This window comes from Stenella coeruleoalba (genome assembly GCF_951394435.1).
Source record: "Stenella coeruleoalba genome assembly, chromosome: 12".
Classification (NCBI taxonomy): domain Eukaryota; kingdom Metazoa; phylum Chordata; class Mammalia; order Artiodactyla; family Delphinidae; genus Stenella; species Stenella coeruleoalba.
The window spans coordinates 66,524,952-66,813,309 of NC_137158.1; the positions used below are offsets into that span (position 1 = coordinate 66,524,952).

Here is a 288,358-nt window from a genome sequence, read left to right on the forward strand (position 1 = left end):
ACAGGAGATAATTAGCTAATGTGTACAGGTGGTAATGACAGACTTTTGGAAGAATATAGCAAATAGCATTTTGTGGAAATTAGTTTTCTTTCAGCTAGGATGATTTGACAATCTTTGCCAGAACATGCAAAAATTTTATGATGAAGAGCTAAGCAAAAGACTAGCCAATTCTTCAGTATTTGCATATCTGACAGCTCCTATTTTCAGATTTTATTGATGAGATTAAATATACTAAGTAATAAAGCACTTTGGAAGCTCTTTTCCAATTTTTATTTGATTTTGTTCTCCCACAGCACCAGCAATGAGCAGGAAAGCATTTGTAATAATTCTGAGACAGTATGAAAGGAGGGCTCAGCCAGGGTGGTGCTTTGTTACCATATGCCAAGTAGGTCCACCTGTCTCTAGAATACCTGAGGAGCATGGAAGATTCTGAGCCATGGAGTAAAATGAGTAATGTGGAAAACTTACTGTTTTCCCTCAAACTGTCTCAGGGTACATTTGTTATTCAGGGTCTAAATTTCTATTACTTCTCAAAATATGTAAGTATCAGTGTCCAGGTGTAGTCACCCCAAACATTATAAAGGCTAATGAGAATGACTTTGAAGCTGACTTACCTAAGTCTTACCAATCTATCCTCCATTAGTCGAATTGCTTCATATGGGTATCTGTATATTTAAATTTCCATTTTAGATTCTGCTAAAGGAATAAAATCTGCCCCCCCTAAAAATCCTGTTTGTATTATACTCGTTTAAGAGCATAATCTCAAGGGAAGGTATTTGGAACAATTAGGGCAGTCATAATAATCTCATGTTATTTTTCTTAAATCTAATAAACCTGATAGATTTATAGCTTTCGTGGCATTTTTCACATCCTTTTTTTCCATTATATAGAAAAGGAAACTGAGATTTGTAAACACTAAGTATGTTGTCCAAGGTCTCTTAACTATTAAACTATAAAACACAAGTCTTTTGGCTCCTGGTCTAGTCTTTATTCCAGTACATTAAACAGTAGGTTGAAGAAATGGAGAGACAGAGAGAGAGAGAGAGAGAGGCAATAAAAGGAAGAGATATGGAACAAAAAATATGCGATCTATTTCCACTTTGTGAATATTTATTGCTTAAGATCTGCAAAGTTATGAGATCTATTTTGAATGGATTATCGTTTTTCACTCATCATATCATGTTAGCCTCACAACATACCTAGAAACTAAATCACTTATATAAGAAAAATTGGAGGCTTAGAGAGGCAAAGTAACGGTCAGATTATTTTGGCTAGTATTCAGTAGTTGGCAGAGTGGAACTAAAACTCAGGTCTTTTTGATTAAGTCTACCACCATGAAATGCTGCCTTGTTAGAATAACAGCAAGATATGTATGTGTGGATACATGTATATAAACCCTCCTAGACATCTATAGGTGGGAGAATGATAAGACAATGAATGTTTATACGTAGAGTTGTAAATGTCAATATAAATATCAGAAATACTATACTAAAAATAACACATTATTTTTAACACATTACACAGTATTAAGTTTTGCATATTTTTAGCATGTCATTAATTTTTTCACTAACTCATAAAGTAAGCAAATAATTATTCTATTTGTGCAAGCTTTTTGAAAATGAATCATTACAGGTCTTCCTACAAGCTTACAGTCTAATAGGTGAGATGAAATGCCCTTAAAAATTAAAATAACTAGAAAATAATAATGACCATAAAAGAGGTATAGACAAAAGTACACTGCTGTAGGAGATCAGGGTAGAGTGATTGCTCCTTGAGGGTTCAGTGAATTTTATGGGTGATTAGTAAAGTAACTGTTACTTTAAAGACACTCAAAAGGTACCCATGACATGTTCTGTGAATTGGACAATAAGGATGAAGAGAAGGAGACAAGACATTGTTGAGATAGGATCTAAAGAATTCAGATATTGGATATGATGCAAGGAAAGGAGACCACTCAAAGATGGCAGGAATGTTTTGAATCTCAATGCCCAGGAACACAGAGAAGGACAAAGGAAACAGATCTTAGGTGGAAGCGACTAGGAGATTTGTTTTGAGAAAGATTATATTTTATGAACTAATCAGAAAACCAGAAGACATTGAAATCAACAAGCACTTATGTTTATTTTTAATATTATTTGTTATAAGAATAATTTTCCTAATCTTCCATCAAAGACCCAAATTCAAGGCACCACTGTTATCTTCTATTATTCCCTCTTCCGTGTCACCATTCTCCTGTTCCTTGCTCTTGGTAGAGTCTTTTCAATTTTGCCACCACAGAGTCTCCTCCCTGTTCCCTTCTCTCTTTTCTGAATACTCCCACACTTTTCTGGGTTGTGGATCCCATGATGCATAGGCATGCATGCCTTGCTTTCACTGTCTGCCTCTTTCTCACGCATAAAATTACAGGGACTCAGGCTCCACCCACCCACCACCTTGCCTCCCCTTGCTGACATCTTGTAGTCTCCTTTGCTATGGGAGCAGTTCCCAGCTGTATTGTTGTCATTTCGTCACTGCCTTAGGCTGATGCTATCCTATTCCCTAAACTGCGTGATCACTTGGTGTGCTCCTCAAGGCTGAATTCTAGGTCCTTGGCTTGGGCCATTACTCAAAGCAGTGCTGCCGCTGCCTGCCCGTGAACTGCTTCCTGTCCCTCTGGAAAGGAGTAGGGAAATAGCACCTTCTCTGCTGTGTGAGGCTCTTTCCAAGTGTCTCCACTGCAGGATAGCATGAGCCTCATAGTGTTATTCCTTTTGTTAAGCTTTATCCATACACAGTGTTACTCCTCATGGACTTCATATGCTGTAGAAGGGCAGGGTTCTTTTAACAGCTGTTTGCACCCTACACTTCTTCCATCCTCGGTTTCTATTCCAGAACCTAACTCAATGTGCTTGACTTTCTCATTTTTCATGGTGACTTTTCTCCTTGGAGCCTCATAGAGACTCCCAGTCTCTTCTCCTTCAATTTCCACACTTGTCATTTGGATTCTGTTAGATTCCTTCTAGTCAAATAAGCATGCTTGAACCACAATCTTGTTGTAATTTGAGTTCTAAGGGAGGTGCTTAGCCTTCGCAAAAAGAAGTTAACGGTAGTGGTAGGATTGGGTTGGAATTAGGTTATGTCTGCCATCAACATCCCACGTTCCATCTTTCTTAGGCTCAATAAGGATTACTTGCAATACACTAATTAAATCTAAAAGAAAAATATCACTTAAAGTATTGCCACCCTGAATTGATTTTTAGCACTTGCTCTATTATATCTCAACTTTTATATTTAGAAAAATGGAGTTAATTTGTCTGTTTTCTAAATATATTTCACTCTGTGTGTGTATATCTTTCTTCTCTCTCTCTCTCAGCATGACTGTCCTTCTCAGTTATCTCCGCTGAAAGTCAAAGGGCCATGCCTGATCCACCCTAATGAGGCCCTATTAAAAAGCTGGTAACTACTACTGAAGGGAAGTCTTAAGTACCTGGGAAGAATTAAGAAGCCCTTCTAGAACTTACTCTAAAACTTCATTCCTTTTTCAGTGGCTGGAATTTAATTACCTTTCTGTGCTGGTCAAAATGCCCCTAACTAGAGGAATAAAGACAGGAGACTGGGACCAAAGCATAAAGTAAAACTGTGTAAGTTTAAATTCATTTTTTGTTTACAAAATCATGTAAATTTGCTCTCTATGACATTAGGCCATATTTGTTTTTAAAAATGAAAATTAAAAATTAAAATAATATGAAATCCTTCTACCCCATCTCTAAGCAAGATTTGTGATCCAGATAGATTGACCTTAATTGGTGCAAAGGCCCCAGATATCCTTTGGGTCACAGAAACTTTAGTTTGCAAGCGATTTTACATAATCCAAAGGAAGAGGTCCAGAGATAGAATAACCAGGAGGAGTTATAAATATTTCCACATTTACCTATTTTGATAATTTTCCTCCAGATTTTTTTTCTTTTTTGCCTCTTGTGTTTGACCTCCTCAGTTGATTTTCTATTGCCTTTGACCCTACAGAAATATGTTTCTGCTTCTAACTGTACATTCTCCTAGAGTAGTCAGTCCTATCTTTAACTTGCAACTCCTTAGTCAAAGCTTTTCTTTTCTAACAATTCAACTTCCCCCTTCCAGCCATTAACTTTTGCTGACTCCTGAAGTTTTAGATTAGACTTCTTTTAGTTTAGTTTAGACTTCTTGCTGCCACTCATGAAACCTATTATGAGCAAACTCTGTTTTAATAAAACTCCTGTGGTTTTTGTATCCCAGAATAAATGTAAGGTGATAATGGAAAGCCTAAGAATTCCTTAACTACGACTACTTTAATAATAGTGAAGGCAACTTCAACCTGAGCATTAGGGTTGAGGGAAGATCTATTTAACCTGAGTACTTCTCTACAAGTTATATTTGACATCACATCATTTGTTACCTTTTCTGGAGTAGAAAGACTTGCTTTCCTGGACACTTTTCTAACAAATATTTAGACATTCCAAAATTCCCGTTGATGAATTGTCCTGTGGCTTCACTAGTTACTGACAGACCTCTCCTTTAGCAGTTAACTCAGAAGGGGACTTTGATCTAGGTTTTCTAGTACATTTCATCAGAAATAATCCCATCAAACAGATTCTGCCAAGAGAGAGGACCTAGCAGAAAGACTGGCTGTAGAAGAGCAGCAAATTGATCTCTAAAGAACATGGCTCTTGTTCTGTGTGCAGTGTTTATAAAAATATTATCAGCAGTGCACATTTTTAATCTAGTGAAAATTTGGCAGTACCACTGAAATCCTTTCTAGCAGAGCATTCAGAATGACTTTAAATAAACAGAGCCAGCAGCCAGGAAATGCAAACTTCAGATTTACTGCAGTAAGTGATAGCTACCAAAAGGCTCTTATCCCTGGTTAGAGTTAAATAATTTATTCTTCACTACCATTAAGTGTTTTAAAATTAACTCGGTGCGTTTATGTGCGTGTGTTTATTTCAGTATAATTATTCCTTCTTGCCACTCTTGATGTTAAATCCTGAAAATGCATCATGGTTCCCCCTAGGTTATTAGTATATAATTTGCCCTCCTGAATGTACAGAGCCACAGCTGTGAATGACTCCCAGAGTGTCTTTAACTAACTAGCAACCAGACACCACTAAATAAAAAAGTTAGAATGGAGTCTTTAACTCGAAGGCTCCTATAAGCAGATTAAAGCTTTGTTTTATTTTTCAGGTTAAGTTTAATAAATTCTAACAGTGTGGACTGTTCCACATAATTATCAGTAGCTTTTTTTCTATTTCTTTTTCACAAACTTTTGTTCTTAATTCATTTTTTAAAGAAAATTAGAAACATATCCTTTCACGTTCATTTTTTGTATACACAGATTTTACTCTTTTTCTGACTTTTTATCTTTCTTTTAAATTAAGAAAATGTTCCTGTTTTCACTTACACAGAAATAATGCAAAAAAATCTTACATTTCAAATAATTTTTCCATTTTATTTACCCAACATTCATTCAACAGAATGTTTAATATGTATCTGGAAATCTACTAGGCAATGGGGATATAGCTTTTATATGCATTTTGAGGCTTTAAATGATTAATTTATTTGATGCACACAAAACAATGCTTGGCATGTAGTTAGTGCCATGCACATCTCTGATACTACTATTATTGTTTTCGCTATCTCATAACTGAGGTCCAGAGAGATGAGATTATTTGCCCACTGTGACATATCTCATTAAGATCATCTGGTTAATATTTGGCTCAGAATTTCTACTTATAACACTTACAGCTGTATTATGCATCTCCTATCTTCTTGTGAGATGAGCAGGGTAAGTAAAATTATACCCATTTCACAGACTGAAGAAACTTTGGTTCTAAATTGTTAAGGACTAGCCAGCGTTCTAGGGCTAATAAATGTAGAGATTTACACTACACTGCAACTTTGCATTTGAATGTCTAGCCCAGTATGCTCACCGTAATACCAGGAATAGATATATTAAAAGATGAATCTCAGCATGTATACTTGCTAAAAGAGGATTGAGTTTAAGCCTTGACGTGTATATTGATTATCTTCATTCTGTTAAAAATCTACTGCTTAAAAATTCCAGTTCAAAATTATGTTAAGTCTGATGGGCCATTGTTACATCTTGGCAGTATTACCCATGTTAGCAGTGATGGTTCATTTTCCATATTCTCTTATCCCAGAATTACTTATCTATGAATCAGAGCATCCTGGTTAATCTCTTTTATATTGATGGATTGCAATGATACTTGCACTAGAAGTATATCAACTCAATGTATAATAATAGATTTATACCAAGTGATAGTAGTTTCAGTTTCAAGAAAGGAGACAAGTTATTTACCTAATAATTAAACTCCATAACTGCAAAACTCATAATCTGTACCTACTGTGTGAAGTACTTAGGATTCCGTATTTACTTAGTCCTGCTATGTAAGAAATATACCTAAATACACATTAGAAAGTATGTACTTAGAGGTGTTAGAATTTTTAATGATGGGAAATTTTAAATACGGTTTTAGTTTTCATGGTTTAAATAATTTCCCTCTTCTGAGAGCTGAAACTCAGGCTTTTTTATATTCTAGTCAAGTTTATTTTCAGGGTTCATAGGCTGGCAGAATGTTGTAAAAATTTATTATGACCTATCAATATGATAAACATTCTGATTTTTATTATTTGTTATATCCTCCCTAAAATTCCCATACTACCTTATTAAAAATAAAATTCTATATTTTGGCATTAAATTAAGTTGTCATAATTCTTCTTTCAAGGGTGAAATCACTAATGAAGTGTTAATCAATGAATTTTTATTATATTTGAAGTAGTGTCTAAGTTTCTCTGAAGATACTAACAAAACTGCTTGCCTTCATTCCCTGGAAACACTATTTTTTAATGGTCAAAACTGGCCATGTTTTATTGAACAATGTATTCATGTTGATGTGAGCAATCCAATATGTTTTATTAGGTCATTTCTACAGGAAGTGGTGATTCAGTCTTGAAAAAGCAAAATAGTTCTCTCTTCATAATGCCAAGCAACTGCTGAATGATGTTTTTTCCTTTGATAGCAGATTTCTTTCACTGAGTTTGTTAAATTATTGTTTGTCTGTCATCATCTAGACATAACCCTGTGCTTTTTACCAAATAGATTGCTGATGCAAGAGTACACTTTGGGGTTGTATTTTTGCAACCATAATGCCAAAAAGCAAGGTACATTATGTCTGAATTTTTAGCACTGATTATTACATCTCCTCATATTTTCTTCTAGGAACAACTGTCTGGTGGTACAGTAGAATTTTCCAGAGAACTCACGATTCTACAACTCAGATAAAGTTATTCTGTCTCTACCATATCCTCTTTATCCTTCTACATTGCCTTGTTACCTTTCCCTGTAGCAATTTTAGACTTTCAAAAGTCCTTGGTGCTCTTATTTTAGATGTACCTACGTCATACCAAGCATGTAAAAATGTTTCTCTTTCCCAAAGAATACATAATTGATATATAAACTGTTATATATGCATAGGACACAGTTGATTCGAAAACACAATATTAAAATTTGTCAGCTTTTATATATTTTAAGATTTGATTTTGTGGTTTTCATTTTTAGATCCAATGCATTTTATATTAAAGCTTCATATATTTCTGTAGGCTCTTGAAAAGCTATAATGCTCTTGCCTTGGGTCTATGGTGAAAATAACTTTCTTTTTTTCTTTGCTCTTATGCTTCCACTTCACATTTTAGACTCATTTTTCTGTAACTCCTATAGGTTATCTTTGTTCTTTCAGTGTAATTTTCATGATCTCCTGCTCTCCCCAACAATTTTATTTTTTTAAATCTTTTTTCTTCCTTCCAGAATCTCTACTTGTCACTTCTTTTGAAATATACTTTTTTTTTTCCTTCTAGGTTCAGTTATATCTTCTCTTCTTTATTAGTTTGTACAAATGATATACCCTCTGGTAGCAGTTTATGTTAAGTGGAATATACATATATAGAGTTTTCTTGGAGACTGCTGTCTTTTTATCTTCAGTTATTTTTCCTTATAGGTTATTACAAGATACTGACTATAGCTCCCTGTGCTATACAGTAAATCTTCGTTGCTTATCTATTTTATGTATAGTAGTTTATATGTGTTAATCCTATCCTCCTAATTTATCCCTCCCCCCTCCCTTCCCCCTCTGGTAACCACAAGTTTGCTTTCTATTTCTGTGTCTGTTTCTGTTTTGTATATAGATTTATTTGTATTATTTTTTAGATTCCACATATAAGGTAGTATCATATATTTGTCTTTCTCTGACTTACTTCACTTAGTATGACATTTCTCTAGGTCCATCCCTGTTGCTGCAAATGCCAATGTTTCATTATTTCTTATGGCTGAGTAATATTCCATTATATATATCACATCTTCTTAAACCAATTGTCTGTTGATGGGCACTTGTGTTATTTTTCGTGTTGGCTGTTGTAAATAGTGCTGCTATGAACACTAGGGTGCATTTATCTTTTCAAATTAGAGTTTTTATCTTTTCTGGATATATGCCCAGGAGTGGGATTGCTGGATCATATAATAACTCTATTTTTAGTAGTTTTTTAAAATTTATTTTTTATTGAAGTATAGTTGAATTACAATATTGTGTTAATTACTGCTGTAGTATTTTAGATTTTAAGGAACCTCCATACTGTTCTCCATAGTGGCTGCACCAATTTACATTCCCACCAACAGTGTAGAGGTTTCCCTTTTCTCCATACCCTCTCCAGCATTTATTATTTGCAGACATTTTTTTTTATTTTATTATTTATTTGTTTATTTATTTATGGCTGCGTTGGGTCTTCGTTGCTGTGCGCGGGTTCTCATTGCGGTGGCTTCTGTTGTTGCGGAGCACGGGCTCTAGGCGCATGGGCTTCAGTAGCTGTGGCTCGAAGGCTCTAGGGCACAGGCTCAGTAGTTGTGGCGCACGGGCTTAGTTGCTCCGTGGCATGTGGGATCTTCCCAGACCAGGGCTCGAACCCGTGTCTCCTGCACTGGCAGGCGGGCTCTCAACCACTGCGCCACGAGGGAAGCCCCGCAGACATTTTTTTTTAAACATCTTTATTGAGGTATAGTTTCTTTACATTTTTGTGTTAGTTGCTGCTGTATAACAAAGTGAATGATGATAGCTATTCTGACTTGTGTGAGGTGATACCTCATTGTGGGTTTTTTTTGGCGGTACGCAGCCCTCTCACTGTTGTGGCCTCTCCCGTTGCGGAGCTCAGGCTCCGGACGCGCAGGCTCAGCGGCCATGGCTGTGGCCCAGCCACTCCGCGGCATGTGGGATCCTCCCAGACCGGGGCACGAACCCGCGTCCCCTGCATTGGCAGGCGGACTCCCAACCACCACGTCACCAGGGAAGCCCCCCTCATTGTGGTTTTGATTTACGTTTCTCTAATCATTAGCCATGTTGAGCATCTTTTCATGTGCCTGTTGGCCATCTTTTTGTCTTCTTTGGAGAAATGTCTATTTAGGTCTTCTGCCCAGTTTTTGGTTGGGTTGTTTGCTATTGTTGTTGTAGTTGTTGTTTTTTGATATTGAGTTGTATAAGCTGTTTGTATATTTTGGATATTAACCCCTTGTCATTCACATCTTTTGCAACTACTTTTTTCCATTCCATAGGTGGTCTTTTTGTTTTGTTGATGGTTTCCTTTGTGTGCAAAAGCTTGTAAGTTTGATTAGGTCCCATTTGTTTATTTTTGCTTTCATTTCTTTTGCTTTAAGAAAATATTGCTACAATTTATGTCCAAGAATGTTTTGCTTATGTTCTCTTCTAGGAATTTTATGGTGTCATGTCTTATATATAGGCCTTTAAACCATTTTTGAGTTTATTTTTGAATATGGTCTGATGGAGTGGTCTAATTTAATTGATTTACATGTAGCTGTTCAGCTTTCCCAACGGCACTTGTTAAAGAGACTATCTTTTCTGCAAAGTATATCCTTGCCTCCTTTGTCATAGATTAATTGACCATAGGTGTGTGGGTTTATTTCTGGGCTCTTTACTCTGTTCCATTAATCTATACGTTTGTTTTTTGTGCTAGTATCACACTGTTTGATTACTGTAGCTTTGTTGTATTGTCTGAAGTCTGGAAGGGTTATGCCTCCAGCTTTGTTCTTTTCCCTCAGGATTTCTTTGACAATTCTGGGTCTTTTGTGGGAGAACCAGTGTCTTGATCATTGTGTTTTCCTCCCAGGTAAATATATCTCCAGTGAATATCCTTTAAACACTTTGTCTATTTCACTTTGTTGTTAATATTTGCTAATATCTGTGTAACTTCAACTCTCATTCAGTGAGTCAACAAATAGACTTTTGGGATATATTATACTTTGCTAAGTTAATAAGTTTAAATTAAAACTTTTAATAAATGAAGGGTATATTAGTTTTCTGTGGCTTCCACAACAAAATACCACAGACTGTGTAGCTTAAGCAACAGAAATTTATTTTCTCACAGTTCTGGAGGCTAGAAGCCGAAGATCAAAGTATCAACAGAGTTGGTCGCTTTCTTCTGAGGTCTCTCTCCTTGGCTTGTAGATGGCCATCTTCTTTCTGTAGGTTCACATGGTCTTTCTTCTGTATGTGTCTGTGTCCTAGTCTCCTCCTGAGACAGTGAGGGCTTCAACTTGATTTCTTTGGGAGGGGAGGTTGACGCAATTCATCCTATAACAGAAGGCAATTACAAATAAAATAAACATCACAGTGCACACAATATCCATTTCACCCACACTGGCAATTGTTGTCATGAAGATGTGAGATTCTAACTCTTACAATGAACCCATTTTGGTAAGGGGAGTATCTGGACTTACCCATTATGTGGGACCAGGCAATGGTCTTTTTATACCATAACTTGTATCTTGTAAAGGCTTTTGTCACAGAGTTATATTTATATATTTAATTAACAGAAAATGATATATATTAGCAGTAAGTTATTAGCTCATGTTTGACAAAGTTTCCCCTGCCCTACCCACTATGCTATTCTGTTCCCCAAATGTTGGGATGTAACCTGCATTGCTTACAATGGCTAAAGATATGAGACATCCGCATATTTTACATACCATCTCCCTAATCTGCTCCCTACTACTCCCATTCTTGTTCCTCCAACTCTGAATGACCTAAAAGGGATAGTGTATTTATCTTTTGACTACTGACAGTTTAGTAAAGTCTAGTGTGCCTCAGTTCTGTGCTAGTCTACTTCAGTGATTCTAACATAGGATAAAAATTTTTTTTCACTTATTCAAATGCTGTACCAGGAGCTATAGTAGTAAAGCAGTCAACATTCTTGTTTTCATGGAGGTTTATTTTACTTGGGGGTGAGGGGAACAACAAGTAAGTAAGTACATGTAAGAGCTTTGGGGAAGAAGTGGCTTTTTGTATTAAAATACTAGGATGAAAGGTCCCCATTGATAATTTGATAAAGGCTGCTAATGGAATTACAAGAACAAGACGTGGATTTCAAGAGATTTTTTAGACAGAGAGAGCATTAAGTAAGAGCTTAAGAGGAAGGGGGTTGCTTTGCTTATTCAAGAACACGAACAGTCATTTATTCATTCAACAAATATTTAAATATTTTGTTAGCACCTTCCATGTGGTAAACAATGCCCTAGATTCTGATGATTCAAAAGTGAACAAAAATAGACAAGGAGAGAGGCATCAAGTAGAATAATTGGATGCTAATCACATGAGCACACATAAAGTTATAATTGTAACACATGATGTGAAGAGGGGTACTGGAGCAATGACAGTCTTTAGTAGGAGAATTTGAACTGTCCAAGCAATTATAATTGACTTCTTAGCAGAACTGACACTTGAATTTCGATCTGAACAATGAGTAGGAGTATCTAGATGAAGACGGGAAAGAAAATTGACTGATAAGGGAGTGTGATCAGATTTGAGTTGTGAAGAGCTTTTTTTTTTCCCCCTGGAGTGTGGAAAATACCTTGCTGGAAGTGTCTCCCTGAGCATTCTGGAGAACATCCACTTTTTGTATCATTCTGCCATGACGTCCTTTTGGAGGGAACTGAGTTGAGTTACCTTACTACATCACTCATAAATCTGTACTGGAAGATTAAAATAGCAGTGAGTTTTTTGTAATTATTGAATGAATTGTTTGAAGAAAAGGCCAAGTGAGGCACGTGTAGACAGGGTGAGAAAGGAATTTGACAGGAAATGTGTATCCTGGCGGAGATGAGGGTCCTGAGCTGAGCCTGAAGGTGGAGATTTGGTGTCAAGGGAAGGTGATCACTTCACTCACTGTGGAAAGAGCCACAGACCGAGGAGAGAGACTAACAGTTTAACATAATTAGTCCAAACCAATGATTCAGTTAGTTAGTCCTCCTTTTCAAAAATAACTATGGTTATTGACGTTCATTGCAGCATTATTTACAATAGCCAGGACATGGAAGCAACCCGAATGTCCATTGACAGAAGAATGGATAAAGAAGATGTGGTACATATATAAATGGAATATTACTCAGCCATTAAAAAGGAATGAAATAATGCCATTTGCAGTGACATGGATGGACCTACAGATTGTTATACAGAGTGAAGTAAGTCAGAAAGAGAAAGACAAATATCATACAATATCACCTATATGTAGAATCTAGAAAAATGGTACAGATGAACTTATTTGCAAAGCAGAAACAGAGTCACAGATGTAGAAACAAACTTATGGTTACCAAGTGGGGAAGAGGGGGTGGGATGAATTTGGAGATTGGGACTGACATATATACACTACTGCATATAAAATAGATAACTAATGAGAACCTACTGTATAGCACAGGAACTCCACTCAGTGCTCTGTGGCGACCTAAATGGGAAGGGAATCTAAAAAAGAGTGCATATGTGTATATGTATAACTGATTCACTTTGTTGTACAGCAGAAACTAACACAACACTGTAAAGCAACTATACTCCAATAAAATTAATAAATGAAAATAACTGTGGTTATTGCATTCTTTTTCTTGAGTTTGAAATACTCAAGATCACCAGGCATTTTTCATCTATTACTTGTATACACTCCCAAAGCCCCTAAATCGTTGCTGTTGTCTCTTCTATTACACCCTTCTCCCTTCCCAGAGATAAACCTTTCAGTTGTACCCTGGGTAGCCTTCACTGTAATTACTGCCTTTTCAAAGGAACTTGTTAGCCTCTGCTTTTTCAGTTATCTACTCTTTCAAACAGCTACTGCTTACTTGGGCTTCTTCCTGATTCTTTTAGTCTGATTCCATGTCTGATTCCATCTAATTTCTAATTCAATTAAAATACTTTTAGTATTATTTTTGTAGGGTTTCATCTTGCGAGTTATCACAGAATTGATTTTTTTCACAAAGAAAGCTTATATTCAAAGAAGCAGAATACTTGCATTTATTTTAACTAGTCATGTAGATTTAAAAAAATGACAAATGAGAAAACTAATAGATGAGCTTTCTTTCCTTTTGTAGGTGTTTTTGTTTGCTTTTTTTTTTAGGTAGAACAAAAAAATATGTAAATTGTGAACTTTCTATAGGCAAAGAATTTGGCTTGTTCAGTGTCCATACTCAGGGCCCAGCCCCAATTTGGGCCCATAAAACATGTTTAATAAATGACTAAATATATAATAGATGGGGAAAGGGCAAATGGAGAAAGGCTTATATTACAGATCCCAGTAAAGGCTGGGATCCGATAAAGATATCAAGATATTTCATGTGGGTTTTATTCAGATTCTTCCTTGATGAAGTTCTTTTAAATCAGTGGTTCTCAGACTTGTGTGTGCCTCAGTATCACCAGTAGGGCTTGATAAAGTGTAAGTTGCTTGGCCTCCTACCCAGAATTTCTGATTCAGCAGATCTTAGGTGGTTGGTTCATTTTCTAATAAGTTCTCAGGTGATGCTGCTGGTCTGGGGACCTTACTTTGAGAACCACAGCTTTAAATGAAACGTCACAAAAGGACAGGCAGAAAGGGAAAAAAACTGAAACTTCGTTGGTCTTCGAGGTAAGGGTTTATTTTCCTCTGCACTTGGATCTCCACTCTAGTCAGGCTGCTGCATAATCTCCTCTGGATTTAATCTACTAATTTCTATACTCATTCATGGATAGGATTAAGGTTTTGAGGGGAGACTAACATTTGATTTTTTTTTTTTCAGTTGAGAGAACATAAACATAGAAGATGAGAATCTGCTCACTTTTAACTCCTTCCTACACAGGTGAGACAATTGCTACTCCTAATCTATAATTTATAGATTTAATTAAATAAAAATCGTGTTTATATAATAATTTTATGAGGTAGCACATCAACTCAGGGAGGGCATGATGGCTTATTTAATAAATGTGTTGACAAAACTGGGTAACGGTTTATTTTATCTCATAATATTCATCAATATAAATTCTAAGTGTAATATTAATATAGATGTATAAAACAGGTATACTGTGACTTGAAAAAAGCAAAGGTTCACCATTCAATTTCCAACTTATTTTTATCATTTATTTACTTATATAGTGTTTAAATAATCTTGGATGAGCAAAGCTTTTCTATACATGAACCTATGAAAGCAACCATGAAAGAAAATTGACAGGTTTGAGGAAGCAAAAAAACCAAACAAACAAATTCTCAGAGGGGTACCCTGTCAAAAACCACATAAACAATCTTGCTGGTAGAAAAGAAAATATGATGAATTTTCTGAAGCATATTTTAACTGCTTACATCACAAAGTCTTGGAGTTTTTCTTATTTTTTGACAAATTTCAAGTGAATCATTCTCGGGAAATATTTATGGCTATACATAAATGGACAATGTAAGGGTTCATATCACAGACTGTTAACAGCAAACCATTGGTAACAATAATGAAGGATGAGATGAATGAATTATAAACAAAGCTGTAATAGAGTATGAAATAGTGATTAAAAGAGTGTTGTAGAAAAACATGGGGATAATACAGTGTGCAATGGAAAAAACAGTGCGGAATATGTGCAAGGTAATTATACATTTGTTTTTAAAATATCTGTTTTCAGGACAGAGACTGAAAAACTGTGAATCAACATTTTTAATAGTGTTTATTTACCTCCACAATATGGGATAATATGTGATTTTCTATTTTGACTTACCTGTGTTTTCTGAATATTTTACAACAAACTTGTGCCACTTTTGAAATTAAACAATGTGAAATGATTTGTATAAGTGTATTATTTTTCTCACAGGTAGGTATATAAAACCCCTCTAGGCCCCATTCTGATCCTTAGCTTTGAATTGTTTCATTATGTAGAGGGGAAAAGCTGAGAATTTATCTCTGGGGTCCTTAGGAACTTTCTCTATGCAGTTAGTAATGGATTTTGGTTGGGTGTCCAGCATAAATTTCACTCCATGGCCCTCTTTTCTCCCTGTCCAAGTTCTTGTGTGAAGACGTAAAAATGTGACTCCAGAATTATTTTACATTCTGGCCAAAAGAAATGGTTTCAGTGGAGATATCTAAACAGTGCTCTTGTATCTGTCTTGTTTAATAACTCTCTCTTAATTGAAAAATGAAGAAGAAAAAATAAAAAGAACTGTACTGGTTTGGAAAATACTTTTAGAGATCACTGTCTCCAACTGTGCTTGTTCCCGCTGTCTGCTATGGTCCATTAGATAAACATGGTGTTCAGCAGCCAGGCGGTTGTTGATATATTTGGCAACACTGATAATGTGATCTATGTTTAGGAGGAAGTGGATGCGTCATTCTGTGGGGCATAGGTTTTCTGAAAGCGATTGTTCCTTTCGCAGGGAAAAGTTAGTTAGGTCATTGGACCTTAAGTTCTCACTGAGAGTTTGAGCATTTTTAATTTGTCATTTGTACTTTTTTTCTGTTGCTTCTATTGGAATTTTAGATCATTCTTTAGGCTTATTCTCAGAGGCAGCAGATACTAACTGAAAAGAAATGCAACCCTGGTTGCTTCTGACTCTAGAGAGTATAATCAGTGTAATAAGGAAAACGGAGAGGCTTGTCATCTTAGCATATCTCTTTAATATCCATCAGTCACAGTTTTTAGTGTTTTCATTTGTGACCTTCAAGTTTAAACATACACGTACAAAAGAACCTTAAATCTCAAAGTTCTCTCTCTCTCATAAATATGTTTTGTATATATGTGGTCCATGTGTGTTGTACATGTATAATACATATTATATATACATACATAATAGTCTCTCTATAGTCAGTGCATGATGTATACAAACATACATATATAGAGAGACTATATGTATGTATGTATATATAACATATAAACATGGACTATATATAACATATTCATATATATAACACACACACACATACTATAGAGACCATATGTATGATGTATGCATGTATATCTGTACACATACACATACTTATATATGTAGTCTCTGTGTACATAGTCCCTGTAGAAGGGATTTGAACATATTTCAGTTTGGACACAAAAGGGCATAAAGTCTCAGACAGTAGAATGTCTTCTAGTGTCCAGCTGAGTCTAAATGTCCTCAGTGGTAGGGTTTCTAGCATTTCTCTTGGGAGGTGTCCGTTATCTAATAGTTTCCATTGGGAGGAAGTTTTCCACGATAGACTTAATGTGCGTCGTCTCTACTGATTCCATTAAACCTAATTATCCCCTCCCAAAGCTGAGCAATTCCTTTCCTCTTGGCATTTATACTATTTCAGTAGTGGAAGGCAACAATCAGCTCCTCAGCTGTCATCAATCAGGATATTTTTAACTCTTTTGATCTTTCTTTTTAAGTGGTGTAGTACATGTACACATATATGCATGTATCACATACACCAAGTCACCACAGTTGCTTTATTTAGTGTTCCTAGAACACCTAAACCTTATCACTATTTCAAATGTGTTATCACCTAAATTACATGATAAACATTTTTGGTTGCCTTTTCTTTGATATATTCTTTATGTTCACAAGTGGCTACTAACAGTGTACTAGCTTTCACTCATATTTTGTGGTAGTGGTTGTAGATGACAAGCCACAGTCTAATAATCCTGAGCCTCTGTTAGAGGTTGCTGATGTCTGCAGTTTGGGGTGGTGATGACTCAGAGAATGTAAAATACACAATAAATGCCTTCAGTCCCATTCAGCTCCATTAGGAATGGAAATTTTTTTCATGGGGAAGATAGATAGTTTTGCTCACTCTAGAAAAGGACACTTGAAATCACTTAGGGTAATTGGGACCTATTGCCTCTACTATCATGGCAGAAAGATGTTATTATTTTTAAATTGTTTACAAGTACATTCCCTACCTCTTGAAGTTTTTATTTTTAAAGTGTCCAGTTCAGGATTTTAAAGCTAATTGATGGGATAAAAAACTAAAACTATGCTTCCTCTCTCACCCGCTTCCCTTTCTGCCCCTCTGACCTTCTCCATCTTTCTTCACCACCCCCTCTTCCCTCCCGTTCCTCATTCTCTTCCCAGTTGTCTTTCCTACCTCAACCTTAGTTCCCCCTTTTTTCTCTCCTTGCCCATTCTCTTCTCTCTTTCTCTGATTTTTCCTAATTCTCTCTTTTTAAAAAATTAATTAATTAAATTTATTTATGGCTGCGTTGGGTCTTCGTTGCTGCATGCAGGGTTTCTCTAGTTGCGGCGAGCGGGGGCTACTCTTCGTTGCGGTGCGTGGGCTTCTCATCGTGGTGGCTTCTCTTGTTGTGGAGCACGGGCTCTAGGAGCGCGGGCTTCAGTAGTTGTAGCATGCAGGCTCAGTGGTTGTGGCTCACGGGCTCTAGAGCGCAGGCTCAGTAGTTGTGGCACACGGGCTTAGTTGCTCCGCAGTATGTGGAATCTTCCCGGACCAGGGCTCAAACCCATGTCCCCTGTGTTGGCAGGTAGATTCTTAACCACTGCACCACCAAGGAAGTCCCCTAATTCTCTCTCAAGGAGATATTTTTGTGACCCTCAAGGACCATGTTGCTTTTCAGTCCTTGGATTTCCTCTACTCTGAGGATTATTTCCTGGGCCCGTCGGTGGTGAGCTCAAGGTGTGAAAGAAGGATCCTTTTTCTTACCCTCAGATCAGTTCTATATCATAGTATGTTCTGAGTACTAGCTGAATCTAGACTAAATGGAAAAGATTTTCTAGAAGTGTTTTCTTAAGTATCAAAGATCAGGCTTGATATCTTTATTTATCTTGAAATGTATTAATCTTAATAAAGTTCTTCTATGACCATAAGAAAAGAAACTGGAATTCAATACAATGACCTTAGAGGTATTTTGGTTACGACAAACATCTTTAAAATGTATTCGGTAACATCTCTCTAATTAGAAACAATTTAAAAATGTACAGTGGTCCCTTAAGAAGGCTTAATTATTTTGAGTGAGAACTGATTTGTTTTGTTTTGTTGTTGTTTTTAATCAAGAAATAGTCAACCTCTGTTCAGCCATCTTGAGCTGCTCTAACAACTGTGAATGTTGTACAACTTATCATTAGTCATGGATTCCTGGAATACGAAATTGAGACCATAGGCAGAAATGACTAAAATATATAAATTGTTTTGCTCCTATCTTTATTTGGTTCCCTAAGTATTAGGAAATCATGGTTATACTGGGGGTGGGGACCTACGGTTAAGAACTAATTAAATTATTTCAACCAAAACTGCTCCATAACTCTTGGTTATTAGTGTTACCAAACCTGCAAGGTAAATAGTTTTATATCCACTTTGTTGATTCAGTGAATAATTTTCATATCTGTAATTCATGTTTTGGGACAGTATAGAGGGTCTTTATTGTCACACAACTTGTTTGTGTCTGTGGCTGTGTCTGAATCTGCACCTTGTCTATGCCCCTTCTTAGCTGAACATTCTTGGGAAAGTCATTTAAGCCTTTTGTGTCTGTTTCCTCATCATAAAATTCATAGGGGTGGTTCCACGATGAAATGAGGTAATATATGAAAACACTTTGGATACTACCTGGCACATAGTAAGTGCTAGGATGATGGTGATGATGACAATGACGATGACCAGGATAATGATAATGATGAGAGATCCATTTGGGAGTTCAGATACTGCCTACCTCCCAAGTCACTCTCTGCTTCACAGAAGAAAGGCTCTGTAAGTGCTGAAGGTTAAGATTCTTAGTTTAAAATTCAAGGAATTTGTTTACAAGGTAAGTAGGGAAAGGAAGAACAAAAACAAAATACAGTTCATACAAGGCCCATTAAATCACATTCTTATCTTTTCAATTTCAAGTCCAACCCCTTTAAACAGTTTCCAGGACACAAATATCAACTGGCATGCATGCAAGGTGACTCACCTTATTCCAACTAAACTAGATTGAGATTAAAAACAAATAAGCAAACAGCTGGAATGTGACATGTGGATCAGACCCTTCTGAGGCCAGTGGGGTAACACAGCAGAGATCAGAATGCTCTTCAAAACCCAACAACCAACTGGCACATGTCTCCAGGCATGCCTGGAGCCTCCAGGGCCAAATGGTCGAATATCCTGGCAGTGCCAGAAATTCTTAATTGATGACACAGAAAATAAATCTTCTTTCAAAGTAGTTATGCAGCCCGAGAAAACGCAATGCATCTGCTGTGTGCATCCTGAGTCTGTCTACGAACACATTATTTCTATAGTTTGCTCTTCTGTAAACTTCAACATTGAAGACCAACATCATTTCAAGTAAATATTCTACTTTTTCTTTGTAAAGACATGTCATAGAGAATTATTATTTCCCTATTCATTTTTCTGGTTAGAGAAGCTATTTCTATTTTAATGGTCAATTATATCATATTCTGAATTTGCCACAGTCTCCTTTTTATATTTAAACATTCTTTGCATTGTTTTATTTTTAATATTTAAGTATGAAAGTAAAGGTTAGTAAAAGTACAAAACAATTGCTCATCTTAAGAAATCTTATTAGGGAAGTAGGTTTTGTTCATTCCATAATTGTTGACATTTTTCAATTTCAGTAATCATTAATATTTTTAAAAGCTGCCAGTGGATACTTACAATATTCCTTTTAGATACTATTTCCATCAAAGACAGATTTCAATGACCTCTTTAACTTTCGCTGTTATTTCTCTACTGTTTTCAATGTATTACTAATTCCTCCAAGTTCATTTGTATCCTGTAAGGTTCTTCTTATAACCAAGCAACTCTTTCTGTAAAGTAAGTTTTTATTTTTGGGGATGTGTGTGTGTATGATATATTCAGAAAGATATGTTAAAGTTATTTTCATAAAGTTAACCCCTCAATAAAGAACCTGAACTTTGGGAACAAACAGCTATGTCCTTTGAAAATTCTTTTCTCATTTATGTCACTACAGTTAGCTAAACAATTTAGAGGTTCCTCTCTTGACTAAACTTTAAAAAATGTTGATGCTTTTCTGTTTTTTTTTTTTTTTTTTTTTTTGCGGTACGCGGGCCTCTCACTGTTGTGGCCTCTCCCGTTGTGGAGCACAGGCTCCGGACGCGCAGGCTCAGCGGCCATGGCTCACGGGCCCAGCCGCTCTGCAGCATGTGGAATCTTCCCGGACCGGCGCACGCACCCGCGTCCCCTGCATCGGCAGGCGGACTCTCAACCACTGTGCCACCAGAGAAGCCCTTTTCTGTTTTTAGAAGTGACACAGTTCATCAAGATAATTTGTAAAGCAGAAAATATAAAAGAACAAAATAAAAACCTCCCCCAAATAACCATGGGATAACCAAGGCGATAAGCTGCCAAATCAATAAATGCAAACGTGTGCAGTACTTCAGAGCTGGGAAGAAAGCCAAAGAATCAGCCAGGCAATTTGGTGATGCTGATGCAAATGAAAAACTCTTATGACTTCTTACACTCATCTTTACTGAGAAGACCATTAGGAACTCTTTCACTTCCCCTTTTTCTTGTGAAGCTTATCGTTGAGAGTGACACATGCAGAGATTTTTAAAAAATACATTGCTGTGAAATACGCAATGTTTCTATGAAATCAACTGTAGCTAGTAGCTTAAAGAAGTGTACTTGGGTTGGAGGGGAGAAATGTGTGAACAGAGATTTATTTGGCATGATTGAGAAGTAACGCAGCCGAGTAATAATGGTGCCTAAGCTGTAGCCACGCAGCGGCTCAGACAATTTTCAGTTGCTCCATTCAGGGTCAGATGACAATCTTTCTCTGCTGCAATGTCTTCATCATCAAAAAGGGAATAATATTATTAATAGCTCTCTCATAAAATTGCTATGAGGATTACATAAATTAATCTTAGTAAAACATAGAAAGTACTTTGAATATGTCTGGTGTTTATTTCTATGCAAATTTTTTAATATCAATAGACACTATTGTTTTTTTTTTTGAAACATATTTAACTTTATTTAAACTTGGGTTTTCTTTTTTTTTTTTTTTTTCTGCTGTATGTGGGCCTCTCACTGTTGTGGCCTCTCCCGTTGCGGAGCACAGGCTCCAGACGCACAGGCTCAGCGGCCATGGCTCACGGGCCTAGCCGCTCCGCGGCATGTGGGATCTTCCCAGACTGGGGCACGAACCCGTGTCCCCTGCATCGGCAGGCGAACTCCCAACCACTGCACCACCAGGGAAGCCCAATAGACACTATTTTTAAAAGCGGTTTAGGTTCATAGGAAAAATTGAATGGAAAGTACAGAGAGTCCGCATATGTTCTCTACATGCACCCGCCTCCCCCAAACTCCCCCACTATCAACATCCTCCACCAGAGTGGTACATTTGTTACCACTGATGAACCTACGTTGACATGTTATCACCCAAAGCCCGTAGTTTACTTAGGGTTCACTCTTGGTGTTGTACATTCTGTGGGTTTTGGCATACATATAATGGGCATGTATTTTAATAATAAAAATAGGTTAGGGTGTTAGGGACTAGATTGTGACACTTCCGTTACAAATAGAAGGAAACTTGAGGGATTGTTAATGAAATTCCTTTCTATAAGGAAACTGGTAATTCTCCCTGAAGTCCCTTCCCCGCCCACTGGAAGTTATGATGAGGTAGTCACTTAGTGGTTAACATGCATGACCTAATGGGGAAAAAAAATGTGGTTTCTGTAAAAGGAAATCATGACGACTGGACCATCATTGTTCTTTGTAAGTTTGTGCCAAAGGGGAAAGAAGTAGATAAAATTTAAACCTAAGAAAAAGTAAAAGTGAAGTCTCTGCTCTAGCAAAGATAACATTTTGGTTTTATGGTTTTTTGTAGAGGGAGACTAATGACATTTTGCTGAATTGCTTGTGGTGAATTCTAACAAAAATAATATTTGTTATTTTAGAGAAAAGGGAACGATGGTATAGAACTCATTGCTGGGAAGATTGAAAACATAAATTAGTGTAAGGTCAATTTAGGTAAATTCATAAATTACTTATCTATATTAATATACAGAAGATGGAGACTTGCTCACCTCCACCCTAGTGTAGATTCCTGTACAAATATAACCAATATCCATATCTTTCATGTAGATACTGCTCAATAGGCTACCACGCTAACCTACAGAATGTGCCTCGCCTCAGTCAGTTGGAGCAAAGCCATATAGAAATAGGTCTGATCAAGACAGTGCTCTAAAAAGGAAACTACTAACAAGAGGGGTTTGGGTTCCTCTGTATCTCAAAATCGTGACTGTAATGGGTAAGAGAAACTGATTATATATTCGTATAAACTAAAACCTAAGGAAATCTTTAATTAATGAGTACAGAGAACCACAAAAGGATTAAGTGGAAATAACTGACCCCACAATAAGGAATAACGCCAGCTACTGGACTAAGCTCCCCTACTCTTGATCTGATAGTACCCCGGTGAATCCACTCTCTTGTCAGTTAACATACTCTACTGTAATTGCTTATCTAAAATGGCAGTCTTCTTTAGACCTGGAAAAGTTCATACATTCATTCAGAAAATATTTGAGCATCTACATGCCAGGCAGTCACAAGTCTAAAAGTGAGCAATAAAGACAAAGCCTCTTCTAGCTAAAAGAAAATAAATCTTGGTTGAAAGAATGAAAGAGAATTACGTGCATGTTACAAACTTGACAAGCACTAAGTATAAGTAACAGATTTAAAATGTTCTGTGATGAAGTTCTGATATGTCTTATCTAGTTATCTCCACTAAACTTACGGTGCAGACACGTGCCACGTCTGTGTTCTGATACAGTCTGTTTCTTTTCCTGTATTGTCTAATAGGCGCACACACATGGTGTGCAAGGAGAGTGCCAGCGCACTTTTGTGTAATTCTCTAGGTATTTCATAGCACTGGGGGAGATGGGATTTGAACAGGTGTTGGAGCTTTTCGTTACTAGTTGTATCACTTTCTTGGCCTTTACATCCGCAAGTGCTCAAGGTTTAGTACAAGTTTTCCATTTAATGCAATGTTGCTGGGGAGGTTATGTGACATGTGGCTCATTTGCTTTCCGTATAATCCCCAGAAATGCTGGTGTCTTTCTTGCGAATATTCCATGTCCTGGGTTTCCTACCATGCAGCCGCGTAGGCAGATGAGGGCAATGTAAACTTCCTTGGACTGAGAGAATCACCTCCTGACTGATGGGAGTCTCAAAAGAGACTCCTGGTCAGTTTTTTTTAATATTTTTATATATACATTTTATTTATATATAAAATATATGTATATACCAGGACTCAGCCTGTGTAACACGATTAAACCCACTATTACCCTCCCCCCTCCCATCCTCCCTCCTGGATTCAAAAGTGGTGTTCTCATTTAACTCTCTAATGCCCAATAGTATGTAGAGTGCACTACCAATATCCGCAATGAAATATTATGTTTTCTGGATAATTGTTTTTAATCAGTTATGTCATTTCTTATTAAAAATGTGTATATATAGCCCTTAAAAAGGAAAGAGAAGGGAAAGGAGGCAAAGGAAACTGCATTTCAGAGGTGTTGTGCTAGTTGCTTTCATTTTTTCTTCTTGTATTTAATCATCATGCTTAACATTTCCTTATAATTCACATTTAAAGAAAACAAAACCAAGGCTCGCAGAGATCTACTAATTTACACACACTGCATGCCTAGGAAGTAGAATCAAGGCATTTCTGATCCAGAGCCAGTGATCTTTCTACTTGAATTATATGCATCATTGCCATACTTTTTTTTTTTTTCTACTTTGTGTGGAGGCATCAGGATTTATTGACTATATCCAAGACTGACGAGCAGATTTTTAAAAAGAAAAAGCTGATGTTTAAATTCATGAACGTGTAAGTATTTGTTTTCAAATACACTGAGATAGTCTTTTTGTTCTTTCACCTGACCTTTCTTCCACGTCTTAATTACACATTTTTTTTTATTGAGGCAACAAATTCCTTCCTTCACAACAAACCAGAGCCCAGAACATAAACAAAGGCACATTTGGGAGCTCCTGCAGAGACCTATATCCAAGATCAGCAGATCCTGCAATTTGCTATTTCCTCCTCCTCCCGTCTCCCCAGATGGGGGCTTATGTAAGCCTCCCTGAGGCAATGCATGTAGGGTTTTAGGGGAGAGGACTGAAAACCCTGGTTGGTGTTGTTAGATGACTGTAACAAACTAAGTGGGTAATAGTTAACATTTAGTAAGCTCATTTATGAGTACAAATATTAACAAATGAGTACCATCTACACAGTTTGACACCAACACTTTGGAATTCATGACATGTAAAAGGAGAGGAAATGACTCTGCCAGAGTATCTTTTCAACTTTTTAATATAACTGGGAAGCCTGAGGCCATTAAAGCATCTGTGAATTTCCCATATTTGCCTTGCTTTGGTCTTGAATGTCCACAAAGCTGGGTAGCTCATATAAAATTTAGAAAGGGCTTTGGTAGTACAGCTTTCCTTTTAATATCTGAAACTTGCTATAGAATGCACTGCTATTTCCAGAGTTTAGCATCATTAAAGCAAAAGCCATATAAATCCGACTTCTTATTTTCACACTGTAGAAATCTCTGTTAAGTGCCATGAACAAAGAAATGCACAGCACATGAGGACTTTTTCCTTTAACATGAAAAGCTCCCTTAACCAGAACGTCCAAAACCTTCCCAAAATGGGCTTGTTTTCTGCTTGTTCATCTTTTCCACCTCCTGCCTTTTTTTTTCTTTTTAAAGTTTTATGGCCATTTTTGGTGACAATTTATTATTTGAAGTTATCTTCCAAGAGCAGGAAAATTCTTTGTAAAAAGCATCTGAAATAAGCTTTATGTGCAAAACAAACGTATCACAGACCAGTAGAGACAGTTCCTAAGCAGACCATTTTCTCAAAGTTTGCATGAAAGAGTGCTATTTGGAGCTTGGAATATATTTTTCACAGAAACATTATAAATGGTTGTTAAGTTCTAAGGTCAGTGTTTTGAGGCCACATGACCTATGAAGTAGCTTGGCTGTGGAACTGTATTATTCATACTGTTTGGTGATACATCATTTAGGATACTATCAATATTATGGTAACATTACCTCTTAGGACATTGGTTGCAGAGCTACTGGATAGCATTACAAGCATGATGGTATCACCCAGCTCCAGGCACAGTGAACTTCTCATTATTCCTCACGTGAGGATTTAGGACTGTGACATGGGCATATGAATTAGGATAGTATATGATTTTAATGACGATCATGGTTTGCTTAAGTGTCAGGTTGTGTGGTTTGGGGTAATGTTCCCCACTTCTCTGTGTACATACTTAAGTAAGAGTCTTATAGCATCAACATTTGTTGTTGGCTCTGTGTTGTGAGTTACAAGCCATGTGATCCTGGGGCAGCAGCTGTCATGATGGGAAATATTGCTAGGGCATGGCTCATACTTTCCTTTTCTACCTTTACTGGAATTGCACTTTGCTCCTCGTGGGCTCCGTGTATCTCTCCTCGTGCTCAGAGTTAGGGTCTAGAATTGTGCAGTACACTGGGGAAACTAACTGTGGTTTAGGTGGTTCTAATATTCATATCAGTGGACTCACTGGGCTGGAACTTGTACACACAAAGGGTATCCTGGTCCCTGCTGTTTAACCAACAATCAACGAATTTGCTGTCTGCCTGTCCCTCCTTTTACATTTTCACTGTCATAAATCCTTGTGCTGCTATGAGTGAACATGCTGAAGGATGGACCTTTCTTCTCTTAGCATCCTTGTAGAGACATAGCTTGGTTCAGAGACTATACTTTGTCTCCCTTTCCTTACATGTAGGTTCTTAGAGGGAAAGACCTTGCTTTCCTCTGTTTGCCATCTTCACCACTTATACTCAAGATGGTGATGGGGATTCGAGGGCAAACACAATGAAAAGAACCATAAATCCTTTGTTCAGTGGCTAAAAGCTATCACAATTTGATTAAAATATATAGCTGTATTAAATCAGTAAATTTCAGTTTCTGAGTAGGCCAAGGTTGAAATAACCAGGTGAGAAAAAGCAAGATGCTGAGTCCTGCTCTGGAACACAGGGAATGGAGACTGATTTTACTTCAAGGGGGACAGTATGAGCATCAGAGTTTGAGGAAGGAAGGGTAGGGGAAAGATACGAGTTTCTCAGCTGCTTTAGGTAAGTTCTCCAGAGGTCTCTTTTGAAGAGCCAAGGCCTCTTACACTTGTCATGCCTCAGTTACTCTTAAAGCCTTTGGAATCTAGCATGCTGCCAAAGGAAATTTAGGGCCATTTTGCCAGTCAGAGATAATTTATACAAAGAGAAGTAGAATAAGCATTTGTATTATGTACTTTTTAAACTGTGATTGTGAAATCATTTCAGTGGATAACAATTAGCATTAAAAATGGAATAGAGAAAGTGGGACAGAATAAAATATATCAAAGTGAATCACATTTGGTAAGGATTAGATTTACTTTATGGACTTTTGTTTCAGTGATTTAGCTGTGTATTCTGGATCATGAGGTAAAATGTATCTCTTACGGAGGGTCTTGGTCAAAAGTTTAAAAGCTATTGGTCTTTCCTAATGGTTTATATAAGATGTATCAAATTAGTCATTTTAGGGTTAGAGGAATAAGACAGATGGGTACAGATTATTGTCTCTCAGGTTCTGTGCCTATAAGGAAAGCCAGCTTCCTCAGGGGGACAGAGGCTGGTAGATTTAGGACAAGTAATTAAATGTCTAAGCTACCCATAGGCATATATGAGATAGGACACTTAGCCTATCATACTAAGTGATATGATACTCTTTCTGCAAATACCAAACTTTCTGTTAAATCAACAAGCAGCACTATTAACTAATAAATCATTATACAAATAATACTTAATTAGAAAATATTTAAATCAATATACCGGTATAATCAGATACCTTCCCATTAAACTTCAGTTATCCTTAAGCCTAATCCTAAATTTTTCTCACAAATCTAAGTAAAAGCTTTCAGTCTGAACTACTTTTTTTCTCCTCTGGGCCTCTCTGCCACTTTCATATTTAGCTTTCTTCTTGTGTGTTCTTTTTCTTTAAAATCTCTGTTTTCCTCTTCTCCGCGGCCTTTTGCTCCAATCAGAAGTGAGACAAAAATGGAAAATCCCTCATGACGGATCTTTCCTAATCAAAAGTAATTTTCTTACACATAACTATTTCTTTTCTCTTATCCCCATTTGAAGCCTAAAGCTAGTATAAAAGCTAATTTGAAATTAGCATACAATCGGTGTTTTTATTAGGCTCTATAGACATTTTCTGCAGATGTATAGCTTGGCCTAGGTCACTGATCCCTGACAGAAAATTGCTTTTTTTTTAAAAAAAGGCCCAAACACATATTTCTTTAGAACGTATAAAACTATTGCTCAATGCACAATAAGGTGTTTAAGCAGAGATATGGATTGATTTCCTCATAGTTAGTGAACTTAAACTTTCTTTCCACCTTACGTACCTTTCAAAGAAAATAGTAAATGATTCCAGAATCCACGCCTTTCAAAATTAATGGTAAAATACTTCATCACGAATATATCCTGATCAAGCACAACCTTCTATTTTGACTCTCTATGGGGGAGGCACGTCAAAACAGAACTGGTATATAGGAAATGTCAGTGAATCAGACCAAGCTTTTTCTCTAGAAGATTCTCCTATCTTCTATCTGGGGGAAGTGTCTACAGTTTTTTAACGACTTAATTTTTAATGAGTATTATATATAATTAAATGCACCAATCTTAACAGTTGATTCCTTTGAGTTGTGACAATCATATACACCTGTGTAGCTACCACTTAAAAAAATATATGGGGGCTTCCCTGGTGGCGCAGTGGTTGAGGGTCCGCCTGCCGATGCAAGGGACATGGGTTTGTGCCCCGGTCTGGGAAGATCCCACATGCCGTGGAGCGGCTGGGCCCGTGAGCTGTGGCCGCTGAGGCTGTGCGTCCGGAGCCTGTGCTCCGCAACGGGAGAGGCCACAGCAGTGAGAGGCCCGCGTACCGCAAAAAAAAAAAAAAAAAAAAAAAAAAAAAAAAATATATGAAAGATTTCCATCACCCAGAGTTCCCCTGGGGCCATTTCCAATCAATTTCCCATCTAGCACTCAGTGCAACTACTTACTGGTTTTAATCTCTATAGATTAGTTTTGCCTTTTTTCTTGAAAGTCATCTTAATGGAATTGTACAGTATGTACCCATTGTGTCCAGTTTCCAAAGTTTTGGGGATTCATCATGTTATTGCATCTATCAATAGTTAATTTCTCTTCACTGTTGAGCAGTGTTCTCCCATATGACTATACAACACTTTGACTTTTTCTGTTGATGGACCGTTGACTTGTTTTTGGTGATTATAAATAAGGATACTGTGAACATTCTTGTTCGTGTATTTTTGTGAACTTATCTTTTAATTTGGGGGTGGGATAAATACCTAATAGTAGAATTGTTGGGTGTTTAAGTAGATATTTCAACTTTATTAGAAACGGATCTGCAGCTTTTAATAAACTCTCAAAGGGATCCTTACATCCCCGAATTTTAAAAAATATATTGCTTTCAGGGTATCTGTGCAGATGCTTTTGTTTATTTTAGAGTCATTTCTCACTTCTCCTCCTTAGGCCTCAGTTACTTTAAAATGAGCACCAGACTCTGTCTTGTGTCTATAATACATTAGGGTACTGATACATATTTAAATTAAATATTTTTCATAGATTCTTGGATAACAAGTTATCACATAATGGAAAAATTTTACTAGAATATAAAGTTCATGAGGGCAGAAACATGGTTCTATTCACTGCTATAACCCAAACACCTAGGATGTACCTGCACAGAGTAGGTGTTTAATAAGTATGTGTCAAATAAATGAATGAATGAAGTATTAGCTATATGTTGGGAAGCACTCCAATCACTTTTATATACAGCGTTTCACTTAATTCTCATCCCCAATCTTTGAGTTAATTCCTCTTATTACTTTCTTTTAAAAATGAAGAAATTGGGCACAGAGAGGTTAGGTAATATGCCCTTCATCACATAGCAAATGAACTAGGATTTGAGTCCAGGTGGTGTCATTCCAAAGCCAACAATTACTACTATATATAAATACTATATATAAAACAGGTAAACAATAAGGACCTACTGTATAGCACAGGGAACTATACTCAATATCTTGGAATAACATATAATGGAAAAGACTCTGAAAGAGGATATATATTATATATATATACACATATATATTATATATGTATAACTGAATCACTTTGCTGTACACTTGAAACTAACACACTATAAATTAACTATACCTCAATAAAAAAAGAAATGATAAAAAATAAAAATAAAGACTTCTTTGTGTGTCTTTTGCTTTTTAAGTTTTGTTTCAAGAAGCTGAAACCTTTTTCTGTTTTTCTATTTTCTAATTGTATATATATTTTTTGAAGGAGAGATCCTGGAGAGGAAACTTTACTGTCTTAAGACGGCAATTCTTTCATTTTTATTCTTACAACTGAATGATTTCCTTCAAATTACATTCTGGTTCATTTCTATAATGGGAATTGGGTTCCCACTTCCTCTATATTATAGATTAAAAAAATGAAAACACACACACACAATTCTTGAATACTTTTGTTTTTTTAATGCATTTTGTCTCACATTAGGTAAGGCTGAAAGTTTAGTGTCTCTTATGTGGGTTAGAAAGAGCATTGACTCTAAAATGCATGATTGCTGTTATAAAGGCTGAGCAGTAGAGCCCTTCATGGTGTCTTACGGATTTTAGGACATTGATAGGATGGTATCATTTTCATAATTCTTAGCCATTCCTCATTAGTCAGTTTTAGGTAATGCAAGATTCTATCTCCTCAGTCTTTTCATGGACTACTGTGGTCCCCCCCTGGCTGCCAGGGAAGTTAAGAATGGGCTAGTTCATTCTAATGAACTGCTTTTGTCAACAGAGCCTGAATTTGCTTACTGTTTAAAATAATCTTTCCTTGCTGTCTGCAAAACTTCCTCACAGCTGAATTATGTCTCTGCTTATCTTGATAGGAAAATCTAAATAAGTGGATTCTGATTAATATTTATCTCTATGTAGTCAAATGAGGATGAAATAGGTCTCAAAATGGCACTTGTTAATGAAATTGCTCCCCAATTATTGTATCTGGAGCAGAACCCCTTGCTAAGACATAATGACCTCAAATCTCTCCACTATATTATGTAGTGTTCAACAGCCTTCCCTGAATACTTTAGAGGCTGTTCCCTCTTACTATAGGGAGCCAGAGATAAACAAGTTTGAGGCTGGAAAATGGTGACCAGAGATTTGTTCATAAGCCTAAACATGATAATCATAAGTACATTTTGTCACCGATAAAGGAAAATTCTACATCAAAATTTTGTATGGGGACTTCCCTGGCGGCGCAGTGGTTGAGAGTCCGCCTGCAGATGCAGGGGACACAGGTTCGTGCCCCGGTCCGGGAAGATCCCACGTGCCGCAGAGCGGCTGGGCCCATGAGCCATGGCCGCTGAGCCATGGCCGTTGAGCCGCGTCCAGAGCCTGTGCTCTGCAACGTGAGAGGCCCACGTACCACAAAAAAAAAAAAAAAAAAAAAAAATTTTGTATGTTTTCACATCTTTTTTGGCAGCATGCTTTAACCATATATTAAATTATCTCTACCAAAAAAAAGTATCAGTCCTTATCTTCTTAGCTCAGCCGAAAAGATAGCAGATCTGAAATTCTGCGAAATTAGGTCCATTTTCTTTGCCAAGGATGGGGAAGAAAAACAGCCCCCAAATCATTAATATCTATTTTCCTAAGTGACAATTAAAGCAATCTTTCTTAAGCAACAGTCTCAAATAAAAGTGCTATGACTCAAACAAATCATTTGTTATTGTTGCTTTTAATTCAGCCATTTTCTTTTTCCTATAGAATAGTTCCGGACATAAAACCAGGGCTGTTCATTTTACTTGATACTCTCAAACACCAAACATGATTACAATTCCTTGCCTATGATCTCTTGTAATTCTAGCTCATTCTGTGAAAGCAAAGAGTTGTTTTGGCATTTCACGTTTCTGCTGCTTCATCATCAAGGCCAAGCCCCTTAGCTGCAGCCTCTTAGCACATTCACAGCACATACATCTCAGAACAATAGTGTTTTCAGTGTCTTTTCAACAGAGGACTCTAATCTTGAGATTCTCAGATGCCATACCAAATTTAGGTTTTGCTGACACTTCCCTGATGTTCTAGGATTTAAAACACTTTCAAATGAAGTTTTGAAGCAAATGATGACAATGTGTTTTTATGCTCCTATAGCCCATCTCAGAGTTATTCCCAGAGTCAAGATGGAATCCTAGCCCTGTATCAGATAGAAAAGAGTAAGCTATTCTAGTAATCAGAGTAGAAGTGTTTTCAAGTATTTAGCATCATTCTGTGACCAATAGGAAAACCACTAAGAAAGAAGTTAATGTGGATGTTTTAAAATAAAGGAATACAAATGTTGTTTTTACTTGAATTTTTGAACGTGTTGTCTAATACACTGAATTTCTATGCAGTGAAATGAAGGAACTTGATGAGAGACTTTTGTCAGGATTAGCCTGGGGATAGAAATGTAACCAAGGGCACTTTTCTCAGGTGACTGTCCCCTCAAGGAGAACACTGTTTAAGAACTGCTGAGAAGCAGAGGCTGAGGTCTGAGCTGGGAGAAGTAAGACCATGGTTGACTCTGTACATGCAAAATAAAGAGAATAATTCACCAAGTTATTTCTCCCCCCACAAACTTTAAAGTACTTAAAAACCACTCCAACCTTTATGTACTAGGGCATTTAACTTTGTATGTGTACGTCCAGGCTGTATGTCTGCAATTATTTAAGTTTGTGGAATGTGAGGTGATATTTTCAGTAGGGTTGTTTGAAGTGCAAAAAAAAATCGAGCGGTTTCAATACAAGTGTTTATATAGCAATTGAAAGGTAACAGGTGTTTTCCTATGCATTGTCTTTTTTATCCCTCCCATAAGACATTGCAGTAGGTCTGAATTACTATTCCCTATTTACAGTTAAGAACACTGAGTTTCAGTTGCCCAGAATTATGCAGCCAATAAAGGTGACACCAATGTCCTGACTTAAATCCACTCTTGGAGAGGTCATGCATTGAATCTCCTATCATAACTTCCAGTTTCTTTATTCCTGCTTCCTGTGTTCTTCATTTGAGACATATTTTTCTTCCAAACACCTCCTAAAATTAATTGAAGACTTTAGACATTGCTCCCAAGGGGTGTGTGTGTGTGTGTGTGTGTGTGTGTGTGTGTGTGTGTGTACACAGGCTCCCACATCACATATATTCTGTAGTATTTGCTGCAGAGATAGGATAGTGTGATAGTGTGACAGCCAATTAGATTGCACACTATCTAATGTCAGGAAACATATTCAAATTAAGATTTTTCCCTTTTTATGACATGAGAGAGAATGCAGCTGGACTGTCACAAGAACTGTGCAGCTGAGCTTGCCAGACACTGGAGACTAACCCTGTAGTAGGGGCCAACTTGAATCGTAGAACTGGGGCATGAGGCCCAAGTCTGGTTTCAAGGATTTTCAGTTGGGCAAAATGAAGCACAGAGTAGTGGCTAAGCTAGGCTAAAATCATGTCCTGAGTTCAACCTGACAACATGGATCACCTTTTAGGGATTCCTTTGATGGATGGGATGTGGCACAACTCTCAATTCTGGATTAATGCTAAGAGGGCAGGCTGTGGAGACAGCATGACTGGCTTTGTAGCCTATCTTGGATCACTCACTTACTAGCTGTATGGCCTGGAGTTATCCTTTACAGTATCAATTTTCATTTTAATAAGCTTAGGATTGATGTAAAGATTAAAGGATATAAGATATGCAAAGCTTTTAGAAGAGTGCCTAAAACAAGGTGCACACTCATCAGAGGTTCTCTATTATTATTATTATATTTATTTGGGAGATGCGTAACTGGCAAGAGCAGCAAAGAAACCAATGGGGAGAAGTGTGTGCATGAGGTAGGTGTGGTCCAAGCAGGCTTTGAATGCTGGGATTATCTGACGGACAATGCAGACATCCAGTTTTGTGCACTGAGCCAACATTAGGGAACAAGGGAACAGATAAATTGGAAATACATTGATATCCAAGGTGAACCTAGGGGATGCCATTGAACAGACTCAGGGAACAGTGTAGAAACTTAGTAAGTTGTGCTGGTCTGGGGTCCTGGGCTTGAGGGGTCTTGTGCTGGACCAGTTGCAGGAAGCGCAGTCTGAGTCTGAACGATACCTGCAGGCCTGTAGGTCTTACCTCCAGATTGGCCTGAGAATTGGGACAGGATAAAGTTGGAAGGCCTAACTGTGGGGTCTAAAGGGAAAAAACCTGGAGTCTGGGAGAAGAGCTGAAAATGAAGTGTTAAATTCTTTTCCATGGACACTAATCACTGCAAGCACTCACAGGAGGAAGAAAAAATCAGTAAAGGTGGGAGTAGTTAACTGTAACTATGGTGGAATCAGAGCTGAGTCTTAGATGAACAAGATTTGTGTGATGAATAAGCAGAGGGAAAAGGGAAGAAAAAAGTGGTCAAAAGTTCTGAAACTAGGATGAAGGTGAGGTGTTGTCATAAGTCAGTGGGGGTCTCGTTCTGATTAATACAGAGTTGGGGGTGTGAGGGTCCATAGGTAGGAAAGACTGGATTAGGGAGGGTTTTATCAATCCCGCACAGGAAAGTGTATATGAAAGGGAAGGCAAATCTAGTAATAACTTGTTCTAAGCAGAGAAATGAAACATAACACCCAAACTCAGAAATTGTACATAACACATAAAAAAGTGCACAAGGAAAATTAGCTTGAGAGATAGTAAGGGAATGAAAAACTCCTTTGCTGAACACATACCCTGAACAATGCAACATGCGTCATTTATTATGACAACTTGTGTTTATATGTTAATGTGAAAATTTTCCCAAGAAAGAAACTGAGGCTTAGAAGATAAAGCAACATGCCCAAGGTCATTGGAAAGAGACTGGAACAGATTTCAGATCCAGCTGTGTTTGATTCCAAAGCATGTTCCATTTTCCTGTACTGGACAGTGGTCCACAGTAGGGAAAGGATGTGGGGAGAAGCTAGAATGATCCAGGCAGTCAGGGATGCAAGTCCAGATGAAAGGAGTGGCATGAAACAAACACAACTTTCCAGTAAAAAGTAGTTTTCCTTCTCTTCTTTTTCCAAGCATAGTGTTTGTGTCTTTCCTGCTGCCAATCCCATTCATCGTGTACTCTAGACATTCTTATACCTGTCTGATACTTACTATTTTTACTTCTGCTGTGTTTTTCATGTTTGTATTCTGGGTGCTCTTTGCACAGAGTCTTAAAACAAATAAATCATCAAGGTTACTTGCTAAGTGGGATGAGTATACATTCCATGGAAAGCAAGCCAGGCATGCTTTGAAAGCAGATCAACCTGATTTTATGCCATAGATGATCAACTCTGTGATTTTAGCCAATGCCCATAATTTTTTTTTAGACTCTCAGCTTCCTCATCTGTAAACAATATTAGAGTAAAACATTATGCATAGGATTATGGGGAGGAAGGATGTCAAGTATAATACGTCAGACAAAGTTCCTGGATCCAATGGAAGAATCATAAATTTAGCTCTCTTCTTTCTTCCTTTCAATGAATTGAACTATTAAACATTTCAGAGAGTGTCTTATAGAAGAATGGAAGTACATGAGTAAAGAAAAGTTAACTGCATTAATAAAAGAGCAAGTAAATAAGGAGAGTAGTTTGATTGATGATCATTTACAAATCATGGTTAATGATGCTTTGTCCCCAAAGTTACATATATTAGTCTTTAGACAAAGCCTCAGTTCATAACCTGTACATTAATTAGACCAGAAGTAGGCAAATGGGTTGTACTCAAAAGTCAATAGACTGAATAAAATCACTTCTTAAATAACATTTTCTATTTGTTATTGGCCCATTTGGACCTCAGGGATAACTTATCAACCAATTTATACAGTGATGAGAATGAGAGATAATATAATGGATGAGAGAATCAAGATGAAAAATTATTTCAATAGGCTCAAATAATGGACAAAAACTAACAAGATAAAATTTCACAGGAATCAAAGTTGAGAACTGCATTTAGGTCAGGTTCAGAGAGAGAAGAGACATGTCTAGAAAATAATTCGTTTGAAATCTATCTTGGAATTTTAGTTGACCAACGCTAAATGAGCTTAAATGTGAAGTGATTTTGAAAAATAATTAGAGCTTGACATATAGGGGCTAAGAAAAGGAATTGCAGGCAATGGGAAATTGTAAAAAAGTTTGCACTATTTTTTCTACTAGTATTCATTTACCATCATCCAGTTGAGCTCCTATACCAATCAGGTCTTTCCTTTTGATGTTTATCAATGTTCCCAAAGTCTTTGGGAGAGATGTGTTTTCCATCAGTCCCTGGACCAAAATTTGGTCTCTTTGTTATGTTTTGGTTAATACGCTTCTTCAGCAGCCCAATGAGGGCATAGAAGTTTGGGCTGTGAGAGGCATGTGGTTTTATGTGTACATTTGTATGTGTGCATATCTAGGAGAGCTGGATAGTGTTTAGGTCCCAAGCATGGGAAAAAAAATTTTTTTTTTCCCCAAATGAGATTCTCCAAATGTTCCAATCAACTCTTAGCTCTGATATCTTCCCATTCATTCAAGTCCATGAGTATCTATAGCCCTTTGGGGATTCTCATGTGCTCCACACTGGGGCATGGGAGTGCAGCTGTGAATGTTTGCTATGGCCATGATCACTGGTTGTTCTCCTTGTTAGATAAGCAGTGCTAAGCTCTATGTACACAATTGTGATTGTGACAACCATCACTACCTATTTTGGTGCTCAACATGAGTCACCTTCTAACTAGCTCTTTACCCTACTCAGTGACATGCTGCCATCTAGAGTCTTGTGTTCGGCCAAGGAATGTCTACTGGTTGGCCATAGCTACTTATCCCCATTGCCCCAGTCCATGGATCTGTGGCTTCCAAAGTCAAAAACACAAACAAACAAAACCACACAACCTGCCTTTTGTCTTTTTCAGTGTTCAGTAGAGAATTGTTTGGATTTTGTGAAACTCATTGATTCTTCCTTCTCTTGGCTAACTTGTTGGGTGCCACACCTTGTGGTGAGGGAAAGAAAGTCTTAGTGTTACAGACCTTTTCTGCTGATGAGACTATTTAGATTTTTGAGGATGCTGGTTGGAAAAGGTAATATTGGTGTTTAATTAAGGTAATTAATAGTAAAGTTTGCCTTTTGGATTTGTGTACGTATTTGTGGAGAGGGTGGGGATTCTGAGTAGCAACAAACTTTATGAATGGTACCAGTGTAATCTGGTTCTGCAGATTTGCTTCCAGTATCAGAGTACCTTCCATACCCTTAAAACCCATGCACTTTAATGGTGAAACAGGCAAGGGTGAGAGTGATCTTTGTTCTTGGATACATGAAGTTATCTTCAGCTACTATGTTAAGTCCACTAGTGATACAGCAGATTTCCTTGAGGACATCTTCCATGCTTCGCCAATAGATATCCTTTATCCATTTGTAATCCTAAAATACCAGGTTAAATAAACTTAGATGAAACAGTGGACGTGTTTGCGTATTAATTTTTTACTGAATTCACTCTTGCTAAATCACAGGTGGACTGTTTCCTTCCAGAGGATAATGACAAAAGGGCCATCAAGATGATGGAATGAGTTGAAGGCCAAGCCCTCTGAGGAATATTTGTATGAATTGAGGACATTTCGCTTTAGAAGCAAAGAAGTGAAGACAGAGTAGACAGGATGATTATTTTTATATACTGGAAGGGATGATGTGTAGAGTGGATTTCTGTTTAACTTTAGAGGGCAGGACTCAGACCCAGAAGTAGAATTTGTAGTAAGGCAGATTAAGTAACAAGTTTGAAACAGCTAGAGCTCTTAAAAAATGAATTCAGATGCCCTTGTGAAGCAGCGGATTCTCCATCATTGAAACGGTGTAAACTGAAGCTCATAGTTATCTGACAGGAATTTGATAGTAGTGAGACAACTAGATGCATTATGGAGGTTTCTTTCTATTTAAAGGCTCTATAATTCCATGTATCTAGACCTAAGGATGTTTGTTCCAGTATTTCTGTCTCTCACACCTTTTTAGAAGGTTTGCTCCTCCCTCAACTACTTTTGACATTTATTTCCAACATTTGGGTTTCTGCATTCGATGATATGAATAATTTAAATGAGTAGGCTGAATGGCCAGTGTTGCACTCTGCAAGTACCTGTCTCTTCACCTTGAAAGAAATGCAGCATCACTTGCAGCAATTACTGTATGACTGTAATTTTTTCCTGGTTTGGAGGATGCTGAATAAGGAAAAAAGACATTAGAGACGGGAAGTGACACTAAAGTTATTTTTATTTGTTGATTCATGGATCTAGGCTTATGTACGTTTGCAATTATAACCTGTTAATTAGAAAAAATCATCATTTAAAAATGTTTTATTATTCCGGTCACTTTGATTATTCTTAGTTACATGGAACCAAAAGTTACCAGGGTGAAGCACAGGAGCCATTCTTAACTTGATTGGTAGTGGAATAGGACATTCTGAAGATGTTCTTATTTTCAGTTTGAGTGATACTTTAGTCTTAATTTAGAATTGATCAGTAGGAATAAAATATCCCCAATCCGCCTATTAAGATACTACTATGCTCAGCTTTTGAAAACTTACGTTGAACTTAGCAAGAATTATAACAGGGTTTTCTATTTTCCTTTTCACTTAAATAAAATTTCATTTAAGAGGATGGAAAGAAAATCAGTCTTCCATTCAATACTATGTTAAAGGTAAATAAGAAAATCTGGAGAAGACAGAGTTGAAAATTCATTCACTAATTTTTGAAAACATGAAAGAGAATATCATAATTGTTATAACCTAAAGGTATTTCCAAACACTTATGGCATAAAATTTATGTATATATTAAAGAATCTTCAGATTGTAGGAAAGTATCTGATACTTTGTGGACAGTACATTTGGTTAAATGTTGAATAAATAAACTCAACATTATTACAGTTGAATTTCAAATTCTTTAGGAAATTTTCACCATTCTTGAAAACTTTAGGGTGACATTCTTTTACTTGGAAATCAGAAAACAGGCACAGTAGATTATAAGACAAAAGCATAATATTCAAATCATCACAGTAATTAGATTCATTAATTGTAATTAGAGAGTTGGGAGATAACCTTCACGGATTAATCTGCTACAGTTCAGGGAATTGCAACTATTCATGGCTTTAGAGTTAGATTTTACATAAATAAATGTATTGTAATATTGTGGAATTTGTACCATCACATAAAATATGAGAACTTATAGTCTTGTTTTTCTATAGTCTCCTTCACTTTTTCTCTATACAAATAACCTAGATGGATATTATACACTATGGTAGTCAATATACCATATACAATGCCCATGTATTATTTGAATGGAATCTAAAACAAATAGGTGGTCTGCCACATCTATACTAAGATAATTATTGTTTAGAAGAAACAGAATATTGTTTTTTGTACTCTGAAATTAGAAATCCATTAAGTAATAAATACTGATCTCTAGTCCAAACCTAGCTCTGACATCTGCAATGTTTGAGCTGAGTGGGTAAGACAGTACAACTCTTAGAATGTGCAGTTGGCAAAATGCCCTGGCCAAATTCAGAAAACATGTACAACTCAAGGAAATAAATATGCAGAATTCTAGAAAACTGAACAGAATTGCAAACCTAAACTCACAGGGATAATGCGATCTTGTTTTCAGAAACCATTTGGCCAATTAAGTGAATTTACTTGTGGGACTGACTACAACCTAGGGAATTTTCTAGTGTCAAAGCTTAATTCTAGGTACTAGAGGACAGAAAACATTTCAAAGAAAGGGGAACAAATACAGAAAATAGCATTTTATACACAGACACCACAATATACTGAGGTTTGAAACATTACAATATTCTCTTATTTCCTTGTATTTTTATTTGTTACTCTTGGGTACTCAGGGAAAATATACTTATAGTAGTTAATTTTGATTAATAGATTAATGGATTGTAGATGAGGAGAAGAAAAAAATACTTCTCATCTTTGGGATGTCCATTCTGAACTACAAACAAATGTATTTCTTTTCATCATTAATGTATATCCTTTGCTACTATTCCCTAGAGCTTTACATTTAGAATAGTTTGAAACACAATTTAATTAAAAAATATCTGTGCCATTGCAGTGGAAATGATACATAAAGGTTTTCAGGACATACTCAAGGAAGTAGGAGAGAAAAAGAGCAAGAGAAGGAGAACCAAGCAGCAGTTTGTTTTCTCCTGTGTATTGATTTGAGGGTCTTGGGGGAGGGTTGGGGAAAAGAGTGAAGTTACACTAACATTATGGGCTGGAAATGCTGCCACATATCCACTGAGAGAAAAATGCCTTACAAATATTTTTCAAATGATTTAGAGCTGGCTAAATCCAATGCATGTTTTTACCATGAATTTTCCATTTAAAATGTTTTAAAAAAATAATAGATTTTTAAAGGGAAAATCTAATCCATATGTTACTGATTCATTCACACTTATCATATTGTTTTGTGTGAGCAAGTTGGTGTCCAAAATCTTTTAGTTTTTTTCAACCAGGAAGTCACATTTTTACAGCACCAAAAAGGGCCTTGAACCTGAAAAGTCTCAAATTTCATTTTAAACTCAGAACCCAAAAATTTGAGTGGGTTCTAAAGCAGGCAATGTGCCTTCACCCTAGTTAACATATTGATGGAGTTATATATTCACGAGCATATGGGTTAACAGTGGAGCTGTTAATTCTGTTTTGATATTGATGTTAGATATATTCAGTTTGACTTCCTAGTTTGTTTGCCATGAGGAAACAATCGGTCACTTGTTTTATTATTTAAAAAATTTTATATATTGACCCATATCCTTAAATATACAATAAGTGTTATCAAATATGTAACAAAGCTGGTGTATGGAAAATGCATAATTTCCTCTAAGGGTTATTTGCTAATATGGAACACAGGCCTCTAAAATGTGATGAAAGGAAGGACTGTGGAACAATGGGTCATGATGGCTAATTTTATGGGGAACACATGCATACAATATAATTTAAAACACATGCTACGGCAGTTATAGTAAAAGGCTCAGAGAAATAGAATGGAATTCTGCTTCATAAAAAAAAACAGTTCCTTCTTTCTCCTGACAAAATTGCATTTCTCCTCTAGGAAAAAGATCCCATTCACTAATGCTTTAACAATTGCAAGGCCCACCCACAAACCTCACATCTTTTCTCTCAAATCTCCTCCTCCAGGTCCATCTACTGTGGTTGACCATTCAGAGATGTGATTTGAAATTGAAAACAAACAGTCCAATATGTACCTGGAATCTTTCTAATGCAATATTTATTAACTATTTTTCAAAACTAAAATATTGTGTTATTTATTTTATCTCTGTCTTACACAACATGCTATATTCTATTAATACAGGAAGTTTAAGAGGGAGGAACGTCTCATTCTGTCCATTCCTCTTCCTAGGCAGAAGGTTTAGGTTTAAGGTGAAAACCTTAAAACAAGTCCGACTGCTGAGTATATTATTCTGAAGATCTTCAAGGGTGGCCAGACAATAAACTTATCTGAGTAATTGGTTGCAATCATTTAATCACAGATTTTTAATTCATGCCCCTCCCTCAATAGAAAAGAAAGGAAAGAAAAAAATATCTCTCTTTTCATGATTTCAGCTTATTTTCTCTCGCTTTTTTTCAATCCTCTATGAAGATGAAGAAAAATTTGTTAGTAACTTCATCATAACTCATCATATCCTAGAATATAAATGTCAATTAATCATTAAAATTCAAAAAAACTTTTGAAAGTTTGTTAACATGATTTATATAAAAATTTTTGAGAAAATATAATTTCATATAACTCATCTTAGGCTTTCTCTTATAGATAACCTATTCCAGTTTATTTCACCTTTTACTTTATTTCTTTAAGAACTCAACAATAAATAGCTGGGTACATTGCTTTTAATCCACAGCCTCCAAACTAGAACAGTTGTTAAGATAAAGGTTTGACTGATATTTAAAATGTATATTATGGTCCATAAAATGAGATCTGTCTTTTGTTAGAATTAATCAGACTGTGCCAGGAAATGCCTATCTAGCTGGGCTGGTTTTTCCAGTTCTCGATTCTCATCCATCTGGTCTACCTTGTTGGTAGCTCTCTGAACAACATGTCGCTATGACCCACTCCCTCTCCATGAAGTAGATTCATGCTCACACACTGCATTTTAATATTGTTCCTGAAATTTCAGGGCTTTAATTCTGACCAGGCCTTTTTTTTTTTGGTAGATGTTAAAGACATTAAATTTTCCTATTCTGTTTATCAACTTTGTAATTTTATGGACCTATTACTATTGTTTTAGGAATGTTTTCTTAACATAGAATATATGCAATAAGAGAGTAAAAACTATATGATTATGTATTTGAGATAATTATGGCTAAAATTTTTGGTGTATTTATCTTCAAGTTTTCATATATATATATATATATTGCTTAGAAGTGATCAATTTTGTTGTGGACTTTTTTAATTTAACATATCAATGTATTTGTTTTCCCACATCACTAAAATAGTTTAAAAAACATCATTTTTAATGATAGTATAATATTTCATTTACTTAAAATTCCTTTATTGTTGAAATCTTCATTTCCTTCAAATTTTTTCACTTGTGGAATTATAGGACCAAAGCATGAAGCTCTTTCATTCTCCTTTATATTGACACATTCCTTTCACAAAAGGTTGCCCAATTTATTCTTCCACATAATGTATAGTAGAGGTTAGCTTGTCACACCCTCACCAGCACTTAGTGATAATATTTTTCATATTTTCTATTTACTGTCCTTCTGTATATTTGTTCAATTACTGGTGAGATAGAATAACTTTTCAAGTACTTATTGGTCATTTGTATTTTCTTTGAATTTTGGATCTGTATCCTTTAAAATTTTTCTGATTTATGCTTTCATATTCTTACTGATTTATTTGTTGATTATATGTATGTATGTGTGTGTGTATGTATTCTATATTGATACTATGCAAATGTATTTATATATTGAATCTTTCCAAGTGCTTTTAATGGTATTGAAAAATAATTTGACATAACTTTTTACACAGTGAAGTTCATCATCATTTTCCTTTGTGAGTGCTTCCGCTGGTTTCATGTTTAATAATCCCTTTCTCAGGAATTCTTTACTTCACAGGAAAACTTATTATACTTGTCACTGTTATTCTAGGCTGGATGCACCCAAGACCAAGAACATTGGTTTACTTACTTGTGCATTCTTAATACTCACTGACCAGCAGAATGCCTGGTGGTCATTGAATGTCTAATGACATTTTTGTTAAAAATCCAGAAACAATGCTACTGTATTTTCCTCTAGTTTTTGAAAACTGGGTAGGACTTCATTTAAGAATTAAATAGGGTCTTTTGAAAGCCATGGTAAACAGAGGGAAGGTAATAGGTAGAGGTTTGTCAAAGTTCTGTTGTATAAGTAAGGAAAACATAAATTAACTGGCAGAAAAATTAGAGTAAATGTAATTTGAGTAAATAGTTCTTATACTTCTCTGGATTTTAATGTAATTAATTACAATGATTTAAAAACTGGAATATATTTACAATACATAGATTTTTCTTAGGGTAACTTGCTGTGGTAGGCAGAATTCTGAGATGACCTCCAAGACACATCCCCTTTCTCCTTCCTCCTGTCAGTTGTCCGTGCCCTGTATAATTCCCCTCTCTTCAGTGTCGGAGAGATGTAGGATATGATAGCTGTCATTTTCATGATTATGCTACATTATATGGCCAAGGTAAAGGAATTTGACAGATGAAATCAAGGTCCCTAATCAGTTTAAAAGAAGGCTTAGACCTTCCCTGAGTTCAGCTACTCCATTTCCTCTTGGCTTTGGAGAAATAAGCCACCATGAGTTCTATAGCTCCAAGGAAATGAATTCTGCCAATCATGTCAGCTTGGAAGAGGATCCTGAGCCTCAGATGGGAATGTATTCCTGACCAACACCTGAATCGCAGCCTTGTGAGATCCTGAACAGGGGACCCAGTTAAGCCAGGCTCAGACTCCTGACCCCCTGGAAACTGTGGGGTAAGGTGCTACTTTTTGTGGTAAGTTGTTCTGCAGCAACAGGAAATGAATACACTTAGAAGTATCTATCAAATACATTAGAAATTTTGTAAACACTTTTATGCAAGAGTTTGACCTTTAGTATAACCTAAGAAATAATTATGATTTCTACTTAACCATGAAGATGTTCAAGTGTTTGTAAAAGTGAAAAACTAGAAATTTAATATTCAATAGAAGCACAATAGTTAAACATTGGACTCTAGAGATAGAGATGGTGAATTGACACATGACACATGAAACCTTCCCCAGGTTTCACTGAGGATAATAAATGAACTCTATTAAAGAAAATAGAATATGAAATGTCATTAGAAAATGACTGCAAAACAGTTTTGGAAAGTAGATAACAGTAAAATATATTCACAGACTTAACCAAGAAGGGTAAAAGTGTCAATGTACTAGGTTCTGAAGGGCCCTGGCTTTCCTAATAACTGCTCTGGATGCTACAAGTGAAGAAGCAAAACCTTCAAAATTTGGACAAAAGATATTTTCTATATGAAATTCTATATTCAACCAAAATAAATATAAAGGCAAAATAAACAGCTTGGACATCTAAATATCCAGATGCACTTTTAAAGTTAGCTATTGGAAAATGTGCTAGAGCAAAATGAAGGAGTTAATAAAGGAAGAACAAATTATAGTATCTAGGGAAGAGTGGACTCCAGGAGAGAGGTGAGCAGTACTGTCAGGGTGTCAACATTGCATGTGGCACAGAGAGAAATCAGCAGACAGAAACCCAGAGAGAAATCAGCAGACAGAAACAGAAACCCAAAATGGAGGGATTCAGAAGCAAAGCCTTTAGGGAGAAAAATGAATGAATCTTGTTAGGAAAGATATGATGGATCAACTGGAAAAAGAAAAAAATATATATAGCAAATCATGTAAGTAAGAAATTAATTATATAGGGACTTGATTATACAAATTATGTAAAATCCATACCATGGAATAGTATACAGTCATTAAGAAGAATGAGAACAAATCTACTTGTGTTTCCATACAAATTGTGAAATTTTTTGTTCTAGTTCTGTGAAAAATGCCAGTGGTAGTTTGATAGCGACTGCATTAAATCAGTAGATTGCTTTGGGTAGTAGAGTCATTTTCACAATGTTGATTCTTCCAATCCAAGAACATGGTATATCTCTCCATCTATTTGTGTCATCTTTAATTTCTTTAATCGGTGTCTTATAATTTTCTGCATACAGGTCTTTTGTCTCCTTAGGTAGGTTTATTCCTAGATATTTTATTCTTTTTGTTGCAATAGTAAATAGGAGTGTTTTCTTAATTTCACTTTCAGATTTTTCATCATTAGTGTATAGGAATGCCAGAGATGTGCATTAATTTTGTATCCTACTACTTTACCAAATTCATTGATTAGCTCTAGTAGTTTTCTGGTAGCATCTTTAGGATTCCCTATGTATAGTATCATGTCATCTGCAAACAGTGACAGCTTTACTCCTTCTTCCAAAGGGAATTTGGATTCCTTTTATTTCCTTTTCTTCTCTGATTGCTGTGGCTAAAACTTCCAAAACTATGTTAAATAATAGTGGTGAGAGTGGGCAACCTTGTCTTGTTCCTGATCTTAGTGGAAATGCTTTCGGTTTTTCACCATTGAGGACGATGTTGGCTGTGGGTTTGTCATATATGGCCTTTATTATGTTGAGGAAATTTCCCTCTATGCCTACTTTCTGGAGGGTTTATATCATAAATGGGTGTTGAATTTTGTTGAAAGCTTTCTCTGCATCGATTGAGATGATGATAATGGTTTTTCTCTTTCAATTTGTTAATATGGTGTATCACATTGATTGATCTGTGTATATTGAAGAATCCTTGCATTCCTGGAATAAATCCCACTTGATTATGGTGTATGATCCTTTTAATGTGCTGTTGGATTCTGTTTGCTAGTATTTTGTTGAGAATTTTTGCATCTCTGTTCATCAGTGATATTGGCCTGTAGTTTCTTTCTTTCGGACATCTTTGTCTGGTTTTGGTATCAGGGTGATGCTGGCCTCGTAGAATGAGTTTGGGAGTGTTCCTCCCTCTGCTATATTTTGGAAGAGTTTGAGAAGGATAGGTGTTAGCTTTTCTCCAAATGTTTGATAGAAGTTGCCTGTGAAGCCATCTGGTCCTGGGCTTTTGTTGGTTGGAAGATTTTTAATCACAGTTTCAATTTCAGTGCTTGTGATTGGTCTGTTCATATTTTCTACTTCTTCCTGACTCAGTCTTGGCAGGTTGTGCATTTCTAAGAATTTGTCCATTTCTTCCAGGTTGTCCATTTTATTGGCATAGAGTTGCTTGTAGTAATCTCTCATGATCTTTTGTATTTCTGCAGTGTCACTTGTTACGTCTCCTTTTTCATTTCTAATTCTATTGATATGAGTCTTCTCCCTTTTTTTCTTGATGAGTCTGGCTAATGGTTTATCTATTTTGTTTATCTTCTCAAAGAAACAGCTTTTAGTTTTATTGATCTTTGCTATCATTTCCTTCATTTCTTTTTCATTTATTTCTGATCTGATCTTTATGATGTCTTTCCTTCTGCTAACTTTGGCGTTTTTTTGTTCTTCTTTCTCTAATTGCTTTAGGTGCAAGGTTAGGTTGTTCATTTGAGATGTTTCCTGTTTCTTAAGATAGGATTGTATTGCTATAAACTTCCCTCTTAGAACTGCTTTTGCTGCATCCACAGGTTTTGGGTCGTTGTGTCTCCATTGTCATTTGTTTCTAGGTATTTTTTGACTTCTTCAGTGATCACTTGGTTATTACATAGTGTATTGTTTAGCCTCCATGTGTTTGTATTTTTTACAGATCTTTTCCTGAAATTGATATTTAGTCTCATAGTGTTGTGGTCAGAAAAGATACTTGATATGATTTCAATTTTCTTAAATTTACCAAGGCTTGATTTGGGACCCAAGATATGATCTATCCTGGAGAATGTTCCATGAGCACTTGAGAAGAATGTATATTCTTTTGTTTTTGGATGGAATGTCCTATGAATATCAATTAAGTCCACCTTGTTTAATGTATCTTTTAAAGCTTGTGTTTCCTTATTTATTTTCATTTTGGATGATCTGTCCATTGGTGAAAGTGGGGTGTTAAAGTCCCCTACTATGATTGTGTTACTGTCGATTTCCCCTTTTATGGCTGTTAGTATTTGCCTTATGTATTGAGGTGCTCCTATGTTGGGTGCATAAATATTTACAATTGTTATATCTTCTTCTTGGATCAATCCCTTGATCATTATGTAGTGTTCTTCTTTGTCTCTTGTAATAGTCTTTATTTTAAAGTCTATTTTGTTTGATATGAGAATTGCTACTCCAGCTTTCTTTTGATTTCCATTTGCATGGAATATCTTTTTCCATCCCCTCACTTTCAGTCTGTATGTGTCCCTAGGTCTGAAGTGGGTCTCCTGTAGACAACATATATACGGGTCTTGTTTTTGTATCCATTCAGCAACTCTGTGTCTTTTGGAGGGAGCATATAAGCCATTTACATTTAAGGTAATTATTGATATGTATGTTCCTATTCCCATTTTCTTAATTGCTTTGGGCTTGTTATTGTAGGTCTTTTCCTTCTCTTGTGTTTCCAGCCTAGAGAATTTCCTTTAGCATTTGTTGTAAAGCAGGTTTGGTGGTGCTGAACTCTCTCAGCTTTTGCTTGTCTATTAAGGTTTTAATTTCTCCATCAAATCTGAATGAGATCCTTGCTGGGTAGAGTAATCTTGGTTGTAGGTTTTTCTCCTTCATCACTTTAAGTATGTCCTGCCAGTCCCTTCTGGCTTGCAGAGTTTCTGCTGAAATATCAGCTGTTAACCTTATGGGGATTCCCTTGTGTGTTATTTGTTGTTTTTCCCTTGCTGCTTTTAATATTTTTTCTTTGTATTTAATTTTTGATAGTTTGATTAATATGTGTCTTGGCATGTCTCTCCTTTGATTTATCCTGTATGGGACTCTCTGTGCTTCCTGGACTTGTTTAACTCTTTCCTTTCCTATATAAGGAAAGTTTTCAACTATAATCTCTTCAAATATTTTCTCAGTCCCTTTCTTTTTCTCTTCTTCTGGGACCCGTATAATTTGAATGTTGATGCGTTTAATGTTGTCCCAGAGGTCTCTGAGATGGTCCTCAATTCTCTTCATTCTTTTTTCTTTATTCTGCTCTGCAGTAGTTATTTCCACTGTTTTATCTTCCTGGTCAGTTGTCTGATCTTCTGCCTCAGTTGTTCTGCTATTGATCCCTTCCAGAGAATTTTAAATTTCATTTATTGTGTTTTTCATCACTGTTTGTTTGCTCTTTAGTTCTTCTAGGTCCTTGTTAAACATTTCTTGCCTTTTCTCTATTCTACTTCCAAATTTTGGATCATCTTTACTATCATTATTCTGAATTCTTTTTCAGGTAGACTGCCTATTTCCTCTTCATTTGTTAGGTCTGGTGGATTTTTATCTTGCTTCTTCATCTGCTGTGTGTTTTTCTGTCTTCTCATTTTGCTTATCTTACTGTGTTTGGGGTCTCCTTTTTGCAGGCTGTAGGTTCATAGTTCCCGTTGTTTTTGGTGTCTGTCCCCAGTGGCTAAAGTTGGTTCAGTGGGTTGTGTAGACTTCCTAGTGGAGGGGACTAGTGCCTGTGTTCTGGTGGATGAGGCTGGATCTTGTCTTTCTGGTGGGCAGGTCCACGTCTGGTGGTGTGTTTTGGGGTGTCTGTGGACTTCTTATGATTTTAAGCAGCCCCTCTGCTAATGGGTGGGGTTGTGTTCCTGTCTTGCTAGTTGTTCGGCATAGGGTGTCCAGCACTGTAGCTTGTTGGTCGTTGAGTGAAGCTGGGTCTTGGTGTTGAAATGGAGATATCTGGGAGATTTTCGCTGTTTGATATTACGTGGAGCTGGGAGGTCTCTTGTGGACCAGTGTCCTGAAGTTGGCTCTCCCACCTCAGAGGCACAGCACTGACTCCTGGCTGGAGCAGCAGGAGCCTTACATCCACACGGCTCAGAATAAAAGGGATAAACAATAGAAAGAAAGAAAGAGGATAAAATAAAAAAGTAAAATAAAGTTATTAAAATAAAAACTAAAAAATAATTATTAATAAATAAATTTTAAAAAGAACAACAAAAACAAAAAAAAAGACACGGACGGACAGAACCCTAGGACAAACGGTGAAAGCAAAGCTAAATGGACAAAATCACGCACAGAAACATACACATACACACTCACAAAAAGAGAAAAAGGGGAAAAAATAATATATCTTTGCTCCCAAAGTCCACCTCCTCAATTTGGGGTGATTCGTTGTCTATTCAGGTATTCCACAGATGAAGAAACATCAGGTTGATTGTGGAGATTTAATCCCCTGCTCCTGAGGCTGCTGGGAGAGATTTCACTTTCTCTGTTCGCACAGCTCCCGGGTTTCAGCGTTGGATTTGGCCCCGCCTCTGCATGTAGGCCGCCTGAGGGCGTCTGTTCTTTGCTCAGACAGGACGGGGTTAAAGGAGCAGCTGATTCGGGGGGTCTGGCTCACTCAGGCCGGGGGGAGGGAGGGGCACGGAGTGCGGGGCGATCCTGTGGCGGCAGAGGCTGGCGAGGAATTGTACCAGCCTGAGGCGTGCTGTGCGTTCTTCTGGGGAATTTGTCCCTGCATCACGGGACCCTGGCAGTGGCGGGCTGCACAGGCTCCCAGAAGGGGGGTGTGGATAGTGACCTGTGCTCGCACACAGGCTTCTTGGTGGCAGCAGCAGCAGCCTTAGCGTCTCATGCCCGTCTCTGGTTTCCGTGCTGTTAGCCGCGGCTCGCGTCTGTCTCTGGAGCTCCTTTGAGCAGCGCTCTTAATCCCCTTTGCTCGCGCACCAGGAAACAAAGAGGGAAGAAAAAGTCTCTTGCCTCTTCGGCAGGTCCAGACTTTTTCCCGGACTCCCTCCCGGCTGGCTGTGGTGCATTAGCCCCCTTCAGGCTGTGTTCATGGAGCCAACCCCAGTCCTCTCCCTGTGCTCTGACCGAAGCCCGGGCCTCAGCTCTCAGACCCCGCCTGCCCCGGCGGGTGAGCAGACAAGCCTCTCGGGCTGGTGAGTGCCGGTCGGCACCGATCCTCTGTGTGGAAATCTCTCCGCTTTGACCCCCGCACCCCTGTTGCTGTGCTCTCCTCCGCGGATCCGAAGCTCCCCACCTCCGCCACCCTGAAGCTGCCCCCCTCCGCCACCCGCAGTCTCCGCCTGCGAAGGGACTTACTAGTGGGTGGAAGTCTGTCCTCCTTCACAGCTCCCTCCCACTGGTGAAGGTCCCGTCCTTATTCTTTGTTTTATCTTTTGCCCTACCCAGGTACGTGAGGGAGTTTCTTGCTTTTTGGGGAGTCTGAGGTCTTCTGCCAGCATTCAGTAGGTGTTCTGTAGGAGTTGTTCCACATATAGATGTATTTCTGATGTATCTGTGGGGAGAAAGGTGATCTCCGCCTCTTACTCTTCTGCCATCTTGAAGCCTCTCCCCTACTTGTATTGATGTGGAACAATCTCCAGAATGTATTATTGAATGAGAAGGCGAGGTAAGGAACAGTATACATAGTATGATTCCATTACTGTTTTTTAAAAGATGGATATACAGATTTCTATAGTTAGCGTCTACATAAACAGACTAACTCTGTAGGGGTATATAGTAATCTGGTAATGGTTGCTGTGGTGAGAAAAATGAAGAACTGAGGAAAGAGCTCAATCAATGAGCTGACAAAAATGTTGAAACACAAAGCCAATTAATAAACATGAAAAAATATACATCCATTAAAATGATGCAATGAGAAACTATACAATACTATGGAATATGTTCTCTATAGATTATAAGTCAACATCATATAACAAAATAAAATTCCTTGACATTCAGGTTTTTTTGTTTTTAATTTAATTTTATTATTATTTTTATACAGCATGTTCTTATTAGTTAACTGTTTTATACATATTAGTGTATATATGTCAATCCCAATCTCCCAATTCATCCCCCTCCGCTTCCCCCCCTTTGTGTCCATAAGTTTGTTCTCTACATCTTTGTTTCTATTTCTGCCTTGCAAACCTGTTCAACTGTACCATTTTCCTAGATTCCACATATATGAGTTAATATACGATATTTGTTTTTCTTTTTCTGACTTACTTCACTCTGGACTTACTTCATTCTGTATGATGGTCTCTAGGTCCATCTATGTCTCTACAAATGACCCAATTTTGTTCCTTTTTATGGCTGAGTAATATTCCATTGTATGTATGTACCATATCTTCTTTATCCATTCCTCTGTCGATGGGCATTTAGGTTGCTTCCATGACCTGGCTATTGTAAATAGTGCTGCAATGAACATTGGGGTGCATGTGTCTTTTTGAATTATGGTTTTCTCTGAGTGCCCAGTCAAGTTTTTTTAATTCAATTTTTATAAATATAGTCACATATAGAAAAAATAGGGAGATATACACACAAAAATAATAACAGTGGGAGGCAATAGCATATTTTTTATTATAACATTGTAGTATTTTGAATATGAGAAAAATGATTGTAAAAATGAATGTCGTTGCCTATAACATAGATGAGATAAACATTTAAAGTTCTTTTAAAAGTAAATTAGACTGCCTATTTTAGTAATCATCATTTTGGTCTTTGTCTTATAATATTTTTTAATATATCAATTAAAACTCAAACATTTGAAAACCTATGTTTTTAATGGCTTGATGCTACAATGACCTGGTCCTAGAGGAGTACCAAGGCATTCTTTTACCCACTGGAAATTTCAGTCTAGCTGAGGAAGCAAGACACATGTAAAATAATAACTAAAAATACAACATATTAAGTATATGAGACAGTGAAATAGCATAGATATATCAGACCTTATAAGAAGGAAAGATCATTGTTGCCTAGAGAACTATAGTCAGCTTGAAGAATGGGTAAGAATTAATCACAGAAAAAAAAAAAAGACAATAACCTTCAAGTAGAAAACTTGCCATGAGCAGAGGAACAGATTAAGTGACTTAGGGGACATTTTCACTCTCAGATCATTGACTTGGGATGGTAATAGTAGAACAGCTTCCAATTTTCAAAGACATTTCACACAATTGACTCAGGTATGATATAGGCAGGGTGAAGTGATGGAGACAAGCACCCTGCAGGCAGATAGTTGGGTTTTCAAATTCTAGTTCTGCCACTACATGATGTGACCTAGAAAGTCAACTTTTAAAGCAATAATGCCTAAAATGAGGGTTGCTGTGAGGGTTAAAAATGAGAACAGGCGGAAATCGTCTAACACTCTGCCTGGCACACAGTGGCTGTTGGTTATAACTCTGTGTTGGAATAGAGTTTCGTCCCTTGCTTCTCCCCATGCGTTCCGTCCTCACAACATCGGTGTGGAGTAATGGGAAGAATGATTCATCTCATTTTGTAGGTAAGAAAACCAAGTCTCAAATATGTTAACTTATTTACAGTCATTACAATCATAGAGCTAATAAGCAGTGGACTCAGATCATGTGAGTTTTAAGCTCAGTGACAATGACTTTCCATGATGCCTAAAACTTTATATATACACAAAGAAAACTGTGATGTGGGATGTTTTTCAGTTGTGATCAGTTGTTTGGTCCTCATGAAGCTTCATTAGATGCTATTTCATTTGATGGATTCACCACAATCCAGTCTGTTCCTCGATTTTGTAGGCTCATAAACATGATTTTTTGAGCACATAGAGGGAGTATATTAACCTTTCAGGAACAAACTCATATTACTTAATTTCTCATGGGAATTCCCTTGAGAAGAAGACTCTTTCTTAAGTATCTGGGTGAACTTAGTGCCTAGCACAGGATCTGGAACAAACCAGAGTGTCAATACATTTCATGTGGTCATAAGACCAGAATGCTAATTTATTAATTAATGACAAAATTACAAACGTCAAAACTCCTAGATACTTACACTTTTTGCCGAAAGAAAAAAACATGTAAAACCAAATAAGACTCAGAAGGGCACTTTCTGAGCACATCATTCAGAGCGAGGGACATTGAGCGCTGCAAATGTTTACTGATTTTGGGCATGATGCACTCATCCCGACAAGAGGTGCCTGGAGTTTCTCTTAGTGCATGACCCCATACACCTTATTCTTAAGAATGACCTTACATGTCTCTGACCACATCCGTCTTGCATTGATTTTCTAGTTTCACTTTCAGATGGCACCTTGCTTTTGATATCTACAGGGTATTTTGCTGTCTACCCGGAGTCTGATGAAGTGGTTTCAACCTTTTTACCTCTGGAAACAAACAGTGGGTGACATTCGCTCACTGGCATCCTGGTTAGAAAGCCTCCCCTTCTCTCCTCAGAGAAGGATATCAGAATGCAGCTGAGTGAGAGTGACATTTCAGGATAACCTTGACTTCCCTCTAACTTACAAACAAAAGTAAATCATTTGCAAAATTTGAACTATTAATAGTAACAAATTACTTGCAACAGAGCTCACAGTGACACACTATTGGATCTTGACCGCTGTGTCTAGTGGAGAAAATAAATGGTTGTTTTGATCTCTAGAATCTTCCTAGTCAAGAGGGTGGTAACACACATAGCACAAGGACAATTTTTAATTTGACTCACACTATATAGACAGCAAATTTTGTATTATAAAGGAAGACTCTTTCCTTAAACTCTTAAAGGAAGAATTGCATCAAGTCTTTACCAGTGGGGTATTTTTTTCTATGTTCAGAAAATGATGAAGAGAGACATATATATTATTTTAAAAGATCATGAGTCTAAATCATCATTAAAAAAAAAGTCAGGGAAAAAAAGGAGAAAAATATAAACTCTGTGTTCCTATTCTCTTTAGGATTTAAGAAATCTAAATATAAACTCACAGCTTTCCTTTTTTCCATTAAGTAAAGAACTTTTAATTCTAGCAAATTTTGAACTATGATGGTTTAACTTTGTGCTTTCTCATTCTCTCCTTGGATTTGTGGGTCAAAAGAGGAGTCATTAGGGACTTGTATTTCCTGTCTCATCTTTTCCTTCCTCCTTTCTTAAAACTTTGTGGAAAATCAGCTTTATGAAACACTGAAGCGAGCCACGTGCACTTACTTCTGAAAAGTCCTCCATAATTCTTATTTATCTATTTCCAAGTAGACTTTTCGCCCAGAGCACAGACCAGAATGAAACTTTGTATTAAAAAAAAAATCACTTTATGCAATATTTTATAATTTTTCTCTTAATTGAATAAGTTTTAAATTAAACTATTGTTTTAATTTTCTTATCTTTTTTTGATGCTTTACAAAAGAAGATTTTATTTTTTTATTTTATTTTTTTACATCTTTATTGGAGTATAACTGCTTTAAAATGGTGTGTTAGTTTCTGCTTTATAACAAAATGAATCAGTTATACATATACATATGTTCCCATATCCCTTCCCTCTTGCGTCTCCCTCCCTCCCACCCTCCCTATCCCAACCCTCCAGGCAGTCAAGAAGCACCGAGCTGATCTCCCTGTGCTATGCGGCTACTTCCCACTAGCTATCTACCTTATGTTTGGTAGTGTATATATGTCCATGCCTCTCTCTCGCTTTGTCACAGCTTACCATTCCCCCTCCCCATATCCTCAAGTCCATTCTCTAGTAGGTCTGTGTCTTTATTCCTGTCTTACCCCTAGGTTCTTCACAACTTTTTTCTTAAATTCCATATATATGTGTTAGCATACGGTCTATCCATCTCATTACATGTAGCTCAATTTTGTTTCTTTTTATGGCTGAGTAATATTCCATTGTATACATGTGCCACATCTTCTTTATCCATTCATCCGATGATGGACACTTAGGTTGTTTCCATCTCTGGGCTATTGTAAATAGAGCTGCAATGAATATTTTGATACATGACACTTTTTGAATTATGGTTTTCTCAGGGTATATGCCCAGTAGTGGTATTGCTGGGTCATATGGTAGTTCTATTTGTAGTTTTTTAAGGAACCTCCATACTGTTCTCCACAGTGGCTGTATCAATTTACATTCCCACCAACAGTGCAAGAGGGCTCCCTTTTCTCCACACCCTCTCCAGCATTTATTGTTTCTAGATTTTTTGATGATGACCATTTTGACTGGTGTGAGATGATATCTCATTGTAGTTTTAATTTGCATCTCTAATGATTAATGATGTTGAGCATTCTTTCATGTGTTTGTTGGCAGTCTGTATATCTTCTTTGAAGAAATGTCTATTTAGGTCTTCTGCCCATGTGTGGATTGAGTTGTTTGTTGTTTTGTTATTGAGCTGCATGAGCTCCTTATAAATTTTGGAGATTAATCCTCTGTCCATTGCCTCATTTGCAAATATTTTCTCCCATTCTGAGGGTTGTCTTTTGATCTTCTTTATGGTTTCCTTTGCTGTGCAAAAGGTTTGAAGTTTCATTAGGTCCCATTTGTTTATTTTTGTTTTAATTTCCATTTCTCTAGGAGGTGGGTCAAAAAGGATCTTCCTGTGATTTATGTCATAGAGTGTTCTGCCTATGTTTTCCTCTAAGAGTTTGATAGTTTCTGGCCTTACATTTAGGTCTTTAATCCATTTTGAGCTTATTTTTGTGTATGGTGTTAGGGAGTGATCTAATCTCATAATTTTACATGTAGCTGTCCAGTTTTCCCAGCACCACTTAGTGAAGAGGCTGTCCTTTCTCCACTTTACATTCCTGCCTCCTTTATCAAAGATAAGGTGACCATATGTGCGTGGATTTATCTCTGGGCTTTCTATCCTGTTCCATTGATCTATATTTCTATTTTTGTGCCAGTTCCATACTGTCTTGATTACTGTAGCTTTGTAGTATCGTCTGAAGTCAGGGAGCCTGATGCCTCCAGCTCCATTTTTCGTTCTCAAGATTACTTTGGCTATTCGGGGTCTTTTGTATTTCCATACAAATTGTGAAATTTTTTGTTATAGTTCTGTGAAAAATACTGGTGGTAGTTTGATAGGGATTGGATTGAATCTGTAGATTGCTTTGGGTAGTAGAGTCATTTTCACAATGTTGATTCTTCCAATCCAAGAACATGGTATATCTCTCCATCTATTTGTATCATCTTTAATTTCTTTCATCAGTGTCTTATAGTTTTCTGCATACAGGTCTTTTGTCTCCTTAAGTAGGTTTATTCCTAGATATTTTATTCTTTTTGTTGCAATAGTAAATAGGAGTGTTTTCTTGATTTCACTTTCAGATTTTTCATCATTAGTATCTAGGAATGCCAGAGATTTCTGTGCATTAATTTTGTATCCTGCCACTTTACCAAATTCATTGATTAGATATAGTAGTTTTCTGGTAGCATCTTTAGGATTCCCTAGTATATATATATGACATGTATAGTATCATATCATCTGCAAACAGTGACAGCTTTACTTCTTCTTTTCTGATTCAGATTCCTTTTATTTCCTTTTCTTCTCTGATTGCTGTGGCTAAAACTTTCAAAACTATGTTGAATAATAGTGGTGAGAGCGGGCAACCTTGTCTTGTTCCTGATCTTAGTGGAAATGCTTTCAGTTTTTCACCATTGAGGACGATGTTGGCTATGAGTTTGTCATATATGGCCTTTGTTATGTTGAGGTAAGTTCCCTCTATGCCTACTTTCTGCAGGGTTTTTATCATAAATGGGTGTTGAATTTTGTGAAAAGCTTTTCTGCATCTATTGAGATGATCATATGTCTTTTCTCCTTCAATTTGTTAATATGGTTTATCACATTGATTGTTTTGCATATATTGAAGAATCCTTGCATTCCTGGAATAAACCCCACTCGATCATGGTGCATGATCCTTTTAATGTGCTCTTGGATTCTGTTTGCTAGTATTTTGTTGAGGATTTTTGCATCTATGTTCAACAGTGATATTGCCTGTAGTTTTCTTTCTTTGTGACATCCTTGTATGGATTTGGTATCAAGGTGATGGTGGCCTTGTAGAATGAGCTTGTGAGTGTTCCTCCCTCTGCTATATTTTGGAAGAGTTTGAGAAGGATAGGTGTTAGCTCTTCTCTAAATGTTTGATAGAATTCACCTGTGAAGCCATCTGGTCCTGGGCTTTTGTTGGTTGGAAGATTTTTAATCACAGTTTCAATTTCAGTGCTTGTGATTGCTCTGGTCATATTTTCTATTTCTTCCTGATTCAGTCTTGGCAGGTTGTGCATTTCTAAGAATTTGTCCATTTCTTCCAGGTTGTCCATTTTATTGGCATAGAGTTGCTTGTAGTAATCTCTCATGATCGTTTGTATTTCTGCAGTGTCAGTTGTTACGTCTCCTTTTTCATTTCTAATTCTATTGATTTGAGTCTTCTCCCTTTTTTTCTTGATGAGTCTGGCTAATGGTTTATCTATTTTGTTTATCTTCTCAAAGAACCAGCTTTTAGTTTTATTGATGTTTGCTATCATTTCCTTCATTTCTTTTTCATTTATTTCTGATCTGATTTTTATGATTTCTTTCCTTCTGCTAACTTTGGGGGTGTTTTTGTTCTTCTTTCTCTAATTGCTTTAGGTGCAAAGTTAGGCTGTTTATTCGAGATGTGTCCTGTTCCTTAAGGTAGGATTGTATTACTATAAACTTTACTCTTAGAACTGCTTTGGCTGCATCCCACAGGTTTTGGGTCGTCGTGTCTCCATTGTCATTTGTTTCTAGGTATTTTTTGATTTTCTCTTTGATTTCTTCAGTGATCACTTCGTTATTAAGTAGTGTATTTTTTAGCCTCCATGTGTTTTTTTTTTTTTACAGATCTTTTCCTGTAATTGATATCTAGTCTCATAGCATTGTAGTCGGAAAAGATACTTGAAACAATTTCAATTTTCTTAAATATACCAAGGCTTGACTTGTGACCCAAGATATGATCTATCCTGGAGCATGTTCCATGAGCACTTGAGGAAAATGTGTATTCTGTTGTTTCTGATTGGAATGTCCTATAAATATCAATTAAGTCCATCTTGTTTAATGTATCTTTTAAAGCTTGTGTTTCCTTATTTATTTTCATTTTGGATGATCTGTCCATTGGTGAAAGTGGGGTGTTAAAGTCCCCTACTATGAATGTGTTACTGTCGATTTCCCCTTTTATGGCTGTTAGAATTTGCCTTATGTATTGAGGTGCTCCTATGTTGGGTGCATAAATATTTACAATTGTTATATCTTCTTCTTGGATCGATCCCTTGATCATTATGTAGTGTCCTTGTCTCTTGTGATAGTCTTTATTTTAAAGTCTATTTTGTCTGATATGAGAATTGCTACTCCAGCTTTCTTTTGGATTCCATTTGCATGAATATCTTTTTCCATCCCCTTACTTTCAGTCTGTATGTGTCTCTAGGTCTGAAGTGGGTCTCTTGTAGACAGCAAATATATGGGTCTTGTTTTTGTATCCATTCAGCGACTCTGTGTTTTTTGGTGGGAGCATTTAGTCCATTTACATTTAAGGTAATTATCGATATGTATGTTCCTATTCCCATTTTCTTAATTGTTTTGGGTTCGTTATTGTAGGTCTTTTCCTTTTCTTGTGTTTCCAGCCTAGAGAAGTTCCTTTAGCAGTTGTTGTAAAGCTGGTTTGGTGGTGCTGAACTCTCTCAGCTTTTTCCTGTCTGTAAAGTTTTAATTTCTCCATCAAATCTGAATGAGATCTTTGCTGGGTAGAGTAATCTTGGTTGCAGGTTTTTCTCCTTCATCACTTTAAATATGTCCTGCCAGTCCCTTCTGGCTTGCAGAGTTTCTGCTGAAAGATCAGCTGTTAACCTTATGGGGATTCCCTTATGTGTTATTTGTTGTTTTTCCCTTGCTGCTTTTAATATGTTTTCTTTGTGTTTACTTTTTGACAGTTTGATTAATATGTGTCTTGGCATATTTCTCCTTGGATTTATCCTGTATGGGACTCTCTGTGCTTCCTGGACTTGATTAACTATTTCCTTTCCCATATTAGGAAAGTTTTCAAGTATAATCTCTCCAAATATTTTCTCAGTCCCTTTCTTTTTCTCTTCTCCTTCTGGAACCTCTATAATTTGAATGTTGGTGCCTTTAATGTTGTCCCAGAGGTCTCTGAGACTGTCCTCAGTTCTTTTCATTCTTTTTTCTTTATTCTGCTCTGCAGTAGTTATTTCCACTATTTTATCTTCCAGGTCACTTATCTGTTCTTCTGCGTCAGTTATTCTGCTATTGATCCCATCTAGAGTATTTTTAATTTCATTTATTGTGTTGTTCATCATTGTTTGTTTCATCTTTAGTTCTTCTAGGTCCTTGTTAAATGTTTCTTGCATTTTGTACATTCTATTTCCAAGATTTTGGATCGTTTTTACTATCATTATTCTGAATTCTTTTTCAGGTAGACTGCCTATTTCCTCTTCATTTGTTAGGTCTGGTGGGTTTTTATCTTGCTCCTTCATCTGCTGTGTGTTTTTCTGTCTTCTTATTTTGCTTAGCTTACTGTTTTTGGGGTCTCCTTTTTGCAGGCTGCAGGTTCATAGTTCCCGTTGTTTTTGGTGTCTGTCCCCAGTGGCTAAGGTTGGTTCAGTGGGTTGTGTAGGCTTCCTGGTGGAGGCGACTAGTGCCTGTGTTCTGGTGGATGAGGCTGGATCTTGTCTTTCTGGTGGGCATGTCCACGTCTGGTGGTGTGTTTTGGGGTGTCTGTGGACTTATTATGATTTTAGACAGCCTCTCTGCTAATGGGTGGGGTTGTGTTCCTGTCTTGCTAGTTGTTTGGCATAGGGTGTCCAGCACTGTAGCTTGCTGTTCGTAGAGTGAAGCTGGGTCTTGGTGTTGAGATGGAGATCTCTGGGAGATTTTTGCCATTTGATATTATGTGGAATTGGGAGATCTTTTGTGGACTAGTGTCCTGAAGTTGGCTCTCCCACCTCAGAGGCACAGCACTGACTCCTGGCTGCAGCACCAAGAGCCTTTAATCCACACGGCTCAGAATGAAAGGGAGAAAAAGTAGAAAGAAAGAATTAGTAGAAGTAGAAAGAAAGAAAGAAAGGAGGGAGGGAAGGAGCAAGGGACGGAGGGAGTAAGAAGGAAGGAAGGAGTGAAAGAAGGAAAAAAAGAAAGAAGATAAAGTTAAATAAAATAAAGTAAGATAAAATATAATAAAGTTATTAAAATAAAAAATAATTATTAGAAAAAAAGAAAAAAGAAAACGGACGGATAGAACCCTAGGACAAATGGTGGAAGCAAAGCTATACAGACAAAATCTCACACAGAAGCCTACACATACACACACACAAAAAGAGGAAAAGGGGGAAAAAATCATAAATCTTGCTCTCAAAGTCCACCTCCTCAATTTGGGATGATTCATTGTCTATTCAGTTATTTCACAGATGCAGGGTACATCAAGCTGATTGTGGAGCTTTAATCTGCTGCTTCTGAAGCTGCTGGGAAAGATTTCCCTTTCTCTTCTTTGTTCGCACAGCTCCCGGGGCTCAGCATTGGATTTGGCCCCGCCTCTGCGTGTAGGTCGCCGGAGGGCGTCTGTTCTTCGCTCAGACAGGACGGGGTTAAAGGAGCCGCTGATTCGGGGACTTTGGATCACGCAGGCAGCGGGGGAGGGAGGGGCGCGGAGTGCGGGGCGGGCCTGCGGCGTCAGAGGCGGCGTGACGTTGCGGCAGAGGCCGGCATGACGTTGCACCAGCCTGAGGCGCGCCGTGCGTTCTCCCGGGTAAGTTGTCCCTGGATCCCGGGACCCTGGCAGTGGCGGGCTGCACAGGCTCCCCGGAAAGGGGGTGTGGATAGTGACCTGTGCTCGCACACAGGCTTCTTGGTGGCGGCAGCAGCAGCCTTAACGTCTCATGCCCGTCTCTGGAGTCCGCGCTTTTAGCCGCGGCTCGTGCCCATCTCTGGAGCTGCTTTAAGCAGAGCTCTTAATCCCCTCTCCTCGCGCACCAGGAAACAAAGAGGGAAGAAAAAGTCTCTTGCCTCTTCAGCAGGTCCAGAACTTTCCCCCGACTCCCTCCCAGCTAGCCGTGGTGCATTAGCTGCTTCCGGCTGTGTTCACGCCGCCAATCCCAGTCCTCTCCCTGCACTCCGACCAAAGCCCGAGCCTCAGCTCGCAGCCCCGCCCGCCCCGGCGGGTGAACAGACAAGCCTCTCGGGCTGGTGAGTGTCTGTCGGCACCAGTCCTCTGTGCGGGAATCTCACCGCTTTGCCCTCCGCACCCCTGTTGCTAAGCTCTCCTCCGCGGCTCCGAAGCTTTCCCCCTCCGCCCCCCGCAGTCTGTGCCTGCGAAGGGGCTTCCTAGTGTATGGAAACCTTTCCTCCTTCACAGCTGCCTCCCACTGGTGCAGGTCCCGTCCCTATTCTTTTGTCTCTGTTTATTCTTTTTTCTTTTGCCCTACCCAGGTACGTGGGGAGTTTCTTGCCTTTTGGGAGGTCTGAGGTCTTCTGCCAGCGTTCAGTAGGTGTTCTGTAGGAGTTGTTCCACGTGTAGATGTATTTCTGGTGTATCTGTGGGGAGGGAGGTAATCTCCTCATCTTACTCTTCCGCCATCTTCTTTCTTATCTATTCATAAGCATTTCTTTGAATACTGCCTGTTCTCTCTCTACTTCTTACCCCATTGATAACTCCTAAGAAAAGAAATTTAAGTGAATTTATTTACCAGACCTCATCACTCTTGGTATCTGCATCAACATCCTCTGCAGTTTCATGTTTCTTTCTGAAATGTAAAATATTTCATTATGGATAAAGAATCATCTTCAGCCAAGAATGCAGACTTTAAAATATCTTTTCCTCTCAAGCATGTAGGGTAAGGCTTTTGCCTGTTAAGTAGTTCGAAGCCTTGGTTTTTCTTCCTGGTTAAGGTTGATTCCTCTGTTGCAGTGTCTGGATGGATGTGGCTAGGAGGTGGCCTTCCCTCATGGCTATTTCCAACAGTTAATGGAATAAAAATATGACTTTATAAGGCTTTTCTGGGACAAACACTGAAGGATAGGAGTGAATTTTCCGTTATGTGAGACCTAGGAAATGGTCCTCTCTGTTATAGTGAAAAAGATAATAATAGATATTGAAAAGGGTAGATGTTGAGAGTTTTAATGACATTTTCCCATTCACTATATTCCCTATTTTCTTTTTTAATAGATAACTGACTCCTGAGATTAAAAGGACAGGAAAACAAAGAAAAATTAAGAGAAAAATAGAAGAAGGCATATGAAGGACCAGGATGCAGGATGAGAAGACCAACATCTCCACGTAAGTAGGGGCAATGCTTTTCCATATACAAAACCCATCAGGGTGCTCAGTGAACAAAAGAGTCATGTATTCCTTAAGAAGCAGGAAAGAAGGTAAGAATCTTGAGATCACAGCTTCCTTAGATGACTTATTCCTACTTCATTTCTAAAGCTGTTAGAAATATATAATCTTAGCATTCAAAGCAACTACAGATATTGTTTAACTGAACCAATTCAGCACTTTTCCTGAGGGCTTACATGACAGAGAACTCATCATGACTCTGATAGAACCTAAGGGTAGTTCTAATTACCTTGGCCAGATTTGCAGGCAGGATCTGTGATGACACTAACCCTAACCTATCCACCACTGGCTCTAACACCACAGTAATTTTCCAGAAAAAGCTGGGGACTCTGAAGCCAATCAGTTCCTTCTGTGGCTCTCATCTTAGCCAACCTCATACATCCACCAACAAGGTGACATTTCTGGTGACCAATCCTTGTTTATTCAGTTATCTTTATCCTGCTATGAGCCTGCCCCCGCCTTGACTCTTCATGCAATTTCTCCTAAATATTTTTCTCCTCTGTAATCATAAACCTCTCTTCTTTTGTAAACAAGTTGACTCACACCTCACCTTCTTCATGTGGTACTCTCTCCTCACTTGTTCTTACCTAAATCTGGCTCTCCCTCAAGGCCACTGTTTCTATTATATCTGTTTTGAGAGGAAACTGCTTCTTTTACCATACTCCATGCCCTTGTGTCCATAAGTGGCAGTATGTAGCACTCTTGAATCCTAGAGGACTTAGACTCAACGTGATTACGACATGAATGAAGCTGACCCAATTGTAATACAATAGGAAATAGTGGAGAATGCAACGTATTGGAAAGTAAATGTTTCATGTAAATACTGCCTTCCAGATAAATAAAGTTCTACCATTCACGCCTATAAGCAAACTTTTGCCAGATCTTCCAGTTTTTCCAAACAAGCCAGATATTCATGTTTTATTGGTGATATCTGTCTATTTTAAACATTGACAACAGATTTAAAATATATGAACACTCTGGAATAAATAAAACTTATCTCTAGGCTAGATGTGCCCTGTAGTCTGCAGATTTAATTGGACTCTTTATCAACTCCCAGTATATTTCTTCATCTATATACCAAACCCTTCCTCTTTTGACTCTATGAAATCTGGTTTATTAACCTCATCAACCTTAACCTTGACCTGTGGAGTGACCATCTTTCTCTGCCTGCAGATATTTACTCCATACAACTTATCCTTTACTCTGTATGTCACTTCTTTCCATCTATGGCTGGGGTTGGCAATTTTTTTCTGTAAAAGATCAGAAGGTAAGTATTGTTGACTTTGTGGACCATATGTTATGTCACAACAGCTCAACTGTACCATTGTAGCATGAAATAGTCACAGACAATATACAAGTTAATGAATGTAGCTGTATTCCAATAAAACTATTTACAGAAAAAAAGTGTAGGTTGGATTTGGCCAGTGTGTCAAACATAGTTTGCTGATTCTTGACTTCAAAGATGAAGAAGGAGTTCCTTAACATGGGATATAAGAACCTGCATGATTTATCTCCTGTCTGCTTTGCCAGCTTTATCTCCTATTACTTTCCCTGTGAGTTAACCAGCCATAATAACAAACCGCAATTATTTATTCAGCACTTTCAATATGCCAGTTACTTTTCTAAACCTTTTGCTTATATTAAATTTTCTAAATTACTAAAAAGGGTAGGATTTAGGCACCTTAATTTATAGATGAGTAAATTGGGGCTCAGAGTGATTAACTGGTTTGCCCAAGTCACACAGACAGTATCTAGAAAAGCTAGGATTTGAACCCAGACAGTCAGGTTTCAGTGGTCATGCTCTTACCACTATATCATCCAGCCTCTCTGAGGTTTTCCCCACATTCTTGTCATGGGGGAGACTGTACCATCTGGTTCTGTGCATTTGCTCCCTTTATCTGATATTCCCCTTTCTACTTCCACCTGGGAAAACTAAGTCAAGTCTTACTTCTTTGGAAAGTCTTCCATTACTTCACAGCTCCACACTGACAGGGTTTAGATGCTTTCTGTTCTAGGCTTAATAGCTATTTCTGGATGTACTGATGACTATACTTAAAAAAATTCAGTAATTGTCTACTGTTGAAATTAGTGATCTCCTTCCCATCGGGGTTTAAGTGCTGCTCATCTTTGCACGGTTCCTGACACAGTAGGTGCTCAATAATTGTTGAATTGAATTCAATGAATAATTTATCCTAGGGTTTTCACTGTTTCTGATTTATCCATCAGTTCTTTTTTTGGTGGAAGAGAAGTTTAGAGTCTTGGTTGGTATGTCTCAGAAACAGATCTTGAGATACAGATTAGTGCACAAGAAATTTACCTGGAAGGAGAAGAAAGCAGTGGGAGGAGAATGACGAAGTGAGATGCAGCAAAGCAGTCAATGAAATATACATTATCAAGGCTCCCACCGTTGTAGTCCACTAGAGCTTAATCCTGCTGGGGAAACTCTGAAAGCTGGTGCAGAGCATATACCTCAGAGTTGTTCTACCCAGGGGATAAGGTTGCTAGGGTATTTATACACCAATTCATTTCATTAACTGGTTGGAGGCTACTTCCAGGGGAAGTTAATACCCAAACACATCCAGAGTGCTACACAGGTGGGCAAAGCAAGGTTTGTTGGCTTGAGAAAGCCCTCAGGCAAAGAAATTCAGCTGCTGGTATCTGCAAGTCCAGCCAGTGTGCACTAAAGTGTGAGGGTTGGCATATACGGGCGTGGTGCCCACAGCATCTGCTATAGTTTCCCTCCAAATGTCTGAAACTGATTGTAAGGTGAGAAGATAATTTTTCCCCTTTACCCTTTGCTAAAATGAGGCTTTAAAAGGGGTCTCTGGAGGTAGAATCTTTCATAATTATCACAATAATCCCGTTTTGTGATGTGTGTAAGGAAAATAGCATCTTTATCCTTTTTCAGGCCAGGTGACCTCTAGTATACACTGAACTGTCTTCTCTACTTATCCTTTGGGATTGTCTTTGAAGACTGCCTTCAATCCCAGAACTTTGATTAGTGGTACATTTATGTATTTTCTTATCATGAGAGCTATAGCATTGCTGTTTGTCTCACATCTCTTTCCCTTGTATAAAGCAAAATCTTCAGGTACCATTTATAACAGATAGTTTTATGGTTTATACAGCATCCTAGGTGTTTGAGCAGACTTGTGGGGGAGTAAGACGTCACAGTTGCCATCTAGAGTGTTCAGAGTAGTGTCCTGGATAAATAAAGAGGAATGAGATAGATGTTGAAATAGAGAAAAAGTCAAAGTAAAAGGAAGTATGGGGGAGAGATTGACTAATTACCTTGTAAGAAAAAACATAATTAAGGATATTCTAAATTTATCCTAATAGTAAGATAGTTTCTTGTTATCTGAGTATCCCAAAGTCTCTTATATTTTGTGTTGGCTCTCAATTTTTTAATTTTTTAAAACAGTGCTGTTTGGGCCAAGAATCATTTACCTGATACATCCTCCTTAATGTTGATAGTGAAAAGACTATTAAGACTTTTTCTTTATTCATGTCTTGAAATAAGACAGTTGCAGCTGGCAGGGAGCACAGAGAAGGGATTTAGAAGAATTTGAGCAGGTGTGATAGACAAGGGGATTGACTATAGCTGAGGAAAAGGGGTAGAGAGAGATGGATGAGTAAATGAAGAATCTGAGGCTTTGAGCTCTGGAAACCGAGGGACCGATTTCACAGCTGAGTCGGATAGGACAACCAGGCAGGTGGCTTCCATGTGGCGAAAGGCTGCAAGTTCAGTTTAGACAGGAGCAAAGGTGAAAGCGCTCTTGACTTTCCTAGGTAGAGCTGTACAGACATGAAACTCAAACCACTAAATCCCCTTAGGAATGAATGAGTCTGTCAGGGAACTCCGAAAATAGCAATACTGACAATGGTGGTGATAATGACAACAATAAATATTTCCATTTCTGCAGCAGTGGGAATGCAGGTTATTATTTTAGGAGTTTCGCACATACCTTGGCAGGCTTCTGGGATATCCATTATTTTGGACAGCCCCATCGTCCTTCATTCTCATCCTTTGAAAGCCCTCTTAGCACAAAAAAAATTAAAGTTTAGTAACAATAATAAAAGTGCAAAAATGATTATCCCTACAGATGGCATATGAAAGCTGAAAACTGTGTGTTAAAATCACCATTTCATCCCCAAAGTAACCTACTTCATTTATTGTGGCCGACGTGGTAGAGAATGTTTTCTTTTATGAATGTTGAGATAATTAGAAGCATGATTCACTTAGCACCTAGTATGTGCTAGACCCTTCACACACATTATCTCCAGTTCTCCCAGCCCTGCTTCTGTTTTGCCTGTAAGGAAGTTGAAGCTACGATGAATTACTTGGTGTGTCCATGGGCCTCAGTTAACTTCTTTCCTCCATTCTTCCCAAATGTTACTGCTGGGATCAGATGTTAGCAACGAGAGTTCCCAGCAGTTGTGAAAGGACAGAGGCAGAACCCAGGTCCATCCATATCCTCTGTTAGGCCACTTGGCCTCTATACACACCTGCTGTATAACTGTTGACACCTGTATTCATCAGCATCTGTATTACTGTGTTTGTCAAGGTTCTTCAGAGAAACAGAACCTGTAGGAGATGTATGTGTATCTATCTATCTATCGATCTATCTATCTACATCCTTTCAACCTTGAAATTTGGCCCTCATTTTTCTCATTGATGGACTCAATGCATCCTTATAGAGTCACCCCATTACATTAACATATGTTAATGTGTAATATTTTATCTTCTGTACTGAGCTTTATTTTTAAATTGGGCTTCCCTATGTATTTATCACATTTAATTTTCAGAACAAACCCTTCTCATTTACACTAATAATTGACACTACAAGGATTAAAAGTAGAATCCTTTTTCGCCATTGGCAAAAAGCTGAAGAGACAGGATTTGGACTCAAGTTTTTATTTGCTTCCAAAGCTTCTGCAGTTTTCATTACATTATCTTATCTCAATAAATTTTTCTATATGGCAGTCTCAATAGTACTTTAGAGTACTAAAAGAAAGAGAATGATAATGACAATTTGTTGAACTTCATTGTTAGGCAGTAAAGCATAATGCCATTCAGAACACTGTCAACCAGTAAATATATCTATCTATGCCATTCAGAATACTGACAATCAGTAAATTCATCTATTTGGAGAATCATTAGGCAACATGGGGATTCTACCAGTATATCACTAAATCATAATTATTAGACTTCATGGAGGCTGGGATAAGACTAAAATATTGATTATAATGCATTCACATATCTTTAAACTATATACAATATATATGAATATTATCACAGCGTATAGAGTATGGTGAGATTTTAATATTAATCAAGGTGCTTTTGAAATCCCATACTTTCTTTGTTGTCACAGACTATCTTTGTTCCCATTAGTCCAGATTTATTACTGTCCTAGTAGAGAAAGAATCCAGCCAAACTAAAGAACAAAATGTTACACACTTGGCTTTTAAAAAGAAAGATTTGGGAAGAAAACTTCGTTCTCCAGACTAAGGAAAAGGCATTTTTGGAGGATAATCAAGGGTTAGAGATAGGATTGTCTATATTTAGATTAGAATGCACCGTTTCCACCATTTCCACTCATGGAATTCTGGGGATTGAGAATAGAGTGAGTCTTTGTTCCATTCCTTGAGTGGAGCTTGGGAAGATGGCAAGCATCATTGAAAATTATTCCACACCAACATGGTGCAATAACGATAGGGTAGATAATGCAGAAAGCCATGTCCAATCCGGAACTCTGTGTGGAGGTAGGTTACAGCTGCACCCCACCCAACAGCAGCAGAATAGAGTTCCTAAATAGGAAATAATGCATAGGATGGGCTAAGAGGTCAGGTTCCCTAGAAGCAGAGTCTAAAACAAGAATTTGCGTGCATATGATTTATTGAGGAATACTCATCAGGAAAAAAAATCTATAAGAGAATTGTAGACTAAAAGATATTCCCCAAAGATGGCAATGTCAGCCCTGTGACTGAAGGATGCAGGTCAGCAGGCATTTCAGCAGATGAGAACAGAAAAGTGGCTAACAGTGATCTTAGTAGTACATTTCAGTAAATTCTAGTGTAGAACTTATGCAGACTGTATATCTGTCATCCACATCCCCTCCAAAGTGTTGATATGCTTATTAAGGAAGACGAATGCAACCTAGAAGAAAATGAAAGGTTTGAGGAGAAGGAAAATACTAAATCAACTTGCTTTATTGAAGACAACTTTACTGAAGTATAATTTACCGGCCAGGAAATACACCCAATATAAGTGTACAATTCAATGATATTTGTTTAGTACATTTATAAAGCTGGGGAACCCACTACAATCCAGTTCAAGAAAATTTTCTTTATACTAAATTGTTCTTTCCTACATGTTTGCTGTGAATCCCCAGACAACCACTAAGCTGCTTTCTATACCTATAGATTCACCTGGAATTTGGGAGAGGGGGAAACTGAATGAGCTGAATGATACGATATATAGTCTTTTGTGTCTGGATTCTTTCAATTAGCATAATTTTTAGACATAATTTATATTGTAGATGTTCTAGTAATTAATTCATTTTTATTGATGAAGAGTATTTATTGTATAGATATACCACATTTCCTTGCATTTTCTTTATACATTAACCAATGATAGACATTTGGATTGTTTCTAGTTTTTTTGCTACTGTGAATAGTGCTACTATGAGTATTCATGTGCAAGTATTTACATGACATATATTTTTATTTCTTTTGGGTAGATACCTAGGAGTGGAATTGCTGATTGGAACGATAAATTTATGTTTAACTTATTCAGAAATTGCTAAACTGTTTTCTGCCAGCAATGTATGAGGCTTCTAGTTTTTTCATACCTTTGCCAACACTTGACATTGACAGTTATTTTCATTATAGCTATTTTAGTAGGTATTTAGTAGTATCACCTTCTGGTTTTAATTGCCATTTCCAAAATGACTTATGGTGTTGATTATCCTTATATGTGCTTACTAGCCATCCTTTAGGATGTTGCTAGATTCAATTTGCTAACATTTTCTTATGGGTTGTTCTGCATCTATGTTTATGAGGGCTATTGGTCTGCTGTTTCCTTGTGATATATTTTTCTGGCTTTGGTATCAGACTGTTTCTGGCTCATAGAATGAGTTGAGAAATGTTTCCTCTCTCTATATTTTTTGGAAAATGTGTAGAATTGATATCGTTTCCTCTTAAAATATTTGATAGAAATCATGGTTGAAACTGGGCCTGGGCTTTTTTTTGTGGGGAAGTTTTTAATTACTAGTTTTATTTCTTTACTTGTTATAGATCTAGTTAGATTACCTGTTTCTTTAGTCAGTTTTGGGAATTTATGTTTTTCTAGAACATTGTCCATAAATACATAAATATGCTTAATCTATTGATATTGAGTTGTTTATAATATTACCTTATATTTTAATTTCTGTAGGGTCAAGCAGAAATGTCCCTTCTTTTATACCTGATTTTGGTGGTTTTTGTTCTCTCTCAGCCAGTCTACCTAAGTATTTTGCAATGTTGTGATCTTTTTAAGAACCCACTGTTTATTTCATTGTTTATTGATTTTTCTCTTTCTGTTTCATTGTTTGCTGCTCTGAGTTTTATTATTCCTTCCCTTCTGCTTATGTTGTGTTTAACTTGTTCTTCTTTTTCTAGTTTCTTAAAAATGGAGGTTTAGATTATTAATTTGAGATCTTTTCTCTTTTCTAAAACAGCTATTTAAAGCTATAATTTTACTCTAAGCATTGATTTACCTGCATCACGTTGCTTTGACCTATTGTGACATATTGGTTTTGTTTTCATTTACTTCAAAGTATTTTCTAATTTTCTTCATGGTTTCTTTGAACCATTCGTTATTTAATTTCCAAATATTTAGAGATTTCTGTAGGTTCTTTCTGTTGTTGATATCTAGTTTTCTCCCATTGTTACTGTAGAACATATTTTGAATGATGTTTAGTTCTTTTGAATTTATTGAGGTGTGCTTTATGTCCTAGCATTTTGTTTGTCCTGGAGAATGATCTATGTATTCTTGAAAAGAAAGAATATTCTGCTGTTTTTAGATTTTTGAATCAAATTTATGAAGTTTCTGCCCATTATTTCTTCACATATTTTTCTTACTGTTTCTCACTCCCTTCTTCTAGGACTCCCATTACAAATATTTTGGTATTTTCTTGATATTGTCTCATAGGTCTCAGAAGTTCTATTAAATTTTCTTCAATTTTTTCTATTCCTTAGGGTATATACTTTCTATTCATCTATCATCAAGTTCACTGCTTATTTCTATTTGTGTCAACTCTCAAATTTACATTTTTAAAAATTTTAAATAATTCCTATTTCTTCATTGAATTTATTATTTGTTGAGTCATTGTCATTGAATTTTTCTTAAATCTTGAAACAAAGTTTTCTTTAATTATTTGAATATATTTATAATAATTGCTTTGACATCTCTGTTTGCCAAATCCAACATGTGAGAGGACTCCTTAGAGTTTCCCCAACTCCCTTGCATCTAGGAAGCTCTGTGAAAACTTTGACTCAAAGAATACAACAAAAATGGCTGTCAGCCAATTTCAGGGCCTAGGATTTAAGATATTGGAAGCATCTAATTTCTCTCACTTCCTTGCTTGAAACACAGCTACTATGCTGTGAGGAAGAAGCAGCAGTGTAGAGAGGCCTTGTGGAAAGGCAGTAAGATATCTAGTCAATAGCCTCAGGTGAGCACTAACTTACCAGTCATGTGAATAAACCATCTTGGAAGTGCATTGTCTGAGGCCCAGCTGATCTACCCCAGTTAACAGCCTGTAACAAAGATAAGCCCTTCCTGCCAAATCCTTTCTAAATTGTAGATCTGTGAGCAAATAAATTATGATTGTTGTTTGATCACTAAGTATCTGGGTGGTTTCATTACATACCCATAAGTAACCGGAACATGAATTTTCTGCCTTGAAGAATGAGGGTTAGGAATTAAAGCTAAGAACAATTATTACAATATCTATTTATCATCTACCTAACAAGTAAGATTTTCATAGCCGCAAAATCAAATTGCAAAAATATAACCTAAAAAAAGATCTGTGTAAGTAAAACTTGTTATCTTGAGTAGAAGGTGACTGTGATATAGAGGAACAAAAAAGTTTTCATCCTGGATATTACAGAACAGAACAGGAGGATGTAATGAAAAAGAAGAAAGAGAGGAAAGTGATCAGATGTTTGTTCCAATTACCCGTGTGCGGTTTGACTTAGTGATAAGAGGAAGTAGCTCTGAGCACAAGTGTGGCAGTTCTTGTCCTGTCATCAGTTTGATGCCCTATGAGGGTCCTGGGCAGGAGCTTCCACCCGAGCACTGAGCTTAACCTTAAGCAGGGTTAAGAGAGCACAGAAAAAGAGAAAGAGAGCATCTAATTTGCATCTTCATTTGACCTTCTTTTGTTCTTTGTGACCACTGAATTGAGAATCAGCAACGCTTCTGTGGAGTCCACAGTGGCTGCAGCAAGATGACACTATAGAAGAGGTTAAGGGCAGCCCGTCTAGGACAAGGACATGATGAAAAATGTAAAGTTTCAGAGGGGCTTAGAGAGCCCATCTGAGACCATGGTATCCAGGAATCTACCCCTGGGTTATAACCAAGGAGAGAGAGGCAGAGAGAGAGACAGAGAAAGAGGAGAGAGAGACAGAGAGATGTCATGAGTGGTTCTTGCTGCAGATGTCACCAGCAGATACCACAGAAAATTCAAGTATAAGACCAGTAACATCTCAAAGCTCATCAGCTACTGAATAGCAAGGCAAAGCTAGGGCATGCTAAGCCCTCTGCACCAGGAGGTCAAATGAATCCCTTTCCCATAAACCTGGACCCCATTTTACAAAGAAGTCAAAGAGGGAGGGTTCAGAAATAAGAGAATTGAGTAATTAACTCAATAGATTGGGCACACTTAGAGTGTTTAAACTATTAAACCAAACTAAGTTGACAACTATATTGGATATTGGTCATTTCCCCATTGCACTATCTAGTGGATAGGGTGCATGTGGAACACCAGAACACTTAGAGATGAAAATATAGAAAATACATCTTTACTGCACATCTTGGTTATAATATAAGTATCATATATATGGCAAAATAATCTGAGAATTTGACAATGGTTTAGCTTCTCCTGGAAAAATTTCATGAAGGAATAAATATAGCAAGTATTTTTCTTCACACATCTTTTTTTCCCCAACCTGAGTCACCACTCTATACAATGAAGCCTCTATAGACTGAAGTCAGTAATTACGTACCTTACTTAGGAGAAGGTGAACAGATTGCCATAAGGACAGATAGTATCATGTAGTGGCTAAGAACATAGACTCTGGGGCCAGAATATATGGATATGAATTCTAGTTCTTCTCTTCCTGGCTTAATGACAGGTCGCCTAACCTCTCTGTGCCTTAATAGTCTCATTTGTAAAATGGGTACAATAATAGTACATCTTTCCTCATGTTGCGATTGTTAAACAAGTTAATGCATTTGAAGTGCCCACATATAGTGAGTATTATTATTGAGCTTGGCTCTTATTGTTACTGTTTTTGGAAAACCCAAGCTCACTGAGATCGCAACCAGAATTTTCCAGCCCTGAAAGATGTTTGGAGCTCTGTTTGGAGAAGAATAATAAGCAGAACGTGGCCAACTTGTGTGTGATTGTGGCTCCCTGTTCCTGAAGAGTGAAGAGGGTGGTGAGTACATAGGTGATGCCAGCTTGATGGTGGGACCCTGATGTGGTTGGAGAGGTGGTCTGGAAACAGACCCCCAAGAGACACTGCTCTGGGATGTGGGCAATGGTCCCAGAGTCAAGATGGCTATGAGGAGGGCAGAGGCTGGGAGTAGTGGAGTTGTCAGCACAGCCCTAGACCATGATGGCTTCAAGGAGAGAGGCTGTTACATAGGAGTACCTGTCTCCCAAATATATGTTAGGTTTTCTACTACCCAGGCTGGTGGGGTCAGAACTAGAAGTAATTTGATTTTATAAATAAAATCATGTAATTTTTCTTCTCCCTTAACATCAATGAGAAAATCAGTAACCATTGATTATAGTAATAGCCAAAACTAGAATGTATTTGACAAACCTTAATGGTTTTAAGATACCATTGAGCTGTGTTTCATGCAGTGCTATTTTTAGACGGGTTTCTTCAGTATTGTTAATCAATGTTTTCTTCTAAATTGTTGAGAATACAGATTAAGTCATATTGTGGTGGACTCTCTTCTTAAAATTATCTCAGAAGAAAAAAAGCAGAGTGAAAACTCGTACTTTAAGAATGTAATTGTAGCCCCTATGTTAAGTCTCTAGAAAATGTCTAAGTCTGAAACCAAAATGACGTCTGTGAAGTTAGAGAAAAAAATCTAATTCAAGAGCTACAGGGCAAATATCATGAAGTAGGAAAAAATTAATGTGATTCTGCAAATTTTTAGAGCTAATAAGTCTATACTATTAGAAAAATTCAATCACATGCTCATTACACTGGCCTATGCTTTCATTTCCTGACTGGGCCTGGAAATTATTCTCGTTAAACTAAGGCATATGGGGAACACAGTCCCAGGGAATAGAAATCCAGATCCTCAGAACAGCAATTTCTCCCTAATGTAAAAAATATATAAGAGAAGCAGGTTGAGTAAGACATTCTCTCAGAATAAATTGGGAGTACCATGATAACAACTTAATTTTTCCTTACTCAAACTGTAAGAAAATATTTATTTCTTTTGAAATATGGAAGAAAAGTCACTTTTCATGGCCTGAGATTCCATAGCTAGGACCTCTTTGCTATTTTTGCATACATTTTCCCCCTAATTTTAGGTAATAGGCAAAAAAAATATTTAACAGATTGTTAATTTCCAAAGTAAAAATGGCCATTGTTTAAATTAATGGAAGTATAAATTCAGTTATTACATCAGTGATATGGACAATAGAATTTGTGATTACATGATGATAAACTATAAGCCCTACTGATTACACATGCTCTCACTCACACACCACACACTTTGCAGCCCAAAGTAGTAACATTCACAGTGCCTTTCTGAGTCAAGTTTGCACAAAGTAACAATGATATTTTTAAAAGGTAACATGGAATCCATGCAGGAATGAGGGCTATGCCAGCATGTCTGGCAGAGATTCATATCAAACTGAGATCATGAGGGTACAGTTTTGCGGGAGGACGTGATGTCACAGAACTCCAGATGCTACTGAGCTCCACTGTCATGCACATCAAAACGTTTTGTTTATAGAGCAATTTTGTACATCAAAGTGAAACCCTCATATAAGTAAAAAGAGTACTTATATTAAGAAAAGTGTGTGTACATGCACTTGGGAGGCATGGCACTCTTACAAGTATAGCAAAGATTCAAGATGGATTGTCTTACTCTATTTTCATCATAGAACTAGGTGGCAGATAATTATTAATGAGTCAGGTTTGGCAAGAAAGTCATCAAATAGTTTTATGTAAAATGATAAACATGCAAGTTACTTATAGTGTCTTATGCTACATATATTGTTCTTTATGTATGCATGCATGCTTATGGACCATATAATCAATATATGGGTATTAGTTAAGTGATATTCAGTTATATTAATAAATAATTTTTCATAGAAACATCAAAGTAAGTAGAATCCTGTCAGTGCTATAATCTTATTTATAGTTCCCAAATTCTTTGACTTATAATCCAGGTGCTTCTAATTATCTATTGAATGTTATAATTAGTACCTAGAAGAAAACAAACAGCCTGACATAACCTAGATCTTGAAAATGTAGGTAAACATCCTAGCAATGAACACTAATACAAAGAAACATTCAGTATAACAATGATTTTTTTGTCTGAAAAGCTGATACAAAGAAACAATGTTATCTTATTTACAGCCCATGCTGCACAATATGCATTGTTGGTCTCTAAAAAGACTTTGTTTATGTAAACAACCTAACCTTACACCTAAAGCAATGAGAGAAAGAAGAACAAAAAAACCCCAAAGTTAGCAGAAGGAAAGGAATCATAAAGATCAGATCAAAAATAAATTAAAGAGGGGCTTCCCTGGTGGTGCACTGGTTGAGAGTCCGCCTGCCAATGCAGGGGACATGGGTTCGTGCCCCGGTCCAGGAAGATACCACATGCCATGGAGCGGCTAGGCCTGTGAGCCATGGCCGCTGAGCCTGCGCATCCGGAGCCTGTGCTCCACAATGGGAGAGACCATAACAGTGAGAGGCCCACGTACCACACACACACACACACAAAATTAATTAATTAATTAATTAATTAAAGAAATGAAGGAAACAATAGCAAAGATTAATAAAACTAAAAGCTGTTTTTTTGAGAAGATAAACAAAATTGATAAACCACTAGCCAGATTCATCAAGAAAAAAAGGGAGAAGACTCAAATCAATAGAATTAGAAATGAAAAAGGAGAAGTAAAACTGACACTGCAGAAATACAAAGGATCATAAGAGATTACTACAAGCAACTATATGCCAATAAAATGGACAGCCTGGAAGGCAGGGACACATTCTTAGAAAAGCAAAACCTTCCGAGGCTGAACCAGGAAGAAATAGAAAATATAAACAGACCAATCACAAGCACTGAAATTGAGACTGTGATTAAAAATCTTCCAACCAACAAAAGCCCAGGACCAGATGGCTTAACAGGCAAATTCTATCAAACATTTAGAGAAGAGCTAACACCTATCCTTCTCAAACTCTTCCAAAATATAGCAGAGGGAGGAACACTCACAAGCTCATTCTATGAGGCCACTATCACCCTGATACCAAAACCAGACAAAGATGTCACTAAAACAGAAAGCTCCAGGCTAATATCACTGATGAACATAGATGCAAAAATCCTCAAAAAAATACTAGCAAACAGAATCCAACAGCACATTAAAAGGATCATACACCATGATCAAGTGGGGTTTATCCCAGGAATGCAGGAAATCTTCAATATATGCAAATCAATCAATGTGATACACCATATTAACAAACCGAAGGATAAAAACCATATGATCATCTCAATAGATGCAGGAAAAGCTTTTGGCAAAATTCAACACCTATTTATGATAAAAACTCTCCAGAAAGTAGGCACAGAGGGAACTTAACATAATAAAGGCCATTGATGACAAACCCATAACCAACATCATTCTCAATGGTGAAAAATTGAAACCTTTTCCACTAAGATCAGGAACAAGACAAGGTTGCCCACTCTCACCACTATTATTAAACATAGTTTTGGAAGTTTTAGCTACAGCAATCAGAGAAGAAAAAGAAATAAAAGGAATCCAAACCAGAAAAGAAGTAAAGCTGTCACTGTTTGCAGATGACATGATACTATACATAGGGAATCCTAAAAACTTTACCAGCAAACTACTAGATCTAATCAATGAATGTGGTTAAGTAGCAGGATACAGAATTAATGCACAAAAATCTCTTGTATTCCTATACACTAATGATGAAAAATCTGAAAGAGAAATTAAGGAAACACTCCCATTTACCATTTCAACAAAAAGAATAAAATACCTAGGAATAAACCTACCTAAGGAGACAAGAGACCTGTATGCAGAAAACTATAAGACACTGATGAAAGAAATTAAAGATGATACAAATAGATGGAGAGATAGACCATGTTCTTAGATTGGAAGAATCAACATTGTGAAAATGACTATACTGCCCAAAGCAATCTACAGATTCAATCCAATCCCTATCAAACTACCACTGACATTTTTCACAGAACTAGAACAAAAAATTTCGCAATTTGTATGGAAACACAAGTAGATTTGTTCTCATTCTTCTTAATGACTGTATACTATTCCATGGTATGGATTTTACATAATTTGTATAATCAAGTCCCTATATAATTAATTTCTTACTTACATGGTTTGCTATATATATATTTTTTCTTTTTTCCAAATGATCCATCATATCTTTCCTAACAAGATTCATTCGTTTTTCTCCCTAAAGGCTTTGCTTCTGAATCCCTCCATTTTGGGTTTCTGTTTCTGTCTGCTGATTTCTCTCTGGGTTTCTGTCTGCTGACTTCTCTCTGTGCCACATGCAATGTTGACACCCTGGCAGTACTGCTCACCTCTCTCCTGGAGTCCACTCTTCCCTAGATACTATAATTTGTTCTTCCTTTATTAACTCCTTCATTGTGCTCTAGCACATTTTCCAATAGCTAACTTTAAAAGTGCATCTGGATATTTAGATGTCCAAGCTGTTTATTTTGCCTTTATATTTATTTTGGTTGAATATAGAATTTCATATAGAAAATATCTTTTGTCCAAATTTTGAAGGTTTTGCTTCTTCACTTGTAGCATCCAGAGCAGTTATTAGGAAAGCCAGGGCAGGTGCAGAAAAATAAGTGGCAGAAATGTTTAGCTGTCCTTTAATAATCTTCCCTTTTTTCCTTAGTTGCAGAACTCTGAATCGTACTGAATTTTTATTGAGTTATTGACTATTCCGTAAAAGAACTATATTCTCCTGCCTCCATTGTAGCTAGATGTGGCCATATGATCAAGTTCTGAACAACAAGATTTGAGCATCAGTGTTGAGTGTAATTTCTGGTTCACATCCTTAAGGAAAAGAGGTGTTCCGTCCTTTGTCCTTTCCTCTCTTTCTGCTGATTGAAAACAAAGGCATGATGGCCAGAGTGGAAAGAAGTATCTTGGACCATGAGATGAAGCCAATCATTAAAGATAAAAGAGCCACAAGTTAGAAGAGGCCTGGGTTCCTGGTTGTCAAATCTCTTTCGTTGTCCTAGACTACAGTGCTCAAACTTTTCATGGGAGAGAAATAAACTTACTTCATACACTGTTATATTGGATCTTTCTATTGCAGAATTGGGGCTGTAATATCTCCAAAACTTACACATAGCTTCATCAGAGCTTCTCAAACTTTAATGTGCATATGAATCACCCAGGGATAGTGTTAAAATGCAGGAAGTGTGATGGATACACCTTCTGTGCCAACCTGTCTAGGCTATGATGCCTAGCTATTTAGTCTAGATGTTGCTGTGAAAGTACTTTGTAGATCTGATTAGCATCTACACTTGGGTGACTTTAAGGGGTTTACTATCTATAATGTGGGTGACCTCATCCAGTAAGGGAGCCACTTGAGAGCAAAAAGTGAGGCTTCCCAGAGAAGAAAGGAATTCTGTCTCAAGACTGTAATATAGAAATCCTGCCACAGTTTCTAACCCCCGGTCTCTCTTATGGATTTCAGGCTTGTTTGTTCCCACAATTGCATGAGCCAATTCCATAAAATAAAGCTCTCTCTACACACACACCCCCTTTATTGGTTCTATTTCTTTGAAGAACTCCAATTAATACGGTAGGACAGTAGGATTGGGGCAAGTCGTGAGATTCTTCATTTCTAATGCATTCCCAGTGCTCCTAGTCTGAGTGCTGTGCTTGGCATAGTGAGATTCTGGAGAACTGGCTGGCAGGAAACACGTGTTTCTGTCTAGACTTGGACAGAAATTTACTGCATGAGGCATGTCAGTTGATGGGTAAATCTCATTTCCTCATCTCTGAGGTGAGAATGTGGGACTAAATGACCTCTGTGTCCCCTCTTGGCTCTAATACATTAAACTTCTGTGATCTTAACCCTCCTGGCCAGAGGTCCTGGTGAGAAAGCACCCCGGGGCTAGAGCTGGTGTCAGGGCCAAACCCTGAGGTGCATAAAAGCGTGTGGCCCTGGTGCCCGGCTTCTTGGAGAGGTGGCGTTGGTTTGTTGTGTTGTTCATCTAGTGTGGACATTTATAAGTGGAATGGATGCCTGTTCAGCTGGTAACTTCTTATGTCCGGAAACCTGATTCCCACGGAAAGACAGTAAATTTTTCTCCCTTTGATTAGGAAGAGAAGTTCAAGACCTTGATCACTTTTTCCCAGGACACCCATTTCCCAGTGCAGAGGACAGAGACAGGTCTAGTGGCATAAATGACTGCTTTGTGTCATTTCCTTACACATTACACACATCACACGTTACAATAATTTTGTAGAATAATCTTACGTATGAGAGAATTATATTAATGAACTTACCTCCTTCCTAACTTGGGCATTAATAAATCTTGGATTTGGAAAATTTTAATAAGAGCATCATTACTTGATTCTTCAAAAAAAATAGCAAAGAGCTTGAAAATGATAATCTGCTAAATTGTGCTTCTCTTTGAATGCTCTCATGCCTTGTCAACCAGCCTGTGATTTCGAATCAGATATTCTTTCTGATAGTATGATTTGTACCTATCTGTAAGCTTTGTTTTCTAAAATCCTAAATTGAAAGGGGCTTTGTTGTTATCCTTTGGAAACACAACCAAAATGAAGCTGTGATCATTCTTTAATGGTGGGAATCTGTTTCCACCTATAATATAGAACATTTATTCTTAAAATCAGTAAATGTACAATACAATCCAATAGACCCAGAGACAAATTTTAGTGAAGGATTGAAGTTCCTTTACTTGCTCATTGTCTTAGTTTCCCATAATAAAGTGGCATGAAAAATGTGTTTCCTGCATTGTACGAAATGCTAATAGATTATTTACTGATGCTGCTTTGGTTAGGCTTATACAGACAGAGAAGCAAAGGAATAGAACTTTGGGAACATATATCTACTTATTTGAAATAAGGATTTATATATATGTGTGTGTATATATATACATAATCTGTTTGAGATCTATCTATCTACATATAGAGAAACTATATAGCTATGGTCAGTCTGAGATAAATAGGTTTCTTATCTCACGTGAAATACCACAGGAGGAGGAGGTGTTGTGTGTTCACGCCAGTGTGACATTGTGTATGTGTGTGCGCATTTGCTAAGCATGTGCACGTGCCAGTGTGTGCACATGTGTTAAGTTGGGGGTGGGTGTGGAAAGAAAGAACTCATTTCCTCCTTCTTGGCATGTGAATCTGAATGCAGTCGAGAGCTTGAAATCATTTCCTTATTTTCTCAATGTCAAGCACTTTTTCGTCTCTTCCCTTCCCCCTCCAACACAATTACCTTAGGAGATTCTTCTAATAGACGCAACTCCTTTTTATGTCTAAAGGGGAAGGTTCCTAAAAAAAAATAGAAAGCAGCAAAGGCATGGAAGGCTCTCAGTCAGAGCTAGGAACCTGTTGCTGCCTCTCACTGATGTACTTTTCTTTCTCAACATTTGAGTGTGAGGGCAGGGAGAGAAATGAGGGTGCAAGGGGAAAACAATCTGTGAGTGTACAAAAGCTTGTATTTTTTAAAAGATTTGAGCCCATTTCTTTCTATTTTAAACTTCCTCTAGAAAGGAAAACAGGATAGAAAGCTAAAAGAGATAGAACATGACATTGGTGTATTCAGCTCTTCACCTACCATATTAATATGGGCTTGTCTCGGGCCTCCCTGGTGGCGCAGTGGTTGAGAGTCCGCCTGCCGATGCAGAGGACGTGGGTTCGTGCCCCGGTTGGGGAGGATCCCACATGCCGTGGAGCGGCTGGGCCCATGAGCCATGGCCGCTGAGCCTGCGCATCCGGAGGCTGTGCTTCGCAATGGGAGAGGCCACGACAGTGAGAGGCCCGCGTAACACACACACACACACACACAAATATATATATATATATATATATATATATATATATATATATATATATATAGGCTTGTTTGCTCTAAAGGATGTTGATATAACCTTTTATGAACTATTAATGATGTATTAGAAATCCTAACATTCATTTTCTGAAAAACAAACATCTTTCACAGTGTGACAGAAAGCACCCTGGTGGTCTGATTTGTGGGTGTTTGGTTTTTTAAATTATTAACTTTATAGAAGTATTGAAGATAGAATGAATGTCAAAGAACTAACACATATAGCTTGTATTTGCTGCATTTCTCTTGGCATGATTTTCATGTATTGGGGAATGACAATATCCAGGAGGTACTGGCAAATGAAATCAGACCATGAGAATTTTAGCTTAGCTCAGAGGTAGTGCTTTTGTAACATCAGAGTTCACTGTGTTGTTTAAAACTGTTGAGAGAATTGTTAAGTGCTTTTCACAAGGAATTCGCTTCATTTGGTGGCAGAATTTATATTCATCCACTGTGACTGCTTTATTCCTATTGCAGTGTTGGTCTACTCAGAATGTGGGATCAGCTGCATGTCTTTGGCCCTCTATCGAACCCTGAAAATATAATGGACCTATTCTGTAGTTAATTCACGGTGTCTGGTATGTCTCCAGCAGCTTAACAGATGGATCTCTAGTCAGCTTCCTCTCAAACTCTTTATTAAATATTTATAGAGCCAGATTGCAAATAGACCCAGCTTCTTTGCTCCTGGAGTTATGTGCACTGACCTCTGGACCAGGGAGGATATCAGCTTGGTCAGCTCAGGGAGGAGAGACAAAATCTTTTCTCCAGAAAGTTTCCAGAAGCACATCGAGGGGTTAACTTACACACTGTGGTGAGATTACTGGTACCCTAGCAGTATTCTCTATGATAAACAGAACATTACCTTGAAAATACAAAGCTATTATTAATGTGGGAAGATAAAGATGTCCACCAAGTTCATGAGTAAACCTGAATATATGGGGACAGGTTTTATCACTCCATGAAAAAAATGTTGAAATGAATAATGGCGCCTTTTGCTTAAGTAGTACATATATATATGGAGAGTTGCCAGGAGAAAGTGCTAATGAGATGAGTTTGTGAGAAACGAGTGAACTTGGAGATTTAAAAACACTTAAAATATCATGCATTGGACATGTAGAGGAAGGTGTTAAAATGAAAATGCCAAAGTTGCTCAAGTCTTTTAACTGAATCAAGGCAGAGAGTGGGGGGGGGGGCAGGCATGGGAAGGGAGGCAGTCCAGAGGATGCTCACCCCAGAAGAGAGGAGTCTTGGTGTTCTCAGAGGTGGCCAGTATTTGCAGAACACGTGGTGCTTGAGTTAAGAGCAAAGGTAGTGGTCATTGGGCTGTAAATCTGTGAGAGAAGATTCTGGAATTCCAAGATGTGCTGTAATGCCTCTAGAAAAAATGCCAAGACCACAATCTTCATGCTGTATTTATGAGTTAAATAATCACTGGGCCAAAGAAGACTTCCAGTCCATCTCTTTTTCTTTGGACAGTCCCCTTTGAAATTGCTCCAAAGACTTAGAGACTAATCCAGGGAAATGTCATCGTGCCAGATTGTAACCACATACTTAATTTTAATGCCACAAGATAAATTACTAACTCTATCCTTTAAAGGTATTTCAGTGGTTTCAGGAAGTTTTTCAACATCTTCTTATGTAAAATTTTAGATGACAGTGCTAATTTGGCAGTATATGAAACCATAAATGTCCTTTTCACTTGGCTAACTCCTTGAATGAAATCAAGTTATATTATGATAATAAATGCACTTTATGGTAAATAGTCTTTATTATTATAAACACTGGACATGTTGCTTCTCCTTTAGCCAAGAAAGTTACTAGCTGTTCTTATTAAAAAAAAAGCTTCTTTTGTTTCCAGTTCTATTGACTTAGCTCTTTGTCACTAACATTCTAAGTTGTCCACGACACTATATTAAGAGCTGTAGAAAGGCTATAAAAGAAATAGATTCTTGACCCAGTCCTAGCTTTGGGGGAATTTATAATTCTAGTCCACAGGGAGGAGATATGAAGTATAAATGAAAAACTTTAAGAATATGTCCATAGAAAATTGAGTTTGACATGCCAAGGACACACATACAGTGAATGAATGTTATGAGCAGATAATCAAGTTTTTTCTCAGAGATGTGTTGATGTTTCTATAGTACTGCCAATCATGGCTGAGTTTAGTGCCTGGTATAGTGTAGGAACTAATGAGTATTTGTTGTTGATGATACGTTAAAGCAGTGTTATGGTCAGAATGTTTATATCCTCCTAAAATTTGTGTATTGGGAATCTAATCTGCAAGGTAATGATATTAGAAGGTGGGGCATTTGGGAGGTGATTAGGTCATGAAGGCGGAACCCTCATGAATGTGATTAATGTCCTCACAAAAGAGGCCACACGGAGCTCCCTAACACTTTCTGCCATGTAAGAGTACCAAGAGAAGTCTAGTCCTGGAGGAGGGCCCTCAGATGACTCTGCTAGTACCCTGATCTCAGACTTCCAGCCTCCAGAACTGTGAGAAATACATTTCTGCTATTTATAAACCACCCAGTCTTGGTATCTTGTTATGGTATCTTGTGGTATCTTGTTATGATAGCCTGAATGAACTAGGATAGATGGGATCCCTGAAACTATTCTTCTATTAGGATATGATGTTAGCATCTCAGCTCTGGGGCTTTCTGGGTCAGAGAAGCTGTTAACACTGACTGTAACTATTTAGATGATGTAAGCAGACACAAGTGCAAGGTTAAGAACCTCCTCCCTCAAGCACATCTATGGGAAATCCTGTAGTTTTTGGGAAAGGCCCAGGTGAAATATCAGAAATGCAGCACCACACCTCTGCTGACAACACACAGTTCAGACGGCCTAGGAATTCAGATGCTCTAAAGGAACCTCTAATTTTTCAGGGTTGCCTCACTGGAGGGGGTGGCAGGTAGATGCTGCTCTGTGTCTTCCTCCCCAGAGTGAAAACTACACTGAATCATGTAGCATCAAGGGCACTTGCCCCTTCTAGAACCAGTTCTGAAGATTCTAGTCATATTTGTTAATCTGAGGAAATGGCTTTGTGGATAACACAGCAACAGGGGTGCTGTGGGTTTCTGATATCAGGCCTGGTTTGAAGGCTTCTTCCAGTCTCTCAAAGGATATCAAAAAGGAAATGAGACATTTGTATGATTGTATTTAAATTCTCAGAGGTAGAAGAATCAAAGATTATCACATATGCCCACCCTTGATATGTGTGAGGAACAATGAAATGATACAGAGTACCTGTTAAAGTCTTCAGAAAGAAAAGCAATAGAAAGTATGATCATATTTCAGACTTTGTTTTGGGGTGACTTTGGGTTTTTATTTCTCTTTTTACAGACATAACCTCATTACAAAGGAAACTTTTGGACTTCCTCTTGAAACAGATGATATTTGTCTATTATATAGTGAGATGACCATTGTGGAAAGTCAATTTTACTGTCCACAAAATCCAAATAATAAAATGCAAAAGAAGTGTTTTCTTTTCTTCCTGTTAAAACTTATAACCTCCAAAAAAGCACATTTCTTGTTTTTCTTGTTTCAGAGTTCACCAACTAAGACAGACTGAGCTGGGCCATTACCATTCTCATCAGTTGAGATTTATATGATGCATGCATTGGAATGAACATCTGGACAGTTAGAGAATGAATTTCATTTGGAGGCCCTTGTAGCATTTTTTTCCACATTTGAAATGTCCCTTTGGAAAACAGAATAAATAGGAAAACAATATCCACTAAAAGAGAAATATTTTTAAAAGCCAGGATTATTAGAAATAGGATTATCAATGAGAATTTTTATTGCAAACAATAAGCTATAAGTGGGATCGTAAAGCACCGTACAGAAATAAAATCTATTGATGACTTGGACTTCATCTTGCATCCAGAGAACTGGTGAACTTAAACTTATCTGTGACTTCCAAGGCAACTAGCTCTAACCACAGTTTCCACTGTCTCCCGGGCTTAAGTGGAGATTTTCTGCCTGGAAAAGTGTTTCATGGAGACATTTGATCCAGGTGCTTTATGTAGTAGGATTGGTGATTCAGTGTGTGACATTTAACAATGTGAGTCAGAATTAGATGAATGTCTCAGTTTTATAGTTGAGTAGCTAATGGAAGGGCCACCTCTTGGATGAGTCACTGAACACAGATCCTGCCGTGGGCCACTTGCTAAAGATTGTGCAATCATTTTCCCAAGCAACTAAGATGGTGACCTTGACGTTTTGCTCTTTCTGAGTTCAGGTGATCAAGCTGCTCATCTCTGTTTCCTTAAAATAGATTTAAGCTGCAAAACTACCTTTTATCTTCATTCATTTTTTTTTTCTGCATGGGTGTGGTACCCTATTCATTACATGTGAATAATGCAGTTATTATATTTTAACCTAATGTATTCTGCTAGAGATAAACTACACTTGTTATTTATAACCCCTCTTTCCTCAAAAATATTTGAGGCAGCTTGGAATAAAAGGTACAGATATGCCAAAACTATTCAAACAAGGGCAGATGAATGTGATTATGGGCTATGCCAGGTCAAGAGAGCTATACCAGAATTTATAGGCTAAAGATAGCTCCTGAAACATAGCAGCAAATTTAGCTTTGAGCGTCCCAAAAATTATTTTCAACATGTATCATTTTGCCTTTTTTGTAAATGTCAATGTCTGCATTAGAATCTTCTATGTCAGAATATAAATTCCATATGAGCATGGTTTATCAATCAGATGGCAAGTTTTATTGAGGATTAGCTGTAGTCAGAATATTATGTGAAGAGTGGGGAAGTAGAGCAAGACATCAAAGAAAAAGAGAAGCGACTACTTGCCTCTGTCCTCAGTGAGGTCAACGGTCAGTTAGATAAAACAAATCATACACTTGAGAAGTCTCTTACCACAGAACACACAAGCTAATAAATGTTAATAGAGTCCTAATTGGGGAGATGAGTGTGGGAAAATATAGCTCTTAACATATGCATGGCTTGATATTTGTCTGAGCAGTTGTAAATGAGAAGCAGAAGGCTGGTTTTCAAGGGAAGTCTTTCACTCCTCTACCGGGCTGATGCATGGCTGTCCCAGGACAGCTGTCACAAGAGTCCTCGGACAGTCTCTGTGGGATTAGGGTGACAGAGACACTGTCTAGTCAGATAATAGGACTGGGCTCTATTTAACCTATGTGTCCCTGTACAATCTGGAAATTAAAAAAAAGAAGGGAAAAAAAAAGAAAAGAAAGAAGGAAAAAATGAAGGAAGGAAGAAAGGAAGGAGTGAGAGAGGGAAAGAAGGAGAGAGAGAAAAGAAATTTTGACCAACTTCATGGACTTCTTTTTATGCTAAGGTGAAAACCATTTAGGTAAATTTTTTGTCTGTTTTTTTTTTCTTTCCTTAAGCTTAATTGGTATAACAGAATTAGAGATTATTGACATTTTATGGAGTGATAACCACATATATTTCTCCTGTGTTTTAGGAAGCAATTTTTGAAAGGAGACAAAGAGGCTGGACAGATAGAGATAAATTATTAGGTTCATTACTGTCAAAGCTGGGTTGAAAAATGGCATCAATATATAGCCACACGAGGCTTCCTATCATTTACCCCAAGTCAGACCCTGATATGACCTAACTGAGGGACTTTTGGTCTATGGAGGAGACATACTTACCCAGCTTTGCTTCTTTATATCTCCACCAAATTTGGGACACACCCTAGTCTCCAAAATCCATCTTTAGAGGACTAGCCGGGCCCTGAACCAAGTGTGCCCGCCATGTGGAATCAGGAGCTCCAGAAGGTATGGATTCATAAGAGAAGAAATCCAAAAAATAAGGAAAGGAAGGGGCTGTACCACACATGTTTGTAAACTTCTTCTGCTCTTACCCATCCCAAATAAACCATACTATCACCAATAAGCCACACTACGGTGAGGGATGAGTCCGGGTAAGGAGAGAGACCAGACAGACTACCCAAGTGGAGTGGTTCTCAACCCTGGCTGCCCAGTAGGATCAAGCGTGGCTGCCCAGTAAATACACAACACACACTTGCCTGCACACACACGCTGCCTGGGCTCCACGTGTGTAGCTAGAGTTGAAAACAGAACAGGGAACTGAAGCTCCCCCAATCAGAGGCCTTTACTGAATTTACAGTAATTGGCTGGGTGTACAGTAAAGGTTCAGTTGATATTTGTGGAATGAATTCCTAAAGAATGTATTGGATATTGACAATAGGTGAAGTTCTCCACATTTAACTCTGTGCCACATTACCGGAAAGTGGTAGTCTCCTTGCCTGTGCCCTGAGAATTATTCTTTGGGAGACTCCACCTTTGTAAGAATATGCCTTGATTAACAATCATCAGGCCTAGACTGGACTGGCAGGTGTGCTCCAATGTTCAAAGGGAGTTACTTTGTATAAAGCAGAAGGTGAAGATTGGGAATCTATGGGAAAAGGAGAAAGAAAGAGGAGAGTGGCAGAAAGATGGCAGAGACAGGCATGCTTAGTGTCGTAGGATGTGACCTACCATCCCATGAACACCCAGATCCTCCCTGAAGACTACAGTAACACTTTGTATGTATAAATTTCTCATAGAAATCTGTGAGAGGGCTAAATGCTGCATTCTGGGGTCAAGGGCTAAGATAGCCTTACTGCAAAAAGGCAGCTGTGGATGAAATTAGGTTGTGTAAGGATCCTGAATGCCTCAGTCAGCACCTGTATTGATATCTAAACACTGAATCCGTAGACTCTTACAAAAGTGAATTTTTCTACAGAGACTGGTAATGTACCTATTTACCCTATTCAAAACTAGGTTAATTTCTCAGGGGCCTGGTTAGTATAGCATTACATCAGAAATAAAATAATAAGGCAATAAGGGTACCAGACTTTTCATTCTAAAATATGGCATTTTAAACCTTGAAGCATGAATAGAAATACAATAATACTCAAACTTTTTATCAATTTTCACAAGTTATAATATATATTCCAATTATTTTGAATAAACTACATTACCAGTTCTAAAAGTTGCATAAATTTTTAAATCTCTGGAAGGAAAAAGTGGTGTAATTTGACTTGCAAACATTTTTAGCAAACAAAACAAGCTTTAGAAAGCAACAAAAATGAGAATAGGATGTATACAAATATAAAGTGTTATTTAACTTAGTGGGATAGCTAAATCTTCTGTGAAGCTGAGAGATGTGTGCATGTAAGAAAATACCAATTTAGTTACTATTGTTTGCAAACTTTGTATACACACAAATGTGTCTCTTCCCTTCCTTTTGTACTGTCACCAGCTTAGAGTGCCTTCATTTTATACATCCTTCATTATGACAACCAACTTCTCTCTGATACTCAAACTCAATCTCAATCTCTTAAAATACTCTCCTATTTAAAAATGACAAAAATACAGTGTATCCCAATGACTTATTTTAGCTCCTAAACATTATTCATTCAGATACTGTATTTTCTGAGTTCTTGTATTGTTCTGAAAACACTTTTTATTACCTTTGTACCTGAAACTTGGCTGGATACACAATTCATGTGGCACATTTTCTTCAGAACTTTGTAGATTTTCCCACTAACCTTTTAGCCTTAAGTGATGCTGTGGAGAAGTTTCAGGGGCTCCTGATTTTATCTTCTAGTGTGTGACTTGGGTTATCTGGAAGTAGCCTGGAGAAATCTTTTTTACCTTTGAAATTCAATAGTGAACAAGGATATGTTTTGGCTTTGAGTATTCTGAATTAATTTTGCCTGGATTACAGTGCATTCTCTTTATCTTTACATATTTTTACCCCATTATCTTATGGAAATTTTGTTTTATATCCTTTAATATGTTTCTGGTTTTATGGTTGAGCTTTGCTCTTCAAAGAACCCAGTTGTCCTATGTAGGCTCATCTTTCTATGTCTTCAACATTGTCTTCCTTCCTTCCTCCCTCCCTCCCTCCCTTCCTGCCTTCCTTCCTTCCTTTCTTCCTTTCGTTTCATCCTTCTTTGCCCCTTTCTTTCTCCCTCTCTGTATCTTTTGAATTTTTTTTTTTTTGCATTCTCTGTACTTGTTGTGATTATAAAAACTGTTAATTTAGGGTAGCAATGTTTATTTTTAGCCTTGCCTATCCCATTTCTTCTAGTTTAAAATTGATTATTGTGTTTCATAATGTCACTCTGGACATAGATTTTACTTAATACTGGATGCTTTCTTTTCAGGTCTTTCAATTTTCTTTTTTAAATCAAAATCATCTCATTACATTTTTCTATAGCACAATGCATTTATGGAGAATTCTTTTTCTTTCCTTTTGCTGTGCTTTCCTTCATACATTTTTTTTTTGACCTGGGCATTTTTTTTCTGTTTTTTTACTTATTACTTATTGATTGGTTCCCTGCCCGCCTCCCCGCCCCGTAATGTCTTTGGATTGTTGGCATGAGGCTTCTTTTATTCTCGCTTATACTTAATGTGAACTATTTGATGCAGATTATCTGGTTTGTTGATTTTAGTAATAAAATGCAAGCAAATTCTCTTTTACGCCTTTCCAACCATGGTTGATAGCTATTTTTTGTCGCTTCTCCTTGGAGCTACAATTTGAGAGCATGATGAGAATGAGCCAAGTTGAGGCTGTGTTGAATATCTTAAACCGTGGTTTTCTGTAAGCAATAGGGTTTTTATTTCATCTTCATTCAGATTACCCCCTTTTCATTGTGAACGCTGAAAACTTTATTCTCATGTTTTATATTTCCTCCTTTTCACCATCCCTCGCAGGAACTATTTCCACTGCTTGTCAGTTAGAAGAAGAAAAAAATTTAATTTGCTTCTCCAGAGTTTGGCAGTGTTACTGAAAATCATCAGTATGTTACTGACTGAGCATTATGTTTCCAGAATATTGGTGAAGGTTTGGAATCCAATTAGGTTTCCCACACTGCATTGCTCTGTTTTAGAATCTTCTGTTGCTTCATTTCAGTTTCTTTACTTCTTAATGTTTATTACTTTCAGTTGTGCATCTTTCTTTTTTTCCCCTTATTTCTTAAAAAAAAAGTCTGTTCATTTGAGAAAGCAGAATGGAAAATGGAAATGATGTGACCTAGCTTTACTCTATTATCTGTCATCTTTACTAAAACTTTCAGCAATCAACTTTTACTTTATTATTCCCAAACTTATCTAAAGATAGATTTATTTTTAAAATTTCAGCCAAAAAATACCACTTAGACAATAAGTCTTATATATTTATTACCTGTTGAATAGAGTGATTTTTTTTCCCACTTCCCCTGTGTTACAGCTTTCTAATTTAATGTAAGCTATAGTCTTCTATTCAGGGTGTGTTGTGTAAGTCTCTGTGCAGTCTGTCCATATGGTTTATTGTTTTGCCAAATTTGAGCATGGACCATGTTATTCTTTGTTGTGAAAGTACTACACTTTTTCACTTGCTGCTTTCATATGCTGATTTCATAACATGCTTCAAACTCTGTCATTATGTTGTAAAGGTTTTCCCATTATTCTGTGAAATAATAGAAATTGAAATGTTATAGATGGAGAGGAGATGAGGTTTTATTTAATTAAACAAAAATAATAATTTAGACCATGCTATTGAAAAGCAGAGGGGAGTGTTGTGGGAAGCCCTTGTATATAAGAGGAATACTAAGGGTTCATTTAAGAAGAAAAGATAAAGTTAAAATCAGAATCTTTATTTAGAATGATATTGGTAAATGAAGGAAATTGGTAGAGTCAGTTATTTTTCATTGTGTAGCTCATAAAAAATGTTAGGTTGTCATGATTTTTAGTTTCCCAACTGGTGGCCTTGGCTGGGTTGCCGCCCTCAGTGTCGGCACTGGCTCCTTGTAAGGAAGAGCACTACAGATGGCTACAGGCTGGGTACAACAAGGGCCAGGCTCACTAGGGACAGGGCCGGGAAGGGTGGAGAGCATCTCCACAGGTAGTAAATACACCTCAAGTTTAGGAATAATAATACGGAATTGTTATATTTGAGTTACTTGAGATGTTTTCCTTTCATTTTTCTAATGTTTAAGATGGTTGAACACAATTTTTTTCTGTGGCATAACTGGTTACATTTTCTAGTGAGCTTTGTGGCTCCCATTGTTTGAGAGGAAAAACACTAGGAAATATGCAAAGTCTTCTTGAGTGAATAATCTGAATTGTAGAAAGGATCCACTGACTTCTTTCTCAGCAGTGATTTTCCACCTGAGTGGCTCCTGGGTAGCTAGTGCATAAAGCTATGTCAGTGCTAGCTGGGTGCAAATTGCCTTCTTCTGAAGATGCCTGCTTTGTACCATTACCTGCCTACGGCACAATAAGGCCCTTCCAGTAGAGAAGCCCCTTAACCAAATATCAAACAAATTAACCTTTTAGTGTGTTCCTAGGAGCCTTTCAAGAGAAGGAACACTCTGGTGACATCACTGATGGCAAAGGTTAGCCTAAACGTAAAATGAAATCATCTGGCCAGGCAGACCCTGCAGGAGAATCAAGCCTTGTAATTAGATTGAAGCCTCCTAGGAAACGGAGCCCTGTTGCAGGAAGAGCGTTTGCAGAAGCTAATTGGGGTAAGCTTTCGAATCAGTTCTGGTCCACCGCATCACTTACAGACTTGAAAATAGCTGTGATGGTGTATGATGATTGAGTCATCCCTTAATTTTAGCAAGCTAGGCGAACATGAATTACATGACGAACGTGCGCTTGAGCTTGTCCTATTTGTGACTTCAGACTCCAGAAAGATTCCAGTCCTCAGATTGGCTGATAATGGGGGAGTTTTCTGAGAGTTACAGGGATTGGGCAGCCCTGTTGCAGGCAGGTGCTGAGAGCTTTGCCCTGATGGTTCTACAGATTGACCTCTTCTAACTGGTGCTGTCCCTGCCTTGTCATCCCACCTCTTTCCCATACAGTTTCATCAAAGCGTGAGTCCTTAACTGAGCCTAGCAATTGTTCTAACTGATTTCTGTGGTGAATTAATGAAAAAAAATCTAGTTATTAGGCCAATAATTTGTTTTACCCCATTTGGGCCGCTATAACAAAATACCATAGACTGGGTGGCTTATATATAACAGAAATGCATTTCTCACAATTCTGTACACCGAGAAGTCCAAGATCAAGGCACTGATGGAGTCAGTGTCTGATGAGAGACTGCTTTCCCAGAGACAGCTCTCTTTTTGTTGCAAAAAAACCCCAACATGGTGGAAGGGGCTAGGGAGCTCTGTGCAGTCCCTTTTATAAAGGCACTAATCCCATTCTTGAGGATGGAATCCTCATGATCTAGTCACCTCCAAAGGCTCCCAGCTCCTAATACTATCTCCTTTGGGAGTTAGGATCTCAACATACGAACTTTGGTAGAGGGACACAACCATTCAGAATGTAGCATAAGCTGGGAATCCTCCTTGCTGTAGCAACGCAAAGCAGAAATGAACTGAGTTTGGAAGGGTGAAAAGGTGAGCTGAGAACCAATTTTTGCCATCTTACCTTATCCTCAGACGATTACCTCAACTTTGATCTACACAGAGCCCTTCTAGCATTTTTAAGGAAAAATCAACTAAAGACTTTATGTTTCAGGATTTCTTTGGGTTTCAAGTGGCTGTTAGTCTTTGAGTGACATTGGAGTGTCACAGTAATTAAGTCCAGGACCCATCACTAACTACCTGTGTGACGAAGGCATGGTACTTAAACTCCCTAATGCTGCCATTTCTTATCTATAAAATAACAATGATGGAACAGTCCCTGGCACATAATCAGCACTGATAAGCATTAGAGTGCTATTATTTGGGGCAAAAAGGTAAAAGTAGGGGTATGTGACAGTTGTTATTTATTTTGGTAGCCATGTAGTAAGAACACTAACAAAAACAGCTAAAATTTTTGTGTTTATGGTCTGCCAGGTACTGAGCTAAGCACATAATATGATGATGTCATCCAGAACTGTCACCAACCTGCTTTATGCTCATTGCACAGGTGAGGAAACTGAGGCATCTGGGTCACATCCCAGATACTAGCACAATAAGTAATTGTTCATCAAAGAGTCGCAGAAAGAAGCTCTAAGAACAGGCTCATCTCATGAAAACATGCGTAATGATAATGAGTCATCTGTTCTAATCACATCACTGTAGCTATCCTAAACCAAAACCCTCCTCTTGAGCTCACATTAAATTTGTTTATTTCTCATATCTGGATTGCTTTTACATTCTGCACCAGCTAATCTCTGGTCCTATTTCAAGTCAGAATCTGGATATTATTTACCATCTGCCTCCAAGGGAGGTACTTGCCAAGTCCCTTAATTTGCTATAATTGGCAGGTTTTCAGTGTACATAATTTATATCAAAAAAAGCTACCCTGAAAAAGAAGATTAATTAAACCATTTCTTCTGGGTCCCTAAAAGTGCGGCGGTTTCCAAGAGGATGACTTTAAGGCCTTAAGGTCTTCTGTGTGTATAGGCTGTCACAGCTGAGCACATTAAAAATGTATGTTGGGTTGGTCCCTGGTGCCTCTGAGCTGGTCAGAAAGATGTCATTGGCACCTGGGTAACATCACAAATACTCACTGAATTAAACAGCTCGCATTTGCATTTGAGTCTTTTGTTCCAAGCTTTCCAGGCACTAGAAACTACTAGACTGCAATATAATTTATGGATACCTCTGTGTTGGCAATTCTGTCACTGATATGATAGGAAACACTAGAAAAAATACACCCAGATGTACAGAATTCTAAATAGAGTAAGTGAGAGACCACAAACTGATTCAGACAGGCAGCACATGTGGCTAGTAAATAGACGATCTACAGGGTTTTTTTGGTATTTTTTCCCTCCTTTCTCTTTCTCAGGCTTCCCCGAAGCTCATGGTCCAAAACAGGGCATGCCCTAGGCTTTGTGGAGGCATTCTTATCTCTCCCCAGCTTCTGGATAATGCCACCCCAGGAGTTTATTCCTTAATCCATGCCTATCAAAAGATGGCAAGTTTATACCGCATTCTAAGAAAGAAAGTTCTGTGTTCTCTACCTTTTTCCAGAGTGGTTTTGTTATTTACCAGTCTGTGGGTGGATTACATAGACTAGCACAAGAAAGGACATAAAGTTGTCACATCCTTCCCCTTTCCGAGAATGCCTGTCTGCCCATCTTATGTAATGTTTCCCCCACTTACCTTCAAAATCTCAGCTGAGATATTGCCAGGCTTGCCTCTGTCCCATCTTGACCCCAAGTGATGAAAGTACTCTCCTCTGTGCTTCAGAAAAGATATCTGAAGATTATAAATTGGGCAAAAATGCCTTATGAGAGCAAGGGCCACCCAAGGATTAACTAGGGGAATGTATTAATACTTAGGTCACCTCATTGTTCACTCAATTAAAAATCCCAGACTTTATGAAGTTACACATTAACATGTAGCTTTTTGCATAATAGAGATGCAAATAATTTCTGCCAAGTGGAGCAGATAACTCCAAAGGCTTATGGTCCTGTTAGATATGAACCAGTTTTGTATCTACTCATCAATTTATCCTAAGATTGTCTCTATCAAGCTAGTTTCTGAAATGCTCTTTGATTTGGTTATAACATCTGACTCATTAATTGATGAATTGACTAAAATGTTCATTTTCTGTGTGGGTGGGAGTCATGGTTTTGAACTCCATTAGGGTATAGTACTCTCCATGCTCTCCCAGGTTGACTTGTCTGCCTTCACCACTAAAGTATAAGCCCCATGAAGGCAGGCTCGTGAAGGAGGCTTGGTGACTTTGAACCCTCAGTGCACAGTGCAGTGCTTGACACAGGACTCACTCAAGAGGAGTGTGTTCTATGAATAAATGATTATGCAGTTTAATTCTGAGTCACTCAGTTGGTCTCTGCATCATTGTTCCAGGTCAGTGCGAGGTCTCTATTGCCCAAAGAACAGCTTCTATTTTGAGAGAACATAGACATGGAGTCGGAAATGTTATGAAAGTCTTTTTTATGACTTGATGAACTCTATGTAGTAGCTTTAGTCTTAATGCCTCTTTATTACTTTCATTTTGTTTTGCAGTGTCTTTGGATTAAGAATAGACAATGTTGCTCAATACCCGTCTAAGCCAGGAATCTTTGCAAGGACAAGTAGAAATTTGAAAGATAGTTTTACTTGTCTTTCTTTTTTGTTTTTTTGGGTTTCTTTAAGGTTGCTCCTAGTTGTTGTAGCTGGTTGAGAGGTTGAGGGAAGGTTTTTTATTTTCGTTTTTGATTTTTTTAATTTAAGAATTTTTTGACTGTAAGAAAAACAAATTCCAAATAAGCAGTTTCATGTCTAACTTGATCTTATCAGCCTCTATGGTATTGAAGTTAGGCTTTAAAAGTAAGTGTTTACCTAAAAACATCAATAGACATGTAGTTTGCAATTATTTATATTGAATTATTGTTTAGAAGATCAAATATATCTATATATACATATACATATGACCTACAAATCTAGAGGCAATTTCTGTGTCTTGCCTTCTTGTCTTTTCCTTTCTTTTATACTTACTATCACAATAATACATTTTCTGTCAAAGTACTGCTTTAGTAGCCTATTTTCCATTTTGTCTATATTTGGAAATATATTTAAAGAGAGTTCTGAAGAGAAATATTGACTAGGATATTTGTTTTCAGAAACTTATTTGGAAATCATATCAAGTGATAGAGAATTAAATATGCTTCCAGTAGGTATCCAGCGTTGAAGACAACAAAAATTAAGATAGCATCTAATATTTAAGAACATAAAAATAACCAGATACGTTAAACTCCATTCACTGTCTAAGGATTGTCAACAGATGAAAATTTGTGGAAGACCACAGACATCAACTTTCATAATATCATTAAAGTTGTGTTGTAGACCAAGAGTTGGCAAACTTGTTCTATAGAAGGCCAGAAAGTAAATACTGTTGATTCTGTGGAACATAAATGTCTGTCACAACTACTCAACTCTGCTGTTTTACCACAGAAGCAAACCATAGACGATGCATAAACAAATGAAAATATGACTGTGTTTCAAATCAATAATACTTTATTTACAAAAACAAATGGTGAGCTGGATTTGGCCCATGGGCTGTCGTTTGCTGACCTCTGCTCTAGACTATCCTCATAGCTCAGTTTTCTCTAGTTGGTCCACGAAATTAAAGTCACTACCCTTGTACTGTATTTTGCAGAGTTATGAGGAAAAAACCCACCTAAATTGCTTTGACCAGTAGAAGACACAATTATATGTCTAGGTCCTTTCACTTAAGAATCTAAATGTTTTTAAAAGAAAAACAGGTATTAGAATGCTTGGAAAATATATATTTTTAAAATGAGTATTACATGTATTGAATTGTCTCAATATTGAGGACAACTAAGATGTTATGAAAGAGGGAATAAAGTATCTATCTAATGCTCCAAAGGTCTCATTAATTCCAAAAGCCCAAAGTAAGTTTGTCCAGGATTCTAGGCTGTAAACCTATTCTGTAATTTTATCCTTTACCACAGGGCAGTAGCAACTAAGACATAGAAACTACTCACATGTTAATTCCAGGGCTAGGTGATAACTTGACTGGTGCTTTCTTCATATTACAGGAGGGTAAAAACCTTCAGGCATTTGCTGTAGGACATACTGAAACTTGCCACTGCTCTTTTGCAATTGAAACTCAGTCCTAAACTCATTAATGATTAAGTACATTGGGGATGTCCTTTATGTCAGGAATATTTAATCCATGTCCTTTATGCCAGGGATATTTAATGCATGAATTTGGTATGCATTTCATGTCCAGTTCATAATGGAAAATTAAATAAATGAATAAAAATACAAACAAGGTGGAAATCCAAACCCTCTGCCCCACTCCCAGAAACTGAGGATGATGGAAAACTACCAATGAATAGGCTCTAAAATATGGTGATTTGACAAGATAAATAAATATTTTTTCTTACATTTAATTCCATTCTTTGTTATTAACCCGAAGGCATTTTGTTAGCAATTTAAATATCGTGTTAATGGAGACATCCCTGTTTCTGATCCCTTTCCAACTTTATGTCTCAAAGAGAAGAAATACAGGAACTTCAACTAATTTAAATGTTCTTGCTTTTGTTCTTATCTGAACCTTCAAGTTTAACCTTGGGGTTGCAGCTGAGAACTTGGAGTAAATCCCACCATCATGGACTTGGTTGGAAGTGCAAGGATTGCATGAACTCCTGGGAAAATAAAAGAAATGGGACCAATTTTTTTGTAGAAATTATGCCTTTTTTATATATTTTACTATCATTTATTAAGTACTATGTTCTTATGAGTACTTTTCATACACTATTGTTAATCTAAACAATTATGGAACCTGTAAATTATTATCTCTTTCTGATAACTGCAAGGATCAGAAAAGTCACATGACTTGCCCTAGGCAGGCACATAGGCAGCACATGGCAGGTCTGGGTTTCAAGCTGAGATCTATCCATTAAGAACACCTGTTTCAGAGACACTCACTGTCATTCTTCATTACTGTGAAAATGGAAGACATTAACAACATATCATTTAGGGGACACGGTGAGATCCCAGCTCCCATCTGGATGATATTCCCACCATTGGAGTCTCTGGTTCAGGTTACAGCTTCTTCCCATGGGGCTGGCCACAGCTATCAGAAGGTCTTTATGAAGATACGTCTATGGGAACTGGGGAGCCTTCCAGCTCTCTCCCATTAGCCTAGATAATCAGCCAGATTACATGACATTTCGGAGAAGGAAAGAACATAAGTGGGTATGTTGGGACACAATATCTGTACAACAGGAATGAGGGGGATCCAGCAGCTTCAAGTAAAGCATTTTGGGAGCGCATCAGTGAGATGAAAAGTCCAAGATACTGTTTCTCCATCTGAGGATTTTAGATCTTCTAAAACTGGGTCACCTGGAATTTTTTTTTAAATGCTAGGGCTTGTCCCTCAATAATCTGAGTTTAATAGGACTTATTGGCCTCCAGGAAGTTTTGTAATTACCATTCAAATTTAAAAGTCACTGATGGGGAGTATTTGGGCAAATCTGGGAGTGTCTAAGGAAGGAGATGACTGCCAAAAAGAGGAACTCAAGGGGAGTTTCTAAAAACTGATGCTATATAGAATAAGTGCACCAATGTGTGTCCTGTGCCCTAGAAATGGTGGGAACACAAAAATCCCTGAGAACTGTTTTTACTGAAAAATATTATAGGATCGGTACCATATCTTCAAGCATGTCCTGCTTCTCTTTTATTTGGTTTCTGCTCATTTTTTTCTTGCATTTTTAACATTCATGGGCAATAATATTAATTTTATCAAACAAAGGGTCCCTCTTTCATTATTTAATGATTACATAATGAAATTGCATAAGTTGAGAGGATAGAAGATACAGATCAATCTGAATTAGGCAAAATTATATACTTTTACCAGGTAACATTTACATGGATGTAAACAAATATATTGTGGGTAATGAGTTAAAGGAATTGGTATAAAATTGAATTCAAAGCCTTAATTTAAACAAAGTGTGTTCTCTAGTTTATACCAGATCAATACACGTGGCATATGAAATTTCATAAAATATGGTACAGTACATTGCTTCTTCTCTACACCATTCACTAATTTTATAAGTGCAGAATATTTGGGGTTGATAAATATAATTAAATAGAGCAAAACCATATGAATTGAAGCCATGAAGAGTTTTTTTTAAATAGAATTACAGGCTTGCTACAGAGCTTGAAGGCATTACTAGTATAATATCAGAGAAATATATTAACCCTTAGGGACACATTCTTATTATCAGTTATAGATTCTGTGGGATTTAAATTAGAAAGAGAAATGCTATGATATTTTTCTTTGAAAGCAAGGGAAGGAAACTACTGAAAATTTTAAGCAAACAATTAATATTAGCTTCAAATATAAGAGTATTTGAGTTTGTACACAGCTTGCTCCCTAGTTTAAGCCAAGATCTACACTGCATGCACAATTGCATGCAGATTGGACTTAATTTACTGCATGCTTTGCCTCTTCAGTTAAATAAAATCAGAAGATGACTTTTACTTTAGAAGAGTAAAAATTCAATGAGTTACAATGTTTTACCTCTAAGTTTTCCAGACCTGTGTACCCAAATGTTTATTTTAAATAATTTATTTAACCAGTATATATTGAGTTCAGCTTTTCATGAAAGGCATAGGTTCCACCCTCAAGAAGCTTATAGACTCATTGGGAACAGAAAATACATTGATATGGTAAACACCAATTATAGATTTATCTTCTCAAAACACCTTTTAATGTTTTTTTTCTCTTTCAACTCGTACTTTCCAAGTCCTTAGTCTTCCAAGTCTCTATCACTGTCTGAAATACAAAATCCAAACACTTTTATTATGTGTGTTAATTTCTTAGGACTGCCAAAAAAACGTACAACAAACTGGGTACCTTAAAAAGAAAATTTATTGTTTCCCAGTTCTGGAGGCCAGATGTCCAAAATTAAGGTGTTGCAGAGCCATGGTTCCTCAAAACCTCTAGGAGAGAACCTTTCTTCATCTCTTCCTAGCTTCTGGTGGTTGGTCAACAATCTTTGGTGTTTCTTGGCTTACAGCTGAAGCATTTCAATCTCTGATTCCCTTATCATATGGCATTCTCTCCTGTTTCTGTGTCTAAATCTACCTCTTCTGATAAGGACACCAGTCATATTGGATATAGGGCCCACCCTAGTCCAGTATGAGCATCTCTTAATATAGCTAACTATATCTATAATTACCTTATTTCCAAATAAAGTCATATTCTGCAGAACTGGGGGTTAGGACTTCAACATATCTTATTTGTGGAAACAATTCAACATGCTACATGAAACATTTAAGTCCTTTCATAATCCTGCCTGTTCAGCCTGTCTTCATTCCTCATTCATTAGGGGAGAAAGAACTTGCTAATTATTGATTTCCTTCTCTGTGGCAGGCACTTTACATATGTTAACTAATTAATCCTTGGGAGGACCCTAAAGAGAAGGCATTATTAGATAATAATTTATTGGTGAGGATTCTGAGACTTACAGAGTGTAAGTACATTTCTCACGATTTACTTGTTCTTCAGGTCTTAACTCAAATCTTACCATATCCAGAAAGCCTCCCTGAAAACCCAGACAAAGTGGGGTTTCCCCAATATATATCCTATGGAACCCCAGATTTTTCCTTCATAGAATTCATATCATATTGTAGTATTTCTGACTCAGTCATCTGATTAGTGTTTGCCTCTTCATTTAGACCATAAGCACCATGAGGTAGGGGCCATGTATTTCCATCACTGAGCACATAAGCACTCAGTAATATTCATGGAGCAAATATTTGAATAAATGACTCCCATAACCAGTAAGTAGTAGAATTAAGACTGAAATTTTACTCCAAAATCCAGAGTTCCCCCACCCATAATGATTAACAAATATTTACCAGACATCTGTAGTGTAGTAGGCACTCTACATTGAGCTCAGGACATTAAGATGAATGAGATCAAATCCTTGTACTCAGGGAGTTCACAGTCAGTAGAGAGGACACACAAGAAGAGGGGATGACTAACTTCCTGAAGCTGGGGATGGACAGTCAGGAAAAGCTTATCAAAGGATGTTGTACTAATGTTATATCTTCCAGTCACAAGTTGGAATGATTCAAGGGAAGGGAGTTGGGGGGCTAAGAAAGTGTTTGTGGCCATCCGGCAGAGAAGCAGGTATAAAGGGAACCACAAGGCCGTGGGAAGGTGGTATTTTCACGGAGAGGTAGATTAGGGAGGAAGGTTGTTGAGTTAGATGCGCTTCCTCTAAAAGAATATTTTCCTGAGCCAAATTGGTCTACTCATGATCTCATCAATATATCCCACATATTTCTGACTCAACTCAATGAAAAGCTGAGTTTTCTAATTGTTAGAACTTTCCAAATCTGGAAAAGGCTCTCTTTGGAGGTAGTGAGCTCCCAGTCCTTTGGAGGTGTTTAAATGTTGTTGCACAAGTAGTCGGGACCTATGTTACAGCAGTGCTTCCTATCTATTCTCATGCCACAGCACATAGAAAACCTAAATATTTCTACTGCATGTTGGGGTAACAACCAGAAGCACTCTGTTTTTCTAGGGCTGAAGTGATCAATATCTCATCCTCTCTTTACTCTTTCATGGCACAACATGTGTGATGTTCTAGGATGGGGATTCAATCCTTCTGGAGTTTTAGCTATAGGAGAAATTAAGATATCCTCTAATCCTGAGGTTCTTTAAACAGAAACACTCATTTATCAAATTATTCATATAGAATCCAGGGTAACGTAGGTGCAGATCAGATCATGTCACTTCCTTTCATAAAACCCTTGATTTATTTCTTGAAAAATTTCAAAGAACATGCAGAATTCTTACCTTGTACTAACGGGCCCTGCACAGTTTGGTGCCTGCTTACCTCTCCCAAGTAATTGCCTATAACTCTCCCCTTTGCTCACTAGCATTCAGCCCCAGGGATTTATTTCAGACTTTCAAATAAGCCAAACTCAGTCCTGCCTCAGGGCCTTTGTACATGTGGTTACCTCCAAAGGCAAAGATACAAGGGTGACTCTCATCCTTCAACCCTCAGCTTAAATATCATACCTTAGTAAGACTTTTCATGACTGATCTATCTAGAGAGTTTCTATGTATTATAGTCTATTGCACCACCTGTTTGTTTCTTTCATAGAAATTGTCAAATATTATATATATATATGTAGTTTTAAAATTTCACCCTTTTATTAGCCCTACCCCCATCCCCATATACCACACTTACCATGCATCCTTTCCTTGACCTGTGAGTTTGACAAGGCTGAGAGTTTTCTCTACTCGTCCAATGCACACACCAATGCCTGGCACATGGTAGGAGCTCAATACTTATAAGTTGAATGAATTAATTAAAACACTTCAAAGACAATTTGACAAATAGATAAATGGGAATATTGTAAGCTCAAAGACGATGGATGTTTCATGAATGAGATGGGTACGAAGGATAAATTTAAAGGAGTAATCACATCAGGATGCAAGAATTGAGAAAGATTCCATGGAGGAAGCTCTAGATAGCTCCTGAAATATCAGCGTGTGAAACCAAGGTGTGTGTGTGTGTGTGTGTGTGTGTGTGTGTGTGCATGCGTGTGTGCGCCCACATGGGAGGGGGGTTAGGAAATACTTTGGGAGGAATTATTATCAATAATAATGCATTGTTAGATAGGAGAAGAGGATAATTTAGGAATAATAAGTAATTCAAGTTGATTTGATTATAGCAGTGGTTCTCAACAAGGAGTGATTTCCCCCCCAGGGGACATTTGGTAATATGTGGAGACAGTTTTGGTTGCTACAACTTAGAGGTGCTACTGACATCGATTGGGTAGAAGCGAGGGATGCTGTTCAACATTCTTCAACGCACTGTACAGTCAATCTCAACGAGGAATTATCTGGCTCCAAATGTCAATAATGACTAGTACTCAGAATATTGGATTATAGGAATATACAGGAACATTACAGGAGATAAGGTTGAACCAATAAGGCAAGGCGGAACTATAGAAATATTTAAATATAAAGGTCAGGTATTTGCTTAGTAGGTAGAGGGCAGTTAATGCTGACTCCGTGCAGAGATGTGATAGGATTAGAGCAGGACTTCGGAAGGTCAAACCCAGCGCTTGTATGAGGGCAGCCTGTAGCAGGATTGGAAAAGGACTGTTTGGAGGCTACTTTGATGGTCTAGATAAGAGATTAGAAGGCCTTACACCAGAGGAATGCCAAAGAAGATGGAAAGGACTGGGTAGATTTACATTATTTCGGCATTGGAGATTTCAGGGATTGCCAATGACAGAATGCATCCATTTTAGATAAGAAGTCTTAAATACAAATTCTTATGTCTCTTTGATTCAGTTCACATGAATTTTGAAGGGAAATACCACAAGTCTTGATGTTTTTGTCCATGGATGCTTGGAATACCCCTGAGGTTTCTTCAGTATTTCATATCACATGATTTTATCAGTGACTGGAGAACTTAAAAATATGTATTGTAATCACTAACAACACTGTCCCTTTGGTGAAGGAATTTGTTATTGCACCATATTTGGGGATGGGATGGGTGGAAAAGAGAAAGTAAGAGGAGAGAGAGGAAGAAAAAGAGAGAGGGAGGCAAACACACCAAACTATAATTGTAGAATTTCTCTTATAGAACATTTGTTTATAGGATACTTGAAAGATGAGGATATTTGAAAAATAGAGCCATGGAATCTTAGCGTTGGAAAGTTATCTAGTTCAGTCTCTTTTATTCAAGCACAGGATCAAAAACTTAAATGGGATGGCTGACTACTCCTGCCTTAAGGATCTTCAGTGCCTGGCCAGCTGCTGGGTTGTTCAAAATCTGTGCTCACATTTTCAGTGGGTTTCTATGATTTCAAGATATTGGCAATCTGACAAAACCCTATTTCAGAAAGAACTTGTAACTTTATTAATGTATGACAGATGAGATGTGAATAAATGCTTTGCGAAGGAGCCAAGGTAAGAATGCAATGTAATTTTTATTTGGACTTGACCCTTTATTAGATGTTTCATAGACCTCAGCAAAATGAAGTCTCTATGGGTGTTTTTTAGTCCTTAAATCCTCCCATCTAGGAAGAGCCAAATACTGTGATAAACAGATGTTATTTCTCAATCAGCAGTAGCCCCATCATGTCTTGATGCCAGCCTTAGGAATTCTGACCTCTAGGTAACACAGCACATTCTACCCCTTTGTGGTCAATAGGTCAAGCCTGACACTGTTCTTCCAACTCCTAGATATGAGGGAGAGAGGCTGAGCTCTGCAGCCTCCTGGCTTGGTTCAGGGCATCAAGGCACATTTAGTTCACTTACACTCTTGCACTCTTGATAATGTGTTTTTAAAATTACCCATGCACTTTGGTCACAGAAGTCAAGAGCATGTAAGGTCCTTACCTTTTCTGGAAGGAACATTAGATATGGAACTTTAACTCTCCTAAGAGAGCAGATGTCTGGTCAAACTGATGCAATTCATAATAAATGGAGCTCAGGAGAAGGACTAATGAGGACTGGGAATGAGGAAGGAGGAGAAGGTCTCTGTCAGCTATTAGGATAGATGGTTCATGTAGAAAAGGGTGATTAGCAATGTAAGTTTACGTTCTGGATTTCTAGATATGGCCATATGTGGCCACAGATTGGAGATACGGGTAGAGATTGAAGGTTACCTTTGCCTACCATGATTTCAATGAATGCAGGATTATAAAAATGTTGCCTTAGGTCATCCTCCTTTGTGTTCTCATTCCTGGGCCTGCCTCCTCTGACATTTACCCTGGTATTTCCACTATAATTTGTAGAAAAGATAATCACTACACCATAATCTGCCCTAATTTTGCTATCATGATTTATGTCCTCTCTCTCTTTAGAAGAAGAGTTCCATAGGAGACCTTAGTAGGTAAAATGACAGATTCTTTTTTTCATGTCTGAGGAAATTAACAGAATGTATAACAGACAGTCATATAACCAGAATTTTTTGTAATTGAGAAAAAGCCAAAATATTTTCTCTAAAATAAAAGATCTCCTACTCTACCAAAGTTTTTTGGTTCTTTGAGGGGGATAAACAGACTCTTGTTAGAGATCTGTAGTTTTTTTATTTTTTTATTTTTAACAGTCACTGATGTTACAGCCTCTTGTCAAAAGTTCACTGATGATACTATGAAAAACATACTACTGGACAGAATAGAACATATAAGACCTTATAAACTTTATAGATGTTCTGTTTTCTAACTTTGAACTCTAAATATGTGCTGCTAAATATATGTTGAAAAAGGATTTTTTTTTAATTTAAGTGATTTTTCAAATATACAATACTAACTTACTACTGATATGATTTTTGTCTTATATACATACCTCTAAACTATTATTTACCTAGGATTTTAAAGATTTTTTTCCTAATTAATGCTACCTGAACAGGAAAGCAATACTAGTGCCCCAAATCATGGAAAAAAAAAATATATATAAAACAATATATCATCTAAAATCATGGTACACGTTCCATACTTTAAGCAACACTATCTTAATATTAGTAATATGATAAAAATTGCATTGAAGGTTTCTGTGTCAATGAGGGTATGTTGGTTAATTTTTATTCCCAGGTGTGTGTCTGTGTGTGTGTGAGTGTATGTGTGAAGTTCAGTGTTTATCAACAGTGTGAAATACAGACTTCTTGTTGTTAATGCCTATAACAACAACAGAAATTGTAAAGTCGATTACAATAAAGCTGTGAGGAATGTTTCCTTGCAACAAGGCACGTGGGATCTTGGTTCCGAGTGGAAAAACAGCACTGCTGCTATTCACTTCATCAGTGAGTGACTCTAAGAGAGCAAAAGGCCGTGAGGCAGCACTGAAGAGAGAAACAGGCAGTGGCCCTGCCTGCCTCCTGATCAGATTGTGCTTGTCTTTTCAAAAAGAAAGAAATTCATCCTTTTAATAATTCCCTTAGATGGCACAGCTAAGCCAAGTTGGCCCTGCAGCCCACTCTTGTTTGTGAAGTGTAATTCTGTGGTAATGAGCTGGTGACAACGTGAGGAAAAGAGTCTAAACATTCTGAAAAACAATTCCAAACATGACTAAAGACAAGAAAGAAAAGAAGAAAGAGGGATGGAGGTAGGGAGGGAGGAAGGAAAGAACTTCCAGTGACCACTTCAGGGGAATTAGGAGCATAGTGGGCATGTGCAATTACCTGTCAATAGGTGTATCACTTACTAATTGTGTATGTGCATTCTAATGCCTCTTCCTTACCAAAGACGTGTTCCATTCTGCTGTAAATGGAAAAACCTCATTCTCAGAAGATTCCAATGTATTTGTATCCTTTAGCTAACTTTAGTAGATTCTGAATAGTTGATAGACCTCTTCCCATCTATGAAAAATGCCCAAGAATATGCACTATTCATTCAAACATATAAAAAACTCAGCAAATGTGGGAAACAATTATAAGAAAAACCATAGGCCTAGTAACTCACATCTCTCTTGCTCCTTTCCATTTATCAACAGGTAATCTTAAACTTTACGGCTTCTAACTGCTCGGGAGAAGCTATAGCACAGAGTTAGTTGCTGAGTGTGTTTCCATAAAGAAAGAAATGGGTTTTCTTAGTTGTAGAAAACAAATATGGGACAGGGGTTTTCCAGGAGAGGAAAGGAGAAGTGATCAAGGGAAGACAGAGGCAAAATATGTTTCTCCAGTAGCTCAGGAAAAAGAAGTTAAGGTTTTGTGTTGTTGGTGCTGAACTACAGAAAGGGAGTAAAAAGCTTATTTTTCACTATATGGTTCATTTCATGTTCCACCTAACGATATATACTGTTCTGGGACACATGGCATTCTTAGTTCATGGAAGGCAATATGAATTCTCTTGGCCCATTCTTCCTGAGCTGAAGCAAGCAATGCAATTCCCAAACATGCCAGGTTGGAAATGAGATAAAAAGAGATTTCAGGACATACGATATTTGCATTAAGGACTACTTGCAGTCTCTGGCTTTTCCTATGAGTTTCAGTCAGAGCCCTTTAGTTTATTAGTAAACATTTCAAAATTTAAATACAAGTATTTGTCATTCTACCATGGAATAGCTGGTTAGTAGGTTCAGGAAAAAGGAAAGTAGATTCCTTCCTGCTTATCCGATCACCTTCCATTTCCTCAGTCTCTTCTATTTTAGTGTAGTGGGTAAAAGAAGAACCAAGTTTTCCATTTTTTGATAAAGATTTTAAGATAGGAGTGCCACTTTTCTCTTATTGGTTAGACTACAAAATGAGCTGTGTGCCCACACTAGGTGTTAAACCCTTTGTTTATATATGTACCTGCTCTTTAGTATTTTTTTTGCTGCTTAGAAGCTCTAAGCTACAGGCGCTCTGATGTATATGACTGATGACTTCTTCTTATAAGCAATAAGAAATTTACATCCAGAATATAAAAGAGCATCCAAGTGCTCTAAGTTTCAAACCCTTCCTCTTGACAAAGGTTGACCTGTAGCTCTTTAACATCTACTAGGAGAGCACATTGCTGAGGTCACAGTCAACCACTCTCTTTCTCCAGAGCAAGCTCAGAAAACCGGGAGCTTGATTTACAGACCCGTGGCACCAACCATTAACTATCTATATCACATTCCTTGAAAACGTTCAAAGCCTCTCTTTCTAAGTTCAAGACTAAAATTATACCTCTTAGAATATTAGCTGATTTGCATATGACGTCTTTGATTTTTTTCTGCTTGTGTGAACTGTGTACAAACCACACAACTGAAACAGGACCCCAGAAGCGGTCAGCAGAAATTCTCTCAGTTCTTAATTTGTTCCCCTTTTCCTACAGTATGTTAGTTTAGACGTTTTAAGCATGAAGCTGATTCTATGTCTCCATTTATAGACTTTTATTTTAGTTTGGACATAATAGTTGGAAGTTTTATACACATGATGACTTGGGCACTTAAGGACAGGCTACTTAGAATTTACAGAATTATACAATGATATACAGCAATGACTGAAACAGTCTTATATTTCAAAATGTATTGCCTGGAAAGTGTTTTCAAAACTATAAGAATATTTTGGAAGTACAAATACCAATGTACCTGTTTATGCTCTGGTAAACTTTTAGAAAATCTCAAATCACTTCACTGTTGGAGCAACTAAACAATAGAGAAGGAGATGAATGAGATCTCATAGTAAGCCTAGAGTAGAAGTCTAATGGGATATGACTGGGCTATCTCTAACATGTTTGATTGCTTGAAACCCCAAAGTATAGATACAGGTGACCAAGGCCCAAATCTAGCAGTTCCACCCATTTAAGGTCACGAGGGAACAAGCGAGAAAGTCAAAGACAGTGTACGATGTCCAAACTCTCAGTAGCTCACAATGTGGGGTTAGTAAGAGTAATTACTAAAATTTAGTAATCGTATGCTATATTTCTGACACTCTGCTAAAAGCTTTATGAATATTAGCTAAATTAACTTCATAACAACACTATTAGAGAGATTCGGTTTCTGCCCCATTTTACAGATGAAGAAACTAAAGTATACAGAGGTAATTTGTTAAAAGACTCACAACTTTAAGTGGATTTCAACTCAGGTGATCAGAACCCAGAACCAATTCTACTCCTAGCCAATACAGTTCTCCAGGCTCTCTCTCAAATGTCTAAGGTGATGTTATTAAGTGTGCAGGACCAAGCCAGGATGCCAGAATATTAAGCAGAAGGGCTACAAGAACAGGTTTCCCTCAAACTGATAAAAAAGAGGTCAGATTTGTGGTTCCCAGAGAAGGAGGATAAAGGGAGGGGAAATTAGATGAAGGTGGTCAAAATGTACAAATTTCCAGTTAGATAAGTATAGAGATGTAATGTACAACAGGATGACTACAGTTAATGTTGCTGTATGCTTATCTGAAAGTTAAGAGAGTAGATCCTAGGAGTTCTCATTACAAGAAAAAAAACCTTTCTTCTTTTTCTGTTCTTTTTTTTTTAATCTGTATGACATGATATGTGTTAATTAAACTTATTATGGTCATCATTTAACAACACATTACGCTGCAGACTTTAAATTTATACAGTGCTAAATGTAAATTTTATGTCAATAAAAGTGGGGAAAAAACAAACAAGTTTTCGTAAAGTATGAGTTTTTATTTTTTTTAAAGAACTGTTCTTTGATAACACCCAAAGCTTTTGTTCCTTTTATAGACAGAAGTAGTAGATTGGGCTTCCCCCCGCCTATCTGGAACACTGGTTATACGGGGACCACCCCGGGTCTGGGAGAACACACTTACTGTTTGTACCAGGGGCAGGGTTGTCTTTGAGGAAGGTTGTGTTATCTGGATCATCAGCAGTTTTGATTGAAAAGCCTAGGCACGGAGCTCAGACCCCAATCGTTCTTATCATTTCTCACTCTCGGGTTCAGATAGGGGTCCTACAGAGGCAATTCCAACAATAGTACCTTAATCATCTACTTGCTTTTACCCTAACTGCAGTTTCTGGAATATCCAGTGGCCTCCACAAGAAAGCAGGCTGGCAGCACTGTGGCAGTCAGAGTCACTGAAAAACTAGGTCCCTAGGACTACTTTTGCAGCATATCCCACACAAGAGTCCAGTGACATCTTTAGTGTAATGTTACTGCAAAGCACCGATTTCTGTATTTCTTCCACTATAAAATGGGATCAGTGTTCACATGGAGAGAAAGTGCAATAAGTTTAGCAATCAGCCATGCGTTGCAGGAAAGGGGCTAAATCTGTGGGGTCACTTGAGTATGTAGGACATCAATTTTTGCAAACTATGGTTGCTAGTGAATAGAAGTTTAATTTCTTTTGAAGATATTTTTGCACAACTTTTTACTTCTTTTCATTTCTGATTTCATTCCTTGGAATTGTTCCACATTTAAGCATTCCTTATTGCTGCATATAGCTCATGGAAACTTTTTTCTTCCACTCCCTTAACTACTGACGTATTCTAAAGAGCTGCAGTTTCTTGCAATAGCAAGTTTGATTCTACTGCATTTACAAACTTCTAATATAGCTAGGGTAAAACTGACCTGCTCCACCAGCTACTGCTTTGTAGCACAGTGAACACTTGAAATTCTATACATTCAGGATATTAAATATGGGCAATTTCTATCACAAGTGTGAAACATAAGAATAATATGAACTGATAATAAAATTAATTCTGGAATAAGTAGAAATCCAGAGTTTGAGTCTCAACATCAATCACAAATTAGTATAATTTTCTAAGTATTTCCTTTCATAGAGAAAAAAAATTGTATCTCCATGATGCTGAACATTCAAACATAGAATTTGCCTGCTCTCAGATAGCTGGAAATAGTAAGATATGCCATGTAGACAAGTCACCAGTAAAACTTTTACCTATGTTTTATCTGGATGTTTTGTTGTTACTTAGACTTATTAACCACCAAGTAATGATATTCTCACTTTCTTCCTTTGAATACGTTTTCTGTTTTCTGTCTTGCTTTGTTTTTTCATCTACAAGGCCTGTAACTAAAAATACTGAAAGAAAATGTCATAAAAGAATTAAAATAATGTGGAGACTCATAAAAAGGAAACTTAACAGTTCTTAAAATCTAAGAGAACTTTTCCTTAATTTGCTCCTTTTCTTGGCAAGAATTATTGAAAACAGGGTGACAATCTGGTTCTCATTTTTCTTGCCTTATCACCACATAAACCTCTATTTAATAGACTACATAAATAAATAAATATTAAAAAAGCTCTTTCTCGGGTGTGATTTCTGACACAGAAAAAGCAGAGGTATATATAAGTGGAATGGTATAGTTTGATGGATGTCAGAAGAAAATGGCAGCGTGACACAAACTGTCAAATTCTGCTTTCACTTCACGTCTGGGTGATCTCCCAGGAAACTCATGTAATTGAACAGCTATACAGATCCTGATGGCAGTTTTTCCTTGTTTTCTAACCCCTGCTCCAGCCTTTATTCTCTCTCTGTTGCCTTATTCTTTTCTATGTAAAGTAGACAATGGAATCCGTTTTAAGATATAGCCTTACTTAGAAAGGTAACACATCCTGAAAATTGTTATTCATGTTCTGCTTAATTTCAGACACACAGGGTTGTTTGTTTGTTTGTTCAAGAATCCAGACCGTATCTCTGTTAATCAAAAGAGCTAAAGGCCATTTCTTACCAAATCTAGAGTGTGTGTGTGTAACCCACACACAACTATTCAAGAATATTTATAGAACCTTCCTTATATGTGTTCATACTCGTCTTTTCTGCCAAGTTATTGTATAGAACAAGTTTCCCATGAAATGTCTACTTAAATTCCAATGGTTCGACTTTGTCTCTTATTCAAAATGTAGCTTCAAATTCTTGATTTTCGCTAATCTTCTCTAGCTTAGCCCAGCTGGTATGGCCACTGCAAGCCCTCCAACGATCAGTCACAATGCACCAGTGCACATTTCCTCTTTTTTTCCTTTTATCGATTTTAATAGCTTTCAAAGTTTCTGAAGGGCAAGCAGTATCTATTCTGTGTATTACATGCTAACCTGATGTCCCTGACTAAACAAAGATTCTTGCCAAGGGAAAGGGGGAGAAAATGTGTAGAAATCTTTAGCCAAATGAAAAGAGTGATGTTCCATACTGACCACAGTAACACGTGGGAATTCATTCTGATGGCCTTGGAGCCTCTGTTAAAGGTCAACTAGCTATCCTGGTAAAGTCTCTGGCAATTTTCTCTGCAGTTAAAGTGGCTTTTGAGATAGAACCAAATTTGGCATTAGAATTGCAGATACACATGAGAACTTGTACGTGTAGAACAAACTATTTCTTGCTGCCTATTGCTTGTGGGAGGTTTGCCAAGAAAAAACAATTTGCTTTGCTTCAAGATCCCAGCTAGCCATTACTGGAGAATGTTTTTCCAAGATTGCTTATCACTGTTTTTAATAGGGCTCAGAGGTTTGTGTGGTTGCACAAAATGTTAGTTACTTTTTAAAAGCCCAAATTTCTCCCCTTTTTCCGCCCTAAGTCTGAACTCTTTTCTAATTGGAAAACAATCAGCACCTCCCTAAATGAGTAAACAGTAATGAATAATTAAATGCTTATGATAAAATGGATTTAACTATTTGTTGCTGTTCCACATAAAAAGCTGTTCTATTCAAAGAGGCTCTTTGGTTTTACACAGTTGAAACTGTTAGCTACTAATTTGGTTTTGCAGTTGTGTACTCTGTTCATGAGAGGATTCTGTGAGGAAGATATTTCTTCAGTGTCTCTTCATTGATTGATTGATTGATTCATTCATTTATTCATCAAGCATTTACTGGCAACAATTATTCACTTAACAAGCATTATTGAGCCATACCAAGCCATGGAGAGAGAAATGAGTAAGGCACTATTCTTGTCCTCAGTGAAGTCAAAGTCTAGGTGTAGGTGATTGACATGCAGAGAAAGAACCACTATTTAGGGTAATAAGTAAAATAATAGCAGTATACATCAGGATCAGTATTTCTGCTTGAATTGGAAGCCCATGTAAACACTTTTAATGTGGATCCGAAACTTGGCATAATGTAAATATTTATACATTTAGAGATTGAGACAACAGAACATAGAGATCTGGGCAGCTTAACTCAGTTGTTAAATCAGGGTGTTATGAGGCCAAAATCATGACTTGGACTCCAAAACCAGAAAATCTGCTGTGAATAGTGAAAAATTCTACTGGCTTTTTAGGCTAATCCTATAATGCTACTCCATGGTGAAGGGTGACTTAAAGCTGAAATTGTACAATTCAGGATCAGTCCAATGAATTCTTTACTGATAGCATATGGACAGCAGTTATTCTTCCTCATCATAAGGGTTCATGGTATATAGAATTTTGCCTGAAAGTAAATTAAAATCAATATGTAATATGTATGGCATTAAGAAAAATTATTTGATATTTTCCTCAGTGAACCCATTTCTGATCCAGGACTCCTCACAAATGAAACAAATTTGCAGTGATAAGATAGATGACGAAGCTGCTAGAAGAGATTTAAATTTTTAGCTCTAGGAAGCCTTTGAGGGAGGTTCAACATAAAATGCCTTTGCCTTATAGACATTTTGGAATCATCTCTATTTCTTACAGCAAATTAAACTGGGGAAGTTTCCCCTCTATGGGACCCAGGCCACTCAGATAGCTTCAGAGTGGCCGTAGCTGGCCTGGAGTCATGGGCCTGCAATGCTGACTCTCTCCTATCTCATCTCTCAGACCAGGAGCATCAGGAAGTGTAAATCCTGGCTTTTTCATTAGTCTGCATTTCCTAAATGAGGATACACTAGGTTAGAGGGAAAGTCTCAGCTCTTACTTTCACCTTTAGATGTAGGAAATTAGTCATTAATTAGACTAGAATGCAGACATTACTTGTAAATTCATTTGTGTTTTCTGGTCTCATTAGTGCTATTCTGGACTACATGATAATGAGCATAACATAATTAAAGAGTAAACACTAGGCAACTACAACCAGAGTTAGGGTTTTCAAGTATCAGATGGTAACAATCAGAGAATGAATAATTTCGGCTCACTGAGGGTGGTCTTTCTCCAGTTTGAACTGAACTTGTTCTCTTTTTCCCTGTGGCCAGGGCTTATATAAAAACCTCTTCTTATAACATAGTTTAGAGTATATTTGAGAGACAGTGGTACTGAGGAGAGATGTAGGAGATGCTGATGAGAAATTGTTCATCTCCTAATGAAGAAACCGAAATGCCTTGCAGATAGATTTGTCCAAACAAGGAAGGTTTGACAGCTGCCATTTGCGGTGAAAGAAAACTGGCTTAGAAATATAAAAGGGGGTGACTCTGTATTTAAAGTACCAGTTTGATCAATTAGTGACTGAAAGAACGAGGAACTGAAAATTATCCCCAGTGAAGATTTGACACTATGACAAAAGCAATACTTATTTCATGGGAAACTGATGGGTGAAGATTGCATGGGACACCCGTGAGAAATGAAGATCCAAAAAAGATACCTTCATCAGCTGCCAGTTCCCCAGTGAAGAGAGAGATAGGAAGTGAGAATAACAAAGTTTACATAAAGTGTTTCATAATCTGTGTAAAATAGGCTGTTGGCTGGCATTTACAGATTCAACATGTATTTCGTTCTTCATGAGCAGCAAGATGTCCATGTTAGACGGTACTTGAGATGATTTGCATTTTGCTGAGGCATGAATGTGCTCCGCACAGCTTCTCTGACCAAACAGCCTTGGTTCTCACCAGGCATCCTCTTTCCATCTTTATTGTTCAAAATATTGCCATAACTGGCCTGAAGTGTTAGGCACTAGGGTTCTTTGCTAAATTGACATAGATCGGGCAATTAAGTGGGGATAGCAAAATAATGCTAGAGAATTAATAAGAGAAATTGAAAAAAACTTTGTGATCATTTTTAGTAAGAAAAAATTATGTATTTTATTAGTTCTATATTCTTAGACGCTTCAAGAGTTTGAAGGGCTTGCTTAAATTTTTCAGTTGAACTTTATTGCATTTTATGAGGAGATTAGTTATAAAAATAGTAATACTTAGGAAATTGGAAAATCATGGATATTTCAAAATGTATTTGTCATAAATGGCAAGAGTCTACCCTATATCTCTGTGTTCATAAAATCGTGTTCCCCTTAATGGAAAAACAAGCTAACCATCCTCTCCTTACTATCGAGTGGCACTTCAACAAGACTTAGATATTATTTGGGGAGGGCAAAATATTATAGAGCTCTTCAGTAAAAAATTGTTCAGTGAATAAGGGAAGTTCCCTCTCTCTACTGGGTATCTGTTCCATTCACAGCTCTTCCTAACCACATTTGACACCCTCACTTTTGTCTCTCATTCTGTCAGGCTAATTGTTGCTATCTGCGTGGGTCCTCATCACTCGTCTCCAGTCAAAATTACTTTGTAACTTTTGTCTTAAGGGCCAATATTGAGCTAAAGTAAAATTTAGTTAATTTATTACATTAATCTACATCTTTAAACTAATGAAATAAGACTAGAGGAGACTTCCAGGGATTTTATTCCCTTCCAGGTAATAAAGGATATATTCATAGCCTCTCAGACATTTCTGTTTGAACCAAGAGTATTCATACCCCTGACAGGTTATATTAGGCAGGAGGGACATTTTAGAGAAGGTAGGAATTTCACATCTCCTTTCTATCAAAGTGTCATGTAAATGAATGACCAATATCTCATCTTAATGATTCACTCTTTTAATTCCATAGTGCTAGGAAGCATGGGAAGATAATGCCAATTTGATTTCCTCAGCACCCATTGTGTGGGATACTGACGCTATGAATTGGGAAGTTGATATACCACTACCAACTTTCTCACTTTCATCTTCAAGGTGACTGACGGCAAAAGGATGAAATCTAGAATTCATCATTCAAAATCATTTATTACTTGAGTGAATTTTTAAACCTTATTGTAAAACTATTATGATTCACCATAACAGGAAAAAGGAAAATTTATTTTGGTCTGTGGAGATGCAATGGATTCGATATATGTTGGAATAATTTTTTGAGATACTATTTCTAGATGAACATTCCTTGAATCACAATCTAACCTTTTTCAAAATCTTTTCCACTTATGCCTTGCTGACCATATATTGAGTTTTCACATTTTGCATTTTTGTCATTTTAACTAATAATATTTGATGTTACTCCCTGGCGTCATATTTCTACTAATTATTCTCTAGCTGTTGCCTGTATTTGCCCCCTGACAGGCAGAGAAGCAAATGTTTGTAATTCCAAGTCTCTAGAATATTTGAATTTGATCAGTAGCAAAGACATGTTTCTCGTTCATAAACATTGTGCCTCTCAAACTAATCACAGTACAGTGATATGTGCAACTTTTATTGCCACCTGTCTTTTTCAGAGCTGTTTGTTCTTGTATTTTTCTTATTATTCAGTTACTATTTGTTTGTGTATTTGGAGACTATTTTTTCAGGAGAGAGAATGAAACATTTACTTGTCAGCAGTAAGTTGTTTTTTTTTTTTTTGCTTTACGCGGGGCACAGGCTCCGGACGCACAGGCTCAGCGGCCATGGCTCACGGGCCCAGCCGCCCCGCGGCATGTGGGATCTTCCCGAACCGGGGCACGAACCTATGTTCCCTGCATCGGCAGGCAGACTCTCAACCACTGCGCCACCAGGGAAGCCCTGTCAGCAGTAATTTTTTAAAAAATGACATAGCAAAACTGTATTGATTTCATCAAAACATAAAGACTAAGCATGAAAATCTTAAAAAAGCACCCACGTGCCCTTAATTGAAACTGTAAAATAGCAGACAGAAGTATCCAGTTGGGTTTTAGCAAGACCCTGCTAGACATTAGAATTTGTCGTGTTTGGCATTTTTTTAGAAGAGTTAAAGCCAAAGTTTATTTTAAAAGAAAGGTTAGGCAAATGTAGTCAAAATTTGCATAGGGATGAGAAAAATCAGTACAAATTTGAAATTGTGTATGAACAACTAGAGTTAACTTTTACTAAAACACGAGCATTTCAAAATATTTCCTTTAAGTTTTATCTTTTGTTGCTAAAGTTGGAGAAACGGGAAATGACCTAAACTTGTTACAGTTTCTGATAAACTTTGCATATTGGAGAATTTCTCAGACTGAAGAGAAGAATAGAATCACACAAAATCTGTATGATCTATAAAACAAGAAGCATCCTGTTTTTTGATGGGTGTGATGGCAATCCCCTTTTCTTTATAAGAACGAGATGTAAAGAAACCACTTGTAAAGGATTTTTCTTAATAGGATACATGTGCCCTAGTGAGAGAGATGATCTTTTCATAAGTACGTATTTTAGAACTGTATATATGGTAGGGCTTTGCATATTTTGTTACCTCCCCTTACTGCTTTGAAGTTATTATAGCTTCTCTAAAAAGTATAAAGAACTCACTTGGAATATACTTAAAGGTCTGCATATCTAATCTGAATATTTATGAAGGATTTACTATAGGAAAAGATATATTAGCTTTGTCATTACTGATTTTTCTCCTACTATTTCAAAATTTTTATATGAAGTTTATAAAGCTGTTAAGTGGTAAAGAGATATTTGCAGAATTTATTTGTGAGGAATTACACATAAATGAGAAGTTAATCTTCTGGAAAATTTTCTCAGGATTTCAAGGGCAAGAGCCAATATGAGAATAATACAACACATTTCTGCTTACAAAGCACTGTTAAATGCATGCTCTCACTGACTCACAACAGTTGTGTAAAGTTGTCACTATCATTGTCCTTCTTTAAAAGGAGGTAACAGGGACTCAGTTCCACACTCCTCAGGATTCTGTTCTTTCCCCCGTGTTCCATAATCCCCACACTCTATCACACCTCTTCCTTTTGCCTCGTTGCTCATTTCCAGGACAACCTTGGGTCTGTACATCTTCAAGGTAGTATGCTGATATCATTTCCTGTTTTGAAAAACTTGATTTTTGTCATTTATTTATTTTTATCTTAAAATTTTAATTTATTTTTTATTGAATGAAAGATTCTTTAAATTCTGTAGCGCTTCACAATTTTTAAAAGTATCACACACATGATTTCATATAATCCCATAATAACCCCTTTTTTTATCCACTACCATTCCATTGCTCCTCCCCCTTTTTCTCTCCCCACTGGTAATCACTAGTTTGTTCTCTATATCTATGAGTCTGCTTCTTTGTTGTTTTATTTGCTAGTTTGTTGTATTTTTTAGATTCTACATATAAGTGATAGCATACAGTATTTGTTTTTCTCTGTCTGACTTATTTCAGTTACCATAATGCCCTCCAAATCCATCCATGTTGCTGCAAATGGCAAAATTTCATTCTTTTTTATGGCTGAGTAGTATTTCATTTTATATATTATATATATATATATATCTATCTCACATCTTTATCCATTCATCTGTTGATGGACACAAGTTGCTTCCATACATTGGTAATTATAATGCTTCTATGAACATTGGGGTGATGTATCTTTTTGGATTGCTGTTTTGTTTTTTTCAGATACATACCCAGGAGTGGAATTGCTGGGTCATATGGTAGCTCTATTTTTAGTTTTTTGAGAACCCTCCATACTGTTCTCCACAGTGGCTGCACCAATTTACATTGCCACCAACAGTGTATGAGGGTTGCCTTTTCTCCACATCCTCACCAACATTTGCTGTGTTCTTTTTAATGATGGCCATTCTGACAGGTGTGAGGTGATAGCTCATTGTGGTTTTGATTTGCATTTTTAAATTTTATTATCATTTATTTTTAAAGAAGTTGATTGTGATAATTTATTAGTGTCTTCAGACACTATTTATAATGAAGTCTGGCACAGAGTAGGAACTCAGATATTTGTTAAATGAACGGGAAACCTTGTGAGATGTAAGGGGAGACTTTTAAAGGGATGATTCCATGTTTATGCACAAAGAAGGAAGTCATTTGGAGGGCAGAGAAAAGAAAGCAGATGCGGAAGTCCTGCAGCATCTTGCTATTCAAGGGGTGGTTTGTGAGCCAGCATCCTTAGCATCACCTGCGGAAATTGTTAGGAAGGCAGACTCCCTGGGCTCCATCCCAGACGTGCTGTATCAGTCTGCCATTTTACAGGATCCGAGGTGATGCGGTACGAGGATCACTGCACCGTGCAGTGGTTCTCAAACCTGACTACACATTATAATTACTTGGGGAAATTAAAATAAAATAATAAACTAAAACAAAATGACCTGTCTTCACTATAGGTCAGTTAAATATAATCACTGGATTATGGGAACTCAGTATAGATTTTTCTTGAAACTCCACTGATAATTTTAAGGTGTAGTATAAAGTCCTCAGTGAGCATCAGAATATCTCATCCTATCGCAGGCAAGACACTGGATTTAGTGTAAGATCCTTAATCTCAGTAGAGCTCATTTTCTCATTCGTAACAGGGTACAGGTCATTTGAAGGTCTCTAAAGCCTAGTACTTTCCTAACACTTAGTGGGAAGTGGATCCCCATCTGTAGTCTAAGATTCCTCACCTGTGTGGCTTTATACCAAATGATTGTCAGCCATTCAAAAACTCCCTCCAAACTGAGACACTACCTTGGCCCATGTTTCCTTATCAAACATTCAGCTCACTTTCTTTTGCCAGGGAGTTCAAATCCGACAGTTTTATAAGATAAATTTTGGCCCTGGGCAGAGAGAACGCTGCAAAGACCTTGACTCAACACGATCTCAGTTCTTGCTGCTGGAGATAGAGTTCTCACCTAAAGCTATATCCTTTGCTGTATTAGTATATTTTCTTGGATTTTTCCTTCTGATATTTTATCTGGAGCAAAGCCTTATGCAGAGCAATAGTAGGAGATATAAGGACAGAGGGTTTGAGGATACACAGGAGGTTCATGAAGGGCAATGAAGAGAATTGCCTTTGTTTACGAGGTAGTGGAGAGCCATTGGCATTTTTGCAATGAACCCATTATCTGAGACACTGAAATATGAATGAATGAATAATGAGTAATTAAGAGAGGAATGCAGCTATGTTGGTTGGTTAAAGAAGGATAAGATGGCTATTGGCTTATATCCCAAATGGGAATGAGTTAGCTGTGGGAGGTAAGAACATAAAAAGGACAGAATGATGAGAGACAAGCAGACACCTAATTGAATTTAGGAGATGTATAGCAGATTAGAGTATTTCTGCTCATACTATGACACGTGTAAGAATCATCTGAAGAACTTGTAATCATGCTGATTCCTTGGTCCCACCTCCAGAGATTTAGCGATCTGAGGTAAGACCCAAGAATTTGCATTTTGAGAAAGTTCCCACGTGATGCTGATGTGCTGATCTGAGGACCACATTTTGAGTAGCACTGCATTAAGGCTTGGTTCTGCCACTTACTGGCCGTGATAAGTCTATTATGTTTCTTAGGACAATGCTAAAAATACTATAATGTAGCATTTACTTGGAATCTTGTTAGAATGCAGATTCTGATCCAGCTGGTCTGGAATGGGGACTGAATTTCTGCATTTTGTTAGAAACAAGTTTCCAGGTGATACCCATGCAGCTGGTCCATGTACCAGACTCTGATTAGCAAGTTCCTAGGCCATTATTCCTCCCTTACCTCACATGTTTATCATTACAATGAAATAAAAGCATGTAAATTAAAAATGACTCTGCGTATCATGAAGCAAAATGTAAATGTAAGGTGATGGAGGAAATAGATTGATAGAGGAAATAGAAGACAGCTTTGTGTTTTGAGCTAACTAGGAGAATTTTGGCAAATTTATAGAAATAAAGAAGTCAGGAAAAATAACTTGCTTTAAAAATGTTGATTTGGGAGAAAAGCAGCAGGCAGTTGAAAACATAAGATAGAAATAAGCTTGAGAAAATTTAGTCTTCACATACCAATTTAGGAGTTGTATACATATGATTGAATGATATTTTTGAATATGTGGATGTATAGAAAGAAAAGAGATTAAGTACGGAATCTGGGAAGAGATAACATTAGGAAGAGATGAGAAGGAAGAGAGATATCAAAAGAGAGATCATATTTCAGCACTTTGTCAGAGAGACATCTCTTGTCCAACTGTGAGCTGTAGCAACAGATTTTACGTCCTCATGATTGAGGATAACAGTCGGTTGAGTTTTCTAGGCATTCCCCTACTTGGTTATTATGGAAGCATCTCATTTATGTGTGGGGTTTATAAGCAGCTGTTCCATGGATTATGGAAAATACATATCCAGGATTTATTAGTGTGTTGGACCAAGTCACAGGCACTGAGAAAATACAGCAACTGAGGGAAATCATGAATTTTATAAAAGATAAAAGGATGAAGATGTGAGGGATTCTGCAACTGGATAGCCATAAAAAAGATGTTGATTCCTTGCCTTGTCAATCAGTTTAGGTATTTGGACATCTATGAAGCTCAAGAGAAAATGCAGTTCATTAGTTTGTGGAGAGTGGCATTTTTCACAGAGATAGCTGATCTATTAAGTAGAATAACAAGTGGATTTGCTGACTGTTAATAATTGCATAATTTAAAAAGAAAAGCAAGCTTGAGATAAGACACTAGTGTATTTGACTAGGTCATGATGTTGTTCTTAAGGATCCTTCCAAATAATGACCTTGGATGCTGAGAAAGTTTAATAAGAATTCTTCTTTCTTTTTTTTTTGTTCTACCTGTAAATCATTGGCTCGTTTGCTTTTCGGATACTTTTATTTTCCCTCTTAAGTTTTAAAGTACTCAGTGTTAAAATGTGGACATTTTAAAGTTTGATTTGCAATCTCCTATACTCCAAATCAACAAAGGTCTCTTTCTAACATTGATTTACTCTCAAAGGGTCATTCATAAACATATTCATTACAGACACACTCCTCGAATATTCAATAATACATAAATCACTGAGCTGTTTATGTTAAGAGACACAATTGAAATTGAACAATATAATTCAATAAAATTACTGGTCTTTTTATTTATTCATCTAAACCCTAGTTGCTCAGTCACTGTAAACAGATCCATTGAAAACAATTCACTTTTCTGTTGTTTCACGACTGATCTTCTCAAACACATGATTATTCTTAATTCAGACAAAATATTTTATTTCTTTAAGTACATGAAAAGGAATTAGAGCCAGCTGAATGCAATAAGGGATGAGGAAGGAAGACGCTCAATAAAAGGAAATCAAACCTGTTTACAAGTCTGGAATCTAAACACTTGTGAGGTTTGTGGTTTTGGAAACTATATTCATATGTTAGAGGAGAAAATGATGAAGGCTGGCTAAACATGGGTTTAAAATGGCCTGGGTCAAATTCTTATTACTCCTTGCACCCTAAATACCTCTTTTAAACAAAGAGGTCCCCTTAATTTCAAAGAAATCCTATTCAGGCAAAACACACCAATGTATATTGGAGAGAAACAGAAATTCCTTTTTTCTGAGAGGATCAAACATATTTATTATTCAGAAGACAGAAGTTAAAACATGGAAGTATTCATAAAAACAATTAAGGTATATACTGATCATGAGATACACCAAATTATCGTCTCATGCGAGTAGTAACTCTTGGTTTCCTAAATCTGTTTTTTGTTTCTAGTTCTTCTACTTTGAATATATGATACTGAAAATATGCTAAACACAGCCCTTGGGCAAATTAGAAACAGAGATTGGTAAAACATTAGGAATATTTTTTTTCTTATTTCAATTTAAATTGTTGTGTTTATTTAGAAGGTAAAAAAAGTTAATATAAGTGTATTCTGGAATCAGAAGGATGGCCATCTGCTAACCAATTACTATCCTGGAGTTTCAGTGCCCCTTAGGCATATGTATTTATTTATTTACATTTTTAAACCTGATAATTGTTTTAAAGAAATGAGAATAATCAGGTTCAAACTATTATATGCTGTGTATGCAGTATACATACCTGTAGTATACTGCATACTGTATATGCAGTCATTTTGGATCAATGTAACTTCAAGTGATGGGTTACCAAAAAAGACACTGACTGCAAGAGCTTTTTAATTTGTGGGCTTTGAAATTCTGATGACTGGAAAAAAAAAAAAAAAAAAGGCTGAAGGGAACTGGCATTTTAATTCCATGTGGCTGAGCTTTTTAGTTGCATTCAGACACTTCTATTTTTATTTCTTCAAGCTGGGACCATTTCCAAGTAGGAAGCTGTGGAATTATTGCTCTCACTCCCACATTTAGTGCAATCCCCTATAATACTAAGGTTAGGTCAGCCTTTCCCCTGTCCCCTGCTTTAAACCTACAAATAGATCAGATTTCATGATAAGGAATAAGCGAAAAAGGACAAAAGATTGTAAGTGAAACATTGAACCAGCTTGACTTGAATTAGAATTGAATCAACTGCATAATCTAATGTTCACAGAGTGCTTTGGCCTCAGATCCTGGTTGGTTTCACCCCATAGCATTTAAGTTATTCTTTCTTTTCTTCTTCTTCTTTTTTTTCCCATTGCCCTGCTGTGTGCTGATATATTTAAAAGGATAGCTCTTTGTGTTTTATGCAATGGAAAAATTGCTGTTGAAGTCTTAGCCTTGAAAGGCACTGACTGTATCTAAAAACAGAAAAAAGCAATCTTTTGCCCCGCCTCCCACTGGTTGTTTGGAAACAGCTGTTGGACGCCAAGTTTGTACTTCACCCTTATCAGCCCATTTGGTGAGATCAGAATGTGCTTGAATAACTCTGAAGGTTAAAGTATGTTGACTGACTTTTCTGCTGCTACCATTCCAGAAGGCCAGCTCATACCATCACTGACTGTCAACAGCAGCCAGGATCTGCCATTCTCATGACCATGCCATGTAATGGAAATATTCCTGGTTTCTATACATCCTAATCCCTGCATGATGTGTGTCACACTCAGGATAAGCACAGCAGGATGGCCTGCCAGTGGGCCTGACAGATCTGACCTACCAACATATGGAATTGCCCCTCCAATATAAAACACACTATTACACTGACTTGTCATGATTCAAGGACCTGGATTTTTATTTTGATCTTCTTTTTCTCAATCACAGGTGTCTTATTTACGGCATCTATTACATTTGTTTGAAAAAACCGGGCATTATGATTCCATATTCAATCTCATAATTATTTTAACTTCCCCCAAAATGATGCTCCACTGATTTTGATTGCTATTTGAGTCCAAGATATTCTTTCCAGACCTTATTTACAATGCCACCTAAAGTCCTTCATAACATGAACAGAAGTCTTCAATTTTTATGATTATTTAATCATTCGGCCATCTTACAGAGTTGAATCATGCTATATTATTATTGTTACTTAGCACTTAGAAAATACTCAGTGACCAATAAGAACTTTTAAATATTACAAAATCGTGTTCCAGAATCTTATGTTAATGATACATTCTTCTTAGCTTAAAAACATCGTCTAAAAGATACTAAGTATTAAATTTGCAGTTTGCAGTGTGCTCACGTTTATCTCCAAATAATGTACAGTGATATGTCAGTTATTTAGTTATTTATATGATCCCTATTTCTGGTATATTCACATTCATGGAAAAGGAAAGTCACTGTAAATTTTAGTGCCTATTTGTGTTGTACATATTTTGTATGATAGTTATTTACTTCGCACAACAACTCTGAAGTAGGTATTAATATCCAATTTACACTGTTTGTAAACTGTGGCTCAGTGGAGCTCAAGATCCATAGAGTTAGGAAGTGACACAGCTGGAGTACTTGGCTTTGAGTGACTTGAAAGCCCTTACATGCTCTTACCAGATCACAATGTGACTTTTGTTCATGAGGGTGGAAGAGCAAAAGAAAAGTGTGCATGGGAGAGCTGAGTAGCACGTACAATAAGGAGCTTTATATCAAGACTCCCATATAGTTCCAAGATCAATACATTTTATTAACCTTTGAATTTTTATTAAAACATTTCTTACCCAGAACAAATTAAAATAAAGTAGTTAAGACCATATGTGGTGCTAAGAAAGACTTATGTCTGTTGATTCTGTACTATTAAATGATACTATAATGTTAATCATAATATTAAAATATTGACTCAATAAATAAGGATCCTAGCCTTGAGCTAAGGCCATCACTGTCTTTTCTCATAACACAGATATACTTTCATAAGAATGATAGGCACATAAAATTTACCCTCTATGAGAGATTACTTAAGCGATTATTATTATTTTGTAAGGTTTGTATTGCACCTCAAATCCATGAATGAATATTGAGGGCTTTGTGTTTAGATCTGTGAAATGAAGCAGAGTATATGCTTATTCTTATAATAACTAAGAAGCTATCAAATATGTATTATTGGATTGAGGCGATGGAAAGAGTGAGAAGAAGGAAGAATGAGTCTATTTTTAAAAGAAAAATGCAATTAAGTCTTTTTGGGATATAAGAATTTCCAGAATTATTATAAAAAGAAGGGCCTATCTCAGCTTGATTACTTCAAAACAGCTTCCTGCAACCTCCCACCAAGTAGATGAGCAATTAGTATAATCACAGCAATAAGTCAAAGACACTTGCTGTTCAAACTTGTGTTGTGACTCTTCCTTTTGGCATTGCTTCTGGGCTATTCCAATTGCATACCCATAGACATGCAAGCACATATTTAATAACATTTTATTTGGTAAAAAGCAAAATGCCTAGGAATGACTTCTTTTTGTATCAAGGTTAAATAAAGGGCTCTGAACAATTAAAGCTGTTCCGAAAAGAACAGTGGCCAAGGCAGGGATATTCTTATACTCCAAACAGTCGTGCAGATGGAAGTCTGGCCAACAAAACCATAAAGCACCAAGTCTAACTGTGAGTCAATCTGTCAGTGCAAGTACAAGGTGACTCAGGAAAAGATAGCATTTTGTTTTTCTGACAAATATTCAGGGATTCTAGTACATTTGTGTGTGTTGGATGTTGATGGCAGGAAAGGATTAAAAACTACTTCACAAATGGGAGAGTGAACTTTTAACAATCGATTATCTGCTAAAAAAAATAATGAGTAAGGGTAACCAATTGAATTTTTAAAGAAATTTTCAATGGGTGGATATTCAAACTACTCTGTATCTACTTGTCCATTTGATAGACTACTAAATATTTGCATATCTTCTGCTACTGAGTTGATTCAGTACAAAAGGAATTGCTTCTAAGAAGAAGCAGTGCAATAAAATATATTTTGCAATGCCAATCATGTGCTCTTTTTGCTATGTTATTAGAATATCTAATTTTAAAAGTTGCTTTAAGTCTCAGCTAAGTATTCAGTTAATTGTTACTTTAAGTTACCAGGTTATTGGTTTGTCTGGATAAGTGATGCTCTAGTTATGGTAGCTTTGATTTTTCACTAGTTTGGAAGTTCTTATATGGGTGTTTTCTAAATGCTTCCCTTCTTTTATCTCTAATTAAAGAAATTCACAAACTTATAGGAAAATGTCACCTTTAACTTTTCATGAAATTCTGCTGAGAGGTTAGAGAATGAATATAGCTAATGCATTGAATAAATTCCCTCTATTAAAAGGCAAATAATAAGCTCCTTTTGTTATTATTTTTCATTGTGAATATGCATTCTTTTATGGTCAAAAGGAATCTAACTTTTCTGGTTAAATGATGTGTAGGAAAATGTGAAAACACATCAATACTTAGCCTGTGTTCTCAGGAAACAGTATTTTATATCCCTAAAAGTTTTTGCTTACTGAATACATGATTTTAAGAAGAGAGATTATTAGTAACACTGATAAATATCAAGGCATAAAATCAAGATGGAAAAAAGAGTGGACAGATGAAGATTGGTTTGTAACAGTTTAAATTATTCTGAAACTAGATACATGGAAATATGAGAACAGCAGCAAGAGAGAAGAAACTTTAGAGGCAGAAATTCAAAGTCAAAGGTCAATGCCATATAGGAATCTGAATCAACTTGCCAAGAAAATTGCAAACCTTAACATCATCTTGAAAAATCACAAAAGGAAAGGAATAATACAAATATTTAAATATATGACTTATCATAGATGCCACACCATGCTGATGCAGCTGACTGAAAGAATACTGTTGTATCAATGAAAATGCATAATCTTTTGAAATATAAAGGCAAATCCTTGATAATTTTGTGAAATTTGAAGAAAACCTCAGTTTAATGTGGGTATTACCTGCTGAGGTATGTTTCCCAAAATTTATATGAAGTTCTAACCTCTAAAAATGCTAGAGTATAACTATATTTGGAGAAAAGATCTTTAAAGAGATAATTAAGTTAAAATGACGTCATTAGGATGGACTCTAATACAATATGACTGGTGTCCTTATGAGAAGAGGAAATTTGGACACAGACATACACAGAGGGAAGACCATGTGAAGGCAGAAGAAGAAGATGGCCAAGGAGAGAAGCCACAGAAGAAACGAACCCTGCCAACACCTTGATCTTGGTCTTCTATCCTCCAGAACTGTGAGAAAATACATTTCCGTTGTTTAAGCCACCCAGTCTGTGGTATTTTGTTATGACAGCCCTAGAAAACCAATACACTGGGTCAGCATTCTATCTGAAGAACATTAGAAGAAAAAAATATCTATAGAACATGCAAAATTGATGATTCCTTTGAAGGACATAACGAACCTCCTAGATTTCTCCTGGACCAAGTGCTTTGATGGTCAAGAAGCTTCATGAGATCCAAACTGGTTTTCCCTTACAAACCACCTTGGAGATGAATAGAATTACCCAGAATGCTAAATGGAGAAAAAATGAAAACTCACAAGGCCTTTGGGTGATGGCAGGTGTGTTTGGTGGGGTGGGGTGGACACTTTGCAGTGAGGCATGTTTTGTGATTGATCAGTGATGTCTGTCCTAGGAGAGGGTATCGAGTAGCCACACGTAACTACATGGTGCCTTGGAATTAAGTTGTAAAGTGTTTTTTATTCAAAATGTTTTTTAGGTATGAATCAGATTGCTTATGGGTCATTACTCTGATCACCTTGGACTTAGAGTTATTAAAATGTTGAATAGTATTTACATTTAAGGGGGGGTGAGGATGTGTGAGGGGAAGCATCCTATAGTTATTACTTCTCAGTAAATGAGTTCTTTCTAGATACGGTTACTACCTAGATAGCACATCTACTTAAAGAATCAATGTCCATGTTTCACAGAGTTTAGACCTCACAAAGTCATTTGATATTTAAACAACAGCAAAATATGATGGATATCACAGTAATCATCTTCTCTGGCAGCAGAGGAAGGGAGAATATTAATATATTTACCTGTCTATTCTCTCATATTACCTCTGTATTCACAGAGGTTATAGAATTCTTCCCCCTTGGCTTTTGGAAATATGATACAGACATGTCATTCTTTTCTTTTCTTTCTTTCATTTTGGTGCACTTAAGTGGCTGAAGTTAAAGTCAAGCCTTAAGAGGCTTCAACTTTTTCACTAAGGGAAAGCTCTGAATCTGTAAAGATGTCTCCCATTCAGGTCTGCCAGAGAGCTGTGTCGTCTCTCTTTTGGCAGGGAACCCAAAGGATCAGAAGCAGTTCTCTTTTGGTCTGGGCTCACGGTGACAACTTTGATGCTGACCAGCAAGGGATGCTCAGCTATCTGTTAGGGCAATTTTTTCAGTGGAGGAAGGAAGCTGCAAAATTGGATTAAGTATCAAGACATCATTTTTCAAAGGACGCTCTTTTTGATTCACAACCATGTTCTTTCTAAGGAAAAACTCTCTTTATTTGCCAATTATTGGCTAATCGATATTCTCAGTATCACCCTTCAAATGTCTACAATATTCAGTGTTATTTTTAACATGGTTATTGGATCTATAACAGGAAACCTATTATTCTGTTGAATATTCTGAAATTAGAAACATAAAGAAGACAGAAAAAGCAATTCATAGATGGATCAAGAAATAACATACCAAGGAGACTCTTCCCATGTATTCTCTTCTGCATATTATTTTTATATTTTTCTAAATTTAGTTTTGTTTGTTTGTTTCTGAAAACCAAACTATGCTTGGTACATTTTAAGTGTTCATTTTGCTCTTCTAAATTTATCAGTCATAAATTAATCTATTACATTAATTTATCAATATGCCTTTTCTTTTGTGAATCTTTGAGCAGTTTGCAGTGCCTCTTTGAGACAGTTATTCTTGTCCTTATTTTACAGATGTGATACCAAGGCAGAAAATGGTAAGGTAATTTACTCACAGTTTTCCAGAAATCTATACTATGTTAACTTCAAATTATACATCACAGTGCATGCTGGGGCATATGTTGGACTTCCCTTAAATTAATAGGGCAGAGTCTGGGCTTGATGACCTCTTGAGGAGGCTTTCAGGTCTATAATTTTAGGATCTTAATTCTGATGAATGCTTCTGATGGTAGATAGAACCAATCTGTTTCCTTACACTCTGGTTCAAAATTTAAGACAGGGCACACACTCATACAAACTGATATTTTTTTCCTCCCTACTAATTTGAAGGGAAAGAAATCCATTTCTCCAAAGCATTATTATATTCTCATTTATTTGTGGCTCTGTGTTGGTAGAAGGACCTTATTCACATGGCTGTTTGGAAACATTACAGAGATTTTGATTTGGGGGACGGACACAGTGGGAAGTTTGGTTCCAACTAAGTGAATGACATATTTATACTGGACAGTGTGGCGTAGGTTCTCCTAAATTTCTGGTCTGGACATGAGCTGACTGCACTTACAAAATAAGCTGATGATATTAAGATTTTTACCAAAACTAATTAAGCAAGATGCAAATTTCCCAGTAGATCTCTGTGACTAAGGCGTGAATTTAGTTTTTTTAATTAACAAATTTATTTTTGTTGTCTTTTTTGTTATATTAATTTTTATTTTGGTTCCAATACCTTGATTCTTGGTGCTTTGCAAGAACAATAATTTCTGACTGTAGCCAGTAAAAGGGAGCAAATATTTTACTTTTTCTTCATCATTTCATTTGCACTCTAAAATGGCAGTTTTAAAATAAAGACAGAAGCTTCCCTGAGTGAAAATATGATAACAGTTATTGTATGTCAACTTTTCCTGAGCGCCAAGGTTGTCTTGTCTATGGGAAGTGTGTTTATCATCTTAGAAAACTTGCTGAGGATTTAATGTGAATGTGGGGAACTGGCCGAGGTGTTGGGATTTGGAAGAGGTCCAACTTTTTGTTCCTTTTGCCTTAGTTACCCTTGTTCATCTGATCAAAATTTGGAGTTTAGAGGTTCATCTTTAATTTCTGAAACTCTAAAGGATCTAGAAGATGATGTGAATTAACATATGTTCAAGGAATTTGAAATTGGGTCAAGAACCCGAAAGAAATGTTCGCTAACAGAACAATAAAACAAAGAATAAGAAGAGAACCCTTTCAATATTGTTTAAAGAACTCAGGTTGTAAAGTTTGTCTGTTATACAATGGAAGCATGCCAATCTATGTATAAAGGTAAACAATTTTAACTGAAGATTAGGTCTGACTCTGTCGTAGACAATGTACTTTCCGCTCTGTCACATATTCTCCCCCAGATACCCTGACTGTAGGTACAGAAGTGTATATTATGTTAGTTTGAGCTGATGTAAGGCATACTTCTCTTATTTTTAAACATTTTTATTTTTATCTATTTATTTATTTGGCTGTGCCACACAGCTCGTGGGATCTTAGTTCCCCAACCAGGGATTGAACCCACGCCCTGGGCAGTGAAAGCAGTGGAGTCCTAACCCCTGGACCACCAGGGAATTCCCAGGCATACTTCTCCTAATGTAAGCTGAAGCAAAGATAAACTAGAGGCAGATGCAAATGACATTTTCATCACAATGAGTTACTTAAAAATACACTGTCGAGCTATAGAATTCAACCAAAGTCATAATTCCCTAAGTCTGAGTAGAAAAAACACTTAATGGAAAAATGAACTTCTCAATAAAGTCTGGAACTTCCATAAAATTTTATATTTTCTCATTCTCAAGAAATATTCTCATAATATCTTCAACATTGATGTTCTGATGCCTCCTGTGTTTGTCAACCCTTGGAGACATATGGTACCTTGATGTGGTAGCAGAGGTGCTCTGACAGAAAATCCATATTACAATTGTCCCATAATGAAGGAAAAAAAGTAGGGGATAATATTTTTAAAACAAAGGTTTAGAACAATAAAGCTGATGGAAAAGCCCATGCATAGTATTTTGATGTTTTCAGAAATTGAAATATATTTATATAAGATTCTGGGACCTTGTAGTAAAATACGACAAAAACAGACCAAAAAAAAATAATAATAAAGTGAAAATTTGCCTAATGATAGCTCATGCTCCACAACTTTATACTGATGTCATAGAACACCCTCTTACTTGATATTCACTGAGAAAGGGGGCATTGCTTTCTCTCTTAAATTATCCACAGATTTTAATAATTTAATGTTGTCTCTTGTAGATTTCAATATTTAAAATCATTGCTTTAAAATTAAAAGCCTAAGTCCATTATGAAATGATACATATGTTTAACAGAAGACTTTATCGTGTATTTAAAAGACATTGTCATAGTTTGGCTAATTTAGACAAATGCATATGTCTGGATATTTTGAAGTGATTTGATAGAAATATAGACTTTGCACCTATGGATGTTTTTTACTCAATTGTCCTAGTACTTCCTATTCCTGGGCATAAATCTGGTTCCCCATGTGCATTTTAATGGAATCTGGGGTTTCTTTTTATAATAACTGGGAAGATTTTCCCTATCTGAATCTAGATTGTTGGTCATTTCTTTGAAGTATTTACTTATTTTCTGAAGACAATTTGAAAATGCAGGCTTGTTTGGAATATTAAAACTAAGTTGGCTAAACTCTATGACCCAAAGAACACATTATATACTAGTTACTATATTCAAGTAAAATATTGAATCATATACAAAACCTTTAGTTCTATATGTCCTATGCATAATCCGTTTGGTATTATAACTCAAATTATAACTCAAATTCTCAAACATAACTCAAATTCTTCTTGGTTTCCTACATTTGTATGCCAAGGAAAGAGCTATTCATTTATTAAAACTAAACAGAATGAATGTTATTTAGGTGGTAGCTTCATATTCTTATAAGGTTTTGCTTTTTGGACGGATCTTTAAAGGAAGCTACTTATGAGGGCATCTTGTTACAGCAGTGCTTTGTGTCTACACTGGCTCCTCTTGCACAGCTGGGAGGAGTTGCCAGGGAAGCTCTTCGACCATTGTTTGTGGCATTCTGACAAAACTGATAGCTGCTTGTGTCCCAAGATTTTGTCAGTTCTATTTGTACTTTCCCCTTTCCATTGTGTAGCCTAGTACACTTATGAAGTCCCCAGGAACAGAAGTGGGATCTTTGACAGCCAAAGTGAGCGCTTGTCCTTTAAGAGCTGGGAAAATTGTGACTTTTCAGTCACTATACACAATTAAACACTGGGGATACATGCAGTGCCTTTTGGAAAGGAAACATAAAAATAGTAAGACTTTACATTTAGGTAGTACCTTACAATTCTCAAAGCCCTTTAATATCTTGCTCAGTGTTCCAGTTCTGGTAAATGGTACTACCAAGGTTACAGCCTGACTTTTTGAGGACTGAAGCTTATAGAGTTTAGAGAACTTTCTTTAAGAAAATTAATAAAAGTTATAATTTCAGAAAAGGTAACAAACTATTTCTTTAGAAGAAATTACAACAAATTATAAAATTTTAAAGGCTGAAAAGTAGTACAAAATTGTAAAATGTATAGAGATAACAGTATTTTTAAGAATCACCTACTCAAAACATTAATTTTTAAAATATTTTACTGCATATTTTTTATCATTTTTGCATATGACAGTAGTCTATAATATTTTATATAGAGACAATAGAAAGATAATTTATTCTTTCCTCTAGCATGGTTAATACTTTCTTTAAAAATTACACTAAAAAGTAAATTAAACTCAACAGTAAGGAAACAAATAACTTTATTAAAAGAATGAGCCAAACATCTTAACAGATACCTCATCAAGGATTATATAAAGATGGCAAATAAGGGTATGAAAAGATGCTCCACATCATATGTCATTAGCTAAATGCAAATGCAAATAACGATGAGATACCACTACAAACTGATTATAATGCCCAAAACCCAGAACACTGAAAACACCAAAATTTGTCCAGGATGTAGAATAACAAGAACCCTGATTTGTTGCTGGTGGAAATGCAAAATGGTACAGCCATGTTGGAAAATAGTTTGATGGTTTCTTATAATACCAAACATACTCTTATCATACACTTTGGCAATCACACTCTTTGGTATTTACCCAAAGGAGATGAAAATTTATGTCTGCACAAAACCTGCACATGAATATGTAAAGCAGTTTTATTCATAATTGCCAAAACTTGTAAGCAACCAATATTTTCTTTACTAGGTGAATGGATAAACTGTAGTATATCTAGGCAATGGAATATTAGTGATAAAAAGAAATGAGCTATTAAACCAGTAAAAGATATGGAAGAAATTTAAATGCATATTATTACGTGAGAGAACCCAATCAGGAAGGGCTAATACTGTATGATTCCACCTATATGACGTTCTGAAAAAAGGCAAAACTGTGGAGACCGTAAAAAGGTCAGTGGTTGCCAGAAGTTGAGGGTTGGAGGGTGGTGAACAGGCAGAGCCCAGAGGATTCTCAGGGTAGTGAAAGTACTCTGTATAATAGTATAATGGTGGATACATGTCATTATACATTTGGCCATATCCATAGAATGTACAACACCAAAAGTGAAACAATGTAAACTATAGACTTTGGGTGATAAAGATGTGTCAATGTAGGTTAATCAGTTGTAACAAACATGCCACTCTGGAGAGTGATACTGATAATGGTGGAGGCTATGCATGTGTGGGCCAGGGGGTATACTGGAAATCTCTGTACCGTCCTCTCAATTTTGATGTGAACTTAAATTTGCTCTAAAAAAAAAATTAAAATCTTAAAACATTATTCTAGTTCTAAAATTTAAAAAAGTACATTAAAATAAATTTAAATTCTTGATAGTTTAGAAAAGCATATTTCAGCTTCTAATTGTCACTAATAATGTCATAAAATTAAAAAAGAATTGTCCCATTTAGAAACTGTGATTACATAAAGAAAATGAGATTTTTTTTCAAATATGAGACTTCACAAGTATACTTGCTATTGTATTTCTAACATAAATTCGTGCCCTACAAGTGCAGAATTTCTGATAAATTGCATTGTGTATAATTCTCATCAAAAAAGAAAAAAAGATGTGGTAAATTTATATGCTACATTTCCAAGTACTTCCATTTTGCTCTGACATTAGTAAGAACCTAATACTCAGAATTTTACACAACTAATACTTGGATGAACTTTTCCCACAGTTATTCTGGCTCTGTAGATCTTAGCATTGTTTCTCTTCCAATGCTTACACAATTCGAGTGCCAGACACTACAGGACACATTGATTGTGCCATAGCATCTCTGGCCCTGCACATCAGAGTCATGATGCCAGGAGAGTCAGCACAAGTGTCAGGACTATGCTTGAAGCCTAGCGCAACACATGGAGAGAAAGCAATAACTTAACGATATAATGAAGTGACTGGCAAACCGTGTAAATATATTCTACTGAAACCAAAGTAAATTATCCTATACCAGTTATCCGCTACTGTGTTAAAAAATCCAAAAAGAAAAAAAAAACCCACATAATATTGTGGCTTAAAGCAGTAACAATTTTATTGCTTACAATTCTGTGGGTAGGATATATGGGGTGTAGTGAGGATGGCTTATCTCTGTTCAGGATGGTATCTATCTGAGGTGGTTTGACTGGGGCTGGAAGACCAAAGTAGCTCCATTCGGTATCAGGGGCTTTGCTGCTGCTGTCAAACTGGGACACCTTGATTCCCTTCCATGTGGTTTCTGTCTCCATATCATATCTCGTTCACTATGTCTTTCTCTCCAAGTGGCTTCAATCTGGGTTCCAAGATTGAAAATGGAAGCTACAAATCTTCTTAAAGTAGGACTTAAAAATTTCACTCCTGCAACACTCTATTGGTGAAAGCAAGTCACAAGACCAGCGAGATTCAAGGGGAGTGAAGAGAAATAGATTCCACTTCCTGATGGGAAGTAGATTCATATTGCAAAGGGGTGTGGACAAAGGGAGGACGATTCACCACAATCCATTACTCAGCTTTCTTTTAGCTGGATTCCAGAAATGTCTACAACTACTGCAATACCCCTTGACCCAAGGAGTGGTGTGACCCATGGTAAGGAGATAGTGGTTTGAACCTATCACAGTTGATATATCTTAGTTTTGGAAAGTATATGTATATAAAAGACCATGGGAATAAACTTTTAGGGCCCAGATAAGAGCTTCAGAGCCTTGGAAAGATCTTGTGTAAGTGAGGAGCCCTGAGGCTTAAGGCTCATGAACACCAGTGTTTATCTGTAGTTAGGCACTAGCATCCACTCTCTTGATCAGGCCAAGACTGATAGATTCTCTTTCTCTCCTACCCCATATCTAATTAATCTGCAAACACCGTTGACTCAGTCTTTTAAAAGTTAGCCCCAACTCAACAATTTCTAAAGAATTTGATCACTAATGCATTAGTCCAAGACACCAGCATCTTTTTCTAGACTCTTACAATGGACTCCCATATTATCCCCCCAATCCGATCCTTGCTTCTCTTATTTTTTGCACAGTAGTCAGAGTTAATTTTTTCAAAGACAAATTGAATTGTATGACTTGCCTGCTTTTGTTAACTTCAACTAAATCCCAACACATAGAAACATATTTCAAAACTACACTGATCTGTCATTGACTACCTCTGAGATGTGATTTTCTACCAGTTTCTCTGTTTCCTTCCTTTCTCTCTCTCTTACTCTGCTCCACCTTTATTTTCTTAATCACCATTATAATATAAAATCCTCGAGAATAGAGAATTTTGTTCATTACCTAATACCCTGGGCCTTGCCTGTCATAAGTTATTGACATACTAAACATTTGTTAAATAAATGGATATAATGTGGTTGAATTTTAGCAGCAAATTATGTAAGATATATATTAGCATTATTGAATTTGAGAGTACAAGTTCTAATTTGAAGTGAGATGAATGAAATCACCTTAAGCGTACGGCAGAGCTGCACCCAGACGTTGGTCCAGTGCTCTTTCGGCTAAACACCTGCTAACACGATTTTGAGGCTTATTTCAATGAGAGGGAAACTTAACCCATTTTCTTACTGTTATAGAGAAGCACCGTGAACATATGAAAGTTGGCCTTATTTCTGAATATGTTTTTGATTTTTTAATAATTAATAGCAAAATATTTATAAAGAAACACTTGTTGGCCCTTGCCTTTGGCATAACATGTTGTGGTCCTTATTGGTAGAGAATATTTAGGCATGGATTCCATTACTAACACATTGTTATCACTTCAGAGCGGAAGCTAATGAGACACTTCGACAATGACATGGTAGTCAATTTTGTTTTCTCAGACAGTTCTCTCTCAGAAATTGGTAATAAGTGACTATTGTTTCAGTTCCAGAAAAGAAATCACAAGCTATCTTTTAGGAAGTCAGCATCTTTTTTAGTTGCACTTGGAAATTCATACTCAGCATCCAATAACAACACCAACAGACCTTCCAGATCTCCTTATTGCTTTGGGTACCACACGGGTATCTTTTAATCTGGTTTTGCAGAGGCCATGTAGAAATAGAGTTGGTGGGGAGATGTGTGGAAGAAAGGAGAGAAGGGTGGAAACAAAGGAGAGAGAGCTTAAAGACAGCCATGTCTTAAGCATCCTGGTCGTAGATGTTGCTGATTATACTCAATATCAATTTTTCTTTCTGTAGGATATGGATGGTGAAGTTTCTCAGGTATCCTCGGGAGTCAGAGCATAGATTAAAGCAAGCTGCCTCAGGCTCCAGGCAGGGGGAAGCAAAACAAGAACTAATTCCTTTGCCTTGAAAAAGATACAGTAAGCAAATAAGCAGTAGGTTTAATAGAGACTGGTAAAAGCTTTAAACTATTTTCATGAAGATCTCTAACCATACATCAGTCTTATCCTCAAGATACTCTTATATCATGAGTCAAATTCTCTTTATATATTTATTAGGTATGCTCACTAATTCCATAAAAAGCTTTGGAAATTATCTTATTCCTTAATAAGTCCTTAAAAAATGAGCAACCAACATATTTATCAGGTAAGGAGTGTATAGGGGGTAAACACTATATGTATATTATTCACTTAAGGTACGCTCTGATCTTTTATGAATACTGCCTGATGGCTGAGGAAGAAATACATATTTCTCTTCTTTTTTATATTTCTTAAGCCAAAGGCAGGATTTCTACTTCTATTAAAGATTTAATAAATTCAAAAGTAAGGAAATTACGTGCAAAAAAAGAGCTAGATTTCTCTTTAGGCCTTCCACATTAAGATAACATTACAAAGGATGAAAACAAAGCAAATTTAATTTGTTTCCCCTATTTCTCACTTCTTTATTCATACTACTCTGTCTTCTATTAATTTTCACCAGAGTTAGATTATGTTTTAACTCTCAAATTCCCTCACTTTTGTTGGTTTAAGTGATGCCCACAGGGGACATTTTTCAAAGTGATATGTTAGGATTTAGCTGTGGGAGGCCCATTAATACACCACACAGAATTTTACTCGCTATAATGACATTTAAAGTGAGCTATTTGTTTAGACTGTGTTCTTTGTGTAGGCCTGAAGGTTACCATAGTAAAACCCCTTTGGCAAATGTGCAGTCAAAAATTTCTGGGTTAAAGTGGTAGGGGGGTAAGTAAGAGGACAATTCCAAAATATTTTATGAGCAAAACCCTGATAAAAGGGAGAGTCTCTGGGGCCTGTTTTTTTCCCATTTCCTTCTCTGAGAAACAAGAGCAAATGACTCTCAATCCCTCCTCCCTCTACCCTCAAAACTCTAACCTTCGAGAGGCTCCAAATTCTGACCTTTCAGATTCATCCTACAAATTAGATTTTTATGATATTATCAGGTCAAATTTTGTTTATGAATATCCAGTTTTTTGGCTATAGTTACAAATGATCATGAAGCTGAAATCTTCAGAGGCAGTGAACAAGGATTTTGAAGTCTGATACTTTTTATTCAAATCCTTAATTTGCTACTACTGATGACCTATGTAAACTTGGGTCAGTCACTTAACTTCTTTGATCTTCATTTCCCCTCATCTGTAAAAATGAAATGATACTAGATATTTTAGCAGAGTTGTCATGAAAACTGCTTTAAATGAAGAGAAATTTCCCAGCCCAATTCTTGGTCCACGGGCAAGCACAGATAAATGTTAGTTTCTCATCTCTTTTTAAATTTGTTACCAGTTTGGATGAAATAAGCAAAGAGAGATGAGCATTCTCTTTTAGTGTAACAAATCTTTTTTAAAGTCCTATAAAGACAAGAAAACAATAACTATAGTGGGTGCTGTAGATATGCAGCTGGGCAAGTTTCACTTGACCCTGCTTCATCTGTTCTGTCTGAATTCTATCAGGTACGTCCAAATAATGTAACATCCTCTTCCATTGTGGCTGAATGTTCACATTATGTCTTGATGATTCATGCCTTTGAAGGGAAATTGAATTAACCAAGGAGGGAAATAAAAAATTTAAAAATAAGTTTAACAAGATCAATTCTTTTATAATTGGACCTCTTACTCTCAGCCTTGAAAAATAGCATTTAAAAAGGTGTTCATGGTCTGTGACTATCATTTGTAAAGCAAAAACTAAGTTTCTTGCCCAAAGGCTCAGCTGGAAATGGTATCTTTGAAAAGACTTTCATTTTAAAGAATCTTACTGCATCTTTATACCATGTTTTCCCCCAGATTATTATTCTTGTCACTACCCTGCTTTAAACTAAGAGTATGGGAATGTATTGTACACTCAATTCCTGGCCCTTAACCTTGTCTTTATCAAAATGGTATTAGTTTTATTCCTACAAATTAGTGTAGCATGCTATAGCTTTTTGGAGTTTGACAAGCCCTATACTACTACTTCATAGCTGTGGGACTTTAGCCAAATCACTTAACTTTTCTCAGCCTCAGTTTCTTCACCTGTCAGATGGAGATAATAATTTGTTTCACGTATGTTTTTGTGAAGCATTACTGGGCTAAAAGTTTACTGAAAATCTCCTGTGTGTTGCGGGTGGGAGCTAGTCTCCAAACACAGCCACCAATGAAAATGTCTTCTGAAATTGAAACCTTGTGTAGTCCCCTCACATATTGAAGATGGATTGCCCATGTAATGTACTTTGATACAACTAATATTTTAAAAGGAGGTTGGGAGTTAAAAGAACATTTTAAGAAAGATAAAGACCATCAGCAAAAGCCACAGAAGTAATTTGGAACATGCTTATGGGATAATAGGCAGACCGACTAATTAAGAGAACGCATGCTAGAAAATCAGATAAATAAGATTTGATAGACAAATAAAGCAGAAGTGACACTCTGCCATGTCTGGTCCTAAACCTTAAGAAGGCCTGGAAGTACCAGATTTGTGCTTTTAGGAGTCCTGAGCTATCATGTAAGAAGTCTGGCTACCCTGCTGGAGAGAGCATGTGTAGAGATGATGGGAAGACATCACAGGAAAAAGGAGAGAGAGAGAGAGAGAGAGACCAAGCCATTACAGTAGCTGTCCCAGTGGTCCAGTGGACACTGGGAGCATAGACTTCCAGCCATAGACTGGAAGACTTCCAGCCATTTCCACCAAGGTCTCAGGTATATGAGCCCCATCTGCCACCTGACTTCAGTTTCATTATACACCCCAAGCAAGACCAGCAGAGAAACCATAGAGCTGGGTACCAAACCCACACGATTGAGGGAAATAATAAAATGGCTGTTGCTTTAAGTGCCTAAGCCTTATGAGGGTTTGTTATATAGCCATAGATAACCAAAAGAGCTGGGTAGTTTGCATGTATATCTTCCTTCCTTTTCATTACTTTTCTCCCCTACTCTTCGTGTTCCCCACAGTTCAGTCCTTGGTCCTCTTGTTACCCTCCTCCAAAATACTCTTTATTGAGAGCTAGCTTATTTTCACAGCTTCAAAAACTCTCTGCTCATGACTCCACAGTATTTTTCTATTCATGCCTCTTCACCTACATTATGGAACTGCATTTCCGTCAGCTTAGTGAATGCTTCTTCTCTCTAACTCTTCACCATTATCATCATACTTTTCTAGTTAAGGGTTTCTATAACTATTCATATAAATTTCAAGGACCTCCACGTTCCGTTGACTTTTACTATCAAATCTTATTTCTTTCACTTCCTGGCATGATTTCTCTCCTCTTGTCAGTTGATCTTCTCACTCTCCCATAAGCAACAACTGCTTCTGTGCCTTTGCTGATGATGCTACTTCCTTTGAAATGTCCTCTCAACTTCCTTTTACTTTTCAAAATATTTATTATTCCTCCAGTTTGAATCCTATATCTTCAGTGATTTTTTGCTAATTTCTCTTCCATTGCTTTTCTTTATCTCTGTGTTTCTACAGATTAATCACATAATTTCTAACTCTTCATATACTATTTTATATGTTAGTTAATGGGTATATGTTATTGGCCACTAATCATTACAGTTGCAGGTTGGTCTAATACTGAAGATATTATTTCTCAGCATCTTACTTTAGGGTCCAATTCATGAGTAGAATACCAAATTTAGGAAGACATTTGGAAATTGAACATAGTTCAATTTCATATGGCTTTGTGTAGAGTGCAAGAAGTCAGAGGGCATGAGAGTACAGTGAGAAGGTAAAGATTATGAAAAATCTTCTGTGCTATACAAAATGTTTTGTAATTTACTCTGTAGATCCTAGGAGACAATGAAAAGATTTTAGGAGAAGAGTAAAAGCCACTGATTTCTATTTTTTTGCTAAATGAAATTGGTGCTGTCAAGAGAACAGCTTGAGAGGTTGAGTTTTCGTGGTAGGGAGTGTGGAGTCAGTGAGATGAGTTAGGATGATAGAGCAATCATTAGATTAGGTGAGAGATGATAAAAACCTGAATAAGAGCAATGGAAGTGCAGAAAGGAGACAGAAGACACATGAGATTTCTTTAGAGAGAAGAATTTTCAGAATGCAGTAACCAATTGGCTGAAGAAGAGAGGATGAATATGACTCCGAGATTTCTGATTTAGGTAATGGCTGTACCTACACAAGGACAGGAAAGGTATGATGTGAAGCAAGCAAATGGTGGTGAGGAATGATCAGGTTTTTTTGTTTTTGCATGTCTTACACTTAAATTATCTATTGGATATATAAATGGAGATGTCCAGAGGGTTATGGAAATATAGGTTTAAAACTCAAGAGAGACAGAGAGATCTGACTTAAGGATATAGATTTCTGAATCATTACCATATATGTGGTAATAGAAATCTTGAGAATTAATGAAATCTGTCACAGAGAGTTTCAGTTGAAAATGGGTCACTGAAGACCAATAAAATTTGAAGGTACGTGAAGAAGAAAAACACTTTAGGTGGGAAAGAGACTCTAAGAAGGTGATATTGCTTAAGTATTAAATGCCCATGGAGAGCACAAGTAAGATAACAGCCAAAAAACACAGTGAGTTTAGTTGGACTTCACTGGAGATTTTATTGAAGGCACATAGTTTGGGCTGAAGGTACATGGTCTGTGTTGGAGGTGGAAGCAATGAATGGGGATGAATGGGAAGTAAATAAGTACAGTAGGGCTGTGAAGGAAATGAAAGTTGATTAGTAATAGAGACAAATGTAGCACAGTAGGACTTCTTGAATTATTTATTTATTTTTAAATTAGGGAAATTTGAGGTTGCACGGTAAAGGACAGAAACTTGTGAAAGAAAAGAGGCTAAAGATATAACAGTGAGAAAGAGAGGGTCGATGCAGAAATGGAGGAGAGAAGAGAAGTCTGTAGGAAATTTATAATTTCTAAAATTGTATCTATATTCCTTCTTTGTGTAAACTGTATTTAAAATTTATTGCATTTAAATTATAATTAACTTCAATAATTGTCTTTTATATTTGCTATATAAAGAAAATTGTTCTGTCGTGTGAACTTTATATTTTAGCCAAAAATAAGTTTCCGTTGAATGTATTTCATTAGATCAAGGAACACAAGCTAAGTTTTAATTACAAAATGTTTAAGGAAACAGAAAAGAACTTTATTTCACTGTTTGATTTGTTTTTACAATTATCTGACATTAAAATTAGATTGGTATGGTGTATTGGCCATGAGTGTAGGTATACAATTATCTTAGAATATGCAATTATCACATAAACTTATTTTTTCGTAATGTTTATTTGACCCACTAAAGAGCACTTAAATGATATATTTTGGCTTTCCATACTGAAATACAAATAAATTACTGAAAAATATAGAAATGAATAAAAACTAAATCTGATAATAAAATATCCCTCATATTTAATATTTTAAAATTCTCTAGGCAAAATAACATTGTTACTGCCACAAAATGCCTTCATGAAGGAATAATACAAGAGCCTGGAACAATCAATATTTTTCTATTACAGTAGATCTTATGAATGATATAGCTAAATAGCTTTTGATTATAAACTAATTAAAACAATGACCATATCATTCTCATCATCTTCATTTTCATCAGACATTATTAGCTAAGATTTACTGAATGTCTTCTATATGCCAGGCTCACTACTAGGCAATTTAAATTTCTTTCTCTCTATCCTCAGAATTAACCTATGGAGTAAGAGTAAATGGACCACCATCTCTATGTTACAAACAGATACTGGAGAGGAAAATAGCTCTTTCCTCTTCATCACACGAAGCAAAATTCAAAGCCTTTAGAGCTTAAGCCTGGCTTTTATTTAACTGAGGGGGCTGCCATTGTTAGCTAAATATCAGTGGCATCCAGTTCCTTTTAGCCTACCTGAAGGGGCAAAAATTCAAATGCATGGTATGAGGGTGAGGTACCTACACTTTCGTGAGAGGATAGCCTTGCAAATATAAGGCAAATAGAAAAATATCTTCTTATAATTTGAGTTAAATTGTGTGTTAACAGTGAGAGTTAGGTTTGTCCTTGTGAGGCAGGGATGTGTGTGTGTGTGCCGTGTGCGCGCACCTGCGCACACGCATGCTCTAAGTACAAAGATTTAGTAATGAGTGGAAAAAAATGTCAGAAAACTACACTGATTGGGTGATATTTAAGGTGGCCCTAGTTAAGTGCTTGCACTCACCCCAGACTGTTTTGTGAGACATGAACTGCAATGCTATGTGAGTGTGACTTTAGACTGGGGTTTGGGTTTATCTGAAGATCTCAGAAAAAGCATAAATCAACTTGACAAGTGAGTGGTGTGTCTGGATGAGGCCAGGCCCTGTTGGAAAGTGGTGATGTTTTCTAACTGATGGATAAAGAATCACAAGGTGAAAGTTAGAAGTTGAAAATTCTCTCTTAGTTAATTAAGGACATGAGCTTTGGAGGCACAGCTAGGAACCAAGAGGCTCCCAAAGTATAGATCTTTTTCCTCTATTAATGTGCATACACTTTCATTTTACTTATCTCATGTGTAGTATTTCTACCTTGATTTTTTGAACCCTTCTAATACAAGTTGAGCGCTTTGTAGAAAAGAGATTTGGAAAGGAGTCAGAGATTGTTTTATAATGGAGAATTCCAAATAGAATTGGAGGAAACGGAAGAGGAGGAAATAGCTGAAAAACAGGAAGAGGTTCTAGAGCTGTGTTAACCAGTATGGCGGCCACTAGGCAAACGTTCTACTGAGAACTTGAACTATGGCTAGTCTGAGTTAAGAAGTTCTGTAAGTGTAATTTACATGCGAGATTACAAACCTTTATATGGAAAAAAAGTATCTCAATTTTTTATTAACTGTTGAAATACTAATATTTTGAACATATTAGGTTAAACAATATTTTATTACAATAATATTACTTGTTTCTTTTATTATTTTTAATGTAACTATTAAAACTATAAATTGTGTGTATGGCTCACATATATTTCCATTTTACCATGCTGGTCTACACTGAAATTCGCAGGCAGTGAACAGTGGTCTACAGAGGAACAGAGAGGAACAAAAATTTTAAATGACAAGTGACAACTATAGAGCTGCATGATGAACTGCCTAACAAACATAGCCTTTCCCCATATATACCAGAGGGAAATGACCCATAAGAGAGGTGGAAAACTTCATTCTTCAGATATAGATTATTCAATTTTATAAATTAGTAAATTGAAGCACAGAAAAATATAAATAAAGTAATTCATCCAAGATCAGATGAGTAATTTCCCTCTCAGCTGTTCCTAGTATTCTGTTGTGTTTATCTTGGGAATGTCTCAATGAATATTTGTCTAATTGTGTGATCATTCTCTTCCAATTACACAAGAAATAATAAAATGCTCTTCAAGCCTGCAGTGGGGGGAAAAAAAAATATATATATATATATATATATATATATTTTTTTTTTTTTTGCTCCTTTGGTCAGAAAGGAAAATTCAGTTTCTAAGTTCCATGAACACCTGTGGAGGGGTTTCATAGAGAGGGTTTCTGCTGCTTGTTTCAAATAAAAGTCACCAAGAAGGTAGGTGATGGTTATAATTCGGGGTCGCCCCTTTCTATATCTCAAATCCCCACATCTACATGTATAGATTATATTTTATGTAATTAGGCTCTTTCTGAGAGGGTTATACTTTTATTTTCCTGCTAAAATATAAAAATCTCCCCTTACATGTTAGAAAAATACAGAAAAAGACACGAAAAAGAAAATGTTAAAAAATTCATCCCAAGGAGGAGCTTCAAGATGACAGAGGAGTGAGAGGTGGAGATCACCTTCCTCCCCACAAATACATCAGAAATACATCTACATGTGGAACAACTCCTATAGAACACCCACTGAACGCTGGCAGAAGACCTCAGACCTCCCCAAAGGCAAGAAACTCCCCACGTACCTGGGTAGGGCAAAAGAAAAAAGAATAAACAGAGACAAAAGAATAGGGACGGGACCTGCACCAGCGGGAGGGAGCCGTGAAGGAGGAAAGGTTTCCACACACTAGAAGCCCCTTCGCGGGCGGAGACTGAAGGTGGCGGAGGGGGAGGCTTCGGAGCCACGGAGGAGAGCGCAGCAACAGGCGTGCGGAGGGCAAAGTGGAGAGATTCCCGCACAGAGGATCGGTGCCGACCGGCACTCACAGCCCAAGAGGCTCGCCTGCTCACCTGCCGGGGCGGGCGAGGGCTGAGAGCTGAGGCTCGGGCTTCGGTCAGAGCGCAGGGAGAGGACTGGGGTTGGCAGCGTGAACACAGCCTGCAGGGGGTTAGTGTGCCACGGCTAGCAGGGAGGGCATCCGGAAAAAGGTCTGGAGCTGCAGAAGAGGCAAGAGACATTTTCTTCCCTCTTTGTTTCTTGGTGCGCGAGGAGAGGGGATTAAGAGCGCCGCTTAAAGGAGCTCCGGAGACGGGCGCGAGCTGCGGCTATCAGTGCAGACCCCAGAGACGGGCATAAGATGCTAAGGCTGCTGCTGCTGCCACCAAGAAGCCTGTGTGCGAGTACAGGTCACTATCCACACAGCCCCTCCCGGGAGCCTGTGCAGCCTGCCACTGCCAGGGTCCTGTGATCCAGGGACAACTTCCACGGGAGAACACAGGGCGTGCCTCAGACTGGTGCAATGTCCCGCTGGCCTCTCCCACAACAGGCTCGCCCTGCATCCGTACCCCTCCCTCCCCCTGGCCTGAGTGAGCCATAGCCCCCAAATCAGCTGCTCCTTTAACCCCGTCCTGTCTGAGCGGAGAACACACGCCCTCAGGCGACCTACACACAGAGGCAGGTCCAAATCCAAAGCTGAACCCCAGGAGCTGTGCAAACAAGAGAAAGGGAAATTTCTCCCAGCAGCCTCAGGAGCAGAGGATTAAATCTCCACAATCAACTTGATGTACCTACATCTCTGGAATACCTGAATAGACAATGAAGCATCCCAAATTGAGGAGGTGGACTTTGGGAGAAACGATATATATATATATTTCCCTTTTTCTCTTTTTGTGAGTGTGTATGTGTATGCTTCTGTGTGTGATTTTATCTGTATAGCTTTGCTTTTACCATTTGTCCTAGGGTTCTGTCTGTCCTTTTTTTTGTTTGTTTTGTTTTGTTTTTTCAGTATAGCTTTTAGTGTTTGTTATCATTGATGGATTTGTTTTCTGGTTTGGTTGCTCTCTTCTTTCTTTTTCCTTTTTTCTTTCATTGCTTTAAAAAATTTTTTAATAATTATTTTTTATTTTATTAACTTTTTAATTTAATTTTATTTATTTTACCTTATCGTCTTCTTTCTTTCTTTTATTTTCTCCCTTTCATTCTGAGCTGTGTGGATGACAGGCTCTTGGAGCTCCAGTCAGGCATCAGGGCTGTGCCTCTGAGGAGGGAGAACCAAGTTCAGGACATTGGTCCACAAGAGACTTCACAGCTCCACGTAATATCAAATGGTGAAAATCTCCCAGAGATCTCCATCTCAATGCCAAGACCCAGCTCCACTCAATGACCAGCAAGCTACAGTGCTTGACACCCTATGCCAAATAACTAGCAAGACAGTAACACAGCCCCATCCATTAGAACAGAGGCTGCCTAAAATCATAATAAGGCCACAGACACCCCAAAACACACCACCAGACATGGACCTGCCCACCAGAGAGACAAGATCCAGCCTCATCCACCAGAGCACAGGCACTAAGCCCCTCCACCAGGAAGCCTACAAAACCCACTGAACCAACCTTAGCCACTGGGGGTAGACACCTAAAACAACGGGAACTATGAACCAGCAACCTGCAAAAAGGAGACACCAAACACAGTAAGTTAAACAAAATGAGAAGACAGAGAAACATACAGCAGATGGAGTGAGGTAAAAACCCACCAGACCTAACAAATGAAGAGAAAATAGGCAGTATACCTGAAAAAGAATTCAGAATAATGATAGTAAAGATGATCCAAAATGTTGGATATAGCATGGAGAAAATACAAGAAATGTTTAACAAGGACCTAGACGAGCTAAAGAGCAAATAAACAATCATAAACAACACAATAAATGACATTAAAAATTCTCCATAAGGGATCAATAGCAGAATAACTGAGGCAGAAGAACGGATAAGTGACCTGGAAGTTAAAATAGTGGAAATAACTACTGCAGAGCAGAATAAAGAAAAAAGAATGAAAAGAATTGAGGACAGGCTCAAAGACCTCTGGGACAATACTAAATGCAACAACATTTGAGTTATAGAGATCCCAGAAGAAGAAGAAAAAAAGAAAGGGACTGAGAAAATATTTGAAGAGATTATAATTGAAAACTTCCCTAATATGGGAAAGGAAATAGTTAAGTCCAGGAAGCACAGAGAGTCCCATACAGGATAAATCGAAGGAGAAATACACCAAGACACATATTAATCAAACTATCAAGAATTAAATACAAAGAAAAAATATTAAAAGCAGCAAGGGAAGAACAACAAATAACATGTGAGGGAATCCCCATAAGGTTAAAATCTGATCTTCCAGCAGAAACTCTGCAAGCCAGAAGGGAGTGGCAGGGCAAATTTAAAGTGGAGAAAGGGAAAAATCTACAACCAAGATTACTCTACCCAGCAAGGATCTCATTCACATTTGACTGAGAAATTAAAACGTTTACAGACAAGCAAAACCTAAGAGGGTTCAGCACAACCAAACCAGCTTTACAACAAATGCTAAAGAAACTTCTCTAGGCAGGAAACACAAGAGAAGGAAAAGACCTACAATAACAGACCCAAAACAATTAAGAAATACATATCAATAATTACCTTAAATGTAAACGGATTAAATGCTCCAACCAAAAGACATAGACTGGCTGAATGGATACAAAAACAAAACCCGTATATATGCTGTCTATAAGAGACCCACTTCAGACTTAGGGACACATACAGACTGAAAGTGAGGGGATGGAAAAAGATATTCCATGCACATGGAAATCAAAGGAAAGCTGGAGTAACAATTTTCATAACAGACAAAATAGACTTTAAAACAAAGACTATGAAAAGAGACAAAGAAGGACATTACAAAATGATCAAGGGATCAATCCAAGAAGAAGATATAACAATTGTAAATATTTATGCACCCAACATAGGAGCACCTCAATACATAAGGCAAATACTAACAGCCATAAAAGGGGAAATCGACAGTAACACATTCATAGTAGGGGACTTAAACACCCCACTTTCACCCATGGACAGATCATCCAAAATGAAAATAAATAAGGAAACACAAGCTTTAAATGATACATTAAACAACGTGGACTTAATTGATATTTATAGGACATTCCAACCAAAGACAACAGAATACACTTTCTTCTCATGTGCCCATGGAACATTCTCCAGGATAGATCATATCTTGGGTCACAAATCAAGCCCTGGTAAATTTAAGAAAGTTGAAATCGTATCAAGTATCTTTTCTGACCACGATGCTAGGAGAGTAGATATCAATTACAGGAAAAAAATCTATAAAAAATACAAACACATGGAGGCTAAACAATACACTACTTAATACCCAAGAGATCACTGAAGAAATCAAAGAGGAAATAAAAAATACCTAGAAACAAATGACAATGAAAACACTATGACCCAAAACCTATGGGATGCAGCGAAAACAGTTCTAAGAGGGAAGTTTATAGCAATACAATCCTACCTTAAGAAACAAGAAACATTTGAAATAAACAACCTAACCTTACACCTAAAGCAATTAGAGAAAGAAGAACAAAAAACCCCCAAAGTTAGCAGAAGGAAAGAAATCATAAAGATCAGATCAGAAATAAATGAAAAAGGAATGAAGGAATCAATAGCAAAGATTAATAAAACTAAAAGCTGGTTCTTTGAGAAGATAAACAAAATTGATAAACCATTAGCCAGACTCATCAAGAAAAAAAGGGAGAAGACTCAAATCAATAGAATTATAAATGAAAAAGGAGAAGTAACAAGTGACACTGCAGAAATACAAAGGATCATGAGAGACTACTACAAGCAACTCTATGCCAATAAAATGGACAACCTGGAAGAAATGGGCAAATTCTTAGAAATGCACAACCTTCTGAGACTGAACCAGGACGAAATAGAAAATATGAACAGACCAATCACAAGGACCAAAAATGAAACTGTGTTTAAAAAAACCTTCCAACAAACAAAAGCCCAGGACCAGATGGCTTCACAGGCGAATTCTTTCAAAATTTAGAGAAGAGCTAACACCTATCCTTCTCAAACTCTTCCCCAATATAGCAGATGGAGGAACACTCCCAAACTCGTTCTACGAGGCCACCATCACCCTGATACCAAAACCAGACAAAGATATCACAAAAAAAGAAAACTACAGACCAATATCACTGATGAACATTGATGCAGAAATCCTCAACAAAATCCTAGCAAATAGAATCCAACAGCACATTAAAAGGATCATACAACAAGATCAAGTGGGATTTATCCCAGGAATGCAAGGTTCTTCAACATACACAAATTAATCAATGTGATAAACCATATTAACAAATTGAAGGATAAAAACCATATAATTATCTCAATAGATGCAGAAAAAGCTTTCAATAAAATTCAACGCACATTTATGATAAAAACCCTCCAGAAAGTAGGCATAGAGGGAAACAAAAGAGAGAAACAAAAAAGACATACACAAAACACATACACTGGGAATGTTCAATAAAAGAATGTGAAATCTAATGATGGTGGCATAAAAGATATTAGGGAGAAATATAATTTTTTTTTTTTTTTTTTGTGGTACGCGGGCCTCTCACTGTTGTGGCCTCTCCTGTTGTGGAGCACAGGCTCCGGACGCACAGGCTCAGCGACCATGCCTCACGGGCCTAGCTGCTCCGCGGCATGTGGGATCTTCCCGGACTGGGGCACAAACCTGTGTCCCCTGCATTGGCAGGCGGACTCTCAACCACTGCGCCACCAGGGAAGCCCTGACCCTAGAGTTTTATGTAAAAATTTAAAAAAAGAAAAATCTGCCATGTTAGTTTCTTTGTTTTGTTTGTTGTTAATTTGTTATTTTATTGAATTTTGGACAAAAATTATTGTCAGTATTATATCTGTTTTCCGTGTATTTATTTGTTTTGTAGGTTTCTTCGTGTCTTATTATAAGATTAATTTTTATAAATATTCCAAATGCTGCTTAGAAGTGATCTCTTAAGAACATAAGGTTTAATAAAAAGAAATCTATTGAATCAAACATTAATTATTCAAATAACTTTATCCTTATTTTCTTTCTTTAAGCTTTCTTATATCTATTTCCCTTATGAATTTCTACGTCACATTCAGATATCCCATATTTTATCTCAATCCATATTCTTATAATTTCATCATTCATATCTTGTTTCATGGAGTTTATATTTTATTGAATTTCAGCAGGCTAAAAATTTATTTTATAGAAAATTATTTAGCATTGTTATACCCTTATGTCTGCCTGTTAAGCACTACATCTTCTCCTTCTCTGGCTCACATAGGTATTTTTCTATCTTCTCATATAAATGCTAATACTTTCTCTCTGTCTCTGAAGTTGCCCTACAATGGGTTGTTCAGATTCTCCTTGAATTCTCACACTGTTCACCCAAGTTGCGTTTGAATCACCTTCTTAGTTTCCATGTCAGAAGATTGATTTGTAAGACCAATTATAGAGAATGGACTTAAGCACATGGGAAGGGGTAAGGGTAAGCTGGGATGAAGTGAAAGAGTGGCATAGACTAATAAATACTACCAAATGTAGAATAGATAGCTAGTGCGAAGCAGTCACATAGCACAGGGAGATCAGCTTGGTGCTTGGTGATCACCTAGAGGGGTGGGATAGGGAGGATGGGAGGGAGACCCAAGAGGGAGGAGATATGGGAATATATGCATATGTATAGCTGATTCACTTTGTTATAAAGCAGAAACTAACACATCATTGTAAAGTAATTATACTCCAATAAAGATGTTTTAAAAAAAATTTCCATTACCTGAAAGACATGAAGAGTTAGGGCAATGGGCGTATCTGGCAGGTCAGTCTTTGCTGTGATTTTTTTTTTTTTTTTTTGTAGTTATAGAATTCTTCCTATTTTACTACAGACACCTTGCTAGCCTAGTTTGTATTGGTACCTGAGGCTAGAATTATGCGGCTTTCGGTACAATTTCACACTGAGTCCTTTAACAGCAGATCCTTCCTGTGGAGAATATCCTATCCTGCATGATCCTTTTCTTAGGATGACTTGGCTTGAGGGTTCCACTAATGTGACACTGTTAGACTCTGTAAATCTACTACATATGTTCATATATATTTGAACTTCAGTATTGGGCAGAGTTTTACTTTTTCCCATGGGGAACCTACTCCTTTAGCAGGGGATCTAACTGTATATCTGTTGCAAATATTTATAAATATTCTGCCATAGTTAACAAAGTAGAATCCCATTCAGGAGACTTCAGTGTCAGATCTACTGATAGATATTCAACTCATATTGGATGATTAAGTCTTTTTTCTAGGATTCTTGGATTTCAGAATGCCAGAACTGCAAGATTGTGAGGGAAAACTCATGAAGCCCAGCTTCTGTGCATGTGGAGAAAGCTCTCTGCAGAATGATGGCAAGTGGGCACTGAGAGCTCACGGCCAGCAGGCTACTCTAATACCTACTCATCCCTCCTTATATGTGTATACGTCAACCAGGTGACTTCTATTATTACCAGGAGTCAATTGCATTTTTTCCCCACAAATGCCCCGATATTTTTTTGCATGTGTAATTATCAAATTTAATGGAATTATCAAATTTAATGCCCCGATATTTTTGCATGTGTAATTATCAAATTTAATGGAACTATTACTAAGTTCATAAGAGAATGAACTTAGTAATAGTTTTATTTGTTCTAAGTTAGTAACAATTCTTCTTAGTTATCCAAATTTAGTCACATTCAAAGCTATACCCTGCCCCTCTGGGCTGGAGTTATCTTAACCTATCCTCTCTTGCATTATACTATTTGGCAAACTCCAGTCTTACCCTTTGGGTCCTTTGCTTTAAAAATATTTTCTTAATGTTTAAATTTATTCAAATTAGGTTTCTGTAACATGAACATAGAAATACATGATAAATACACACAGGTAACCTCATGACACTCAGAGTGTGATATTATGAGTGAACATTAATATACAGTTACATCATTCTCAACATAAAATTGTCAATGACAAAATGGTTATTTTTCTTCCAAGGATTTTGTATATACAGAAGAAACCCTTAACTGACCTGCATTTAATAGGCTTTCTGATTATCCAGGGATCTCTAGTCCCTCTGTAACACCTGCAGCTGACTGATGCCTGTAATATTCTGGGTGCTCACGGCTGATAAGCTTCTCTCTAAACACCTACCCTCCATGTGTATACATCTATTAAGTAACTTCTATGATTGCCAATAACCTGTTTTATTGTTTCTCACAAAATGCCGATATTTTTATATTGCTATTTATGAAATGGAATGGACTATTATGCAAATTATAGAAATATAAATGTGAAAATATTTGTTGTTTTGATGAAGACAAAATTGACTATGTTGTAAAGGTTTGGTAGAAGCAAGTTGAATTCAGTGGGATTGAAACCACTGTAAATGATGGAAAAATTTTTGCTAAATTCTGGAAAATTTTGCATTCACATAAAACTGGGATTTTTTTAAAACTAGATTTTTAGATCTTAACTAGATTAAAGATGATTAAAACCCAAATCAACAGATCTATACTCTAAGAGGACTTGTCCTACTGTCAAAATATTGGTGAAAGAATATAGATTACATGTTTTAAGTTAAGGTATGTCTCTCTATTTTTTATAATTCTCAATTCTAACTAATTTTTAAATTAATTGAATAATTCTTATCCCCTGAGTTTTGCTACATTTTCTAAAAACATCATTAGACTTAGTAGAGCTCCATTAAATTTCTTAGTTTCCTTTCTCACACATACTCTGTATTTTTTATTTTCTATAGTATCTCTTTTAGCCCTTTAATTTTCAGTTCCAGAAATTGACAAACTATTTCATTGGATAAATATTACTAAGTACCATGTGTCACTATGTTTCTATTTCTGTTTAAGTTAATGTGATTAAATAGAAAGACTCTTATTCCTTATGAGAGGCAGTGTAGTGTAGACTTTTTAGAAGAGTCAAGGTAGAGTGGATCAGAGAATGTGCTGGGAATCAGGCTATCTGGCTATTTCAGTCTTGACTCTGCCATCTCCTAAACTGAGTGACTTTGGTCCATTTATGGTGGTTCTCTGTGCCTCATTTTTCCTTTGAGTAAAAAGAAGAAAGCTGTGTTACCTACTTCCTATGGCTGTTCTGAATATTAAATGAGTTAATACAGGTCCAGCCTTTTACAATACAGCCTCATTATCACTTAGCCAACTGCAAATCTAAAAATGTCCCAGGACACTTGTTGAGTTCTCAGATTTTGAAAACTAAACCTAAAATTTACAATAAGCAAATAGTTTTTCTTTCGTATATGTAATTAACAATATCCATGTGTTTGATAATATTTTGTTAATAATCTCTAAAAGTCACAAATGTGTGTGTGTGTGTGTGTGTGTGTGTGTGTGAAATACAGGAGCAAGTTAATTAGGAATGAGTACTTTTACATGAGGAAAGCTGCCTGGTAGGCTAAAACAACATCTTCATGGGGAAAATAATAAGTCCAATGGCTGGATTATCAAATGTAGCAGCTCAGTGGTTCAATTCATACCTGACAAGCTTCAAAGACGCTATGCAAATTCATCTCCCAGCTGCAAGGGTAATTAACATGGGTTTGTTGCAAGGACCTGTTCTTCTATCCATTCTTCTTCATGATTATTTTAGTAGCGTAACTATTGTCTGTAATTACTTAATCCACTCAGAGCAGATATAAAATTACCTTACTCTTGCGTGTAAAATAAGACTCTACCCTCTTCAAAATGCATGCTGTCTACTTGATATGCTAAGGTTGGCGCACCAGGTGGAGATGCAGGAAAACTGGATTCAGGCAGTACAGTTCTTTTCCACTCAGATTCTTGTTTGAACTGATCCCTTTGATATTCTTGGTGTTGCATACTTATTAGTGGATTTGCTGTTAATATTTCTTCTTGGTTCATTAGCGATGAAGTGTGTGTATGTGTGTGCATGGATGTGTGTGTGTGTGTGTGTGTGTGTGTGTGTGTGTCTACGTGTGTGTTTGTCTGTTGCAGGGGAGTTAGAGGAAGAGCATTCAGGCCATCACCAAGGCTGTCAGGCATAACTGAGCTTCTCTCTAGCCAGAGAAAGTCACACAAGCTCTTAGCTTGCATGTGATTGGATCACTAAGAATCATGTTTGGTGTTTCTCAAAGACTCATCAAAGTTCCTTAAGAGCTTACAGGATCTGATTCAAAGGGCAAGTTCACACAGCGTTACCCATTCAGCACTTGAATAGGGGCATCTCTGTGAAAGGATTTGCAGAAGCTCAGTACTTCAATGAAAACGAAAATAGCTGTGCTGATTATATGTTTTACAGACAATGTAGTCAGTTGTCTATGTTAGATTTTGTTAATTAAAATCTAATAAATATAAAATAAATTATACAGAGTTGATCTCAATATTGCATCTATTTAGAAATTGAACAATTTAAAAATCAATGGCTTACGGCAACAATCCTGTGTCTACCCTCATGTATCACTGATATAGAATAGTCCATTGCACGAATCTCCCATGGTTTATTTTTCCTTTTTTACTCTTAATGGAGATTTAAATTATTTCCATTATTTTTCCTTATTTCAAAGAAGGTTTTTATGTCTCTTTGTGCATAGATGTGAGTTTTTTCCTAGGGACTGCTAGGTTGATGGATGTGTGTTTCCAAATTTGCCAGATAGTGTCAATTACTCCCCAAATGGTTATGTACACTACCACCACCAACTGTGTGAATTCTTTTTGTTCCATGTACTCACCATCTCTTGGTATTGTCTGATATTTAAAATGTAGCCATAGGATTACATAATGAAATACCTTATCATTTTAATTTTATTTTCCTGATTACTGAGGTCAGTGAGCATTTGTTCAGCATTTATTGGTTTTGTAGGATTCCTCTTCTGTAAATTGCTCTATGTATCATTTGCCCTATTTTGAATGAATTGCTTTCATGTTTGTTTGTATTAATTTCTATGTTGGACCAATACATTTTGGTCTGTACCTTGTAATTTCGTATTTTAAGTGTCTTTTGATATGCAGCAATTTTGATTTTTTTGTTGACAAATTTGTCCATCTTTGCTTTTATTATTTTTGTTTTGGGGAAGTTGATTTAAAAAATCCCTTCCAAATTACAATGTCATAAATACAATTTCTTTATATCTTCTAAAAGTTTAAGGTTTTACTTTTTAAAGTTTATTTTGCTTAGAATTGATTTTTGTACATGATATGAGGTAGGAACAGAGTTTTTTTTTCTACTATGAAACCATTTGTCCCAATACCATTTATTGAATAATTCATTCTAATCTGCAATACCATCTCTGTTATAAACTGTTTCCTTTCATGCAGGGTTCAGTATACTGTATTTTGTAATATAGATCTCTTTTTTTTATCCTTGTAACAACTTCACAGTCTTAACTACTACAGCTTAAAATAAGCCTTGAAATCACCTCAGTGATTTTCAAAAAAGTTAAAGTTGTTCTTTGCCCTTTTTCACATACATTTTGGAATTGGTTTGTCAAACCCTAGTCAAAATCTTATGTGGAGTTTGATTGGAATTGCATTCAATGTACAGATTAATTTGGGGCAAAAGTGACATATTTTTAATTGGGTCTTCTTATCTAAGAATATAATTTTCCTACTTATAGAGTTTTATGTCGTCCAATAAAGTTTTATGCTTTTCTGTTATATTTCAGTTAGAGTTCTTCAGTGGGATCTATATTTTTATGCTATAGTAAATGAGATCTTTTAAATATTACATTTTCTAACATGTATTGCTTTGGAGTAGAAATTTATAAATTTGTCTTCTGTTCATCAATGTTCTTCAACTCTTATTAATTCTTGTTATTTTTTAATGTAGCCATCCTCAGATCATGGTGGTTTTGTTATTTCTTTTCTAGTTTCTATTTAGCTATGTGTGCCTTTATGTAATCTGACTCCATCAGCAAAATTCTCATAAACAATTTTGGATAATAGTGATTATGTCTATTTTGATCCTAATTTTCAAAACAATATTCCTGAAAACTCTACGTATATTTTTAGCAATTGAGTTTTGATAGATAGCCTTTACTACATTCAGTTTTGTTTATATTCATAGTTCCCTAAGATGGTTAATCATGAATAGGTGCTGATTTTTTAAACAAATTATTTTAATATAACTGGTGAGACAATTTTTCTCCTCTAATCTGCTAGGGTGGTGAATTATGTTGACATTCAATTATTAAAAAGCGCCTTGTATCCACTGGATAAACCCATCTTAATCATGATTCATTTAAAAAATAAAATAATACTTTTTTTTTTTTTTTTTGCTAAGATTGGTTTAAAATATTTTGATTCTGTTTTCATGCGTAAGGGAATAAAGTCCAATTTTCTTCCCTATTACTCATCATGATTTTTTTTTTAATAATTCTACAGCATTTATATTGATTGATTGATTGATTGGCTGTGTTGGGTCTTCGTTTCTGTGAGAGGGCTTTCTCTAGTTGCGGCAAGTGGGGGCCACTCTTCATCGTGGTGCACGAGCCTCTCACTGTCACGGCCTCTCTTGTTGCGGAGCACAGGCTCCAGACGCGCAGACTCAGCAGTTGTGGCTCACGGGCCCACTTGCTCAGCGGAATGTGGGATCTTCCCAGACCAGGGCTCGAACTTGTGTCCCCTGCACCAGCAGGCCGACTCTCAACCACTACGCCACCAGGGAAGCCCTCATCATGATTTTTATATCATGATAATTGTAGCTTCATAAATTGATTTGGGAAGTATTTCCTATTTTTCTTTTTACTGTAAGAATTTGTGTAAGGATAGAATTACATGTTCTCTGAAATTTTAGTAGAATGTCTACAGTATTTCCCCCTCCCCTAGTACCCTTAACCCTGCTATTTAACTCCAGTTACTTACCCAACTAGAATAGGTAGTGTGGTTCTGGAAATTACTAACATTTTAAAATAAGACTATTTAGAAATAATTTAAATAAGACTATTTACTTACTACACATATCATCTCCCTTGATAGTCTATTGTTATCTCCTTTTCATCTTATTCTGTCTTAAGGTCTCAATGGTTTGTTTACTTGTTTATGGACACAGAGGCATTAAAGACACATCTCAAATATTTCCTTTCCATCAAATTTATCCCATTAGGTTGTGCTAGAATGGCTATGGGATTTTGGGGAATCAGCCCAAGAGGAAGTTGATTCGATACATTTAGTTTGAGATTAGTGGGATACACTTTTGTGGTTTACAGTCAGTTTCATTTCTATTATATTGTTGCTAGCCACCCTGGTGTAAAAGTAGCTTCCAGGTATACTGCTATTGTGTCAACTTATGTAACGTGATCCAAAGTTGCAGGTTCACAGCTCATACTATAATGTAAATATGTCCTTTAGCAACTGGCACTGGGGCCATGTTGGCAGTGAGAGAGAAGCAATATTTATAATCGCAGAGCAAGAAGCTGGTCTGTTGGAAGTTCTACCCAGCATCAGATGCGTAAAATTATAAGTGTAACTGTTTCTCTGGAACACCCTGTAAAAAATAAAGAGCTGTTCTATTAAAAGTATAGAAGTATACTTGATAGAGCAATTATTATAAATACACCATATATTTTTCTGTTGTGAATCACACAAAATAGAATTTATAAATTATGTGTTTCAGTGCGTGTCTTAATGAGACTACAAAGGGTAGTGTGTTTTTGTGAGAAGATGGGTGTTTAATGTAGCCCAGTGTTTTAGATATATATTTCAGCATATATGACCTTGAAGTCTGGTGTATCTGGATAAAATTAAATGCAAGATTGCCACCAACACAGTCAACTGGCCTGAAGATGTACTATTTCCAGTGATCAAAATCTCACCTAAACCTATTAATGAGTCAATGTATTGAAAGAGTAACTTGATCATATAAAAAAAGAAATTTCTGTAAATCAGAGCAGAGTGGTAATTTTAAAATGTTGACTATGCCTTAATTTCAGATTAAATTTGTATATATACATTTTTCAAAAGTATTGATTATACAAAAATTCAAATGTAACAGAAAGCCAAAAGTTCAGCCCCCAAATAAAACTTGTAGCCTTAGAATGTCAGAAGTGTATCCTATTTTTGACAATGGGTGGTACAAAAAGCACAGCAGTCTGTACCTTAGTGGGCTGGAGGTGCAACTGCAGGCAGAAACCCAGCTTTCCTGAGAGCCTCTAGGAAGTATTCTCACTGCTCCCAGGCTTTCTTATGCTCTTTCAGCTTCAGACACTGCATGTGGTCAGCCTCTGTCACTGGGTCCAGGGTTGTGTTGACTTTCTCTACTAGATACCCATGCATCTCTCAGGGTCAAGCTGTTTTAATGATTTACTGTATTCTGATCCTCACCTTGGAGCTTTCTCCTGCTAGTCTCCTGGGTGTTTCCCAAACTACGAGAGAGAGAGCCCTGTACACGTTCTTCCTGCTGAGGCTTCTGTAGTGACCAAATTCTCACTGACATCAACCATCCTTCTGCCCAACAGTCATTTAGCTGAAGAGTAGCATATATATTGGAGATGGGGGTGGAGGAGTAGGGTATTAGGGTAGGCAAATGCTGGAAAGAAATCTCAAATGCCAAATCTTAGAATTGTAGCACAATAAGTGTATTTCTCTCTCATGCGAAAGTTCACTGTAGTCAACAGAGTCTGTGGGGAGCTTTGTGCTACACAGTCTTTTAAAGAACTGTGAATCTTCTGTGACAACCACAAAAGGTAGAAGATAAAAGGAGTGGAGGATTGTGTAAGGGAGTATTAGGCCAATTTGGAAGTCATATGCATGATATTGACCTATATTCCATTGATCAGAACTTACTCATGTATCTATAATTAAATCCACATGAGCTGGGGAATGTAGCCTTCCTGTCAACCCAGTAATAAAATTAATTAGATTTAGTGAATGCATAGCATTTTGTCTGGGAAAGGTAACAAGTCACAATCAGCATACCACCTTTTCAGAACCATGTCCTTCTTTTTTTCCCCATACAGATTGTTTTTAATAATGGAATAGAAAATAATTGGAGGATTATTAGATATATGATAGGTAGACTGGATAATATTATAGTAGTAGATATGTGAAATAAAGCCTGAACTGGCCAAGTGATGATATAAATAAAAGTGGTAGAAGGATGGGGTAAGTTATTAAACAGGTTCAGAGAGGAGTTGGAAACTTATTGGACCCAAGGACCAAATAAGAGAGAGAAGATTCATTTATAACTGTAAAGTTTACTGATGGGTGGAATGATGCTAACATAAATGGAAATGAAGAGCATAAAAGAAAGAGAGTACTTCAGTTGAAATTGATGAGCTCCATTTTGTAAATAACAGACTTGAACTTTCAGAAGGACTACAGAAGGTAGTGTCCAGCAGGTCCAGAGAAATGTACTGGAGTTTAATTAAGCAGGACTGGGGCTAGAGATTTGATTAATTGTTTGCATAAGCGTGAGAGCTTAATTCATGCAATTGTTAAGGGAGATACTGTAGAAGCATAATAAAGGAAGGCTGAAAGTGGTAAATTTATAGAGGAATTCATGGAGAAGAAAAAAGGAAAGAGAATTAGAAAGAATAGCATTTGCTTCTTTCTGATTAACAAGAGGGGCAACTGCAGCCCATGGCTGTGGAGAAAGAGGTAAAAAATGTAAGATGTTAATTTTCTTGGGGTAGAGAGAGATCAGTTCAAGATTAGAAACAAAAATCTTTAATCTTGATTGTCTTAATGTTTTTACTTCTTTTCTGCTGAAGGAATCTTTGCTATCTTAGTTTCTTCAATGGTTTGATGAGATTTTCCAAAAAAATGTGTATTAGTCATTTGGGAAAGGATCCTCATTTTATTATGAAATTATTTTCAATTTATACCCTAAAAAAGAAGCACTGGATTTATCTGATCTAATAATCTGTTTTTGGTTTCACATATCTATTTTACAGGAGGCAAATGGCAACACACGAACAGTAGGCTGTTCATGAAGAAAGGCCCTGTAAAGGTGGAAGATGAAAGGTAATTGATCATTCAGAAATATTACATTGTGCACTATAGTTAACCACATAAATTAATTATGACATGCTATTGTTTCAAAATTAGTATAGTAGTTAAGAGGCATTATTAGGATTTTAATACACATGCATTCAAGAAGCATTTATTGAAAATTTGTTTTGTTCTGAGCATTGTTCTAGAACCTGGAGATATGTAGGCAGATATGATACAGACTCTACATGCAAGGAGTTGTAATCCACCCGGGAAATCAGTCCATATATGAATAATTACTTTGCAGTGTAATAAATGCTTGTAGAAATGTATCAGGATGCTGAAGAAACTCAGGACTAATTTATTCTCTCAACATACTATTGAGGTTGTTTAGCTTGAAGGAAAGATATACAGGTGCTCCATGGCTTTATCTTGTCATCACTGCTAGTGAGGAGCAGGAAAGTTTTCTTCTATGAAACCACCAGCGGTTTGATGTCTATTGTTTATATACATATATTTGGCAGTACTGGAGGGTGACATTTAGGAATGTGGTTAAAAATTTTGGCCAATAGATGAGGATAATGAGACAGTCAAGAAGAGGAAGAACCACAAATTATAGCAGGCTTTGGAAAATTCCTCAATCACACAAAGCACATTCAGCATGAAAGCCTTAGAGCGGCATTTTTCCTACCCACACACATATAAAAAACCTGTTTCTATCGCAGTATTTCTACTGCAAAATGCTATATGTTGACATAGTTGTTGCTTATTGAGAGTGTTGTATTTTGTTTTATTTAAATATATTTAAAGAAATTGCTTCTTCACTTTCCTGTGATTCTTAGGGATAAAATATATTCTGGATATAAATTATTTCTAAATTTGGGTTCACTGGGTGGGAATAACAAAAAGAAATAGCCAGTGTTTGTCACAGTAATTTTTCAAATGATAGTATCTTTCGATCATATCAGTTTGTAGAATTACTTCAGTGAAAGAAAATGTCTATGCCAAACATTTTCTCGCAGTCTGGACCAAGAGTCTAAGATGAATTGGATTAAGAAGGGGTGGGAGAGCAAACTCTTGGCTGTATTTGTTGCATGCTTGTCTTTTACAATATGCAACATATAGAGAAAAATACAAATACCCACTTCTCTAATGTCAATTTTAACTCCAGAGTATTTCGGACCTGGTATTCAGGGTTACTAAGATTTAAAAAATTATTTTTTATTCATTCATTCATTTGTCATTCAACAGTGTTGAATTAAACATTTCTTACTGTATTTAAAAATAGAAATAAATAAAGAACCAGGTAGACATGGTTATTTGACCATGGAGTTTAAAGTCGAGCAGGTAAGACGAACAAAAATAAAATTGAAATAAGTGTAATAAGTGTTTTGACGAAGGAGAACCAGCTGCTATGGGAGCACATAGCACCAAATCTGGTTTGTGTGTGTGTGAATGTTTGTGGTGTGTGTATGTGTGTGCATGTTTGTGGTGTGCGTGCAGATGCACATCAGGACTTTTCCCAGGAGGAATGATGCTCATGCTGATATATTAAAAATGAATAAGAAATAGTAAAAGGTAGAATATAGGCTTGATCACCTATGGTGTGCAGGGGACATGGGACAATAAAAGGAGCAATGGCATTGAAAGTGATCATTGCTTATGTGTCCTCAGGTAGATAATTTAACATTCAGATTATGCATAATTTAAGTATCTTGTTAGCTTGAAATTCAGTGACTATTGAATTAATCCTGAGTGGTTAAAAAATTTTTTTCTGCTCTGCAAATTTTATGATTCCTGATTGACTCAACACTTCACAGTTACAACTTATCCATTTTAATTCTGAAGACTGTACAATAGTAAGAAAGAATTTCTATCTAGGGGCAAGTTGAAAATTCTCATTGACCATAAAGCTAGAAATTCGATAAAAGGAGAGTTTTGACTTCCAAAAATGTGTTGTCTGGAAAAATATACTTCTGCAGTTTAGATTTCTTTGGTACAGTAGAATAAATAGAGGGCATGAGTTCTAGGATGGGGATGAAATGCAGTTTCTTTCAAGGTCTGAAGTGGAGAAGAGTTTGGTAGGAGAGCAAGCGATGGTGATACTGATGTGAATTCTGATCACCGAACTAATCCAACCAGCAGGGGATTTATTTCTGTCATGTTATGAGAAGCATATCTAGGGAGAGAAGAGGAAAATATTAGAATCTATACTTTCATTCAATATTTGTTCCACAAATATTTACCGAGTATTTTTTGTTTGACAGATACCATGCTAGGCACTTAAGGAGTTCAGAGTCCAGTGGGGGATATGAAAAGATTAATTATTTCATCAATGATAATAATAATAATAATAACTAATGCTAAGTGAGTGCTTGCTGGGTTGGAGATCCTGTGCTTAGTCCTTCACGTGGCTTCTCTGAGTCAGTCCTCACAAAGAGTATCAGAGATGAGTGCTATTGTTAACCTAATTTTATAGAAACGTAAACTGAGGCGAGGGCAGTGAGATCAGTATTGTATCTGAGGTCACTCAAGTAGTAACAGGAACTGCTATGAAAGAAGTAAATGCAAGGCTTTTTTGCGTGTGAATTTTTAAATAAATATTTCATTTTTGAATATGTTTAGACATACAAAGATAGTCCAGGGATATATATTCTTCATTCAGTTTTAGGTGTGAGAGTCCCCTAATGTTATTATCTTATATTTCTGTGGTACATTTGTCTAAACTAAGAAATGCACATTGGTACATTGCTATTAACTGAACTGTAGGTTTATTCCAATGTTACTAGTTTTCTCCTTTTTTTCTGTTTCAAGATCCAGTCTAGGAGATCATGTTACTTCAGGCTATGTTTGAAGTCTAAAGGTAGTACACAAAGAGGGTCACTGAGTTAGTATGGGAGTGGCAGGAAGGATGATGTGAGGAAGAGACAGAGGAAGACTTCCAAAGAAGAGGTGTTGCTTGAACTTGGCCTTGAAAGTTCAGAAAGAATTATTCAAGCAAAAAGCTATGGGAAGAGCATTGAAGACAAAAAGAAAAAAGGGTAAAAATTATGTTATAATAGGGTGAGTTGTGAGTAGTTCAAAATGGTGGAAGCAAGTCATTTATTTAGAAAAATAACAGGAAGATGAGACTAGGGAGTTAAGCCAGGGTGTAAAGTTAAAGGCTTTAATTACCAGGTTCAAGAATTTTCACTTTATATTACAGGTTTTCAAAGCCATGGAAAAACTTAAGCAGAGGAATAATAGGTTATCATGTTTGAAAGCTCCATTTTGTAGTATTACGGAGGTATAAACATTGGATTGGCCAAGAGAGATTATTTAGGATTTATTACCATAGTCTGGGTGAGAAATAATGAAAACGGTGGAGAATTGAACAAAGTCCATGCCAGTAGATATGGAGAAGAGGATTCATAATTAAAAGATGGGAATAAATTTGCAAACATCACTTGAGAGAGATTAAGGGTTCAGGTTTACTCATTTGGTTGTTTGATCAATGGTTGTGCTATCCATCAAGATGGGAAATGAAGAAGGCAAATAGGAATGGGATTAAGATTATGAGTTTGAGGTTTTTTTTTTTTGCCTGCAACATTCCAAGGAGGGTTTATTTAAGAAAAACAGCTGAATATTGGTATGAACAGTAAGCCTCATGATGTTTTACCATCCCCTCAACCCATCCCTCTGTTGACTGAAGAAAAATGCCCAATCTACAAGTTATGAGTTAAATTTTATTCCAGGATCTTACTGAGGATTCTAGTCTGGGAGACATGTCTCAGAGAGCTCTGAGGAGCTGCTCCAAAGAGGTAAGGGAGGAGCCAGGATATATATGAGGTGTTTTTGCTGGACAAAACATGTAATTGAACATCAAAAGATTACTGTTAATCAGAAAAAAAAAAATGTATCTCAAGTTAATGATTTTAGTGCTTTTCTATGTATGGGAATATGCAAGAATCTGGGTTCATTGAAATTATTCCTTAGATATGCATCTTAACTATTTAGGACCAGTATCCAAAGCACAGAATGCTTCCTGTTTTTCTCTATCCTGAATTCCTGTCAGGGCACACTGTCAGTAGGCAACTGCAGTGGTTTGAGTTCAACTTTTGACATCTCTTTTCTGAAGGTTGTTTGGTACCTCCATTTGAAGAAACCCAATTGGCCATTGAAAATAAGGTTATGGGAAATCATATCTGGGATGATGATACAGATTGGGAATTCTGCATCATATTCATGGTGCTAAAGGCAAGCTCAGTGAGAACATATAGGGTGACAGTAATTGAGAATCTAGGATTAGAGGGAAAAACAATTAAGAATGAACTGGTGAGAGAGAAGAGGAAAACTAGTGAATGCTGGCAAAGACAGGAGAGAAGAGAATCTTAAAAGGGAAATGCAGTCATTTTGCCATATGCTTCACAGTTGTTGAATAAAATAACGAATGAGAGACACTTCTGGCTTCAGCTTCACTATGTAAAGGTCTTGGTAGTCATCACCTCTATACTTAACAACAAGATAAAAGCTGAGCAAACTAAAAATCAACCACTTTTTTTGGACCTATTAGAGACTGAGGTTACAGGGCAAATTTCCACACCCAAATCTGGAGGGTTAGGTGAATACAAAAAGTGAAGGCTGACATCTGTTGCCTGGAACAAGATCCACTGGAGCCATAAACTGGTAGGAAGATAAATCAGAATTTTGACAAATTGTGGAGGCTGAAGGTGAACTAGTCTGAGAGAAGAAATTCCCGAGACCCACACTTTCCTGGGTTATACCTCTAGGAACATCACTGTGTTCTCAAGGTAAAGAGCCAAGAAAGACCCCTTCACGGCTCTGGCAGCGGGTTGGGGGAAGTAACCATTGTGAAATAACAGAGCATTCTTCATTACAAAGGCCTACTCCAATTTAGAAAGCAAATACTTTACCAGAGCCTTATCCCACCCAAGTGTGGGTCATTTCCTAGATTCCAGCCCTCTCTAGCCCTTTTTGGGGTCTCACATAGGGGAAAATTACTAAGAAACATGTGATAAAGAAACAGCATAGGGACACAGGGCAATTAAAGGAATGATTTGTCATAAGATTGTAGAAAGTTTCCCTCCTCACAACAGGCTCCAATAAATAACAGTGGGTTCTGGCAGCAGGAGCTGCGAGAAATAGACCCTGTCTGAGAAGCAGCACAAGGAGAAACTCCAAAGTCAAAGGACAGACAAAAATAAGGATACTAGAGGACATTGAAGCCTCTTTCCTCTACAGGTATGGCAAATATTAAATACAACTCCTAGCTATATTAGCATAAAACCTTACACTAAAGACCTATTTACTTGAGTTCCTATTACCCAGTGTATCATGTTCATGTCCAGATTTCAACAAAAATCACAAGGTGACCTAAAAGGCAGTAAACAAAAACAAAAACAAATGAAGAAATACCAAAACTCACAGTTTGAAAAGACGAAGCAAGCATCAGCACCAGATTAAGACCCAGATTTTAGAATTAGCAGGTTGAGATTTAAAATAATATGAATACTGTGTTAAGGACTCTAATAGAAAAAGTAGACAACATGCAAGAACAGATGAGTAATATAAGCAAATATAAGCAAATATAAGCAATATAAGCAAAGAGATGGAAACTTTAAGGAGGAGTCAAAAAGAAGTGTTAGAAATCAAAAACACTATAAACAGAAATGAAGAATGCCTTTAATGTCTCATCAGTAGATTGGACAAGATGAAATTCAAACAGAAAAAAGGAATGGAAAAACAGAAGAGAATAAAAAGTTGTAGCATATGCATACTTGAAATACCAGATGGAGAAGAAAGAAAGGAACAGAAGAACTATTTGATATAATAATATGTAAGAATTTTCCAAAATTAATGACAGACATCAAACCATAGACCCAGGAAGCTCAGAAAACACCACACAGAATAAATACCAAAAATTTGACACCTAGGGACATCACATTCAAAGTGCAAAAACCAAACACAAAGAGAAAATTTTGAAAGAATGCAGCGGGGGTGGGGGAGAAATATCTTGCAAATAGTGGAATAAGGTTAAGAATAACAGTATTCTTCTCATAAGAAATCATGCAAGCAAGAAAAGAGTGAAGTATTTAAATAGTGGAAAGGAAAAGAAAATCCTACCAATCTAGAATTCTACATCCAGAGAAATTGGCCTTCAGAATGAAGGAAAGATAAAGATTCTCTCAGACACACAAAATTCAAGGAATTTCATTGTAGCAGTTCTGTCCTGTGAGAAATGGCAAAAGAAATTTTTCAGGGAGAAGGAAAATGATGTGATCAGAAACTTTAGTTACATAAAGAAAGGAAGAGCACTGGAGAAGAAATCAATGAAGGAAAGGTAAATATTTTATTTTTCTTACTCTTAATGGATCTAGTAACTGTTAAAAATAGTAATAGTAACAATGTATTGGATGACTATAGCATATGAATAAGTGAAATAAATGACTGCAACATCACAAGGAACAGTGTAGTAGCCTATAACAGAATATGACCCATTTCTACTCTCGTCCCTTATTCCCTTATGACAGAAGTGATTAGGTCATGATCAGACCCTCATGAATGGGATTAGTGCCCTTGTAAAAGAGGCCCCAGAAGTCTTCCTCACCCCTTCTGCCATGTTAGGTTACAATGAGAAGACAACTGCCCATGAGGAAGTGAGCCCTCACCAGACATTGCATCTAACAGCACCCTGATCTTGGACTTCCAGCCTCCAGAATTGAAAGAAATTTTTGTTGTGTATAAGCCACCCAGTCTGTGGTATTTTGTTATACCAGTCCAAATGGATGAAGACAAACAATTCCTAGCAGCCCATAGTATCATCCCAGATGTAGATGAGAAATCTGCAAGATCAGAGAGCCTTGGTAACTTGCTGAAAATCACACAGCCAGCTTGTGACAATATCAAATCTTAAGCTCAGGACTGTTCAGTTTCAAGGTTTGTGCTCTTTTCTCGGTATCGTCTGACCTTCCAGGCCATTGCTTTTGGACTGAGCCGATGGCACATTCTTAGGTAGTCTCAATTTTTAGCAATTGTGCTTTTTTTGACCCATAAGATAGGTAAGAAATACTTAAATAAAAATATTCTATATAAAACCGAATATTCTAGTTGTACACCCACTTTAAGTTTTCATCTGAACGTCTTTATCTTGGTGAGACACTTGAACACAACCTCAAGTCTTTTCAAAGCTGGAACAACTGACTGATTCTGTCAGCTCACTCCCAGTAAAACAGAAAATGAAGCACTGGAGTGAAAACAATTACCTCACTGAACTGCCCTCTCTTTGTTTTGCTGAGGCTATGTATTTTGTTTATAAAAATAGCCCTTTTCTTTCACCTTCCCAAGTTCCAGCTCCTCCCTAAGTAGCTTGTCCAGTTTAGGCTCTTCTCCAATATTCTGGCCTTTGTCTACACCATTCCCAGCCCCACGGAAGCTGGGGCTGAGGTGGTGACTTTCTCTAAAGCTCACATCTCACCGTGGCATCCTGCACTTGGCTTGCTGGCTCTGAGGCTGCTTTCTGTCCTGGCAACAAAACCTACATTCAGACACCCATCCCAAGAGTGGCCTTTGTATCTTCACACACTGCAGCCCTCACTCCAGGACATTTAGCTGTTCTGTTATCCATTGATGTGAAGTGACCTGAAGTACCTCGGGGAATGGGAAGGGCAAGGTCAGAGCACAATGGGCATGACCAGTCGGGATTTCCTTGAGAACGTGGCTTTCTCTCTTATTGTCGCTTCCTTATTCACTTCAGTGATCATCAGCAGGCACTCTAATTCCTACTCCGAAGAGAATTGTTTTACTTCTGTTCTTAATAAAAGTTTAATAGCTGATGATAGAGCACTTTGGTGAGAGCTCATGATTTTTATTTCACCTAATATACCGGCATATTATGCACTTGAGTCATCTGTGGGTTATTGTGAATAAAGCAAACAGCATATATTTACAGAATTGAGCAAACTGCATTTTATGATGCTATCCTCGAAACTTTCACACCCTGATCAGTAATAGCTCTTCCTCTCATTAGTGAGCATCAGTGAGATGCTCCCCTAATTAGCTATAAACTTACTGCTAAATAGCAGTCATTTCAAGTACTTTTCGTTATTAAAACAAATACCTGGAAATTACACTCTTAGTACAAAAATCAATCCAGTTCTAAGCCTAAATTTAAAGCAAACTTAACACCCTCACTCCTGCATGCAACATGCTATCAGCAGGTTTTCTTTGTAGTATTTGAGGACCTCTATCAAGCCAGGATCCACCAAAAACATATGTGGAGTCAAGAACTAGATAAAAGCATTTGCTCTATTTTTATTATTACTTTGGAAGAGAGGCACACTGACAACAATTTTGGGAAATGTGGAAATGCTAGTTTCAGTACCCCTGCTTGGATTCTGTTTTTCTAATCAGTGAATATCTGGGGACACTTACTCTGATCCCGTCATTGAAGCCATAGAGATGATGAAGATATTTTCTTGACTCTCGAGAAATTTACCATATTGCAGGGAGTGCGTTGAGGAAAGTAGGCAGATGTGTATACATAAAGTATCGCATCATGGAAGGGGCAACCAAGTAGGTGTCCAGAGGACCCTGAGAGCATTGATGGATTTAGCTGAAGAGGAAAGGCTTGAGAAAGAGGATTTTGAGATTTATTTGTACTGAATGTAAGTAATAGAGTATATGACATTTTAAAGGTAACATAGGCTAATTTAAAGACAATCAGGGGAAATCCTCTGCTTTAATCTCATCTCGACCATTTGTTAACTGCGTAGCCATGTCTGCCATTTAAAAGCTGGGTGACTATGTGTCTTGGTCTTCTCATTTTAAACATGGAGATGTGAGTGCTGAAATGATGTAGGTAAAACTTATAGCACAGCAGCTGGCAAGAATAGATTCTCATTAACTTCTGCTCCTTCCCTTTCCCTTTTCTTCCTTGCATTTCCACTCCTTCCCTCTTCATGCCAAATGCCTTCATCTAGAATTCCAGGCTTTTCCACTGCCCTCCTATCTTATCACTTAGTGTCCTTCTTCGATGCTCAAGTCATTCCTTCTTTCAGGAAGGCTCTCCTTTTCCTTACCTTGCTTGCAATGTCAGAATTCTGTTCTTTCTTTAAGTACTGCTTCCTCATCCATGCCTATCCTGATCTCACCCACTGAACTCTTTCCTTCTTCTGAATTTCCATTATATTTTGCATATGTGTCTTAGTTCTCATTCTCATTACATTGTACATTGTAGTTACTTTTGTGCATGTCTTATTTATTTTTAGCCACCTAAAGAGTGGGATTAAATCGTCTGATAAATCTGTAAATCCAGTGCTTAGCACATTGTCAAAAGCTATCTCACAATTATTTTTAAACTAGTATCAATTCTTCCATTAGTTAAATCAAACTTTAGGTGTCTTTGGATTTGAAACATTTTAACGTGAAGTTTATCTAAGTGGATAGTACCCAAAATTAGAAAATTAAAACACTAAGTGTATATTGAATCACTACAGGTCCAATTGGTTGCCTCCATATCTTCTTTACTAAACAAAATGATAAAAAGGCCTTTGTTCAGAATCATTTTCGTGTTCGACAAAGAGCTCATTATACCAAAGAACCTAAAGTTTGACTTGGGCTCAGAAGAATTCCTCTAAATTGAAAGAAAACAAACAAAAAAAGGAACACTACCATGCAATTGGACACTACATACCCATTCAAAACCACCTTTTTAAAGACTATTTAAGGACATGAAGAAATGTTCATAAGAATATTGAATAAAAAATATAAAATTATAGGATGCCAAATGACATAATAAATTTAAATTTAATATCAGACAAAAATAAAATACACTGAAATGTAACCAAATGTTTTAAGTAACTATGTTGCAGTAAAATAAAATGCTGATTTTCACTTTATTTTATTTTTCTGTATTTTAAACACTTGTTTTCAATAAATTTGTGTCGCTTTTATAATGAGAGCAACAATTAAAATGTGTTTTTAATAGGGCAGTGGTTCTCAATTCGAGGTGATTCTATCCCTGAGGGGACATTTGGCAATTTTTGGAGATATATTGCTCACCACTGGGGGGAGGGGATGTTGACACTTAGTGGATAGATGCCAGCAACGAAGGATTATCTAGCACAAAAAGTCAATAGTGCTGAAGGTGAGAAGCCCTGGAATAGAAGGAAAGCAACCAAAATATTCTAAAAGAGGAAATGACTTACCAAACCCTGGGTTATCAGTCAATATAATGGACTATTGTGCAGGTCTTAAAACTCATACTGCAAAACATGACTCAAGTGCATAATATGGCGGTATATTGGGTGAAATAAAAACCATGAGCTCTCACCAAACTGCTCTATCAGCTATTAAACTTTTATTAAGAACAGAGGTAAAGGGCTTCCCTGGTGGCACAGTGGTTGAGAGTCCGCCTGCCGATGCAGGGGACGTAGGTTCGTGCCCCGGTCCGGGAAGATCCCACATGCCGCGGAGCGGCTGGGCCCGTGAGCCATGGCCACTGAGCCTGCGCGTCCGGAGCCTGTGCTCCGCAACGGGAGAGGCCACAACAATGAGAGGCCTGCATACCGCAAACTAAAAAAGAAAAAAAAAAAAGAAAAAAGAACAGAGGTCAAACAATTCTCTTTAGAGTAGGAATTAGAGTGCCTGCTGATGATCACTGAAGTGAATAAGGAAGCGACAATAAGAGAGAAAGCCACGTTCTCAAGGAAATCCCGACTGGTCATGCCCATTGTGCTCTGGCCTTGCCCTTCCCATTCCCCGAGGTACTTCAGGTCACTTCACATCAGTGGATAACAGAACAGCTAAATGTCCTGGGTTTGACATGAACCACATTCTGCCTATGGAATATGTATCTCTGCTTTCACTTTACTATGGCTCATTCTTGAATTCTTTGCTGCATGAAGCCAAAGACCCTCAACTTGGTGGCTTGTCCCAGGAACTTGCCTGAGACCTGGGACATGAGCATCCTCTCATGCCCCATTTTCCTACAACATCTTTACAAAGGAAGAGGAAGAAGGTAGTCTTCTCTCCCTCCACACTTTTCCTTTGATTTTAAAAATGTAACCCACTTAGTTCTAGGGGCAGAGCCCTTTTGCCTGCTCGCTTGTATACTTCACAAGCATCCTATATTAATAAATCTGCTACTTGCCTATCACTTTGCCTTTTGCTGAATTCCTTCTGTGCCAACACATGAAGAACTTGAGCTTCACTGAGTCCTGAGACTAGCTGTGGGGTTTCAGTTAGAAGATTGTGGGTTCAAGTCCCAACTGAGGTGCATCTGGGTTGGAGTCCCATCTGAAGTGTGCAGTTTCACTATGAACCACTCATACCAACTTTCTGGAAGTCCTCCCCCTCTCCACAATTCTTAACATGTTAAGTGGACCACTCTCTTGGACTCTTATTTGTAGAGTACTGTTCATATCAACTATATCTGTACTGATTTCTGCCTGCTGGATCTGCCAAGTGCTGAAAGAGGGGTATTGAAGTTTTCAACTTAATAGTGGATTCCTCTGTTTCTTTTTGCAGTTCTGTTAGTTTTTGCCTTAATTCTTTTGATGATTTTGGTTAGGTACATGTATGTTAGGGATTATTATGTCTCCCTCAAGATTTCATTGCTTTATCATTATGTAATATTCCTCTGTATCTCTGATCACTTTCTTTTTTCTGAAGTCTGCTTTGACTGAAATTAATATTGTTACTCCGTTTTTCACTTGATTATAGTTAACATGGTATGCCTTTCTCCATTTAATCTAGCTGTGTCTTTATATTTAAAATGGGTTTATTAAATGAGTAGATAACATATTTTTAGGTCTTATATGTTTTATCCACTCTGATGATCTGTGTTTTTATTTTATTTTTTTTAAGATGCACTTAAGTATTTTATTCTGTTTACAACTTTAGCATATTTATTCATATATTTCTTTTTTGAATTTTTGCATTTTATTTTATTTATTTTTTTAATACAGCAGGTTATTAGTTATCCATTTTATACATATTAGTGTATATATGCCAATCCCAATCTCCCAATTCATCCCACCCCCACCACCCCCCTGCCACTTTTCCCCCATTGGTGTCCATACATTTGTTCTCTACGTCTGTGTCTCAATTTCTGCCCTGCAAACCAGTTCATCTGTACCATTTTTCTAGGTTCCACATATATGCATTAATATATGATATTTGTTTTTCTTTCTGACTTACTTCACTCTGTATGACAGGCTCTAGATTCATCCATGTCTCTACATGACCCAATTTTGTTCCTTTTTATGGCTGAGTAATATTCCATTGTATATATGTACCATATCTTCTTTATCCATTTGTCTGTTGATGGGCATTTAGGTTGCTTCCATGACCTGGCTATTGTAAATAGTGCTGCAGTGAACATTAGGGTGCATGTGTCTTTTTGAATTATGGTTTTCTCTGGGTATATGCCCAGTAGTGGGATAGCTGGGTCATATGGTAACTCTATGTTTACTTTTTTAAGGAACCTCCAGACTGTTCTCTATAGTGGCTGTATCAATTTACATTCCCGCCAACAGTGCAAGAGGGTTCCCTTTTCTCCACACCCTCTCCAGCATTTGTTGTTTGTAGATTTTCTGATGATGCCCATTCTAACTGGTGTGAGGTGATGCCTCACTGTAGTTTTGATTTGCATTTCTCTAATAATTAGTGATGTTGAGCAGCTCTTCATGTGCTTCTTGGCCATCTGTAAGTCTTCTTTGGAAAAATGTCTATTTAGGTCTTCTGCCCATTTTTGCATTGGGTTGTTTGTTTTCTTAATATTGAGTTGCATGAGCTGTTTATATATTTTGAGGATTAATCCTTTGTCCATTGATTCGTTTGCAAATATTTTCTCCCATTCTGAGGGTTGTCTTTTCGTCTTGTTTGTAGTTTCCTTAGCTTTGCAAAAGCTTTTAAGTTTCATTAGGTCCCATTTGTTTATTTTTGTTTTTATTTCCATTACTCGAGGAGATGAATCAAAAAAGATCTTGCTGTGATTTATGTCAAAGAGTGTTCTTCCTATGTTTTCCTCTAAGAGTTTTAGAGTGTCTGGTCTTACATTTAGGTCTCTAATCCATTTTGAGTTTATTTTTGTGTATGGTGTTAGGGAGTGTTCTAATTTCATTCTTTTACATATAGCTGTTCAATTTTCCTGGCACCACCTATTGAAGAGACTGTCTTTTCTCCATTGTGTATCCTTGCCTCCTTTGTCATAGGTTAGTTGATCATAGGTGTGTGGATTTACCTCTGGTATTTCTATCCTGTTCCATTGATCTACATTTCTGTTTTTGTGCCAGTATCATCTTTTCTTGATTACTGTAGCTTTGTAGTATAGTCTGAAGTCAGGGAGTCTGATTTCTCCAGCTCCATTTTTTTCCCTCAAGACTGCTTTGCCTATTCAGGGTCCTTTGTGTCTCCATACAACTTTTAAGATTTTTTGCTCTAGTTCTGTAAAAAAATGCCATTGGTAATTTGATAAGGATTGCATTGAATCTGTAGATTGCTTTGGGTAGTATAGTTATTTTCACAATATTGATTCTTCCAATCCAAGAACATGGTATATCTCTCCATCTGTTTGTATCATCTTTAATTTCTTTCATCAGTGTCTTATAGTTTTCTGCATACAGGTCTTTTGTCTCCCTAGGTAGGTTTATTCCTTGGTATTTTATTCTTTTTGTTGCAATGGTAAATGGAAGTATTTCCTTAATTTCTCTTTCAGATTTTTAATCATTAGTGTACAAGAATGCAAGAGATTTCTGTACATTAATTTTGTATCCTGCTACTTTACCAAATTCATTGATTAGCTCTAGTAGTTTTCTGGTGGCATCTTTAGGATTCTCTATGCATAGTATCATGTCATCTGCAAACAGTGACAGTTTTACTTCTTTTCCAATTTGTATTCCTTTTATTTCGTTTTCTTCTGTGATTGCTGTGGCTAGGACTTCCAAAACTATATTGAATAATAGTGATGAGAGTGGACATCCTTGTCTTGTTCCTGATCTTAGAGGAAATGCTTTCAGTTTTTCACCATTGAGAATGATGTTTGCTGTGGGTTTATCATATATGGCCTTTATTATGTTGAGGTAGGTTCCCTCTATGCCCACTTTCTGGAGAGTTTTTATCATAAATAGGTGTTGAATTTTGTCAAAGCTTTTCTGCATCTACTGAGATGGTCATATGTTTTTTCTCCTTCAGTTTGTTAATATGGTGTATCACATTGATTGATTTGCATATATTGAAGAATCCTTGCATCCCTGGGATAAATCCCACTTGATCATGGTATATGATCCTTTTACTGTGTTGGTGGAGTCTGTTTGCTAGTATTTTGTTGAGGATTTTTGCATCTATATTCATCAGTGATATTGGTCTGTAATTTTCTTTTTTGGTAGTATCTTTGTCTAATTATGGTATCAGGGTGATGGTGGCTTCATGGAATGAGTTTGGGACTGTTTCTTACTCTGCAGTTTTTTGGAAGAGTTTGAGAAGGATGGGCATTAGCTCTTCTCTAAATGATTGATAGACTTCACCTGTGAAGCCATCTGGTCCTGGGCTTCTGTTTGTTGGAAGATTTTCAATCACAGTTTAAATTTCAGTGCTTGTGATTGATCTGTTTATATTTTCTATTTCTTCCTTGTTCATTCATGGAAGGTTGTGCTTCTCTAAGAATTTGTCCATTTCTTCCAGGTTGTCCATTTTATTGGCATATAGTTGCTTGTAGTAATCTCTCAGGATCCTTTGTATTTCTGCAGTGTCACTTGTTACTTCCCCTTTTTCATTTCTAATTTTATTGATTTGAGTCCTCTCTCTTTTTTTCTGATGAGTCTGGCTAATGGTTTATCAATTTTGTTTATCTTCTCAAAGAACCAGGTGTTAGTTTTATTGACGTTTGATATTGTTTCCTTTGTTTCTATTTCATTTATTTCTGTTGTGATCTTTATGATTTCTTTCCTTCTGCTAACTTTGCATTTTGCTTTTTCTTCTTTCTCTAGTTTCTTTAGCTGTAAGGTTAGATTGTTTATTTAGGTTTTTCTTGTTTCTTGATGTAGGCTTATATTGCTATAAACTTCCCTCTGAGAACAGCTTTTGCTGCATCCCATAGGTTTTGGATTGTCGTATTTTCATTGTCATTTGCCTGTAGGTATTTTTTTATTTCCTCTCTGGTTTCTTCAGTGATCTCTTGGTTATTTAGTAACATATTGTTTAGCCTCCATGTGTTTGTATTTTTTACGTTTTGTTCCCTGTAATTGATTTCTAATCTCATAGCGTTGTGGTCAGAAAAGATGCTTGATATGACTTCAGTTTTCTTAAATGTACTGAGGCTTGATTTGTGACCAGGATGTGATCTATCCTGGAGAATGTTCTGTGCACACTTGAGAAGAAAGTGTATTCTGTTGTTTTTGGATGGAATGTCTTATAAGTATCAGTTAATTCCATCTTGTTTAATGTTCATTTAAAGCTTGTGTTTTCTTATTTATTTTCATTTTGGATGATCTGTCCATTGGTGAAAGTGGGATGTTAAAGTCCCCTAGTATTATTGTGTTACCGTCAATTTCCCCTTTTTTGGCTGTTAGCATTTGCCTTATGTACTGAGGTGCTCCTGTATTGGGTGCATAAATATTTACAATTGTTATATCTTCTTGGATTGATCCCTCGATCATTATGTAGTGTCCTTCTTTGTCTCTTGTAATAGTCTTTTTTTTAAAGTCTATATTGTCTGATATAAGAATTGCTACTCCAGCTTTCTTTTGATATCCATTTGCATGGAATATCTTTTTCCATCCCCTCATTTTCAGTCTGTATGTGTCCCTAAGACTGAAGTGGGTCTCTCGTAGACAGCATGTGTATGGGTCTTGTTTTTGTATCCATTCAGTGAGCCTGTGTCTTTTGGTTGGAGCATTTAATCCATTCACGTTTAAGGTAATTATCTATATGTATGTTCCTATTACTATTTTCTTAATTGTTTTGGGTTTGTTTTTGTAGGTCCTTTTCTTCTTTTGTGTTTCCCACTTAGAGAAGTTCCTTTAGCATTTGTTGTGGAGCTGGTTTGGTGGTGCTGAATTCTTTTAGCTTTTGCTTGTCTGTAAACCTTTGGATTTCTCCATTGAATCTGGATGAGATCCCTGCCAGGTAGAGTAATCTTGATTGTAGGTTCTTCCCTTTCATCACTTTAAGTATATCATGCCACTCCCTCTGACTTGCAGAGTTTCTGCTGAGAAATCAGCTGTTAACCTTATGGGAGTTCCCTTGTATGTTATTTGTCGTTTTTCCCTTGATGCTTTCAATAATTTTTCTTTGTCTTTAATTTTTGCCAAATTGATTACTATGTTTATCAGTGTGTTTCTCCTTGGGTTTACCTGTATGGGGCTCTCTGTGCTTCCTGGATTTGGGTGGCTATTTCCTTTCCCATGTTAGGGAGGTTTTCAACTATGATCTCTTCAAATATTTTCTCGGGCCCTTTCTCTCTCTCTCCTCCTTCTGGGACCCCTATAATGTGAATGTTGTTGTGTTTCATGTTGTCCCAGAAGTCTCTTAAGCTGTCTTCATTTCTTTTCATTTTTTTTCTTTTTTCTGTTCCGCAGCAGTGAATTCCACCATTCTGTCTTCCAGCTCACTATCCGTTCTTCTGCCTCAGTTATTCTGCTATTGATTCCTTCTAGTGTAGTTTTCATTTCAGTTATTGTATTGTTCATCTCTGTTTGTTTGTTCTTTAATTCTTTTAGGTCTTTGTTAAACATTTCTTGAATCTTCTCGATCTTTGCCTCTTTCTTTTTCCAAGGTCCTGGGCCATCTTCACTATCATTATTCTGAATTCTTCTCCTGGAAGCTTGCCTGTCTATACTTCATTTAGTTGTTTTTCTGGGGTTTTATCTTTTTCCTTCATCTGGTACATAGCCCTCTGCCTTTTCATTTTGTCTATCTTTCTGTGAATATAGGTTTTTTTCCCACAGGCTGCAGGACTGTAGTTCTTCTTGCTTCTGCTGCCTGCCCTCTGGTGGATGAGGCTACCTAAGAGGCTTGTGCAAGTTTTCTGATGGGAGGGACTGGTGGTAGGTAGAGCTGGCTGTTGCTCTGGTGTCCAGAGCTCAGTAAAACTTTAATCCGCTTCTCTGCTGGTGGGTCAGGCTGGGTTCCCTCCCTGTTTTTTTTTTGACCTGAGGCAACCCAACACTGGAACCTACCTGGGATCTTTGGTGGGTCTAATGGCAGACTCTCTGAGGGCTCACACCAAGCAGTATTTCCCAGAACCTTTGCTGCCAGTGTCCTTGTCCTCACAGTGAGACACAGCCACCCCCCGCCTCTGCAGGAGACCCTGCAACACTAGCAGGTAGGTCTGGTTCAGTCTCCTATGGGGTCACTACTCCTTCCACTGGGTCCCGATGCACACACTACTTTGTGTGTGCCCTTCACAAGTGGAGTCTCTGTTTCCCCCAGTCCTGTCGAAGTCCTGCAATCAAATCCTGCTAGTTTTCAAAGTCTGATTTTCTAGGAATTCCTCCTCCCTTTGCTGGGCCCCCAGGTTGGGAAGCCTGACGTGGGGCTCAGAACCTTCACTCCAGTGGGTGGACTTCTGTGGTATATGTGTTCTCCAGTTTGTGAGTCACCCACCCAGCAGTTATGGGATTTGATTTTATTGTGATTGTGCCACTCCTACCATCTCACTGTGGCTTCTTCTTTGTCTTTGGATGTGGGGTATCTTTTTTTTTGGTGAGTTCCAGTGTCTTCCTGTCGATGATTGTTCAGCAGTTAGTTGTGATTCTGGTGCTCTTGCAAGAGGGAGTGAGAGCATGTCCTTCTACTCTTCCGTCTTAAACCAGTCTCCTTGATCTCTGTCTTTTTAATTGGTGTATTTAGACTATTCCATTTAAAATGATTATTGATATAGTTGAGGTAATGTCTAATATGTTTGTAATTATTTTCTATTTGTAGCAGTTATTCTCTGATTTTTTTTTCTTCTACCCTTTTTATGCCCCCTCTGGTTTAATTGGACATTTTATATTATTTCATTTTCTCTCTGCTCTTAGCATATCAATTATCCTTCTTCTTAAAACTTTAGTTGTTTCTCTAGAATTTGAAATACACACTTCAAGTATTCTAAGTCTACTTTCAATTAACACTAACTACTTCATGTATAGTGCACATAATTAATAACAAAGTATTTCCAGTTCCTACTTTCTGTGTCTTAGAACATTTCTGTCATTAATTTTACTTATCCACATGCTATAATTACCCCATACATTGTTACTATTATTACTTTGAACAGATAGTTGTCTCTTAGATCAACCAAGATTAAGAAAATTAAAAAATTTTATCTTCATTTATTTCTTCTCTGGCATTCTTCCTTTGTTTACATATATCTGACTCATATCATTTTCTTCTCTATGAAGAACTTCTTTTAACATTTCTTTCAGAACAAGTCTGCTGCAATGAAATTCTGGTTTTGTTCACTTGAAACAGTCTTTCTTCTTCTTTTTTTTGAGGTATGCGGGCCTCTCACTGTTGCGGCCTCTCCCATTGCAGAGCACAGTCTCCCGATGCGCAGGCTCAGCAGCCATGGCTTACAGGCCTAGCTGCTCCGCAGCATGTGAGATCTTCCCGGACTGGGGCACGAACCCGTGTCCTCTGCATCGGCAGGCGGACTCTCAACCACTGCGCCACCAGGGAAGCCGTCTTCTTCTTTTTTGACTTTGATTTCATTGGATATAGAATTCTGGATGGATTGGTCCTCTTTTTTTTTTTTAATGCTTTACATATTTCCCTCCATTCTCTTCTTGTTTATTTGTTTTCTGAGAAGAAACTCATAAGAATGTAATTCTTATCCTTGATGTTCTACTGTTTGCAGGGTATTTTTATTCCTTTGGTCTTCTTTTAAGATTTTTACCTTTGTTTTTGGCCTTTTGAATATGATATGCCAGTTTAAATTTTTTGGTATTTATTCTGCTTGGTGTTCTCTGAGTTTCTGGGTCTGTGGTTTGGTGTCTGTCATTAATTTTGGAAAATTCTCAACTGTGACCCATGGAATAATAAAAACTAAGGTCAATAGGCCTTCAGTGTAAGGTTTTATGTTAATATGGTTAGGAGTTTGACTGTGTTCAATGTTTGCTGTAGCTATAGTTGTCAGAGGCTTCAAATTTCTCTAGTAGCCTTATTTTTGTCTCTTTTTCTGAATTTGGGCCTTTACTTTTTTACTGCTCTTCAGAGAGTATGTGTTTCTTGCAGCTCTTTGAGCTATAATACACTATTATTTATTGAAGCCTTATTGATGTAATCGTATAGTATGGGAGAGAGGGGCAGAGGAAGCATTCTACAGTTTTGTGTTTAAATCCCATTCATTTAGTGGGCCTATGATCCTGGTGTGTGAACTTCACAACTGTTTTTTAATTCCTTCTCTGCCCCCCCACCATTTCCCTCTAGGTAAGACAGGAAGTCTAGAAGGTGTTGAAGTCAGGCAAGTGCCCATCTCTTAGATAGAATGAGTCTCTGGTAGTCTGTTACCCTGGAGAGTAGGCTTATGCATGTTATGTAGAATACTCTGGGTCTTTTCAAAATGGTTGCTTTTCTCTCCTTGTCAGAAAAACAAGGGGAATTTTTCCTTTTTTCTTTGTCATTAGTACCTGTTGGGGTTCCTGGAATTTAAACCTATGGAAGTGTTGGTGTCCTCCTAAATCCACAGCCCTGAGCAATTTCTCATTCTCATACTAGTTCACAGGCACACTCCAGTAATTTTGTCAAAATTACCATTCAGCCCTCCTACCAATTTATGGCTTCATTCACTTTTGTTCCAGGTAAGCTGATCTCTGATGTGATTCTCTCTATTCACTTGACTCTCCAGATTTTGGGGTGTCCGTTCGCCCTGCCACCTCGCTTTTTCTGATGGGTTCAAGTGAAGTAATCAGTTTCTCTTTGTTCAGCTTGATTCTTCTAAGAACAGCAGTGACATCTTCCAAGCTCAATACCTGTCAGAATTGAAAGCAGAAGTCCTACATAATCCTTAAAGACATTTTAGTTTCCATTTTAAAATCCATTGGAATATATATAAAATATTGTACCCCTGGTAATTCTTATTCTATCCTCAAAAATCCTTAAACTTTCAAGAAAATGTTACTTAATAAAAATGTTTATTTCCCTGTATGCAATCTCCAGAGAGCTGTCAAACTCTTTTTGCAAATATTGTACCCATGGTAACTCTTAGTCTGTTCTCAGAAATCCTTAAACACTCAAGAAAATGTTACTTAACAGTAACTTTTATTCCCCAATATACAATCTCCAGGGAGCTATCAGCCTCTTTGTTGAATAATATTTTGATCACTGTTTTATAAGCAGGCAGAAAATTAACAAACAAAAATCCTCTCATTAGTTGAGACTTTGAGATTTGAATCTTTCCATAGCTGAAAATGATTCTAAATAATAAAGCTTCCTAAAATAATTTGTTGCAGCCCTAACCAGAGCAATAGTTTTCTACTTTATTTTGTAAGTTATTTTCATATTACTATTTTTATTACTCTTTGAGTTTTCCTTCTCCTTTTACATTATGTTTGGTCTATGTGGTTTTATCTATGGAAAATTATACATTCTTTTCAAACAAATAGAGTATTTATCAAGATAGATATATTCTGGGCCAAAAATGAGTGTTAATAAATTTAAAAGAATTTCAATCATATAAAGTATGTGCCCTGACCGTAAGAGCATTAAATTATAAATCAATAGACGAAAAATAGGTGGAAGTCCAGAAATGATAACTTCAACTAACTGGTAGTTCAAAGAAGAAAAGTAAAGTATTTTTAACTGGATGAAAATGCAAACAGACACACCAAAATTTGCAAGATGCTGTTAATACAGTAATTAGGGGAAATTTATAAGTATTAAAATCCAATACTAGAAATGAGAAAAAAGTCTCAAATCAGTATCCACAACGTTTTCTTTAAGACTCAAAGAGCAAATTGAACTCAAATTAATCACATATGGAAAATAATGAGAGAAATCAATGAAACAGAAAATGGTGAAAACAATAGAGAAAATCAATGTAACCAAAAATAGATTTATGAAACAATTAATAAAACTGAAAAACTTCTAGCCAGGCAAAACCGGGGAAAAAAGGACATAAATTGCCAATATCAAGAATGAGAGATGTGGCATCAATACAAATTCTACAAAATATTGAAAGACTAGTAAGGAAATAGTCTGAACAACTTTATGGCAATAAATTTAACAACTTAGATGAAGTGAACAAACTCCCAAATCTCACTCAATAGATAAAATCTTCTTTAAATTAATAGATAATCTGAATGGCACTATTCTATTAAATTTAATTTGAAGTTACAACTTTCCCACAAAGAAAACTCCAGGCTCACATCACTTGGTGAATTCTTCTAAATATGTACGGAAGAAATAATAGCAATCCTAAACAAATGTTTCTAGAAGATTGAAGACAAGTGAATGCTTAAACAACACATTTTATGAATCAAGTACTATCTCAATTCCAAAACTAGAGAAAAAGACATCATAGGAAAAGGAAACTACAGACTAATATCCTTTATGAACATAGATGCAACAATTCTTAACAAAAAATTTAGCAATTAAATCCAGTAGGATGTAAAAATATAAGACAGCATAATAACAAAGGATTTGTCCTGGGAATTCAATGTTAGTGAATTTAAAAATCAATCAGAATCATTAACCTACCCAATACCATATACTAAAATTAACATCAAATTGGATCATAGAATTAAATATAAAAATTAAACTATAAACTTATGGAAGAAATCATAGGAGAAAATCTTTATGAACTTGGGTTAGGCAAAATTCTTAGGTACAGCCTCAAAAGCATGCTCTATGAAAGAATAAAAATTGATAAATTGGACCTCATCCATGTAAAAACTTATGCTCTTTGAAAAATTCTGTTAAAAGACTGAAAAGACAAGGCAAAGATTGGGAAAAAGTATTTACAAATATATGGGTGGGAAGACATGTGGATGGGAAATATGCACATGAAAAGATACTCAGCATCTTTAGTCATTTGAGAAATGTAAATTAAACTCACAATGAGATATCATTACACTACTATTCGTATGGCTAAAATTTAAAAGACTGATCATACCAGATGTTGGCTAGAATGTTGATAGACTGGAACTCTCTTATAGTGCTTGTAAGAATGTGAAATGGTACAACTACTTTGGAAAACAGCCTGACAGTTTCTTAAAAAGGTAAGCATACACGAATCACATGATCTAGCTATTCTACTCTTAACTAAGAGAAATGGAAGCATATGTCCATTCAAAGTCTTATACATGAATGTTGATGGAAACCTAAATGTAATAGGTAAAACCTGGAAAAGACTCAGATGTCCAGCAACAGGTAAAAATATAAACAAAGAGTGCTGTATACAATACAATGGAAGACTGCTATGCAAGAATTATGTATGGACTATTAATAAATGCAACAATATGGATGAATCTCAAAATATTGATATTTAAATTAAGTGACAGAAAACAGGCAAAATGAGTGTATACTGTATATTTTCCATTTATATCAAACTCTAGAAAATACAAACTAATTTTTAGTGAGTGAAAGCCAGTCAGTGGTTATTTAGGGATGGGAAGGAGCTGGGGAGGGGTAGAAAGGCAAGATTACAAAGAGACATAAAGAAACTTTGAGTGTGATGTATATATTCACTATTTTAGCTGTGCTGGAGTTTAACAGATATATATATATATATATATATATATATATATGCCAAAACATTAAATTATACAATTAAAATATGTTTATTTTAAATCAATTATACCTACATATTTACAAAACTTAATGTAAGAGCAGTTAGTTACGTTAACTAATAAAAATTATGTGGTAGTATGAAGAGAAAATAAAAAGAGGGTCTACTCAAATTTATGGTTGTCAGTGATCTCTGTGTTTTTGTTGTTCTTGTTTCTCTAAATGTACTTATTGTACATGTACATTGTAAATGTGCTTATTTCATTTCATCTATGTCCATTATTATTTTTAGTAACACATTGCTCCTTGCAATTTTCATAATTTGTTTATCAGTTCTGTCTGGCATAGTTTTGATTTGTCTTCAATTTATTTCTTTATCTTAAAGTATGTTTTATTCTCTTTGATTAAAAAAATAAATATATGCTCTCATTAAGTTTTTCCTATGAAAAACATTTTGGGGTGATTTTTTTCTATTCTTTGGGATTTTCTTGTTTGTTTGTTATTTTGCTTTACATGCTGGGTTTTTTCCCCCAATTCTTTTCCTCTGTCTAGCTTTTGCTTTTCTCTCTTTCATAGAAACATACTATTTCTTTTCATCCTCTTTATGTTTAATATCAGCAGCTTTGTTTTCCTGATATTGTATAGAGTAAATTATCTTTTGTTCCTTTCCCCTATTTCCTTTTTTTTTGTTGTTGCGGTACATGGGCCTCTCACTGTCGTGGCCTCTCCCGTTGTGGAGCACAGGCTCTGGACGCGCAGGCTCAGTGGCCATGGCTCACGGGCCCAGCCGCTCTGTGGCATGTGGGATCCTCCCAGACCAGGGCACGAACCCGTGTCCCCTGCATTGGCAGGCGGACTCTCAACCACTGCGCCACCAGGGAAGCCCTCCCCTATTTCTTGAGGTCTGTTTTTTCCTCTGAGTTAGAGTGTGAGTATTTAAATATAACTTCTGTTTCATGAGGTTATAGCAGGTGAAGGAGTTGGAATGATGTAAAGCCTTATTCTTTCTCATTGTATATGTTGTTAAATGCTCTGTACCATGGTTCACTTTACCTACTGGAGGCAGGGCTTGGAGGGGCACTGAGGTAGTATCTTATGATGCGGGGTATGCTGTGGGTTTGGAATCATGCCTTTTATTCATATTGGTAACCTGCAATTTGGGCTTCCGTCAGAGACAATTGTCCCCAGTAGCCCCATGCTTAAAAGCCGTTTACTTCCAGTTAGTCAAAAAGGGTGATTTACGGATATCCTTGAGATTTTGAGGTCACTGAGACTCAGCATTATGACTTTGGAGAAAGAGAGAGTTCAGAGTCATGCCATGTATTCATACAATCTTCAGTATCTTTTCTGACTTCTTTTGAGTTTATGGCAGGAAATTATGGATATTTCCTCATTTGGGGTAGCACTTTTTGAGTTATTTTGTACTCTTATTAGGAGAACATTTTACAAGGCTTGACTTCACTATTTTTACCCAGAAATTACAAAGATGTATTCCAGAGTTAATTATCTGTGAATTATTTAATTATCTAAGGGAACCAACTGATATATCAATTACTTAAAAAATGTGGTTACAAAGTGGTTTGAAACTAAAAAGAATAATCTTTGCCCCTGTGCTAAGTGGATAGATCTATTAAATGAAATTGCAGTGAGAATTCCTAAACATTTATCTAAGAAAGAGCACTAAATACTGGGGAATTGACATAAAACTAATTTTTAAAAAAATTCTTCTCTGAGGTTTCTCTAAATTTTTAATTTTTGAGTGGTGGGCCGAACTGTATAAGACATGTGTACTTTGTTATTGCTGGGACTCATGTTCTTATTAGAAAGCCACTGGCAGAGTCACATGTTAATAAACAATGAAGGTGGCAAGAAGAGGCAGTGTTCAAAGATCAAGAAGCTCTAAAGAAGGTAACCGAAGCTAATTTCACTTGATAAACCCAGTCTAAAATCTCATTCTGTATATTGAAATTGCAACATATTCCCCTGTTATGGTCTTGAGGGTAATAAAAGATGGAGAAATAGATTCATGCCTTACTCATTGTAAGATCTCAGTTCTGAGTAAGAAATTGACAGCATTCAGACAGGCACTTTGCCTAAACTTATGAAAGATTTTAAAGAAACATTTTTACTTTGGTTTTTATAACTATAATAATTAGTATGATTTTGCAAAGATCAAGTCTGGTGAATATAATTAATTACTAAATAGATTTAATCTATAATGACTTTTTAAAAGCTTTTGATATGTTTTTGACAGTTATACTTAATTAACTAGCATAGTATCATACATAGAGTAGTAGGCAATGATTTAAAAAAAATTGTTTTACAAGTGAGGACTCTTCTTATCTCAGCTCTGAAAATTTCATCCCTCTGTTTGCTTTGGGTAATTTGGGTGTTGGAACCACTTGATTCTTCGAGAACCCCTTCAGTGCAGTGTAATTCCAAGTCAGAATTTAGAGCAACATCAAGAGCAATAATTTTGAAATCACACTCTGAAGATCCTTTGATGACTTCTTACCATCATTTTAGAGTCCAAAGGGTCAAGTGAGCAGGACCATCTTTTAAACAGAACAGTTCTTCGTCTTTGTTTAATGCTTTATATATTGGGTTTCCAGGTTAAATTAATAACATAAAGAGTTTGGCTGCTAAAATTTTAAATGCAAACTCACTGACTACACCATGTCAGTGAGAAGGATATTTATCAAATTGGATGATCCCATTTAGAATGGACATGAAACTCATTTATCTGGTTTCTATTCTGGAACTACTAGATTTTAGCATTAATAACCTATCTGAAAATACTTAATGTACTCTGAAAGAAAGCAGAAGGGATGATGGTCACTATGAAAAAATTCAATCTAACGCCATAAAGTTGAAAATATTCTAAAAATAACAAAAAGAATAAGCCTGCATATGGAAACTTATATGGTAACATGATATAGGGAGGTAGGAGATTTTCTCACATTGATGATAGTGAATAATGAAATACTGCCAAGTGTTATTACAGCCTAATCATCACAAAGCATGTTCTGTAAAGAAAGTCTTTCAATTTAAGCATGATATTATGTAATCAAAATATAAAAATTAAGAATGCACCACAATTTGCTAGGTGTCTATTATAGATTATGTTAATCATAGATAACTTGGTACTTTAACTTTAGAAATTGAATATAGGAATTGAGAGGTAATTACCTTGTTGCTCTCTGCAGGGTATTAAGACACTGTGTTCAATGTTGGGATCTCATGACTAATGAGGAGCTTATACTTAGATACGACTTATTAGATACTCACAGAGGTGACAGATAAGAAAATGATGTATGAGAGAAATCGTGAAGTCAGAAGAATAATGTGAAAGTGAAGTTTAGCATACAAAGGCCTAGAGTACCAAGCAGATGTAACATTTTGTTTTCCTAAAATTCATTGAAATTGGGATAAGTTGTTTCTCTGTGCTTGAAAAGTGAGATGAGAATGGATAATATTTCTTTGAATATTAATATTTTAAAGTTACTTCTCATAATAACATTTTGGGAAGACAACTAGAAGAGTAGAGAGAAAGAAAGATAGCAATATGTGAATAAATGGATAGAATTCTGAGTTTAGGAATTAGATCTGATTTCTAGCCAGTGAATATTTTGAGCATTGTTTTTTGTGTCGTTGGGCTGAAAGCTCTGCAACAGGGCTACCCTTTTCAATTTAACATTTTTATGGTTAGTGGTGATTTAGAGTCCTGCCCAGAGGAAAAGAAGGCCATTTCCTCTATAAGGTAAAGTCTTACCATTTCTTTTTTTTTTTTTTTTTTTTTTTTTTTGTGGTATGCGGGCCTCTCACAGCTGTGGCCTCTCCCGTTGCGGAGCACAGGCTCCGAACGCGCAGGCTCAGCGGCCATGGCTCACAGGCCCAGCCGCTCCACGGCATGTGGGATCTTCCCGGACCGGGGCACGAACCCGTGTCCCCTGCATCGGCAGGCGGACTCTCAACCACTGCGCCACCAGGGAAGCCCTCTTTCTTTTCATTGAGAAGATAAATTTGGCTTTTATTAATCAGCTCCTTGGTGTTAGACACTATGCTAGATGCTTTGTCCATGTTTTATCCTTAAGTATTTACAACTACTTTCTGAGGTCCATCCAGTTATTGTGACTTTTAGATGTGAATTTTCAGGTGAAGTTTTTTCATACTAAAATATAGACTCCCTGAAAAGAAGCTTGTATATATCATTCACTACTTTATCTTCAACATTTAGAGCATTGCCTGACTCTTAGTAGGGATTTAATAAATATTAAAACAATTATTGAGAAAACAAAGGCTCATAAAAGTTTAAAAATTTATTCAAAATCACTCAGTTAATAAGTGGTAGAATTAGAATTTTATTCAGAGCTGCCACTTAGACTCTGTGTATTCTGGGATTAGATATTAACATTAATCTTAACAATGTGCAAAAAAATAATTTTTCATAGATGAGACATTGGAATGAAAAGTAAGTTATATGAAGGACCTATTGAAAAGATAGAAACTGCTAATTTGATAATATTTATGGTAGTCCAGCTAGGTAATAGGGTTTGAATTCTGTTAGCCTACAGGAGTAGGAAAGAAGAAACAGATTTGAAACTGTGTAGTAAGAATTGGAAATTTGGTGCTTATGTGTATGGATATGTGCACACATACAGTGAGAGAAGAGTCATGGAGGAGAACATTTGGCAAATGATTCTAAGATTTTTAGTTTGGGTGACTGCGATGTGGATGGCACTAGTCTCTGGAGCAGTTAAAGCCTAGAAGGATGGGGTTCAAATAGGGTTTCTTCTTTTATTTTGTTGGTTAATCCCTTGAGAATCCATATTTCCTATTTATAGGAAATACTTTGTCTTCTATTTGTGGGCTTTTCTCTCACTGTTGTAAATTATACAAGAACTCTGGGATAGTCCTGCTTCCAAGAGAAGCTGGAATTGTTTTATTCCATTCTCACTGCTTCTTGCTGCCATATGTTCCTGTTGAATTCTTCTCACCATATCACAGAGACTTGCCTCTTCCAAAGCTATGTCCTCATTGGCATCTACCTCTACACTGGCAGCAGTGGTGTCCTATCCTGAAGTTCCAAGGTTAGAGCTCTCCTAGTTTAAGAACATTGAGCTACCATCGATATTTTAAGTATCTGAGAGTGAGAATTAGGATTTTGATCTCTTCCTACCAAGAAGATCTAGACACCTGTTCACCTACTCACTAGTGATTAACAGTACATACCAAGGGGAGAGGTATCTTTTGCTAAAGTGTTTTAAAAAAGTAGCATTTCCCCATAGAATAATGGATTTTTCCTTACAATCTTCCTGAGAAGCATCTTTCTTAGGTGGCCTGTTCTAAGTTGGCCTGTGTCCTTTAATTGTAGACATCACATGATATAATTTCTAAGGGCTCCTTTCAAAGAAAATGTTTAATCTCCTTGATTCTGCTTTAAAAGATATCTCACATGAATTTTGGGGAGACAAGAAAATTCAGCCCCTAAGACAGATGAAAGTATGACCATGAAATTAGAAAAGGTGAGGTGGTGTCCTCAGTTCCAATGTCACAATGAGAGTTCTCAGACGTGACGAGTGGAAAGCTATTTCATGAGTCAAGATGATGAAACAATGAATACACTTCCTGGCAGATTTCATTACTGGATACTAACTCTTGGAATTGTCTTGATTATATTATCTTATTGTGGCTTTGATGAGATGATTTTTTGAGGGCTCTTCTTAATCCATGAATATGAAATAAAAGAAAAAAGTGAGGAGACAAAAGGAAGAGTTGAGTGACAAATTTATACTCAGCTTGATCCACTTGCTGAACTGATTATCATTTTCTCTCACTACTAAATTATTTGCCCTTCCTCAGTTCCTCTCGAGTTTATTCATATGTACACATAAAATGATGGAATAAAATACCCAGGAGTCTCCAACAAGGAAATCAATTTACTCTTTTCCTGTTACTGATAGACATTTGTGGGTGTGGATTATGGTAGACCACTATTTTAGTTATTTTATAATGTAATATATGCCTTGAAGTTCTTAATGCTAATTCTGTAACTGTGCTTGTGCAGGGTTTTTATGACTTGCAGTGTTAATTATCTTTCACTGTGATAAACCAATAAAAAGGGAAAAGAGGCAAAAAGCAAGGTCATTTACTTCAAAAATATAATAAGCTTCAACGTCTTAGCTGTTGCAACTGTTTATGATTGGTGTTGAGGGTGAGCTGATGTAAGGTGTCTGGTATAGAGGAGAGCTTTATGGATACCACATTCCAAAATCTGAAATTAGCCACCTTCCTCTGTACCCAGGTTATTTTCTGGGTAACTTAGGTTTTAAGGCTTTTGTTTACTTCTTCTGTGAAAAACACTGTCTTTCACTTCCATTCATTTAAAAGCAAATTGTATTAGGTCATATCCTGTGCAATTTCTTGTAGGAAATGAAAATGAAAAAAAAATATTTTGATGAGTGTTTATAGACTAAGTCACCTCATTTAGAATATGCCTTCATTTTGGGAGGCTTTTTTCTTTTCTTTTCTTTTCTTTTCTTTCCTTTCCTTTTCTTTTTCTCTCCCTCCCTCCCTCCATCCCTCCCTTCCTTCCTTCCTTTGGAAGGGAGGTATCTCAAATAGGATTTATAAGACATTCCCAAGCGTAAAAAAAAGGGAGTTTTTCCATTTTTCCTCTTCAGTAATTCAATGGAACTGAAAGAATGTACAAATTACAGAAAAAATGAAGTGTCATGTGGATGGCTAATTTAACAAACAAATCAAATATTAGCATGGATAAGATTTTTCCAGATAGCAATCTTTTGAGTAAATCTGTCTTTGAGAAAAGTAGCAACCAAAGTAATCACAGAATTTATAGCAATAACAATAAAAAACGTGTTTGTTTTTGCCTTTCATTTGCTTCCAAAAAAACCAAAGGCCTTTACACATCAGTGTTCTAAATCTACATAATCAGTGGGATTAATCTACAGCAGGTATTAGTCTTCATTTTATAAGCTGCAAAGACTCATGTGCTGAGAGAAGGCTTGCCTGAGATCACACAGGAATTCCATAGAACTAAAAGGATTTAGGATTTGGGGCTCCCAAACCAGTGCATGATCTTTAGATAATACTGTTTCTCAGCAAATGTAACTTGTGCCTTAGCTAAAAATTTGCCTAGTTTTGAACTTTCTTTTCACTGAAATAACAAAATGGAAAATGCATAATGGCTCATTTACAGATTTTATATCCTGTAATTAAAACTCTGAATCAAATTACATAGTGTCAGCCCTATTTCTTTTACCAAATATCACTGGAAATCAGGCGCCTTGCATCTGCCACTGGCTGTGACTTGGGGGCAGTTAGGTTCACCTTTCTCATTTACAGTCATATTATTGGCTAAAAATTATTGATACTTTCATATACTAGAGTGAGTATAGATGTTTGGCAAGAATAACACATGATCATGTTATTTTCTCATGCATACATTCTTTTGTGATTCAGTAACTGGTGAACAAAATTGTCACCTACTTAATGGATATGCTTGAAAATATATAGTTTCAAATTACTCAAGTCATTTTAGCAGCATGCCTAACCTCCTACACTTTATTAATTTTGTCACTTTGGCAGTTGTGTTAAATCATAAGCAAACTCTAATATGTGCAAGAGTCAGGCCAGTAAATAAATGTATGAATTAGATCTGGGACAAGGACACAGGCAAAGTTGGGGTCGGAGTTGAGCTCAGGAGATCATGCCTCTGGTATCCAATTCAATTTTCATCTAAAAATTTTGTCAACCTAATCAAGCCCATGTCTATTTGGACTGGAGCTTGCCTACGGATTGTCATCTGGCATCTCCAATGGTGAGCACTTGGTATGCTGTAACTACAACTCCAGGACATTTCTATTCTGGTGACCTAAAGATTTTAAACTGTTATTTATAGATTCTTAACTTTAAAGTTAAATTGGAAGAGACTGTGTCATTAATATAGAAAAGTCATTAATGCAAAACCTCCCCAAATCAATGGTTAAATAATTGCTTTAGATAAAAATCCCATGAGGTTTGTATAATCCATACAAATTGGATTTGACATCAGAAAGGTGATTTAAGAAAAATAATTCAGAGAAAAAAGTGCAAATCATAATTTATCACTTCCAGTTTTCTGCTTTTGCTTATTCTACAAAGTTATGGAAGCTATCAATGTGCATGAGTGACACTGAGAATTGGCTGGTTCCTGGATTTTAGCCTAAACGTCTCATCAATTCAGAATCAATAATGGTACTAATCTCCACAATAGCTAAAATGCTTCCCAAGATTGTATATTATTGTGTAGCATATACTGAGTGCCAAGATCTTTCCAAGGAAATATTGACTCATAAGCATTTCCACAGATTAGGAAAGAAAAAATATATCATTCAATTGTAAAAATGAGAAAATATAAACAAAGGGAGACTAAGGTAGTTCTTCAGAATCACACAATGAAAAGAATTAGAAGGGAAGACTTTGGCTTTATGGTTCTATGTTGAATCACTTATCCATTCCTTAATTGGTCTTTTGTAAGAAAACCTCTGTGGAAGTTTATAGTATGAATAAGAAAAAAAAGACACAATTTGTAAAAGGATGTGGGAAGAGGTCTATTATGCAAGCATTGACCAAAGGAAACAGGAGTGGGACCACTGGAGGGAAACTATTTGACCTTACATTTGACACCCCACCCTAGGCCACTCCTTCTCAGGGCACCCTCCTCGCTCACTAAGGGAGTAACTCCTTATGTCACACCCTTCCCCTGCATGGATGCCCTCCTTATCTTAACTAAGGGAATGTCCTCCCTATTCTGCTTGAATGCAGCCTACTCTGCCCATTACAGCTACCCTTCCCCTCCACCACCTGCCCCACTGTAGACACCTACATTTCTTGCTTTAGGATGGAATTGCTTAGGAAAGGAAGGGAATACAGAAGGATATGAATGTAAAGGAGAAGGAAAAGAGGAAGAGGGAAAGGATGCTGCCATACAATTTTTGAAATACTAGTTCAGATAATTGATACCAATAACTTATCAGCCAGCTATAAATGTACAAAAGTTTGGCTTTGGACTCCTGGTCCTTCAAATATTTGTTCAGGAGTTTCAGCCTCAGATTCAGCATTTGGAAAGCTGAAGACCAAACATATACTTCATTTAATTTGTGATATCTCTGAACTTCTTTGTGAATAATGATCACTTAATTATATTAGGGACCATTATTTATGTTTAATCAGCATAAAAATAGTAGTCATAGGAATATGCCACCTGGATTTTTTGGTAAATATCCTACAGGCTAATGTTTTATAGTACATTCAAGTGTAGGTAGAATTCTAGCTATAACTTGAAATAAAAGTTTCCTTATGTACTTTGTATGTTAAAACTCTTATTACTTGATTGCATATAATTGTGTACTTATTATTTCCACAAATAATGATGATTGTGAAAGTTGACAATTTATAAATATGATCAGTAATTCTCAAATAAAGAAAAATGACATATTTTGACAATTAATATTAATATCATGATGCATAGCACTAAAAAGAAGAATGTAAACTTGACCCCTCAAAAATATGTTATAAGGAAGAAAAACTGCAAAGTCAAGTATGATAATACTCAGGATAAATCAATATTGATTAAGACAATAAAACATAAATATAGTTTAGAGTTTTAAAAGTTAAAAATATTAGAGAAAAACAAGGCATCTCCCAATATCTGACTCTTCTAAGGTCTTTAGGTGAAAGTAAGCACTTATCAGTACCACAAATCCTCATTACACACTGCAGGAACAATCTAACAGTTGAAAGTGCTGAGACACTTTTGTCCCTGAACTGTGACAGAGAAGAACAAACCTGACTCCATATTGGATCTATTTCTTTAGCTCTAACCCTTATACTCTGTTGTCTGTGCTTAGTCATGCTGGCTCTGCCCCTTTAGTAAAAGAATGTTACATATAGCCTGAAATATACATGATAGCCCATTATCAAGGCTCTGACCTTTAAAGGTATAACACTTTTCCATTCCTATAGAGTTAAAAAGTTGCAGAACAGAAAATAACAATTGTCTTGTTGGAGGTTTATAGGAACATTATGACCAGACCTACCTGGACAGCTGCAAGAACAGAGGATTCCTGCAGCAAGAAGTTTGCAGCAACCAGCCACATCCTCTCCCCTTTTAGTATAAAAGAAGCCTGAATTCTAACTTGGGTAAGATGATTCTTTGGGACACTAGTCCACCATCTTCCTGGTCTGTTGGCTTGCCAAATAAAGTCACTATTCCTTGCCCCAACCCCTCTTCTTTTGATTCATTGGCCTGTTCTGCGGTGAGCAGTATGAGCTTGGACTTGGTAACAGAACTGTAAAATTCAAAATTAATTTCTATTTACAAATTGCATTTTTAAATAAAAATTCAGATCTATTTAAAATTCATTCTATAATGGTGATTTTGTCTTCACTCTTCATTTGGCCATTTGATATTTAACTAAAATATGTATTAGTCAGGACACCTCTAAGCCATACCTTTGCTTGAAAAGAAATCTCTTTCAAAACACAGACAGATGCTTATAATTTTCTCATATTACAGACTTGTCTTGACCCAATATGTATTTATCAGAACAATGAAAATTACATTGAATCAGTTCGGCTGAAAGTCATTAGATAATCTATTTGTTTACCTATTGTGTAAATGCAGGTGTCCTCCAAGGACTGATGGCACTTCCTGGTTGTAGTCCTCTCTCAGAGCATTTGTAACATCCTTAGAGTGTATTGTTTTATGTTTTCATTGAAGCTTCATCAGAATCATAGGGCACAGTCAGGGTGATGCTGATTCAATGACCCCACTTTCCTTAGTACTTTAAGAGTTACTTTCTTTTATTGCATTTGATTTCTCTGAACTTTCACCAATTTCTCTTGGGCTTCCTTGAATATATTAGGAACTATAAAACACTAAACTATGGTGTCTGAAACCTAACGAATGAGAAAGATACACTGGCTTCCTACAAAAAATGCACTCTAGATGAGTATAAGAGTTTAGGTTGGGTAGCCTAAAAGAAATTTAAACAGTAAATCACTTTAATGTGAATTATTTCCTGAAATCATCATCATGTATTTTTTACAAATCTCTCATCAGTTGCATCCCTGAACCATTAATTTGTTAAAGTATTGAGCACTTAACGAGTCACATAAAATTTATTTAGCTTCTTTCTATATGTTATCAAATTTATTCATCACAACTCTGTGGAGTCAGTACTATTAATATCAATATTTTGTGAAAGAGGAAATTGATGCTTAGTAAGGCTATTATACCTCCAAATATGCAAGAACATGAAGAGCTGGGTTTGAATTTACAGTCTTATTCCAAAGCTCGGGGCCGTTATTCATATGCTACTCATAATATAGTTAGAGGAATCAACAAAACATATTACGGTGTACATAATGGTGCCTCTTAACTCTAAACAATTGCATTCTGAATACCAAGAGGTACCGAGTAAAGACAGGTACTGTGTGGCTTAGGATGAAAATTCAGTGATGGAGGAAGAGTTGGGCAAGATAATAGTAATATTGGATAATAGTAATATTGGATGAATCTCAGAAACCTTTGTATATCTTAGCACATTAGTGTCTATATTTTATTATTGACTATTAGGATGCCCACAGAAACTCAAAATGGAGATAGAAGTAATAAGGTTCAAAACACGGGCTCTGAAGCCCAGCTATCTGGGTTCAAATCTTAACTCTTCCATTTTCCACTTACCTTTGTCAAATTACCTAACCATTCTATGCCTCAGTTTTCTCATCTGTAAAATGAGGATAATATAACATCAGCCATAGGATTGCTTTGGGAAGTATGTAAAATTAATATATGCACAATACTGAGGGTGATGCCTGAACCTGAAATGCTCTATACATGTAAACCACTATAAAGTGTAGAAGAATATATATTTTTGAAACTGGCAGAAGGGAACTCTTCTATTGTTTATCTCTAACATATTCTCTCAAGGGAACAAATGATTAATATACATGGCTGCAAAACACAACAAAATGTCCGCAGCAGAAATTCATCTAGATTTCTTTAAGTGAAAGAATGTAACATTTAACTTGAGCAGGGCATGTGATTATATTTACTTAGACAAACTCACCTTAGAGAGGGTTACTTAGAGTTTTCTGGAACTGCACAGTGTATCAGTTTTATTCCAGTTCAGTTAAAGAAGGCAGGATGAGTTCCCATATTAAAAGACCAAGTGGAGTGCCTATTGGAGCTTTTGCACTGACTGATTGGTATCTTTATTTCCTTTGGGAATTGTTAATAAAAAGAGGGGGAAAAAACCTCTCACTAGCTTATCCTCCATCCTTACTGCATAGAGAAAAAGTGTTTGTGCCCTTCTAGCACAAAAATGACATGGTTGATGAGAATGTGAGGAGGTTACCCTTCCAATACTGAATTTAGTCTAAGGTATATGTGCAGTGATTTCCTCAGGCAGGGTCTTCTAATTTTTCTTAAAGACTAAGAAAGATGTTCTCTTTCATCACCACAAAGACAATATCTGAACGCAAACCCTTAGGAGTCAGTTCTCTTCAGACAAATGAATGTATATAAATTCAGGTGGTGCATTTCTTCATCTCTTCATGTACACAAGAAGGTATTTTGTTTTTTTTGAAGTAAAAAGCTAAGATTGTACAACCGGATGAAGGTTGGGCTGTGAAGTCCAGTAAAGAGGTGTGACTACGTCCATTGATGACTATCTCAGGTCAGAGGAAATAGTTTGAGTATAAGTTAAGTCTAACCAGAATGAGGTGATTGAGATCACAAAATGGAAATTTGCATTTTTACACAAGGATGAATTTGGGGGTGCCACGTAAAAGAGTACTTGAGACAGTTACTTAATTCATTTTTGGCCTTTCTTCTTTTTAAAGAGATGCATTTAAGCTTTATATTTATTTTCAAAAACTACTTTAGCCCTGTCCCACAGGTTTCTGTTTATAATATTTCCATTTTTTTGACATCTAAATCTTTTCAAGTTTTCATTATAATTAAGTTGTTGACTACCACTATTTGGAAAATGTTGTAAAATATCCAAAAATGTACCCTCTCTTTAAGTTTTGTTGTTGTTATCGTTGTTGATATTTACTATATCAATGATGATGATTTTCCCGTCATTTCTTCTCTTGTCAAAGATCATGGCCTGTATGATACAGGACTCCCATATGTCCTGGGAGGTTGTCAATTTTCATAAATGCTCTGCATGTGCTGAAGAGGGAGGCTGATTTTATAAGGTTCTATATATATCCATTATACCAATGTACTTCATTATTTTTTCAAGTCATATATTATTGCTAGTTTTTTGTTTGCTTCAAACATCGATTACTGGAAGAAGAGTGTTAAGTTCTCTCAGTAAAACTTTAAATTAAGTTTTTGTTACGTTTCATCAGTTTTGCCTTATTTGAGCTTATGTTATCACTTCAGATGAGTTTAGAATTGTTTTAGCTTTCAGTTTCAGCATCCTTTACATTATGCATTGCGATCCTGTGCGTCCCTACTGATGCTACATTTGACAACTATAGCAGCTGTCATTTGTTTAGTGTTTCCTGGTATAACATTTTTTATTCCTTTACTTTAAACCTTGTAATATTTTTAGAAGTAACTGGTATAAGTAGCAGGGAGCAGGATTTCTAATTTTAATTCCAACTTATTTTTGTTATTAATACTCAAGTCAACTAACTTTTATTGTGATTTCTGATATAATTTGAATTATTTTTACAATATTCTGTTTAAGCACTTTTTTGATCATTTTGTTTCACTTCCTGCCTTCCTGCAATTATTTTTATTTATTATTGCCAGTTCTGCTGTTTTTGTTGTTGTTATTGTTATTACTCTTTCTTAAAACAACTTTGGTTTGATAGTTGTACTATTATAACTTAAACAAAATTAATTTAAAGTTAAGCTCATTCTCTTCCTGAATAATACAACAGTTAAAGAACACTTGAATTCTAATCACACTTCCACACAACATAAATGTTAATCTTGTGCAGGATTTCAATCTGTCTTTTTCTTTATCCTATAAATTAAGCATTGTTACTATTTCATATACTAAATGTTTATTTAGATTACTCAAATATATACCAGTATCTTTTCTCATCATTCGTCTCATTACTCAGATTTTCCTTCTGGGATAAATTTTTTTTTCCAAATTACATCTTTTAGAATTTCTCTGAGTAAGGTTTATCACTGGTAAGATTCTTGTTTGCTGTGCATCCTATATGTAAATATTCATTTCTTTTTTTAATTCCTGAGAAACTCTCTCTTTAAAACATTTTACCTCTCTTCCATTGTCTTTATTCTCTCTTCCTGGATACCTGATTAGATATATGTTAATATACCTTTTCATTCTATCCTCTGTGGCTTTTAAACTTTGCTGTGTTTTTCTCTGATGCATTCTGTGTAATTTCTGTTGACTTATCTTCCAGTTTGTAAAGTCTCTGCTTTTATTAATAAAATGTTCTGTTTAATATTACTTTTTACTATATAACATTATTTGTAATTATTTAACATTAATTTTTAATTACTTTTGATGTTTATATTTTCACTACTAAAATTCTGTTTGGGTTCATCAACACTAGAATTATTAACAGGTTGATTGTGGCAGATACATACAATGAGTTAGTACACAGTAATACAAGTGAGTGTATTATAGTTACAACTGTGAACATAAATGGATTTCAAAACAATAGTTTTGAGCAAAATAAGAACATAATCAAATGAATACAGTGCAATTTTCTGTATGTACAGTTCATAAAGAAGCAAAATTATTGTCTTGTTTAAGAAAGGTAAGTAAAATTAAGAAAATAATTATTTTATAAGTCAAGGTAGTGATTACTATGGTGTAGAGGCAAGGCTCTTGATGGGCAAAGATCACACAAAGATCTTCTAAGGTTCTAGAAATGTTCTCCTTCTTAAAGACTGGTTCATGGTTACATAGATATGAACATACGTGTTTTATATACCCTTACACACAGATTCAATTTCATTCCTTTTTGAATCTTTCTGCTTTGGCTTAATAATATCTTATTTCTCACTCATGGTCTAGATTCACTCATTTAATAAAGAAAAATATTTAAATTTATTTACTCCAATATCTCTGTCCAGTAGTGGGAATGTCTAAACTCCGTGGTTGTCTAATTCACCCAAGTGTTCTTTCTGCTTACTCTTCCTCATGTTGACATGTATCTTTCTGTATAGTGAGTTCATGTCCAGCGAGGCTTTATCTCTTTGTGTCATAGGAAATCTGAGTGGTTATGAATCCTTACAGAGAGTGCCTTGGGACCTACCAACACAGGATAAACTTGAGTTAATTTTGTAGCTTAATTTCTTAACTTAAACTTGCAAGAAATATAAATTCAAATTCCATCAGTGGGAAGGTTGGCTCAAGTTATAAATTTTTAAAGGAAACCTTTTTCTATTTCACTTCATTTTTCCCATGAGAGTCTTCTCTAAGTCAGAAAACTTTCTTGTGATATCTCCTTTCTGGAAGGTGAACTTTCCCTAGTTCATCTTTGCACTGAAGTTGAAACCCTTTGAATGTCCCAACTTCATTCACGGGATTGGTTTCATCTTTCCTTGTTTGGACCTTGAAGTCTTGTCTTTACTTTCTGGCTTTGCTTTTAACAATCAAGATTCTAGGTTATTTTGAACAGTAATCTATGGCAGCTTTAGTGCAGCTTCCCAGTTTGACATCCTAAAACCTTTTAATTTACCAATGAAAATTTTGAGATTATTTACTTTCTTCTATTTATTTAAAAAGTATGTTTATTTAAACAAGTATTTCCAGATATTCTGTAGCAAGAAAGTTTTTAATATCTAATTTCGAATAAAACAATAAACAGAAGAAAAGATGATATTAAAGAAGTCATTTCAGTTTAAGTCTGCCCATTGAAAGTGGAGTCATGTGTTAGTACACAAGTGCAGGATGGTCACAGGTTATACCCTGCAGTCTGAATACAGGTTAAATCTATGACAAAAGTTGTAATTCTAAAGTCACTGAAGTCAGATAGATTTTGAAGAGTCACTACCCCATCGGACCATATTCCTGAATAGAGCTTTCCACTTAATCTTACCATAAGATTCATTTCTTAGGTGTAATAATAACAATTCTGTCATTATCTACAAGAAGCTATTGTTAGATTTTTATAGGTTACCTCTGAGGAGTTCAATTTTGTTTTCCAGGGAAAATATATTGCACAGGCTCACTATCTTCAAGTCCACTATGTGGTATGTTATGTGTCATATATATGTCATATATTTTTGCATATATTTGTGTACTGATGACTTTGAACCAGTATGTTTTGATGGAAAATAAAATTATTCAAATCCATAAACCTTTGCTTTAACTATTATTAATGCAAATAATCAATTACTTCCAAAGCAGCAACGTGTTTCCTCTCTTTGGTTGAAGATGCTGGAGACGATAGGGCCCTGTTGGGAGAGAGCTAAAGTATATATCTCTTGTACTTTAAAGACCTACTTGTTAGCTTGACCACAAAAAGGTGTTGCTGAGGGCTGAAAGAGAAGCAGATGATTTTTATTGGACCAGGGATTGAAAGGAACAGAGAATATAAAATAATGTTGCTCACAGGTGGCAGCAACCCTAGCATATGGCAAATCACAGCAGCACAGTTGTGTCTTCAATGCCTGGTTACACATCTGATTCACCCAGCACGCTTGTTAAATATACAGACTCTGCTTTGGGACAGTAGAGCAGCTCTTGGACAGGGCAGAAGAATCTGTTTCTTTATTAACTCTCATGGTGATTTAGACATTCATAGTAGATAGGAAATCACCTCTGTGCCTGTGGGACCTTGTCAGGGACCAAATGTCCCAGAGCTTGCTTCTCCCCATGATTCCAACATAGTAGGTTCACAGCACTGTGTTTTGGAACCCTTGAGAAGACTGACAGGACCTGGGAATCATGGACTCATCACTCGCTAAGAGCCCCTGAGGCTGCAATTAACTACCTCTACTCAGTCTGCCATAGTCTGCTGGTTATGCTTCTGTGACGTCATGCGTTATAGTTGGTCTTGTTTACGGTCATGTGTGTACTCCTTGTTTTCCCTCTGTGTTGGCTGACTTGTAGACAGCAGGATCCAGGTCTTGTTAAAAAGTTCATCCCCCTTAAGAACTCAAAAACTACTTTGTGAACTGAATTGAATTTTAATTGATTGCTGTCATTTCCCCAGTAATCCTCACCCCATATCCTGATTGAGAATGTATCTTGTCAAGTGCAAAATATGTAGTTGCAGGCTCTTTTTTGGAAATTACATTAATCACTATTTTCTGCTGATTGTGCAAGCTTTGTGGTATGGCATTGTATTTTCTTAGTCTACGTTGACAGCATATAACATTATGGTTCATTTAGGATAGGTTTTTATGGCGCCTGTCAAGATTTCACTGTGTTTCGCAAAGTAAACCTAATATTAAATGACAAAATGCATCATAGAAGATACTTCACAACCATTAAGGTAGAAGCAGTGAATGTGTAGAAGATTACTATGCATTGCAAATGGTGGAGCAGCTAAGATAATAAATAAATTTTAATTGAAATCCAGGGGGCTTTGAATATTAGTGGTGTAACAATTCTCTGATCTACAGTGTGTGTTATACTGTGTGATATACAGTGTGCACTGTTAGGAAGATGGGCTGCAACTCTGGTGCGTTGGTCTCTTTCACAGCAAGTGATGTACTGAACTTAATAACCTGCTGGTCAAGTTTTTATTTAAAAAGTAACATGGGAGCTAAGTCACAATTGCTTTGGGCAAGTGTCTTATAAAAATGTTTGTGTTTAGAAGTGAGCTAATTTGATTAGAGAACCATGAAATCTGCTCAACAGTGTAATGGAACATCAACTAAATCTAAACTGGCAAAAACCCAGGACTTTGAAAATTAATGAATATTCAATATTGACATGCTCTGAAAATAGTTGTCTTAAATATGAGGAAGAAAGGAAGATGGGAGGGAGACAAATTCTATAGCACTTAAGAAATTTTTATGTTTGTCAAATAATACTGTGGCAAAAAATCACATAAGTAAGTCACCATGAAAATTTATAACACTTTAAGGTCAGGGCCAATGTTTTATTGATTTATTTTTGTGTTTCCTGGCCCTCAAAATTAATATCTCATGCTTTGCATACACTTGTTAAATTTTTGCCAATTGATGAATGAAATGCTCTATCAGCATGGACTACATAATTATTGGATGCAGAGTAGGGAAGTAGGTTTTATGACAAATAAATGGCAGGTGCCATTAAAAGAATGAAATGAATAGGGAAGACATTACGTATATCTATAACACTAATTGCTAAAAACGTGAGAATAAGTAGACAGCTAGAGTATACTTGCCTTGTTAGAAGTCAAATATTGACCTGGGACATCAAAATATCATAAGCACATAGGAAATTTTTTCCATTCACATTATTAAAAGGAACAAAAGAACAACATCTCCCAACTCCTCAAAAATGTCTCCTCAAAAATAAATATAAAGAAGAGAGTAAGAAAATGATAACATTTAAATATATAACACTATTTAGCCAGCACCACAATGAAACTATTGCCCATTCAGTTGCCCAAACAAGAAATAAGACTTTCATGTACAACACAGTTAATTTATGTTCTGGCTCACTTTCAAGCAACACAGGAATCTTGCCAGAGCTGAGTCCTTGGTAGACCGTGTTTCTTAGACTCTTCTCATTTCTAGATGGCAAGTGGGATTAAGTAGCAGTAAGATGTGTTTGGGTAAAGAATGAGGAATGGCAATAGAGTGGCATAAGAGACATGGTAATAGATATGCTGTTACAATGGCCTCAGTAAAACACGCCTTTAACTCAACAAACATTTATTAGTACCTTTAGATATACTACACTGTGCTAAACCTGGTGATTTACAAAAGTGAATCAGGATCTGGCCATGCCCTTAAGGATCTTAGACTGCAGTGGAGGAAATAGGTCACAGACAAAAATAATTAAGAGAGAAGGGATTTCTGTCAGGGGCATTATCTCTTTGGTAGAACAGATTCATTCTTTACGTTGACAAGATTTAAATCTATTTCTCACCCTGTGTTCTCAACTGACCATCAGTTTGGTCCTTTATGCTATCTGGCCATTTCCAACTTCCTGTCCAAAAATAACTTTATCTGTCTCCCCCAGTTTCACATAATTGACTTTATTGCATAACTTCCTTGTCCCCACCGAAAGCAATCAATTCCTTAAGAATGCATGGTCACTATCTTGAGATGCTTTGTTTATTGCTAGGTTCACTACACATACCTGTTTGATGGAGGCGATCGGTATACGTCTATTTTCTTCTCTTAAGTATCAATGGAACATCCAAAAGTGTCCTGCTTTGGATGATAAATTATGATTATCCTCTGTACCCCTCCTTTCCTTTTCCTTATTCAGTTTTCCATAATTGAAAGATCTTATGTATACGTTCTTCTTCACCTTTCCTCTTCATCAACCCACTGCTCAGGCTTGTATCAGTTTTTGTAGTCTTTGCTTATGTGTCTTTAGGAGCCTTTAAACTCCCTTTGCATCTTGAAGTCTGTTTTCCATTACCAGGCCACCCTGAACAACAAAAGAAATATCAATAATATTGTTTTCAGCATGCCCTGATCATCGTCAAAAACATTTGCTAGTTTTTAAATTCTTGTCAGACAAACTCATAAGTCCTCTGGATTTAGGGGCTCTGTCATCTGACCCTCTCCTGGTGATTCAACTTTAATTCTCACTTTCTTTACTGTTTCTCTCTAGTCAGGTCATTCCTACTTTTTGCTGAGCACAACTTGTTCTTTCCCATATTATTCCCATAACCCAATTGACCCTGGTATCAGTCGTAGTCCTGGCAGGAGATGGATGGCATTCTACGAGGTAGGCTGGAGTGAGCTTAGTTAGTAGACTATACACAAAAGTGTGTGCATGGCCTAAAGAATCCAACAATCAACCCTCGGGCTAATCCCAGTGGGGAACTTTCAACATTCCTAGGTCTTAAGGGTAAGTGGAAGGAGCAGTTACGGGAACAAGAAAGGATAGCTCTTTGGGCAAAGGCCACTTAGTGAGAGCTGTGGGGTTTCAGAGAGGGACATGACCAACTCATGGTGAATTACTAGAGAAGAGAGCTGGGGAAAGATATCCGTGACATCCTTCCGCATCCTCCTACATATTTCCTGCTGGTGGCTTTTAATGTCCAAGCCTAACCATAAATGAGAGGTACAAGGGAATAGATGCAGCCTATACAGTTTAGCTATCAGAGCACAGGCTAAGGTGAAGAAAGAGGGGCATGGATCTGAAGGAACAAATACAGTAAGTCCCCTACATATGTACCTTCAAGTTGCGAACTTTCAAAGATGCGAACGTGCGTTTGCATATCCAATCATGTAAGTTAGTTCACGTGTCTGACGTACATTGTCACATGCGTGAATCCTGTACAGGTGGTTCTGATTTTGTGTACTTTACTGTACAGTACTGTATAGAGTACAGTAGTACAATATCTTTATTCCAATCCCAGGATGTCTGGAAGCAAGAGTAAAAGCAGTGGTGATGTAGCTTGTACTGGTATGACGAGAAAGAAAGAGCTACTACCCAGACATCACTGAATCGTTTCTTTCAAGACAGAATTGAATCCAGCAAGGAAACAGAACCTGTGCCATCACCGTCAGGCGTGAGTGAAACTGCAGCTTGCCCTCCGTCTCCTGTTGCTGACGATCCTTCAGCTCTACCATCTCCCACCCCCTCTCCCTCCTCCAGTCAGTAACTCTTCTTGCCTGTTCTCTCCATGTCAATCCCTGTATGCCAGCTGTTGTACTGTACTACTGTACTTTTCAAGGTACTGTACTGGAAGATTAAAAATGTTGTCTTTATTTTTTGTGTTTGTTTTTTATGTATTATTTGTGTGAAAAGTATTATAAACCTTTTACAGTACAGTATATATAGCCGATTATGTTAGTTGGGCACCTAGGCTAACATTTTTGGACTTATGAACAAATTGGACTTACAAACGCGCTCTTGGAACCGAACTCGTTCGTATGTAGGGGACTTACTGTAGAAGATAAATAGCACAGTTACAGCTTGTTCAATGATCTCTCTCCCACTTAGTAGAGTCCCATCACATATGATTTGGCACAGAGAACCTGAATTCACAAACATCCTGAAGCCAGGTTAATAACTTGTATCTTTCATCTATTCACATATTTTATTTGCCCACTGATGCATATTCGGATTCATACTAATTGGCTCAGAGGCCCTGTTTAAAAACCAAAGAACCTACAACTAGGAACTGAAGCTTGCAGGTTTATTTGGAAAGGTCAGGGAATTGTGAAATAGGATTTATTTAGCAGAGGGGCTCTATGAACCTTTACCTTACTCTATATTTGAAGAGAAGACTGCTTACATTCATGATTATTATGTAAGAATTAGTCAGGTGAGGATATTATCCAAGGGATCATGATTCAGCAACTTCTTTGGTCATTTTCCAATGGACATTGGAACACTCAGTGGGTTGGGAGGCAGCTTTTTGCAACACATGCATTTGGTCCTGGGGCTCTAGATGGGAGGAATGAGAATAACTAGCTCACTAGCTTTGTGATCTCTGATCTTTACAAAAATGCTTTTTCTATTAATTACTTAAAGGTAAGGAGAGGATTAGTGGAAAAGTCAAGATGTACAACATAAGTTTCACATCCATGTTCTCTTGGTCAGCCAGTATCCATTCTCCTTTTCTCTTGCTAAAAGTATATCCCAGTTTTGGTTGCAGTTTTGTTCTTCCTCATGCAGCCCATCTATTTCAGAGAAAGTTGAACCCTTCCTCAGCCATAGAAGTAAAGCCTTGTTGGCTTAAGATAATTCCTCTAGCCAAAGTGATTGATTTAGGAACTTATGTTCCAAATGTGTCCAAGGAATGGAGGAGTGATCTTTCCTAAGATTTCTGGAAAAGATGTTTTCTTAGTCTTTCCTATGTGACATGAAAGAGAAAGAAGAGAGGCCTGGGGGGTGGGGGTGAGACAGTGGAAGCCACAGGGACAGAAAGTGGCTAAGAATGGAGTTGACACCAGGGAGGCATAGCTGAGAACAAGAGAAAGGAAAAGGTTCTGGTCCCAACATTAGAACTGCCAAAGCAAGTGCTTTCTGAAAGTAGAAAAGGAAGTTCAGAACATTTTGATCACTTGAGCCAATACATTTTCTTTTTAGTTTGAGCTATTTTGACTTGAGTTTTCTTTTAAAGTCATCAAAAGATTATATGCTGATAGAAAAAAGTAGAACCAAAATCACAACTTTTAGTGTTTTCCTCTAAGACACGTTTGGTCTACTGTTTATTTAATATGACTTTTAAAAAATGCTTGTGAGCCAATTAATCATACTTTGCCTTTTAAAATAGTAATATGTATCAGGTTATAAATATAAGAACCATTACGAGTTTTGCACAAATCTTATATGTCTTTCACGTATCTGCAGACATTTATAAATACCAATTATTTCTATTACACAGTATCTAGGACAGACTGTGCCTGAACAGATTTATATTGTTATCACCAGTTTTTCTGGGATATATATAGAAACAGTACAAGATAGAGGACGTGTACTAGGAAAATTAGTTTGAGTCAATACGAATTGTGTTGGCTAAATAGAAATTTACAGGCCTGACTTTCTGAACAAACATTTGGTAATGTTATCACTGTTACTAATGCTTTTAAGTTTTAAGAGTCACTTTGGTATTTAGCTAAGGGATGATGCGCTCTTTGAAGAGAGGGAGATACACGAAAGAGAGTATTTATTAATGTCAGTTTTGTGGAATCCATCAGTCCTTACTGGGTTCTCTAGTCCTTTTGAAAGCTGAACAAGCTGAAAAATAAAACCTTTCAATGGAAATAAAACCTATAGGATTTATTGGAAAAAAGCCCAACTCACTTGTACACGCTAATTAAACTTTCTACATATTACCATAATCCACAATCAAGATGTATTCAGTTCATAATTTGAGAAGTGAATATTGTCAGGACAAATAATAATCAGTAATTCTCCTTTGCTAACATTTAAAAAAAATATTCATTTCCTCCAAATGTCTGAACCGTTTTATATCAAACATGACAAATTTAACCACAAGAATCTTTTAGCAAATTTATGTTTATCAACTTAAAAATATATAATAAAAATCTTAGTTCACAACAAAGATCACCTTAATTTATTAAACTTAATTAGGATTGCTAAATATAATAACATATACTGCTCCAACAACCAACAATTAGGGAAAACTATTTCTGAATGTTTGGTCAATTACTTGCTAATCTACAAAGTTCAGTAATATGGCCTCCTGCCACAGTAAATTGAGGTTTCAATGTAAAATAGATGATGCATTCTTTTGGAAATTCCTTTTACAACACAATTAACCTCTTCACCTTTTAGAAAACACATTGTGAGCATATTGAGATGCTATTTAATTTGACATGCTCTTATGTGGTTCTGATCAGTGCCAAATAACATTTTACATTTTTCTAAAATTTATTTTACTTTTGTTAGTTAGGCTTTCAGCTACTAATTACACCACATTTCAGTTTGTATACAATCCTTTGATCCAGTATATAATAGTAATGTGATAGCATTAACTGCAGGGTGTTCTAGTAGTGGAATCAGCATTATCAGATGTTAGAGGGCTGTTTAAAGAAAAACCAAAAGAAAGTTGCTAGGAATAACTATAGGACTTATTTTGGACGGAACTATTACAAAAGACATGCCAGGCTATTTCTCTTGTAGAAAATGTTTCATTCAAGGAGTAATAAAAATGTTTCACAAGCACATATGAATAATGAATAAAGAAAATCATGAGCAGGGAAAAAACATTAATACACAGCAAGCAGATGCTTTGAGAAAGGGTTTATTTTACAGCTTTAAATGTAAACTGTATTATTTTAGAGCTTATATGAAAATTAGAAGTGCTCTTAGAAGTGATTCACTGCCACCTCTACCCATGCATCAGTCCCTGTTATAACAATGCTGTTGAACGGAAGGCCAACTAGTGCTTGAACACCTTCTGGGAAAGGAAATTCATATCTTCACGGGTGGCTCATTACCTTGCCCATGGTATATTCTTTTATAATCTAGTTAGCTACATACATGTATGTCACCTTTCTTTGACTATAAACTAAAGATAGACTCTAAGTCTTATTCATATTGTTATCCTATTATAATATCTAGCACAGGGCTATCCGTATGAAAGGTGCTTAATTAATATATATGATTTGATGATAAGGATAGATATCTGTATTATGTAGCTCTAAAAAAGAGTCATAGTTGTGATCTCTTTTAAAGAATATCAAATACTATTATTCACTATCATTAGGCACACATAGGACGAAAAATATTAGATAACCAACATGTGTTTTTATTTTACTCTACTGCCAGTGTGATCCTTTCACTGACGCTTTTGTTAAATGCATCTGAAATAGATGGATTGTAGCACAAAAGCTTTATTTATCATGTTTAAGAGGAAAACACCAACTGAGATGCTGGTCATAAAAATTCACTGTTTCAGCAGCTGTTTGGTTATAAAATTATTGTACTAAAAGCTCATAAATATGTACTGCACATTCATTTAGAGGGAAAATAGCACTTTATGGCTTTTTCTCAATTTTTTGAGAAACTCAGTAATGAGTTAAAATAGTTATTTAAAAAAGAACCTCTTATAAATTTGCTCCAGAATCACATTGTCTCATCATAATGGGGGTGAGGGTGATTGTCTCAGAGTCCAAGGACTGGGTTTTGAGTACTGATCTGCTACTTCTTATCATGTGACCTTGAAAGATCATTTAGCTTTGCAAAGATTCAGTTTTCTTAAGTGTAAAATGATGAAAAGTATATGTCCTGTCTACCTCAAAAAGTAGTAGGATCAAATACAGCATTGTGATAAAAGTGCTTTGTAAAATGGAAAGCCTTATTAAATATGAGGGGCTGTAATCAGAGAGGAGCTTTAGAACCCCACTCTCTTACTTTCAGATTTGAAGACTGTAGGAAGATCAACAGACATAGTCGAGATATTATAGACTTAGATACTTTTCAGTCACTGCCAGACTTGGTGGACTAGTGATAAAGTGGTTGGCAGAAGCAGATAAGGAAGGCACAGTAGCTCCAATAACGCTACTGAATAAATATGGTATATTTCTGGAGTAGTATCAACTAATTCTCAGGTTTCATAAGAGCCATTCATGCATCAAAATTCTCATTAGTAATTTTTTTTTCATTTAAGGACTACAAATCTCAGTGAAACAGTTCTTCTAGTTTGTCATAATTATTTCTCCAGTGGCTCAAATATTCATGAGGTGTGCCTTAAAAGGCTACAAAGCCCCCACCTCACACCATATACAAAAGTCAACTCCGAATGATCAAAGAACTACAACTCTAAAACTCTTTAAAAAAAATAGGGGTAAATTTTCATTACCTTGGATCTGGCAGTGGCTTCTTAGATATGATGGCAAAAGTATAAGCAACAAAAGAAAAAATAGGTTAATTGGATTTCACCAAAATTAAAACATTTGGGGCATCAAAGGGGACAATCAAGAAAGTGGAAAAGGGCTTCCTTGGTGGCACAGTGGTTGAGAGTCCACCTGCAGATGCAGGGGACGCGGGTTCGTGACCCGGTCCGCGAAGATCCCACATGCCATAAGCCATGGCCGCTGGGCCTGCGCATCCGGAACCTGTGCTCCGCAGCGGGAGGGGCCACAGCAGTGAGAGGCCCGCGTACCGCAAAAAAAAAAAAAAAAAAAAGTGGACCCCCCCCCCCCCACCAAAGAACCAAAGAACAGAACAAAATATTTAAAAATCCTATATTTGTTAAGGGTCTGGTATCCAGAATATATAAAGAACTCTTATAAGTCTATAACAGGAAGACAAACAATTCAGTTAAAAAAACATGCAAAGAACTTGAATACACTTTTCTCCAAAGGTATCCGAATAGACAAGTGCGTGAAAAAATGTTCAATATCATAGGTTATTAAGGAGATGCAAATCTAAAGAACAATGAGATACCACTTCACACCCAGTAAGATGGCAATCATCATTATCATCATCAACAAATAACAAGTGTTGGCAAAGGGTGTAGAGAAGTTTGAACCTTCATACATTGCTGGTAGGGATGTAAAATTGTATAGCCATTGTGGAACGGAGTTCTGCAGCTCCTCAAAAGTAAAAGATAGAATTACTACCCAACGATTTCACTCTTAGGCATAGACCCCAAAGAATTGAAAACCAGTGTTCAAACAACTACTTGTACATGCATGTTCATAGCAGAACTAGTCACAATAGCTAAAAGATAGAAAAAACACAATTGTCTGTCAACAGATAAATAAACAAAATGTGGTACGTACGTACAATGGAATATTATTTGGCTATACAAAAGAGTGAAGTATTGATATATGCTACAACATGGGTGAACCTTGAAAACATGCTAAGTAAAAGAAGCCAGACACAAGAGGTCTCATATTGTACAACTTATGTGAGATATTTATGTGAGATATCCAAAAGAGTTAAATCCATAGAGACAGATAGCAGATTAATGTTTGCCAGGAACTGGGGTAGAGGAGAATGGGAAATAACTGCTTAATGGGTAAGAGGTTTCCTTTTGGGGAGATGGACATGCCTTGGAACTTAATATAACAGTTGAACAACACTGTGAATTTACTGAATGCCACTCAATTTTAAGCTTTAAAATGGTTAATTTTATGTTATGTGGATTTCACTTCAATAAAAAGAAAATCATTCTACTTATGATTTCCTTTTTACTCTGGTAAAATGAAAAGTATAAAATGCATCATTTCCTAGGCAATTTCCTTTCTGTATATACTAATTCTAGTTTTGGATTTCAATCTGGATAATAAATTGTGTTAAACACATACACACACAAACTTTGATAAAAATGAAAAGACCCTTTTATGCATGTTATGATATGGTGATAATAGTTCTTACTGTTTTTCTGGGGTCTTTAAGCTGTCATGGAGACACAGCTCTGAACCACAGAGACAGTCTGCTCCTCGGAGCACACTTGCCTTTTCCTTTGAATTCTTTCTTCCTTTTTTTCCCAGGGGGAGGTGGCTTTAAGAAATTTGAGGAGGTTGTGAAAATGCAACTTGATCATGAGATGCAACTTGTCATGAGACAGAAAGGGACAGGGGGCTAGAATACTGGAGGAAACAGGGAGAAGCTCCATTTTGGAAGTAAATGGCTACATTTGGGTTTATTTTGTCAATACAAATGAAAAAAAGTCCAGTGAATATAGTATCAAAATTTTATCATTTATCTTCATTTGAAGCTAACATTTCATGTGCAAAATGCAAAAGATTCTCTTAAAATTATACTATACCTAGATTCTTCATAGGTTGACAGATGCTAAAAATATTCTTGAGTTAAAATACTGTATTATTGGAGTGGGAGTAAATGAAGTCAAAACATGCCCATATAATAGAGGACTTATGGCTTTGCTTTTGTAATTCTTTTAAAGAAATAACTCTTATCACCATGATATCATGTGACAAGTGATACTCTAAATCAAGTTCTGGATTTTATTACACTTCCATTTATGTAGGAAGTATGGCAAGATTTCTGAAATATACTCTGTTTTAAACCAGGTAATCAGTAGAAGGAATTTCAGAAACTTTACTGGAGAAATATACTTGTCATTAGAATATTTAAGAAAATGGTGATCTCAAATTTTTGTGGAAGGAAGCAAGTACAGTATAAATAAATAAATCTATAAGTAATTGAATAACTAATTAGTTAACTAAGTACATAGTAACCAGTTTGATTTAACTATATAATATTACAATTTTATCAATAATTTCATATATATAATTTAATATTATCCAGTTTCTCAATTCACTTATAAATAATAGGCATATGACTTTTTAATTTCTACAAATGAAAATATTATAAGTGTGAAAGTATAATATTTTCAATATCTATATTTACACTCTGTTATGTTTATCAGGACCCTCAAATATAGGTGACAGAGACCTTACCCAGACTAATTTAAGCCAAACAAAGAAACAAAGGGATTCTTTGACTCAAGGGGGATGCTAACCTGTTGATTTAATTCTCAGGGCAATCTTCTCCATGTGACCAGAAGCTACAAATATATAAACCTATGGTCAATGATTATAAAAATAAATACAAATAAGAGCACTCTTTTTGCATTGTCCATGAATTAATCTCAGAACGACTCACATTGACCTGTATGTGTCACATTTCTCATGCCTAAATCAATCACTCTTGTCAAGAAGATGAAATTTTTTTTTTATTGATCGGCTTAGGTCAGGTGCTGATCCTGGTAGATGGGGAGCAAGGCCCTATCTGGACCATGTTAAATGGGAGGAGGTCACAGAGTGTTAACTTCCTTCCCCTAATACAGCTTGCTATTGTTAGAAGAAGTGGGAATGGATACAGGCAGATGTAAGAAAGGTCCAGTATTACATTCAGTTTTAAATAGTATCATTTAAAGATTTCATCTTTAGGATAAAGTGTGCCAAGTAAAGCATAAAAGTCTATGTAATAACTTTGATGGAATTACTTTCAATCTAAAAATAGAAATTAATATACACAATAGCCTGTGCAAAAAGTGACCTTCTGATGAGCTTTTTTTATGAGCTTTTTATGCAATTCTTTATTTTGGAATAATTACATATTCATAGGAAATTGGAAAGATAGTACAGAGAGGCCCCATGTATCCTGAACCCAGTTTTCCCCAATGGTTACATCTTACATGCTTATAGTACACTATAAAATCTAGGAATTTGGCATGGGAAAAATTTGTTTGTATAGTTCCATGTCATTTTATCATATGTATGGGTTTGTGTAACCACTACTTCAACTGAGGTACAGAATTATTTTATCTCTACCAAGCTCTCTCTCATACTAGTCACACCCACTCTCTCCCTCCTAATATTCTCAGCTCCTGGCAACCACTAATGGAAACATAAAGTATGTGACCTTTCTTGATTGAATTTTTTCACTCAGCATAATGCCCTGAGAGAAAAGCAAGTTGTTGTATGTATCAATTGTTCAATCTTTTTCATTGCTGAATAGTATTCCATAGGATGGATGTATCACAGTCTGTTTACTCATTCATTTATTGAAGGATAATTTTGTAATTTCCAGTTTTAGGCCATTACAAATAAAGCTGATATCAACAATCTTATTCAGGTTTGTTTTGGGGAGGTGGGCACAAATTTTCATTGTTCTGGAATAAGTGCACAGGAATGCCATTGCTGGATTTCATGGCATGTATCTGTTTTCTTTTGTAAGAAGCTACCAAATTACTTTCCAGAGTGGCTCTATCATTTTACATTCCCATCCGCAATGAACAAGAGATAGTTTCTCTACATCTCGGCCAGCATTTTATGTTGTAACTTTTAAAATTTTAGCCATTCTGATAGGTGTGTAGTGATATCTCATTGTGGTTTTAATTTGCATTTTCTTAATGGCTGGTGATGTTGAATATTTTGCCATGTGTTTGTTTGCTGTCTGTATATCCTTTGTGGTGAACTGTCTGTATGTATATTTTTTTTTGGTGAACTGTCTCTTCAAGTCTTTTACCCATTTTCTAATTGGATTATTATTTTAATGTTGAACTCTGAGAGTTCTTTTTATATTCTAGACATAAGTCATTTGTCGGATATGTGGTTTGCACATATTTTCTCAGTCTATAGCCTGTCTTTTCATCTTCCTAATAGGGTCTTTTGGAGGGCAAACATTTTTAATTTTGATGAAGTCCAGTTTATCCATTTTTTTTCCTTTTATAGATCATGATTCCAGTGTCATGTCATAGATGTGTTTCACCAGGCTATAAACCTTAACCCAAACCTCACGGTTTACACAAAAATCAACTCAAAAGGGATCATAGATTTCAATGAAAGAGGTAAAATTATAAAACTTTTAAAAGATTATATAATTTTTTATTTTAATGTAAGATTGCTTTATTTTCTCTTTGAGAATTGATTTGAGAATGCAAGGAAATATTTACAATTGTTCTATGTAGACTAAAATGGCAAAATTATTAAGTGTGAAATATTTTAGATTCCTATCAAAGTAAGTCATAATTTTAATTTAGCCTGTTTCTTTGCTGACACATGCTAGAAAATTTTAGCAGTAGTTGATGAGTTACTCCCTGATGCAAAAGGGCATTAAAACAAGCACCAAATTGGTCACAGGCATTTCCATTATAACGGTATAAAAAACTTGTTAATCATAATGTTTGTGCTATAAACAGTGATCGCAGCCTTTGAACTAAAGATTTTGCCTAAGATTAAAAGTTACTGAGATGGAAAACCAGTTTGGGGATGCAGGCTGTTTACCAGAATTACTGGTGGCAGCCCTGGGTGTTATGCAATCTTAGTACTTTCCATAGATTGAGGCAGCACAGTATTTGTCATAATACGGTCAGGGCCAGACTGAGAGTGGCTGAAGGGAAATGGTCTTTCCTTCCTCCTCAAGCTGTATTTATAATTTCCTACTCATTTTTAGTTTGGCTACACTGGTGTGGAAATTTTTTTCTGACTGAGAAATAAAACAAGTACAATTTACTTCTAGCTGGTAGATAAAGTTGAGAGCACCAGTTAAAATAACAGCAGAAAGCCCTGGGATTTGAATAAGGCAACTTCTTTTGCAAGCACACTAAATGAAGGTGTTAGATGAGTATTGATCTGGGAGTGAATTCCTAGGTTCCCTTTTAACAGAGTATGCTTAATCCATAAGAGCTATAGCTTATTATAAACAAAATATCCACTTACCTTTTGGCAGTTTTTGAAAAAGTGTATATTTATGGCGCTCTAAAGTTTAGTTTTAAATAACACCAGGTGATTAAACATAAAAGAACTTGGTGACTGACTGGAAACCAGAGTTAATTGTACTCACTGGAGACCAGAGTTAAGTTCTCTAGGCTACAGTATTGACAGAAATTCTCAATGAATCATTCAGAAAACTCAAGAGGGGCTGTAGTATGTTCGGGTTGTTGCTAGGCTAAACTTGGAGGCCATTTATGCTTTAAAAAGTGGCAAAATTGTACTAAATGGTAGTGTTGTATAGGGGTGAAGGAGAGGAGGTACCATTTATTACCGCTACCAGCCTCCTAGAGAGAATTAGAAAATGTGTTCTTGGTTACTGTGGATTTTTCCTGGGACAGTAGTGACACATATCACCACCCAGTTTATTAAGTCCCAATAGGAATGTTTCCATCATCTCTTTGCTAAGAATTTGTTAGATGTAACATTTTCCAGAAGTACTGGAAAATTTACTTATGTGCCAAAAATAAGAGTGAAATTGACTAGAAGCAGAAAGTCCCTGTCCAAGCTGAGGAAATGCAAAAAGTAAACAAACAGTATAAATAGCCAGAGAATGTAAGTCTGTGGTTAGCAGTGATGTCTGGATGTCCAGTTTAAAGTTTTGTGCTTTATTCCCAAACCTAGTTACAAAATGAATGAAATTGCAACAGTATAAATATACAAATAGTCTTTAGTTAAATGAACTTTCCATAAATAACTCATTCTGAAATGTTTTGAGATTTGAATCTCAGAAATGATTGTCTCTGTCAAAAGCAACTAATTTTATTTGTCCCTTTTAGATTCATGTTCTGGATAAGCTCTCTTAACCTAAACATACCTTTAACTCTTTGTCATGGATTCTTCAACCCTGAATTATGTTGCTTGGTGATGTTAATTACCATTTAAATGTCTTGATGGCATGCTTATGGATTTTAGCAATTGTTGTTTAATTTAGTTTAGTTTTCTTTTTGGCCTTAAATTTTCAAGATACTTATTTTTAAATGCAAATGTGCAGAACCCAACAAATGTGAAATATTTCCAGGCTCCCCCTTGCAAGCTCTTTGAGTTGATATTGTCCTAGTTGGTGGTTATCTTGACTGTTTCTGTATTTATAATGATTTAAAAAAACTAGGAATCACTGTCAATACTATATCATTTATATGTGAATTATGCAATATTTTGAAAGTACAATTCACAGTGGCAATACACTAAGATACTGGCATTTTCTTTCTACTACTTTAGTTCTACTGAGGATATAGATTCACGTTTTTATAATAAAATATCACTTGAAATACAGAGCAGTTCATTTCCTTTACATTCTATATTTGAAATTCTACAATAATATTGACTCCAAATTTAAAATATAACTCACAAAAGTTTAGTACATATGTTTAACTGCAGATCCTTATTATTTTACAATATTTAATGGAAATTATTAGACTATATGCAAGGTGGTATAAGACATAATAATGAGACAGGTGTTAAATCTGTCTTCCTCACACTGGGACCATCATCTGCTATTTTGAGAAATGTTTCCCACAAAGAAAAAAATCCTGGAAGAGAGTCATCGTTGCTCTAAAATTTGGTCTTTCTTGCCCTACTTTGTTTACACTGGCTTTTTCTCCCTTCCCTTTCTATATCTCTTCTGTTTGTAACTATTTTACAACTAATTATTTTAGTAATATCTTAGAATTTATTGACCAGAAAGGATCTTGGATACTATATTTTGACCAATCTCTATGTTTTATATATGAGGAAGCAGAAGTCCTGCAGTATTATACTGTAGGGGAGGAAAAATATCTTTTTCCTCCTACCCTTTTGGTTCTCAACTGGGTCACTGTTTTTAAAAAAGACAGATTTACAAGAGAAAAGCATACATATTTATTTAATGTAAATGTTCTGTGATACAAGAGCCACCATAAGGAAATGAAGACCTGAGGAAACAGTAATCTGAGTGTTTTTATACTAGGTTTGATGAAGAGTAGAAAATAATGGGAAAATGTAATAAAACAAAAAGGAATATGAGCTAAGTATAGTAAATGGGGAAAGACCTGTTCATTCAGATTCCCCTCCCCTCCCTCTGTCTTCTGAAATAAGGATGCTCCTTTCATTTGGGTTTAGGGAGGGCACCCCTCAATGAGAATCTTATGACCTGCTTCAGGTGAAGGTCAGAAAATCCTTCCTGCACCTGTCATTTCTTAGATTCCTTCAGATTAAAGTATTTAATATTCCAAAGGGCCATCTTTGGGGGTAGGGTGATTTGAACCCCATCAATGCCCCCATCTTTAAGTCTCTCCTTAGGAAAGTGGTAACAAAGCAAAGGTCTAGGATGAGTATCTTCTGAGTCAGGAGTCCCTTTTATAACTAACCATACCATTTATTTAAGTCTTCTGGGTCTCCCTTTATTTTTAAGCCGGCCTAACAGTCTTCAGAAATTTCCATGGCACAAAAAATGAAATGTAGCATATTTGGTTCTTTCCTAGTTATATGAAGGTATGTATGATATATTGAGCCTCTAAAGGTGGGTATTTGTAATTAAACTGAGCATTTTCACATTTCAGGGCTTTTTGTTTGTTTTTAAATATAGTTTTTCAGACTAGTGACTTGATTTGTGTTTGCTGATGTATGCTTTCTCTAAAAAAATGAACGTAATATTCATTTAAGAGTTTTGACAAAATTTATCATTGAATATTGTTGTTTTGCTTCTCAGAATGTCTTTTGGATTTTCTATCATCTATTTCTATCTATCTGTATCTATCTATTTATCTCTTGATCTGTCATCTCTGTATCTTCCATAACCCTAATCTCTGTCCATGTCTTCAGTCACGTAGCTTATTAGAAAAAAACCTTAATTGTTGTAGCCCAAAGATCAAAACTCATACTCTTTCTTACTAGATATATGACCTTTGAAATTTACTTAAATTTTCTGGTCATTAATTTTTCTGTCTCCAAGATGAGGATTGTAAAGCATATCTCAAGTTATATGAGTGATTTTTATTATTCAGTTGGCTTATTGATGTAACCTATGGATGTTTGTTAGGTAGTAATTTAATGATTTGTTGATTGAGTCATTACTTTTTTCCTATTTGAAGAGACGATTACCATTTGTATTCAGTGAAAACTGAAAAACTACCTTTATATGGCCGTTTAGCAATTGAATGCAATTTTAAAATGCATGAAGTGCAGCTGCTTAAACGTTAAAAGCAGTGAGAACCCATCAGAATTTGTAAATGGAATAGGCCTTTGAATTTATCTCTTACCAGTTTCTCATTTACCAAAGAGAAAACTTAGCCTAAGATGAAGCTGGTTATACAGACAGTTAAGCTCAGTTCTGGAGATAGAACACAAATCTCTTTACTTTCAGTCCCCAGTGTTTTACATAATATTGTGCCACTTTCTTAATCGAAGGGTGATTATGTTGAATCCATGAATACCAGCATATTTAAACAGATATGGCAAGACCAGGAGAATTGTCAGCTGCATTTTGCAAAGGTTTTACTAAATAGTTATACACACATTAGGATGCGTATTTCTTTAGATAAATAATTATTGAAGTGATATAAATTAGAATCAATTATTAAATATACACTTTTTGTTATAACAAAATTAACATTAGACTACTGGAAAATGTCACAAGCCATTTTTTCTGTGTGTCGGAGCAAAGCTGGATTTTCTTGTGAGGAAAATATCAACTCTGACAATGTATGTCTCTTTTGTCCGTACCTGTGTAGAAATGGAATGAGGTTCTAACTGGTCAGAAGTTCTGGTTAGTTCCTAACTGTTCAGTTCTGTGACTGCCATATGAGTATGCCTTAAATTGATAAAATAGTGTCTCTGCTATCTTAAGTACTTATCAGAACGTAACCTTAAACTACTGTCCCATAATCCTTACCTAGGTCTGTAGAATTTATTGAAGATCAAAAAATATGCCATATGCCACAAAGCCATCCCTCTAAGACACTCTAAAACTTATTCTTATATCAAGTCAGACCATCATAGAGGTCTACAGTGGGACCATATTGTTTTGACCAGTCATTGAACAGCTTTCGTTGATCCTTACTTTGGCCTATGCTAATGCCCAAGTTCAAAATACATTGTAGTCAGAGCTTTTTGGAACTCATTCATCTGCTGGAAGAATACCAAGTCCATTGTCCTTTCTACTAATCAGTAATCAGTTCATGGGACTGAAGGAGAAAATTCTCTCTGCCCTTACCACCAAGAGTTGTCCTCTACTACTGTTCTTGTTTATGTGATTCAATCTTGCCAACTCTGTAATTTATAAAATATAATTTTTCTTTATCCTCTTTTTGTTATCATTTTAATATTATTATTGTATTATTATTATTATATATATTAACTTCTAGGAAAAGCAAAGACATTTTGCAGCCTAAATTCTTGTGCATCATTTTGTGGCATTCATTGGTGTATTAATTTTCCCGACTTCATATCATTCTTTCCCTACTTATTTTCATCACTTTAATTTTTAGCTTGTCAGAATGCATATATTGTATTGAGCCTCAAATCTTTCTTAGAATGGATTTTTGAATAAATAGCATTTATTATTCAAAATGTACATCACTGGAAAAGCGAATGTACAGTTTTTGGCTCTACATACAACTACTCTAGTAACTAAAAGGCAATCTTTTAAAAGATTCAAGTAATCAGAAAATCTTTTGAAAATAGAAGTAAGGGAATGTGCCATTCAATGTGTAAAAATGATGATAATACTAATAATTATAGATTAAGAAGAGGAGGAAGATGAGGGAAATGAAGAAAAGGATAAAAAAGGAAGATGAAGGAGAAGGACTTAGTATGTGGTAGGCACAACAAAAACAAAACAACAAAAAAGCAAACTCCGTCTCTCCAAATTTTACTCTGGAAGAAAATGAGTCTTAGAGAAGTTAAGTAACTTGCCTCATACAGACAACTTGTAAGTTACAAAAAAAAAATTAAACCCTTTAACTTTGCTACAAAAACTTTTTTTTTAAATAAAATACCGCTTGAATCCAAATTTTATTTTATGCTTTCCTTTGGTCTAATTCATTAATCTCACAAGAAACTTTGGATTTGACAGATTTCTCATATAATCCATGCTACTACATCCTGCGAGAATTTAACTCTGTCCTAAAATGACATCTGAAGCCAATATTTATAACCCAGTCCTATGTCCTTGCCAAGTTTCCTGTGCTAATGATCTTAAGCTTCAATAACAGCTGTCATGTAGATGAATTGCAAGTTACTCTGGGAGCTATACGAACGTATCACACAGCTTATATCACAGATATATTTTCTCCATCACCTCTGGATTAAAATGTCGCCTATTTTAAGAATTCCTAGAAAAGCATAAAGAAAAACGTGAATACATACACCATAGCCAACTGAAAATGCGGAGTAAAAATTAAGGTTGACAGAATGTCATTATCACACAAATTAGACTGGACATGGAAATTAATCTTTGGAATTTATAAAACCATAAAATTATCATTTCTTTGTATTTTAATTTATTTCCTTTTAAAAAGAACATATAGGATGAAAACTAGTTAATCAGTGTTTTATGGTTAATTAACTCAGGGGTTATTCAATGCCATAAAATTGTTTGATATAATTCTGAAATAGCTAATTTAAATCTTACCTTGACTATGGTATACTAAATAAATTATATTTATTACAATACTGATTTATCTGCAGTGTACACAGTAGCCTCAATGTATTTTAATCTATTAGTTAAACAATTAAAAAACACTATTAGACATGTTCTGTTTCTATAGAAATTACTACTAAGGTGAGTATTTTCCAAACATGTCTGATGATAAGACTCTTGTTAAGAATCCAGATTCCTGTGCCCTCCCAGACAATATATCAGACTTTCAAACAGAGGGGTCCATAACATGAACCTTTTGTACAAGTCCAGTTGATTTTTTTCATCAGGTAAGTGTGGTTAAGGCAATGTTCACAGTATGAAAGAAAAACAATAAGTGTATGTGATGTGCAGAAGCTATCCCAGGGATAGCTTGGAATCAAAGGCCCACAGATATTTGACCTCCTCCTACTTCCCCATCCTCATTTCTCATGATTTCTGGATTACATTTTTTTTACTGAGCACCGAGTAGAAGGCTATAATCCTCTGCACACAGTATGTTGCTTCTTTAACCTGCTACCTCCTTGATGGTAACACTTTTCTTCTTTACCTCCTTTCATCCCCTTATCTTCACGATCTTTTTTCCCTGGTTAATCTTATTAATTAAAACGTACTTTATACATATCCTTGTTCGTGAAGTCTTCCTTCACCTCTTCACCATAAGCTACTTTTCAACATCTGAGTCTTTATAAAATCCTGGGCATTACTTAACTATTATGTTTACCTCACTGAATATGATTATGTCTTTAATGTGCCCTTTTTTTTTTTAACATCTTTATTGGAGTATAATTGCTTTACAATGGTGTTTTAGTTTCTGCTTTATTACTTCACTCTGTATGACAGACTCTAAGTCCATCCACCTCACTACAAATAACTCAGTTTCATTTTTTATGGCTGAGTAATATTCCATTGTATATATGTGCCACATCTTCTTCATCCATTCATCTGTCGATAGACACTTAGGTTGCTTCCATATCCCGGCTATTGTAAATAGAGCTGCAATAAACATTGTGGTACATGACTCTTTTTGAATTATGTTTTTCCCAGGGTATATGCCCAGTAGTGGTATTGCTGGATTGTATGGTAGTTTTATTTTTAGTTTTTTAAGGAACATCCATACTGTTCTCCATAGTGGCTGTATCAATTTATATTCCCACCAACAGTGCAAGAGGGTTCCCTTTTCTCCACACCCTCTCCAGCATTTACTGTTTGTAGAGTTTTTGATGATGGCCATTCTGACAAGTATGAGGTGATACCTCATTGTAGTTTTGATTTGCATTTCTCTAATGATTAATGATGTTGAGCATTCTTTCATGTGTTTGTTGGCAGTCTGTATATCTTCTTTGGAGAAATGTCTATTTAGGTCTTCTGCCCATTTTTGGATTGGGTTGTTTGTTTTTTGGATATTGAACTGCATGAGCTGCTTGTAAATTTTGGAGATTAATCCTTTGTCAGTTGCTTCATTTGCAAATATTTTCTCCCATTCTGAGGGTTGTCTTTTTGTCTTATTTATGGTTTCCTTTGCTGTGCAGAGACTTTAGAGTTTCGTTAGGTCCCATTGGTTTATTTTTGATTGTATTTCCATTTCTCTAGGAGGTGGGTCAAAAAGGATGTTGCTGTGATTTATGTCAGAGTGTTCTGCCTATGTTTTCCTCTAAAAGTTTTATCGTGTCTGGCCTTACATTTAGATTTTTAATCCGTTTTGAGTTTATTTTTGTGTATGGTGTTAGGAAGTGATCTAATTTCATTGTTTTATATGTAGCTTTCCAGTTTTCCCAGCACCACTTATTTAAGAGGCTGTCTTTTCTCCATTGGATATTCTATCATCCTTTATCAAAGATAAAGTGACCATATGTGTGTGGGATTATCTCTGAGCTTTCTATCCTGTTCCACTGATCTATATTTCTGTTTTTGTGCCAATACCACATGGTCTTGATGACTGTAACTTTGTAGTATAGTCTGAAGTCCAGGAGCCTGATTCCTCCTGCTACGTTTTTCTTTCTCAACATTGCTTTGGCTATTCGGGGTCTTTTGCTTTTCCATACAAATTGTGAAATTTTTTATTCTAGTTCTGTGAAAAATGCAACTGGTAGTTTGATAGGGATTGCATTGGGTAGTATAGTCATTTTCACAATGTTGATTCTTCCAATCCAAGAACATGGTATATCTCTCCATCTGTTTGTATCACCTTTAATTTCTTTCATCAGTGTCTTAGAGTTTTCTGCCTACAGGTCTTTTGTCTCCTTAGGTAGGTTTATTCCTAGGTATTTTATTCTTTTTGTTGCAATGGTAAATGGGAGTGTTTCCTTAATTTCTCTTTAAGGTTTTTCATCGTTAGTGTATGTGAATGCAAGATATTTTTGTGCATTAATTTTGTATCCTGCTACTTTACCAAATTCATTGATTAGCTCTAGTAGTTTTCTGGTAACATCTTTAGGATTCTCTATGTATAGTATCATGCCATCTGCAAACAGTGACAGTTTTACTTCTTTTCTGATTTGGATTCCTTTTATTTCTTTTTCTTCTCTGATTGCTGTGGCTAAAACTTCTAAAACAATGTTGAATAATAGTGGTGAGAGTGGGCAACCTTGTCTTGTTCCTGATCTTAGTGGAAATGCTTTCAGTTTTTCACCATTGAGGACAATGTTGGCTGTGGGGTTGTCATATATGGCCTTTATTATGTTGAGGTACTTTCCCTCTATGCCTGTTTTCTGGAGGGTTTTTTTTTATCATAAATGGGTGTTGAATTTTGACAAAAGCTTTTTCTGCATTTATTGAGATGATCGTTAATGTGCCGTTTTCCCTCACTTTGTTGTAAATACTCTGAAGGCACTTACCAGGACTTCTTTTAGCTTTGGTTGCCCCACAACTTAGCGTGGCACACAGTAGATGCCTAGAACATGACAGTCAGATGAATGGATTGGTGGATGGATAAACAGATGGATGGATGGATGGGTGAAAGGAACAATTTTGTTCTACAAAGTGGGAATCAGGATAAGAACACAGGGTGGAGTCTATATTTGAGTGAATTCTAGGACAGTGCACACACAAATTTTTAGTAAGTCAGGCAGGGCAAAAATCAGGGAGGCACTGGAAGGACACTTATCCTAAAAGCAAGAAAATAAGTGCTCCGAGGTCAGGTGGTTGCTAGCCTCAGAATATCCACCAAAGCTCTAGACAGGAAGTCTTGATTCTGAGAACACCTTTCCTCACACAGATATGTGTGTGTGTATGTGTCTTATAATCTCTGCTAGTGATGCACCAAACTTGAACAAGATGAGGCTTCATTATTGTCATTGATCACACCTGAAGAGATCCTGCAAAGGTCCACACTGATTCATTTTAGTACAACTGAGTCTTGCTCTTTCTTTTATTTAGAGGACAGGAGTCTTGGAGGGTAGGGTATAATTTGCTTCCCATTTGAGAAACTTGAATAAAATCTAGACTTACAATCTTAGCAAATTAAGGTATACATTTATCAGGCATAGCCTTGGTTCAGTTTTCTGAAGAATGGTGGAGAGAGAGGTGAGTTAGAGGGTAAAATTCTCCTCAAGTAGGCTGTGTGTGATATCACAGCTTGTGTCCTCTTGATTTGTAATGGAAATTAGACACAGTAAGGGGCATCTTACCTTTTAAGCCATGATATTTTTGAAATTTTACATTCTAAGCAGGCTGGATAATATTTTAAACAAAACACCATTGAAAATCCAGTTCATCAGAGTCATTGCACATACTCAATTGCTGATTTTTATATTGCAGTATTTTTAGCTCTAAAATCATGATGAAATAACACCAAAAGCAAATGGGCCATATTATGCACAAATTGTTTGCTAAATCTAAATTGCTAAATTGAAGCTTTTTCCAGCTGTGTCAGAACAAAAATATATTCAGCTACAAATATATAGAATTGGGATATTTTGAAGGTGGAAAAATATGTTGTGTTTCTATTATAAAACTGATTGAAAAAAGATATCCTTCCTTTAAATTCTGTTTTTTAAACACAGGAAATTCATATTTCTGAATAAATCCTTTCCACATTAACATTTCCTAGGACATGGGTCCCATTTGGTCTATAAAGTCCGAAAATGAGATTATGAAAGAATAAATCTGCTCATCTCATAAGGAGGGTTAGATGACTTGACTGTAAAATTAAAACTGGATGTCTATAATGCAGAGTACCTTGGGTTCTATGGGATACACAATGACTCAAAATTTTGAAATTATTAGCTAGATTCTTAAGGTTCATGGAAAGGTCATTCTTAGTGAATTTATTTTAGAATTATGGTCTTATAAAAGCCAAGAGACTTTAAAATTTTTAATCCTGTGTTTCAAATTTAAATGGCTAGAAAGTAAGCAATGAAACAGTGTTTTCAGGCTTCTTGTAAAAGGTCCATTATTGTTTTGCTCTAATCAACTTGTAATGTGTAAGAATGGAGAGTCTATTGTTATGGGGTTTTTTTTTTAATTTTTAAGAGAAGTTCAAAATCCATATTTTAAGTAGATTTTTCCCATTTTAAAGTAAGTGTGTGCACCAAAAAATTTTCACCTATGGGCTACATTTGGCTTTTGAGTCACCTCATGCCATTTACGTTTCAGAATATGATTCTCCGTTCAGGTGGTAGCATAGCTAAACCACCCCATGCAGGGGAATATCATTTCTCCTGGATGTCTGCCCCCTTCCTGGAGGCCCAATCAAACTTCACTTAGCCATGCCATATACCCCAACTTCTCTGAAAGTCTAGAGGATGTTTTGATTCTTCTTCTTTTCCCCTTCTGAAGCTCATAGTACTTTCTGCCTCTGCATTCTTTGAAAAGGTTTCATATCTCGCTTCTTTGGTAGGAATTATATACCACTGTAGGACATCTATTATAGAATCATTTTGTGCTGCCCATTAATTTATACTTTTTCAACTTGAAATAAAATTCACTTAAGATAAATTTCACCATTTCAAAATATATAATTCAGCGGCTTTTAGTACGTGTACAATGTTGTATCACATCTCCGCTATCTAGTTCCAGAATACTTTCATCACCCTGAAGGAAACTCCTTACCCATTAAGTAGGGACTCTCCATTTCTACCTCCCTCCAGCCCCTGACAACAATTAAATACGCACGCCCCATTCCCCACTACCTCAGCTTCTGGCAACCACCAGTCTGCTTTCTGTCTCTGTGGATCTCTCTCTTCTGGATATACTATATAAATGGAATCATACAGCCTGTAACCTTTTGTGTCTGCTTTCACTCAGTTAGCCTAATATTTTTAAGATCCATCCATGTAGTAACATATATCATTGTTTCATTCCTTTTCATGGTTGAATAATGTTCTACTGTATGAACATGCTACATTTGTCTATTCATCAGCTGATGGACATTTGAGTTGTTTTCATCTTTTAGACTCTTTAAACTAGAGCTGCTTTGAACACTTGTGTACAAGCTTTTGTTTGAAAGTCCATTTTTAATTCTTTTGGATATACAGCTAGGAGTGGAATTACAATTTTTATTGTAATAATATGTTTAACTTTTGAAGAATTGCCAGCTCTATTCCACAGTGGCCATACCATTTTACATTCTTACCAGTAATGGGTGAGAACTCCAATTTATCCACATGCTAGCCAATATTTGTTACTTTATATTTTTTATTTTTGTGTTTTTATTATAGCCATCTTATAATGTGAAGTGGTATTTTATTGTGATTTTAATTTACATTACTCTAATGACTGATGATGTTAAACACTTTTTCAAGTGCCTACTGGACATTTCATATCGTTTTTTTAGAGAAATGTCTATTCATATATTTTTTTCATTTTTAAATTGAATTGTCTTTTTGTTGTTGAGTTTTAAGTGTGCCTTATATATTATGGATAGGCCCTTATGGGTGCTGGATTTTTTCCAGGTGCTTTGCTGCATCAATTGACATAATCATGTGGTTTTTGTCATTCTATTAGTGTGGTATATTCTGTTGATTGATGTTCATACGTTGAATCACTCTTGTAATCCTGGGATAAATTCCAATTGGTCGTGGTGTATAAATCTTTTAATATGCTGCTTGACTCAGTTTGATAGTATTTTGTTGAGGATTTTGCATCTATACTCATAAGGAGTATTGTTCTGTGTTTTTTTTCCTCATGACGCCCTTGTCTGACTTTTGCACGAGGGTAATACTGGCCTTACAGAACAAGTTAGGAAATGTCCCCTACTTTCCTGAACTTGTGTTAATTTTTCTTTAAATGTTTGGTAGAACTGACCAATGAATCCCTCTTGTCCTACACTGTTTTTGTTGAAAAGATTTTGATTACTGATGAAATCTCTTTACTTGTTATTGATCTGTTCACACTTTCTATTTGTTCTTGAGTCAGTTTTGGTAGTTTTGTATTTCTAGAAATATGTCTAAATTTCATCTAGGTTATCTAATTTGTTGGCATTAGATTGTTCATAATGTTCTCTTATAATAAACATTTTTATCTGAGACCAATGATAATATCTCTACTTTCATTTCTAATTTAAATAATTTGAATAATCACTCTGTTTTTCTTGTCAGTCTACCTAAAAGTTTGTCAATTTTGTTGATCTTTTCGAACCAATTTTTGGTTTCACTGACTCTGTTATGTTTCTCTTTACTTTTAAAAATATCTATTCCTATCTTTCTCATTTTGTTCCTTCAGCTGATTTTGGACTTAGTTTGCTTTTCTTTTATTAGTTCTTTAAAAGAAAGTGTAAAGTTAGTTTATTGATTTGAAATGGTTCTTCTTTTTAATGTAGGACTTATAGTATAAATTTCCCTCTGAGCACTGTTTTAGGTACATGCTATAGAATTTATTGTTTTGTGCTTTTCTTTCCATCTGTCTCAAACTATTATCTAAATTTTCTTGTGATGTCCTCTTTGATCAAGAATGTATTGTCTAATTGCCACATATCTGTGAATTTTTCAGATTTTCTTCTCTTAATGATTTGTAGTTTCATTTCATTGTGGATGGAGTCATATTTATATGACTTCACTATTTTTAAATTTATGGAGACTTATATTAAAAAATACTATAATACTGGCTTTATTTTACTTATGAAATTACCATTACCAGTGTATTTCTTTCTATTTTTTCTTAACATCTTTATTGGAGTAAAATTGCTTTACAATGGTGTGTTAGTTTCTGCTGTATAACAAAGTGAATCAGCTGTATGTATACATATATCCCCATATCCCATGCCTCTTGCATCTCCTACCCACCCTCCCTATCCCACCCCTCTAGGTGGACACAAAGAACCTAGCTGATCTCCCTGTGCTGTGTGGCTGTTTCCTACTAGCTATCTATTTTACATTTGGTAGTGTATATATGTCCATGCCATTCTCTCACTTCATCCCAGCTTACCCTTCCCCTCCCCAAGACCTCAAGTCCATTCTCTACTTCTGTGTCTCTATTTCTGTCCTGCTCCTAGGTTCTTCAGAACCATTTTTTTTTAATTTTTTAGATTCAATATATATGTGTTAGCATACGGTATTTGTTTTTCAATTTATGACTTACTTCACTCTGTATGACAGTCTCTATGTCCATCCACCTCACTACAAATAACTCAATTTTGGTTTCTTTTATGGCTGAGTAATATTCCATTTTATATATGTGCCACATCTTCTTTACCCATTCATCTGTCGATGGACACTTAGGTTGCTTCCATCTCCTGGCTATTATAAATAGAGCTGCAATGAACATTGTGGTACATGACTCTTTTTGAATTATGGTTTTCTCAGGGTATATGCCCAGTAGTGGTATTGCTGGATTGTATGGTAGTTCTATTTTTAGTTTTTTAAGGAACCTCCATACTGTTCTCCATAGTGGCTGTATCAATTTACATTCCCACCAACAGTGCAAGAGGATTCGCTTTCTCCACACCCTCTCCAGCATTTATTGTTTGTAGAATTTTTGATGATGGCCATTCTGACAGGTGTGAGGTGATACCTCATTGTAGTTTTGATTTGCATTTCTCTAATGATTAGTGATGTTGAGCATTCTTTCATGTGTTTGCTGGCAATTTGTATATTTCTTTAGAGAAATGTCTATTTAGGTCTTCCCATTTTTGGATTGCGTTTTTCGTTTTTTGATATTGAGTTGCATGAGCTGCTTGTAAATTTTGGAGGTTAATCTTTGTCAGTTGCTTCCTCTGCAAATATTTTCTCCCATTCTGAGGGTTGTCTTTTCATCTTGTTTAGGGTGTCCTTTGCTGTGCAAAAACTTTTAAGTTTCATTAGGTCTCATTTGTTTATTTTTGTTTTTATTTCCATTTCTCTAGTAGGTGGTTCAAAAAGCATCTTGCTGTGATTTATGTCATGGAGAGTTCTGCCTATGTTTTCCTCTAAAAGTTTCATAGTATCTGGCCTTATATTCATGTCTTTAATCCATTTTGAGTTTATTTTTTTGTATGGTGTTAGGGATTATTCTAATTTCACTCTTTAACATGTAGCTGTCCAATTTTCCTGGCACCACTTATTGAAGAGGCTGTCTTTTTGCCATTGTTTATTCTTGCCTCGTTTATCAAAAATAAAATGACCATAAGTGTGTGGGTTTATCTCTGGGGTTTCCATCCTGTTCCATTGATCTATATTTCTGTTTTTGTGCCAGTACCATATTGTCTTGATGACTGTACCTTTGTAGTATAGTCTGAAGTCTCGGACCTTGATTTCTCTAGCTCCGCTGTTCTTTCTCAAGATTGCTTTGGCTACTCATGGTCTTTTGTGTTTCCATACAAATTGTGAAATGTTTTGTTCTAGTTCTGTTAAAAATGCCATTGGTAGTTTGATAGAGATTGCATTGAATCGGTAGCGTTCTTTGGGTACTACGGTCATTTTCACAATTTTGGTTCTTCCAATCCAAAAACATGGTATATCTCTCCATTTGTTTGTATGATCTTTAATTTTTTTTCATCAATGTCTTATAGTTTTCTGCCTACAGGTTGTTTGTCTTCTTAGGTAGGTTTATTCCTAGTAATGTATTCTTTTTGTTGCAATGGTAAATGGGAGTGTTTCCCTAATTTCTCATTCAGATTTTTCATCATTAGTGTATAGGGTTGCAAGAGATATCTGTGCATTAATTTTGTATCATGCTACTTTACCTAATTCATTGATTACCTATCATAGTTTTCTGGTAGAATCTTTAGGATTCTCTCTGTATAATATCACATCAACTGCAAACTGTGACAACTTTACTTCTCTTCTGATTTGGATTCCTTTTATTTCTTTTTCTTCTCTGATTACTGTGGCTAAACTTTCCAAAACTATGTTGAATAATAGTGGTGAGAGTGGGCAACCTTGTCTCATTTCTGATCTTAGAGGAAATGGTTTCAGTTTTTCACCATTGAGGACGATGTTGGCTGTGGGTCTGTCATATATGGCCTTTATTATGTTGAAGTAAGTTCCCTCTATACCTACTTTCTGGAGGGTTTTTATCATAAATGGGTATTGATTTTGTCGAAGGCTTTTTCTGCATCTACTGAGATGATCATATGATTTTTCTCCTTCAATTTGTTAATATGGTTTTTTACATTGATTGATTTGCATATATTGAAGAATCCTTGCATCCTGGGATAAAACCCAGTTGATCATGTTATATGATCCTTTTAATGTGTTGTTCGATTCTTTTTGCTAGCATTTTGTTGAGGATATTTGCATCTATGGACATCAGTGATATTGGCCTGTACTTTTCATTCTTTGTGACATTTTTGTCTGGTGTTGGTATCAGGGTGGTGGTGGCCTCATAGAATGTGTGTGGGAGTGTTCCTCCCTCTGCTATATTTTGGAAGAGTTTGAGAAGGTTAGGTGTTAGCTCTTCTCTAAATGTTTGATAGAATTCGCCCGTGAAGCCATCTGCTCCTGGGCTTTTGCTTGTTGGAAGATTTTTAATCACAGTTTCAATTTCAGTGTTTGTGAATGGTCTGTTCATATTTTCTATTTCTTCCTGGTCCAGTCTCAGAAGGTTGTGCTTTTCTAAGAATTTGTCCAATTCTTCGAGGTTGTACATTTTATTTGCATATAGTTGCTTATAGTAATCTCTCATGATCCTTTGTATTTCTGCAGGGTCAGCTGTTACTTCTCCTTTTTCATTTCTAATTCTATTGATTTATATCTTCTCCCTTTTTTTTGATGAGTCTGGTTAGTGGTTTATCAACTTTGTTTATCTTCTCAAAGAACCAGCTTGTAGTTTTATTGATCTTTGCCATTGTTTCCTTCATTTCTATTTCATTTATTTCTGTTCTGATACTTATGATTTCTTTCCTTCTGCTAACTTTTGGGTTTTTTTCGCTTTCTCTAATTGCTTTTGATATAAGTTTAGGTTGTTTATTTGGGATGTTTCTTATTTCTTGAGGTAGGATTGTATTACTGTAAACTTCCCTCTTAGAACTGCTTTTGCTGCATCCCATAAGTTTTGGGTGGTTGTGTTTTCATTGTCATTGTTTCTAGGTATTTTTTTATTTCCTCTTTGATTTCTTCAGTGATCTCTTGGGTATTAAGTAGTGTATTGTTTATCCTCCATGTGTTTGTATTTTTTACGGATTTTTTCCTTAATTGATATCTAGTCTCATAGCATTTTGGTCTGAAGAGATACTTGATATGATTTCAATTTTCTTAAATTTACCAAGGCTTGATTTGTGATCCAGGATATGATCTATCCTTGAGAATGTTCCATGAGCACTAGAAAAGAAAGTGTATTCTGTTGTTTTTGGAAGAATGTCCTATAAATATCAATTAAGTCCATCTTGCTTCATGTATCATTTAAAGTTTGTGTGTCCTTATTTATTTTCATTTTGGATGATCTGTCCATTGGTGAAAGTGGGGTTTTAAAATCCCTTACTATGATTGTGTTACTGTTGATTTCCCCTTATATGGCTATTAGCATTTCCCTTATGTATTGGGGTGCTCCTATGTTGGGTACATAAATATTTACAATTGTTATATCTTCTTCTTGGATTTATTCCTTGATCATTATTGCAGTGTCCTTCCTTGTCTCTTCTGATGGTCTTTATTTAAAAATCTATTTTCTCTGATATGAGAATTGGTACTCCAGGTTTCTTTTGATTTCCATTTGCATGGAATATCTTTTTCCATCCTCTCAGTTTCAATCTGTATGTGTCCCTAGGTCTGAAGTAGGTCTCTTGTAGACAGCATATATATGGGTCTTGTTGGTATGTCCATTCAGCCAGTCTATGTCTTTTGGTTGAAACATTTAATCCATTTACATTTAAGGTAATTATCAATATGTATGTTCCTATTACCATTTTCTTAATTGTTTCGGGTTTGTTACTGTCTTTTCCTTCTCCTGTGTTTCCTGCCTAGATAATTTCCTTTAGCATTTGTTGTAAAGCTGGTTCAGTGGTGCTGAATTCTCTTAGCTTTTGCTTGCTGTAAAGGTTTTAATTTCTCCGTTGAATATGAATGAGATCCTTACTGGGCAGAATAATCTTGGTTGTAGGTTTTTCCCTTTTATCACTTTAAATACATCCTGCCACTCCCTTCTAGCTTGCAGACTTTCTGCTGAAAGTTCAGCTGTTAACCTTATGGGGATTTCTTTGTATGTTATTTGTTGCTTTTCCCTTGCTGCTTTTAATATTTTTTCTTTGCATTTAGTTTTTGATAGTTTGATTACTATGTTTTTTGATGTGTTTCTCCTTGGATTTATCCTGTATGGGACTCTCTGCACTTCCTGACTTGATTGAGTATTTCCTTTCCCATATTAGGGAAGTTTTCAACTATAATCTCTTCAAATATATTCTCAGTCCCTTTCCTTTTTTCTTCTTCTTCTGGGACCCCTATAATTCGAATATTGGTGCATTTAATGTTGTTCCAGAGGTCTTTGAGACTGTCCTCAATTCTTTTCATTCTTTTTTTTCATTCTGCTCTGCAGTAGTTATTTCCACCATTTTATTTTACAGGTCACTTATCTGTTCTTCTGCCTCAGTTATTCTGCTATTGATGCCTTCTAGAGAATTTTTAATTTCATTTCTTGTGTTGTTCATCATTGTTTGTTTGCTCTTTATTTCTTCTAGGTCCGTGTTAAACGTTTCTTGTATTTTTATCATTCTATTTTGGAGATTTTGGATCATCTTTACTATCATTATTCTGAATTCTTTTTCAGGTAGACTGCCTATTTTCCCTTCATCTGTTTGGTCTGGTGGGATTTTACCTTCCTCCTTCATCTGCTGTGTGTTTCTCTGTCTTGTCATTTTTCTTAACTTACTGTGTTTGGGGTCTCCTTTTTGCAGGTGCAGGTTCGTAGTTTCCATTGTTTTTGGTGTCTGCCCCAAGTGGCTAAGCTTGGTTCAGTGGGTTGTGTAGGCTTCCTTGTGGAGGGGCATAGTGCCTGTGTTCTGTTGTATGAGGCTGGATCCTGTGCTTTTGGTGAGCAGGACCACGTCCAGTGGTATGTTTTTGGGTGTCTGTGACCTTATTATAATTTTAGGCAGCCTTTCTGCTAATGGGTGGGATTGTTTTCCTGTCTTGCTAGTTGTTTGCCATAGGGTGTCCAGCACTGTAGCTTGCTGGTCATTGGGTGGAGCTGGGTCTTAGCATTAAGATGGAGATCTCTGGGAGAGCTTTTGCCGTTTGATATTACATGGAGCTGGGAGGTCTCTGGAGGACCAGTTTCCTGAACTTGACTCTCCCATCTCAGAGGCACAGACCTGAAACCCGGCCGGTGCACCAAGACCCTTCTGGGAATTCTTTGGCCTTCTGCCAGCGTTCAGTACTTGTACTATAGAAGTTACTCGACATGCAGTTGTATTTCTGATGTATTTGTTGGGAGGAAGGTGATCTCCACATCTTAATCCTCTGCTATCTTGGAGGTCCGCCATGACTTTTTAAATTATGCTTTTTTCAGGGTATATGACCAGTAGTAGGAATGCTGGGCTGTACGGTAGTTCAATTTGTAATTTTTTAAGGAACCTCCATACTTCTCCATAGTGGCTGTATCAATTTACATTCCCACCAACAGTGCAAGAAGGATCCCTTTTCTCCACACCCTCTCCAGCATTTATTGTTTGTAGAGTTTTTGATGATGGCCATTCTGATCGGTGTGAGGTTATACGTCACTGTGGCTTTCATTTGCACTGCTCTAATGATTAGTGATGTTGAACATCCTTTCCTGTGTTTGTTGGCATTCTGTATATCTTCCTTGGAAAAATTTCTATTTAAGTTGCCCATTTTTGGATTGGGTTGTTTGCTTTTCTGATATTGAGCTGAATGAGCTGCTTGTATATTTTGGAGATTAATCCTTTGTCAGTTGTTTCCTTTGCAAATATTTTCTCCCATTCTGAGGGGTGTCTTTTCGTGTTTTTAATGTTTTCCTTTGCTGTGCAAAAGCTTTTAAGTTTTAATGGGTCCCATTTGTTTATTTTTGGTTTTATCTCCATTTGTCTAAGAGGTGGGTCAAATAGGATCTTGCTGTGATTTATGTCATAGAGTGTTCTGCCTATGTTTTCCTCTAAAAGTTTTATAGTGTCTGGCCTTATATTTAGGTTTTTAATACATTTTGAGTTTATTTTTGTGTATGGTGTTAGGAAGTGATCTAATGCCATTGTTTTACATGTAGCTGTCCAGTTTTCCCAACCCCACATATTGAAGAAGCTGCCTTTTCTCCATTGTATATTCTTGCCTTGTTTATCAAAGATAAGGTGATGATACGTGTGTGTGGGTTTATCTCTGAGGTTTCTATCCTGTTCCATTGATCTATATTTCTGTTTTTGTTCCAGTACCATACTGTCTTGATTACTGTAGCTTTGTATTATAGTCTGAAGTAAGGTGGCCTGATTCCTCCAGCTCCATTTTTCTTTCTCAACATTGCTTTGGCTATTCAGGGTCTTCTGTGTTTCCATACTTATTGTGAAAAGTTTTTTTCTATGTCTGTGAAAAATGCCACTGGTAGTTTGATAGGGTTTGCATTGAATCTGTAGATTGCTTTGGGTAGTATAGTCATTTTCACAATGTTGATTCTTCCAGTCCAAGAACATGGTATATCTCTCCATCTGTTTGTATCAGCTTTAATCCCTTTCATCAGTGTCTTAGAGTTTTCTGCCGACAGGTCTTTTGTCTCCTTAGGTAGGTTTATTCCTAGGTATTTTATTCTTTTTGTTGCAACAGTAAATGGGAGTGTTTCCTTAATTTCTCTTTCAGATTTGTCATCATTAGTGTACAGGAATGCAGGAGATTTCTGTGTATTAATTTCGTATCCTGCCACTTTAACAAATTCATTTATTAGCTCTAGTAGTTTTCTGGTAGCATCTTTAGGATGCTTTAATAGAGTATCATGTCATCTGCAAACAGTGACAATTTTACTTCTTTTCTGATTTGTATTCCTTTTGGTTCTTTTTCTTCTCTGATTGCTGTGGCTAAATCTTCCAAAACTATGTTGAATGATAGTGGTGAGTGTGGACTACCTTGCCTTGTTCCTGATCTTAGTAGAAATGGTTTCAGTTTTTCACCATTTAGAATGATGTTGGCTGTGGGTTTGTCATGTTTCATACTTATTATGTTGAGGTAAGTTCCCTCTATGCCTACTTTCTGGAGGGTTTTTATCATAAATGGTGTTGAATTTCATTGACAGCTTTTTCTGCATCTATTGAGATGATCATATGGTTTTTCTCCTTCAATTTGTTAATATGGTTTATGACATTGACTGATTTGCATATATTGAAGAATCCTTGCATTCCTGGGATAAACCTCACTTGATCATGGTGTATGATCCTTTTAATATGCTGTTGGATTCTGTTTGCTAGTATGTTGTTGAGGATTTTTGCTTCTATCTTCATCAGTGACATTGGCCTGTAGTTTTCTGTTTTAGTGACATCTTTGTCTGGTTTTGTGTCAGAGTCATGGTGGCCTCATAGAATGAGTTTGGGAGTGTTCCCCCTCTGCTATATTTTGGAAAAGTTTGAGAGGGATAGGTGTTAGGTCTTCTCTAAATGTTTGATAGAATTCGCCTGTGAAGCCATCTGGTCCTGGGCTTTTGTTTGTTGGAAGATTTGTAATCACAGTTTCAATTTCAATGCTTGTGATTGGTCTGTTCATATTTTCTTTTTCTTCTTGGTGTAGTCTTGGAACATTTTGCTTTGCTAAGAATTTGTATATTTCTTCCAGGTTTCCATTTTATTGGCATATAGTTGCTTGTAGTAATCGCTCATGATCCTTTGTATTTCTGCAGTGTCAGTTATTACTTCTCCTTTTTCATTTCTATTTCTATTGATTTGAATTTTCTCCCTTTTTTTCTTGATTAATGTGGCTACTGGTTTATCAATTTTGCTTTATTCTCAAAGAACCACCTTTTAGTTTTATTGATCTTAGCTTTTGTTTCCTTTATTTCCTTTTCATTTATTTCTGATCAGGTATTTATGATTTCTTTCCTTTTGCTACTATTGGGGATTTTTTTTCTTCTTTCCCTAATTGCTTTAGGTGTAAGGTTAGGTTGTTTATTTGAAATGTTTCTTGTTTCTTAAGGTAGGATTGTATTGCTATAAACTTCCCTCTTAGAACTGCTTTTGCTGTATCTCATAAGTTTTGGGTGGTAGTGTTTTCATTGTCATTGTTTCTAGGTATTTTTTATTTCCTCTTTGATTTCTTCAGTGATATCTTTTTTATTAAGTAGTGTATTGTTTAGCCTCCGTGTGTTTGTATATTTACAAGTTTTTTCCTGTAATTGATATCTAATCTCATAGCATTGTGGTTAGAAAAGACACTTGATACGATTTCAATTTTCTTAAATTTACCAATGCTTGATGTGTGACCCAAGATATAATGTATCCTGGAGAATGTTCCATAAGCACTAGAGAAGAAAGTGTATTCTGGTGTTTTTGGATGGAATGTCCTATAAATATCAATTAAGTCTATTTTGTTTAATGTAACATTTAAAGCTTGTGTTTCCTTATTTATTTGCATTTTGCATGATCTGTCCATTGGTGAAAGCGGGGTGTTAAAGTCCCTTACTATGATTGTGTTACTTTTTATTTCCCCTTTTATGGCTGTTAGCATTTGCCTTAATCATTGAGGTGCTTTTATGTTGGGTGCATAAATATTTACAATTGTTATATCTTCTTGGATTGATCCCTTGATCATTATGTGGTGTCCTTTATCTCTTGTAATAGTCTTTCTTTTAAAGTCTATTTTGTCTGATATGAGCATTGGTATTCCAGCTTTCTTGTGAGTTCCTTTTGCATGGAATATCTTTTTCCATCCCCTTATTTTCAGTCTGTATGTGTCCCTAGGTCAAGTGTGTCTCTTTAGACAGCATATATATGGGTCTTGTTTTTGTATCCATTCAGCCAGTGTATGTCTTTTGGTTGGAGCATTTAATTCATTTACAATTAAGGTAACTATCAATATGCATGTTCCTATTACCACTTTCTTAATTGTTTTGGGTTTGCTATTGTAGGTCTTTTCCATCTCTTGTGTTTACTGCCTAGAGAAGTTTCTTCAGCATTTCTTGTAAAGCTGGTTTTGTGCTGCTGAATTCTCTTAGCTTTTGCTTCTCTGTAAAGGTTTCAATTTCTCTGTCAAATCTGAATGAGATCCTTCCTAGGTAGAGTAATCTTGGTTGTAGGTTTTTCCCTTTCATCACTTTAAGTATGTCTTGCCACTCCCTTCTGGCTTGCAGAGTTTCTGTGAAATATCAGCTGTTAACCTTATGAGGATTCCCTTGTATGTTATTTGTTGTTTTTCCCTTGCTGCTTTTAATATTTTTTCTTTGTATTTAATTTTTGATAGTTTGATTAATATGTGTCTTGGCATGTTTGTCCTTGGATTTATCATTTATGGGACTCTGTGCACTTCTTGGACTTGATTGAGTATTTCCTTTCCCATATTAGGGAAGTTTTCAACTATAATCTCTTCAAATATTTTCCCACTCCCTTTCTTTTTCTCTTCCTCTTCTGGGACCCGTATAATTCTAATGTTGGTGTGTTTAATGTTGTCCCAGAAGTCTCTGAGACTGTACTCAATTCTTTTCATTCTTTTTTTTTTATTATTATTGTGCTCTGCAGTAGTTATTTCCGCTATTTTATCTTCCAGGTCATTTATCCATTCTTATTTCTCAGTTATTCTGCTATTGATTCCTTCTAGAGAATTTTTAATTTCATTTATTTTGTTGTTCATCACTGTTTGTTTGCTCTTTATTTCTTCTAGGTCCTTGTTAAGTGTTTCTTGTATTTTCTCCATTGTATTTCCAAGATTTTGGATCATTTTTACTATAATTACTCTGAATTCTTTTTTCAGGTAGACTGCCTTTTTCCTCTTCATTTGATCGTTCTGGTGGGTTTTCACCTTACTCCTTCATCTGCTGTGTATTTCTCTGTCTTCTCATTTTGTTTAAATTACTATATTTGGGGTCTCCTTTTGTAGGCTGCAGGTTCATAGTTCCCGTTGTTTTTGGTGTCTGCTCCAGTGAGTAATGTTGTTTCAGTGGTTGTGTAGGCTTCCTGGTGGAGGGGACTGGTGCCTGTGTTCTGGTGGATGAGGCTGGATCTTGTTTTTCTGGTGGGCAGGATGGCATCAGGTGTTGTGATTTTTGGTGTCTGTGAACTTAGTATGATTTTACGCAGCCTCTCTGCTAATGGGTGTGGTTGTGTTCCTGTCTTGCTAGTTGTTTTGCATGCGGTGTCCAGCACTGGAGCTTGCTGGTCCTTGAGTGGAGTTGCATCTTAGCATTGAGACAGAGATCTCTGGGAGAGATCTTGCTGGTTGATATTACGTGGGGCCAGGAGGTCTTCGTGGACCAGTGTCCTGAAGTCGACTCTCCTACCTCAGAGCCTGAAGCCTGACACCTGGCCAGAGCACCAAGATCCTATCAGCTACAGGGTTCAGAAGAAACGGGAGAAAAAAAGAAAGAAAGAAAAATGTTATTAAAATAAAAAATATATTAAAATAAAATAATTAAAAATAATAAAAAAAAGAAAAGAAAGAAGCAAGCAATCCAACCAATAAACAAATACACCAATGGTAAGAAGCACTAAAAACTATACTAAAAGAAACAAATAAATGAAGAGACAGAACCCTAGGAAAAATGGTGAAAACAAATGTATACAGACAAATCACTCAAAGAAGCATACATATACCCACTCACAAAATGAGAAAAAGGGGGGAAAATATATATATATAAAATAAAGGAAGAGAGCAACGAAATCAATAAACAAATCTACCAATGATAAAAAGCTGTAAATACTAAACTGAGATAAAATTAAAACCAGAAACAAATTAGATGCAGAAAGCAAACCCCAAGTCTACAGTTGCTCCCAAAGTCCACCACCTCAGTTTTGGGATGATTCATTGTCTTTTCAGGTATTCCAAAGATGCAGGGTACATCAAGTTGATTGTGGATATTTAATCCACTGCTCCTGAGGCTGCATGGAGAGATTTCCCTTTCTCTTCTTTCTTCACACAGCTCCTGGGGTTCAGCTTTGTATTTGGCCCTACCTCTGCATGTAAGTCAACCTCTGGTGTCTGTTCTTCACCCAGAAAGGAGGGAGTTAAAGAAACAGCTGATTAGGGGGCTCTGGCTCACTCAGGCCAGGGAAAGGGAGGCATACGGAATGCGGGGTCATCCTGTGGTGCCAGATGCCGCCATGACGTTACACCAGCCTGAGACATGCTGTGTGTTCTCTTGGGGAAGTTGTTCCTGGATCATGGGACCCTGACAGTGGTGGGCTGCACAGCCTCCCGGGAAGGGAGGTGTGGATAGTGACCTGTGCTCACACACAGGCTTTTTGGTGGCTGCAGCAGCAGCCTTAGCATCTCATGCCCACCTCTGGTGTCTGCGCTGATAACCATGGCTCACACCCATCTCTGGAGCTCATTTAGGGGGTGTTCTGAATCCCCTCTCCTTGCGCACCCCAAAACAATGGTTTCTTGCATCTTAGGCAGTTCCAGATATTTTCCCGGACTCCCTCCCAGCTAGCTGTGTTGCACTAGCCCCCTTCAGGCTGTGTTCATGCAGCCAACCCCAGTCCTCTCCCGGGATCTGACCTCTGAAGCCCAAGCCTCCGCTCCCAGCCCCCACCCACCCCAGCTGGGGAGCAGACAAGCCTCTCAGGCTGGTGAGTGTTGGTCAGCACCGATCCTCTGTGCAGGAATCTCTCTGCTTCACCCTCTGCGCCCTTATTGCTGCGTTCTCCTCCTTGGCTCCAAAGCTTCCCCCCCCCCACCCACTGTCTCCACCAGTGAAGGGGCTTCCTAGTGTGTGGAAGCTTTTCCTCCTTCACAGCTCCCTCCCAGAGGTGCAGACCCCATCTCTATTCTTTTGTCTCTGTTTTTTCTTTTTTCTTTTGCCCTACCCATGTATGTGGGGAGTTTCTTGCCTTTTGGGAAGTCTGAGGTCTTCTGCCAGCATTCAGTAGGTGTTCCATAGGAGTTTTTCCACATGTAGATATATTTTTGATGTATTTGTGGGGAGGAAGGTGATCTCCATGTCTTACTCCTCCGCCATATTGAAGATACCCCATATTTATTTCTTTAAATGGCTTTGAGTTACTTGCTAGTGTCCTTCACTTCATCTGAGGACGCCCTTTAGCATTTCATATAAGATAGCTTTATTAGTGCTGAGCTCCCTCAGTTTTTATTTATATGGGAATGTCTTACTTTCTCCTTCATTTTTGAAAGATAGTTTTGTCAGATATAGAATTCTTGGCTGACAGATTTTTTTTTTTCTGTCAGCACTTTTAATTTGTCATTCTACTGCTCTCTGTCCTCTGTGGTTTCTGATGAGAATCAGTTGTTAGTATTGGTGAGAATCACTTGCAGGAGGCAGTTCACTTCCGTGTTCCTACTTTCACAATTCTTTCTTTATCTTTGTCTTTCAACAATTTGCAAGATATCTCAATGTAGTTCTCTGAGTTTATCATACTTGGAATTTGTTGAGCTTCTTGGACATGTAGATTCATTTTTCATCAAATTTGAAAAGTTTTTATCTATGGTTTCTTCAAATATTATTTTGTCCTCTTTCTCTTTTCACCTTCTGGGACTCCATTTTGTGTATGTTGGTATGCTTGATATTGTCCCAAATATCTTTTAAACCCTGTGCATTTTTCTTCATTATTTTCTTTCTGCTCCTCCCACTGAATAATCTTAAATGACCTATCTTTATATTTACAGATTCTTTCTTCCACCTATTGAAAATTGCTGTTCTACTTCTCTAGTGAAATTTTTCTTTCAGTTATTGTACTTTTCACCTCAGGATTTCGATTTGGCTTAAAAAATATTTGCTGTCTCTTAGTTGATGTTACCCATTTGGAGAGGCATTATTTTCCTGGTTTCACTTAGCTCTTTTCATGGTGTCCTTTAGCTCTTTTAGCATATTTAATACAATTATTTAAAATTATTTCTTAGGTAAACTCAATTTTAGGGCCTCCTTAGTGATGGTTACTTTTAGTTTTCCTGTGTGTGGGAAGAACCTTCTTGTTTCTTCTCTGTAGGCCTCATAATTTTGTTAAAAGGCAGATATTTTAAATATTATAATTTGGCAGCTCCAGAAATCAGATTCTTCCTCTTTCTCATAGTTTGTTGTTGCAACTTGTTGCAGTAGTTTTTTTGTGCTTTTCTGAACTAACTTTGATATGTCTGAACTAAGAATGATATGTCTGGATTCTTTGTTTTGTTGGTCTCTGATATCTTTGTTCCTTCTCCTTAGTAGTCAGCTAGAGTTTTTCTTAAGCACTCAGAACCAGAAAAAAAAAGAAGAAGAAGAAAAAGGAAAGAAAAAAGTGACTTTTTATTTTTGTAGTTTGGCTCTGTGTTAGAGCACTCTTTCAATGCTAGCCAGGAAATTAATAACCTTTCTTTAACCTTCACTTCCTGCTCACACAGAGCTTGAAGTTCAGCCAGAGGCGAAAGCTTAGGTTCTTCTCAGGTGTTTTCTGAGCATGGATCCAGACTTGGGCATTTTCTTTGGTCTTCTACATTCCCCAGAATATATAGGGGCTTCAAAGCCCTTCCTCCCCATGTTTCTCCTTCCCAGCCTCTTCATTCCTTAGCTTCTTGGTTTGTTGTTTGTCCTAACTACTATACAATACCTTGGTCCATGTGGCCATGGCTAATACATTTGCCTTTAAATGCTTTCAACAAGCACCACCAGGGAAGCTGCCTCAATCCTGTGGAAACTCTGAGGCAAATAAAACACATCAAGCCGTTGAGATGACATTTCAAAGACCCATCAGACAGGTTAAAACAATGAGTTCTGTATTGCTCCCTCTGGTTACAAATAACCCGCACCAGTAAAGCAGGTTGCCATCTCAAAGCTGCTGTTCAGCTGGGTTTCAGGGGATGGCAACCAGGTAAGTTTAATGTGCTAGAGATCTGTTACTAAAATCCAGTTGTTTTTCTCTTTATTAATGTTTTTCCTTTGATTCCAGAACTATAAAAAAAGTTAATTCTGACAGTTTTTGCCAGCTTATTTCTTGCTTTTGCAATATGACAAAGTTTTGAAATTCATACTCTTTTTCTTTTTTTTTTTTTTTTTCGTATGTCAATCTTTTTAATACTGATTTTAAGTTGTGGAGAGAATGGACACTACTTGTGGTCTAGACTTTTATTTTATACTATCTTTGATGATTTTCACTATAAATCCTAGAATTTTACATACAGTAATTACTAAATTATAATTTTGAATGAATTAATATATCAATCAGAATCCACATACAGACATTTTTATTACCTACCTGAGTGACTTATTCTGCAGTGTAAAAATTCTGAATTTAGGATAAGTTTCCTTATACTCTAAAATAAATTCTTCATGGTAACATTAATTTTTCTTTCCTAACTACTAGTGAAGATAGAGAAAATATGGTCATTATATTTTTCATAATATCCTTGTGTACACAGAATAGTTTTAAAATTTAATCATCCCCAGATCTCTCTAGCTGTAAAATAAACAACCTTTCAGCCTTTCCTCATTGGTTTTATTTTCTGCCTGAATTATCCAGATAAGGACTGGAAAATAAAGACCTGTCTCATTTGGCTAAGTTAGCAGTCTTCAATTCACTTGGGAGTTGAGCAATACTTTTGCAATGAACTTTAGTTAGAATTTTTAAATTAAGTAATGTAAAATAGTTCTAGGAATATTACCCTTGGGAGTATTTCTTCCATAGTACTAGTGACTGGCCATAGATGTTTAATGGTTCATGCATTTGGGTTAGGGTTATCCTTAGCATGAATGAAGGCAGATCAATCTAGAGTTGAGACTTACTAACTTAGAATGATATATTCTGAAAGAGTATGTCCATATACTTGTATCCAAAATCTAGCAAACATCTGTAGAAAGAGTATTTAAAATACTGAAAGTGTTATTGTTTAATGTCCTATATTTATTTTTGAGGAAATAATATTTCTAGAGAGCTTTTTTGTACTAGGTAAATTCCTAGATGCTTTCTGATAAGTGTTTACTAACAAACAAATGCTAATACCTTGAATTAGTTATAACGTTCTTGTCTTAGTCAAGGAGACTAAGGATCTGAGCTGCTAAGAACCTTGTACAGAGTATGGCAGCTGTAGGAGTGTACCACTATAATCATCCTTTAAGAGAGAGCCTGCCTCAACTGATCATATCTGATTGCAGAGCCTTTGGAATTCCTGCAGTAGTGTAGTTGAGGACGTGCTCTCCTCAGGCAGCTTCAACCAATACTCAAGCACAGTAGTGTAGGCTGTGTAGGCTGTGTCATTGCTGCTCAAGGCAGGGCTCCTCTACAGACAATCTTCACCTTAAAGGTCCCCTTTGGGCTTCAGACTTTCTCAGACCTACACTATAGTCTGGGTCTCTTCCTTCCTAGTTGTCCTTCCTTTCTTCACAGGTGTCAGACCCCCATCACAGTCTGAGGGATTTTCCTGCCCACTTCTGCTCCCTCTTCTGTTATCTTTCACACACATTATCTAAAATAAATCTTTCGTACTGTAAATTCTGTTTTTGTATTTTCTTCCCAAAGGATCTAAAATGACACAAGGAGGAAGAATGATATACTGGAGGAAAGCAAAAGTTATTTATCTGGGGTGATTGCATTGGTAAAGGTTGTTACACATACCTGGATTTTCATTCTATTTTTCCCATTTTGAAATTCAGTCTTTTTGTACAACAATATTTTTTGTAAAATGAAGACAATCACATTTATCTTGCAGCGTTGTTGTGAATCTCTTGAGTGATGTAGTAATACTTGGCTCTTAGCAGGACCTCAAAAATGGTAGCTGTTAGTGTTGCTAATAAACAACAATAATATTATATAGTAAATATTATGAAATATGTGTAATAATAATATATTACATATTAAGTATTGGTTCTGGTATTAAAAATCAAAAATGTCCCCCCACAAACTGTGTCCCTTTCCATGCCTCTTTTCTAGCATCGTTCTCATTGATGATGCAGGCTTTTTATATCTTAACTTTTAGTTATTTTGAAAAGAATACATTGAATTTATATTGTCACTAAATGTTTGGATTGATGTGATGCTGTAATGATACGTGATTATCTGCATAGTAATTGATTGTACTTGCCAGCAAACAGCAATGTAGCTCTCAATGTTTGTAAATGGCACCCCTACACATTCTCTACTCAATTATTTCCTAAAGAGATTAGTCAAAGAGGCCACATGATTTAAGAGTAAAATACTTAGGCCTAAAGGGAGAAAGTCTGCTTTCAAAGTTTGTGTCATCTCACCAACTAACTATTATTTGGGGCAATTGTTCACTGACACATAACTAGTTTCCTTATTAATAAAATGAAAGAATTAGGGCAATTTATTTTTAAAGTCACATTAATCTATATAGTCTGAAAACTGATAATGATCAGTTCCTTAGAATTTACACTTTAAGTCTATAAGCAATACCATAATAATCCTAGATTTTCATTATTATATAATTGGTTTTATAATACATACTGAAGATGAATTTTTTTTAAAAAAAAAAGGAAGAGTCAAATGGATGCTTGTTTGTTAATAGTTAATAAATTAGGTAAGATAATTCATAATCAGATTTTTCATGTGATCTCATTTATTCATAAAAGATTACTACAACAGTGATAAATATTAGAATTAATAGAATTTTTATAAATTTCACTAGAAAATATTAGTTTTAAAGAATACAAATAAAACTTTTCCACAGCCCCTTTCCTGAAAAAAATAATTAGGGAAAACATGCATAACTTTACCCTGCTAAAAATGTTGAAACAGTTAGAGATAGAGCACTCAGGATGATGTTTCCATCTTGACCCTCAGATAGAAGCTATGCCAGAATTTCTAGATTATGAAGTTTGCATCATCCTAAAAATGTGTTTAAGTTTCACAATAATGTCATCTGAAGCAATATACGTTCAGGCTCTTATCCAAACTAAAGAGATCACATACGGCTTCTGGATCAATGTCATGCTTGACATTGAAAGCATAGAGCTAACATGGATAGGTAAGAATAGGTCTTTGGTAATTAAGGATGGAAATACCACCCATCTACAACAATTGCAACCTCACTTCAAATGATCTGAATTCAATTAGAAAAACCAGAGGGGCTACATATAAAAACAGTCACCTAAAGACAATTTTAAAGTATGATTCAATTCAATACAATGGTTAGTCATTTAATGTCTACTATTAACCAGCAGCACTATGCCAAGCCCTGCACATCCAAAGATGAATAACACGTGGCCCTGCCATGAAGGAAGAGTGATTTATTAGAAGACATGAGGTTTAGTCCAGGAATACTAAAGGGTGATTAATATAAGTAGGTATTTCTTACTGCATAAATAGGACAAATTAAGAGTGTTTAATTTGAGCAAAAATGCCATATGCCAAGAGACAAAGGTAGGGAGACAGACATAATAACATATCAATAACAGCATATCAAACAAAAGCAGCTACACCTGCTCATCTAAGGATTTGTTTGGTGTGGCAATGATGGCTTTGCATCTTGGCACGTAAATATTTCACAACACCAAAAGCTGAATCATCTTAAGATGAAAGGAGCAATAAAAAACACAGTGTCTCCTCTCTGATCTCTCTCTCTGTCTCTCTCTGTCTCTCTCTCTGTCTCTCTCTCTGTCTCTCTCTGTCTCTCTCTCTCTCTCTCACACACACACACACACACACACACACACACACACACACACACACACTCCTTAAGTGGCATTTGATACTTGATGACTTATTATTGTGGTGGTAAGAATCAATGCAGAGCCTATTTGGAGAACAACAATGCTGGTTAAAGAAAATGCTATACTTGCCAATGCTTTCAACATATCTGAGGTAACAGGGAAGCCTCTGCTCTGGCATAAAATGAGAATAGAGAATAGCCAGCAATATTTGATGTTCAAATTGTAAATTTGACTTACACATCATGGAATATTTTGGATAAAAAGGTAATAAACTTCTCTATCCTCTTCATAAATCCTAAGGGTTTAAAGACTGTTAATAGAATGACAGGAATATGACACTGTTAAATCCATTTAAATATGACTATCCTTAAAAGTGCTTTGGAAACAAGGAAGCATTGTTTAAGAAGTGTAAGAAATCTTTATGTATGCCAAACGTGCTGAGATTTAATGCATCATGTTTTCGTGCCTGTGAGTTAACAGCCACTGCCCCTTCCAGGGTCCGTAGTTGATTATTGGGAATGGGACAATGTGGCTTAGTAATATTAGGAGTCACTAAGAGTCACTGAGTGCTTTCTATATGCCAGGCCGTGGCTTAGATACTTTGCTTTGCCTTGTCTCATTTAATTCACACAACAACACTATGAAGTCAGTACTGTTATTATTCCCTTTTTACATGCAGGGTAGTTGAGACTGTCAACCCATTTCTCAGGTCTTTCTAATTCTGTAACATGCTTCTCTGGTTTTGTAACTTTCAGTTGTAATAAATTTAGGGTGCTAAAATCATGTATAAAATGAATTTCCACAAAATTACTTTACCGATTTGAAAATACTGCTTATTACTCTACTGTTCACACATATATCTGTTTTATTGCTTTACTCTGGGGCTGTTATGGGGTGAATGTGTTTTCTAAACAGAATTGACCTCTGTTCTACACCAATCATCCCCTACAACCTAAGGCAATTTGCTGCAAGTCTACATGCTTTCACATTTCTTAATGTCTATTTTAAAATATCATCTGTTGATGTTACTCTAAATACCCCCTGCTTTAGTGTGGCATAATTACACATGGATTGCTAGACAAATATACCATTTAAATATAGTTCCTTGTTCCTCTAGTCCTTTGTAGACAACCTTTCCAAAGGTAACATTTAAAAGCACGGATCAACCTCAATGAAAGATATTTGAAACGCAAATAATAATGATGCTGTTAAATGCTGAATGTCTCCAAAATATTTTGTGTTACTGTACTTAATTCCACCTCTAAAGACTGGGAATCAATTATTTAATGAGAACATTTCAATCTAGTATTAGAATCTGGATGAGGATAAAAAGGAATTCTGAATATGTTTCCCACACAGATCTCAGTACCATTACAATATGCTGGATGCTTTCCAATCCAGCCATTAGACTGTGAGTCTTTTTATGTTTCTGTGTACAGATCTCTATGGGTACCTAAAAAATATCTTCTTGCTAGGAATCCTTGCCTGCTGTTTACCCACAACTTTGTAGCATGCATGATCTTGAACAGATCAGTTAAGGTGTCTGTATTCCAGTTTCTTTATCTATGAAGTAGGAGGCTGGGTCAGATGACCTGTGAGATCCATGCCAGAACTAAAACATATTGATTCTGTACCCAAGAATGATGATTTACTGGGACTACTATGCAGTTTAAACCAACTGCTATTAAATTGAAAATACTCATTTATTCTTCTATTTTCTATAAAAATACTTTCATGGGTACCAGAAAAATTATTGCCACCACTATTGATGGGAAATACTAAATTTCTGCTTGCTCTGGATTTCTTAGATAGCTTCTTTATACTTCGTAATTTTTAGCACAGATTTTTAGTGAGAGAAAAGGTTTGTGGTTGATTGGTTGGGATCATGAGATATGATTCATGAGAATGAGAAGCTGACATACTGAGGATGCAGAAAAGAGAAATAGAAAGAGTTTTGGATGGCAATATTGAACAGGGAAACAAGACAAGAAACTGCCTTCCTCTGGACATTCTGTTATATGAGGAAAACATATCTCTCTCTATTTGTGTACACACGGTTGCTTATGTTTTCCATTACTTGAAATTATATAAATAATTATTATAACAATATTACCCATCTTGTGTATAAAATGATGTGATATATTTAAAATCCTAAGGGCAAGGCCTAAAATGTAGCAAACACTCAACACGCATTCAATGTATTATAGTTGGATTTTAAGGTAGAATATAATATGATCAGATTTACAACTTAGAAACTCACTCTAACTATGCAGTACTCCACTGTGTGGAAAAGGTAGTTAAATATCTAATGTGTCTCCCTAAGGAGACACAGGGTGATGGTTCTTGATTCAACTTGTGAGAATAGAGACAGACACAACTGGACAGATTTTGAGAGACATTAAAAAAAAAAGAGATGTCAAGGATAACTCCCGTGTTTTTGAATTATTAGGCAATTGGATAGATTTCTTTTTCACTGAGGAAAAGAATAGTGAAAGAGAATCACTTTGAGACCAGGTAGGAGATCAATAGCTTGGTTTTAGAATTAAAAGTCTGAGGTACAATTAAGAATTTCAGGAGATGTGGAGTAGGCTGATTCAAATGCAGAGTCCAGAGGAGAGGTTGGAGCTGTAGATACTCATTTTGGAGCTACTGACATAAAGATGGGGTTGAAACCACATGGGTGGATAATATCCTTCAGCAGATTGTAATATATGGTAGAAAGATATCTTGTCTGAGGAATATCTATGTCGAAAAGTTGTGTAGAATAAGATGTGTAAAAGAAAAACAGTTACTCAAGGTAGAGCTTAGTATCCCCATTTCATTAATAAGAAAACTAAGACTGACTTGTAGATTTTAAGTAAATTTGTCTGAGTTCGTATGGTTAATAAGCAGCATAGCTGAGATTCAACTCAGTTTCATCCTGCTCCAAGCTCTTGGTCTATACGCCACACCTTCAATGAGTCTCTGGCTATCAACTTCAGCTTCTTGATTATTAAGTAAGATGTTTTTAGCACGGTGTAATTGGTAGCTTCTTCCTGCATTCTCTTTCTGCACTGAAAGATCCATCAGTGTACAACTGTGTTCCTTATTATGCAACAAAGAAGGGAGAGAGAGAGAGAGAGGGAGAGAGAGAGGGATTGGGGAAATACTTATGAAGATCCTTTACTACAGAAGCAATTTATTCATCGTCCAGATCAATAATATTCCTTAGAAAATCTCCAAAGCACTCTGAGGGCCTGTGTCATGTTTACAATGGCTCAGGGAGGAAAGATAGCTTGTTTAGATGCACCAAGTCGTGCCAAGTGAGAAAGGAAACAGAACACATCATTAACCTCCAAATATTCAAATACAATCTGACCTGACTATACAGGTTTCAAAGGGAAAGCCCACAAGAAGGCAGATGAGGTCAGAACTGCGTGGCTGGGCAGGTCTGAGGGAGGTGTTAATTCACTCCTACTTAAGCTATGCATACAAGTCAGTAATCAGAGCTTCACTTTTCAAGATGCCTAAACTCAAGTCAGAATTCGAAATGAAATTACATAAGAGTGTCTAAGGAGTCACAAAACATCCAATAATAGGTCGATAAAGTGTATATTTTTCAAATACTGTGTAAGAGGTATGCATTACAAATCTTGTCATTAAAAAATAGGAAAAACGCTAACTGTAAAAGCTTCAGTTCAGAATAGCTCACACAAAGTGAATAAACAAAGGCAAATATAAAATGTTCAATTTTGTAAGGGCCTCACGATTGAAAAAGACGTTAATTGCTCATTCTAACCCAAAGATGCCAACAATTATAGTCCTTTTATAGTAGGGAAAAACCCCCAACAACCCCAGAATACTTTGTATCAACTCAAGAGACACTCATCTAATGATGTTACCCAAGTGGTGAAACTGGAGACATTTCCATTCAGTACAGAGTATATTTCAGACAATGCTGAGAAGTTAGATTGAATAAAAAACAAATGAAGAATAAATTTAACCCTGGAGCATTCATTATTCAGCGTTTGTATGTGATTTGCCATTTAAAGAGATTTAAATCTCTTTCAATATATTCACAACCTTCTAGTTAATACACTACTATTAGCCCGGCTTTAAAAGAAAGACTGTGTATTAGCCCATCTTTTAAATAAGGAACCTGAGGCAGAAAGTTCAGGGGCAGTTTAAACTTTGCCAGTAGAAGCACTTTCCCTTTAGTTGAGGGTCCATTCATTTGAAGTGAATTCCCCATTCTCAGGAGCCCCGTGATGGCCCTCGTCAGGGTAATTTATTTCCCAGAAGGGCATTCTTTGCTTTTAAGAGGAAATATTTTTACTAATTGTATTGTAGAATTGTGTCTGTTATTAATATGATAAGAAATATATATCCTGATTACACTAGCACTAAGCCAAATACTGTGTTCTGTTTTTTCTTACCAGATGTTTTATAGCATGTTAGTGTGTTAAGGAAGATTGATAAACCTAATAAACATATATAAACCTATCAGTAAAGGATTATGGAAAGGAAATTCTACTTCAATTTGGAGTACTTGTAAGGTTTTGACCATAGGTTTTGCTTTACCTTAGCTCATTCCCATTTATAAGAGAACCACTTTTATCCTATGTTTTGCAGCACTTATGTTTACACTAAGAAAAAGAAATATATGCAAAGCTTTTAACCAGATTCTGTCACTAAGTCAGCTCTAATGAAAATATTGTGTCTCAGATATTTTTCATCTTTAACATGGATGTGTAATATGGTTGGTTAGGTGCCAGTTTTACTTAATCTGATTTGACTACTTGAGAAAAAGGATTGGATTTCCAGAAATTTAAATGTTTAAGTGTTATTAAAGAGGGAAAAGGAGGCTTAAATAATGTTCCTGTATAACCAGGTCATTAATTTAGCTGCTGGAAAATGAACACATGGTCTACAGGGTGAATATATGGTAAAAAATATTTTCCAAATTACAAAAAGGTTTACATTGCTATTATAGAAATCATATAGTAAAAAACCGTATAATGAATACATTAAAATCACTTAAATGTTGACACAGTAAAAATAACCTTTGAGATTTTGATGATTATCTTTCTAGATCTCTTCCAACGACATACTTAAGTAAACTTACCATGAGTCTTGTGGCACAGATTGTCTTACTTCTATGAACATTTTGTACATGTCTTTTGGTCAACATAAGCAGTGATTTCTGTCGGGTGTTTACCTGGGTCAAAGGGTATTCATTTTCTCAGCTTTACTAAATACTGTCAAGTGGGTATGTTTAAGGTAATAATAGACATGTATGTTCCTATTATCATTTTCATAATTGTTTTGGGTTCGTTATTGTAGGTCTTTCCCTTCTCTTCTGTTTCCTGACTAGAGAAGTTCCTTTAGCATTTGTTGTAAAGCTGGTTTAGTGGTGCTGAATTCTCTTAGCTTTTGCTTGTCTGTAAAGGTTTTAATTTCTCCGTCTAATCTGAATGAGATCCTTGTTAGATAGAGTAATCTTGGTTGTTGGTTTTTCTCATTCATCACTTTAAATATTTCCTGCCACTCCCTTCTGGCTTGCAGCGTTTCTGCTGAAAGATCACCTGTTAACCTTATGGGGATTCCCTTGTATGTTATTTATTGCTTTTCCCTTGTTGCTTTTAATATTTTTTCTTTGTATTTAATTTTTGATAGTTTGATTAATATGTGTCTTGGCCTGTTTCTCCTTGGATTTATCCTGTATGGGACTCTCTGCTCTTCCTGGAGTTGATTGACTATTTCCTTTTCCAGATTAGGGAAATTTTCAACTATAGTCTCTTCAAATATTTTCTCAGTGTCTTTCTTTTTCTCTTCTTCTGGCACCCTTATAATTTGGATGTTGGTGCCTTTAATGTTGTCCCAGAGGTTTCTGAGACAGTCCTCAATTCTTTTCATTCTTTTTTCATTATACTGCTCTGCAGTAGTTATTTCCACTATTTTATCTTCCAGGTCACTTATCCATTCTTCTGCCTCAGTTATTCTGCTATTGATTCCGTCTAGAGAATTTTTAACTTCATTTATTGTGTTTTTCATCACTGTTTGTTTGCTCTTTAGTTCTTCTAGGTCCTTGTTAAACGTTTCTTGTATTTTCTCCATTCTATTTCCAAGATTTTGGATCATATTTACTATCATTATTCTGAATTCTTTTTCAGGTAGACTGCCTCTTTCCTCTTCATTTGTTTGGTCTGGTGGGTTTTTACCTTGTTCCTTCATCTTCTGTGTATTTCTCTGTCTTCTCATTTTGTTTAACTTGCCGTGTTTGGGGTCTCCTTCTGCAGGCTGCAGGGTCATAGTTCCTGTTGTTTTTGGTGTCTTCCCACAGTAGGTAAGTTTGGTTCAGTGGGTTGTGTAGGCTTCCTGGTGGAAGGGACTGGTGCCTGTGTTCTGGTGGATGAGGCTGGATCTTGTCTTTCCAGTGGGCAAGACCATGTCCAATTGTGTGTTTGGGGGTGTCTGTGAACTTATTATGATTTTAGGCAGCATCTCTGCTAATGGGTGGGGTTGTGTTCCTGTTTGCTAGTTGTTTGGCATAGGGTGTCCAGCACTGTAGCTTGCTGATCGTTGAGTGGAGCTGGGTCTTAGCATTAAGATGGAGATCTCTGGGAGAGCTTTCGCCATTTAATATTATGTGGGTCTGGGAGGTCGCTGGTGGACCAATGTCCTGAACTCAGCTCTCCCACCACAGAGGCTCAGACCTGACAACTGGCTGGAGCACCAAGACTCTGTCAGCCACACAGCTCAGAAGAAAAGAGAGAGAGAGAGAGAGAGAGAGAGAGAGAGAGAGAGAGAGAGAGAGAAAGAAAAAATTATTAAATAAAAAATATTATTGAAAATAAAAAATAAAATGTAATTAAAAAAAAGAAAGGGAGAGAGAGCAACCAAACCAAAAAAAAAAATTCACCAGTGATAACAAGTGCTAAAAACTATACAAGAAATCAAAAAACAACAAAAACAGACAGTCAGAATTCTAGGACAAATTGTGAAAACAAAGCTATACAGACAAAATCACACAAAGAAGTATACACATACACACTCACAAAAGGAGAAAAATGAAAAAAAAATGTATTTTTTAAAAAGGTAGAGAGCAACCAAATCAATAAACAAATCTACCAATAATAATAAGCTCTAAATACAAAACTAAGATAATCATAAAAACAGAAACAGATTAGATGCAGAAAGCAAACCCCAAATCTACAGTTGCTCCCAAAGTCCACTGCCTCAATTTTGGGATGATTTGTTGTCTATTCAGGTATTCCACAGATGCAGGGTACATCAGTTTGATTGTGGAGAGTTAATCCACTGCTCCTGAGGCTGCATGGAGAGATTTCCTTTTCTCTTCTTTGTTCGCACAGCTCCTGGGGTTCAGCTTTGGATTTGGCCCTGCCTCCGCTTTTAGATCACCTGAGGGCATCTGTTCCCTACACACACAGGACGGGGTTAAAGTAATAGCTGATTAGGGAGCTCTGGCTCACTCTGGCCAGGGAGAGGGAGGGGTACGGAATGCGGAGTGAGCCTGTGGCGGAAGAGCCCAGCGTGACGTTGCAACAGCCTGAGGCATGACGTGTGTTCTCCTGGGGAGGTTGTCCCTGGATCACGGGACCTGGCAGTGGCAGGCTGCACAGGCTCCCAGAAGAGGAGGTGTGGATAGTGACCTGTGCTTGCACACAGGCTTCTTGGTGGCTGCAGCAGCAGCCTTAGCATCTCATGTCCCTCTCTGGTGTCTGCGCTGATAGCTGTGGCTCACGCCCATCTCTGGAGCTTGTTTAGGTGATGCTCTGAATCTCCTCTCTTTACCCACCCCGAAACAATGGTCTCTTGCCTCTTAGGCAGTTCCAGACTTTTTCCTGGAGTCCCTCCTGGCTAGCTGTGGTGCACTAGCCCCCTTCAGGCTCTGTTCATTCAGCCAACCCCTGTCCTCTCCCGGGATCTGTCCTCTGAAGCTCGAGCCTCAGCTCCCAGCCCCCACCCGCCCCAGCAGGTGAGCAGACAAGCTTCTTAGGTTGATGAGAGCTGGTTGGCACCAATCCTCTGTGAGGGAATCTGTCCGCTTCGTCCTCTGCACCCCTGTTGCTGTGCTCTCCTCTGTGACTCTAAAGCTTCCCCCTGGCCTACTCACCATCTCTGCCAGTGAAGGGCCTTCCTAGTGTGTGGAAGCTTTTCCTCCTTCACAGCTCCCTCCCAGAGGTGCAGGTCCCATCCTTATGCTTTTGTCTCTGTTTTTTCTTTTTTCTTTTTCCCTACCCAGGTACGTGGGGAGTTTCTTGCCTTTTGGGAAGTCTGAGGTCTTCTGCCAGTGTTCAGTAAGTGTTCTGTAGGAGCTCTTCCACATGTAGATGTACTTTTGATGTATTTGTGGGGAGGAAGGTGATCTCCACGTCTTACTCCTCTGCCATCTTGAAGCTCTGCTTACCTAGGAGTTTTATATTCTTCTTTCTCTCCTTTGTTGCTTTCTTTTGTGTTAATCAAATTTATTAGTACTCCTATTATACAACTTTTCTCTATTACATTGTTAGTATAACATTCTTTACTATTATTTTTGTTTGCTGAAATAGTTTACAATCAATATTTTATTCTAGATATTATAATATATATCTTGACTTATTATAATTTAAAATAATGATCAGTGTTAACAACTCCATTTACCCTCATGACTTTTTGGTATTGTTATTTTCATGAATTTTAGTTATAAATATATTTAAAAATCTATAGAACATACTTACTTTTTATACAGTCTTAATTTCTATTTTATACTGTTGCTCTTCATTTCTTTCTGCATTTTTGTCTTTTCTTCTGATATTATTTTCCTTCTGACTAAATAATTTCCCTTAGCATTTTTAAAGTACAGATCTGGTAATAATTTCTATCAGTTTTTATTTATTTGAAAATATCTTTAATTTGTCTTTACATATCATAGTCACAATTGTGGTGTATTAGTTTCTGAGGGGACATATATTTGCATGGAGTACTTTAAAGATTCCACTATATATTCTGCAGCTCCTATATTTTCATAGGACATCAGCTGTCAGTCAGATTGTTTTGAAGTTTGAATTGTTTTGAAACTCTTGAAGTTTATGCCTATTTTTCCTTTGCTTGCTTTTAAAACGTCCTCTTTTCTTTGGTTTTCAGCATTTTGACTATGATGTCCCTAAGTGTATTATTTGATTCAACATGATTATTATATATCTTACTTGGTATATGCAGAGATTCTTGGTTCTGTGATTTAATATCTTTTGTTAGTATTTTTTAAACTCATTATTTCTTCAAGTATTTCTTCTGTCCAACTTGCTTTCTTTTCTCCTTGAACTCCAGTAGTTTAGCTATTTTATATTTGTTTCTCCCTTACTCTCTTCTATATTTTCCTGACATTTGAATAGTTTCTTTTGAACTTTCTCCCAGTTCACTAATTCTCTTTTCTTTTATATCTATTTGCTATTAAAATAACCTACTCATTTCTTAATTTCACACATATTTTCATTTCTATAATTTTTATTATATTTTATAACATCTTGATATCTTAGTTTTATCCACTTTTCCTACATTTTCTTCAACAAATTAATCATAATTATATCCTTGTCTATTAGATATGGATCCTCTGTAGATCTGTTCTATTTTTTAAAATTGTTCTGTACTTTCTTTTGATAGGAATTTTAAAAATTTGACCATTAAAATCGAATTCTAGACTCTGCATACAAAAGCATGTAGAAACCTCATGTGAAATGACATTACCAGAGGGAGTTTCACACTTTCATTTTCCAAGCAGATGGTGTGGGGGACTGACCATGTCAACCTAATCAGGGATTAAGCTGAGTTATGACTAGGTTGCTATTTTGGTAGTAGTCAATCTATGTCTCTTTTTCCCTGTTTCCAGGTTACAGCTCTCCTGAACCTTCAAGTTACAGCATATTGTGGTTTTAAGGCCTCTCCTCAATGGTTTTTTGCTTCTTAATACCAAGGACGGCTGCCAATGCAGCTCAGGATTGTAGACAGTTGTGGTTGAGGTGTTATGCTCTTGTCTTCACAACTCCATAATTCAACAATGCCTTGTGGGGAAAACTGGCTGTGTGTTTAATGCCCTCACATCATCAATCTTTCATTCTAGTAGCATCCCTCTGCTCTGGCAAAGCCTGGTTTCTTATCCACTTGCTCAGCCAAAATTAGCAAAGGCCCCAGGAATTATGTCTCGCTAGATGGTCAATATACTGCTTCTGAAGAGTAATTATTGCTACATAATAAATTACCACGAATTTAGCAGCTTAATCTAACATACATGTATTATCTCATAGTTTCCACAAATCAGGGGTTTGGGTCCAGCTTAACCTGGTCCTCTGCTTGGGATTCTACAAGGCTACAGTCTTGCTGTTGGTCAGGCTATATTCTGTTCTTGAATTTAGGGTCCTTTTGCAAACTTAGTTGGTTGTTGGAAAATTCAGTGCACAGTAATCAGTGGCACCCCATGGCAAACAGCTTCCCCCTGAAACTTCTTTGGGTAGTTTTGTAGCGGAATGCGTCCAGCTAGACATTTCTCCAAGAACAGCTTTTCCTGCACCACAGAAGGAGGAATTTTGGTAAGGTCCAGATTTCCAGCAAGTCCCTCCAGTGGGTATCATAGTGACTTCTCTGCTATTTAGATGCTGCAGCCATACCTTCTCTAACAAGTTCTGAAGCTCACTTACAGCTGTGAGACTTCTTCTTTGGGCACACTATCATAGCCCTAGGAGTAGTGGCTGATCCTTCTTTCTGTTATTCCTTCATTCTCTAGAGTTTTCTGTACTCCTTAGGAGACAATTTTCATTGCTTCAGTGACCTGTTACAGTTAATAATTATTTCTATTAAATTTTCTCTGTTCAAATTATTATGTGGTTTCTATCTCCTATTTGGATTCTGACTAATACATTCTGTATTTGTTTTTAGTGACTGTTCTGTCACTGCCGATTATAACCACATAATCTATGATAGTTGTTCCTTGTAATGAAGTTATAGCAAATCTACAATTTCTATAATGCACATAAAAGAGTAATGTAAGCCATTCGAACTATAAAAAAAAAGAAAGTGAGAATTAGAGATGGAATCTGAAAGAAATGAGGTGATTTTTTTAAAACATAAAACTGAGTGGAATAGAGAGCAAGATAATTCATAAGGGAAAACAATGATAGAAGATAAAATTAAATCAAGAAAAGATGATTAGAATATAACTAAATTTCTATTTTCAGTGTGGTGATTAGGATAAACTAAATAAATTAGCAAATAAAACCCAAACTTTCTAGATGAAGTATGTAACATATTGGACAAATTAACATACTTAACATAAAAAAGCCATGGCCAAAATGTAAGGAAATCAATAAGTCCAAATAAAATGAACCTGGCAAACTTGGGAGTTAGCAAGTGTCAAAGTCTTCTTTCACCCTCAAGGGCTTCTGCAATACCCCATGTAACTTGTACTGAGATTAATACAAAGTTTTGAGGCTGTGATACAAAGACAGGATTTACACAGTTGGCAGTCTCTAATAAAACTGATCATGCATATACTCTATGACCTAGCATTTCTATGTCTAGATATTTACCCTAGACAATATTTTACACATTTGCACCATGAGACCCTTAGAAAAATATTAACAGTGTCAAATTCATAAAGATGAGAATTAAAATGCCTCAAATATCTATCAATAGTTGAATATGTCAGTAAATTGTGGTATATTCATGCAAGGAAATACTATTCAGCCATGAAAAATGTATTAGAGCTATATACAACAACAATGATAAATTTGATAAACAGATTTTTATCTTATTTAAGAAAAAGTACAAAAAGTTGGAAACAACAATATGATATAAAAGTAAGAGTATATTATTAAAATAGACCAATTTTTTTGGTCATTAGCTTGAACTATTATTTTTATAAATCAATTTGATATGACACTAAGGTGCTAATCTTAGCTTCATATTTTTCTTAACTTGGGTTTATCCTATATGGGGGTAGAGTGGAGAAGTAAATATATTGATGCCTTGATTCACATAATAATAATTAACTACCTGAAATATGTGTTCAAAGATATTTCCTAATTGTAGAAATTGTTGATATGGCTTCAACTCTTCAAGGAAGAGTAAGAAGAGAGGGTCAATAATAAAGCTACTGATAACATAGCATTAGAACAATCTATTTCATTGAAGAATACCACTCTGATTTGTAGAATTCTAAGAGAGTGCAATCATTTTCCTCCTTTAAGGTACTTGAGACTATTTAAATATCATTATATTACATAACAGTTAACAAGTCTCTTTTTAAAATGATATTTGAAAAGAGTTCTTACTGTTGTCCTTCAGATCATTTGATGATATCATTATGTGTTCAATGAAATGTTCTATGATTAACATAGAGGCTATGAGTATGAGCGTGTGTGTGTGTGTGTGTGTGTGTGTGTCTGTGTGTGTGTGTGTGTGGGCATGCGCACATGTGTATATTGGGGAAGAGAATTAAAAAAAACAAGAAAAATAAGAATACTAAAATAATGGCTGAGATGTTTTAAAAATAAGGAATGTAAGGTATGGTGTAAGGTATGGCGAGTATAATAGATAAACAATTTGAGGAATTTGAACTGGAGCTAATAAATCATGCTTTACTTAAAAGTAGACAAAGTTAATTTTATTTTCATAGATTGCTTGTTGACAAAAGAAAATGATATCAGAATGTAAGTATGGTCACAATTAAATTTTTATAGCCTGTCTGTTGACTTTTGAGCTTAGATGTTTGGGTTGATAGCCTCAAAATTTTTTTTCTATTTGTAATATTTAAAATTTCCCAATAATTTTTCAAAGTATTCACTTCATTTGATTGCCTTATGAACCCTGTATTAGGCAGGGATTATTAATAGTTTTATTAATGTGAGAGAGAGAGAGACAGAAAGAGTTAGAGACTCAGAAAAGTATGCTCAGGTGAGGTATATTTTGCCCAAGACCAGATTTTAGGTGGCAGGACAAGAACTCAAAGCCAAGAGTTTTTGGCTTTTAGTCCTTTATCACTTTGCCTAAACTGTAGAATGGCATGATAATGTTTTCAACACTAATCTGGAAGCAGAGTTTTCAGGTAGAATTGGAGGGACAAGACTGACAAAAGGAGACCATTTGGAGTGCTCTTAAAGAATTCTAGATGGAGTTAACAAAGGCCTGAATTTAAATGGTAGCTGTGGAAATGGATCCTGCTTCCAGCTTCTTAACTGTGTCCTATGTCCTTTTAAACATTTTTGTGAGAACTAGTTTGATTGAGAGTCTTTACAATCCTTTTAAAGTTCTCTCTGGTGTTTTTTACAATGAGCTGAATGCTTTTGGATAATCTCTCTGATTTATCTAAGCTTAGTAAAATGTTCAATAAAAGTGGACTATTTGAATTCAGTGAAAGAGCACAGACTGCTGTTAGATTTTTGGAATGTTTTCTAATTTCTACATATAAAAGGATAACAAGTTAAACATTCAAGGAAAAGAATATGCTCTATGGGCTTCATCTCCATGAAAAACACTGAAGTTTGAGGTTTGGCTAGAGAACTTTTGTGTATTTGCCATCTCCCCTGTCTCAACTCCACATTTCTTCCTGTTGCTTTGGTTTATTTATACATGGGCAAGTCGGGCTATAGTTAGGTGAATATTTCCTTGTGGATTATAATGTTAATATGTGCATGGTAGAGCAGAAATTTCACTAATCAAGAACCTAAAAGACCAGCACCCTAGGCCAGGTTCTGTTATTTTTTTAAGTTAAATTGTTAAATGACTTAATATAAATTGTTCATCCTTATTGCCTTATTTCCTAAAAAATAGAGATTCTAACTTCTCTTATTCATTTTCTTTTTCTTACAGATATATTTAATATCATCAAGCAAGTAAAAATCCAAAAACTAAATGTTTAAGTCCTTTGTAAATGATGTCAAGAGTTAATATATATTATCATTTATTTGTATGCTAAAGAATATGTGGCCAGACTTGATGTATGGTATGAGGTTACAGCAATTGATTCAAGGCTAACTGATTGGCAGGGAAATCCAAAATATATGAGTAAATAGGTAATCATATATCTGTGTGGCAGATTCTGTAGACTGACTCACTAAATACCATTTTCAATCTCCTTCTACATGCTTTTCTCTTCCACAGAGGCTGGAAAGCTAATAGATGCATTTTCCGGATTGCTGTGCAGCTAGGTTTCTGCATGTAATCTAGGATTTTTTCAGCAGACTAACCCAAGAGACTAGGAAGCCAGAGGTGAGCAATGTGAGATGGCAGTTACACTTAATTTATTGTTCAGGGTTCTCCAAAGAAAGAAAACCAGTAGCCAATAATGTCTTTTATATAAATTAGGTCACACAATTGTGGGGGCTGGAAGGTCCAAATCTGTAAGGCAAGTCAGCAATTTGGAAATCATGTAAGAGTTGATGCTGCATTATTGAGTCCAAAATCTGCAAAGTAGATGAACAGTTTGGAAATTCAGGTAGAGTTTCTATATTTCAGTCTTGAGCCAGAATTTCTTCTTCTGTGAAACCTATCTTTGCTTATGGCCTTTAACTGATTAGATGAAGCTCATCCACATATTATGGCTGGTAATCTGTTTTATCCATAGTCAACTCATTGTAAATATTAACTACATCTAAAAAATATCTTCAAAGCAACATCTAGACTAGTGTTTGATCAAACATCTGGGTACCTTAGCCTAGTCGTTGGCACATAAATGAATGTATTTGAAAAGATAAAATTTGGGGCAGCTTTGTTAGCATTTCTACTGTCCAAGCTTAGTGGTATAGATGCTGAACAACAGATCACAGGTCTAATGGAGGGTTTTTACTATTCTGGATATGTAGAAACCAAGTTGATTTGCCTGGGCATCTAAGGCATTTTTTTTAAACTTCTTAGCAACATCTAGCTAGTTTAAATAAAGTCAAGCGTGCATACTATTGTCTGCAACTACCAACCCTAACAAAAAATAGAAGTGCTTTCAAGTGCCATAACCTCAAAGATATAAAACCTAGAATTGGTTTTCTGACCTAGACTGAGTTTGAAACAGTGAAGATTCAGTTAGCCTTAGAGAATGAGATACTGGTAGTCCATGATGGGCAAGGTCACAGAGTTACTTAAATTATCCTCTTCATCACTTTGAATAAATTTCCTCATAAAGTCAAGCCTTTGGGAGAATGAATGGATACTATGACAGATAATTTTAAAAGGATAGAAGAATACAAATATTGTGAGGTGAGTTGGCTGTTTCTAAGTGCAGTAGGGAACTTAGTGGAAAAAAATGACATGATTAAGGTTTTAAATGTTTGTTTTGGGCTTCCATGGTGGCGCAGTGGTTAAGAGTCCGCCTGCCGATTCAGGGGACGCGAGTTCGTGCCCCGGTCCGGGAAGATCCCACATACCGCAGAGCAGCTAGGCCCGTGAGCCATGGCCACTGAGCCTGCGCATCCGGAGCCTGTGCTCTGCAACGGGAGAGGCCACAACAGTGAGAGGCTCACGTACCGAAAAAAAAGGAAAAAAAAAATTTGTTTCAATAGCTGTCAGATAGTTTCTTAGGACTGAACAAAAAAAAAGGAAAAGAAGAGAAAGAAATCTATTTCCCCAAAGTGCAACATTGCTATCACCAAAAATAAGATGTAAAATTTAATTTTGATTATAGTGTTATATTATAATGGTTGGTTGGTTGAGTTCACAGTCTTGTGAAAGAATATCACTCAAGACAGACTGCAAAATCTGTTGAATATAAGTTTGAATGGATTCTGAGGGAAACAAGGGAGAAATATAATTACTGATGAATATATTTACATAGGGAATTTACTAAGGATTCTGGACTCAGTGTGCTGGAAAGAACAGCTGAGAGGGGTTCTGTTTGCTTAATTAGTTGACCTATATTAGGCTTCGGAAGAGGCTTGTGCTAAACGAAATTTAAACAAGAAAATTTCTTTGTAGTAAAATGCAGTGAAAGGAATACGATAGTTGAGACAAAGGAATTTATTATGTGCATCCCACTCATCTAACCTCAAATATCGTCCTCAGGACATCCCAAAGGATATTCTTTTCCAAGGCACTTGGGAGAGCACAAGAGTACTATGGCACTTTGTAGACTGGGATGAGTGGGGAGATGCTGCCATTGAAGTGGGTTTTCTTATTTCATAGTGAAAGAGGCTAAACAGCAGTATTCTCCTGCCAGACAAGATGGCCTGATTATAATGATGGGCAGCAGAGAAAGATGCTAACTATTGTAGTCCATCTAGGTCTTCGTTGACCTCTAATTTATTATGGAGTCTTTGGTACCAAAATAAAAGGGCAAGTTCCTGAAGTCCTACTTGACTTCTAAAAGTGCCTCCCTCACTTAAAAAAAAAAGAAAGACAAGAAAAGGAAACACGATTTCAGGTCTAGCAAAAAACAGAGGCCTGAACTGAGCTGCAAACTAGTCAATTTTACCACCTACTCAACTGCCAGACCTGAGTAAGTTTAGAGATACAGCACGATCGGACAGAATGCAATGCCACATCTGTTTGAGGAGGATGTTTGAAACATTACAATTATATGAAATAAGATTTCTTCCTAGCCTTCCTCAAAAGAACGTATGATCATTTGCCAAAATAACTGTGCTGTGGGAAGGTAATGTAACTAGAATGTTTTTGCTTATTGGACAATGGACACTGATCTACTGCTAATTTCAAGAAAGCCATTTTCCCCTTGTTCAGGGACAGTTAATGAGAGTAAGTTAACAAATTTAGTCTTGACTGAAAAGATGCAGGCATCTTGATCTATTTTTCATAATTCAGGTCACCTGCTTTCCTGTGTAGGAGACAGATTGGTCTTAAAGAATGATGGTCGATTATTGTAAAACTGTGCATTTAACATCTTATGTGCTACATGATTCTTTAATAAGACAAGTAAGCATCTCCATGGCACCTTGGCACTTGATATACAATTATTGATTTGGTCAACTTTCTATTCTGATAAGTGGAGGATACTAGAAAGAATTTATTAACTTGACCAGGAAAATACAAAGCCTTCAGTGTCTAAATTTAGAAATATGTCATTTCTTTACCTCTGGGCCATAATTTCATCTGCAGAGAACTTCATCATTTCAACATCTCCCAGAACATCAAACCAGTCCTTTTCATTGATGACACATGTGAATAGAGTCTAGGGAGCAAGAAATAGCAGGCACCTAGATGATTTGATAAAACACATGCATACAGCAGGGTAGGAGATAAACTCTAAGGAAATTCAGTCTCAAAAGTATAGTAAATTTTCCAAGGATACAAGAGTCTGGAGCATATTAAAATTTTATTTTCAAAGTAAAACTGTATTTTTCTCTGTCTGGTATTAGAAAAGTAAGTTTATTTGAATTTTGGAGGCTACATATATGACATTTGGCCTATGTATAATCTCAACCTATTTAGATAATTAGGCTTTAAGTTTTGCATTGGGCAAAAACATAAAAGACTTTCTAGCTTATTCAGTTTGTAGTATAAGCAGTTTTTCTATTTAACCCTTATGACACAGATTTAGTGACATTTGCTGTCTGTGACTAATTGGGATGCTGAAATGAAGCAATAACAAGCCTCAATAATAGATTCATAGTTCCAGCCCCTAGGTTTTATTTCAAAGCCATGGTAAGTACTGCACTATTTTGAGAAATAGCTCTTGCCTCTGTTGGATACTCTAAGGCCATTCATAAAACACCAACTAATCATGTGACCTGAGCTTCCCATTACAGTTTGTGTTATTTAATCCACAAAACCAGAATTTGGGGCAAACCTAGAAGTGGCATATATCAGATCAAACTCAAGAAGATTCTAAAGGTATGAGAAAGGCCAGTGGACAGGTGGTCACTTTCTCCATGTGCCAACTATTGCTGTATTGCCATCTCCTTCTCAACCTATCTTATGGCTTCGGGGAGTTCCCTACCTCCAATAACTGAGGATGACAAACTTGAAACTTAGCTGTGGATATTTCTGGCACCAAGTAAGTGTAGCATCCTCTAGAAACACAATTCACCATTGGCCCTGAAGGACAGTGCAGTAAAGAAATCCTCCCAGAAGGCAAATCACCTGAGCAGTACAGGTGATTTTTCCACTTTGATCGGAAGGAGTGACGAGTATGGTATGGCTTTATTTAAATTTATGAGCTGTAGCTAGTTTTGGGCCAGAGGATCAGGAATTTGGAAGGATATATTGGCAAGATTAATGACAGGGTTTGAGAGAAATTTATATAAATGGGTCCCAAATTTGAAATATCTGTGCCCCATGTGAATGATCAACAGATGGCCCTGTTTGCAGAGGAATCAGTGATCAGCTGAGGATTTATTTATTTTGTCAGGCACTGCCCTCATCCCAGTTCTTATTCTTCATGGTCATGAACAAATTGCCATGATTGTCAGGGCAAAGTAAAAGGCTTGTGAACACGCAACTCCCCTCCACTAGGATGTCCTTTATGTTACTATTGAGTAGAGACATAGACAGAACTCCTGATATTAACTACAATTTGGAGGGACCAACCAAGAACCCGAGAGGTCAAGTATGTTGGATCCTCCTATTTTGAAAGAGTGATGATTTCTCCTCATTGGAATTGACTCATATTCTGGATTTTGATTTTTCCTTTCTTCCTTACCTGTTTCTGTCAGCAGTATTATTCATGAACTTACTGATTTTCTTATTTTCTGTTACCAAAACCAAAGCAAAACAGAACCAAAAAAAAACAAAGTAAAACTTTTGATCAAGGAATTTATTTTACCATGAAATAAGTAAGGAATTTTTTAGCGCTCTTGGTATTCATTTTTTTTAACTTAAAAATGTATTCTATCATCAAGTGGCCAATTGCCTTATATACAATAAAATGTTTATTTAAGAATATATTAAGGATCCCGGGCTTCCCTGGTGGCGCAGTGGTTGAGAGTCTGCCTGCCGATGCAGGGGACACGGGTTCGTGCCCCGGTCCGGGAAGATCCCACATGCCGCGGAGCGGCTAGGCCCGTGAGCCATGGCCGCTGAGCCTGCGCGTCCGGAGCCTGTGCTCTGCAACGGGAAAGACCACAACAGTGAGAGGCCCGCGTACCGCAAAAAAAAAAAGAATATATAAGGATCCCGATGGGAAACGATGCATTAAAGTGTTTTATGCTGTCCTATAAAGTACAGAATAGCTTCTTAACCAGCAAACAATATATGGGTAATGTTTTTCCCATAACTAGAATGTGTGGGTCTGTGAATTAAGGGGTTGCACAGAGAGTGATACTTCTACTATAGAACTAAAATGCCCCACTCTTCAAATTCTTCTTGTTCCTGTGACTTTATACGATACTGATTTAGAAGTCTACGAAAACAAGGAATCAATACTTTCAACATTGAACAGGTAGTTGAGAAAATCAACCAGCCATTTTTGGCCTTTCACACCACTGGATGCCTGGATCAATATGGAGAAAGTCTTGTCCTAATTAGCCTGTGATGTAGCCTGAGAGCATACGGAATATGAAAGGATAATAGAAGTGGAGAGATGTTATAAACGCAAACCACAGCCTTGTGGACAATTCCAAAAATTAAAGCTATGGTAGATACTCATAATTTCTTTACTCAGTTACATATATGTTAGGTGTAAGAAAATTTCTCCCAAACCTACTTTCTTACTATTTTATATAGATTATGTGGACAATAGCTAAACGTAATTTAGTACATAAACTAGAGGATATCAAACCAAGATCGTGACTGAACTGTGATAGAAAAAAAAAATGTCACTTAGCAAAGGATACAGTAAATGGTGAGATTATGGATCTACTCTCTTGATGAGAGGTGAACACATTTCATTTCTATGATCAATAGTTACATTCTAGTAGGCAGGATCACATGGTTTTTGTTAGGCTTGTTGTTTTGCTTTTTACTATAGGAATATGGGTGTGTTTGGGAAGAGTAACCAAAGATTTGTTTTGTGGTACAGATTACAGATTGGCAGTGGGTTTTCTGATAGGACAATTTTCAGAAGGCAGTTGTGTTTATTTAATGTATGTGCTGTTCCTGGTTGTGTAGCCTCTAAACTCACTTCTCTGGCCATTTCAGACACTCTGTGAGTTTCCTAACTCCCTGTGGTATTTCCATTCTGCAAGAGTAAATTCTAAAGAGCTAAAAGTTAGAAGGAAGGCTGCTGATGCATTCATTCATGAACAAATGAGTGTTCTATGAATTCGTTTCCTACAGTGAGGTTGTGGAGTGGAAAATTTCCTCTTTCCCCAGAAATGGAAAATAGGATTCAAATTTGGAAGAGCAGAAGGTGAAGAGTATTCTAGTTTCTAACAAAGGAAAAATATCTCCTAAAATTCTGTTCCCCAGAAAGTCATGCCACTATTCCCCAAATCCTTGCATCTTCTCTTTTCCCTGTCTATCTAAACCAGAAGACTAAGGGAATTTACACAGATTAGAAGACAGTATCAATGTTCTGAGTTATTGATTTGGAGGCAGTGCTAGGAGTTTGGAGAAGGGAGAGAGATGCATACATCTTCTACTGAAAACCGGTGAAAAGTACGCAGGACAACCATTTGTAAAGATTATGTATTCATGCATGAAGGTGAGATTGGCATCTCAGGCCCTAGTTGTGCATGCAACAGACCTGCTGAAATGGTCTGAGCCTATGTAAACACTGGAAAGGAAAACTGGAAAACTGGAGGGAGAGCAACTAGGAAAGAGTGAAAAGTCTGAAGAAGAGCAATCAGCCCTTTTCCACTTTTGCATTGTCCTTTGGCATGACAAGGATGCATACATTTCCCCATGGAGAGCCTTGGGCTGGGCTGCCAGTACCCCACTCAAGAGATTTAGTGCTGGGTCAGAGGGAAAGGTGCAAGAGATCAAGTCAAAAAAGAAAGCTCACTTATCAAGGAGCTGTGCCATGGGGATTCCCTTAAAGAAGGGAATCATCAGCAAGTCAATGATAACTGAGGAGTAACAAGAGCCAACAGAAGATTACAGTCGTAATTGTTGATTAAATAAGTATTTGGCCTTTTCATCTCATCCTTCCAGACAGATCCAAATCACAAAGGAGCTAGAACCTAAAGAAGGAGATGAAAGGGTGGATCAAGCTCTCTAACCCATCCGAGTTCCCTTTTGCCAATATCTGGCACAGAGACAGGGGTGCAGATGGCTATTAAATCATATGTAAGTTTGAAGAATTGGACTGAACAAGATAGGTTTTTGAATAATAAAAATGGCCAGGAAAATATGGATGATGTCTGAGATGTTGTTAAGAGACAGGAAAGGAACATATGACATAGCACAAAAAGCTGCTCAACATCACTAATTATTAGAGAAATGCAAATCAAAACTACAATGAGGTATCACCTCACACTGGTCAGAATGGCCATCATCAAAAAAATCTACAAACAATAAATGCTGGAGAGGGTGTGGAGAAAAGGGAACCCTCTTGCCCTGTTGGTGGGAATGTAAATTGATATAGCCACTGTGGAGAACAGTATGGAGATTCCTTAAAAAACTAAAAATAGAATTACCATATGACCCAGCAATCCCACTACTGGGCATATACCCAGAGAAAACCATAATTCAAAAAGACACATGAACCCCAATGTTCACTGGGGCATTATTTACAATAGCCAGGTAATGGAAGCAGCCTAAATGCCCATCGACAGACGAATGGATAAAGAAGATGTAGTATGGGCTTCCCTGGTGGTGCAGTGGTTAAGAATCAGCCTGCCAATACAGGGGACACAGGTTCGAGCCCTGGTCCAGGGAGATCTCACATGCCATGGAGCAACTAAGCCCGTGAGCCACAACTACTGAAGCAAGCCCGCATGCCTAGAACCCATGCTCTGCAACAAGAAAAGCCACCACAATATGAAGCCCACACACCACAACAAAGAGTAGCCCCTGCTCGCTGCAACTAGAGAAGGCCCATGCAGAGCAACGAAGACCCAACACAGCCAATGTACATATATACAATGGAGTATTACTCAGCCATAAAAAGGAATAAAATTGGGTGATTTGCAGAGACATGGATGAACCTAGAGACTGTCATACAGAGTGAAGTAAGCCAGAAAGAGAAAAACAGATATCATACATTAATGCATACATGTGGAATCTAGAAAAATGGTACAGATGAACCGGTTTGCAAGGGAGAAATAGAGACACAGTTGTAGAGAACAAACGTATGGACACCAGGGGGGAAAGTGGAGGTGGGGGTGGAGGTGTGATGAATTGGGAGATTGGGATTGACATGTATACACTGATGTGTATAAAATAGATAACTAATAAGAACCTGCTGTATTAAAAAATAAGATTAAAAAAAAGGAAGTCAATAATTAGAGAAGAAATGTTTTCTGTTTATACTCTCTCCAAGTTCACACTGATGATCCAGTGACATTTACCAAATGGTCAAAAATATATATTAGTGGAATAACCCAAGTGATTTGATTTACAGAACAAGGGATTTGATTTTGCTGGGTGAGTCCAAGGACGTTTCCAGCAAAAGGTTGACAATGAAACTACGTCATGAAAGTTGTCCAGGAAATTCCAGTGAAGGAGAATATGGGCAAGCCTGCTGGTCAGATGGGACAGCAAATGCTAATTTAAGGCTGAAATTTTGTGGTTTGGCTAAAACATATGGGACAAAGGAAATGACAGGAAATAAGATGGAAAGAGTGAGCAGTGTGATGGTGAGTTCTTAAAATCTTTTGATCTGGGAAATACCATGTTCAAGTACATATTTTTTGAGAGATAGCTGTGGTGAGAGGATGGAGTTTGACTTAGAAGAGACTAGAAAAGAGGATCACTAAGATCACTAAGAAGCTTGCAGTGATAGATCATGAGAATTCAAACTAAGTTGAAAAGGTGGAAGAAGGGCAGTTGTACAAAATTTTCAGTGATAGAAATATTATCACTTGAACACAGGAATAAGTTATGTGGAAAAATGTATTCGGGATGATAATAAGATTTCAAATTTGGACTGGGTTTAGAGTGAGAAATCTTTTATAGGTGAGTACATTGGATGTGAACACATAAACATTAAGATGAAAACATTACTTATTTTCCTCCTTCCCTTTTTCCCCTTCTATTTTTTTCTTCCTCTCTCACTCTCTCATCTTCCCTGCCATCTCTTGCATATCTTTTAGTCTTTCTGTTTTGCATTTTATTTTTCACTGGATTTCACAACAATAATTTGGAGTGGTTAATAGTTAATGTTATTCTCTCTGTGTTTTTCTAACATTTCCAACTCTACATTAGTATCCACTTTTCTCTCTCACAGTTTTGGAACTCCATATAAATTGTCCTGGGGAAATAAGAACTTGATCTCATTTTGCATTCAGAAATAATAGCATTCCCATATGCCTGTTGATGAAATTGTAACTAAAATAATCATATTAAGCAGTAGCCAATAATCAATGTGGCTTGCTAAACTAAGCTTTAAGGTAACTACTTTCAGTTACCCTGTACAAAATCATTTGTAAAAAAGATCTATACTCATAGATGGGTTTAGGTATAGTAAAATATTTAATGAATAATATGCAAAGAACAAAACAAGCAAAATAAAACAAAATTAGAAATGACCCTAGAAACAATAATTTGGTAAACAAAGTGCTTGATCATTTATGTGTTTTAAAGTCATTGACAAGAAAACAAAAAACTGTCTTGGACAATTTTTCTCGTGGATTCATCCAAAATGTGGTTTATTCCTCTCATCTGCTAGTTTAAAAAGGGAGAATTTGATTTGATGTGGCCCAATGCCATGCAAAAAAGAGATATGCCAATAATATAACTTATTTGACAGATACATAATATTTAAACCAGATGAAAAAAATCAACATGTTTATTTTTCATCAAGTTAAGTTCAGTAAAAATATTTCTATGTAATATATCATCATGGGATGTCATCTTGAGAAGGTCAATTTAAATAAGAAAGAAAAACTTGTAGCCTAGATCAAAACCACAAGCCTCCAAAGAAATATAAGACTGTAAGTTGTATTCAGATGCAGGAATGCTTAATAATTGCTTTCTTTAGGTCATTTCTGGGATATGGTAACTCTAACCGTTTTTTTTTGGCGGGGTGAGGAGAGGCTTAATTTGGTCTGCATAAAAGTAATACTTGTCTCTCACAAGGAGAAAAGTCCAATTAAAAGGACACAAACATGATTTAAGTGTCATCATATGTTTTCTCAGTGCATGAAAAACCTTTATTTAGCATAACCTCCCTACTCATAACCACAACCAGGACTGGGCTTACTTAGAGAGATACTGGAAAATTTCCAGGTGACTGGTTAGCTAATTGGCTCTCCTTTGGGGATGTGAGAGGAGAAGTAGAGGAAGGAAGATCAGTTTCCTGATGTTCCTGAAAACTGTTTAGAAATACGGCATGATGGGAATTTACCAGCTTTGTCCTTTGGGTGTTATTATGCTTAATAGAATGATCCAGTTTCTTCTAGTGTCCAAGTGATGCCATGAAATAAATTTAGCTGCGGAAGGAACAGATATTTTCTCCTGCATATAATTTGGCACAATGCTTAAACCAATTAACATCCACAGGGAAGAAAGTTGAATAAATAAAGCACACTTTTATAATGTGCAATATCCTTAAACGTAAAATACTAAGAAAAATTATGCAACATAATTTACTCTTGTTCTCTAGTATAATTTAAGGAAACCCTTCAGTGTTAATCTGGTGCACTAAAAATTCTGTGGTGTCCATAAAAAGTTAAAAGCAAAATCTTATATTAATACTTCTTTCCCAAGCAGGTGTTATAAAAAATTAGTCAGAGGTTTTAAGAATAAACAAAGTGTTATACATAATCATGTTATGGAATAAATGTGTTTTGTTTCAAAAGCTCTTTCATCTTCAAAGATTTTAGTAGTCACAGTGGGGTAAGAAGGTGGTAGCTCTCGTCTACAAATCTTGTCTTAAATGTAGAGAGTATTTTTTTCAAATAATCTATAAGCATCCTCATATTTTTATCTTTGAAGGTGTGAGGTATTTTCAGTTAAATGTCTCCAGTGGGTTGTATAGTTATTCACAAAGCAAATACTGCTAAATATTTATAAACATCAACTATCATATAAAATTTTAGAAAATTAGTAACTTTTTTCCAACAAACCCTCACAGAGCATCTATTAAGAGGCAGGTAGAGGGCCTACAAAGCCATATGCTGAGATACAAAGGTAAAGAAAATGAGTAACACCTATTTTCTGCCATGGAGACAGACACTCATGTAATTCAAGCCATGTAATATTAATTTTCCCTAAATTCTAGCTCTAACTATATATAACTATGTATCAGACATTTTCATCTGTATGTCTTATGTTAATTCACATTCAAATATCCAAAGTCAAACTACTCATTTCTTTCGTCTCTGCTGACAGTCACAACCCCTCCTCCTCATGTACATATTAAAAAAAAAATCTTCTCAAACTGTTAATTCATAAACTTCACATTCTTTTGATTTCTATTCCTCTCCTTTATCTTTTTGCCAGTCATTTGATTTCTTTTCCTATCCTTTTGTGTTAATCTAGTTATTCTAAAACCGTGACATTTCTGTTTTAAAACTGCTTACTTGCATTCCTACATTATCACTCCAGGAGAAGTAGCTTGGTGTATAGAGTTTGGTTCCAATCCCTGCTCAGCCGCATAATTGATATGTGTCTTTAAGAAAGTTACGTTAACATCTCTGTGGAGGATTAGGAAGACAATGTATATAAAGCACTCAGCAGAGCGCCCACAGATGCTAGGCAGCAATGCAAGCTGGCTTTATTATTCCTGCCTCCCCACAGTTTAGTTCACCTCCTCATCACTTGTTCGGCATCTACCAAACTCTCTGAGCCTCTTTTCCTAATTGCAGTCTCTCCTTAAATGCCAATTTGCACCCTAATAATTTACCCTTCTTTCAGACTTTTTCTTATCATGCCATTTGGCTATCCAAAATGGTGTCCTGATTCTCCATTTCCATTAGGATAAAGAATCTTTCAAATCTGACCTTTTTCTCCCATTGATTCTTCAAGGTGACTCCTCACTCCAGCCAGGCCAACTTCCCTGGGTGTGTTTCTGTAAAACATCAGACATATTTCTGTGTTTGCTGTGCCTTAGCTTCTTCTTGGCCTCCCATATTCTGCTTCTTCAAAATGTGAGGCATACAGCTAAAGCATAAAATGTGTGTGTGTGTGATTAAATTTATAGCTGAAAACTCTTTAAGAAAATTAAAAAAATTTTAAATTAAAAAATTGTAATCCCAAATGATATCTCTAATTTTACCTAACACTGGAGGACAATTTATTATCAATTCCACAAAGTCTCTTGCAGAAAATGGAGGAGGAGGGAAAAACTGAAAACTTCCCTCATTTTGATAAAGTCAACATTATCCAGTACCAAAATTAGACAAGGTCATAATGATGGTCTTTGCGTTTTTTTCTAAGAGCTTTAGAGGTTTACATTTTACATGTGCTCTCTAGTCCCTTTGAGTTCATTTTTAATACGCTATAATATAGCATAAATTTTTTGTGTGTGTGTGGGTTATTTTGCATATAGATGTCCAGTTGTTCAAGCACAATATTCGACAAAAATTGTCATTTGAATTGCTTTGCAGCTTTGTCAAAAATCAATTGACCATATTTGTGAAGTTTTATATCCTGAATCTCTATTCTATTCCAACTGTATCTGTGTTTATTCTTTCACCAATACTACAGGTCTTGAGTACTATATCTTTATAGTATGTATTAAGACAGGGAATTGTGTGTCCTCCAAATTTGTTGGATTTTTTCTAAAGTTTTTGTCTATTCCAGTATCTTTACACACACACACACACACACGTGTGTGTGTGTGTGTGTAAAAGTATATATACATATATATTTTAAAATCAGTTTGTCTATATCGCCAAAGCATTCTGCTAGGATTTTAATTATATTGTATAAAACCTGTAGATCAATTTGGGGAGAATGGACATCTTAATTATATTAGGTTTTCCAGCCCATCAATAATATATATCTTTCTATTTATTTAGAATTTATCTTATTTCTTTCATCACTGTCTTATAGTTTTTAGTATACAGATCCTGAATGTATTTTTTAGAATTATAAATAAGAACTTCAGGTTTTTTTTTTTTTTTTTAGAACTTCAGGTTTTTGAAGGTATTATAAATTATATGGTGTTTAAAATTGTTTAGTTTCCAATTGTTCAATGTTACTACATAGAAAATATGACAAATTTTTACATGTTGATCTTATAGCCTCTGACAAGGCTAAACCAGCTGAGTTCTAGGAGTTATTTTGTAAATGTTTGGGTATTTTCCATGAAGACAAGTAAGTCATCTGAGAATAGGAGCAGTTTCATTGCTTTTTTTCCCACAGTGAATGTCTTTCATTTCTCTTCCTTTCCTTATTGCACTGACTATGGCTTTCAGTACGTTATTGAATTGGTGTGATAAGGTGTTATTTGTAACAAGATATTATTTGTTATAAATAACAAGGTGTTATTTGTATAGATAACATCTATACAAAGTTCCTAATCATGCTTATTCAGCTTTCACTGTAAAGTCTAATGTGATTGTAGATTTTTGTAGATGTTCTTTTTCAGATTGAAGGAAATTTTCTTCTATTGCTAATTTTCTGAATTTGTTTGTTTATTTGTAAGTCAAAGATAGATGTTGACTTTTGTAAAATGTGTTTCCTGCATGCTTTGATTTGGTTATGAGGTTTTTCTTGTTTAGTTTATTAATATGTAAATTGCATTGGTTGATATTTTAAGTGATGAACACCTTTACATTACTAGGATAAACCCCACTTGCTCATGATGTATATTTATTTCTCTATATTGCTGGGTTTAATTTCCTAATATTTTGTTGAACTTTTTTTCTCTATATACAGTTTTATTTTCTTGTAATCTCTGTCTGGTTTTGCTATCAGGGTAAGGCTGGTCTTACAGAATGAATTAAAAAGTTTTTACTCTTTTATTTTCTAGAAGAGATTTTTGTGGAACCAATGGTCATTTTAATTTTAAATTTTTGGCAGAATTTATGATACCATAAATGATACCATCTGGGACTAGATTTTTCTTTATTTTTTAGGAAAACTATCAACTACAAGTTCAATGTGTTTTATCTATATATCTTACTACTTAGGTTATTTACTTCTTTTAGCATGAGTTTTGATAGTTTGTGTTTTTCAATAAATTGGTCCATTTCATTTAAGTTGTCTGTATTATTCTTTTATTATCTTTGGATGTCCACTGGATCAGTAGTGTTGTCCCCTCTTTCTATATTTAATGGTAAATATACATGTATATTTTAAAATATATATAAAATACATATGTATATACATATATACACAATACAGTGTATTTTATATATATATATATATATATATATATATTTTTTTTTTTTTACTGATTTTTTCCTACCTTTTTTTCAGTTACTGAGAGAGGTGTCCTTGAGTCTTCAAGTGTAATTTCTGCCTGTCTAGTTCTTCATTTTCATCTATCTGTTTTGTTTTATGTATTTGAAAGCTCAGTTATTGGATGCATACACACTCAGAATCCATATGCCTTCTTAAAAAATTGACAGTTGACCTTTATATCCTTATGTGATATTTTTCTTTATAGTGATTGATTTTGGTTCTGGAGTCTGCTTTGTCTTCAGCTTTTAAAAAAAAAATAAATCATGTGTGCATGTTATATCTTTTTTCATCTTTTTATTTTTAACCATCATTATGTTTATAGTGGGTTTCTCATAGACTGCACATTGATGGATCTGGTTTTCTTTTTTATCTGATCTGAAAGATCTGTCATAACTAGTGTGTTCAGACAATTTACATCTAATACAGTTCCTCATATGATTAGATTTGTGTCATTTTATTATTAGTTTTCTCTTTGTCCCTCTACTATTTGTCACTCTTTTGTTCTTTTTCTGCCTTTTTTGGAGTTATTTTAATAACAAATTTAATTCACTGATTTGTTTCTTACTGGATTTCTTTGTGTGTGTGTGTGTGTGTGTGTGTGTGTGTGTGTGACTGTGTGTATAGTTTCTCTAGATATTAAAAAGCATAATTTTGGGATATTGTAACATATACATAACTAAATAAGCTTATTTTATATAATAATATTTTTATCTGATATACCTAAAATAGTACTTGATAACCTCTTCTTTCTTTAGAGTTGCTAAACATGTGATATAGTTGAAATACAACACATATCTACATTCATTTACTCTTATATTTATACAAAAACTATTTAAAATTTTATTACTGTGAAAGCTACTTTTTAAAGGTACTTTGATTTATATATTTTAAGGAAACTTTATATTCAGTGGGCATGAATCTTTATGGCTGTAGTTTCTCACATTTACAATTCCATTAAGTTATACAACTGAACAAGTGTATAGTTCTTTTAAACTCGTTCTAGGAACACCAAAAAGCACCTCAAGATAAAATAAAAACAAAAGAAATGATGCTAGGCACATATATTTTGGTTAAAACATCAAACCAACACTACAGTTCACATGTAATCAGAGAGGTTTTTTGTCCTGTTTATACGTAGAGTGACCATCAGAACTAGAAGCTCTCAATTCAAGTATACCAACATTGTTAATGATCAATGTATTAAAAATAATAAGCATCCAAATGAAATACTAATTAATGAAGCCAGAGAATTACAACAGTAAATACAGTCTAGGAATACTGGATCAAAAGTAAAGCAAGTTATAGCAGGAAAGTGTAAATATTCAAGAGTAATTGTCTTATTAATGCTATTGCCACATCACTTATAAGATAATAACACAAATACAATGGATTTTTATATTTCCTATTAACTAGTAAAAAAGCAAAATAAATGTTATTATAAAGTTAGCATGTTTAAATATATAAAACAAGAAAAAAAAATCAGATTTCAAAAAGATGGTAGCAGGCAAGAGACTCCACTCTTCCTGATACTCTTTCACAGTCTATTCTAAAAATCTGTCCCTATCTGAATAAGGATTAGTGTATAAATAAGTAATAAATAATGTTTTGTACTTATTAAAATATACCAACAAGATCTTGTTATTGAAAACAGTTTTTGAATTTAGAAAAAATGATTTTTAGGTTTTAAAATGTTTTCAAATACATTCATACTAGGAGTATAACACTGGCAGAGCTTACTGCTTTTTAATGCATTGCTAAGAATAAACCCATAATATCCAGAAGAATTGGGTCTTTCTACCAATATATTTAGTTTAAGTATATCTGTGATTTTACTTTCAAGATCCTGTCAGATTCTGATTGGAATGATCATTTTTGTTTCTGAGACCAGAAACTTTACAACTCACATAAAACACCCAAGAAAAAGATGTAACGTAACAAACAAATAAATTGCAGTTGTGGGCTAGGTATCTCTTCTCTTCCTTTTTAACAGTTTCTCTTTGAAGAGGAGTCTTCCGTTTAGTGGGCAAACTGACTAAAGAGTACACTTCTTTCTCCTGCTATTCCTCATTCTGTCTGAGTCATCCTTTGTTCACTGATCCATTGTTAACAACCAGGCACTAGGGAGTATTAGCTTTTGGGGCATGTTTCTCTTCCTCCTTCCTCTATAAACACCGAAGACAGGCATTGCTGACAGAATGGTTTCAGGGAAAGCCAGGCCTATACTGAAAGTCATAGATAGGCAGAAATACAAGCACTGTGGCTCAATTCCACCTCGGTATTGGAAAAGGCAGTCTGTCATAGGCCCTGAGCTTCTCTTCTTATTCTTGCTGGGTATGCCAAGAATCCCATGCCCTGACTACACTCTTCTCCTGGACAATTTCTCAAGGCTGTGTTTGCAACCTTGTAAGATGAGTTACATCTATCTCCAGGCACAGAGCAGGCTCCCTTCCACTCATCCAAAAAGCAATAGAGCCCCCATAATCAGTGGTTCTCTCCTACAATGCAACACACTACATGTGCAGACATCCATTACTGAACTGTGTCCCTCCAAAATTCATATGCTAAGCCTTAAGCCCCAAGCCTCAATGTGACTGTATGTGGCGATCAGGTCTATAGGAGATAACTAAGGTTGAATGAAGTCATATGAATGGGCCCCTAATTCAATAGAAACGTGGCCTTATAAGAAAAGGAAGAGAGAGATCTCCTACTTTTCTCACAGGGAGAAGGCAGCCACCTGCAAAACAAGAAGAGCGTTCTCACCAGACAACAGCGGTTCTGGCACCTTGATCTTGGACTTCCCATCCATCAAAAGTATGAGAAAATAAGTTTCTGATATTTAAGACACACAACCTGTGGTATTAGTCTCACAGATTAATACCAGCCCTTTGTGTTGGCCCTGTGAAATTTGAAAGGAAGAAGTATGGGGAACTGCCAAAATGAAACTCTGACTACTGCTTTTGCTGTGATTAATAAAGTCTTTTGTGGGCTTCCCTGGTGGCGCAGTGGTTGAGAGTCCGCCTGCCGATGCAGGGGGGCGGGTTCGTGCCCCGGTCCGCGAAGATCCCACATGCCGCGGAGCGGCTGGGCCCGTGAGCCATGGCCGCTGAGCCTGCATGTCCGGAGCCTGTGCCCCACAACGCGAGAGGCCGTGGCGGTGAGAGGCCCCCGTACCACAAAAAAAAAATAAAAATAAGAAAGTCTTTTGTCTCTTACCCAAGTAGCTCATATCTTTTGCCAGTACCCTTGAAGCAATAATGGGCTCACTTTTTAGCTTTCAAGTAGGGTAAAACCTCAGACCCCACACATTGCTTGATACTAGGAAGCCCAATCTCAACCAAAATGATCAGCCACTAGTCAGTGTCAGGTATGATGATTGTGATGATGGTGATGAAAACGATGGTAGTTTTTCCTGTCCCTGCAGCTATGACTACAACCATGACCATGTACCAGGAATCTTGTTCAGCACTGTTTACGTATTATGCCAATTAATCTTAACAACAACTCTGTGGGCTAGCTAACATTAAATGAGGGTCTTAACTAATCTGAAAAATATTTTTTTCGTAGATCATTCTGGCTGATATGTAGACAATGGAATCAGAGTAAAGTTCGCAGCTATTGAAATAGTCCACGTGAGATGTAATAGAAGTTCCTGACTTGTGCTATAACTGGTAGATACTATATTGCATCTCTATTTATGGTTTTGAAATAAATATTTGTGAGATGCCTATAGTCCAGTTATAACACAGAAAATTCAACACACTCAATGTTATCCTGTTCTATTTTGTAATTCAAGGTTCCTATATGTATTGCTCTTTCTTGATCTACTTAGGTTAATTCTATACAAATCAAATGAAGTTAAGGCCCAACAATGGTATACCTAAAGCTCAAACTGGCATTTTTGAGTAAGGTTGTAGTCATGTCTGTTGAATGAAATCTGAATTCTCAGCAAGCTTGAATTCTCACCACCCACACTGAGTGGCAACGAGGTTGATCAAGGTAATTAGGAGATCTTTATTATAGTGATGCAGTTTCAGTCCTTTAAAAAATGCTTTCATAGGGATTTGTTCATTTCCAAAATGTATTTATAATGGTCTACTGACATAGGTTATATTTATGTGAAGAAACATCCTTAATTTCCAGTCTCTCTCAAAGAATCACAGCGATGGCCAAACTCTGGCCCTTTCCTCTCACACTGACTAGATTCTTTCCTCTTGTCACATTGTTCTCCTACAGGCTGTAGAAAATGGATGAGTTTCTAGCTTTCAGTTTTCCACATTTCCTCAGGTTAAAGGGTTAATCTCAATTCATAAATAGCTGCTTTCTATTCTGGTGTGACCAAGAAGACAGTAATAGATACTTACAAAGTCACCTGCCCAAGAAGGCTTTGACTCCTTGAAAATTCTTTCCTTTGGCTTTCTAGAAGCCCCTCTTCCCAGGCAACCCTTGTTCAGTACTGCATAGTTTAATATTCAAGTGTAAAGCTCTTTGAATCAACCACCTGCTCCCTTTAACTCGTACACCAAATTTTGAAAAGAACACTCCATCTCTGTGGTGTTTTTTTTTACTGCTTTTTAGGGAGATGTATTTGCAGTATTGCAAGAAATCAGTAGAAATGTTTAGCAAAGAACAGAGAGTAACACAAACTATGCATTCTGTTATTGTTCTGAAACATGTCACCAAATACCAATACATATGAAAAAAAATAAAAGCTAAAATTTTAAGTGGAAAAAATGGATTTTTGAAAATTGTGCCAATTTCTAGAAGAAAATTATTTATTGAAAATTTTACATTTGCATATACATTATGGAGGTTAAAATGCTACAATATTTTTATTAAAACTTACTTTAATAAATTGTCTAAAAAATTATTGAAGCTAATATTGCCAAAAATCATGCGGTTTTATTTATATTTTATTTATTTTTATTTACTTACGTTTAAAGTTGGTGAGGACATTTCTCATGTTCTCCTATGGTCTATTGCTTCAATAGGCTCCACTAACTTTGAATATTTATTAGTTATGAATGCTTCATCATGATCTGATAACCAATTCCAATTCAATTTCTTGCTCTGGCTGTTCTTTTTGTTTTTCCCTTTTGTGGAAGCCTATCTAAAACCCAGTTCTGAAGTCCTTATTCATATGTGAACTAACTCTGTGCTCTGATCATCTACATTAAAAGATCAATAAGAGATGGCTCCAGGATAGTCAACTTGACTATTTCATTAACATAATTCCAAGATGAGAGACTAGTAATAATGTTGCCTACCTAATAGGTTTATTGGGAAAACTAATTAATTAATTAATTAATACTTACAAAAGCAATTAAAAAGCCTGATTTTTTCCCCATAGAAATGCACACATCATAAAGGAAATGCAAACATCCCTTCAAACCACTAGACGTTGTTATATTTAAAAAACAATGATATTAGATCTAAAAGTTATCTGTCAGAATGTTTTCTTTAATGAATAATTCAACATTTAATCTATTAATATTCTTCTCATTTTAAATATAGGCTGATGTCAAACATATATCAAAACAAAACAAAACAAAACAAAAAAACCTTAGAGTTAGTATGTCCTTTGACCAGAAATTCTTCCTCTAGGAAATTTTCTCTAAGGAAATCATAATGAATATGTTCAAAGGCCTAATGACAAGAATATAGATCAAAACTGAAATTAGAATAGAGAAAAATAAACAAATGAAATATTTGACAGTAGGTTAAGGGCTACATAAATTATATTACAGTTATAAGTTTAAATACTCTGCAACCATTTCAAAATTACACTATGGAAGAATACTTATAGAAAAATGTACTTAACATAATAAAAATAGTTATAAAAAATCTGATCCCATTAAAATATATCTTGAGTGACATGATATCTAGAGTCCATTTTAAGACGTACTACAAAAACAGCAAGGAGAGAGAGAGAAATCAATATTGTAAAAATGTTATGATTATTGGAGCTGAGTGATGGACACCAGGGGTTTCCTTACACTACTTTTTCTCCTTTTTGTATGCTTAAAGTAAATTTATGTAATAAAAAGTTAAATTTAAGTATGCATTAATTTCTGTTTGAAAGTATATGTATGCATACACACATATATACACACATAAACATCTATGTGTTTAGGCATAATAAGTATGTGTTTATTTGGAATGTAATGGAGTGATTAATAAACTTTGAATTCTGTTATGAGTTTCCATATATATTAAAAAAATTCTGCAGTCAAGAATTGTTAAATTTAGAATCAGAAAAAAATGTTATGAAGACATATAAGCCTAGTAATAAATTATTTCTCCATTATATAGGCACTTTAAAGTATGAAAACCTTCAGTTTACCAATTACCCAAATCGCCAGAGATCACTGAATTTATCTATAATAGAGGACTTTAATAAATAATCCTTCTGGGAATTTGTGAATATAGTTCATTGATGGTGGAATCAATGGTCATTTCTAATGAAGCTGGCATGTTTAATGAATAAAGCCTTGATCTAAATATTACATCCAAAGCAGTGAGACATTTATATTCCAGCAGGCAGAATCATTTAAACCCTGAGTAGTTAACAGACTGTATTCATGAGAACGGTGTATTGATTTCAATGGCTTTATTGATTTCGAGTCTGTTGAACCTAAGCACCTTGCAAATTTATGGGCTGGCTTCATTGACTCTCTTTTGATGTAATATATAGTTGTTTTTAGATAGCGCTATAAAAAGTTTCTGGCATCTAACCTTCCCTATATGAGATCATTAACCTCTTTTTTTTTATTATTTCCAAAGGTCTTTCATAGAGGAATAATAAATAATTAATTTTAGCTTCTGTTATGTATAAAAGGAAAAACCAGAAGATAGGCACTATCAAAAAATAAAATATTTTAAAAGAAATATTTCATAAAAATTTAGTTATTTGAAATATAACTTTCTAGACGAGTGACTTGACTAAAAGAACCTAAATTGAGCTAGTAGCTGACCCCGTTGGGTTACTTGGCAAAAAAAAAAAAAAATAGAACTTTAGAATAACAATGTAGATCCGAGGATGGCTTTCTAAAAATCCACAACATTTCATAACTGCTTCTTACAGAATTATTTTAACCTATCAAATCAAATTGGCTGAATTTTCCATAAAGTTTTGATTCTGAATATTTTTATACTGTGAATTCAATTTCAATATGTCACATTGTTAGAACAGAAACTAGCTCTGGTTTTATTATATACTGTATTGTGAATCACATAAAACCTATAAAAATTGGAAAAATGTTTCTTTCATGAGTGCTACCATTACCAAAGTTGTCTAGAGTGATTAATGAGAGATTATTTAAATTCCATGTCTGGATTTCACTTAATCTTTCTGCCAAAGTTATGTAAGTAAAGTTGAAATCTGATTTTGGTGACCTTGGGTATAGATATATCTTCAAATTTAACCCAAGATTTCTTATCAGAATTCTACATTTACTTTCATTCATGACATTGCACATGGCTATCTCAGCAATATTTCTTTTTTTATTCATTTGAATAAACTTACTTTCACTTTATGTCTTTAATATCTTCCAGTAAAATTATCTGCTTGCCCTCTGTGCTCTTATCCAAGTAGTTAATACAAGTGTTAAATTGGACAGTACTGTGGTTTACTGATAGATTTCCCTTTCTAGACTGACATTGATCCATAATTCAATTCAATCATGAAATAAAGACAGAAAAAACAGACAAACGTCTATGGACAGTCTTACATATGCCAGGATTTTGCTCGATGATTAGCTTAGTGGCTAAGGACTTCAATGTTGGATTTTACAATGTGGGTTAGAAATCTTCACTAGCTATTTGACTTTGATCAATTATTTAACTTTTCTGAGCTTTGTTTTCCCAACTGTAAAATATATAACTACTCGTTATAAGTAACCACTTTAAAATTATTTTTACAATAAATAAATTAATACATCTGAACCATTAGAACCATGTCAATTACAGCAAACCTTAATAAATACTAGCTATTGCCATGTCATACTAAAATTTTCAGTGGTATTTTAGTCTTTAAGTATTGTGTGATTGTTATTTTAAAACTTATTTTTATATATATTTTTATATATTATGCATGGTCAAAGAATAATACAAAAGAGTATGCCATGAAAAGTGAAACTCAAGCTCGTCTCATACCCATAATCCTAGTCCAAAGATAATGGCCATCGATAGTTTCTTGGGCATGGTCTTAGACATGTTCTATGCATGTATACATAAATACTTCCCCTTTTCTTTCTAACACAAGTTAGGGCATCTTAATAGAGACTGGCCTGTATCTTACTGTTATTCACTTAATACATCCTGACAGTTTTATATGTCACTAAGTATAGGAAAATCTCATTCTTTTTAATTAGCAGCCTTGTATAAATTTAACTAGCCTCTCTATTCATGGATTCTTAAGTTGTTTCTTTCCTTTTTTTAAAAATCATGACCAGTGCTGTGATAATTATATAATAATGTATATATGTATTTGAATACATGGATAAGTATAACTGTTGAACAAATTCATTCCATTACTCTCTGGTTTACTGGAAGAAGGGATGTCTTTTAAGCATTTTAAAAATACTGTCATTAACCCTTTGTCCATTTGTTGTGCCAATATAAATTTCAACAAAAGTATGTGATTATGTGTGTTTTACCACATAATCACCAATACAGTCATTTAATTTCTGTATCTGTGAATAAATATACCCTCCATTTGTTTGGTATTCCATTGCAGCTTGGGAATGTACTGTAATTTGTTTTTGTTTTAAAATATAAATACATTAAAGTCCTTCTATTTTAACAGTATACACAATGAAAAGAAAAGTTCTCTCTTATCTCATACCCATAGTCTTAATCTTCAGAGATAACAACCATTTACAGTTTCTTGGGTGGAGTCTCACACATATTCTATGCATGTACCTGTATATATACACGTCCTCTTTTCTTTCTAGCACAAATTATGGTGTACTAATAGAGACTGGCCTAAACCTTACTGTTAGTCCACTTAACATATTTTGACAGTTTTATATTTCACCCAATATAGGAGGTTTTTTTTTTAACTCCTACAGAACTACTGTATTTTAGATTTTTTCCCTCATTTTTTCTTTTATATGTTATAACTCCTATTACAATATCTGGTTGTTCAAAGGCTTTTAAAATTTGTGTAGTCAAGTGTATCTTTGTATGACTTCTTCCATCATTGGCATTTTTTGGTAATTTCTCATGCTTTTTTCTAATACATTTCATTTTTTATATTTTACATTTAAATCTTTTATTCATTAGAAAATTATTTTGGTGTATACTGTAATTTAAGAATAAAGCTTTTATTTTCCAAATAAAAACTCAGTGGGCCCAGAAGAGCTTACTGAATGAAACATATTTCCCCACTGCTTTGAAATGTCATTTTTATCATTTATTAAATATTTAAATATTTATGCTTCTCTCTATTCTGTTGAAGTGATCTGTCTATTTTTTTGCCAGTAACACAGTATCAGAATTGTGGTAACTCTCTCTGTTACAATACATAATTGAGTTAGTCCCCCTTCATTACTCATCATTTTTCCAAATGTTTCTAATTATTTTACAAAACGCTTAGTGTTAATTTCTCTTATCTTTCAAAAAATATGTTGCTGACATTTTTATTCAGATCTAATGAAAGTATATTTTTACTTTTAATAGAACAACAAAACATAATGGAATAACATCACTATTTTTAGTTTCTCTATAGAAAAGATGTTTATTTTTATATATTAATCTTGTAAGTAGCCATCTTACTAAATTGCATCGTGGGTCCTAAGGCTTTTGAAAATAAATTTGTTAATGTTTTTCAGATATATAATTATATAATATTTTTTAAAAGTTAACGTTCTTTCTTTACAATTTTTACATTCATATTTCATACTCTTCTCCAGTTAAATTGTCTAATATTTCTATTGTAATGTTAAACATCTAAAAGATTCTTTGCATTGTTTCTGATTTTAATGTCATTCATTCATATAAATGGTTCTCAAACTTTAGCATGAAACTATTCTAGTGGAAGGCTTGTGAAAACACAGATTTCTGGGTCCCACACCCAGTCTCTTGGTTGTGGGAAGTAGGTTGTGGGAAGGAACACAAGAATTTGTATTTCTAACAAGTTCCCAGGTGCTTCTGAAGCTGCTGGTCCAGGGGCCAGACTTTGACAACTGCCTTATGTTATCATGCTATTGAGTATGATACTGGCTTTTCATTTGAAATACACATATGCTTTTGATAATGTTAAGGGACCATTTTTTAAAAAAATAAAATTAAGAGTTTTGTCAGAAATGGATGTGGAATTTTTTCAAATCCCTTTTTGGAAACTCATGGAGCTGACAAAATTACTGTATTATTTTTCCCCATTAATATGATGAATTTCAATAACAGATGTTCTAATACTAAAAAGCCTTAGCATGCAACAAACTTGATGGTGGCATTTTACTTTTTAATATGCTACTACTACATTATGATTAACATTTTGTTTAGAAATATTTTTTCCAATTCATTAAATTTTTATTCCTATACTTTTCTGGTTTAGGTATTAATGTTAAAATTGTCCGATAAATATAATCTGAAATATTTTCTTCTGTATGTATGCTCTGGAAGATTAAAATTCATGGTAAATTTATTAGTTTCTTGAAGTTTTGATAGATTTCACTGAGAAAATCATCTGGGCCTGATATTCTCCATGTAGTCTTTGAGAACCTTGCTCAATTTTGTCCGTGTAATGGTGATTTTTTTGATAGATAAATTTTGATAATTTTTATTTTCTGAAAAAAATAGTCCATTTTTTTGGAGCTAAACAATATTCTTGTGGATAACACATGGTTCAAAGAAGAAGTCTCAAGAGAAATTAAAATATATTGAACTAAATGTAAATGAAAATACAATTTATCAGAATGTGTGGGATGCAACAAGAGCTGTCCTTAGAATGAAATTTACAGCATTAAATGCATATATTGGAAAAGAAGGAAGATCTAAAGTCAAAAATTTAAGCCTCTGTTTTAGTAAACTAGAGAAAGATGAGCAATGTATACATGAAGCAAGCAAAAGAAAACAATAAATATTAAGGCAGAAATCAATAAAATTGAAAACAGGACTTTAATAGTGAAAATCAACAAAACCAAAAAAATGGTTCTTTGAAAAATTTAATAAACTGATAAACCTTTAGCCAGGCTAACCAATAAAAAAAGAGAGAAGAAATCAATGTTATCAAAAATGAAAATGGGGCCATCACTACTGATACCATGGACATGAAAGGGGTAATAAAGGAGTATTATGAACAACTCTGCCAACAAATTTGATAACAAATATGAAATGTAACAATTCATTGAAAGACACAATCCACCAAACTTCACACAAGTATAAAAGGATACTCTGAATAGGCCCATATCTATCAAAGGAATTTAATCACTATTAATAACCTTTCAGAAAAGAAAGGACCAGACCCCATTTGTTTGGTAAATTCTACCAAAAATTTAAGGAAAATAATACCTATTCCCTAAAATCTCTTCCAGAAAATAGAAACAGAGGGAACACTTCCTAATTTATTCTACCTGAACACTAAAACCAGGTAAAGCCATTTAAAAAGTTTAAAATATTAAAATTGACACAGACATGAAGTGAACAAATGATGTTGGACAAATAGCACCAACAGACTTGCTTGATGCAGGGTTGCCACAAAACTTTGATTCATTAAAAAATGCTGTATCTGCGAAGTGCAACAAAATGAAATGCAGTGAAATGAGGTATATCTATATAGGAGAAAATTTAAGTTCCTTTGTGTTTGGCAGTGACTTTTCAGGTACAATGTCAAAAGCACTATTCCATGAAAAAAAAAGTTGGACTTCATTAAAAATAAAAGTTTCTCTTCGTGAAAGACACTCCATAGAATGAAAAGATAAGCCATGGACTGGAAGAAAATATTTTCAAATGATGTATCTGATAATGGGCTTATTTCCCAAGTATACAAGGAACTCTTAAAACTCAACAATATGAAAATGAACAGCTAGATTAGAAAATGAGCCAAACACCTTAACAGACGCCTCACCAAAGATGATCTACAGATGGTAGAGAAGCATATGAAAAGATGTCCCACATCATATGTAGTCAGGGAAATGCAAATTAAAACAACAATGAGATTCTACTACACACCTATCAGAATGGCCATAGTCTGGAACACTGACAATACCAAATGTTGATGAGGATGTGTAGCAAAATGAACTCTCATTCATTGCTGATGGGAGTGAGAAATGGTACAGTCACTTTGAAAGATAATTTGGTAGTTTCTTGCAAAGTTACACATATTCTTAAATACCATCCAGCAATTGCACTCATAGATGTTTACCAAAAGGAGTTGAATTATGTCCCTCAGATATTTATGACAGTTTTGTTCAGAATTTCCCAAATCAGGAAGCAACAATAACATCACTCAGGTGAATGGAAAACCAAAATGTGGTTAATTGGTACAGTGCAGTATTATTCAGTAACAAAAACAAATGAGCTACTAAACCATGAAAAGATATAAGGAACTTAAACGCACACTCTCAAGTGAAAGAAGCAGGTTTGAAACATCACCTACCATATGATTCCAATTATATGGCATTCTGGAAAAGTCAAAACTACAGACACATTAAAAAGGTCAGTAGTTGCTCCAGGCTCAGAGGAGGAATTGAGGATGAAAACCTGGAACCCAGGGGACTTTTAGCCTGGCAAAAATGCTCTATGTGATACTCTAATGGTGGATATATGACATACATTTTTCAAAAAGTCATAGAGTTGTACAGCACAGAAAGTAAGCTTTCACGTGAACTATGGGCTTCAGTTAATTTTTTAAAATTGCATACAATTAAATTCCCACATGGAAGAATTATATATAATAATTTATGTAAAAGTACCTGTATATGTCCATGTGCATAAAAAATGTTTGATGTAAACATGGTCACTATAATCTTAAAATGAAGAGATTAAAGATTGTTTTCTTATGTTCTTCCATATTGCTTAATTCTTCTTTATTTGTTTTATTTCATTTTATTATCACCATAAGCCAATTTCATTAAATTATCAAATAAATGTTAATCTAATGGTCTCTAATAAAACATACTAGGAATAGAGTCTAATCAATTAATAGTTTACATAATTTGTTACTAGATACTTGACAGTGTATCTGCTATGAACTAATTCAAAGTGTATGTTGCTCCTGCAATAATTTTATTTCCAGAGATAAATTTCAATCGGTTAATAAATGGGTTTGTCCCTAAGATCATGTTTTAAAAGAGAATCAAAAAGCACTCATTTCTAATATTTTCTCATTTAGAAAGATATATTTGTTATTCCTGTTAATAATCTTCATTTCACTTTTATGTAGCAGTTCAGTTGAGATTAATAAAATCACAACATTTTGGTTTTTAGTCATTATTTAGTAGTATATGTAATCTGTCAGGTTACAAACTCTTCTAGTGTTTGCTAGGTTTTTTTCAGGATGCGAAATATTCCTGCATAATTTTTACAACATCGGACGAAAGTTATAAGAGAGTCAGCACTGCCATATTTGTTCTATACCACTATTCTTATAAATTAATAGCTTTGTGCTATTTTTACTTTACAAAACATCTTTTGTTTCTATAACATAAGATAAAATCCAGGTAGAGCAATCCTTTAGTTTCAGCATTATTTAATTTCTAACAACAGTAAAATCAAATAGTTTCACCTGCAGGTGTATTTGTTTTTCACATTTTCATCACCCCTCAGGGAGGGGCACAAGTAAAGTCTTGTAACATCTCCACACTGTGTTATTTATACTCCCACTGGGTACCATTCTTCCTACTTTAGCTCCAGTCAACTATTTTCTGACACATTTAGCTAGTTTTGTACTTATATTCTTACATGATTTACTACTGCTCATTGGTTGAATGGGGCCAATTTTAGTGCTGGTATTTCGGATAGAACCAAATATTTATTTTCTGGCTAACCAAAACACATATGTTAACTATATAATGTAGCTGTTATATTGTAGGGATTATGCTATCTCCTACTGAATATAATAGTTTTCTTAGGATGGGGTGGTCCTATTGTTATGCCGGTAAATATTTAACAACCAGTTCTATTAAAGAATAAAAAAGGCCCTGATTTGTAGCATTTATTTTCCAAGATGTACATAACCTTGGCCCATTTCTAGCTATCATAGTCACATCAACTGGTCTTGCACAATTCTGAACACTCAACAGTTGTCATCCATACATCAGCTCCAGCACAACACGGGGGGCACTTATGCTTCAAATGTCATCTGAATATTGGAAAGCGTTAGACTGTCCCAATTTCAGATCATCTCCTTCTTGAAGTAGCTGTTTCTCAATTTGGCAAGAGTCTTTCTGATAGTCTGTTTTTATGCTATTTAAACTAGCTAAGCTCTTTCCTGATTTCACTGCTGTCTAGGTATTCTAATAAAATCAATTAGCTTAATTACAACTTTCTATTATGTAAGGTATTGGTTTCTTGTCATCCAAAAGCATCAGTTGGAAGGAATCTTCATAAATTACTTTGTATTTTGGTCCATGAAAAAATTACACTGGAATTATTACATTCTTACAAATATTCTTACAAAATAATTTTAATTTATAGATGAAGGATTCTTTGGGGTCATTTAAAAGTTGGAATATATACCTATACTATATTTTATTTGTATCCCTTAAGATTAAATATGCTTATGTCCAAGTTGTTCTTCTTCCTCTGAAATATAACCAATACTGATTATTTTAGCTTTGCACATTTTCAGAGTTTATCCTTTTGCTAGGCCTTCCAGGATTAGAAACGTTTATCAGACTAAGGATCTTAGAGATCCATGCTTAATTTGTTCAAGTTCTCTGAGGCAGAACAAAGCTAATACTTGCCTGGGAATGGAGGATGGTAGCTGGACACTGAACACACTGATAAGATCTTCGGGGAATAGACCAAGACAGTTCCTGGATGGATGTCTGGTTTTGCTTAGGGAGATGATTGCTTGTACTGGCACAGCCTTCTTTACACAAATCTTGGCTAAGAACTTTACTGCAATCTGTCACCTCCTATCTGACATTTATCTTCTATTTCAGCCTTTGTATTCCTTAGGGCAATGGTGTTGAGGTGTTCATTTAATATAACCCTACAGGTTTGATAAAACAGAAACCAACAAATAATTTGGAGAGGTCTCTCTTGGTTTCTGCGATCCTCACATTCATTCCAAGTCTAGCTGGTCTTCATCACTCATTTCACTCTGCACAACATTTCCACTGCATGATATAAACCTACTCACGTGTGACTCTGAACTACAACAACAATCCAACAGCTACATGGAGCCTGGAAAAATAAATGCTCTATTTCTAAATATAGTATTTCACCAAACATTCTTAGTAAAGTTTATATGACCTCTTAGGATAGCATCATAAGAATGATATGAGCATAGGAAAGATATGTACACAGGAATGCATGATGGCAATCCACAAGCCTGTAAAACTTTTTTTTGAGATGATAAGAAAAACAAAACTTGTTCACTATAGTTACCAAGGCAGAATAATAAAGTAATAGTTTCCAATATAAAAAGTAATGTTCAGATTAAACAGTAGGAGGGAAAATGGGAGATCTTTTCAAATATTAGAAAGACATTTATAGACATATCTAGACTCTACTATTTTTAATTCAGTTTGAAACACACAGTCCCTCTCTTCCTTACTTTGGGCTTAGGAAGATGCTAACTATGAGTTCTCTTTAGATAATTAAAAAGAGAAAAACCTTCTTGATTTTCCCTTAAATCCATGTTCTTACACCAGTGTTAGAATAACCATAGCAGCTGCTCTCTCAAATCATGTAAATCCCAGGAAAGGTGGTTATACTTGGTGATTGTAGCTAACTCAGCTGCTCTGAGGTTAGAACGCTTCCTCCTCTTCCTGTGTCCACAAATATGTGTTCAATTACAGGCTGGGAGGAGACATAGCAAGAATCTACAGCTGAGTTGGGAACCCCATGCCTTCATGGTTTAGGGTTAACAAATACCTGAAGAGCTTATAAGACCCTTTCCTGTTAGAGGACAATATTTGTTACACATATGTTTCCTTTCATGTAGAGGGATCTACATTTCTGTAACCATCCTGGCTTCTCCTGGGGATGGGGGGAGAGGAGAGTGAGTGACTTACTTCATTGATGAGTTTGGGAGATAAACTTTGCCTGGGTAGCTCAGTCTTTCTCTCCTTCCCTTCAATTCAAGGAATGTAGCTTCTGTGCTGCTCCACCATGCCAGAATTTTAATAAGTTTTATCCACAAAGGAAAGTGGGATGAATTTTACAGCATTAGCTATGACTGGGAGTATAGTGGAGGAAAATGTCTATTAAATTATGCTGTTTGGTATTAGGAAGATCATTGTGCAACATACACATTTGCTATGTCTTGCAGCCAAGACTTCAATGCTATTTTGTTCTTTACCTACTTTAATTCTTTTTCTCATTTAACAAGTGTTTTAGAACTCAGACTGGGAAAACAGAGGGTGTTATTTATTGGGTCTGGCATTCCTTGGCCTGGAAGCAAAATCTGGGAAAAATCGAACTATTTCTAAGCTTCCACCAAGCACACAGCACTATCCCAGATAGATGTTACTTAACTATATCATCAATCGTCCAAGGTATAAAGAATCTTTATATCTTGATTTAGTTTGATTCTTTTCAAAAGCAATTTCCAAGACCATTAATGACCAGAAGTATCTGAAATAATCACTGGGTGTCACAATGTACATTGTGACACCCAGTGATTATTTCAAATACTTCAAATACAGTGTTATATTATACTATATGTCAATTATACCTCAATAAAAATAAATTAAAATTCAACATCAATACAGTTTGAATAATAATTAAAATGTTGATTAGGTGGTAATATGAACCACTTTATGCCAATGAAAACTTACAATTAAAGAAATGGACAAATTTTTCAAAAACCACAATTTCAAAAATGTCCAAAACTGATGCAACAAGAAATAAGAAATATGATTGATCTCATATCTATTAAAGAAGTTGAAAGCCTTATTAAAAACATTCATGCAAAGAAATGTCCAGGCCCAGATACCTTCTCCAGTGGATTCTTCCAAATATTTAAGAAATAACACCAGTTTTACACAAACGTTTTTTAGCATATAGAGAAGAAAATTCCTAACATTATAAATTCCAATAATATATAAAAAGAATAATACAGCATGAACAGGTGGACTTTATTTCAGTAATGCAAGGGTACTTGTCTATTAGAAAAATCCATGAAAGCAATTCAGAACAATAATAAAGAAATGGTGACTTCAAAAGATTTATTAATTTAGAGACATTTAGATTATTCATAGAAAATGTACAGAACTTGCCCTCAAGTAGATCATGGTTATTTAAGCAGATAAATTATCATCAGTATGATGATAAGGGCTATAAAAAGTGATATAAACAAAGGCTGTGGAAGCTCATATTTCCTGGAGAAATGAGAGAAGAAAGACCTTATCATAAAACAACATTTAAATCAGCACTCCATTCCTTTATTCAGTCAATAATACTTAATAA

At 36.2% G+C, this 288,358-nt stretch overlaps 1 long non-coding RNA gene across 1 annotated transcript; it reads left to right on the plus strand.

Annotated features, from left to right (window-relative positions):
• The first annotated feature begins 60,017 nt into the window (after positions 1-60,017).
• Positions 60,018-201,846, plus strand: LOC307195356. The gene is made up of 4 exons (XR_013830809.1): positions 60,018-60,063; positions 61,480-61,590; positions 158,111-158,180; positions 201,402-201,846. It is a non-coding gene; the product is annotated as an uncharacterized lncRNA (long non-coding RNA).
• Positions 201,847-288,358: the final 86,512 nt, after the last annotated feature.